Below are 246,540 nucleotides of genomic sequence, written 5' to 3' on the forward strand. Positions count from 1 at the left end.
ACTGGCAAAAGTGTGTCTGTTGGGATATACATGCACTGCAGGTCCCTGTGAGCAGGTGCACCCCTCACCTGTGGGCTGGCATTACAACCTTTCCCTGGAAAACCAGATGTTGCTCCTGTGTGACCTGCTTGCAGAGCCCTGCATGCAAGCACCACGGGAAGGTCACATCCCCCTTTTTTCTCTTTCTGTTCCCCTGGAAGCAAAAATGGGGAGAGCAGCCAAGTGCCTTCTTAGCAGTCAAAAGGAAAAGGTGACAACTGCCTTCTGTGTGACAAGTGCCTTCTCAGCAATCAAAAAAAAAAACAATAACAGAGAAAAGAAGAACTAGGAAAAAAAAAAAAGCCACTTAGAATCACTGTCCCTGCCTGTAGAAAGTCCATATCTGAGTTGTCCCCGCTCTGGAATGTATTTGTCTCCATCCCTGACTACCCGGAGCAAAGAATCAAGACCTTGTCATGGTCCTTCCCTGATATCACCTGTCGATGTGTAGAATCCAGCAGATTAGAGTGACTGTTTCCTGAAGGCTTAATGAGAATTTCCATTTAAACACCAACATCTACCCTCTCAGATGCTTCATAAACTCTGGGTAGCCTCATCCTCCATCAGGCTTCTTGGTTAACCTCTCCCAACTCCTTCAGTGCCTGTTTCTCTTTGCTGTGCTCCACAGCTCAGTCTGGGCACAAGGCTGTTGCTCACACAGAGACCTCTAATATTGGATGTACCCTCCTGGGACGCCTGAGATAACCCCCATGGTGCTGATGGGGCACAGGACAGATGGGAAAGATTCATTTTTGGGGCCGTAATTAGAGGTGAGGCAGTATACAGTGGAACAGCACTGATAGTGATTGGCACTTGCTTATACAGTTGAATATTCTGCTTTCTGTATTTTCCTTAAAATATTAATAAAAATGTTCATATACCCATAAATATTAATATATTCCTACCTTAATAAAAATATTAATATGTTTATAAAATAGCTTCTTGCAGATGATGCATGCCTGAGATTCCACAGAGTAAACCACATCCATCCAATATGAGACAACTTATATATCTCTACAGCCTGAAAAACAACCACAAAAAATTAGGGTGTTCTGGAAGGGGAGAAAAATGTGGAAGAAAGCATGGAGGAAAGCCATTTTACTACCCAGGCAGCATCAGCTCAGAAATGTCTGTGACTGTAGGTGGAAACACCTACACTGGAACTACTCATCCAGGGTGTTACTCCATTACTTTAGTGTCCTGTGCACCATTGGACAGTCCTTGAATTACTTGAGCAATCCACACACATTAATAGATGTGCCATCAGCTACCACGGGAAACAGGGAATTAGAAATAGAGCATTATTATCTCAATGATCTTAAACATCTGAACTAGAGCAGGAGAAATCATTCTATTGGAAAGGCTGCGTCTCTCCAGTGATTTTAAAAAAGTCCAAAAATCCCTTCCAAGAAAGAAATGTCCTGTTTACTCCAAAACTCTGAAAGTCTAAGTGGCAGAGAAAAACCAGTTCTCACCACCCTCACCTACACCTGGAGTGTGAGATTCCTTCATCTCATGTTTGTCTTGCTCTGGCATCTCATCAATATCTCCTTACAAGTCCTTAGCACAAGGAAACTTGTCTTCCTGCTACACCTCTAAAGCATCATGTAATTTTATGTGAATGCTGCATTAAAATAAATAACTGTGTGTTTCTGTGTCTAAGGGTCTCAAGCCCAGAAAATAAATTGCCCATCTCACTTTACAGCTTTACCATTGGCACCTTGAAGAAGTAGCTCATTAACGAGTGAAGGAGGATGCAGAAGAGGGGGGGAATCCAATTTCTAGCTTGCAGTATTTTGCTAAAAATGTTGATAACAATTTCTGCTATTAGTCTCTGTCAGAAATGCCAGAGTCATTACTGAGATGGTGTGGCCAGAGGGCACCCAGCATCACAGCTCTCTGTGGAGTCTGAATAAACATTATAAAGCACAGAAAAATGGTCTGTGTTTGAAAGTTTTCAAGTAATTAAAGAAGTACTCAGCTCTGTTGGTAGCAGACAGTCAAGCTGGAAGGAAATCACACCTTCTGCTTTTCCACACCCCAGCTAAATCAGTGCATTGTGGTTGCTGTCCCAGCCTGCATCTGTGTGGGTAGGGCTGGCTGAGCACACATTTGAGTGTCTGGCCCAAGCAGCAAATGGATCCATGCAGGATCCCCTTGGAGCACACTAGGATGCATACTTTGCATTGAGGTGAGAGTTCAACAATCATTTTCCTCCTTCCTTTCCTTACATCAGCTGATATTATGTTACAGAGTACCATCCAGGAGAGCTGAGCTCACCTGTGCATACACCACCGTGTCCATCAGGTCAGGACTCAAATGTGAAGACAGAAGAGTTCTTGGATGGTGAGAAGAGAGGTACCCATAGAGCTGTCAATCAAGATCAAAAATCTTGCCCCAAAGCACAGTAAGCTGTCAGTGGCTACTTATGTGCTTCCATCAGGACCACGTTCCCAAGAAGAAAAGGCCAATAACATCTTTGAATGTGTTCCCAGTATTTCATAGAAATCGTAGAATATCCTGAGTTGGAAGGGATCCACAAGGATAATTGAGTTGAACTCCTGGCCCTGCACAGGGCTACCCCAAGAATCCCACCCTGTGCCTTCTACAAGCCAGTGGAGATTTCTGCCTCTTGTGTGTTCACATTCCCCAGGGATTTCCACAGGCATTGGGTACTGAAGGGACATTGTGAATCTGAGTTTTCACCTTCCTGAGCACGAAAGTACCCACCAGCTGCAAGATCCAAGAAGCTTGAGATCTACTGTCTTTACTACTGACTCTCCTCTGAATAAATGAAGTAATGATTCACCTTTTGGGCACTCTGAGAGAATTACTTAATGTTTGGGAGACATCTTAATGATATGAAGTGTGGTAAAAATGCTAAGTGTTATTATTGTTCCACTTTGTCTTCCACTTAAATATAAAGGGAGGATTGTACAGCTACTTCCCAAGTGTCTCCCAAGGGTGTTTCTAAAGCAATTATGTTGGCTGACACTGTCGAGCTTCAGAAAATGGAAACGATTCAGGGGCTGACCAATCAGCCCCTTTGCCAGCAGATGAATCTAACGACTTCAAAGCTATTCATTAGGCAGTTCTATGAATTGATTACATAAATTAGCATGCTGCTGACAAGGCAGGGAAGGGAGGAGAAGACGGGAGAGGAGGCCGACATAACACATCCCTCATTTGGCAAAGACAGTGGTTATTAGGAGCCTGGAGCTAATGAAAGAGACAGATCCATTAGGCACGTGTCGCTGTAGGGGATTGATTGCTCCCCCTGAAAAAGGGCTGCTCCTCTTGTTAACTGGAGGATTATATTTGTTCTAGCTTGTTGATCCAGGGGCAACTGTCACATTTAACAAAAAAAAAAAAAAGAAAGCGTGGTTTGTAAAGAGAGGGAAGGGAGATGACGAACCTGCATCAAAACTGTTTTTGAAAACTTCTAGGACCAAGCACTGCAAGGCAGGTTGGTTTAGTTGTTAAAAGGGAAGATGTATGAGGAGGATTTTTTGTCTGAAGCAGCTCTATTTGGGAGAATTCCAGTTAGAACCACTGGAAACAGGAAGTTTTTCAGTGGACACTTTGAATGACAAAATCTAACCGGCACACTTGAACCCTGCCTCTGATGAAAACTGTCTGTCCAGGAGTAGCACAATACTAAGTCTCAGTGAAGGCTCCCTTGAGCTTTGCAAAGCTGGACCAGAGCTAAGAGGATCAGATCCTTTGTGCAAAACCTCATCAGACCTCAGCGCGCTGCAGCCAGACCCCGTCTGTCCGTGTTTGGAGCTTGCTTTCCCCTCTGCACTAGTTGGTACGTTTGTCCCTATCTGGAGTCCCAGCACACTGTAAAATCCTTCACTCATGTTTGGAGCCACTTTAATTTCAGGTGGGTCAACCATGAGCTGACATCATCATCTCTCCAGGCAAAGCAAGTATCATTTCACAGAGCAACTTCCTTCCACGATAACTGGAGAGGGATTAAATAAAACAGACTGATTTTAATGATTTATTCAACTTCTTTATTCACAGCTCTCTGGACAGTCCTGTCAGTAGCTCCCTGTTTAGTTTAGTACAGAATATTCCTGCGTAGCTCTAAGTATAGATAAATCCCTTGTATTTTTTGTTAGAAGTAGGTTTTCCATCTATTGGAGTTGCTTCTGGCTCTGCTTTAGGGGAAGCTGGGTTCAGTAAGCTTTTGTTGCTGGCCTGTACTGCAGCATGATCTGAGTAATCTCTAATTAGAGGGGCATAAGTGTGTTGTTCAGCCCTTCAGACCCTTAAGTATATGCTTAAATTAAGCACATGTTGAAGGGCTCTTCTGAATCAGGAGCCTGGGCAAGCTCGGGCCGAGTTTTCTGCTGTATGTTGAAATTACTGCAATCCATTATTCCAAGTGCAGCTCAGGCATTGAAACTAAACAAAAGCTCTTGGAAGAAGAAACTCTTCAGCAAAAGTCACATTTTACAGACTCTGCTTGGTGTGTTTCATGCTGCTATTTGTTTAGCAAAGGAACATAACACCCTTGTCATTTTGTGAGTCATGTTAGTTAACAAAATATTTTGTACTCTTTCAAGAATGAATTGATCTTTTACTCTGTAGCTTTCTTGCCAAAGAGGCAGGAATCCTGAATGTGGTCTCTATTCAGATCTCTTCCAAATCTGCAAGAAAAATGTTTTGATTTAAAAAGGCAACCAGTCACAAGCTGGTGAGTGTGGCTCCAGGAACAGACCTCCCCACAGTTCCGGATGGCTTGCTCGTTTCTGCTGGAGAAAAAACGGGGTTTGATGGATCACCAAGAAAATCCATTATGGCAACTGAATGCTGATGGCAGCTGCACAAATTTAGAACAACTGACTTTTCATGTTGCAGTAAGAATCCAGCAAGATCAGAAACTACCAGAGCATCATTAAATTTCGATATTTAATGGAGCAGCTTTGTGCAACAATTGAACTTCAGAGACGATTTTTCTGTCCTTCACCATTGGAGTAATTTGGTGGATTTGTTATTAACCAAGAAAAAAAACCAACAGGGATAGAATATCTTGCTAACTCTGGCTGCCCAGGGATTACACAGAGCCTGCTGTATTATGCAGTTGTTCCTTTGCATATTTCACTGACTCTGGGGGAAATATTAAAATTTATAATTTCCATATAGCCAGATTATCGTACACTCTCCATTGATTGTTCTCTCAATTTTTTATAATCTGTCAATTTTCACACTTTTTAAAAAGACAGTTTGACTGCCTTAATGCCAGAAAAAAAAATCTCACAGGGTATTTTCTTTCTTTTTCTTTCCTCAGCACAGGAAAGACTATTTTTAGGGCTAGAAACCTATCATTATCATTCATTGAACACCTTCCCTTGCCATTGCAGATAAACACTGAGTTTAACAGTTTTTAGCCTTGAAAAAAAAATAAATAAAATTTCAAATCTGCTTCCAGGAAGTCTTTGGTAAATAACATGTCACCATGGATTGCCACATTAATAGAGAGTGTGAAATACAAGTGTGAAGTCTACGATATATCTATACCCTGTGCTTTTATATGTCATAATATTTAGTTATCCACAGCTAAAGAACTCACAAGATTTCTGAAGTGCAGTAAGCAGTACTTTGCACATTTTACAGACAGGGAGATGGAAAAATACACAGAATAGATGTGGTGGCTTGCAGGAGCTCCTCAAGTACAGCTCTTGGTACTGATCTGCCATCTTCCTATCCCATGCACAGCCCAATGCCTCCAGATTTCATTCAAATAAGAATGAAATAATAAGAATGGATGAGATAAAAGGCTTAATAACAGGAGATACAAAGCTTGTCAACAGTGAGACACACGTGAATGCTTTTTCACAATAATTAATCGTGGGAATTAAAAGTGGATTTGTCAGTTCCTTTTTCAAGTCTCAGTGTCAATACTTGCTCCAAACAAATTGCCCTTAAATTTATTTGCACAAGAACCTGCTGTTGGGGGGACAGAATAGCAGCAATGGGTGTTCTGGTGTTTTGACCATCACCCTCCAGTTCTCTACAAACTGAGACTGATCCGAGTGTCCTCAGTGTGGGATAACAAATGCAATCACCTTCATTCTCCACTGTGCAAGGTGCAGAGGTTTTCTGCAGATCAGATGGTCCCAAGGTGACCTGACAAAGCCACTCTACTGGGAGTAGGGGCTTTCTAGGAGGGGCATGGCAGAAATGGGTCTTGAGACACATTTCTTGAGTCAGGCTCTAGTGCTGCTGTCAAAATATTTTTCACTGAAGAAAATGATGAAGTATGCACTGCTAGAGGTCAAGTGTCTCTCTCTCATGAGATAAGCAGAGGGGATAAGAGGCAAAACTATTAGGAAGAAGTCCTTGATTATGAGCGTGGTGAGACACTGGACCAAGTTGTCTAGAAAATTTGGGGGTGCCCTATTCTTGGAAGTGTTCAAGGCCAGGTTGGATGGGGCTTGGAGCAACCTGGTCTAGTGGAAGGTGTCCCTGTCCATGGCAGAGTGTTGGAACTAGAGAATATTTAAGGTCCCTTCCAACCCAAACCATTCTGTGATTCTATGAAAATAATAGGGAAATAGTCATCCTGTTTTGGAAGCCACTAAACTCTTCACACTGATGTGATCCTCTGGTATGGCTAAAAATACATGGCAGGGTCAGAGACTCTGAGCACCTTCCTAAACAAACTTCAATGGAAAACTTACCCCTTTTCTGCTATAGAGGAAAAAAAGTTGTAGAGCCAGAGAACAACATACTCTTTTAAGGTTTCATTAGTTCCTAATGAAAGTTTTGCAGATGGAGGAGGCAGTAATTAACAATTAACAGCAATTAAAATTATTCCTTCTGCTTGCTTCCTGCTGGAAAAGGGAGACAATTAAAGTCTCTAATCCTGTCCCTGCTCTTGTCCCTCTCTACCTTGGGAATTATGTTATCAGGGAATCATTTTATTTAGCAAAGTGCCTGCTTTGGCTTGTGGTAAATAATCAATACCTCAGGGCCAGGTTTTTAGAAATGCCTGAAGATGCAGCTGAGTACTTCCTTCTCAGGTGCTTTGGGAGGGAAAGAGGGAAATGGCATTTTAAAATGTTAAAGTTTTTGGGTTTTTTTAATGGAGCAAAGTCAAGCTTTCATCTAACTGAAAAGCATGGATAACTGGTGGCAAAACTGAAGTGGGGTCAGTAGGGAAAGACTGGTCAGCTTTTATGGAGGAACTGTCAGTATGTCAAGAGAATGAGCTGTATGAGACACAGCAACTCTCCTGCCCTGCACGTGGTATGAAGAAGTGTCTGCCTTTGTCCCTGGGACTATGGCAACTCCTGTACCTGATTCCAGTGTAAATCCATGTGCAACTGAAAGAGATGATCCTTTCTTCCTTTCCTCCTTTCCCTCGCAAGTGCTTGCTTCTCCCCATCCCAAAATACTGATGGAAGAGCTTGTGCATCCAGGTAGATAGACTGGGAAAATGAGCCAGCTGAGAGATAAAATATAAAATATATATGTAAACTTATATAAACTTTATAAAACCCATATAAAACGGGTTAGTCTTTTTCCAGATGAATTTCCCAACTGCCAAATATTGATACCACCGTGAGTGAAAAAGCCAGAGTAATACAGGGAGAGGAGGGGACCACTCACTGAAGCAGGAAGCACTAACACTAAGGTGACAGTGTAACCTTGGCTGGTGGGTTAAGTGCATTAAGTTGTTCCATGTTTACTATGGACCACAAACCTATATTTAGGTAGTTATTACAAGTAGATAAAGAACAAAAGTTCATACTAGCTCTTCGTCTCCTGTCACTTTTTCACACCTCTGTGCTCAGAAACTACCAACCTGTTCTCATCCAGAACGGGCTGACTGAGCAAGAGATATTGTTGAATAATATTGCATGACCCACTAATCCTGATCTGTGAATGCAAGAGATATTCTGTAATTAATCATTTAGAAACAGGCCATTAATACTCCAAAGACTGTAATTTATATAGCTTCTGCCAGCTTTGCTATCCAGATCAGAGGATAAAAGACAGGGGCTGCAAGGATCTGAGAAGGAAGCAGCCCACAAATCTCCACTGCAAGCTCAGCACTGAGAAAAGTTAGTGAGCATTAAACTGCCCATCCATCTCAGAGCAGCTGCCTGGACCCCATGTATTCCTTCAGAGACAGAAACAACAAAGAAAGTGTGGATTTGGGTGTCTCAATAAGGCTAATGGAAGCCTAAGTGTGGGTGTCTGTGATCATACCTGGTGCAGTCAGAATCGTACCTGGACCTGCAGGAGCAGAAATCCAAATGAAACTTGAGTGAGTTGACACAAAATGGTTGTTTACCACTATCTGAGATACCCCAAAATGCCATTTCTGCTAATGCCTCAAGAGGGTGTGATGTTTCCTTGGATTTGCCATCCTGTTCATTCTTGGATGCCCTGGGGTGACCACGAGCTCCAGCCCTGGCTGGAGTCAGGTTAGAAGCTCCCTACCAAGGCACCTGAAAATTAAATAGCACTTATCCTAGTGCTGTTCTGCTCTGCCCTTAGTGGCTGCAAGCCTCAGCCCATAGGTTGCCTGAAGAGCCCAGACTTCCCTGTTCTGTGCTCGTATAAGACAAGACTGATCTGACTCCTGTCTGGAGTCAGAAGGGATGAGATTCCTCCAGAAAAATGCATGATGCTGGATCCTCAAGCCTTTTTCTCTACAATGCCATCAGTCAGGCTTCCCCTTGCCTGCTCTTTTCTGCTCTTAGTCACATCTTAAAACAAGGGTGGTCATAGAATCACAGAATGGTTTGGGCTGGAATGGATCTTAAAGGTCATCTCGTTCCAAGCCCCTGCCCTGGACAGGGACACCTTCCACAGATGTCCTCACTGGGAGCAATACCTAAGGAAGATACAACCAAGATGTTCACTTTGTAAACTAAGATTTCCATCAGTATTTAGTCTGCATTGTAAGATGGTGTCTAGGACATGTTCTATGACAATTTTTTTCCAACTCTGTATTCTCTGAAATGTTGCCAAATTTCATCATTATTCCAAAATTTAAAGTCCCTTTCTTTCCACTTCTAAAAGTTCTGCCAAGTATCCACTAGATTATCTGAACCAAACCTGTCTTCACATGCCTGTCAATAATACTTATAAAATGCAGCAAACGCTTCTTTGCCTCACATCTCTAATGCTCTATCAGTAAAAATTAAAGATAGATTTGTCTGAAATAAGTTATAATTTAGAGTGTCTTTTCCTATTCTACATGAAGGGACTCATCTTCAAAGCAATCTGCACAAATCCCATTAACAGCAATAACAAAATTTGTGCAAGTAACTCCCCAAACACCACTTTGAACATTAAGCCCTTTACTTAATTCAATATCAGATAAAAACACGATCTAAGGAAATGCAAAGACTGGATATTCTGGTTTGTGTTCCATAATGGGCTGGAGACTGTCACACACAGAGACACACACACACACACAGAGATACCACAGCTCAACAATGGTAAATGGAAAGAGAAAAGCTGTTTCTTATTAGAGGAATTAAATGGTGGTGGGGGGGGGAAGAAGTAAAGAGAAAGGCCCCAAAGAGCAACCTCAAATAGCAGCTCCATTCCCAGAAGAGAAGTAAAACCTGGAAACACATTTCTGAAAATGGTGGGATTTGGTTTCAGAGGAATCATGGCAGAAAACATCTTCCCAAACTGGATGCATCACTCTGCAGCCTGCAACTAAATTTCCAGCCTCTTCTCCAGTTTCCATCTTCTCTCTTTCCTGTCCTACTGTCTATCCCATCAATCACTAGGCATCCTGGCTCCCAGCTTCTTTTAAGTCAAAGGAAAGACTGTCTTCACTAGGTATGGACCTGACCCCTCCATCACATGCATCCCAAGCTTTGATCATTCTGCATCTGAACCTCGTGGTGAGGACCTTCTTTGAGACCTGTGGGCACAAGAGTGAGCTCAGGACTCATGATGGAAGTGATTACCGCACTTGTTCACTTGAAATCTAATCCATCTTAACTATGAATTTTCTGCTCTTACTTTTATTAATTGCTACATTAATCACTAGTCATATTGAGCTTTTCAAAATGAAGTGGCCCTTCAATGGCAACATCAGCTCAGTGGTTTTGCCTGGGAATATTACACTTCATCATCCAAATGCCATCACTTTTTTTTTTCATATGCTGTGGAAGTGCTGGGCAATGGCTTGTTGCTGGAGGTCTTATTTTGACACCCATCTGAAGGTCAGGTTAAACAAATGCCAAATAGGAATAAGATTTGTCTAATTGGTCCTGCCTTGCAGAGGGGAAACAGTCAACCTGAACCTCAAGGTGTCCTGCAGCACTATTTTTTCTCTGGTTTTAAGATTTTATGATTTATTAGAGAAGACAGCATAATTACAGCTTCAGCTGAGATGTAGTTATAAAATCAACTTACAGTAATTGAGTACAGACACTATAGCAGGAGGTGTATCACATTTAAGTAAATATTGTAGTAGTAGAGGGACTTTGAGGACCATTAAATTTCACAGAAAGGCATGAATCTTGAAATTAAAAAAGCAATAAAAATGCTATCAAAAGCAGCAGTAACAGCAACAGCATGGTTATTAAAAACAATAATTATTTGCCTTCGAAGTCTGTCCAGAAACCTTAGCAATGAAATATAGCTGCTTGTTTTGTTCATTCTGTACGCAGAAAAGAAAGATGTTGTTTCCCCAGAGACCTGAAAATCCAACTTTATTTTTTGTAGGATTTTTTTATGGAGTAGTTGGCAACCTGTTGGTGTTCATACTGCCACTTCCATGGGTGCTTGATTGTGTCAACAAAACAAGTATCGAGAAATCCTTCACAAATTAATTGCACATGAAAAAAAAACACTAAAAATGGAGGAGTCTTCAAAATCTTGGCCTGTGATGTCAGAAGCAAGACTGGCTGGTAGATTTTTTTTTTCCCCTGAGGAAATTATATATGGTAACTATATTTCATGTGTTGGTCATTAATTTCAAGGAGCTCAGTTGGAAAACCTTGCCACCTTTTTACTAAAAATCACTTCACATTACATTCTTCAAAAATTAGCTCTCTGCAGAGCTCTGAGCGTGTCTTCCCTGAGCTGGGGAAGAAATTTAAAAACCAGTGTCTGACCTTTGCATTACTTTTAAATGACTATGTAATAAACTGCAGGTAGATACATGGATTTATCTTTACATCTGCATGCTGAAGAATATCATAAACCATTCAAGCTTTTGCTCTTTTAGTTTTATGTCACCATCAGATTGATCTCAGAATTATTTCCTTTTATAAATCCTTCCCATTTTCTACATCACTTTTCAGTGAGGTCTTCTGTGGTCTAGTAAGCCATTTGTGAACACACATCACTACCCATTGTTCTGATGCTTTGCTCTCCAGGCTGTTTGGACAGGTTACTTCACTGACCACCTGTACTTCTGCCCCTCCCAAAGCATGGGCTGTGGTACAGTATCATAACAAGTAAGACCAAAGGATTTTCATCCCAAGACTGTATTAACATTGTAAAAACAATCTTTTCAGTGGCTTGGTCCTCTTGTAAATCACCCTAAACCCACCTGCTAGCCCACTGTTGTATTTTTGCCTGATAAAAAACAGCCAGTCTTGACGAAATAAGAAAACAGAGGAAGATGGAAGGAGCAATTCTGTTTCTCCCCTTCTGCTGTATCCGCAAGAATGGTACTGATGGAGCAAAACCAGAAAAAAACAAGCAAATTCTTGTCATCTAGTTCTGTGCTCACTTTCTCCCATGCACCCACCAATGGATGCTGTCGGGGTGTGCACCACCCCACTTTCACTGGGGGACGGGGTGGGGGGTGATGAGATCAATGAAAAGTGCTTGGTAGCCAAGCAGGCCCAACAGAGACCTTCACAGCAGGACTCAGGATGCCATTGAGAGGTCTGAAAAGAGAGATGACTTGCAAAGCTGGAACTTAAGCTCCTCAATGCATCCTCGATGCACCCTGTGACTGCAGAGAAAATGTTATATGAGACATATGAGAAACACAAGGTTGTGTTTCACAAAACATGTCAACATCTCTGCAGCTCACCCTCTGGAATACACAAACTGCTCTTTTCCACCACTGCAGGATGGCTTTGCCCACCTTCAGTGGCTGCTGTGTACCTGGAGAAGTATTCTGTGTCTCTACTCCATGTGCTGTGGCCCCGCTGTAATAGTTGTAGTGCCACCATCAGCTCCTCTGCCCCTAAACCCTTCTTTGCCTGTTGATCGTTGCATCACCTTCATTCCTGTCTTTCACCCTGATCTCTATCTTGTGTCTCTTCAGCCACCATCATTCTTGTTTCATGTTCTCCCGTACTGCTTCTGGGAAGAACTTGCAGGCACATAAACCCAAACCCTGAGGCTTGGCATTTATGGAGTGCTGAGCCAGGGAGTCTGTGCTGTACCTCCCTGAGGTCTGGGAGTTTAGTGAGGGAAGACTCTGGTCCAGGCAGCTTGGGCACATTCATCAGGCCTTTGTGTGGACTACGCAGAGCACACAGATACATCAAAATACAGCCCAGTTAAACAAAAAACTACGCTGGAGAGACAGATGGTTTATTCTTACTTTATTAACAACGTAGCTTACAACTGTTTCAAGTAAAAAGGGGATTTATTTAATTCTGAATAAAAATTAAAATATAACTCTGAATATAGATTTTCACTTATTTACATGAAAACATATATACAGAATAGAATCTTACAGCAAACTAACAACATGCCCTTTGCCCTGTGAACTTTAAAAAGTAAAAACACCAGCATTGATTGATTTATATGTATATATATATATACACATACATATACACACACATATATATACATATATATACACACACATACATATTTGTAACACACCAAAGGGATTTATGTACACAAATTGTAAGTTAGACTTTCAGTACAAACTGGAATTCAAAACAATTCAAGGGTTTCCAACGTGCATCACCACGAAAGGACCATAAACTGCTGGTTGTGGAAAAAATTTCTGCCATTCCATAAGAAACAGGAGGGTTCAAGTGCTTGCCTTCTCCTACCATGGTACATGAAAACACTCAACTCCCCTCAAAGCCTGCACTTAAGACTTTCACCTCTGTTGGACTACACAGGTGAAGGCTTCTGGAATAACTGCATGTGTTGGCACATCCTGACCAGGTTTGGCAGAACAGGGATTGGGAAATTTGATGCATACATTTATTTATAATGTATAAATTATGAACATTTATATGTCCATAATCCCCAGTGAGACTGGAGCAACCACAAGCAGGTAGGGTGCCTTGGGAATGAGCATTTTCATCCTGTTACATCCTAATACAGAGTATTTTGTAGACTCACAACCTGAACTCAGGGCACTGTCGCCTCTTCCTATGGGACAGAGCTCAGACGTTAGCCCAGTATCTCCTATGGAGGTCTGAAAGGTGCAAGAGGAGGTTCTTCAGCCCCCAAAACTCAGCAGACACTCAGGAGTCAGGTACAATGAAGCAAGGCTGATTTTCCCTACTATCCAGCTAAGGGGCCTGGAGACATCTGAACCAAATTTCTGCATCTCCACTGGGAAAGCAAAATATGAACCTTTCAGCATTGTAGCTCTGAGTCTATAGCCAGCTTCTTTCCTTCCTCTCACCTGGCCCCTTTAGGGACTCAAAACATCTTTGCTGTGAAAAAGAAAAGCTTCCAGGAACGATGCTCATGGGCCTCAGCTGTGCTTCTCTGTTGTGAGAGGTCCCTCTCCAGAAAAGATACCTCTCTCCTTCCTAAATCCCGCCCTCCCCTCTCCCACATCCTTGGCAGTCATCAAGACCTACCTTCTTCATTGCAAAAATTAACATAAAAGACTAAAAGAAAGAAAGGCCACAAGCATTTAAAACTACGACCCATGCTGGGTTTGTGCAGTTCACGTGTCCCCTGTGAGAGAATTCCCGTGCATGGCACCAAACCACTGCACAACCACTCTTCTTCTGCAGGACAGCTGACATTTAAAGGACTGCTGGGCTGTAAAACCCTCATCTTTGATGACTGGCTCATATTCTATAGGCAGCCATTAAGATCATTTATACTTCTTGCTGGGGTACTGTACCAAAGTATAAATGAGAATATTAAAAGCTTCTGCTCCTTTACTGGGAGTTCATGAGCACCTAAGGACACAAGCCCTCTCTTGTGAAGTCTGGCAGACTGCAGCTGAATTTCTGCCTACTAGGAGCAGGAGGCATTTCAATTTTCTGATAATTAAGTGCAGGTTTTTTGAATTTTAAGTGAAAAAAAATGGTGAAGACTTGGTCCCACAGCCCACCCATTTCTGAGGGCCCTAACACTAACCTCAGTTATTTCTGGATCAAATCCTGAGTAACAGATTCCTTTAGTTTTGGGTCAGCTGATGAGATGAATAATATTACTGAGGGGAAAATATACGTGCATCTACATTTTGAAAGAGTTTTTACATAAATATAATGTATAAAATGTCTCCAAAACTCACATGACTGGGGGTGACGGGGTATTTGTTGAGTGTATCTGAGCTAAAAAGTGTACAGTCACAAGTTAAAAAAAAAAATCCTAATGTTCAAGACATTGCAGATTACAGAAAAATATTTCCTGGAGAAGGGAATCAGCTTTGTAATCCCAAGCAATGGAAAATACAGCATGACTTTTCTTAGCACCAAAATGGAGCCCTTGAGACTAAATTTATCCACGTGTAATAAAGCTGGTTTTAATAGTGTTCAGTTGCAGCATGTTCTTCTCTTTTGGCACTTGAATTTGGAAATGAGAGGAACAGTCTGAGTTCATCATTTTCCAGACACACTGCACCAGAAAAGCAAAAAGTATTTGAAGTGGCCTGATTGTACAGAGCTTCTAAAACACTGAGGTGGCACAGCAGCTCTGCCACATTCAATTTTGTGCCCTGCAAAGACCAAGGCAGGCTTTTCAGGTGACTAAATGTCGATCACGGTAGCCCAGCACTGCCTGGTTTGTCTTCAAAAAGCTGAGCTGGTGTTTGCTCCAAACCACAGGACTGGGGACTGCAAAAGGCTGAAGGTTAAAGCCAAGGAATGGTGACTCTCCAGATTAAGGCAAATTAGCTGTTTGCCCACAGTGAAATATTAAAGGGGCTTTAGGTGTCTAACTTACTGAGAAACTTTGCAAATCCTAACAGACATCCAGATACCTCTGTCAGTGGGTCAGGCCATCTCAGCTAGGATGTGCATCTGCAAGATGCTTCACTAAGGACAGGGTGTGCAACCATCAGCCTGGATTTTGGTGTTTCCTGAGGGAACCCAGCATTTTTAGGAGGTTTCTGCACCCCACAGGACCAAACTATCAAGGGTTACGGTACGTGGTTAACACGGTGGAGCTGGAGACCCTGAAATCCTTCTCAGAGCTGAGAGGCCATCATGCCTCTGAGAGGTAGAAAAAGCCAGGGTTTAGTCTTCCTGGCATTGAAGAAAAAAATGGGAGTGTGGATGGGAGCTGTGTTTTGGGGTTGAAAAAGGAAAAAGTGCCCTGAAACCAAAGAGAGCATTTTTCCTCAAGGTGGCAGAGGAGCATCCACAAGAGCAGGAGGAAGTCAGGACAGCCAGCCAGGGAATCATGGACATTCCCTAAGTTAATGCTTTAATCCAATTTCAGGAACAAGTGCTTTGGGCCTGAAAACTGGGAATTAGCTGATTCTGTCAAGTTAAGTGCTGAAAGGATTGGGAATGGAGCAGGGACCTGCCCACAGATCTGTTCAACCTGACAGTGCAAGCTCGAAAGGAGCCAGTGCAGATGAGGATGGGCAGGTACCACACACTCTTCAACCCCCTGCTCTTCTTCCAGAAATGACCATCCTTGGTCGTGTGCCTGAAGAGAGAGCAGTAACAGGTGCCTGCACACCCTTCTTGTGGGAGCAAAGTGGTCTGTGTGAATGTGCTGCAGTTCAGCATCCAATAGCCCAAGAAGAACAGCAGAGTTGCTCTCCAGCCCTTGGGCAATGGCCTTGGATAATCTTCAGTTCAGCACTTCACAGCTGTGGCCTTTAGCAGCTGATAACACAATAAACTTCAGGCCTAGATGCCAAATTCAGAACAGGGAGGGGAGAAGATGTGGCTTCACCACTGTCTAATATTAGTGTATCTGTGAAGTTGCACCAGCTCTGAAAATTTAACTTAGAACCAGGTCTGGACCAAAAAACCCCACACTTCCAGTGGTTTATACTTCTATATTGCAAAGTAAAGTGATATTTTACCCTAGGAAGATCAGGTTTCCCTCATTTCCTTTGAAGTACATTACTCCAAAGCCTTACTAATGTTCCAGAATTGAAATGAAGTCCAGGCAAGAGTAATTAGTTCCTTCTGATCTCTGCTCAATCCAAGTATACTTGTCCAGCTAAACTACACATCATCCACTTTCCACTTGTGTAAGAAACTGCCCAAGTAACTCAGCTCCAGTTTTTCTTGAAAGCCATCAGTGCAACAGACAGCAGTACCCCAATCCCACATTTCTTCCCAACCTGTAGACTAAAAAGAAATAATAAAGCATTTACCACCCAAGGTAACTTTAACATAAAGATTTCAGGTTATCAGCTTCTCTGAAAGGACAGAGAGTGATAAACAAGGTGACAACGAAGAACAATGAACTGAAAGACAAATTGTGAGGACAAAGAAAACTGAGGAAATAAAAGAGCGGCGCAAGATAAAATTAGAACTCTTTTTTTTGTTGTTTAATAGGTGAGTTTTAAATATGATTTCGCTTCCCTGAACAATCAGTAAAGATTCCCATGTTCTCGGCTCAGTGCTTCACCCATTCCCTACCCAGCCAACATCAGAGCTGGTTGCTCTCAGAGTCTGTGTCTGTCTGCTCCCCAGTTTTGCCTCCATGAGTAATTAGCTGCCACAGGAATATCTACAGTTACAAGGCTGACGGAGAAAAAAAATGACATTTTTGCAACGTGTCCCAGAAAGCGTTAAATGTCTCTTGACAAATCCCAGAGGCAAGAAACTCCAAGAACATCGGAGCAGCAAAGGATGCTCTGAAGAAGGTGGATGTGGCAAGTAAAGGATCGGTGCTGGGATGCTGTTTAACAAACAGCCATTCTGCTTCCCTTCCTTGAAATGTCCTCACACGCCAGTTCTCCCGACAGAATTCTCTCCTGCTGACAGATGTAACACCAGAACTGGGCTGAAGGAAGGAGGAGCTGGGAGAAGCACCCTCCCTGATCTTCTCAGCTGTGCTCTCATTTTTCTGGCTCCAATCCTTTTGTCTTCAGAGATGAAACAAGGAGCAACATTTTTAGGGGACCCTGAGAGGGGTCCAAAGTGCTTATCAAACCAGTTGCATTGACACATTTCTCTGCTACTGTCAGTAGGAAATCCAGTCTGAAACCCAGTTTTTTAATGTCTGCCCCACTACAGAACCTTATTCCTGGATTTCTGAGAAACAAAAAAACACCATTTGATGCAGAGGCAACTGCTACTCCCTTGAGTTGGCTAAAACTTGAACAAGACCTTCAGTACAAAGCAACAGCTGAGAATAGATCCAGTCCTGCTGATCTCTCATGTAAAAAAAATTCTGATGAAGTCTCAAGAGTTGGCAGGATCTGGCCCAGCCTGCAGCACTTCCACCCATCACATTCCTCAGTGGCAAATCAGGAAATTCAGATACACGACAAACAGAGTCAATATTTCTTAACATATTCTCTGGGGCAGATTCCAGTGTAGTCCAGAACATTTATTTCTGAAGGTTCCCCCTTCACTCCAGAGAATTTAAGAAGGAAAACTGATGAGGGAGAATGCAGCAGCTTCAGCCTGGTGTTGGTCAGCAAGTTCTTCTGAGCACAGGATGGTCAGCAGGACCCTCTGATCCAAGTCTGCTGCCTCTATACGGGATGTGCTTGAGGTGAGGGTTATCTGGCCATAGGCACTGGTTTCAGATTTAGGGCTAGAAGTGACATTTCTTTCTGAAGAGGTTTTCACTGAGTGGGCTTTGGCATTAGGGCACTGTAACAGACCTGTGTATATAATTTCCAAGCTGATTTCCCTGAGGCCAGGGAACAGGGGTCTGTTTATGGCGTGAGAACAAAAGTCTGCCAGTGACAGTGGTTTCCTACAAAAACAGGCTAAAACAGCATGAACCACTTTTGAAGGGTGGGATTCATTTGCACCTTAAAGTTAGAGTAAAATTCTGGCATGATCCCAGTTTGGTTTTTTGGGAGAACTTCTCATCTCTGTGATGCCACCAACCTCTGCTGAGTTAAAGAAAATTCATGCTCAACAGGTGTGACTAATGGTGTCATATATCCCTGCAAAGTAAATGGGATAAAACCAGAAACCCCGGGTGTCCAACCCATTTCCTCACTCTCTCTGGTGTTTTACCCTGCTTGGCATGAAGCCAGCCCCCAGTTTCACTAGCCAAGGTGGCACTGGACATTAAGGTTGGAACCATTAGAACCATAAGAACCATTAAGGTTGGAAAATACCTTCAAGATTATTGAGTCCCACCTCTGAGTGATCACTACCTTGTCAACTAAAAACCAGCACTAAGTACCAGGTCCAGTCATCAAATATAGACCATGTTTGATTGGATCCTAAACACTGTGGTTACACAGCCTGAAAAGACTGAGGCTTTTTACTCCCACTCTGCAACCAGATTCATGAAGGTGCAGATGAAACCAGTATTCCCTCAACAATCTCATCACTAAATCTGAACAGCCTTTTTTTTTTCACCCTGTGGGGCTCAAACTGGTCTTTGAACTGACTTGCATTTAAAAGGATGGGCTTGACTATGAAAGCCTTCATGTTCCTGTACAAGAATGGAGCATTGTACAGATCCCATCACAGAGACATTCAGCTTATTGTGCAGAGCCAGCGTGGCTCAGGATGTGCCACCAGGTCTTGTGTCACCCCTGCCAGTTTGCTGCATCTTTGTCTGATCCTGTAGAGACCATGGGTTGAGTTCTGTTTCACAAATCACTCAGGAATAACACAGCTGATGACTGGTGTAACACTTTGTCCTTTTGTAAAACTGGAGAGGCAGGAGAAAACAAAGCCCATTGATCACCAGGATCAAATCTGCAGTAAACCCCAGGTAATGCTACAATCACTTACATTTCAATATGAAAGAAGTGTGCCAAGAGTTGGCCAAAATCAATGTTCATGTTCAGAAATTGGCTTAGACAAACCATCACCATCTGGAAGTGTCTGACCCTTCTCCTTGGTGATGTGTCTGCCACGAGTAGGTTTGTTTTAAGGACGACAAACCATCTGATCCGTGCTGGCCCTGCACCACTGGGTGACAGGTTGGTGAGGCTCCTGAGGAGGGGTGCCAGCAGTCTCTCGGTGTGCTTTACAAGTACAGAAGACTTAGTTCCATTTGTTGCTAGTTCTCCTTTATGTTTGGGTATTTTTCCCCCTTTCGATTAATTCCCAGTGCTTCCAATTTGGCGCGTTCTTGGAAAAGAAAAGGGATATGGGGAAAAAAACACCCCTTGAACAGGTTGAAATGTTAGAAAAGAGCGGGAACAAGAGGGAGGACAGAAAGAAGTGGAGAAGTGCAGTCAGTTGGCATATTGTGCATAGAACGCAACTTTTACTCGCTCGATCTGGTGGCACAGTTTGATGGCTGGACCGAGCTTCAGCTCCATGCACTCCTGCACCGTGGGCAGTGTCAGCAACAGAAGGGCTTGGCCATCGATGTCCTGGGAAAGAAAAGACAGGGAAAATGTGAGGCTTTTTTTGTGGACTCTTGGGGCAGAAAGTATAACCAAGTTTGGAGAAGCAAGAGAGGAAGTTTGCCCCAAAAATTAAAGGTTGTCCTCTGCCCTTTTCTCCCACTTTGGTGCTGCCCATCTCCTTTCTCAGGGATACATCATGCTTTTCCAGAAGTTGTCTAGTGTGTCTTCATAGGCTCTTTCACCTTCCAGTTTGGGAAAAGCCTGCCAGCTGCTGAAATGAGGGATCACCTTCTAAAGAAACCCTGCAGGGTCCATGGAGACCCGATCAGTCCCATTTTATGCCTGAGGAACTGAAATGGGGGGGAGGCTGCAGAGAGCACACCAGGAGACACAGGAGGCAGCTGAATGGAGAAAATTATGATGGTCCCTCTGCCAAGTCAGACCATTCTCCCAACAACTCTGGCCCATGATTTGCTCAGCACTGGTTTATTTCTGACTTCTTCCATGCCATGTTCCCTGATCCACAAAGGACCTGCCTTGTTCCACTTCAGCTGCTGAATGACCAAGACAGAAGGGCCAGGACTGCCTGGAGCCCTTGCAACTTCCAATGTCCCAAAATGGTGTAGACTGGAAGGGACCTCTGGAGGTCATGTCTTTCCCTATGCACCAAATTCCATGAGCTAGCACCCCAGATGAGCAACTTTACTGGGGACTACTCCTGGCTTTATGATCCCCTTCTTAATTAAGAAGCTCAAGTCCTCTTTATTCTTTAAAGGACTGAGAAGCAGACAAGCAGGCTACAAAACTTCTTTTTACTCCTTAGGGAGGATCAGAGTCTATGCACAGCAACTCACATAAACTCCCCGGGACAGCCCTGATTAGTCAGAATTGCACACAAGGAGGATTTGGACACTTTAAATGCTGCTTTGATCAGGACTGTCCATGGCTAAGGTTCTTCCTCCACTCAAGCTTCACGGCATAGCCCATTGCACCAGAGCTTCACAAGGAAAAGCTCCAGTCATGTGTGTTTGATTAAAGTCCTTATAAAACTCTCTGGCAAAGAAGAGGAATGGTTGGTTTTCAAGCCTTGGAGTTATTCCAGGATTATTAACAAATGGTTGGAGCACACTGTGACACAGTGACTACACCATCCTGCTATGGAGAGTTTCAGCCTTGCTCTAGACTCACACTTCACCTTCTCCCAGTCGAAGGCAGTTGCCTCAGGTACAGAGTTATTCTTGGTGAAGAATCAGAGACAGTTCAATGTGCAGTTGGCCATACCACTGATTGCCATCAGCCATGGCCTAATTAGCCACACTTGTTTCTTCCTATGATTTGCTAGCGCTGCCCTTCATTTTCAGCAGTGGCTGCTACTCATTAGCCAAGAAATGGCTCTTTCCATATAAATTTTACCCATTCACACTGGCTTGAGATGAAGAGTATTGGCTCCTGCTTCTACAAACCTTTCTGCTTAATGGGGAGATGACTGGCATCTCCTAAAATCAGGTCATCCAAGGGCCTGACTGGAAAATCTTCAGAGGAATGTAGGTAGCAATTAGATGTCTACATACTCAAGGCAGCTAGGTGCTAATGAAAAAATTCAGGCCAGTTTTGGGTTCAAGCAGCATTTTTCTGCTTCCCAGGTAAATAATTTAAAACAGGGTGGAACCCATGTGGCCAGGAGAAAGTTTGCCATGTACCAGATAACCACTACCTGTTTTACACCGAGGTGCTTACCTATGTGATACCAGAATGGCACTGTGGACCTTGGCATGAAACATCTAAACATGCTCAGGACTCAGGCTATTGAGTTTCTGGTCTCTCTGAGGATCTGGCAAGGATCTGACTCCAGTTTCCAAGGGTTTTCATGCCTTGCCAAAATCTGTGCTATAACATGGCCTGAAGAGATCTAAAGTTTGGTCATAATACCTTTACCAAAGGCCCAGGCCCAGCTATCAAGGTGGTATGTGCTGTGATTTGAAAGGACACCACAGACACAAAGAGACAAGTTACGTAAAGACTTCTACCTGCTCCTGAAATATTTTGGCAAGGGGTGCGCAGTCGGTGAGTTTAATGAACCTCACAACATCTGTCACAGTCCACTCCAATGGGTTACTGTCCAGGACAAGCTTCTCTTCCTCTTCTTGCTTAATTTCCTGCAAACAAAAAAACCAAAAGCTTTTACAAAGCAAACGATCTTGTGTGGAGAACCAGAGCAGGGCTGCCCTCCTCAGATGAGGAAGGTTTGGCACTGCACTTGTGTGGCCTCACCTTGAATATTTTGGCAGTTTTGGTCACTGCAATATTAAGAAAGGTATTAAGCTCTTAGAGAGTGTCCAAAGGAGGGCAACGAGGATGGTGAAGGGCCTTGAGGGGAAATGTGTGAGGAGTGGCTGAGGGCACTCAGTGTGTTCAGCTGGAGAAGAGGAGACTGAGGGGAGACCTCACTGCAGTTACAGCTTCCTGGGGAGGGGAAGAGGAGGGGCAGGCCCTGATCTCTGCTCTGGGGGGACCAGGGACAGGACCCCAGGGAATGGCCTGAAGTTGTGTCAGGGCAGGGTTAGGTTGGATATTAGGAAAAGGTTCTTCCTCCAGAAGGTGGTCGGGCACTGACCAGGCTCCCCAGGGCAGTGTTTACAGCACCAAGGCTGACAGAGTTCAAGAAGCATTTGGCTGATCCTCTCAGGCACATGGTGTGACTCTTGGGGTGTCCTGTGCAGGGCTAAGGGTTGGATTCGATGATCCCTGTGGATCCCTTCCAACTCAGCATATTCTGTGATTCTGCGACAGGTAACTTAGGAAGAATACTGCTATTAATTGGGGAAGAAGCCTATGGACACACTCACTTCCTTGACCTGTGAGCACTTCTCTGCCTCGCTGTAGGAGTGGGGTTGTGGTCTCCGGCTCCGCCGGGCCCTCTCCGTGGCAGGAGGTCTGTCCGACTCGGTGCCGCTCCGCAGGGTGACGGCTCGCCGGGGCCTGGCCGAGGGCACCTCGGCCGAGGACGTGTCCGTCTGGTCATCCCGGAGCTCCGAGCTGGTCTCCTCACTTCCCGTCTCATCCTCCATCGCGTCCGGCTCGTCATCTTCGCTCTCCTGCGCCAGAGAAACAGCGCCCAGGCTCGGAGATTAATCCAGCAGCAAACCAAAAGGTACTGGGTCAAACTGCATGCCCGTGACCACGCTGGTCCAGGGTGACATTTACTGTAACCCAATTACCTCATTTTCATTACAGTGCTAAGTAAATCAGCCCTCGACTTAGATTTGTTACGAAATGTAGACGGAAAAAAAAATGCACGACGGAAAATCCTTTTTCTCCTTCCAACTAAAGGTCAACAGCAATAACTCATCTGGCATGAAATGTTCCTCTGTTGGGCTGGTACCTCAAAACCCGTGGCACTGCAGATGAGCAGGAGGAGGGGAAATGGGAAATTCTAAAGGGATAAAATGAAACTCAGGTTGCTCGAGATGAAATAAGATCAGAAATAGGCTGAAATTTATACCTTCATGTTGATTCAAAGTGTCGTGGGTGCTACTGGTATTGAAAGGAAGGAAATTTTGGTGCCATTTAAAAATATTTGATGTACAAGTACTAAATCAAATACTTGATTTCTCAGCTGACATTTCTGTAAAACTCAGGGGAGAAGAATTCACCCATATTTCCCTGCTTTCAGCCCAACACCTAACTGCTGAAGGGGAAGCACAAATTTCCATTTAAAAGATATTAAACCAGCTTCTCGTTATTTCTGTCACACCGAGCTTGCAAGCACACACCAACTGATGGAAACTGTACATTTTCGACTTTATATAAACATACACTGCCCAAATGGCTTCGACAGCTTAGCTCTGATCAAAGTGTGAGCATGCATCCAAGCCACATGCTCAGGTCTTGAGTGAAGGAGCAGTTTTAGACAAAGACAGTTGTATCAGCTGACAGGTTGAAAAACTTGGGTAATGGTTGATTTAGGCTTAAGTTTAAGTTCCTTTGAAGCAGGTATAATCTGAGGAAATGAAGCAGAACTACAACTAAATGAGGACCAAGCCATGAAGATGCAAGCAGTCAACTGAAAGCTGTGTAAAATAACCCTCTCCAGCCCAAGCAGAGGGAATTGAGGTAAATAAGTTTTATTTCACATTGCACAAAGCTGCAATCACTGGTACTCAGCTGAGGAAGGGAAACCACACATGAACTTTGTTATTTCTATCACGGGAAAACCACCCAGAAACAATCCACATAGAACTAATTCTGCTCCAGACTGTATTTGGACACTAATCATTGCTGAAGTTGAGATCCTGTTAGATCACACAACATACTGAGGCCTCAAATACCCTCTATTGGGGACACAAACCATTTGTCTGTATTCTAAAGCTTCTAAAGCTACTATTGCTTGATGTTATTAGCCAAAAAATATTACCAATAATTAATGAAAAAATAAAATTCCTTGAAACCACAAAGGCTCGTGAGCTATTTTTATTTATCATAATATTTGGACATACTTGACATGAATCTGGTAGATGCTGTGAAAAGCATCTAACAGGCTAATCTGCCTGCTTACAAGGAAGCAAAAGAAAACAAAGATATAATATTAGGTAGCATGTTAGTCAGTGAGCATTAGGAAGGTGGGAGCAAAAAATCTAGAGTTTGCTAACTCTAAAATGGACAAGGTAAAAATCCCCAAAGTGTCCCAATAAAACCAATCTGATGTTAGAAGAACAGAGTAGCAAAGAAGGAAGGATTCAAAATAGAAAATGGAAGTGTTTAGGTGTGCTAAGAAACCCCACATAAGGAAAATGCAGAATGAAGGACAAAAAAAAGCACCAAGGGGCTTCTGCTGATTTATCCCTGTGCAACACATACCTCTGCAGAGCCTGCAGCATTCGAATCAACAGCTGATGATCTCCTTTTCTTCTGCACAAAGATGGATTTCCGCCTTTTCCTGCGTCTGGCTGGCTTGACATGGCCACTTTTCATGTTGTTATTTTCCCCAATTGGTGGCTTAATGATTTTTTTCCTCTTCCCATAGTAATAAGCTGGAGAAATGAAGCAAAATGCCCATAAAAAGCTTTAACCACCAAAGGAAGGAAACTTTGGTGTGCTTCTTGCTGCAGATTCAGGACTGCACTCTACAGGCGCACTTTAAACTTTAAAATACACTGATATGGAAAAAATGTCCAGTGTAAATATAAGATGTCATGTTGGACCAGCACAGAGTGTTACAGCTCTCATGTATCCAGATTTATTGATGATGAGTGAAGAATTCAGAATTTAACAATATGTGTTTAGGCAAAGCTTCCACTAAGCCGAGCGGCGACTTGGAGGGAGAGAGGCCAGTGTGTTTCAGATCTGATACAATGCAGATCTTTGTGATTTAACAGCCTTAGACACACTTTCACTTGCTAATGTTTTCAGCAGAAAGTGGATAGGGCCAGCAATTCTCAATCACACACGAAGGAACAGGTTTTTATTGGCTTCAACTATTTTGTGGCCCAAGCTGAAGTTAAGGATGTGAGAGTCCTCTGACCTTACACTGGGTGCTTGCGTTAAATGCATTTTGACATGCTCTGGGGGTGAAAGATACTCTGCCCTTGACCAGCCAGGGTATCCCAGGACAGCTAAAATGGCACTTGGTACCCATGTCAAAGTTTATAACTGACCAAGTTGTTCATCAAATCAATGGAGTTTTGAGGAACAATTCATGCAGCCACATACCACCATCAGCTTTGAGATGAGACCACCCCAGCGGGAGCTCCCACAACTGCACTCCTCCAGTTCTCCATTTCCTACCAGCAGCAGTCTAGCTCAGGTGTAGACTTCTACAGAAACCCATCCTAAGTGATCTGAGTATCTCCCTGAGCCCGTTTCTCCTTCTACTCTGCCACCAACCAGAAGATAATTGCTTTAAATCAATCATATTGCTTTTTGCAGCCTTTGTGGAAGAAGGATAGCACTCACTTCCAATTTCCTGACCTGCCTGAAGAGCCAATAATATCAGTAACATTGACAACAAAAAGTGCTGTACACATGCCTAACAACAGCCTTCCTGTATGGGCAGGAACATATTTAAATATTAAACATCCTGAGCAGAGAGAGTTAATGCTCCCAAACTCCTTCCACCACCTCAGCATCGTGATACTGGCCTGTGCTCGTGCATATGCCAAAAACTCTTCACTGAGTTGGACAGGATTCATCTCACCTAACGAAGCTGTCTCAAATATAGCAGTTTAAATCTCATCTTACCACTTGCAGGTTCCTTTTATGTGCTCTTCATGTTAACTTCACATATAAAGAAAACTCAAGACTTCAAAAAATTAATGACTTTCAAACAGATACATTCAGGTGGAGTGAGATGGATGGTTTCCTGGAGATGCCTGTTTCTCTGTACCGAATATTAAAGGAACATGTGGTGGCCTGTTCAGGATTAAATAACTGCTCTTAGATGAGATGAATCCTAATCAGTATTAACAATATTACACAGTAATACCAGTATTAACAGCATTGCACAACTCCTGTTCTTCATCACACACAGTCTCCCACTGCTCTGATTCCCAGCTGGCACCAAGAGGCATTTTGGCCAGTACTCACTGTACTTGGTTTTAGTGTGAATGGAGCAGTTCTCGGGGCAGACTTCGGCCACCAGCACAGGGCTGAACAGGTTGGGGCAGCACTCCAGCTTGGCACAGACCCTCCTGCAGAAATCCGCCACCTGATCTGACGTCCGCACAATCTTAACAGTTGCCCTGTAAGTCTTCCCTCTGTACCTAGAGAAGAGTGAAAAACCCATGTTACCAGTCAAGCAACACCCTCTTATGCTCCAGACCAGACTCTCCTCTGTCAGGGGAGTGACTTTCCTTGGGAGAGTGTCTCTCTTGGGAAGGCAGGCAGAACAGGTCTGTTTGTTTCAGTGGCTCCATTTCAGATGGATTTGAAGAAGGAAAGGCTGAAATAAATCAGAGGGGTGGACATGATTCGAGAAGGAATGCATGTGCAGTCTGTCTGTAGATACGGCAAAAGATAGAAAAAAATCTCAGTAGGCTTGGTGAGGATACTACACAGGACAGCAAGCCCATATTATGAAGTGATGCAAAGTTTTTGGGAGGGGATGTAGTCTCCCAAATACACTGACCCATGATGAGATGCTTACATCCCTTGCAGAGCTTTCTGGTCAGCACCCTGTGTTTGGGCTGCACTGGAGATGGTACTTTTAGTCTTCTCCATTGCCATCTTTCTTGCTCCCAGACAACACTCCAGCTCCCAACAATCCCACTGTGCCATCTGTGGCTACTGGGACACTGTGAGGAAGTATCTGAGTGAAATGGTTCTCTCTGCCACACAGGGTCCAGATGATTTTGGCACTCTGAGATATGGACAACACAAAACCCAAGGACCTCACCAGGAATATCTGGAGTTGTGTAATGGGGCTGCAGCAACAGGCCCTAAAAACTGACTCCTACAGGGAATGCTTAGAGCAGAAACCTGCAATGAAAGGTTTGTCTTAAATTTGTTATGCTACTAAAACATTTATTTCCGTGTTTCATACAAAGTGTTTCTGAGCGATAAATGGCTAAGAAAGATACAGTTACACCCCTGCTGTACTGTACTGTAGATGTGAACTCTGAAAAACCAATTATCCCCATAATTTATTAAACAGCAGCATCAAGCTATCGTAAACAGTGAGATAAGGTTTTTAAACATCTCTTACACGTCCTGGGGAATGCAACACAAGAGACAATCATGCGAGCGCCTGGTGTTAACGGCATTATAAATGTGCCCAGGGAAGAGAAAAGTGACACACACGAAAGAAAAAGAGGGAGAGACAGCAAAAGAAAGATTACTGGATGGGAGGCAAGGAAAGACAAAGATATAGTCATCAGGAAAAAACGAGACAAAGCATTTTGGAGTGTGTTCAGATCCATAAATTCCTAGCAGAGAATCAGCTGGTGATAGTCAGATATGGAAGAGGAAAAGGAGGTGGTGGTGCAACAATGTTGTGGTCTGAGCATTAAAATATGCAGCATGTGCCCACACTCCATTCCCTCTCTGAAGGTTTCATTGGGTCACACAAAGCAACTGGAACACCACCTTTTGCTGCACTCCCTTCCCAGCAGCTCTTTCTGGAAACACTGGGCTGTGGGAAAAGGGTTTGAAACTGTGGTAAAGAAAGTGTTATAAAGGAGAACCCAAATGAAACCTGGGTGTGAGAACAGCCCAGTCTACCCATCCTCACAAAAGACTCAGTCCAAACTACTGCCTCAACAAAAAACTCTTCCATAACCTGAATGAGCATTTCCACGAGGTGCCAGGCTCTGATATCCTATTTGATGCCTGACCAAGGACTTCAAGCCATGGAGACAATCCTGGATTCATTCTCATGAATGAACGAATGACTTAATGAGTCAACTTTTCACACACCTTCAGAGTCCTGGACAGATGCTGTAAAATGGAAAACTGTTCCTTCCAGGTACAGAGCACTGTTATCCCAGCTTCCCTATAAAACAGCTGCACAGGCAGGCTTGGCTAAAGAGAGTTTGGCAATACTTAATATCAAAAGATCAAATTCCACAGGCATTTGAATATATCTACTTAAAAATGTTTTATATTTCTTTCCAATGTGTTTGAAGAGACTCCTGCCCTTATTACTTCTCCAGGAGCCATTAGGTTTAACAACAGCCCAGAGCACTGGGTCAGTAAGCCTGACTCTTGTGACAGGCTGCAGAATTTCACCGTAATACCTTCACCTCAACCCAAATAACTTTGGTTGGACTTCCAGACAAGCAGCGGCCTCCCCTCAAGGGTCTCCACACTGGAAGAAACTTGGCAGAGGGAGCACCTGTACCTATAACTCATGTGCTTACAGCTCATTTTAGGTCTGGATGCGTCTGAACTAAACTTACATTTATTTGTCCTTGCTCTGACTTTCACCACCAGGATGAAAAGACTGTGTCTGGTTTTGTTTCCTTGCAAACGCACTATAATCAAATTGCCTCTTGATCTTCTTTCTTACAAGCTAAGAAAGCTGCCTGATGGGTATTATTCAAGGATGGCTGACTTTTTCTAACTGTGTGCTTCCTATTGTGTTTGCCTGCCCAGAAAGGACCCATTGTACTACAGAGCCTGCTGAAAGGAAAAGATGAAACCAGGAAAATGAACAACTGACTGATTTCATAGTCTGCTTTGAATGCAACACACATGTTAATTAACAGAACGGATGGTAAATGGAGATCACTATGACTGCAGCGATCAGTCTCAATAACCCAAGGTGTTAGTACTGGCCACAGCAATATTTTTTACATAATTTTGGCCTTGGCAGCCCCTCTTTCAACTATAAACCAGGTTCTATTAATATTTTCCATATTCCTCACACACTGAAGATTTTTAACACAAGCACCACCAAATGTAATCTGAGCTGTTCTAGGACAACCATGTGGAAGGAGCTCATTTGGATATAACCAGAAAACCCTTTTCCACCAGCATCTCTCAAAAAATTACCAACTTCTGATACTCCTATGGATGTTTTTATACCAGGACTATCATCCCAACCACGTGTAACTACCAAGTAATCTACACACACAGCATGGCAGCAATGGAGACTTGGAAAACTGCTGTGTCAAGGACAGTATTTTCAATTTTCTTAGAAATCACTGTTCTTTTAAAAAATTATTTTTCAGCTAAAACCAAAGAAATCTTCCTTCTCTCTTTCTCTGCCCTCAGATCCCAAAATTGGAGAAAACCTTATGGCTGAAACTATTTCCATGAAAAATACACTTGGGATCTTTGCTGACCCACAAGCGAAACTATTAAATGAACAGCATTTTTTCTGCACCATCATTCATCTGTTGAAGCTTCCTTTTGTGCTAAAACAGATCAGAGGTTCATCAGAACACAATATCTTCCGGGAGCTCCACTTCAGGACTGTTGTGTGATGGCACAAAAAGTCTTGTGCTGAAGACACTTCAAACAGCAAGAACACCAAGATTACCCTCATTTCCAAAACTCCCATTCTAAGGAGTTCTGACAGTTCTTGAGACTAATTTGAACAACTCAGGAGATAAAAGACTCAATTTCCCTTGGGGAGACCAAAACCTCCTGTCTATTCTTTTGCAAGAAATTTGCATTTTGTCTTACTACCTGAAAGTCCACCAGACATAAGAAGAAACTTCCTTCAGAGCTACTTAATCACCCAGTGACACTCTGAACTCCTGAAGACGGGATTCAGAAAGGGAACTGGAATGCTCTGGTTGTAAAGGCACGTTTCATAAGTCTCCTCCTGAAATAAAGGGTTTAAGTCATTCCACTGGTCCTAATGACTTCTACCTCCAGTATTTGGCACAGAAGGCCACCTGGTCACATTAATTCCTCCTTGCAGTGCTTCAGAGGCAGAGCTGATGTTGAAGAGAAACCAAATCACGCAAGCTGTAGCTTTGTACTGACCTTTGAGGAGACCCATCACTAACTGGCTGCCACCTGGACTTCATGTCAATGATTGTGTCCAGTTAACTTTCCACTCATCACACACACGTTCAGTCTGTATCTGCACAGCTTGGCTCTAAGGACACTGTGGGAGACTGTGTGGAAAGCCTTGCTAAAATGAACATAAATTCATTTCCACTATTTTTTCCTCAACCACCAAACCAGTCATCTCATCACATCAGGCACAACTTGACCTTTGGTTCTTGCCAGTCACCTACTGGTCCTGCATGCTCTTGGAAATGGTTTCCAAGAGTATTTGCCTATAACCTTCCCAGGAATTTTAGGCTGACAGCCTGTACTGACTTGGATTCTCCCTCTTGCCCTTCCCAAGAAGGGTGTGACGATTGCCTTTTCCCAGATATCAAAAAACTTCCCTCATCCTTCCAAACATGACAGTGAGTGGCCTTGCAATGACATTACTCTCAGGCAGAGCTGGTTGCACCCCAACTGGTTCCATGCACTTGTGCACATCCAGTTTGCAGTTTCCAGTGTATTTAACTACTTTTCCATTTACTGTGTGTAACATTTCACTCCCTCAAACAGGATCAGGGACCTGGGAGGCTTGAAAGCAACCCTTACTAGCTAAGGCTGAGGTAAAGAAGACTTCAAATACCTCAACATCACCTATCACAAGTGAAAGGCAGTCTTCTAAAACATCTGCAGTAAAGAGACTTTCTTTGAAATGAAGCCTCATAAATAAGCAATGATGTCTGGGACAGGGGTAAATATTCCTGGAGTTCAGCTACTGGATTTGAGCAGCAATCAAAATTTCATTTAGTGGAGCTGTCCAGGAACACCCATATATCTTATTTTGATCAACTGGGCTTCATACAAGACTCAGTACACTCGTACTATTTATATCCAAAGTCTTTCAAAAATATGTAAGTCCAAACAGCCCCACTTACAGCCTTCAGAAATTAAAACCCTTAAAAAGCGTAAAGTCCCTCAAACATTTTATGTAAAATTGGGAAGGCAAATCTAGATGTAGGCACTGAACTCAAAGCACCAAAACTATGAGGGTTGAATGCCTACAGCTTCGGCTGGCCCTCCTGGGAATTCAGAGGATCAAGCCTGACATTTCTAACTCATCATCACCAATAAATCAGGTTTGACTATTTTCACGGAAAGCCAGCAGCGCTGATGGGAAATGACTGCCCTCACACATTGCAGACACATCCCTTTGGACAATCTAAATTGTTTATCTTCTTTGCAAGGTGAGTGTAATTGATTCTGCTCTGGTTACTGAAGACGGCGGAGCAAACTAAACACAGGCTGCCCCAGGACTGACATAATGCATTCCTGCCAGGGCATCATTTGGCATTTGGGCCAGTGGGTAAAACAGCCTTCTTTTCTCCTCACCACCCTCCTCCCTCCCCTTTGCTCTACCCCACTGCACCGTCACCGCAAACAAACAACAACATTGCCGAGATCCAAGGAGGTGTCAGTTCCCATCAGAAGGAAGGAGGTGACATGACATGTCACACGACAGCAGCGCTGCTCCAGCTGTAGAACTGTCATCATTAGCAGCAAGGCACCATCAGAAGCCCGTGTAGCTGGAAGTTGGGATACACAGGCTCATTACAGGTCTCTGTTTAAGCTTCTGGAGCGTAACTGACTGTCACACCTGATGTAACGAGTCATGTGCCCTTTGTATGTTCCACAGTGTCTGATTTCATGACCATGTTTTGCTTTCTGCTCCTGAACAATCAAATGCAATTAAAACTTCTTGATGAAGCAACTCAAGCAAACTCAGGAAGTCCTGGGGCAGCCAGACAGTCTTGAAGCATATCAACCCACTGTCATCCACTCCTAGAAGTACCCAAACAACCCATGGTCAAGCTGGCATGGCCACCAAGCACTGCTCAGTGAGGAGAGCTACAGCCACAGAAGCCAGACAGCTGCAGGAACAAGGTGCTGTCCAGCCCCATGAGCTCTGTCTCCTCAGGAGCCACACTGGATGGGAATACATTGCCATTCTCAGAAGTCACTTCAAAACTTGCTGTGCAAGCTCTGAGCCTGTAATGATCCATTCTGTGGCTTAATAAAGTTGAAAGATGCTGCCTCACTCACCGAAGAGCTGAGGTTGCCGCTTCCTGGGGTAGCCAGCACACAGGAAACACATACACAGCCTGGGACTGGCTGGCCAACATAAAACACCAAATCTTCTTGCTGCTTTTATCTCGCAGCTATTTAGATATAAAGATATATCCCAGCAGCCTTGCTGTCCTGCTGAGTAGATGGGAGGAGGAAACAGACCCAATGGGCAAATGCATGACGGAATAAAGTAACAGAGATGGAGGTGCTCATGACTATGATTAGCACATCAGGTTATCAGTGAAGGAGGGTAAGGGGTTAACGTGATACAAACAAGTGATGACAATGTCTAGCAGCCCATGCATTCCCAGCTGAGTTGGTCCTCTTGGTCTAAGCACACTTGGACTCAGCAGGATGCCAGGGGTTGCAGTGGATTGAGCTGTAGATGTAGCTGACTATCAAGGATTGACAGTAAAACACCTTCCAGGCTGTCTCCAGTTAGAATTATGGATTGCAGCAGCCTTAAGAAATAGATACTTCTGCTTTTGCACAAGGTAAATCATACTTTTGGATACTGCTGATTGGAAAACTGCCCATGAGCTCAGTTCTTTGCAGGACAGGATATTAAGACAGGGGATTACAACCAGATCTCACAGCTGTAGGTGTGTAAGTACCTGTCCTATGTACCTGTAGAGTGCATTATCCTAAGTTTGGCAGTATAAGGTGTGGGAGCCTGGAATCAGTGGAAAGCAGGTCGTGGACAATGACTTGGTTTTTTATGAAAATCTGCTTTTAGATTTCCATCCACAACATTTTAATTGACAAACACAAAAGCATGACTTTACACACGGGCGAAAGCAGCAAATTAAAAATGAGATTTTCTAGTAGCTTTTCATTTCTATTTGCACTCCTCCTTCACAAAAGCAGTTTAAGAGTATGCAGAATAAAAGGTTCTGAATTCTCTCCCTCAAACAGAGAATACATGAACTTTCTAGAGTATCTGCATGGGCCAAGATCAAATACAATAGCAATCAATAGTGCTGTACGTGGCAGCCAATCATTTCTAATAACCAAAAGAAAATTGCTTTTCTTTGAAAAGGAGTAACAGAGTTCAGTACAAAGGGTGAGCTTCGCTGCATTTAACTTCAGTACTCAGAAAGTCAAGGTGACCATTAGTCAAGGAAGAGAGCTGTTTTCAAAGAACTGTTTGTTGACATCCATCTTGAAGTGGGAAGAATTGCTCTTCAGAGGGACTCTGGAGAGAGCTGAGGTGAGACTCCCCTCTTTTAGAGAGACAATGGTTAGTGAAATACATCCTAACTATATCCATTAAATAAAGAAGACATAAATGAGTAGATTTTAAAGTTGGGAAGAGAAATTGAGTATTTACTAGACACATATTCTAGAAAGGCATCAAATCTTGACCTGAATCTCCAGTTTGCTACTATTTTGTCCCAATCAGCCTCCTGCTAAAAAACGTGTCCCTGCTAATTTGTCTGAACTTTTTTTTGTACCATTCATTCTCACCAGTTTTTTCTGCATTAGCCTGACAGGCTCTATATTAAAAACAGCAATACTCCTACATTTAGAAAGGCAGGAATTGAGTTAATTCAGTAATAGCCAAGCTTATAAGAACAGCTTATCATAAAACTCAGGACTTCACTTCATCAAAAACTGGATGGCTGCTTGGAGAAAGACAATAGAAATGAACCGTTCAGGTGAATATTTCATTTCTGAAGTTGCTATAGAAAGAATCAAATAATTCAATGAAGCAAAAAGATAATTAGAAAAGTAAAACTCTCACGATAGAAAAAAAAAAAATCTTTTCTTCTCTCCTTTTCTTCTTAGTCAGTTCCATTTTTGAAACCTCCCAAATGAAAGAACTCACAGTGAAGACTTACTTTGCTTTAAGTGTTTCCTCTTGGAAATTCCACTGAGGGTCTTCCACTAGCTGCAGTTCTCGTAAAACACTCCCTGGCTTGTAAGCTGCATTGATCACCATGCTGAGAACCTATTGAGAGACAAAACCAACAACACTGATGGGTCTAAAAGCAGTCCATGACCACATTGAATATGGTCCCAGGTGCTGCACAGGCAGGAGCAGCTTACAGGTCCCTATTTGTGTCCAAAATTGCATGGAGTAAGTGCAGGATGCAAGGAGTAGAGGTCCCAGAGTGGATCAATGTGTATTGTAGGTGACACCTGAGTGTGATATGGTAAGTGCATTAAATGATGCCAGCTAACCCCAAAAACCTCCTGCTCATCAGTAATTTTTGTCTCTCTTGTGGAGAGATAGACACTCTCTCCCATTTGCTGCATCTATAGTGGCTCAATTTAACAAAAAAAATGAAAATGGTTCTGAAAGCACAACCAGGTACAGTGTCAGTACACCACCACACACTGAACACTGAAGGGGAAATTCAAACACTTGAGGTCAGCAATATGCTTAAATGCCTGAGTGCTGTGTGCCTTGACTGTATTAGCAGAATATTAATGAAGTCTACACAAAAAGAGTTTGCAGGAGGTGTGCCTGAAACCCAGTGTGTGTCCACTCTGTACAACAAAACACATGTGCCAATCCATTTAATCCAAAGTCACCGAGAATAAAAATGATTCCTTCTATTGGCTCAGGGAAACCAAGCTTTAATAGTCTACGCTTGGCCTAGGGAGATAAACACAAGAAAAACAAATCTCTGAGCAGCACCAGACCAGTGTGTTTGAACACTCTGAATTGTGTGCACATGAATGACTCCACAGTGAGTCTGGATTGGTTTTCATCTAATTTAGCTCTTTACCTAATGCCTGTTCTTAATTCTTTGGGGGCCTGCAAATGATTTCAGTATGATTAACATCTTAAAAGTTTCCCCAGCACCCATGAACGCAGTTCATCAGAAATGAAAAAATAACTAGGTCATGTTGCAAAGACCAATGTGCTTATGTTTGGGTTTTGTCTTTTTTCCTTTGGGTTGATTTTTTTTTCTTTAAATCCAGCAACCTGAGGATTTGCTAACATTTTGAAAACCCTGTAGGATTAATCGTTTCCAGGTAAGGGCTTCACTTAATGCTGCTCAGTACCCTGTAAAATGGCATTAGTTGGAATTGCTTGGGTAGGTTATTTACCAGACGCAAAATTTAATCTATCCTTGGGCCCTAGGAAACATTACTCAAACCACTCTTCAAGAAAGTACTATTAGAGACACCAAAGTCATGCCTAATAATAGCACCAACATCTTATGCAGCTCTGATCATCTGTACATTTCAGAGCACTCTATAAGGAAGGGCAGGAGCACAGTTCCTACCTCACACACAGGGAAACTACAACACAGATTTACCTATAGCTCTCCAGCTGTTTCTATTTCATCACACAACCCTTTACACTAGTTACCAAGCCACACTGATTCCAAGAGAACAGTTGATGAGAAGCTCGTTGCAGTATGAGAAGCTTGGCATGACCTGGCAATGTGAGTTGGAAGCCCTGGAAGCCAACTGTGTCCTGGGCTGCATCCCCAGGAGCAGGGGCAGCAGGTGAGGGAAGGGATTCTGCTCTCATGAGACTCCACTTGGAGTGCTGCATCCAGCTCTGGGGCCCCAAAGGCATGAAGGGCGTGCTGGAGCAAGTCCAGAGGAGGCCATGAAGATGCTCCAAGGGCTGGAGCACCTCTGCTCTGGAGACAGGCAGAGAGCTGGGGGTGTTCAGCCTGGAGAAGAGAAGGTTTCAGGCAGACCTTACTGTATCTTCCAGTACCTGAAGGGGCTACAAGAGCGTTGAAGAGGGACTTCTGACAAGGGCATGGAGTGACAGGAGAAGGGGTAATGGCTTCAAACATAGAGGGCATGTTTAGATCAGATACCAGGAAGAAATTCTTTACTGTGAGGTGCTGAGGCACTGGAACAGGCCGTCCAGAGAAGCTGTGGAAGCCTCATCCCTAGAAGTGTTCAATGCTGGACAGGGCTTGGAGCAAACTGATCTAGTGGAAGGTGTCCCTGCCCTTGGACAGGGGGGTCAGAACTAGAGAATCTTTAAGGTCCCTTCCAATCCAAACCATTCTAGAACTCTGTGAAGAAAGCTCCAGAGCGAGCCCATCCAGTTGCTCATCCACATCTTTTCTTGCCTGTCTCCCACCAAAAGAACTGATGGGGCACTGTCTTCTAACACACAGACACTGAGACCTGATGTAGAGAAGCCAAAGGTGAGTTTTCGAAACACCAAGTGCTTGTGTAGGTCCCACACTCATTTACAACTCATCAGGTGTGTTCCCCTCTTGATCAGCAAATCCATGGAGTTATTTAACAACTACAAGGGAGCCTGTTGGTAAAGCTCTTCTTAAGCCCACGTCTACACCCACCCTGTTTGCTGGCGGGACAGCCAGGAGCAGAAAGCGTCTTGCCGACCAATTTCTGGAAACAGTGCTGTCCTGCCCCTTTACCAGGGTGGTGGGTGTTTGCATAAGTTGTCAGAATAGTTAGGAAATGAGCAAGAAAAGAAAACCCAACTCTGCAACACCAGTGTGGCCCTGTCTGGGCATTATCCCAGATCCTAATCAATTCCAGCCCTGCAAAGGGACCCGTGATGCCAGGACTTTTCTCAAAGCTGGCTTATCATCAGCAGGACTCTGTAAACTTCCAAACTCAGTTTAAAAAAAAAAGTGTTTTGTAAGAACAACCATTTCCCTTTCAGGGAAGAAAAAAATGCTTTTTAAAACCTCTGCTTTTTACTCTTCTTGTACCTCAAATAAGTCACTGGGTTTGGCATTTCACCCTACAACAGAGTTCTCTACCATGTTACCTTCTAACAACATCATCGATTCATATGACACAGAGATGTAAACAAACAGGTTCTTGGAAAAAACTAACAGTTATTAAAACAAAAACAGTGACAAAACCTAGATCAGTTTCCAGTTTTCCAGTTTCTGACTTTCTCCGGAGATGAAAAGTTACGTCAACCATATCAGACTGGTCAAATTCCCTTTGGCTGGAGTGGGGACCAGTCTGAGATTTTTGTAGTTTATTTTCAGCCCTCTCCATCAGGAATGGTTTGGGTGCAGCCAATTGTGCCTTGGAGCAGAGTGGGGGACAAGGCAATACCAGCCTTTGCTGCTACGCATAGATGAGGTTTTATTTTGATAAACTCTGATGAACTTTGGATTTTCAGAGGATGGAGTCACATCTCTGACTGTGATCACTCAGCACCACCACAGGCCTCTACCCAACCTTACAAGCACCTGACATCTTAGTAACGAAGTTTTCCAGTTCATGTATTTTCTCACGCACTAGGGCTCTTTTCTGAGCATATCCAGACATGCCTAATGCCACTGGGAAGTTCATCACTTTTCTTCCCATTATATCTCTTTGGTATTCACACAGTTCCTATCTTTACCTTGCTTTAAATGGTCCCAACCCTGGACGAAGTTTTCTCAGGAGTTATCACTGACAAGGTGCAGCTCAAAATATCATCACAACCTCTTTTGTCCCGTTCAAGGTCCCAATGATCAGCATCCTTAGGAGGAGAAGCTCAATTTCCCTCCTCTGTCTGAGATATGAGCCCACAGTTACCTAACAAGTGGGATACCAAGTCCCAGGCTCAAGGTAGGACAGTTAACTTTATTTTATTTTACTTGGAATACTGATGGGGCACAGAAGGAGAAAGGAAAATGAGCTATTTGGGATTCTTTCATTAGGTGGTCGAGGATCTAAAAGCCATCTTTTGTCAAAGCCAAAGCTGTAGCACGAAGTGTTGACATGCTTAGGGTAGTCCACGACATTCAAAGATACAGATGGTCAGATCCTAACTTGGAGGAACTATTACAGACAAGCTGAAGTCCAAAGAGCTGTCTTGAGGAGGATGTTAGTGAACCTTCTTGCAGAAATGCAGTTTATACCTTTCCAGACTTTAGAGGTTTCTGTCATTCCAACATCTGATCAGTAATGACAACTCTATCAGCCTGGCTAAATCATATACCTAAGGTTCAGTGCAAGCTATTTAATTTTCTGAGCACCATGATTTAATTATGCAAATTTCTCCTAAGAAGTCATGTTGTGCTACAAAAAGTTCAAGCTGCAGAGTGCAATAGCCTTTCTTCACAAATGCTAGCTGATTTCTCCTGTTTGCATCAGTAGGGCAGACACATTACCTTTAAGTCCATTTTCTTTTTAAACAGAGAAAGAGCAAAGTGTCTCAAAAATAGTAAGAGCAGTAAGCAATGAGGCTAATTAATCTTTACAGCATATTTCTCTAAAATATGGTGGGTTATAGATCATCTGGAGTCTTAAAAAGACACCTCATTCCATTTTACAATGTTGCTGTGGAGTTGTTGGCGTAGACAGAAGAACTGTTCTTAAGTGTTTTTTAGATATTCTGATCCAAGAAACTAAATCTAAACCTGACAATGTGTTTAAAGTCAGCATTTATTACATATCACAGCTACTTTACAGTCACCATTTTTCAGCCCAGGTGCAATTGCTGGATGGCAATAGCTGATGTCTCCACTGTATTTGGCTCCAAGTTTCAACTTCTTTTCCAAGAAAATATCTCAGGAATGAAAAAAACTTTGCAGCTGATGTCAAACAACAGGCATTACCAACTCGCCTCTTACAGTGAAAGAAACCACAATAAACCACTGGTCCCAGCAGAAACTTGTGCTGGCACTGGGAATAATGAACAGCTTAGGCTTTAAAAATAAATTTGGCACTAAACAGCACAAGAGCTACTTGTTGCTCACCTAAGGTTTTGCAGGGATGAAAGAGTACACACACGGTGATGCTTCTCTGCATCAGTGATGGAGGTAAGGACAAGATCTTGTGGGAAAAGAGGGCTGAGGAGCATCATGAACTACAGCTGTGTTGAATTTCTGGATACAGCCCTCAGGATTGAGTGTGGAGGAAGGCAGAGGATGGGGAGCTACTTCCTCAGCACCCAGCTAGGAACAAGGTCTCCCATCAACTGATGCCAGAGAGGACATCTGCTCTCTTCTTGCTTCAGGTAAGAATGGATGGGGAATGGGGAAGGAGTTGGGTGTTCAGCTGGTTTTAGTCCAGGCTTTCTATAAGTCTCAAACACAGAAGCATCTCCATCACAGAGACTGCTGCCCACAGTGAACTGGCTGGCAAACAGCACAGGTTTTTAACCAGAGTAGCTCTAAAGGCAGTGAGTTATGGCTGGAGATCAGGGTGATTAAAGAGGTTCTCATCAGGCTGCTACTGCTTCAGTTCCCCTTTCACAGTTGTGTTTGGAGTTGTCTTTCCCACCCTCCCCCGTGTGTTGCCAAAGTAAAGCCCATCTATAATTTATCTATTCCAGACAAGTTATGCTGATGCATAATTTACAACAGCTTGCAATTTTCCTATATAATGAGAAAGATAATTATAAAGCATTTGTAGTCTTGGGGACACACCATCAGCAGGTGTAAAGGAAAACCAAAGCATCAAGCTCAGCACCAAGACTGTGTCTGGAGGGATGGGGACCCTTGTGAGCTCCTCAGCTCTGCAAACCCTCACATTTACAGCCTTGGGCTGGAGGAGGTACCTCCTGCACTGCTGTCACCACTCAGCTCCACAGTCCTTCTGGGTGCTCTGGCATCTGTTACAGAACATCATCTCAATGCAGGGATGTATTCTTTGCCATTTCTTGCCTGCTCCATGTGCTGGGTACCCCCATCCTCCCCACTGCCCACGGTTCTCTGAGCTTCTGGCACCTCTCTTATCTCAGCAACAGCTGACAGGAGTCAGGTGTATCTCCCCTACAGCAAACCTATGAATTTCTTCTCTTCGCCCTTTCCAGAATTTGGAACTGGTTCTCATGGCCAGAATGAGCTTAAGGCCATAATAAGCTTGAATTTATCTGCAAAACAACACTGACCAATGCTGGGCCATTGCCATTGTCCTGTTCCTTGGGAAGTTGTTCATGTCTCCAAAAACAAGATTCCCATGTCTCTATGACACTGCTATTTGTTCCTTCAGAAAACAATTCTGCAAGGAGGCAGAGCAAGAGAAAATAGACTGTTCTGTAGGAAGCTCAGGCTGGTTTTCACAGTGGGCAGTTAGTCCCATTCTTGAGGAATTTGGAGAATTTGGTGTTAGCAAAGGCTGAAATACCAAGGGAGGACCTGGCAGAAGCTTTACACAGCTTATGTTCTCAAAATCCAAATTCCAGGAGGAAAGAAGGAAGAAGCATTAGCATAAGTATTGACTGTGCATGCTTCATGTTTTTCCCCCATGTTGCTTTTTCATGGCCTGTTTTTCAAGTAGCAGCAGATTGCTAATGCTCCCCATCAGCAAGCCACGATGGACTTGCTTTCAAATTTGGCAGCTGTCAACTCTTGCTCTGCAACCACTTTATCCTGCTTTCTGCTGAGGGCTGTTTTTGACTTGCTTCTCTGAGACCCAAGCATCCCACCTGCACAGGCAGCTGGATTTCTGGGCCTTTGTGTATAAATTAGTGCAGGTGATGAGGAACTGAGTGGAGACATGAGAGTCACATTGCAGTACAGTACTGGATGTTTTCAAAAGTGGTGGTTTATTTGGGAGGAATCTCACCTTCCAGGTATTCCTGTTAAGGGCTGGATTCATCTTATTTCAGACAACTGCAAACATCCTGAGCTGGGCACTGAGCGTCTTTCAAATACACCAGATAAACAGATGCTTGGAAGTTTCCATGTTTTTCCACCAAGGGCAGAGGCACCTCAGATATTCCCCTGCATCCACATCAAGTGGGGTTTATTTAGGTACAGAACTGAAAGCTGGAAGATCTGGATTTCTGGAAGACCCGAGTCAAATTGAAACAGTGCCCAATGGAATTCTGTTTATCCAGCAGTACCATCCTGTCCTCTGCCACCTGCACTCACCTTGCATTTTATCTCTGCATAGACAACCAATATTTGTGGAAAATACTTATGAATTTGCTTCAAATCAGCCAGCTTTTCTCTGAGGTGAACAGCAAGTGCTCAGCACTCCAGATTCATCCCAAAGCAAGCCCTGACTGGGTCAGGATGAAATCAGCACATAGCACACACCCCTGCTTAGCTTTCCATCCTGTTCCCCAATGTTTTGGGCCCCACTGGACCACAGTCACATACACTGAATCTGCTGCCCAACAGCACCGTAGATGCTGAGAAGCAGGCTGATGGCAACAACCACAGAGGGCCTCTCTGGGGATAGCTCTGGTCAGAACCTGAATTCTCTTGCACAGTTAGACAAACCTTATTCCCAAACCAACAGAACTCCCCATGTTTCAAAAACATCACCTCTCCCATCAAAAGCCACAATGCACATACCTGCCCCATATTCCCAGCTTGCAGTTTTGCCTTATGGAAACCACTACAGAGCTCCAGGACAATTTTAGGTGCACCGTTTCCGAATTCTGGGCCTGGCAAGCCACGCCCATACTTTTCCCCTGAGATCCCCCCAAAAGACAGCTGAACCATACCTCCTTGAGGACCAGCACACACTTGCCAGGCCCCACAGACTGAGGTAGCTCTGCGATCCTGCCTTTGTTTAAATATGGACCTGAGAAGCAGCGGTGGTTGATGTAGAGCTGGGGGCAGCAGTATCTCCCATTGATGGTGCCTGCAAGGAGAAAGTAGCATTGATGTGCCTGTTGCACTGTTTTATGATAAATCAAGAGCACCTCCTCCTCGTAGATGTGGGAAGGAGGGGAGAAGAGTAGAGAGGGCATAGAATTCTTCCCTGGGAGAGAGGGTAGGGAAGCCCCTGCTACTCAAATCTGTCCAATAGGGGAAAAGCAAATGTTTTTAATAGTGACTGATTTGGCTGCACTCCCTGCTGAAAGGAGAATGGGGAAAGGATTTCATTCATGACAGTACTCATTGCTCTTTCATAACTCTCGTTGTAGATGGACATGAGCAACTCAGTTGCAACCTGCCTGAAAGGGGACATAGGAGCTGACTCTCAAAGACAGGGAATCAGCTCAGGGAGAAAGCCTGAGGAAAGCCCTAGAAACCCCTCTTCAGCTACTGTCCAACACAGTAAGCACTGCAGCGCCATTCCCCTGATCCAACATGGGTCTACAGAATAATCTTCCTTGCCTGGGCTAATTATAATTGGCTCCTTTATAGCCCATGGAGAGAAACAGGCACTTTTAGATGTTATTCATGTGCCATCCAAGTGGTTATCCACTCCTTTGGCTATCGTACCCAAAAAGACCCTTTCATCCCCGTTTGATTGTAACAGGGCCTGGGACATTGGCTCCAATGCCAACGTGTGTCCCACAGCCTGCTGAAAAAAAAGTGAGTTAAATCCTGCCCCTCCTGCTGAGTCTGCACCATTAGCTGGATGAATATTGCACTCTCAGAGCCTCTTGCCATTGCTAAAGGGGAGAAAACTTTGCAGCAGCCATGCCACACAGTCCTGATGCCAGCACAGGGACCCACTGAGGCCTGGTGTACACAATTTCACTGATGCCAATTAACAAGTCAGATCCATCTCCACCAGGGTTTCATTAGCCTGGCCCTAACATCATTCAGCTGAAATGAGCAAGCTCCAGGGGAACTCTGACAGTCCCAGCAAGACACAGTGCTCACTGTGGAGGACCAGATCCTCACCCGCTGCTCATCATGCACTGTTGGTGGGTTTACACTGCTTTATACCCCCAGAGGATGTGGTTCCATCTCCCCACCCATATGACAGCTCTCTCCCTTTTTGGGGTCATCCCCCTCCACACAGGCAATGGGTCCTTGAAATAAGGGCCTTACCTGTTGTGTCTGGCTGAGGAACCAGGCAGAGGTCATGAGGTATTTTCTCAACAGGCACTGTGGATGGTAACCTGTCAAAGAGCAATTTTGGTGTCATTAAAAGTGTCAGACAGGACAAAAGGCCAGAACCAGCCTTCAGGATTGACCAAAAGATACACCAGCACCTGCCTGGGACAAGGAATGGAGATACTTCAAACACAACCCCATTTCCACACGGTTTATCACAGCCCAGGGCCAGAGTACTGCAGAAGAAAGAGCCTGATCCACCCCTCCTCCAAAAATATACTCTGATCTGTGAGCTTTAGCCCTGCAGGCTGAAAATATTCTCACTTAAACCTCTTAAATTCCAGTTTCTATAAACTGGAAGGGATAGATAGGGAAATGCCCTCCTGGTACATGTCCATCTTCCCTAAGAATCCCTTACTGGCCATCAGACATGGGCTGCAAAGACCCAACCAGTAAAACAATTTCTGTTACAGAGACTTTCTAGCAAATACATTGGATTTAAAAGAATTCTCTTGTCGACTGTGCTGCAGTGTCTGGACAGTAGTTAGCTAAGCCACACAGCTGCTGTGTATTATCCCCCCTGGAAGACTTGATGCATTCCTGTAAAAATAACACCTTAAATAAAAAAACTTACTGCTTTTCTGGTTGCACAACTGCAATTCTTCTCTTCCTTCGCACTGCAAAAATGAAGCAAGGAAGAAAAAAATCATTTTGTACCCTTCTGTCCCATAAAGTGCACCCTGAATGCATAAAAAGCTGTGTAAACGCACTGACAATAAAAAGACTTCCAACACAATGAAATGGTACTTAATTACTATCACCATCTTTCCTTGGTATTTTTTAACTAAGTCACTACATCATTAAAACCTACTTTAAAGATGTAATAATACATTTAATCTTTCCTCTGGAATGCTAATATTGTGTTTTATGGGATCAGTAAAAAAGAAAAAATTAAAATAAAAACACAAATATTTTTCCATACAGCAACACATATGGATAAGATTACATTTTACAAGCATGATTACCTCCAGTATAATTTATCCCTCACTATAAATTCTGATAAGGCTGCATAATGTTGCCATAGCAGTATTCTCTCAAATTAGGCCCTGGCTGCCTGATTTTTAACTTAAGCATATTTAACTCTTTGAAAGGGTTGACACATTTTAAAATCTGCCTTTCAGATGCTAATTAATATAACAGTGAGGCTAATTTTTCACCTGGTGGCTTGAGATTCGTTGGACAGTTTGGAACAGGAGAGCAACACTAAGACACTGAGCTCTCGTGAACTGCCTTCAAATGCAAATAGAAAGGAAAGAAATTTGTCTTAATATGCACTGGAGGCAGGACAAAACACTGTGGGCTTAATTGTGCTGGGAGAGATTTTAAATTAAACACTAGGAAAATCTCTGAGCTTGTAAGGGTGGTGAAATAAGGGGACAGATACCCTGGGAAGGGGCAGAAACTCCATCACAGAAGGGCAACAAATATTTCTCAATTTAGATGGAACAGATCCTGTTTTGGAAAGGAGTACCACCTGGATGGCCTCTTTATGTTCATTTTACCCTATATTTTACAAGGTTTTTCTCCAATTTGAGGTCTTCGTCTCTAATTCATTCAGCTGCCCAAGTGAACTTGGCTCAGCACTACAAAATCTGCTTTCTCTCTGACAACCCCATTGCAAATCCACAACCAACTGTGCAATCCCAAAGCATGTAAGAGCCTTCCCCGGTCCCCCCAAAAATCCCATTTGTGGAGGGATTCATCACAGAGACAAGTACAAATTGCCTAATTCCAGTCTGGTCACTAATTAGATTTATTACTATTTATTACAGTACACTTACAGCCTCCATGTACTTACAAACAGCTTTGTGTGGTGGAGTCAGGTTATAAGCATTCGCTTCACACCAGCCCACAGGGAAAATGTCCATGGACTCGACATCAACTATGTACTCTGGAGAGGGCATCTGTAAACCTATAAACACAAATTTATAATGTGATTTAGATGCAGGAATACCAAGCTCGGAGCCACCCGAGCGTTCATCACAAACCAAGGGGAGCGAATGATGGAACGTGTGAAAATAAATCTGCTTCCCTGCATCAAAATCAGGCACCATTTCATCTCCAATTTTGCACAGACAGCAAGGATAGGGCTGTTGCATTTACAGTGCAGTGTGATTCAGAGGAAAACGCCATTAAGAGCACTGTAAGGGTGTGCAGTGAAGCAGCCAAAAGCCAGTAAGGTTAAAGATGCACAACCTTCTCCAACAAAAGAGCCTGATTTGACTCATGGATTTTTTTGTGGAGTTGCACAAGTGAGTCAGCAGGACGTGTTGGATGCTTGCTCCTAATGCTAAGAGAATGTATAGGGGCTTTAACAGGATGGTAGCTAAAGTGATAGACAGGCTTTTATGCCTCAATGCCCCCCTGAAGCTTTTTTTGTAGTTCTGCCCTTGAGTCACTGTTTTTAAGGGTGGGAGGTGGCCATTCTTTGTCTAGAAGTGCCAAGAATTGTCCTAGGGCTCCTCACTGCACGTGAAACAAGAGCTGATGATCCAACAAGGGAGAGGTAGGATAAAAACCCCAAGTGGGACACATGCACCAAGGTCTCTGGCACGATCCTGACTCCAAAACTTCACTGAAAGTCTGTGTTTAAAGAAATCTCTTCCAGTTTGGTTATGTCTCCTTTAGAAGACGTCTTCCAGTCTTAGTTTATGTGAGTCACACTCACAGAATAATAGAATCATTTAGGTTGGAAAAGACCTCTAAGATCATTGAGTCCAATCATTAACCAGTACTGCCAAGCCCACCACTAAACCATGTCTCCAAACACCATATCTACATGGTTTTTGAACACTTCCAGGGATGATTATTCCACCACTTCCCTGGGCAGCCTATTCGAAAGCTAGGGCACCCTTTCAGGGAAAGAAATTTTTCCTACTTCTTTTCCTAATTTTCCTGTTTTCCACCCAAATGCCATTGCAGCAAATGAAAATACTCCTGTTGGCTTTGAGTTCTTCTGAAAACAACTCCATGTCCTGAGTCAAGGCACCATTTAATTACCCCAAATCAAGTTCATCTGTGTCAGGCCAGCAACTTCACCCCCCTCTGCCAATTCCACCCTAGGACCTACAGCTCCAGCACCAGCATGAGGTGATCTCCTAATAAAAGAGACCAAAGGATCAGCACCATCCTTGCCTTGGCATCTGTTACAACATCTCTGCCTCCTGCTTGAGGCAGCAGTGTTTGACTGTGCACAGCCAGATGACTACAGGGAACTTCCACTAATGAATGTTCACCAAGGGCTTGTGGTGTAATTGGAACAATAATTGAACTTTGTGATGGGAAAAGCATCCTGAGGCTGAGATGCAGCATTTGGATTGATCTTGTCTCTAGGAATAAACTTGCTGCACTCTGAGAGGGTGTGGATGCATGAAAATCCAAAGAAAGCAGGAAAATAGGTGCTGGTGCCCACACTGCTGGAGGAAACAATTAAAAAATGAAATCATGATGTCTGCATAGATTCATGGGTGTCTCCATGGTGTTTCTCTGAGATAAGCATCGTGTTCATACACTGAAAATAAATGTTTACTTCACTGGGATACGGGGCAGAGAAGAGGATGGGATGAAACCACGTGGTACAGCACACAATTTGCTGAATGCAAGATCTCAGCAGCTGACATTCCCTGCAAAACCATTTCCCTCCATAAGAAAATATCCCAAGGTCACTGCTCAGTCTGAATCTCACGAAAGCTGCACTCTCCAGTGGGGAAAACATTTTTACCCAACACCAGGAATCGTGCCAAGGAACCAGTGTGAGAACAGCTGAAGTCAGTGGCAAGACATGCACAAAGTGAGTAAGCCATGGATCAAACCCTAAACTGAGCAAGAAATCAGCACAGTCCCCACTGACATGTCACCAGGCCTGGGAAAAACCACTATTTTCATTATTGTAACGACGTTACTCCGACCAAATGGACTTGATGCTGTTAGAGGTGTTTTCCAACCTTAATGATTCTGTGATTCTAAATTATTCTAAAAATAAACCGATCAAATGTACTTTCCTGCTGGAAGGCAGCAACAGGTGTGACATGAAGGGTCTTTTCTCACCAAAATGGTTCTGTGAGCCTATGAACATTCTGGTTTTGGAGTTTACGGCTGCAGCCACCCTGACAAGCAAGGAAGCACCATAATGTCTGTTCTCCTGCAACACCTCTATTCCTCTTTAAGACATATTCACAGCTACTCTGTCCTCCCTGGCACTGCCTCTGCCCTCTGGCAATTGATAACCCTGCCCTCCACTTCCAACATCCTACTGTTGCCTTTGGCCTCACCCATGGAAGCGGAAAACAGCTTGTTTGAGATTCATTAGTTTCATTTGCTTGCATTTTATGCTGCCATCTTCTCAGACTAAGAAATGCCCATGAGACTTGGGAGGTTAAATGGAAAAGAACAGGGAGACTGGAAACAGGGTGAGTAAAACTTCTGTGACCTGCTATGAATCTTACAGGATGGGAAGAATAGAGCAGCAGCTCTAGAAAAATGTCGAAGGGGAATTTATGGGAAACTCCCTGGAGAAGTGATTAACAAAAGGGTTTTCCTCAAAATTCCTAGGCTGTGCAGAGAGGGTACATTATTACTTGTATAAATTCGCACCAGAAAGCTCCAGCTTTCAAATCTAAAATGAACCAGTAAAAATTAACAATGCAGATGATGAGCAATAAAGTAGCGGAAAGCGCCGGGATGCGCCGAAGCATCCCATCAGTCCTGGGCTTCTCCTCCACCACGGGGAACTACACTGCTGCTCATTAAATGCTTGCCCTGAAGTTTACAGAGTTTTGCTACTGTACAAAGTGTGATTTATTAGGCAATGTTGCCTCATGTCTGACTCGACGCTGCTTAACTACCACGTCCTGGTTTATGGCTGCAGTTTGGGCTGTCAGACAGCGAAACTGGGGAGGGCAACAATGAAAGCTTCAGACGTGCCCATGACAAATGGTGGGACCCGAGGTCTTCAGCAAGAGGCTCCCATGGTACTTGGGGAGTCTTGCTGCTTCCAGAATATAAATAATCAGTTAGAAACAACAGTATATCAATGGAGTGAAAAAAACACGCCACAGCTCAAGCCACATTTATTTTACAACTCTGCAAGCGGAGTTTTGTGTTGGGTTGTGTTTTTTTAACGCCTCTTTTAGCATAACTGTGCGTACTGTAGTGATGTATTTCTACAGCAGCAAAGATTTCTTTTTATTTTTGCAGTCTTTTGCATCTTTTCCTTTTACTACAGATCATTCTATTCCTGGTATCGAGATACAAACCAAGTGTAAAGTATCTATATATTAGAACTCAAAAGACAAGGAGATGCACACAGGTAAGTTGTAAAAAACATCATTTAGGAAATTAAGACAGTAAAAGGCAGGGGGAAAGAGATGAGGGAGGGAAGCAAGGTGGGAGTGTGTGGTCCTCTCCCTGCCTCTATCGACGTTTTATGCATATAAAGGTGAAGGCACCTGGTCATTTAAAAAGGGAAGTTGCCAAAATGTGTCAGATTCCTTGACCAGATGAGTGTAAATTCAACAACAGCCTTAGTGAGAATGGAATTTCAAACAAGTGTTGATTTCAGCTCTTTAACAAAAATATTTGCCCTGTGTCCACACCAGGCTACAGATGAGGTGCTGATACCTTGAATTAGAAGCAACCAGTTATCTCAGAGGAAAAAAACACAACCTGTTATTGCACAGAGCTCTATCAAAAGCAAAAATGCAGGGGGATTCTCTCTTTAGGCAGCAATTGACTAAAAAAATCTCCAAGAATGGGATTTATCATAGAGGAGTCAGGAAAGACTTGTCTACCATAGAATGTTATTTTTGTAGAGCAAAACCACGGAGCATCTGCCTGTCCTGTATTTTAGAGCAAGCTGCTGGCACAAATGATACTTTGGGTTACCTGCCAATGTTTTAATTAACTGGAGGTGATATGCCAGGTGATGACAAAGAAATATATTTAGTATCAATCTTGCTTTCACTGTCTTCCAGACGCAAAATACGGAGAGTTGAGCATCTTGTTGCAGAGGTAAAGTGCCCTTTTTTGCAGATCAGGCTTGAGTTTTCATCTCACATGGGATTTCTGCAAGAACCTCTAGTCTCAACCCCAGTCCCTCTGCTCTTTTCTGAAATCATGTGCTCAATCATGTTTTGTACTCACACTAAACCTTTCGTAACTGTTTACCCTGGAAGAGGTAAAACCTTACTGTGGGCCACTGGAAATGCCTTTGCCATGTTCACGGTTCTCCAGAAAAAAAGTAAATAGGTATACTACATTTGTAGTTGATGCTGAGCCAATTAATATTGATTTCAGAGGAAAACTGAAGCTTTTACATCCCTTACGGACGAAGCCAGTAGCTTCAAACATGGCTAAAAATCAAACTATGTTGTGACAATGACAGATGCTTGCTATGGTTTATCACAGGGCCCATCAAAACACTTAAATGAACATGGCTTTCTGCCCTCCAAATTTTACAAATTACAGTTTTTAAAGCAATAATAAAGAAAAATCCCTGTGTTGTTTTAAGTTGCACATACTTAATCAGTCCTTGCCCAGACGAATTGAAAAAAGTCCTAAGTGCAAAAACAAACAAAAAAAAAGGAGCTGATTTATGCTTCATTTCAAGAAAGGTGGAGATGGAAGTTTTGATTTGTTATTATGGTTTGCTAGAATTCAGCACTGTCCTAACATTGCTTGTACAGTGCTGGTGTCCCCCACGGGGTGAGTGCTTTCTAAAGTCTATAGAATAGAGTTACTGACTTCAAGATTCCTCTCAGATCAACAAAGAAAATTACATGGTCACAGGGAGGAGGGAAGTGAGCATGGGATGGCCATGGTGAGGAACAGCATATATTGCAAAAGTTTTATGGACACAGGTGAGAAAAGGAGAGGGAGGGAGAGAGGGAAGGAGAGAGGGAGAAAGGGTTAGGGAAGTTGGTTGCTGGGGAACAGGAGAGACCATGACAGCATGTTGGGAATCACAGCGGAAGTCTCAGCTGTACAAGTGAGACAAACTTCCATTCCCAGGATGGAGGTCTACCATGAGGGCAGGAAAGAGGTTTCTGTTGTCAGTGGAGGTCATGCTGATAAGAGTCCACATGGATGGGAGGGTGGAAGGGCTTGCAGCTCCCTCAGAGAAAGATCAGGGAAAGATAATTCTTTAGAACACATTATGGGTCAAGATGTATAAAACAGAAAAGCCGAAGAAAGTGATTTTGTGCAGTGGATGAAGGACAAAATTGAGTGAGTGAGTGAGTGAGTGAGTGAGTGAGTGAGTGAGTGAGTGAGTGAGTGAACCAGGCAAACACAAGAAGCTGTTACAGCACTTACCTTCCAGGTGAAGCCACATTAACCGTCCTTTCACTGAGGTGACAGAAGCAACACATATCTCTGCAGGGTTCCTGGGGTTCACTGCCTCCAGCTTCATGTTCTTAGTAAAGCCACGGCTGAAGGATGTCTGAAAGAGCCAAGAGCCAACACTGAAATACGGCACTGCAGCACTGCGTGACCTCAATCAGGCTGTCCAGTGGGGAGCACAAATTTAGCATGGTTTGCTTTTCACTGGAAGTGCAGGATATACTGAAGAATAAAAAGGCATCTGGATTCAAAATGGAGCTGCCCTGGATACCTGTACTGGGTTTGAAAGGTTTTGGTGGCAGAGGGGCTACAGCAGTGGCTTCTGTGAGAAGATGCCATAAGCTTGCCCCATGTCCAATAAAGCCAATGCCAGTCTGCTCCAAGACAGATCCACCACTGGCCAAGGCCAAGCTCATCAGCAACAATGGTAGCACCTCTGCACCTCTCTCTTTTTGCCCACAGGAGCATGAAAAGGTTCCCCTTCTTGGCTGAGATTGTGGTTAATAATAATTGGGATGGGTAATAATAGTCACTGACTCAAAATGACACCAATCTCCCATCCAGCCACCCCATGTGAGAAACTGGAAGCCAGGCTCAAATTCGATACTTCTGCCATTTTTATAGCAAAAAGGACCACGGGAATTTCAACTTGAGCAGTCACTGGGAGCTCTCTGTGAGACCAAAAACTTCTGGATTTGGTCTTTTTTTCATCCAAGAGCGTGCCACTAGTCTCAAATATCACTTGGACTGTCTCAAGCCTTGCTCAGCACCCAGATCAGCTTCACCCTCTTAAAGCTGCTGATGGCCAGGACTGCAGAAAAGCAGGGTGAGTTTGTTTAAATGCCTTTTAGTTGCCTAACAAGGAAACATCATTTATCATCACACCCTCTCCTTTCATTGCCACTCGGTGCTGGAGGCTCATTTGTACAGAATCAATGGCAAAACAGTTAGCTGGGAGTTTATTTTACTAAGCATTTGGTCATGTCAATCCATTTCATAACTACCTCTCCTTGTTGAAAATTCCCCCTGGGAAAAGTTACAGCACATCCACTGCCAGCACCAGGTCTGGCTGCACGAGGTGGAAGATGTGCTTGCAAAAAGCTTCTATCAAAGAGCCCCTCAGAGCCTCAATCAAGTGGACAAACCTGCCAGGGAGGTTGAACAAATGACAACAGAGAGATTGCATCTCTCTGCAAAGAACTGTGTTATCAAGAGTGAAAGAATAACAGACACATGTTCATTTGGTGAATGTTTCCTTAGGAGAAAAAAAAGAAGGGCAAAAAAGTGCTCAGACCTGATTTAATCTTGGAGGATATTATACAGAGACTGTTCTCAAGGCTGCCAGTGCTAAGAGAACAGATCCATTACTTCGCAAAATGAAAAGAGATACAAGGAAAAGGGAGGGGTGACTGCAGAAGAGAAGAAACATGACAATTTTTTCCCTCTCTATTGGTGTGAAGCAGCACTGTCCAGCTTCCCTCACCACTTTCAGTAATCTTCACTTAAAGTCCCTTTAGGTAGAGGGCTCTGCATAGGATGGCACAATAAATGGGGTAAAGAAATCCTTACTCTAATTGGATTCTCAAGTCAGGCTCTGTTGATGGTACAGGTCTTCTGAATTCATCAACAAAAAATTCATCAGTTCACTATCAAAGCTTCCAATACAGGCTGCCCTTGGGCCACCACACATGAGCAAGGCCATGCAAAACCTGTGCTTGGTGAGATTGTCTCCATTCTGCTTTCCATAAACACCTCATCCTCCAGTCCTGTGACTTCTGAGAAGAGTGAAAATGTAATTCCTAGAGGAACTTGCTTGTCCATCATCCACTACACCAGTTTATTTCACAAACCCTTCTGTGCTCATTTTAGTTGCACCAGTAACATTTAGGTACCACCATCAGTAACATTTTCAGTTACTGATGGGATCTCAACTTCCATCAGTTGATGGGCACATGAAGAAGAGCATCCAGTTACTGGAAGAGGCAGAAGGCTGGATCTGCCTTTCCCCAGGTGATGAATACCTGTCAGATCAAGTCACACAGGACTGCCATCACCATAAAACAGCCTGGAAAACATTATTTCCAAAGCCTTGAATCTTATGGACTCCAGCATAATGATGGGTTGCTCACTCTCACATCACTGCTGTTGCATCAAGGAAGCACATGAACTGTCCCAAACCCCATCCATGAGGGTTAATCACTCCTCTCATACTATGAACTCAATATTTTCAACCTTAGCTTTGAATGACGTGGTTTGGTTATATGTATCCCCCTGGGAACCAGAGAAAACATCCAAAATGTGAAAAGGGACAGATGAAACCATGTAACTTCTTTACCTAGTTGTTTGGGTTTTTTTTAATAGGACTTGAATTACTTGTTATGGTCAGTTGAGATCCTTCTTGTGCTAAGTGCTGTACAGAAGCAGAGAGGAGATGAAGAGCAGAAAACTAATCAGATAAAGACAAGAGGAAAAGTTTCTTCTCTTTTAGGGATGGAGACCTGGAACACTTCTCCAGTTCTCTTCCTCAGGCAGACTCATGGTGGTCTGGGGAACCTCCCAAAGCCTTGCTGCAGCTTTTCTGTGCAAGCTGTTTTGTTTCCCATGAACAGACAGGAGCAATACCAAGGCCAAAGGAAGAACTTACATTTCTAAAGCACAGGTGAGGCGCTGCCTCCGCTCCACACTGCTTCTGGTAGTCTGCCCAGTCAAAGTCCTGGCCAGAGTAACCTGCAGAGGACAAAACAGAAAGTGCCATCAGCCACCACTTCACACCAGAGAGAGAGAGCACAAAATGGTCCCCAAGCAGATGAACATCCGTGTTTCAGCATCTCATCCCACTGCAGTGAACTGTGCAGCATCACCAGGCAATTTCTCTGGATGCCCCTTTATACTCCATGAGAGCCAATGTCAACACTTCTCCAGCCCTCACTCACACACCTTCTGCATTTCACCTTGAAAACTCAAACTCTTCATTAAGAAGTAGTAAAACATAAATATTTTCCTTATTTTCCCTTTTCTGTTAGCATCTACCAACTTTTAATAGACCCATAACTACTGGGAAGTGCAGCTGTCCCCAGTTTCCAGGTGGGGCTGCTCATGGACTTCTTTCTCCTTCCTTTAGCTATCTGAAAGATGGGGTTGTGGAGCTGGACATGGGTTATGAGCTGGTCCCTCAGCAGTGGACGGGGTGCACTCAGCAGGGATAGCTCAGCAGCTTCTGATCAGCACAGTCAGAAGCTGATTCATCCTCTCTTTTGAAGCATGAGATAAACCCTCTCTTCATTGACATGGATGTACCCTCCACGACTGACTTCCCAGGAGCTCACTGTGTGTGAGCTGAATCCCATCACAGTAAGAATGTTAGAGTAACCTGGAGCAGAGCTGGAAAATGACCACAAAATTCCCAATCTCAGCAACTACATGATCCCTTCAGCCTCTGCTTCTAGGTGAAAGTGAGCATCTCTCAAAGAGTCCCACCACAGAAAAACAAATCAGGCCTCTGCTCATCCACTATTCTTACTTGGCTATTTAGGCAATAAACTCTTGGGACAGAAAGGTTTTCTTTTTAATTTGCTTTTTGGGGCTTTTTTTGCCTGCCTCTTAATCTGTATTTTTACAGTGCTTGAAACCAGTGAGGGCTAATCCTGCCCAGGGCCCTGTGGATACTCTAATAACATTATGGCAGAACTACTCTCCCTGGAAAGTTTCAGGAGTCACCCAAAGGCCAAGTTCTCCCCTCAATCTCCCTTCCTGGCATCTAGCCCGGCCTCATTTCACAGAACATCCCTAAATGTCTTTTGCATTGATAGTCAAAAAGGGACACTCAAGATCAGATGTGAATTAATCACTTATAACAATGAAAATTGCGACATTTTTTATGGGCAAGGATTGGAATACTGAGTGTAGTCCCTTATCAGTCAGCCAGATCCCAAAAATGAGGGTAAAAATTTTGAAAATGAAGTCCCAAGCATCCTGCTAAGATGCAAAGTATATGGGATAAGATGAACTTTAATTCTAATGATTGCACACATGACAAATTATAACAACAAAGCCTTGAGCTAAGAGGCCTGTCTCTGTGGGGCATGAAAGTGCATAATAATTAGAAAACTAGAAATAAACATGCACAGGGAAGGAAAAAAAAGGGTAGCTACTTATAAAGAATGTTCATGTTTCATATAAAAAATACCCCTGCACTGTTTTTTTAGCAAACAACTTCTGCAACAGTATTTTCTTCCCTCTTCTTCTCCATCTCCTTTTTTCTCTCCAGTTATTTGTTTGCCAGAGACTTTTCAGCTTCATAAAACGAAATGGAAAACAGGAGATGTGCACATCACTTGATGTCAGAGGGGGACCTGTCTGATCACGTACAGATGTTTGCAGTGGGGACATCTACAGCTGTGCCAGTCACCCTGGGTTCCCCAAGGAGTCAACAAGAGAAACAGGCAATACAGCAACATCTAGAATGCATCTATCTGCCACTGGCTTTATACCTTTTAAATAGCTTCCCTTCAGGATTTCTGATCTCGCAGAAGAAAGCAAAGATCTAGAGGTGGTCTGTTTGTTCTCCTGCAGACAGAGCAGAATTGCCCTGTGGAAGTCCCTCTCACTCTCCATCAATGCCAGAAGTTGGAGATGGGCTCATGTGGGGACAGCCACGACACAGTTGTATAAATGACATCACCTGGGGTTCACTTCAGCTGCCAGAGAATCAAAAACCTGACCACATCCTGCACGTCTTCTCATCTCTGATTTAAACCCCTCATGGACAGGTTTTGCATCTCATTTGCAAGCTACACAAAGCCTTGTCAGAGTGGATGGAGAACGCACATTAAAGAGGTTTCAGTGAGGTGTAAAAACTTGACTGTGCTGTCACTGCACAACCACCGCTTGGCTTAGCCCTGCACCACTGAAATCACTGGAAGATCTTTCCCTTTAGACTTCAGAAGGAATGAAAAAAGGGAGGGCTCTTAGAGAGTTTGCCGTAATTCACTACAGCAGCAGAATGAGGATGATTCCAAGAGGAGCACACCCAGGAACTTCAAACAAGCCCTGACCTATACATGGCCTTTTTATGGAACATCACAGTGACGCTGCACCTCAATTACTGTGTCCAATTCTGGGCTCCTCACTTCAAGAAAGACATTTTTGTGCTGGATTGTACCCAGAAAAGGGCAACTGAGCTGGGAAAGGGTCTAGCAAGTAAGTCCTATGAGGAGCAGCTGAGGGAGCTGGGGTTATTTAGCCCAGAGAAAAAGAGGCTCACTCTACAACTACTACCTGAAGGAGGTTGTAGCCAGGTGGGGATTGGGCTCTTCTCCCAGGCAACAAACAACAGGACAAAAGGAAACAGCCTCAAGCTGTGATAGGGGAAGTTCAGGTTGGACATTAGGAAGGATTTCTTCACTGAAGGAGTTGTCAGGCATTGGAATGGACTGCCCAGGGAAGTGGTAGAGTCACCATCCCTGAAAGCGTTCAAGAAACAACTGGACGTGGTACTTGGTGCTGTGGTCTGGCTGACCAAGTGGTGATCAGTCAAAGGTTGGACTCCATGACCTTGGAAGCCTTTTCCAACCTTAGTGATTCTGTGGTTCCATGATCATGCCACAAGCTGCCTCCCTTGGTACATGGGGAGGCACCACATACCCAGTGCCTCCATTAGCACATAGCATTCACACACTGTTATCCCGGAAGGCTCAGCCCAAGTAACAACACTGAAAGCTGTGTTTGCACGATTCATCTGCTGCTCCTACAAACATTTAAAACCTCGCTGTGTTTGCTATCTCAGCTCTCACCATGGAAGAGCCCAGCAGTCTAACAAGAAGCAAATATAACAATACAAATGTACTGGAAGCTTCGGAAGTGGCATTTCCTTAGTAAGGCTTACAACTAGGAGCACTATCAAAATGTTTTTCCCCCCTCTTAATAGCTCATAAAACAATGGTTGTTACTCTAAAGGGAAGTGGTCTATAAATCCAGCTCTAATAAATATAAACAGTGCTTGTTCAATGTTTATACAGCAGCAGTAAATGGGTATTCATTTTTGGCACTGTACAGGAAAATACTGCTCTCTATTTGTAGTAGCAAATGTTTGCACCTCCTGTTCATGACTCATTTACTTTATGTTTGGCTTCAATAAACCCCTGATAGGCAAAAAGGCATGAGAATGGTTATCAGATAAATAAAGGACTCTGAACTCAAATACCCCAACATGGCACATTGTTCTGGTGAAATTAATTCAGTTAATTTTTAGAACAGAAAACCTCCTCGTCAATCACAAATTAAGAAAAAATCCCAAGCCCAGAATACAGCAAAGAAATTCTTTTCACACAAAGAAAAAGGTACTTCTTCCATTGCCATCTTTGCTTCATGGGAACTTCTTGCTTTCACAAGGAGAGCCATTTGGGCAACACTAAACAGAACCACAGATTTATAAAGGTGGGAAAAGACCTCTCAGATCGAGTCCAACCTTTGATCCATCACCATCTTCTCAACTAGACCACAACAAGTTATTTCTTTAACACTTGCAGGGATGGTGACTCCACCACTGCCCTGGACAGCCTGTTCCAGTGCTTGAGCACCTTTCTGGTGAAGTAATACTGTCACCCTATTCTCTGTTAGGGGTGATGTTGGCTGGGAATGTGTGAGCACTGGGGTAGCAGGAGGCTGGTCCAATCTGGTGCAAGAAGGGGCAATTCTGGACACTCCAGGGCAGGCAGAGTTGTGATCTGGGTGGAAATGCTGGAATTTCCTCCTAGTGCAGACCAGCTCATTAGCAGCCAGCTCACACCAGAGCCTTCCCCACTTTGCAGCATTGCAGCCCCCTCATATCAGTCCTGGCCATTTTTTTCACCCAAAGCTGGTATTATTCTGCTCAGAGAAGTCTGGTACCCTCAGTAGAGGTCTGGATGCTTTTCACTTTCCCTCTGGTTTCTTTTTTTCTGGTTTGTGGGGTTTTGTTGTGTTTAGTTTGGGAGTTTTTATTCTTAAATGAATCATTCTAGTGTCTGATTACATTTCACCAACTCGGAGAGCCTGTCTACCAATCAAAAAGGTTTTTGACACCAAAGGTGCTAAAATGCAGTTTGGGCATGCAGCCCTCATACACAGTGTAAAAAATACAGCAACATCTAGAACACATCTACCTGCCACTGGCTTTATGCCTTTAAATAGCTTCCCTCAGGGATTTCTGATCTCACAGAGAAAGCAAATTTTATTTCATCAGAGGAATAAGGGGAGACTTGCTACATTTTCTCAGGCATCAGGCAGACCCCAGTCACCAGGCATCACAAAGGATCACAGAATCACAGAATGGTTGGGCTGCAAGACGCCTTGAGATCCCCTAATTCCAATCCCTGCCAAGGGCAGGGACACCTTCCACTACACCAGGTTGCTGGTCTGATCCACCAGACCAGGTAAAAACTTTCCCCTTGGACTTTACTGGCTAAGTTGAAAAAATATTCATAAAACGGATGCTTCAGACACATCTAAAAATGTTGGCATCTAAAAAAGCGTTTGCACGTACTTGACCCATAAAACACCATCTCAGACAGGCTTTGTACCAGCACAGATTGGAAATTATTAGGCCACGACCCTGTAAAGAGAAATGTCTGGCCCATGGTCTGCTTCAGTTAATTATCCAGCCTGGGGGAAGCGGCATGTGAATTTGGGTGGAAAAAACCGAAAATACTTCATCTGCTTTCATTTTTAGCAACTTTTCTGGCCAGTATCAGTGAGCATTTACACAGGTATTATCATTTCACCTGGATTTAAGCAGGAGGGAGCTAAAGCCCCAGACAGCACATTTACTGAATACATTTATTTCAGTATAAGCAGCAGAGTAATAATGGATGCACTGTATGCAGCTGCATGCACAGGGCTCCAGGACTTTGGTGGGAATTTCAAATTGCATCTGCTGAAAAAGCAGAGGACTCTGAATCCAGTACAGAATAACCCTTCACTTCCCTGGGTTTGGCAGCACCATACTTTTTCCAAAACGAAGACAAATCTTTGTACACAAAACTCAGTGGGATTTTTTTTTTTTTTTTGAGGGATTTCTTTTTCTCCCGAGCAATGCCAGTTTTTGGCAATGGACCAACGAGTCAGCCAGCTTCAAAAACCTAAAATTCCAGAGAACCAGCACATTTTTCAAGTAAAGAAATATTGCTGGACACCGCAGGGGGTTGTCTGAAACGGAGAGTAATTAACTGCACCACTAGAAAGTTGGGGAATAGCACCGTTGGAGGCTGCTTCTCCTGGCTCTGACCTGAACACTGCTCACAATGAGCCCTTGCCTGGGATTTTCTGAGACAGCCAAGGAAATGCCTACACACTCCTGGGCTGTTGAGTTCAGTTTGGACATTCAGATTTAGGAGCTCTGTTTGGCCTCAGTGTTGTATCCAGGTGGGTGCTATAGGGAGATGCCTGGTTTGCCCGTTGTATGATGGGACTTTTAATGCTCCTTTTGTTCTCTACATACACAAAGAATTGCTAGGATTCATTTAACAGGAATTCACAAGGATAAATTCAGCCTGATTCAGACTTCAGAGCACATGGGCATTAATCCACCATCAAGACACATTTGCTAAGAAGTTCATGGGCTGGTGTGAGCTCTGGCTCACAGCCCCAGTCACTCCAGAGAGCTACTCTGGCTTGAGATACTTCAGGTGATGCTCTGCAGCAACCACCACTACACTTTTAAAGTCATAATAACATGCAAATTTGCTTCAGAGGAAACCTGAAATCACTGAGAGGAATACGAACCCTTGGGAGGTGTGAGATTGACTCCATTTTTAAGGCACCACTGTATTGGCAAGATCCCTAAGGAATCTGCATGGCAAAGCATTGAGATTTGCTGGGTTCAGGTCTCAAGTCATCAATGGTCACTGTTAAATAATGATTGTTAAAAACCTAAGGGATGAAAAAGAAGAGATCAAAGGTCAGACATTAGGTAATGTGGAAAGCTGTGGGATCAAACTGCTGAAAATAACCTGCTCTCACCTAACTCTTTCCATCAAAGTATTTCCACCAAAGACATCAAAGCCTGAGTTTTAGAGATGGGTAAACTGAGAAAAGGGAAAGCACTGGGGTTCAGGGTCACTCAGTGTGCTCACAGCTGAGCAGGGACTGAAGGTGATTCTGGAGACTTCACTGCCCTCCTCCCTCCTGCCTTTGACAGTGTGGATTAAACATCCAGCTACTGCCTCCATTCAGCTGTTTTATTTCCAAAGGTTTGCCAGGTGGGCAGGGAAAATACATATGGATGTAGGGGAGACAGAGACAAAAGAGTTTTGCATGGAAGTGGTGGATGAACGTGCTCATCCCCATTGGTTCTAAGTGCATACAGTCAGCTGGGATGCTTGTGGGAAAGACTCAATTCATTAATTACGAACATCCATGGATTTTAAAAATATTTCTTCATGTGTTCTCTAGCCCATTAAGCACCAGTCTCAAATTTTATTAAATGTGGTGGAAACCAGTAAGAGGTTCCTCACCAGGCTGTTTTCATCCCTCCTTTCCGAGTGCTCACCTTGGTCACTGACGCAGGACAGATATGAAAGGGCTCCCTCAAATTCACTGCCTCCAACTTCATCCCCACAGTGAAGAAGTGGTTTCTCAAATCAGCATGGTCCTGCAGGAAGACATGGGAAGAGGAACACATGGTGACATCCAACAAGGAGCCAATACATTTGAAAATCTATTTGAAAGGTGTCCACGTGGATTTTGTCACTTAGCTGAGTGCTTCTGATCCTATATTCTTTTCGTGCCAACCAAACCACAGAAAGAGAGGGGACAACTTCACTCCTAGAGGACACATCTACAGGACCAAGCTCATCATATCTAAAGTACAGTGTATGTTCACCTCATCAGCAGCATCTAGGCAGAACTCAGTCAACAAGGAGATTGTGCTCACCAAAATGAGGACCTGCCTGAGAAATGGCTGCTTGAAAATCATCCCCTGGCAGAGCCTCTTCACCTCTGACCAGAGAGTAACTAGGGGTCCAAGAGCATCAGGTCTCATTCTGACATTCCTCAGGGTAATGCACAACATGGATGGAAACAGCTCAGGATGGCCCTGATTTGCCCTGATGGATGTCCAGCACCTGCAGGGCGCCAAAATAAGCACCTGCACTAGTGCCCAAGGTGGCAAGTTGGAAAGGTATTTTTTCCAGCCAGGAGACTGAAGGTGGACTAAGGCCTGGACACTGAACTCAGACCCAGAATGTGGGCAACAAGGGGACATGTTGATGGGAAAACAGGCAGCTGTGCTCAAGTACATGCCCAACAAAACACTTTCACCTGGGATCAAACCCCAGAGGGTTCCCTAAAGCAGCCTTGGGGATGGCAGCAGGATCCTGAAACTCATAAGCAACTCAGATTCAACTTGCCACCAGTTTAGTGTTTAACATCTAATTACTCCATCCCTTGTGACCCCCATCTAATAGTCATACAAGCTGGCATCCTGATTCCAGAGCAGTGATTGCATTTTGTGTTCATTCAATAAAAATGTCCTACAGTAGTTCCAAACCATCAGTGCATTAGCCAATACAAGCATAAAAAGAGATGATGTTATATTTAACACACATTCACAGGCTGCTCCAAAATACATGCAGAAATACATTGCTATCTAATAAGTGGTTAGCAATGACAAACCCATCTACATTCATTGCTACATGCTGTATTCTTGTTCTAAAATGATTTTCTATGATCCAAAGTTGTATGTCATCGTGCTTTCTTTTCCCAAGAACTGTCTCTGCTTGTTAGACTTAACAACTTCTATTTTGGGATCTTACATTCCCGGTGCTGCCAGAGATAAGGATTTTTACAAGCTCCAACCATGGCTAAATGAATTGTTGTTTTCATCTTACAACCCTGCGATGTTACGGAGCCTTTTCTGTGAGAAACAAAAAGCAGTTTAAAAAAAAAAATAATCATAACGGGTTTAGTCTCAGAGCAGAAGTATACACTGATGGGGAAACTGAGGAAGATTTAACAATAATGGCCTGGGCTCAAAGAACTAATGGCTGAAGAAGGAGCAGAAATCCAGGAGTCTGAGAGCCCTCCAGTATAGTAGGCACTCTTTACAGGGGTATGCCAGTGATAGGATGAGAGGGAATGGCTTTAAGTTGAAGGAAGGTAGATTTAGATTAGATATCAGGAAGAAATCTTCTCCATGAGGCCTGGTGAGGCACTGGAACAAGTTGCCAAGAGAAGGTTGTGGATGCCTCATCCCTGGAAGTGTTCAAGGTTAGGCTGGATGGGGCTCTGGGCAACCTGGTCTAGTGGAAGGTGTCCCTGCCCATGACTCAGGGTCGGAACTGGATGATCTTTAAGGTCCTTTCCAACCCAAACCATTCTGTGATTCTATGATTCTATAACCATCAGTGATACTTGCATTTGCTGGTCACCATTTCCATATCACTAGGGCATCAGAAATACCAGATGGAATAGGAATCAGAGATCCATTTCTAGCAGCTTTGCACAGATAATGTTTCATTGAAATAAAGTCTAAAGCAGGGAAGAGAACGTGGCTCCTTGTACACGGAGGTTTCACAGTACCAGGGACAGAAACATTATCAAAAACTGCCAACTTTAATACTGAAAAGGCATCAGCAGGAGAAGACAGTGGCTGCAAAAATCCAACCTCACCAGCACTGAACTTCAAATCTCTAAAGGCAAAAAGCATCTGGACTGGAGGGCTGCCTCCTCCTGCACCAGGATCCACACCCGGCTTCTCTTAATCGTCAGGGTGAGTTTGTAAAGAAAAGGCAATTTTGCAAAATGTGCATCTGGAAACAAGCTTACACTGCAGCATCTTCCCATCAAACCTTCCAGGATTCAATTCACGCTCCGATCCAGCTCGATACATAATAAGCCAAGATCCACCAAAGTACTTAATCATGTTTAGCTTTAAACATGCAAGTAGTTTCATCAACTTTTTAAGTGATTTGTTGATTGAGACCAAAATACATCGACACCAAATCACACTGCTTCTCATTTTTATCTGAATCGTTTTCTTTGGTCTCTTTCCATCTATTTGCTTTGGCTTTTTTCAAAGGGGAAAAATAACCAGATAGGAAAAAAAAAAAAAAAAGCTAATAATATTTAAAGCTATTTTACTTCAAAAGCACATCCCCTTTTCTCCATGTGCTATGTACCTTGGGATCAAATCCTCCTTCTCATTCAGCACAGCAAGTAAATATTTTCCCCATTAAATTAGCAGCAAGAGTGAACTCACAAGAGAAGTTCACAGGATCTCCAGTACATCTCCCTTGTGAGGGTCAAAATCCTCTTTGAAGCAGGAGCATGCATTTATTTGGAGAAATGCTGTGGAAGTAAAAAGCCTGTCTGCGTTAAATGTCATTTTTGAGATGGAAAAGCTTTCGTGGACAAAAAGCCTTTGTACTGTACCTCTCTGGAAAATGGTCAGGGTCTGGATATTTGATCTGCCTTGTATATTTGCTAAAGAGAAGCATCAAAATTTACCGAAGTAGCTTTAGATTTTTGCAGCCACAAAAGAAAAAAAAAAAAAAAGATCCTGATGCTGTTCTCTGGTTCCAGCGCTGGAGCTGCCTCAGCCAGCAGGGAATTACTTAGGATTTGGCATATGCTCCTCTTCAAAACTCCAATTAATTTACATAATTTCTAAGAATAGGTTTCACAGAAGTGATGGCAAAGCTTTTAATTAGTATTAGACTCAAAGTGATACACTGGATAATGAACTGCTCTCTCTTCCCTTTATTCACTTTGACAGGAATGACGCCTGTTTAATAAAAGCAGCTACAAGAAGAGGACTGGAGGGGTGAGACTTTCCCCTGGTCCCTGCCAGGCTCTGCAGCTGAACAAAAGAAATGCCTGAAATGATTGTGGGCGGCAGAATTCGACCCTTTGCTGCCATTTCATGGCATCCAACGCCACCACGAGGATGTCACCAGCCATGATATTCTAGCAACTTCTCCAAGTGAGCTTCAATTTTCTTTGAAATGGAGATGAATAGGAAGAATACTTTGGACCAGTTGGAGCATTTTATAGCCTTGTGGATGGTGAATCTTTACTCCTATTGGAAGTCAGTGCTTCGCAGCAGCAGCCTCACTGACCACACAAGAAGTTTAGGCTGGATATGGGGAAAAATTTCTTCACTGAATGGGATGTCAAGTGTTGGAACAGGCTGCCCAGAGAAGTGGTAGAGTCACCACCACTGGAGGAATTTAAAAAACATGCAGATGTGGCACGTGGGGACGTGGTTTAGTGCTGGGGTTTGGCAGTGCTGGGTTAGTGGTTGGACTCAATGATCTTAAGAGGTGTTTTCCAACCTAAATGTTTCAATGATTCTGTGACTCTATGATTTATACCAGCAGACTGCCTGTCCTGGGGTTCACAAGCCCTGAGCAGGTGATGGCAATATCCTCTGAACTGCTGGAGAGCAGCCAAGTAAACTGGATCAACAATCAACAAGGATGCAGGAGAGTTCCTTACAGCAAAGACAAAAATCGTGCCAGAAAAAGTACAACAAATCAACGTGGTGCATGTTCCAGAAGTGTCAGGTGAATTGGGAGCCTAAAGGTCATTCTGAAAGAGATCCACAGATTTAGAACAGCATTCCAGCTCTTAAGGATGCAGATAAGGTTTAGGGAAGTACCTGTGTGGGTGACATGCTGAAGTCCTAATAATAAAGTCACTAAGCATTGGCTTTAGGTCTTGAACTCAAAAAGTAGTATTTCAAAATCATCATAGTCATTTGTCTGTCCTGCTACTTAAGTATCTTGCTAGATGTGGCTTCTTGAGTATTTCTGCTCAACAAAGGTAATTTAAGTGTAAATAAACTCAATTTTGTCCATGTCACAAGAGTGGAGCACAGATAATTTTACAATGCACTGGGTAGAGCTGATAGAGCAGGGGGGCTGGCTAAGCTGCTTTTGTCTGTGACACTCAGGGAAGCTGCACTATGAGCTTGCTGCTCGAGCTGTGTCCCCAAATACAAGGAAGGGCATCAACTTCAGATTGTGAAATCCTCATTTTTAACCCATTCTGCTCAAGATCACTGGAATCATCTCATTTTAAACCCAGCAGCTTATACAGTGTATAGATAAGAGCAAAAGGCTCTCCTTTGAGCCTGATTTTGAAATTTGAGGCTGATTTTCAAATGATCTAAAAGTCAGGGCTCTTTTGGTCCAGGACAGTCAGATCCACACAAATTATAAAAGTACAACTTCATGCAAAATTCAGAACTAAGTCTGAATGCTGAAAAGTTGCAAGGCTGAGAGGCTGATTAGAAACACTGAGCCCTTAATAAATTATAGACCTGAGCCTCCTTTAATCCCCACCAACTGTAAGAGTGTGAAATGCTCTTGCCTTCAGCCCCATCTCTCCTGGTTTGCCATGTTAAAAGACAGAAGAAGCGGGGCCCATCTGGTATGACTGGGAACATATTAGTTGATTCAGTTTTTGTTTTCAAAGAAATCACTTCCCCTCAGTGTTTTCTCTAATTCTCCAAGAAACTGGCTGTTTCTAATAGCCTAATTTTAATCACAAAGCTCATGTGTGGTAACCAGTCACAAACACAATAATAGCAGTGGTTAAACTGCCTCTACAGGAATCTGGCATTTGGTTTTTAATTGAGAAAAAAAAAAAAAAAGAAAAAAAGAAAGAAACCCTACCAAATGCAATCCTTTGCATTATTTGCAGATGAATCAGTCTCCTTTGAGATTCATCAACTTCCTTGGCTAAACAAGGAGCAATTTGCCCTGAAGGTACAATCTCTGCAGGGAGACAGAAATCCCCTGGTATGACACAGCCCGCTCAAACTGTCCCTTGTTTTGACAAGAGCCATCAGAGGGAGACCAAAGTGTAGAGATGTGGGGTGGGATGAAGAGAAAAGGGTGGTGGGAGGGAGGCTTCAAAGACACCGTGACCCTGAAGTAATGAGCACGAGAGCCAGCTACAAACTGCACCTACTGAAGAGCCCCTCAAAAACTGCAGATGCTTCTGCCGAGGATCAAATTCAGCCCTACGGATTTTAAGCTCCGCTTGTTGAATAAAAAATAGTTACCATAGAAACAGCAACATTGCAGAGTAGCCAGCTGAAATCCAAATACACCTTCTCCGTATGGCTCGGCCCGATGCAGATGGCATTAGGGCAAAGATCCCCTCCCACGCAGCGCCTGCTCCGCTTCAGCACGGGCAGCAGAGGTAAGAGAGACAGATATGCATCCACTTGGGGGTTTTTTTGGTGTGTTTGGTTTGGGTTTTACGACATCCACAAGCATTTGCCATCGAAACCTGGCTGTGTCACGCGCACAGGTCCCGTCTCACAGGTGGGAAAGTCAAACCGAAAGGGAAACACAGGTGGGGAAACACCTATTTGAGTGCTCAAAGTGAAACCAGTAGTGTCTCTTCTCACACACAGCAAGGCATCACCTCGACTGTGAAGAGGGACTGAGTCTGCCCTCAGTAACATCATGGCAGGAATCATTAAGAAATCAACAGGAATTTGTTAGAGAAGGATCAGGAACCAATTCAATGCACACTATGGGCTGCAACCACTCTGAAAAACACCTACAGAGCAAAGCTGGCTTTTGCTTTCTTTGAGGAAATTCATTCACCTGTAAATCATAGAATAATAGACTCATAGAATGGTTTAAGTTGGAAGGGTCCTTAGGACCATCTCATTTCAACTCTCCTGCCATGGGTAGAGAAATCCCCCACTGGACCAGGCTGTTCAAAGCCCCATCCAACCCGGCCTTGAACCCATCCAGGGAAGGGGAATCTAAAGCTTCTCTGGGCAACCTGTTCCAGTGCCTCACCACCCTCACAGTAAAGAATTTCTTCCTAACATCTAATCTAAACACATCCTCTTTCAGTTTTAAGCTGCTCCCCCTTGTCCTATCACTACATGCCCTTGAAAAATACCCTAAATGGATGACTTTTAGCTATCACCCATCCCCTAAACAGAAGCAGATGCTGGTTGTAGGTGCACATTAGCCCTTCTCATGGGAAACACTGTCCAAGGACACGGAAGGTAAGAACTTGTCATGCACAGATTCCCCACACAGAGCCTGGGTGCAGTAAGTAAACTACACCAGGCTCTTTTGTTGACCTCTCCCCATCCTGAGGGATCCTGGCGTGTAATGGAGAAAGAAAACCCCACATGCCAGAGGGATGAGGAAGGCTGAGGGACCTGTTCCTCACTCAGCCCATCTGCTTGGCTTGAACTGTGTCTGGCAGTTCTCTTCCAAGCCTGACTTTCGTATGGTGCTGCCAAACAGACCCTGGGGGCATCTCAGGCAGGGCTTGGCTTCGCTCACCTCCTTGGATTGCTCTCCCCACCCGCATCCTTGCAAAGCCCATGGTCAGGAGGGAGCTGCTCAGAGGTAAAAACTGTTCCCTGGCCCACAGAGGTACCACCAGACTCATTCTCTCATCTTTGGTATCAGAGACATCCTTAGTCCAAGAGCTGTGAAGGCAGCTATGTTTGTAAGGACCTCTGTGGTATTCTCCCAGTGACGGTGATTGGGTCTTACAAAGAGAAACAGCTTTAAGGAGCTGAGACAGGAGTGGGTCAAAAGGCAGCGGAACAACAGAGGGATTGGGATGCCGCGCACGTCTCCCAGCCCGGCGAATCGCAGCCATGGAAAAGGGCTGGCAAATCCACGGATGGGGAAGAACAGATGGAGTATAAATAATCTGGCAGCCTGCAAACAACATGGCGACTCACAGGCTATTAAAGCACAGCGTGTGGAGCGAGGGCCAGCCAAGCCACCGGTGCATGAAGGAGCCCGGGATTGCTTATGTTGGGATTTGGCTTCCAAGTGAAACCAAAAGCACGTTCGTTTGAAGCTGCTGCATCGCCACGTGCCCGTCTATTAGGGGGCAGGTAGAGACAGAAAAACCCTCTTGGACTTCAAGCCTGCTCATACAGCCAGGTCAGGATTTGTCTCTGAGCAGAAAGTATCCCTTGGGTTTCTCCAACTGAGGTTTAAACTCTTCCAGAATGACAAGTACTGGAAGAAAAAGCCGTAAAACATGCAAAATGTTTATTTAAAATCTGAGAGATGTTGTCCTCCTTTTTTTTGGGGGGGGGGGAATCAGTCTTCAAGAAATAGTCAATCTTATTCTTATTACTAAAATGCACAATTCATCCAATGGAAAAAAATATGTTTTAGAGGGAGGGAAGGGATCTTTTTTAATATTTGTCTTCATACTTTTGAGTGTAGAACTAGAACCACCACTCCACCACAAATTTCGGGGGGGCAGCTTTTGCCTGGGTGATGGGTGGTCCCTCCATCAGTCTCCTAGGGAGAGATTTGTCCCAACTGATTCCTTCCATATCATTAGTCTTGCCATTAATTAGTACTGATAACAGGAAACATCCAAAAGCTCCTGATAGAAATAGGACCACAGGGGCTGGGCATGGTGTAGAGGTATTTTTGGTAGAGAGAGAAAAATTTCAGGCTGGAAAAAAAAAAATACAAAAACTTCACGAAAGGAAGAGCAGAGGGTGGAGACAAGAGGAATGAGACAAAAGGCTGAACATCAGGAATTGCCACCTGTCTTAGATAACATCCTTCCCTCCTAAGCATCAGTTATTTAACAGAGTTCAGGTTAGAGATGTGGGGAGTGACATCTCCATCCAGGCCAGACACTTAAAACAACTGGGGACAATTTGGAATAGGATGTCCATATGCAACACCTATGGAAAGATGATGAGCACCCCAAACCCTGGATAGGGTTTAGTTGCCCAAACAGAGGTGTCTGAGATGAGCTGAAAGACACATGAGGATCCATGACATCTGCACAGGACCCACGGATACAGCACAGGAGATCAGAGAAAGCATAATGGGATGTCTGAGAAGATCCCCAGCACACTGTGGGCCTCTCTCTAGGAAACTAAATCCCATGATCTCTGTCCAGCATTCATCTTACACAAACTACACGGCTATAACTCTAAAATATGGCTTATTAGTAATATCAGGGCTAGAAGGTGAGTTGGGAGCATGGCTCCCTTTCAGAGAGCATCAGCAATGTCAGCATTGAAGCAAATCACTGAAATTGTCACATTTAACTTGAAATCAGGCCCTGGTTTGACCACACTTCATATCCAAAGCCCTGACCATTTTCTCAGGTGACCTCTGAAGCCTAAGCCATCATTTATGACTGGTACTTAACCAACCATGGGGCATCCCTACAGCACCCTTAAATGAAAGCAGATACAGCAAAGGACACATCTCCTTGGGCTGTGTCCTTTTGGAAGGATTTGTGCTCCTAAACCATTCAGACACCCTTGAAAATCCTGCCTGCATTTATTTTTCTTTTAAGGATCAACATGTTTTCTGAAAAGAGCAACAAAGTAAGGTGTGCTGCAAAAAGCTTTTGTGAAGAGAAAAATTATTCCAGGATGTGCAGTTTGCAAACACTATGTTTAGTAGCTGCATAATAGCAGCATTTTCTGGCAGTTGAACATCACGTTCCTTCTCAAGGATCCTAAAGCATTTTACAAACACTTTCAAATGGCCAAGTGTAAAATAGCACCAGGAAAAAAAAGGAAAAAAAAAAGAAAATCCTGTATGTAGCTTTCTCCCTGATTTTTACAACCGGCTCGTGTGGTCTAGTGGCTGGTGTCCTCTCCTTGGATGCCAAGGGGCATCAGGGTTGTGCTTTTGTAAGGGATTTTTGGATCTGCTGCTGAAGACCACCACATGCCAAGTTCAGCCTTGCCACACTTCTGAGCATTGGTAATTCAGGCTCAAATTTGTGGTTTATGAGTACTCAAGGCAGAACCCAACACCAGAACCAAGGAGCATCATCACTGACAGCAGCAATGGGCTGACAGACCCTGAAGAGGAGCCACTTCTCACCAACAAACCAAATCTGCTTTCCCGTAGCACCTCCTGGGGCCAGTTGATGTCACTGCCCACAGTCATGCACAGCTCTAAGGACAACAGAAGTTAAAGCTGTACCCAGCCAAATCTGTCCGCTCACCCTCAGGGACTGCTCATGTAGACCAAGAACACAACTATGCTCTCCTCAGTGATGGAATCTGCAGGGAAATGTGGGAAAGGCAGCAGGTAATCCCTTGGTGTGCAGTTACCATGGCTGCCAAAGTAAACATTCCCATCTTTCCAGAAGGTCTTTAAGAGTTGCCAGCTGTCAAACTCTGTGTTTTATATCTCATCTAACACATGACAGCTACAGTAGCACAGAGCCCAAGGCACCATGAAGAAACATTACTTCTGTGCTGGCTTTGCAAAAGTAAAACTAAAAAATTAAAAAGAAATTATTAAGACACCTTTGAATTCAACACTCTCTGCCAGGATCTGGGATTCTCCTTGAAGGTCCCACACATAACTATTGGGTTATTTTGCAAGATCAGTCAAGTTTACTTTCATATAGTCTCCCAAAGCCCTTCCTTAACTCATGCTCACGGGCACAGACAAGATCTCATATTTTCCTCTTTAATTAAAATGCACAAGATGGGGTTGATTCATCCTACATGGGCAGAATAAAGTGATGCCCACACACAAACCACTTATTCAGCCTCCTGCCTTCCCAGCACCAGAACCAGGGGCTCAGACTGCACCAAAGACTAAATTCAGCCCATCTTGTACTCAGCTTTCACATTATAAATAAAGAAACCCTATTGACCTAATCCTGTCTTCTTGCCACATTTAGCCCCAAAGTAACTCTCCTCTTGGGCCATTCAAGCATTCCACATGTTGCATTGTCTTCTAAGAGCTTCATCTTTGGAAGCTCAAACCACATGGCACAGCAACTGGGATTGCTGAATTCTAATTTATTGACACTCATGCAATAATTAAAATAAGTGGGTATAAGTCTGGCATGCTGAGAAGAGGCAGCAAAAAGCTGTTAGTTATAAACTTCTTTAAAAAGGATGTTTTATAGCACTCATCACAACATATTCTTCACTCTTTCATACAGACAGGCAATAAAATACACACATCAGCCATTCCCTACCGGGATTTTAATTCCTGCCCACACAAGCTGTTTTTGATCTTGAACATGCCAATGCAACTTTAATAGAGTTGGCAAATCGGGGCGTTGGATGAATAAATGGGCAGAGACTCAAACTCTCCAAACACCATTTCCATCACAAACCCGGGGCTCCTCAAACCAAATTCGAGCCCAAGGCCAACACAGTCGGCAGAGCTTTCACACTGGAAGCAAGTGAGCCACTGCCTGGGCCATAGCAAAGCATTCTCAAATTAAGGTTGCTAATTTAAGTGCATCTCAGCTGGGTGAGGAGCCTGGATTCCTCATGGGAAGCTACTGGCATGTCCCTTCAGAAAGGTTGAAGGTGGCTGCAAGCCAGGATGGGGCACGATGAGTGCCTTCTTCCATACAAAATTGGAGAATCATTTAGGTTGGAAACCCCTCTAAGATCGAGGCCAACCATTAACCCAGCACTGCCAAGGCCACCACTAAATCAGTTGCCACATTCCACACATGTACTGCAACAATTCCAAAGAAGTTTTTGAGTACATCAGTGCAATGTTGCTTAAAGGGCACGGAAGGAACCCGATGGTCTTCAGACTGATGGTGGGGAGGACACTGTGCTACAACCAGGTCCCAGGCAGAGGTGACAGTGGAGACAGTGGGGCACAGCTGTGATCTCAAACACCTCCCTGAGCATCCTCTTGCACCCACAGCCGTGCTGCCCATCACCTGAGGGTGTAAGTATTAGGAACCAGACAGGCACAGCTAGAAATCAGGATTATCTGGAGCTATCATGATTAACAGCAGTGCAGATTTGGATGGGAAATTAAAGCTGGTGCCTCAGGGCCAAAGCACGTCTCTCACTACTAAAAACCAGAGTGAGGAGAAAAAAAAAAAAAAAGATGTGGAAATAAAATTATCTCCCTTTTCCACTACAGGTCCCTGAAGGAGGTTTCTCTGTCTTGTGGCTTGTGATCAGATGAAAATTTTGGTGCAAGGCTCATAGAAATCTGTCCTGTTTGTGTCAACTTTTATATTCGCAGCCTTACAACTTCACGGTTGTATATGATGTCTTTGCACAGGTCTAACAGAATAAAACACATGAAAAATAATGCTGGAGAAATCACTGCTGATCACTCCCAACCCCTAGAAAACACTGACCATGAAATCACTTATAAGAATGGAAAATCCACGCATAAAAATGTGTTTTATACAAGCACCCTACTTGTGACCTCTCATGGTTATGTATTAGAGTAAAGGCCTTTCCTGCAGAAGTTTAGTATAAGCTGCTAAATATTGCATGATATTTATTCATTATGGGCTCCATAAGTGAAGAAAATGTAGTCTTTTACCCTGAACACTTCCATTGGAAGAGGAAAATTTGCTGCATCATTAAGGGATTTTTCCAGAGCGCATTTCCACTCAGATATAGTCTTCAGAGAATAGATATCTAAAGCAAAAAAAAAAAAAATTCAAGAGGCAACTGTTTAGAGATCAAACATTTTTGAAATACTTAAGTTCTTATGTCATAAAAATGGACAGTACAAGTGAAATGAACAGTGTGTATATTCTAAGTTGTACAGCATGGATAAATTCAACACAAAAGCAACTAGCAGGGACACACTGGAGGGATGATTTTGTTTCATATCCTCCAGTGAAACCCAGAAAAATGCACATCCTTCAATTACTCCAGAAGAAATAAGAATCGTATTATCTCATTACTTGAAAATAGCAAAAAACTCTCCTTTGATTTCTCAAAACACTTGATGGTTTCTAGTTTGAGGAGCCTCAGGTCTTCAGCCAATATTGGTTATATTTGAACAAAACAAATGTTATCTTTACTAAGGCTCCTGTGTTCATTGAAAGTGTTGGTTTGGTTTTAATTGCAGGATTGCGGGTGGGGGGAAGGTATGTGTGGGAAGAAACATTTCAGCTAAATCTCTACCCAGACACATTTTTTTTGGTACCACACTCAATCCAGAGCATCACACCAGTTCAAAGACTCACACCAGTTCAAAGACTCACACTCATGAATTTCCATCATTATACTTTTAGGCAACATCTTTGTGCAGCTTCACATTGCTTTCAGTGAGTTTCTTTACACAGGTTTAATATTATTAAATCATTATATTAACAAGCCCTTTATGGTTCAGTGCAGTGAAATGCCTATGAATCATCAAAGGAAACAATGTAGGAAATAATACTGTGATGAAGAACATTACACTGGATTTACTTCTGCCCTAGAAAACATATTGTTATCTTGCACATAACAAGTTATTGCAGAACATTCATATCAAGGCCTTAAAGAGACAAGATAGGTAGATAGATTTCAACAATTATTAAAATGGAAATGAACATTTACTCAGTAATAAACCTGATATGGAGTGAACAGTGTGGAGCTTTTCTTTCGCCAGTTTGGCTTCACACAATTACATCACAGTTCAATTTGGCCCAATTTGCATTTAAATTCTGTACATCTAACAACCATACATATTTACTAGCTAGCAAAGATTTACTGCTGTATCTTACAATTCTGAAGGAGGAAATAAAAAATATGTACAAAAAAAAAAAAGGAATTGGCAAGCACTGTTTCCACCTTGTTCTGATGGTACAAGGGAATTTTATGCTCAGGACTTTACAGATTTAAGACCTTATCAAAACAGGATTTGCAGAATCACTCACTGGAAGTGGATGTATTTATACTTCCACTATATCAAATCTCCCTACTTCAGAACAGACATCAAGGATATGCATATGAATTTAAACACCCTTAAAGGGAAATGTTAACCTTTCAGGGCAGCGTTTTTAATTCCTCAGCTGTCTGGTTATTAATGGCAATATAGATTTCAAGCCTTTGTTTGCAGCGTGTGCAGTGGTCACAAGTGTTAAGAAGTGCCCTCTTTATCTAATTGTTCGTTATTTTACAGCCCTGTTTCTCCACTTCTCCCTTACTTGCAGGAGCTCTGATCAACTTGAAGCGCAGGCAGGGGAACGACTCACCCTGTTTCTTTTTGGTTTAAATGATGCCAAACAGGGAAAGACTCAACACAATATGATTTTGCCCCATGCTGCAGCCAGCCTGTTGTTTCAACCAACAAAAGGTCTGAGTTAAGGAAAACCCTGCCTGATGCCTCCCTGCTGGAAACAGACCCTCATTATCTATCGTGATGGTAGTGAAGCACAGGAAAGAAAGAAGTGGCATTTTGGGCAACTGTGCTCAAAATCAGTGAAAAAAAGCAGTAACTTCTTCAAGCAGTGTCAACAAACGTCAACACAGAGGCAACTCCAGTGCTTTCAACAACCAGCAAGGAATATCATATGCGCATTTAATCAGTTGCAGATCACTTATGCTGGCAAGTATATGGACACTAAATTGCATGGTTAAAAGAGCATAAAGCATTTTATTTAAGTGCTAGGGTTGCAGGTAATTGAACCAAGTGTACTGTGTCAATTTGTATTAAGGTTAACAAGTAGTGAGCAATTAAAACAACTGGCAATTTGTCTTTAAACAGAAAGTAACATAAAATGAGATGATCTCGTCCTGCATAAACAGCTGAGACCATCAGCGGCTCTGTGTCAAGCAGCCTCTGGCAATTTTCACTAGCAAGAAGGTTTATTTGGGATTCAGATATACAACTGAAGGAGAAGATAAGCTATGACCCCTTTGCTTTGGTTAAATGGGCTCATGAGACATACAAAGTCCCTGGAAGTTGCCATTTGGAGAAGACAGCCAGAATCACAGCATGGTTTGGGTTGGAAGGGACCTTAAAGATCATCTTGTTCCAACCCCCTAAGGACCCTCTTGCACATTCTTGTACATTAAGTGGGCGTTAGGAAGTGAATGGCTTCAGGAAGGAGACCTCTCTACACAAAATACTGTGTATGTTTGGATCCATGGAATCTCCTCTATCTGAGATGCTCTGCATCTCAAAAGACTGACCTCAAACTGCTCTGTAAGATGAAACCCAACCTGACATATCCTCAAGGGTGGATCGACAGGGGAAAATCACAGCTCAGACATAAAGGGAAATAAAGCTGAGGGTGGATATGCAGCATCCAAGTTGAGGGCAGGCAAAGCACTGGCTGAGGCTCAGAACTGATGGATAACTGAACATCCTTGTTTGACAGCAAGGGAACACACAGCCTGATTTGGGAGGAGCTGCATGTCCTCAGCATCTTGTCACAGGAGATTCACAACACCTTTGATATACATTCTAAGGCTGTTTCTGTTATCAACCAAGGAGTCAGATGTTGAAAATTTAGACAACCAGGCCTGTGTTCATTGGTTTCAAACCCCCTGAGTAAGAAAAGTAGGCTTATGAAGATGTCATTTCATCTTACCTATGTAGACACATCTCAAGCATCCCCTTTTCTCCACCCATCATAAAGAGAAAGCAATTGCTCGTGCTGCACTGTCTTCTGTGTCTACACTACAGCAGGTGAAGCTAATCCCTGGTGTGTAAAAACCAACATACTGCCCATAGACTCTCTCCTTCCTAAGAAGGTCCACACCAGGTCTTTTAAACAAAGGTCTTTCTAGTCCAAATCCTCTTTAACACAGAAGTAACTAGCAAGCATGTAAGCAGTCAAGGATGTATCCCTGGCCACCAGTCTTTAGGAAACTGCATTCTTTGCCAGTTTGTGTAGTAGCTTCATCTTTGAGTTTCTTTAGTGCTTTCTGCCGCCAGCATCTCGTCCTGATAACTCTCTACTGCTTCCCTGCCTGCTTGCTCCAAGATTCTTTTTGCAGACACTTTAATTTGGAACAGATCCCCCAAGACCAGCCACTTGGCTCTTTTTTTCTCTCTTCTTCCTCTGATTTAACGTCTCATACACTTTACTCATCCATTGCTTCATGAGTATGTAGATGTTATGTGGGTATCAAATGGCTGATATACTCCACTATATCAGAAGTGGAAAAACTGGCATTCCTGCCTCTGGAAACTCATCAGATTCCCATTGCTGACTGGCTACTCCCTCAGTGCAGAGTCTGACAACTGCATAGACCAGAAGGAGGTAATCTAAGAAAGATCCTTAAGGGTAGTGTTCAGGAGAGGACTTGTTTGAAAACGGGTTCAGACCAGAAGGGTCTTTTCTCAGCAAACTCCTATGAGACCCAACTTTAGGACATGTGAAGTAATGACTGCCTATTTAAGTCAATGGAAGTCAGGAAGAAGATCTGGGCATTGAATTAATAACAACACTCACTAAAAATTGAATGACCAGAAAAATGCCAAGCAGAGGAAACATGTATCAGATGAAGACAGATGAGAACAAAAGAGAGAAATTTCAAAAGCAGTTAATCCAGGAGAGGGGATTCCCTGGTTTCACAGAAATGTAACTTCAGCAAATAAAGAGTCCAGTAAAAAGTGTAAAGACAAGTGAAAAAAAAATGAAAAGAAAAAGGAAAGGGGTGTATGGAATCCATAGGGAAGGAAGCACAACAATAAAATGAGGAAAAAAGGACAAAAGGAGGAAAGAGCAGAAAGTGAATGAAATAAACAAAGAGGAAGCACAAATCTCCTTCGGGCCATTTCTCTATTGATTCACCAAACCTATAAAGGCCAAGAGGGCTCAAAGGCAGGCAACAGGAAAGTGTTCCTCTGTAACACAAATACAAAGTTACAGAGTAAGCAACATTCATGATCTCCTTCATTGCCATCTAATTTAGAAGTGATGGGGAACATTGATTCCTACCTATCAGTGAAGAAAAACACAGGTTTCCAAAAAGCATTCAAGACCCAAGTCCCAGACAAACTTGTGGGCACGATGATTGCATGGATGGGGGTGAACTCTCTGAACCAGGTGTGACGGGTAGAAGCCACATCAGAAATATCCTTCCAAAGGAGGGCTACCTTTCTGCTGCCATTACTCATGGCAAAACATCAACAACAGCACAATGGAAATGAGGCACGGACCTGCACAAGCTGTTCACCTACACAGGAAAAGGTGGCTCAATTTCTGATCCCAGACTGGCTTAGCTGCAGTCCCAATCCCTCCCCATTAAAGCTGGTTTGAACACTAAACTCAACCCTAAAGAGTTTTTCTCCAAGCTGTGATCTCCCAGTGTTGCATACTGCCTGACAGATTTGCACAAACCTCACTTCTTTGCAGAAAATGCAGGGAAAAAAAAATCTGTGGCATTTTAAACCTGAAGGATCCCATCCACCCTTACTCAAAGGAGTAAGGTTATATGGCCAGCTCAAACGCCAGGCTGGATGGGGCTTGGAAAAACCTGGTCCAGTGGAAAGTGTCCCTGCCAATGGCAAGAGGGTTGGAACTAGATGATCTTTAAGGTCCCTCCCAACCCAAACCATTCCAGGATTCCATGATTTTCTCAGCTTATAGCAGAGGACCCGTCGACGTGCAGTTTCACACAGACAGGCAGACAAACCCAGCACCCTCACTGCACTTTCTGACTGCACTGAGACCATGAGGGTCTCTAAACACTTTCTCCAGCCCTGGGAAATTTCATGGAGGTCTACTGATACCCAAGAGAAATGTGTGTGGCCATGGAAAGACACATGGGAAAGAGGTCTTTGGTTGAGGGGAAAGCAAATGGTGAGTATATGGTGAGAGGTATCACCTAGGACTTCATTAGGACAGCAGAGGACTGGTTCCCAGTGAGGCCTCCCTCAGGATGCTTAAATTATGGCCAGAAAGACCTGGCCCCTAAAACACCACTGAAAAGGGCTGGAGAAACAGGCACATATCCTTGGACTATCCCTACCAGCTCGGCTTCTTGGTGGAAAACTGCACAAACTGCTTTGAATGGACACTGCATCCTTCCAGGAGTGAGCTAGAAATAAACCGAATTTATTAAATAAATTTAATATGAGTTTACCTGACCCACTTTGAACCCAAATCAGATGGCTCTCACGTGCCACATGTGTCACAGATAGAAACTACTGACAAAGCAATGTTCACGCTGGAGAAGTAGAAACGGGTTGCACAAGTATCCCAAAACATCAGTGAATGTCAAAAAGGAAGGTAATATTTTCAGGAGGCTCTTTACCTGCAGGTGGGTCCATTCTGTATTTATTCTCTTGACACCAACCGACTGGTCGAAGTCTGCAATCCAAGTAAAACAACCACTGGTCATAGGATTCAGTCTCCTCCAATCCCACATAGCGAAGGCGTAATCTTCCTCCAACATTTTCAACCACACTAACTATCCAGTACTGAAAGGGATTCTGGGAATCCTGCAGCTCTATTAAGGAATCAACTGTAATGAGGTCTACAGGGTTTTTTCCTCGCAGAGGCTGTTTGAATAGAAGCAAAACTCCTTATTTTAAACTTTATTTGAAGACTTCTCAAGGAAACAGATGACAGCAGAAGATTATTTTTGTTTTTCACACCATCATCCAAGCGATCAGCAAACAGTCTGTTCTTCTTCTATTTTACCCAATGTCTTCCAAGTGCAAATTCAGAAGTAAAACAGAAAACAACAGTTGTGCTAATTTCTCAATCGACATTATCAACAACAACAAAAAAAGAATAATAAAAGGTGGAACAGCTCATAAGGCACACCCACTTGGGATGCTCCTGAACAACTCAAAGGATTTCAAACCAAGTTCTCATTGATTGCACCTGATAAGAACCAATCACAGGACTGGACCCTGCCATTTAACTAAAAGATGACCACTTTGGGTATGACCCTGAAATTTCACTCTGTGGGCTGATCTTTTCCACCAAAGGGTTTATCTCATTCCTACCAGCATGGGGAGTAAATGATTCCCCACAGCCACGGATCCAAGAGTCTGTGGTGGTTATTCCAAAGCTCAAAGCCAAGAGCAGCTTTGTGGTCTTAGGATCAAAGGCCAAGGCACACAGGATTTGCTGGGTCAAGCCACCACGCCCAAGAAATCCCAGTGGCTGAGGTTATTGGCTTCCATGTAGCATTTTCTGTGATCCCAGGTTTGCAACCATTTACACATGGGTGTAACTTTACACCTGCAAAGCTGCCAACCACAGGCATTAAAAAACCATGAGATGCTTTGCAGAATGACACCTTTGGGGCTCCGTTTTTGTTTTGTGACTCTGACATCTGGTTAGATTTCTTATTTTTTATTAAAAGCAAGTGTGAATTCTTACGCGATGTCTCGATTCCAGGGCTTTAAGAGCAGCATTAAAAAGACCCCAAGATCTGGAAGCATTGCTCCCCAAAGGAGATGCTAAGCAAAGGCAAAATATATTAAAAACAAGAACTTTTTTCTTTTCCTGTGTGTTCGTCCTACTTTTACTTAATTAAACAATATAAACCTCTCAGATTTCTTTTAAAAATATTAATACTGTAAATCAGAGCCAGTCCAGGATGGTTCTTTCTAATAGTGGCTACAAAACAAAATAGGGAGATAGCCTTATTTTTAAAAAAGTTCCTTTTCCTGTTGAATTTCAAAAATATTCAGAATTTTGAGAAGCAACTGATTTTCATACATCTCTCTTTATCCAAAAATGCAGGCAACAGAATGAGAATGTGATAAAAAATGTAATTAAAATTTTCTAAAACCTTATTACACGTACAATCTTAACCAGCTTTATGACTAATAGATATTTCTCAGAAAAACATATTTGCTATTATAAGCTACTTTACAGTGTAAGCTACAAGCATCTGTATAATCTCTTCAAATATTATTTTATGACAAAATGCAGCGTCAAAATTTAATAATATAATAGAAATCCACTTTAATGTGGGGTTTTTTTTTTCCTCTCACACATCTGCTTCATTGCAACAAAACATTCTTTAATAGGAAACGATGGTGTAACGATTTAACTTATTATAATAAATCCCTGGCAGTATCAAAGTGAATATTGCCTCTCTGATTTGTGTGCTAAATTTTAAGCCAAGGGGTTGTCACTTACCCCACGAGAACTGAATGGCTAAGATTAATAATCAGCTTGCATGAAATATTAACATTTACCATAATGCAAGAACTCTTGATATGCATAGCCAGCACGCAGAAAAAAATGTTTAAAAGTAGCACTACATATTGATTTAACAGAGTAACAACAATCTACAGCACTCAACAACAGCAAATCTGTCAACAGGGGCCAACATGCATCGCACGACACAGACAGTACTGAGCACATAAAACACCAGAAGAGGGTCAGAAACTGTTTCAAGTAACACAACGTTTTCTCTCTCTGCATTTCTGCCTGGGGCTACCTCTTTTCTCTGCCTGAGGAGAGGTTTGGAATACACCAGAGATGGGGGTTGGACACCATCAGCTTCTTGCATATGCCAGCTGGGAGTGGTCCAGGAATGGGGATGCAGCAGGACATGGATTATTCGGGATGTGTAAGGGCTGTTCATCTCTCAGACTGGCAGGGGGTGGGCAGGGGAATCCCTAATGGTAAACTATTAATTCTCCCTGCCAGGCACCTCATACTGCACAGGCACGTGGAAAAGGGATGCAGCCATAGTTGGTGCAAGTGATCAGGGACAAAATGATCAAAAATGGTGCCTGGATGCAGATTTGCTTCCCAAAAGGTAAAATGAGTGCTTACACTAAGGTAAACCACCTGTATGCCTTCACTCAGCCTAGAGAGGGGCAGAGAGAATGATCTCCTGCAGGACCATCTGTCACCTCTCCAAATGCCCCCACTGCATTCACATGAGAGCAGGGGAGGCCTCGATGGAAAAGGCACTCTGCTACCACAGTTTCAAGGTGAATCTGTGGGATTTTGGTCCAGGATCTCAAGGAACACTGAGGCTGCCCCAGGTGCAAGTCACCCCTTGAATATGCTGCACAAACTGGACTCTTGGCTTTATGGGTGCATCTAAAAACAGACCCTTCTGCTCTTCAGACCACTGATGTCCGAGGCCACCTCTCCCAGCTTCCTTGCTAAATGTCCTTGGGGGAGCTCCTTCCACATACACATAAACCTGACAGTGCTCCCTATCAACCTACTAAAACCCCCTCTCCTCCAACCTGTGTCACAGAATCACAGAATAGTTTGGGTTGGATGACCTTAAAGGTCATCTTGTTCCATAGGCAGGGACACCTTCCTTTGGACCAGGTTGCTTAAGGCACCATCCAACCTGGCCTTGAACGCTTCCAAGGATGAGGTAGGGATGACTTGAAAGCTCAGGTCACTGGTTTGGTGGATCTAATGAGGAACTGAAGGGCTGCATCCTCCTTCCTGTGGATCCCCTACGTGCTCTCCTTCCCACCCAGCCTTTTTTGAGTACCCAGCTTTCTAAGCACCACCCTCCACTCAAAGGCAAAACAAATCCATCTGACCCATCACCACTGGGTCAGAAGCAGAACCAGCAGAGTGAAGGCAACACTGCCACTGACTTTTGGCCAGTTCTGGCTCAGATCCCAGAGAGATGGCACACAGACAAACCAGGAACAAACACTGCTGCAGCACTCACACCACGACACCGTATGGAGAGGAACTGCAATCTAATACATACACCTTCCAGCAAATTGGCAGGAGCCGTCCGGGCGCCGGTCAAATCGTGGATGAGAAACTCCGTCCAGTCCATGTATTTCTCTTTGATTGCTGGGGAAAGAGGAGAAAAGAAAAGAAATGCTTAGCACAGCAGACTGCAACGACTTGCCATGTGTATGTCACGCAAAGGACTTGCCACGTTTGTTAAGAAGCAATTCTTCACTATGAGAGGGGGGGAGACACTTGCACAGGTTGCCCAGAGAAGCTGTGGATTCCCCATCCCTTCAAGTGTTCAAGACCAGGTTGGATGGGGCTCTGAGCAACATGGTCTAGTGGAAGGTGTCCCTGCCCATGGCAGGGGGTTGGAACCAGATGGTCATTAAAGTCCTTCCAACCCAAACCATTCCGTGATTCAATGTTAGAAACACGTCCTTGGGGTTTAAAAGCTCTAAACCTTTGGACACAATTGCAATTCAGACCAGGAGAAAAGCTGGTTTGTTGTCCAGACCCTTGGGCAACCTGTGCACAGAGTTAAATCCCAAAGTAAGGGAAAGTGTTGCTCCACTGTAGTCACTGACAGTGATTTACAACAAGGTGGCTTATCATCTCCATCTCTCCCATTCAAAATTGGCCACTGCTTGTGTAACTGCTCGTTTCCTGCTTATCACATAGGCTAAGGTGTGATTTATAAAGTCTCTTTGTATGTTCAGTAATGACCTCTGAGGGGAAAAAAAAAAAGCTGTGCAAACTTTCAATTCCTTGACAGGAAATCAGAAACTCCAGGTGCTTTCCCTACAAAGCAGAAAAATCACCCCTGAGAACATCATATATCAGCTGTTGAGTCAATACACTTTCAAGAAGAAAGACTTAAGGAATTTATCAGGAACTTCTGTTACATTTAGAAAAAACTAAGTAACTTCTGAGCTAAATATTGTAAGTTTGGGTTACTTTAGGACATGTATCCACAAATTTTTATAAGATTTGAACTGAAATATATAAAAGTTGCCTCTAGGATTCCCATTCTGGGTCAGTTTCAGTTGAAACAGGTAAAAGTCGTGCACCAAAAGGCAGTAATTCAGCAAATGTCAGCTTCAGAGGTACAGATGCCTCTTCAAATGCATTGTGCATTTGCAATCAGAAATCAAGAAATCAGACTTCAATTCCACCTGACTGTAAATGGGAATTAAATTACATTGGAAACATCACTCTCTCCCCCAAAAAATCTTACTTATGTGCGAGAGAACAAACAGGGATATAGTTCTGTTGTTAACTTAGCAACACCTACAGAAAGGAAAAATCACAAGCATTTGAAAACTTCAACATTTCCTCTCAGTAAAAAACTGGATACATGGTTTAAAGACCATTCCCCCATGTATGCAACCCATACAGCTGGGCATGGATAAAGAATGCAGTCATGCCCAGCAGACCTTACCTCAACCTCATTTCTCACTTCTGCTCCTTCCCCAAAAGCCAGTTCTCCCAGCTTGAACTATACATCCAGTTCATAGTTCTAAATTACTTTAGAAGTGCATTTAAAAGTATTTAAAATTACCAAACCATGAAGTGCTGGACTTGAGCCTCCATAAAATAACAGCTGAACTTGCCTGGAACCATTCTAAGTCTTTTACAGCACTGATTGTGCATGATTTCCAGGAGATTTATGTCCCTTGCATTATTTAAGAGGGAAGAATAGCCTGAGAAGAAATGGTTTAGACATGACACTTTGTCTCTCAACACTCCTGTTGAGTACACTTCATCAGTTCTTGTCCACCCACATCAGGATAAAGAAAATAAGCCTAATTTTGGTGTCAGTGAGAAGATAGTAGTAATTGTTGTACTGAATGAGACCAGAGCCCCTCTAGCTCAGGCTTCTGCCTCTTTCTGTGAACAGTACTGGGTGCAGCATAGAAAGGTGCAAGTTGAACTTGATTTTGGCTCATACCCACAAAGTTGTCAGCCAAATTTTGAATGCCAGAGCTTCACTCCTAAGGAATGACAAATGTGATGAAAAGAACACAGTTCAAACTTTCAAAGCTGGCAGGAGTCGGGGGGGGGGAATGGGATTTTCGAAGCTGACAACAGATTTCAGGGTTTTTCCATTTCCAGATGCCCAGTTTGAGATGTCTTAGCAGTGCCCAACTCACAGATCCTCCTGTCTGTCAGCACACAGTTTGAAATCTAAATAAGATGGTGCCCCTCTCCCCACTCAAATCTGGATTGGAGGCTTCCAAAGTCCGAAAGTGCCAATGTGACCTTTGTTTTCAGATTCAGACTTTGTTTTCAGCTTTTTAGACTCAGATTAAAAAAAAAATATAACAAGCTATTCTCAGTTTCTGGTTGGTTTCAGAGCTATCCTCCCCATAAAAATCTAATTTCTAAGGTTTTGCTTTATTTTATTCTGCTCCTGCAGTGTAGATAATGTGACTCTGAAAAGCTCTGAGAGACAATAAATTGCACTGGAAGTTTAAGAAACAGGGATTTGTACCTTCTTCTGTGCCTGCAGAGCACAATCAGCCTTCTCAGTTCTACAGTTCAAGTCACTACAATCCAAACATTAATTTTTAGTAGTAATGAAGTGAATCTGAACCATCATGATACCTGTAAAAGCTTTGGAGGACCAAGCAAAATGTTAAACAAGAATATTCAAACTAAGGAAAATCAGCTGCATAAATAAGAATAGCTGTCAGTGTAATGCTTGGGTGCCCAACCCGAGCATCCATCTGCAGGAATGCCGGTGCTTCTCTGGCATATCACACTCAGCACCTGTGAACTGAAGCACTGAACTTTAAACCACTAAATCACATTTTCATTTGTGGAGAAGACTGAACTGAACATCTCCTACTGCAGACAGGCTGGGAGAACTCTGCTTTTAGAGCCCATCTGCAGCTGGCTGCTCAACCATGGGATGGGAAGGTGTCCAGGACAAGGGATCCTGTTCCATGGCGACTTAAACTCCACTAGTATTGCTATTTTCAAAACACTTTTTTCCTTCCTTAAATAATTTCAGTGAGTCAGGAGTGGTCCATGAGGTTCAGATATCCATGTTTTCTCTACATTTCAATAAATCCATCTTCCCAAGAGAACTCTGTGAGCTCCTACCCAGAAACTGCAGAGATATGTAGTGATAGGACAAGAGGGAATGGCCTTAAGCTGAAGAAGGGCAGGTTTACATTAGATATTAGGAAGTTCTTTATGCAGAGAATGGTGAGGCTCTGGAACACGTTGTCCAGACAAGTTGTGGACTCCCCATCCCTGGAAGTGTTCAAGGCCAGGTTGGATGGGGCTCTGAGCAACTTGGGATAGTGGAAGGTATCCCTGCCTAAGAGAGGGGTTTGGCATGAGATGAGCTTCAAGATCCCTTCCAACCTAAACTATTCTATGACTCTATAATCTGAATACATCTCTGGGATCTCAGCTAATGCCTGTGGTGCTGCGGGAGGAAGGGGAAACACTCAAGAAATAAAGCGGAAGAAACCTCCTTGTCAAATCCTTGCAAAGAGAACCATTTCATACAGGAAGGTAGGTCCTTCTACAAAAGCCAAAAGCTATGGAGGAAAAAATGTGTCCTCCAAACCTTCAAACAAAAAGTGTGATGTGCAGAAGCAGCATTTTACAAGAGCATGATTAACGTCACCATAATTCATGCTCTTACTGAGCTGCACAGACTCAAATGGTGGTAAGAAATCTGCACAGTAAGAAAGTCCCTGGTATTTATGCCTGGCTGACATAGGAGGAAACATCCCTAATTCTCTGCAATCCAGGTAGCTGACAAAACCAGGAAGAAGACTTTCACCAATGCATAAAATCCCCTCCAAGTACCAAAATCTACTGTCCCTTTGCACACTCACCCTTCCCTCACCAGACACAGCTCGTCTGTGAAGATGGAACCTCGGAAAGGGACTGTCACCACAATGGGGCACCAAATAGCCCCAATGACAAGAAAGGATTTGAGATATTCCAGTTATATTGAGGTTACTTTGGTAATTATACCCTAAGCAGTGATGGGTTGCCCGATGAAGACAACAGCAACACAATCGCACTGGTTGGTCCTCTAGAGCAGGAGGAAAAAGGAGATCTACAACAAAGCTTGACCAAAAGAGTCCTAATAGCATTTTGAGCACCAAACTCATCTTAGTGCCAGTCTCATAGTCCTGCACAGGGTCTGCTGTGCACAGAAAGGACCAAGACAAGCCTGTGCCATGGTTTGAGATCCTGGGGGCCAACTGCCATCACATTTATCATGGTGAGAGGCCATGATTCAAGAGAAGCAGAGACACGGTAGCAGAAAATAAGACTCAGTTTAATAATCTCACTGATGCAATGGCCACTTGTGTGAGCTGAATGGAATTATTAAACATTAGATAAACCAGACAGGAGACAGGTACTAGCAACACTCTCACCGTGGAAAAAGCATCAGTCAGAGCTTGCACCAGATTAGCCACAGTACAGCCCAAACAAAAGGCATGCCCTGCACAAAGTGATGCTTCCAAAATGCCAATGCTCTCACAACTGCTTCTCTTTCCTGGTCTAGCAGCAACACCACAGCCCTGTCTGAGCTGCAGCCTGTCCACGCAGATGTGCCTGTTTCCTTTGGATTGGGTTCAGTTCCTCTTGGAGCCACTGCAGGTGGTTGTTTTAACACCTCTGAAGCTCCAAGGCCAAAGGCTTTAAAGCATCTCCCTGACATAAAAATGCCACAGAACCACCTGCCTTAGAGCCAAGCAGCCCAGAGCAGAGGCCAGATCTGCATGTTGAGGAGCCAAAGTGAATCCATCACAGAGCCAGTAGCTCTGCTTCAGATCACACTCACGCAGGACTAACTGCACAGAGAGGAAAATCCATCTGGATCTAGACCACTACACAAAGACCTGAAAGAGATCCCACATTTCCCTCTCCAACTCCCCAGGAGCAGTTGTAGTGATGCACCAGTTCCCAGACTCAGCGCTGGGTTGGTAAAGGCTGAACCCAGGCTTTGCCTCCTCCTAAGAGACCTTGGTGAAATTGTCCACACCTGGAAAAGTAAAAACCAAGTCTCTGCAGCTCACTGCCTTTGTCTTGCACAGGAAAATGCAGAGCCCCCCTGCCTCCTTCCATGGAAAATACTTGTTTCAGAGAGCACCTTCTAGTTTGGCAAATATTGCAGTGGAATCTTAAATTAGAAAGAAAAAGGACCCTTCCACATTAAGACTGTATTTATTTCTGCAGAAGTCACAGTACAGGTGATAAAAGTGAGCTCCCCTTCCACAGGGCTGAACTCCATCACAAAACAGATTGCATCCAATATCCCTCAAATAACAGTAACTCTTCCCACTTCTTTCTCCACTCAATTCAGCCTGCCCTGACCTCCCTGCCTCCCATTTCTCTCTCCCCTTTTGATCCTCTGCCATTTTCTCACTTTTACTCATTCATCTCATTTTCCCAAGCCGTGTCTTGAGACTCCAGGTTGTACCTGGGCCTGACTGCTCCAAACTTGGGCAGCACCTGAGGACCAGGGGCTGACACACAAAGTACCATCAGCACTGCTCACTGGACACGAGATTTTGCCCAAAACCTGCCTTTTCCCCTTGCACTGTGCATGCTGACCATGAAAGCCGTGCCAAGAGCAGCTGGAAAAGGCCGGAGCAATGCACACCCTGCATCACATCCCCTCCAATCCCACTAAACACGTGCCTGAGAGCCAGGACAGCAGCTTCATTCCCTGCAACCCTGTAAATCTCTGTGCCCTGCCTCAGCCACAGTGCATAATGGGTTCAGATTTATCTGCCTCTCTAGAGAAATAAGAGATTAAAAGAACATTTACAGTCCTGTGAAAGCACTGAGTCACAGGCACTCCATTCAATGAATATGAGATACTATTATCACATTAGCAGCTCTTGGGATTTCATCTAGTTTCCTACATGTTGCTGTTTTTCTTAAAGCCACTCCTCTCAGATCATGGGTTTCAATGAAAATTCTCATTTTCTTTTTTTTTTTTCCTTTTTTTCAAGAACAGGATGCTGCAAAGTGCAAGAAAAACCTTGAAATCTGAAAGACCAGTAAGACAATGGAAAGAACACACATTTTGTTTTCTCCTTTCGTGATTGTTTCCTCCCCCCCCCCCAACCCACCCATTTGATTGATAAGAACAATACTCAGGGATTTGAACTGCTGCATTTCTTAAAATAAAGGGATAGTGGCACCTTATTGACATACAGAACCTAAACAGGCTCCTCCTTGGAAACCTCTCAACATACATCATGGGTACTCCTGCCCAACAACTGTTGGCATAAAAGGACCATGCTTTCAGCCACCAGGGACAATTCAGTGTGCCATTGCTTCAAAATAATGCATGATAATATAAAATAATATATAATGAATAACTGAAAACCCATGTCCTTCTATCTACCCCCTGTTTGAGCACACTGAGTACAAGCTCACAGGCATGAGGACAGTGTAACACCAGCCCATCTGACAGGACCTGAGCTGCTGCCACCAGTAACAGGGCCAAAGACAAAGCAATAATATCAAATTACGCTTTAAAAAAAAAAAAAAAAAACCACCAAAAAAGCTTTTCATGTTTGTTTCTTTTCCTTTTTTTTTTATTTAATAACCCAGGATCACTAGCAACCTGTCAACACCTCTCCTGGAGAATCCCCACTGGAACCCATCAACCGCTCAACAACGGAGTTTTAATTTTCTCATATGGTGAAGAACAGCATCTTAAACAGCTTTATAAAATGGTTTAGGTTCTTTTGGACAAATCTGCTAAGTGACAACAATTTCGGTGTGGAAAATATTTTTACTATTAAAAATTTAACTCCTTCCTAGGACTGGAATGAACAGAAATAGTTAACAAGAATTATAGCTGGGCAGGACCTGGGCAATTCTTCTCACTCCATTATGAAATCAACTAAAATATCAGGATGTCATAAAAAATTTGATTTAAAAGGATGTTCTAATACATATAGTTATAAATTTAACATATACCAAAGTTACTGGGGAAGGGGAATATCAATCCATTCCACTCCGACCAGTCTGATGGCAGCACAAGCAGGAAATGCCCAGAGCCTGGAGAAGGATCACAGACCAGCAGGAAACCACCTGAAGAGCAGCACAAAGGAATTCCAGCCACTCCAGCAAGCAGGGACAGGTGATATTATAGTGGGGGTCTGCTTCAGGTCACCCAGCATGGAAAAATCAAGGTTGGATGGGGCTTGGAGCAACCTGGACTAGTTGAAGGTGTCCCTGCCCATGGCAGGGGGGTGGAATTAGATGATCTTAAAGGTCCCTTCCAACCCAAACCATTCTGTGACTCTGTGATAAGATATGCAGTTTTTAGAAGCTAAACAGCATATTGCAAAAATATATAAAGCTTACAATATTGATATTTTCTTTTGATTTAAAAGTTGTCACATATTCGATGCAATATTTATATGTTATAAAAATCTTAAAATATAAATGTTATAACTATGTTACAAAGGTCTAAATGACACAGTCAGAATGAGATGTCTTTATATCAAAATAACATAGAATGCTAAAACAATTTGTTTAGACTTCACCCATCAAAACAATTTGTCAAAACTGACATGTTCTCACAAAATATTTCCATTTTGATAAAACAGCATTTTGACAGAAAACGGTTGAATCCCCACATTTTCATTCAGCTTGCTGAACTGTATACATCCTTGAGAACCAGACTGGATGTGAAAACAGGATGGGAATGTGAGTGATGTCCCTGTTCCTGTGCCCCTAAGCAAAGGGCTCAGACTGTTTCTGAACCCTCCCCGAGACCTTCAGGGAACACACTCTGCTGCACACCCTACAAAGCCCCCATTAATATTTCCAAAACAAAATAAGTTAAAACTACATTTTTAAAAAAAAAATCTACTTAGTGATTTAATGGCATTTTCTATAAAAATGACTGTTTGCTTTGAATTCTTTTGCAGACTCCCTGAATAAAAGCCAAATGGGGCTGGAGACATCTTCAAACAAATTTCTTACTTAAAACTTCAAACAGTCTTCTGTTCTCACAGCAGCAGAGTTCTGTGGTTTGAACTGGACCACAAAATAATGCAAATGAAGTCCAAAAAAAAAAAAAAAAGTGCATCGAAAGCTGTTGATCTGTTTTCCTAATGCTGCAGCCACAAATACAAAGATATACCAACTTCAGAGCTCAGGCATCAGCTTCTGTACACCTGTCTTAAACATGGAAAGTGTTCAAGGAAAATATTATAGAGAGGATTTTTGTGAAAACCAGAAGTTATAAGCAACTGTCCATCAAAGAATACACACGCTCAAAAGACACTCCTGGAGTCAGCAGTACTCGGGTCCCATTCAAGTGAATTTACAACTGACTTATAAACAGATGTTAGAAGGAAGGGTGATATCTGAAGGAAAATGCATAGCTCTTTTATCCTGCTAGAAGATGCTCCTTCAAGCTATTGATTGATCTACGAGCTCTTACAGCTCTTAGTTATCTATTTTTTTTTTAAATAAAACTGAACAAGTGCTAACTTCAAAATAATGTTTAGCCCAAGGGAGCTATTTAATATAATAAGAATATTCTGCACGCTTTTTCAATTGTCTTCAAAATACTTGGAGCCCCTTGGTTTTTCAGCCTGCCCAAAGCACTCTGATCCCATTTCTCAGAGAAGATTATGCTGTACTTTTTATGGTCTTGACCCAGGAAAGGGGCAACACACAGGCTTTAATCCTTGCATACACAACTCCACATGCAAGAACACTCCTTGACTAGAAAAAGTAGAGGAAAAAAAGCAGAGAAAGGAAGGAACATATGCTTTAGGTTCTCACTGGAACAATTCCCTTATAGTTTTTTTCTGTTCAGTTACACTGAATTTCAGTATAACGCACCCATTATCCCTCCTGCTGCCATTCAAGGTTTCCAGAAATTATCTACTTACATTCTCTCAGTCAAAACAAGCAAGTCCATGTGCAAAAAACTGTCTCCCCATCCACAGAAGACTTTGCTTCCTAACATCCTTTGAGCCATTCACAGATGTGCACACTCTCCCCCTCGGGTTTCTCTAGTCCTTAATTAACTGTTATCTCTTTAACAATAAAAAAAAGCAGCAGGTGGTTTGGGAATTGCTTTTCATTTCTTGAAGCTTGCACTGGCCTGTGCTACGACTCCAACCCAGCTGTGGGAGCTGCAGGTGGAAGGAGGAGAGGAGTTGGATGCTGTGGGAGAAAACAATCAGTGTGTGCAAGCAGGGTGAGTGGCTGCTTTTATAGCAAAGTTATTTTTTTGAGTGATGCAAGATCTTGCAGAAATCCTCTCCGTTAACTCACTGCAACTCAGGAATCCGAGAAAGACACTTTGTCCAGCAAGAAATAAGCAGCAGGAGGGTCACCACCAAATGCTGAGGCACTTCCATGCAGTAGGTTAGCCTGTCTTCACCCCAAATACAACATTATGGAAACAGTCTTCCTGAGATCCCACACCTGTGGCTTTCTGCTCACAAGCCAAACTGTCAGAGATCAGAAATTTGCCTCATAGATTCCAACAGCCTAAGAGATCCCAAAAGGAGACTGACCTGTATGCCAGGAACCCCTATCAGCCTGCCCTGACTGACTGAGCACAGCAGCCTCAGCACTGCCCATCCAGCAGTAAATGATCTACTCATAAGTACTGTGATTAATTACTTCCCTTCGGTTAAAGTCAATACTTGGCTTGCACTGCATTATTTAAAATTTAAAAAAAAAAAAAGGATAAAAAGAAGAGGTGCATGGATAATGGTCTATCTTCGTGGTGTTACCTATCAACTACAGTCAGATTGTGGAGATAAAGAACAGAAGTAAATTTATCAGCTCCATTTGCACTTGTCATGTCATTGAAAGACTTCACACAAGTGTAATCAGCACCACACAGCCAGGGACCACTGAGACACAGCTCTGCTCTCCCTTGGGATACGGGAATGGGGGAGGGAGATGCAGATGGAAGATGGCAACAGGTAAGGGGAATTAATCTCTTCCCACCCTTACCCTTGCAGAGATGCAACCAATTCATTCTCCTGTTCCCTCAACATAACAAAAAGTCACCTGTGGCCATCCAGCCACAACAGGGGGAATTCAAGGATGAAGTATCCAAATTTTTGGAGCATTTACCATGCATGACTGTATTTATAACCTAGGTTAATGGTTGGGACTCGATGATCTTAGAGGTCATTTCCAGCCCAAATGATTTTATGATTATTTATTTTTAGGTGGTTTTACATTAATTTCACCTGGAACACAATTCCTCAACCTTGTTATCCAGACCTGGCACTGAAAAAACAGAAACAGCTCCATTAACATCACCATGAATTGGGAAGGAAATGTAAAATATCCTCTGGACACAAACATTTTTAAGTGGGTCAGCTGTCTGTCCTCTTGTATCTGCAGGCATGAATGAAGGTTGATTATTCTGATTTTGCTATAGCATCCAACATGTTAAAAAAGGGTCGATTTTTTTCTCAATTACATCTGCAAGAAATTAGGAGAAAACCTGATGCATAACTACAAAGGCCACAGTGTTTTACTTTGAGCAACTGGTTTCTGCTTCTCCAAACAGAAACAGAAATTGTGCACTCTTTAAACACAGCAATAACATGGCTCTCTGCCCAATTCAATTCCAGGTACAAAGTAACTAGATTTCATTGTTATCAACAACAGTCTTAGAAATGAATCAGGAATAGCTGACTTAAATGATCTTGGGTATGTACACGCACAGACAGAATTCCTGAAAGGTATTTCTGGAAGGCAGGCAATGCCCAGATTTTGAAAGCTCTGCACAAACCACATAACCATAGGGGTTCCTCCATCATTAGTATCAATGTCCATTAGGGTGATGGCTCACTGTGAAAATGAGCATCCAAACTCCTCAGCTCTCACCACTTAACCCCAAGCCTCCACGTACATTCCTTGATTATTTTTTCCTCCGTGTGCCTTAAGCGCCGTGCTCCGTGCACAGAAGAGATGGATCACGTGCAACGAGAGCTCCAACTCCCAACCTTCAGGCCCAGGAGTCTTAAGGAAAGCCTTGTAAAATCAGCAGTTCAGGGAAAGGGGGGGGGGGCAACCTGGAATTGTGATTGTAATTTCTAAACCCATTTTTATCCCACGGAGATAAATAATAATAATAATAAAATTTTAAGAGCTCTGTTATCCAGGAAAAATCAGCATCTTAACCGAAGTGCTCAGAAGCAAACCAGATCACAGAGCTCAGAGTGTGACTGCAGGACAGGGGCTTTGAGTGCACCTATATGAGACACAGGTACCTCCACAAGATTCCCTGCACAAAACTTCACTTAGCAGGCAGTTGCACAGTTATTTCCTTCCAAATTGTAGCCCCTCTGGGTGAAAACCAAGGAAGTATTTAGTCATCTTTGCAGGCACAGAGATTTGCTGTTATAAGCAGACAGAAACGCAAAGACATCCTGTAAAAAGACAAAAACTTTACCCTGGTAAAGTCTACATGTAGCACTTCATAGCTTCTTGTATACTAGTTTCAGATGAGAAATGTAGAAAGAGGGGAAAAAAACATGCGTACAAAGCAAATTTCAGTAATTCCCGGATAAATCTCCATCAAAGTTAGCAATCATAACCACAGCCAGAACTATTGTAGCCACCAGCTTGGTTCAGACCCTGAATCAGTAAGTCTGGCCAACACTGGGCCAATAGTGGCTATGAATTAGTAGGGAGATCTTTCACATCAAATTGCTTTGCACCAGGTGTCTCTGATGCCAGAAAATGCAGCCAGTGGAAGAAAGGAAGTCTGGAGGTTACCTGACCCTGATTCAAATGCCAGACACTCTCCCCTTGTTTTGGCAAGGGACACAAGAGGTACCTCTCTGCCCTGTCTCTGGGATCTCACAGACCAGCCCCAAATGGGTTCTGTGGCTTAACAACATCTAAAAGTTATGGGCCACTCTGTACAAGGATGTCACTGCAGTATAAATATCATGCCCAAGGCTCTGACCTCACACCTCTCCAAACTCTATTTGATTATCTCACATACTCAGTGCCTTTTCTCACTTCTAAACCCCACAGTCGCTTTCTGAAGGATATTCTTTGGAGACAGCTGTGTAAAATGCAACAAATTTACAGCAGCACAATGTTCTTACATAAAGCACAAACCAGTTCACTGCACAATTACCTTTTTTTCCCTGGCAATGCCAACAGTCTACAGCAAATATCCACTACGAATAAAAGCATCAAAACATAGAAGACAAATAGAGGAATGCGATGTCCAAGAAATCCATTCTGTGTTTGGGTTGTTTTTTTGGTATTTTTTTCATTTTCTGTAGTGTACAGAAACAAGAGAATGAGTGGGGATGACGCTTGAAGTTTATTACATGCATTATATTGTTCAATGCACTACAGAAGAAACACCAATTAGAAAAAATAAAAGGATGGAAGTTCTGGTTAATGCTTAAAAGTGGGGGTTTTTTAGAATCATAGAATGGTTTGGAGATTGGAAAGAACCTTAAACATCCTCTAATTCCAACCCCGCTACCATGGGCAGGGACACCTTCCACTAGACCAGGTTGCTCAAGTCCCCATCCACCCTGGCCATGAAAATTTCCAGGGATGGGGCATCCACAACTTCTCTGGGCAATGTGTTTCAATTTTTTTCCCCTCACAAACAGAGATTTGAAAGGAAAAAACGAGCCATTAAAAGTTTCAGCCTCAACCCCCAACACAAAGATGCATCTCAAAGGTGAAAAAGGCAGAGGGATATCTTGTGAGAAAACCCCAGCAGGATTCAGGGTCACCACTCACTCTGGTGCCACAGAGCTCGAGCTGGTGAGGTACAAACAGCAGAGCAGGATTTAGTAGGTCTAATTTAAGGATTTGCCCACGGTTCTCCCCAAATCTCACAGCTCACACACAGAACTCAGAGCAACAGCGGAAATCTAACCATCCCCCTGACCCAAGAGTGAGCCAGCACACTCCAAAATTATCATGGAAACAGCAAACAAGCCTTGCTCACCAGGACTTCAACTTCTGACACCCCATGTAGCAGAAACATATGTTTTCAAAAAAATCATCAAACTCATTTTGCAATTGACAGTGTGTTCTGTAATTAATCACATTTGTATTGCCAGCTCCTAATGACTGAATCCCGTTTAATCACTCCAGAGCCTCTCGGCTGTGTGATGTAAGCACCACAAATCAGAACCTAGAGGGCCTTATGAACATTCATCACGCATCCTTCCCGAAATTAATGGTACAGTCTAAGCACAGCCAGGCCCCATGAGGTGCTTAACATCCTATGCACAAGATGTAAATTCATAATCATCATCACAACACCATCAAAGAAATACTCCACGAAGGCTCACTTTGTGCTTGCTAAACATGTGTTTTCTTCACTTGAAACTAGAAGAAGGGCTTGAACTATAAATCCCAGGATCAAAAGCATCCCCCAAACTTTGAAGAGTTTGGGGGATCAGAGATCAGCGTGGAACGTTATGCAAGGCATCGTCTGAAATGAGAACTGCACTGTGTTACAGGACCTGAAATGTGAGCAGCTTTTCCACAGCGCTCCAAATTTCCTTTGAATGCTAAAACTTTAGCTTCTACATCAATCTGGGATTTTTTGACTGGAGATGATGGTGCTCCCATGAACCCAAATGCTTTCACTGCTAAATCAAGCATTAGTGCAGAGCCATGGTTTGTGAGCCTTTCATCTCATCTTCATCATAAAATTTCTCCTCTAAGTTTTTTTTTGCTTCTTTCTTTCTAAATAAATTTTTGATGTTCTACAGGAAGAGGCCTTGCAAATAGATCCACCCGCTGATGCCCAGGCTGACAAGCTCAAGAACAGCAGAAAGACTCAAAGCAAGGCAAGACTATGGAAAAAGGTACAGATGCCTCACATTGCCAGGGATTCCTCAGCAACATTCCCAGGGTTGCCAGGCATGGGAGACTTGTGGGATTTCCCCCTCTTTAGTGCCTGTAATCGTCACGGCATAGCCTTTTCAGTAAAACTGGTACAATACATAGCAGGATGGTTTCCTGAGTCTGGCAAAGTTTGCCCTGGATATATTTTCTAGATCAACTCGAGCAGTTTAGGAAGTAGCTATATTTTTACACCATGGTCTGAAAATGCTGATTTTCCCCTTGTTTCTTCATCCATTCCCAACGGACAGTGGGGGAAAAAGTTTTTTTTAGCTACTAACGCAGGAGGTGGATGCTCTGCCTCACAACACAAACTAAACCATCAATCAGGATGGGTTTCATCACATCCTTAAGCCTATTTATAGTGGGGGTTTTTTTCTTTTGTGACCAAAGTAAAAAAAAAAAAAATGAGAGCACACACAAAGACCCAGAAACAAATTATTTGGGAATTCAGAGCAAAAGCTTTCCAATGTCACACAAAAGGGCCAGAACTGACCCAGAAATTGGAATCTGGGTTAGACGAACTAATTTTTGATTGTCATCAGGAAAATGCTTTATAGGAGCATCACTTAAATCTGTGCACTGTGTAACAACCACCTCCACGGGCTCCAGGAGCATATGGGCTGCTTCAGGAAACAAACCCCTTCCACGGTGACTGGGAGCCCACATTATCATGCATAACGAAGGAAAAATCAAGTGCAAGTCACAGCTGGCTCAGGATCATGCTGGTGCTTGCATCTGCCACTAGCAGCCTCCCAAATTCACTATACCCATGCTCCTCATGAGCAAAATCTGAGGTGCCCTCAGGTGCATCTGAAGGAAGGCTCTGCTGAAGACGTGACACAGGACACACTGGTTTGTCCTTGGCCTAAAAGAGCTCAGAAAATCCTCCCTCAGCTCAAGTCTAAGAGACATTATTTAATCCTCAAACTGATCAAAAGAGGTCCACTGTAGAAACATGTACATCAACTTTGGCATGCTCTGGATCAAATCCCTTGTGCTATTTACCCTTCACACTTCCTGTCCAATGCACCACAAATCATCTCCTTCTCTGATATAAGGACTGAAAACTGTGCCTAACTTAGAATATTAAGGGTAGGGTTGTTTTTTTTTTAAGTCTCCAAAGATGCCTCCTATGGTGATTAATTAAATTTGACCATGTTTTACCTATTATATATATCATTAACTATCTAGGCCTAGTCTTACAGTTAAGGTGGCATTTACATTCCAGAACTCCTCTGGGGAAAAATTACAGGAGACTGGGGGAGGGAAATTAAATGCAATTACTAAGAATGACTATTTAAAAATCTCTCAAGCTAATAATTTTTAAAGAATATTTTATTAAAAATGCAGTCAGCTAGACATCAGTTAAGCTGACAATGACCAAAAAGAGTGGTTTGCACCCACTGTTACACTTTCAGGGTCAATCCTCCCATTTTTTTCTGTGGCTTCTGGGTTTTCTAGCTCCACAGCTTCAGAGCACATATCCCAGGAGGTGATGTGAGTGTGGAAAAACAACTCTGGATATTCACTATCGGATATTAAAGGTGTGGAGATCTCCAGAGTTATGAGTGAGATGCACACATCAATGGTATTTGCTCAGATAATGACACTGTAGTATCCTCAATGACAACACACTGTGCCTACAAATGGAGCTGTAATTCTTCTGTTCAACAGTGAACTGATGCTCAAATGTTCTGAATTTTGTTCTGTGTTCACATGGTCTGAACTAAAGGGTTGGATGATGTCAAATGGTGGCTCAACACAGAGCAACAGGGCCAGTATTTCTAAAACTTACTGTCTCCTCAACCCCCTCCTTTTATTTAGGAGCCTCATTGAGATTGACAATAAAATAATTTACATCTTGGCACTTAAAGGTCTTGGGATGAGGATTTTGCTGGTTTGTGCAAAGGATGGAAGGGGGTTTTGCATCAGCAAAGGGAGATTTTACTTGAAATGGTCTCAAAGGTACTAGTCAAAAATCTACCCTGTTCCACCTGCTGTTGAAGAACAAGGAAATCTCAGGAAATCTCTATTTACAGAAAAGCCTGATGTCTGCTCATAGCCTTTCCTGCAGTATTTCCTTGGAAATACAGATTCTCATTCACAGTCTCTGCCTCACTGTGGTGGTTTCACTCTAGGCCTTCCTGGAGACCAACTTGTAGCCAGGAGGGAACTAGAAAAGTGATCACGGAAGTATTCCATGCTATTCCTTTACGTAACTTGAGGTATAAATAAAGCCAGCGGGAGGGATCTCGCTCTCTTCCTCTCCGGCGAGGTTCGAGAACGGTGGGTCCCTGTTTCGGTCGGGTTTATCTGGAGCCGAGGCCTACAGTGACTGCCGTTATCTGCCCGTGTGAGGGGAGAGCCGAGGACCGTGTCTGGTCATCCTGCCTGTTCGAAGGGAAGTGGTGAGATTTTGCTAGTTTGCCTTCGGCTGGCCGTTTGACTTGTTCGGTCCTTGCCCTTTTTGTCCTTCTCCCTTTTCCCCCCCCCCCCCCTTCCCCCCCCGGTGTGTGGTATTCTCCTTTTGTGTATCTGTCTCATATGTAAAGTATATACATATATATATATATATATATATTTTGCTATAGCTTTGGCTGCTTGGTTTTTTTTTTCCCCTTTTTCCCTCTCTGGGAGGCGGGTCCTTGTTGTCGAGTTTCGGGGGACTTGGCGGGAAGCCAGCTCGAAACTTGTACAACATTTTTGGTAGCAGAGGATGGTTGTTTTGGTTAAGTTTGGCTTGTTTTGATAAACATTTTCCGGGAAGACAGCCAAGTTCGGTGTTGTTTTGCAAACCAATCTATTGTTTTGGGAACAGGTCTGGGAACACTGCCAGAGTCTGGGAAAGCAGCCAAGGAAACTTTGTTTATATAAACAAAAGTTTGTTTTGGGATCAGGAAGAAATAATAACAAAAAACAATGGCTATTTCATTAATTTGTCTTATAATTCTAGCCATCTTTACACCTGTGTTAGGCTACTCCATAGGGAGACGTCCAGACCTTGAGGATGGATGGAACGAATTGCTTCCATCCTTTAATTTTGACATCGAAGGTTTGGTAAAGGAGATCCCCATGGTTAAAATTGGCTCTAATTACTATATAAATCTTATTGCAACAGTACTGTCATTGATAAAGGTACTGGAAGTGCTCCTTAAACTTGGAAGAATGGGGTTCCGTTGCTTTCCCTCTTGTAGGAAAGATCACACCTCAAAGGGACTCGCTGGAACTTTGGAAAGGGCTGCAGACAGGCCAGTCTCCGGGTGGCATGGAGCTTGGGAAGATTTCGGTAGATTAGTAGGACATGTGTCACCCCCCATTAATTGGGAGTTTACACCAGAACAAATGTTTGATTCTGGTGAAATGGCCCACTGTTTGGCAGAAGGGTGTTTTTCCTACAAAGATCCGAATATGCAATTCTCCGCTTTGTGCTGGGGCCTGGCTAATGCTTATCGAGCTGCCATAGACCACCTTCAGAGGGTTAAGGTTGACACAGAGACCCAAACCACGCCACTTGAAACCAGTGATGTCCCTATTAGGTCCACAGAAGTTGGAGTCCAAGCACAACTTGAAGTCAATACCATCTCTACTAAGTCCACTAGGACCGGGACTCAAGCTAAGAACCGGAAGGTCATCATTGCCCCTGTGAAGAAGAAGAAGACGTGGGTAAGGGAGATCAAGGAACTTACGGACCCATCTCCGCAACCAGAATGCACAGAAGAAAGAGAAGAAGAAGAAGAAGAAGAAGGAACAGAGGATGTAGTGAACGAAGGAGCGGCAGCAATTGGAGAAGGAGCAACAGCAAGTGATGAAGGCGCGACTGCGAGAGAGGAAGAAGTGGTTGTGACTGAGGAAGGAGCGATTAGAAGAGAAGAAGCAGTTACCAGAGAGGAAGAAATGGCTACACGGGAAGGAGCACGTCCAAAAGAACTAGGGGCACGCCCAAAGGAATACAGAATAGCATCAAGAGAAAAGAAAGCAACAGTACAAACGGTCGGTGGTATATTGTCGCTTGATGATTTATATCCTGACTACACATTCAGTATTACAAAAGACGCAAAGAAGGAGCCAAAGCATCCCCCTCAATTGGAGGGGGAATTATCCCTACCCCTCCAGACCCAACCTTCTCTTGGAGGTATGAATGATTGGAGGAGAAGGCCCTTATCTCAGCACGCGGAAGATTACTCACTACCTCCACCCGCGGGGTATCGCGAACGACACAGGAGTCCATCCCCATGGCGTGAATGGCATAGAAGTCCATCTCCACGGCGTGAACGACGCAGAAGTCCATCTCCGCGGCGCGAGCGGCATAGGAGTCCATCCCCACGGTATGAACGACGTAGAAGTCCATCTCCGCGGCGTGAACGGCGTAGGAGTCCATCCCCACAGTATGAACGGCGTAGAAATCCATCTCCGCGGCGTGAACAATATAGAAGCTTATCCCCACAGTACGCCCAGTCTCCACCTCCACATGAGAGATATAGGGAGGAAGTGGGAGCAGTCCCACGTAGGAGTGGAAGAGTAAAGAGAGAGGTGGAAAAGATTCTACGTGGGAGAGATGGACAAGAAATAATGCGAGAAAGCGAAATTACACAATCACTGACCACAAGAGAGCTTCGAGATTTACGGAGAGATTATATGCGCTTGCCTGGTGAAGAAGTCCTCACCTGGCTGGTGCGATGCTGGGACAAAGGAGCTGATAGTCATGTAATTGAAGGTGATGAAGCACGACAATTGGGATCCATTGCTCGAGACCCTGTGATAGAGCAAGAAATGGGGAGGGAGAAAATGGCGTCCAGCCTTTGGCTCCGAATCCTCCACGCGGTGAGAGTGAAATACCCATTTAAGGAGTCCCTGAAGAGTTCTTCAAGAAGGTGGAGGACTGCAGAAGAAGGCATCCAATACCTACGGGAATTGGCCATGCTGGAGATCATCTATTCTGATCCAGATTATTATGACATCCAAGTTCCTGAGAATGTTCCATGCACGCAACCAATGTGGAAAAAGGTAATTCAAGGTGCCCCCAAACCATATATTTCCTGCTTGATATCCGTATATAATCCAAAGATGGAGGAACCAAGCGTGGACGCTATGTGTGCTTGGATAAGAACCATAGAGGAAAATATGGAAGACTCCTTCAATCCCCTCTACCGACGCACCTACGATAGGGAAAGAATGGAGAGAGATTATGAATGTTCCAGATATGAGGACGACCTTAGAGACAGAGAGGACAGAAGGTATAGAGATTACCAAGAAAGGCCAATGGGAAGATCACGGTGGAACCGACAAAGACGACCTCGGCCTAGACCTCGATCCTGGTCTCGATCTCGCTCACGGTCCCTGTCATTCACACGTCGAAGGAAAGAGAACTCTAAGCGTTGGTCACGTAACCAACTATGGGCATACCTTCGTAGTAAAGGAGAAAACATGAAGAAGTGGGATGGTGAACCCACTTCTAAGCTTGAAGCTAGAGTGAGGGAGTTGAAGCGAAAGAAGACTGACAAGAAAGTTGTCTATGTAGTAGACGGAGATTTCTTAAAAGAGAAACTGCGATCACCGAAACACGAGAAGATGGAGGTCCACTTCGACAACGGCAAAAAGTCTAAGAAGTCAAAGTCAAGCTCTGACGACGAATGCTCTGATCAAGACCAGTAGAGGGGCCCTGCCTTCTGCCAGGAGAAGGAGAGGGACCAAGAAGATAACCGAGTTTACTGGGCTGTGTGGGTTCGATGGCCTGGCACATCGGATCCTCAGAGATACCAGGCCTTGATAGATACTGGAGCCCAGTGTACTGTAATGCCTTCAGAGTGTAAGAGTACCGAGACTGTTACTATTTCTGGAGTGACCGGAGGGTCTCAAGAATTGTCAGTAGTAGAGGCAGACATGAGCTTGACGGGAGACCAATGGGAAAAGCGTCCCATTGTGACGGGGCCAGAAGCCCCTTGCATCCTTGGTATGGACTACCTTAGAAGAGGATACTTCAAGGACCCGAAAGGGTACCGGTGGGCTTTTGGTATAGCCTCGGTGATTGAAGAGGAGTCCAAGCAGTTGTCTGCCCTTCCTGGCCTCTCAGAAGACCCTTCCATTGTAGGATTACTGCGAGTTAAAGATCAAGAAGTGCCAATAGCCACAACAACTGTACACAGACGACAGTATCGGACAAACCGAGATGCTGTGATCCCTATCCACAAAATGATCCGAAAGTTGGAGAGCCAAGGGGTGGTCAGCAGAACCCATTCACCCTTCAACAGCCCCATCTGGCCTGTGCGTAAATCCGATGGAGAGTGGAGACTGACTGTGGACTATCGTGGCTTAAATGAAGTTACGCCACCGTTGAGTGCTGCCGTGCCAGATATGTTGGAGCTCCAATACGAGTTGGAGTCCAAGACAGCAAAGTGGTACGCCACCATCGACATAGCCAACGCGTTTTTCTCCATTCCTTTAGCGGCAGAGTGCAGGCCACAGTTTGCTTTCACCTGGAGGGGCGTTCAATACACCTGGAATCGACTGCCCCAGGGGTGGAAACACAGTCCAACCATCTGTCATGGACTGATCCAGGTCACGCTAGAGAAGGGTAAGGCTCCCGAACACATCCAGTACATCGATGACATCATTGTATGGGGGGATACAGCAGAAGAAGTTTTCAAAAAAGGACAGACGATCATCCAGATTCTCCTCAAGGCCGGTTTCGCTATAAAGAAGAGCAAAGTCAAGGGACCTGCCCGAGAGATCCAATTCCTAGGGGTGAAATGGCAAGATGGACGACGTCAGATACCAACAGACATAATCAACAAGATTGTAGCAATGGCTCCCCCCACAAACAAGAAAGAAACCCAAGCTTTTCTGGGAGCAATAGGTTTCTGGAGGATGCATATCCCAGAATACAGTCAGATTGTGAGCCCTCTTTACTTTGTGACCCGTAAAAAGAACAATTTCCAGTGGGGTCCTGAGCAACAACAAGCTTTCAGGCAGATCAAGCAAGAAATTGCACATGCCGTGGCTCTTGGACCAGTTAGAACGGGACCAGATGTAAAGAACGTACTCTATTCTGCAGCTGGAGATAAAGGTCCCTCCTGGAGCCTCTGGCAAAAGGTGCCTGGCGAGACGCGAGGGCGACCACTGGGTTTCTGGAGCCGAAGCTACAGAGGTTCTGAGGCCAATTACACCCCTGTGGAAAAAGAAATCTTAGCGGCATATGAAGGTATACGAGCAGCTTCAGAAGTAATTGGTACTGAAGCACAGCTCTTCCTGGCACCTCGATTACCAGTCTTGAGCTGGATGTTCAAAGGGAAGGTGCCCCCTACGCATCATGCCACCGATGCTACGTGGAGCAAGTGGATAGCCTTGATTACGCAGCGTGTACGATTGGGAAGCTCAAATCGCCCTGGAATTCTGGAGGTTATCACAAATTGGCCTGAAGGTGGGAACTTCAGTCTGGCAGAAGAAGAAGAAGAGCCAGTGAGCCGAGCTGAAGAAGCTCCGCCATTTAATCAGCTGCCAGATGAAGAAAGGTGTTATGCCCTTTTCACTGATGGTTCTTGCCGTATTGTAGGAAGGAACCGGAAGTGGAAAGCAGCCGTTTGGAGTCCCACCCGACGAGTGGCAGAAGCTGCCGAGGGTCAAGGCGAGTCGAGTCAATTTGCAGAGCTCAAAGCCGTCCAATTGGCCCTGGACATCGCCGAACGAGAAGGATGGCCGAGACTCTACCTCTACACAGACTCGTGGATGATAGCCAATGCTCTGTGGGGATGGTTAGACCGATGGAAAAAGATGAACTGGAGGCGTGGAGGAAAACCCATCTGGGCTGCTGACTTGTGGCAGGACATCGCTGCCAGAGCGAAGAGTCTGAATGTGAGAGTCCACCATGTAGATGCCCATGTGTCCAAGAAGCGAGCTAATGAAGAACATAATAACAACAGAGAAGCTGACCGAGCTGCACAGATAGGGGTGTCACAAGTAGACCTAGACTGGCAGCAGAAGGGAGAGCTGTTTCTGGCTCGATGGGCCCATGATGCTTCCGGTCATCAGGGCCGAGATGCCACCCACAGATGGGCACGAGACCGAGGGGTGGATTTAACCATGGATATCATTTCTGAAGTTATCCATGATTGTGAGACCTGTGCCGCTATTAAGCAGGCAAAAAGACTGAAGCCCCTATGGTATGGTGGACGATGGGATAAGTATAAGTATGGAGAGGCATGGCAAGTTGATTATATCAAACTGCCACAGACTCGCCAAGGTAAGTGCTATGTACTTACCATGGTGGAAGCAACAACGGGATGGTTAGAGACTTTTTCGGTGCCCCACGCAACGGCCCGGAATACCATTCTGGGCCTTGAAAAGCAGGTCCTGTGGAGACACGGGACCCCAGAACGTATTGAGTCAGACAACGGGACTCATTTCAAAAATCAATTAGTCACCACTTGGGCGAGGGAACATGGTATCGAATGGGTGTACCACATTCCTTATCATGCACCGGCTGCTGGGAAGGTTGAGAGATATAATGGACTATTGAAGACCACTCTAAAGTCATTAGGAGAAGGAACTTATAAAAACTGGGACAAAAACTTAGCCAAGGCTACCTGGCTAGTTAACACCAGGGGTTCTGTCAATCGAGCTGGCCCTGCACAGGCAGAATCCCTTCACATTGTTGATGGAGATAAAGTTCCAGCGATCCATTTGAGGGGAATGCTAGGGAAAGCTGTTTGGGTTACCCCTGCCTCAGGCCAAGACAAACCCATTCGTGGGATTGTCTTTGCTCAAGGGCCAGGACATACGTGGTGGTTAATGAGGAAGGATGGAGTCATCCAGTGTGTGCCTCAAGGAAATTTAGCCTTGGGGAAAAACTAATTGTAGGTCCTAAGTTGTGTTTTTACAGGAAACCAGTCACCAGATGAGAGAGAGACCTGAACTAAGCTGATGCTGGTATCCGGCGATGAAACAGCCCAGTGATGAAACAGCCATAAATCGAACCTGTAATTGTGACTGAGGAGACCAAAGATCTGGACTGAACTGACATCGGCATTGATTTTCCAACGACGAGACAACTATGCTATATATGCGCGGGATGTAGGCGAACATGAAACATAGGTGTTACGTAAAGAAATAGTATGGAATAAGGGGTGGAGAATGTGGTGGTTTCACTCTAGGCCTTCCTGGAGACCAACTTGTAGCCAGGAGGGAACTAGAAAAGTGATCACGGAAGTATTCCATGCTATTCCTTTACGTAACTTGAGGTATAAATAAAGCCAGCGGGAGGGATCTCGCTCTCTTCCTCTCCGGCGAGGTTCGAGAACGGTGGGTCCCTGTTTCGGTCGGGTTTATCTGGAGCCGAGGCCTACAGTGACTGCCGTTATCTGCCCGTGTGAGGGGAGAGCCGAGGACCGTGTCTGGTCATCCTGCCTGTTCGAAGGGAAGTGGTGAGATTTTGCTAGTTTGCCTTCGGCTGGCCGTTTGACTTGTTCGGTCCTTGCCCTTTTTGTCCTTCTCCCTTTTCCCCCCCCCCCCTTCCCCCCCCGGTGTGTGGTATTCTCCTTTTGTGTATCTGTCTCATATGTAAAGTATATACATATATATATATATATATATTTTGCTATAGCTTTGGCTGCTTGGTTTTTTTTTTCCCCTTTTTCCCTCTCTGGGAGGCGGGTCCTTGTTGTCGAGTTTCGGGGGACTTGGCGGGAAGCCAGCTCGAAACTTGTACAATTACTCTTTTCCTCCCATATCTTTGTTCCTCCAGCACAACTTGTACTAAATGTCAGGTCCAAAACCAATGGTTTAGTCACAGTGGCTGCAGTGTTATCCTGTGCACTGTGATCAGAATCATGAGCAGCAGAAGGCGAAGCTGTGGGGTCTCAGCTGCTCATCTTAAGTGCTCCAAGCCTCCTGAGCAGAGCCTGAGTCCCACTGAAACATGTTCTCCTTGCAGGAGGTCAGGAGCTGCAGCAGAAATTGGTTCTGCCAACATATTGGGCTGGGTAAGTCAACTTCTGCAGCTCAGCACCACTGCAAGGACTTCTGCTCCATCAACCTTTGCCAAAGTTGAACTCCTTTGCTGTGCAATGGGCTTGAGCTTTGACCTCTACAGACATAACCTAACACATGGTCTAATAACACTAAAGAATAAATGAGACTGAGATCTGTAGAGGTTTGGACAAGCAAAGCTTCCTCAGTTTTTAATACGACCCCTCTTCTAATACAAAGCCCTGGTCATAATGAGGTTGCACAAACCTCATGGAGCTGTACTCCATCCAGCCAAGAGGGATAAAATTCAGTTCTCAAAGCTGCCCACTACAAAAACAAGTGGTTCCATAGGGGGAGAAAAAAAAAAAAGCCAGGAGGGGGGAAGGAGCTCAGTTTCTTTGGTAAAAGTAGCTTAGAAATGCCTTATTCTATGCACCTGTGTCCAATGCCACCACTCCATACAAAGTGTATCAGTGTCCAAGTTTGAGCAGATCCTCAGCTCACATTGATGCCTTCCCAAAGTTAGCTCTACCCCTTTGATCCCCTTTGCTTTTACCTCCTTACTGTGTCTCACTTGCTTTTCACTTGCATGGTCCAGCTATGAAAGTATCAACTGGCTGCAGTCCTGTTGTTCCCAAGGAAAACTCAGGTCCCTGTGGATTTTTTAAAAGTTATCGCAAAAGACATGGAGCACAGAGCTAATACACATCCTGATCTCCTCCTGGCCGTTTGTCATGACAGCCAACCATAAAGAAACATCACTAGCACACCCGAGCCCCAGCCTTGCCAAGAGCCTGAGCTTGAGGAGAATTTCAATCTCCCTGCATAAATCTCCGAAATCCAGCGCAGAGGTGTCCAAGCCTCGCCGGCCCTATGGGGTCAGATTCCAGAGCACTTCGGGCTAGTTCCAGTCCTTCAAGCAGCAAACTGGGTGCTGAAGGCTTCCAAAAGCCAAAAAACCTACTTGATTACATTCAGGAATGACCAACATGCCCAAGTGATCTCCCTGCTGGATAATGACCTCAGCTGGGGTCCTGTGACAGCTAAAGCCGTGATGGCAGAGAACGGCTGGCTGCTCAGCCTTTAGGGAAAGGAAAAATTCAGAGCGTGTTCTCTGCCTTGAAAACCCAGATGCACACCACAGGGGCAGGATGGAATGAATCATTCTTTGATATTCAAGCAACTTCCAAACAGCAGAACAGGTATCAGGAGAAAACAAACAGAACCGAGTACAGTGCTGTGTACAGAAATGAACTAATATCAAGCTTGACTGAAAAAGTTGATTAAATTAGTTTAATTTAAAAGCCCAAACAAACCCTGAAGGAGGTTCTTTGTTTATTGCTTTTTACCGACAGCACACGTTACAGAAGAAGCACCATGTGGGCATGAAATATTTATTCATTAAATCTTTCATAAAGCTCCACACTATTGGTTTCACTCAAGATATATTTATAACTTGTCAAAGTCCCCGAAAAATCACTGCTTTTCTTTCCCCCACCTCTACTTCCTCCCCCACGCACTGTTTATAAAAGGATTAGTCAGATTTCAGTTTTCATTTCAATATTCCTGATCCTCAGCTCTGCTGTTGCTTGTACACAAGGTGCTGCTTCTTTAATCAGAAAAGGATTCATAGTTCAGCCTTCCCTGCACCGCCCAAAAGGGACCCTTATGGTGCTGCAAACCATACGGCTGCTTTACAACATTCCTGCCCCGGGAATGGCAACACCATTCATTACAGAGGAAGGCTGCAGTACGTGGGAATAAAAGCCAGGGTAGACAGTCCACCTAGGCAAGGGAGAAAGTGCATTCATTTCAGTATGGGCATGTCTGAGTCACTGGCTATCAAACCTCCCCTCACTGGTGAACCACTTCTTGAACCCTTCCTTGGCTGCCAGCCAACCTCCAGATTAAACCCATGCTCCGAGCTGGGTTAATAACACACTTGTGTAAACAGTGCTGTATTATCCTCAGTGTTTGCTGTAAAACTATGTAATATTGTTTTACAAGGTTTGCTGACTATATAGCTCTGTCCAGCACAGGAATGAGGACAGGTTATAGCTACAGATGAAAGCATTTTCCTCCCACAAGGGTGCAAAAATCCAGGATTTGCATTAGAGGGCAACTGCATCAGTGAAACTGTCAGCTCTCCTAAGAGCTGCACTGATATCTAACCTAGATGTAGGTCAAACCAAATTAGCCTTAGCAATACTCTACTCCACTCCTAGAAGACCCTTGCCTGGAGTAGTGCATCCAGCTCTGGGGTCCCCAGCACAGGAAGGACATGGACCTGTTGGAGAGAGGTCAGAGGAGGCACCAAGATGATCAGAGGGATGAAGCACCTCTCCTATGAGGAAAGGCTGAGAGAACTGGGATTGTTCAGCCTGGAGAAGAGAAGGCTTCAGGATGACCAAATTGTGGCCTTCCAGTATCTGCAGGAAGCCTACAAGAAAGATGGGGAGAGACTTTGGACAAGAGCATGGAGTTAAAGGACAAGGGGGAATGACTTTTAACTGAAAGAAAGTAGATCTAGATTAGATATCAGGAAGACATTTTTCCCTGTGAGTGTAGTGAGGCACTATCAATCCCAGAGAAGCTGTGGATGCCCCATCCCTGGAAGTGTTCAAAGGATTGTTTGGAGCAACCTGGTCTAGCAGAAAGCGTCCCTGCCCAAGGTATGGGGTTGGAAATGCATGATCTTTAAGGTCCCTTCCAACCCAAACCCTTCTATGATTCTATGATAAAAAAGCATCCAAAACCAGCTGCTGAACAGGCACTTTAGGTGCACTGCAGGGTCCCACAGAGTTTTGGTGACCATAGTCACTGCACCCCTGCCTCGTTGGACCATGGTCTAATCAGGCCTGCTCCTGTTTTCCTTCCTCCATTTGTTTGTGAGAATAAATAAATATAAATACAGCATAAGCAGATGTTCTTGTTGCTGGAAACTAGGCTTGCTGGGTACATTTCTGCTGAAACGGCTTCTTACTGGAAAATTAGGTTTTGATTAAAGTGTGTTCTTTTCTTGCTTTTAGTAAACAGAGCCTGCTTCACGTTCAAGCTTTGGGCCTTTTTTTTTTTTTAACTGGAAAACCAAACCATCTTGAACAGTTTCTGTCTTTCCAATGCCTGATCCTCAGCAAAGGCTGGGTTCCTGAGGCACAAGAGCATTCTGAGAGGCATCAAGGAGACATCTCGGGATGACTCCCACAAGGAGAGGCCAGATCCTCGTGAAAGTCCAACCCAGACAAAAGGGAAAGGAAGGACCATCACCCAAGTCTGTGGTGTTTAGTCTGATGTGACTCAAGGCAACATTCTGGGTGTTTAATTCCAAAGACAACCGTCCTGACATTTTTGAGGGGAAAAACAATGATTTTTTTTTTCCCCCGAAGGAAAATATTGACAACAACAAAGCAGAGGTTTTGCCTTTATGGTTTTGTGAAGGGAAAGAACACCTTCTCTAAGCCAGTTAGACCAAAAACTCAACAGAGAAGCACAAAGAGTGACCTCAGCTGATGAGGCTTCACCCCAGGGAAAACCTTCCCCTTAGCAGAGAGCCTGACAGTACCCCATGGCCGTGTACCTAAACCACAGGGTCACTGCAGAGCCACAGCTGGGAGTCTTGTGGGAGGTATGTTCCCTAAGGACCACCTCTATTGCACTCCCAAAAAACCTGAAACAAAAGGACTTGTGTTTAACCAAACACTGATTTTCTCCCTCATTTGCCTCCCCCACTCACAGCAATCCCAGTTAAAGTGAAGCAGAGCACACCTCACATTTCCCACTCAGGTAGTGCTTCTTTGTCTGAGTTTCACAACTGAAACATCAGGATAAATCATTTACTCCCAAGTCCACCTTATAAACCTGCCAGCAACTCATCCCTGCAAGGTTCTCTGCAGCTATGCCTCTAGACCTGAAAAATTATATTAAAAGGAAAATCAAAACAAAAAAGGTTGACCTCAAGCCCAGCAGATCTGGAGATGATCAAAAATCTCTGCATTTGATAAAGTCTACAACTCGAACTCCTTGCAAAGCCTGACCCACTGGCCAGGCTGTGCCACATTTACACAGTAGTTCCACAATTAATTACATTCCCAAAAGACACGTGGGGGCCCGTTACACTCAGTTTACCCCAGAAAGGCCTCACTTGGCAATATTAAGTCTTTTGAAAGCAACTTAAGCCAGCAGCACATGCAAAAGATTTGCAGTTTCACACAATAGTGAAAAGACCATTTTCCCTATCAGGACAACATTATCCTGATGCCACACGAGCAACGGGCTGACTCTTGAATTTTCACATCCCCCGTTGGAGGGATCTGAGTCATGTCAAGGAAGGGAAAGAAAAACTACTGTGGGTGCTGTAATGAAAATGTGTTTTTCTTGGGAGCAAGTCTGTAAGGGGCTTTGTGGGGCCGGGGGGAAAGGCCAAGCCATGACATGTTCCAGTGATTTCCAGCTGCTGTAAATGCCCAACAGACACCAGAGTCAACTGACATGACTCCCACTAGGGCAAATTTCAGTCCCAAAACCCCTGGATCTTCAGTCAAAGCCAGTATTATTTTTACCTCCTCTCCTCCCCTTTGCCTTTACTAAGAGAAAAAAAATGCTATTTTTTATATGCTCGTTAAGTATAATCTGCTAAATGTTCTATGCCAATGCATAAAGCTGCCTACTATGCTAATAGAATACTTAATTGACATTTATTTGCTGACTAGTTATTTATGCTAACGTCACCCCTGCATAATTAATAGTCTGCTAAAGTCGGCTTGAAAAGCACACATAAAGCACTGTACTAGGAGTCATTTACAGCATTTAAAATAAAGAAATCCTGCCATCTATTTACATTAGCTCAGTCTAAACTTGGTTTTGATGGAATAAGGGGATAAGGACTGGGCAGAGAAGATTTTAAAAAACAGCCCTATATACTACTTTAGAAACATCCACAGTCTTTGACAGTGCAACCTGCCAAAGAAGATTTCCGAGTTTCATTTTACTTGGCTTGAGGGCCCAGTTCTTAGCTGATGTAAAACACCATAAGCTCATTGAATGCCTACTCATGTTCTCCAGCCTCAAGCTCTTAGGAAGTAATATTTCAGGTGAGCCTTCAGTGTTAAGAGCTAAACCAGGGCCAGATCTGCTCTCAATTACACCAGCAGAAAAGCAAACTCATCTCAGGTAAGTTAATGGAGATGAGCCAACTCCTCAGAAAGATAAAAGGGGAAGTCCCCCCTGCCCATCTGATCCCTCTACCTGCACCCTAATCATAGACCTGTAGGCATAGTTTAATTTTTATTTCCTGTGGCGTGAGATTACCAGGGGAAAGTTGGCTTCAGTTTGAAAAAACAAATAATATCCATGATTGTATTTTCTGAGTGGGAAGCTCTGGAGGCCCTCATCTATTGTCTATTGTCAGAAACATTATCTGTGTGTCTCTCTCTGAAGAACCCATAGGCAAGACTTTGTGGACACAAGTGACCTCCAAGAATGATGCTGAAAGGCCACATCTCCACCACGCTGAGCTGTGACTGTCAAAAAAGCCTTCTGTGCACCCAGGGAGTCTTGAATGACACCAAATCCACACCTGCAACACACCAGACCATCTTCTGACTATGCAGAACCCACTGAGTCCTCATGCCATAAGTTTTGACGTGGCCAACCAGATCCATTTCTCCCCTCTCCTTTACACCAGTGATCTCAAGGAGTAGGATTTTGCTCTGTGATAGATTCGGATATATAGATATATAAAAACAAAACAAACAAAAAAGCAACAAGCTGTCATTTGGAGGCAACTCAGTTTGCCACGGTACAAGTTTTATCTCCTTCTTCATCCATGCCCTGCCCAGAATCTGACCCAGCACTTGAAATTTGAGTGAAATTTCCCTCCCTTGGCCTGGATCCAGGGTAGGAGTTGAAACAGACACATGATAACCTATTCAAATAGGGACTAAGTAACATTTACCTTCACAGAAACCCTAGGTGGGCAAAATACTTTATGTTCAATGCTCTTAACAGCATATTTGATAATTAAACTTAAGAAAGTTTAGCACCATGCAAGAGGGACTCATTTAATCCCCGAATGAGGCTTTTGAGCTTTAATTCCCCTTATATTGGTGAAACACAGAAGTAAAAGCTGCTCTTCTACACAGAATCACAGTATGATTGATCACTGTGATCACCAAATCCAGGTACAGCTGGTGTTCAGAGGTTTTTTCCATCTGTCCCAGTTCATTGTATAATCAAAACATAGACCCGGGTTCTCTCCCTGCTGTATTTCTTTCCACCTCAAGCCTCCTCTCTCTCCCAGTTTACACGGCAGGCAGACTCCAGCCCACCACGTGGATCTGAACACAGCAATGCCCTATTTGAATTTCCATCTGTCAATAACATTAAAGCAGAACCACCACGGCAATTACAAGTGTACACAATAATCTTGTCGTCCAGCGTCTTTAGCGCGTCCCAGAATGCATTAAGACGGTGCCAGGAGAGACTGGGCTCTGTTGGCTCAGCTGTAAATCTGCAATCTGTACAAAAACACCCACGTGTCAATCACGAGACGTTCCTGTTCTCCTCGTGGTTCACGATGCATAATTTAACTACTACGCTTGTCAGGTTCTCCACGCTGCTCGTGCACCCGACGGTAAATGTGTTCATGAACTCAACTGTCATCAACAAAGGGAAACAGCACGTGGAAATAACAGGCTAAAGGAGGCAAGAGGCCTCTTTTCCTTTCACAGTTAAAGGAATTGCCAGTCAGGGAAAGTTTAGTCAGGCTTAAATTTTTAATGCTCAATGGGTAAAACGTCCCAAGGGTTGAAGGATGTTGACAAACAACCGCATCAGCTCTGTGCTGAGGAGGAAGACAGTGTTTGGGGAAGACATAGGAGGGGATTAATGCCGTCCCTGTTCCCATGCAGGCTGATATAAGGGGAAATTTTAACTAACTGCTGGAAAGATCTGTATTATATCTCACAACCCTGTAGTGAAGAAAACAAATCCTACCATACCACCACAGCCTTGCCACTGTCAGTGAACTATGAAGCAGGTTGTCCTTCCTAATACAAATTACAACTGCTGAAGGGCCTTGTCAGAAAGGATGAAAATTTCACACTCAGCTACATCAGGCAGTAGTTACTCACTGCTTACACCACAGTTAATATGCAATAAAAAAGAAATCTCTGTCCCAGGACGTGACATTAGAGCTGATCAGTGCTAAAGCTACAGACCATAAGGACAGCTTCACACTTGCCTCAGCTAGTTCATGAATAAACATCCAATTCATTCAAATGAGTTCTATATTAACTAATTTAAATAATTTTCATTTTGCTTTGAATGGTAAACAGATCTATTCTGCCAGGATAGTTGAGTTTGCAATTCAAATTACACACCGATTTGTAATGAGAAAAATATAATTAATGGCAAAGCTTGAAGTAACTACAATTTTACTCCTTTGATTTCCTGTGGAAGAGAAGGAGGGGGCAGAGGGTGAAGTTCTCAGGCACACATGCACTCACACACCATCCTTCCATAAGCCAATACATTTTGTTGCCAATTCCAGTATTTTACTTGAGCAGTCCTGATCTAGTGCACTGCACCACCATGGGAGGACACAACATGACTTGACATTCTCCTCACAGGCCACAGACACTGTGATGCAACACTGACATCACCCAATAAATAATCATGCAGCAGTCTGCAGATTAAACGACTTCCTTCTATTGGGATCATAAACAATAATTATTTGGCAGCTGCCCCTTAGAAGCTCTGTGTGTGCTGGACATTAAATCAAGTTCTATTGATTTGCTAAACTGAGCCAGCCCATTTTCCTCGTATCTCTCTCCCACCTAATGACATTCTTTGTCCCATCACTCCACCATTCTTGTCTGGCATCACATTTGTAAGTCAAGCACTGATCAGTCCGATCTGATCCGTAAGCAGAAACAGAGCAATGTCCCAGCGCTGTCGTTCTGGCCGTTAAACAAGTCCTTCTTGGCAGATCCACTTTTTAACCAAAGCCTTCAGCTCCTGATTAAAATCAAACCCTAACGACAGATAACCAGTCCTGGCCACGCTGTTTGCATGGTCCTGCCAACAGATACCTTCACGGTAATCAAGATGTGCAGAATCAGTCCCTTTGGAAACGGGCCCACGCAATTTGAAGCTGGTTTTTGTTTCTCCCAAAAGTCTGCCAACAAAATAGTGTGCAATGGTAAAAAGGTAAAAAAATCTCCACAGAGTTCATAGAGAACATCAGTTTCTCTTTTACTAATGCACAGATTCTATGATTCTCTCAGTCCTGAAGGCTTAAATCATCTTGGGCATTTTAGATGCCTCATTCCAAAATACGAACCCAGTTCTTAAATGATTAAATCTCTTTTGAAATAACAACCTGTGCATTTAATTTATCCTTTCTGAAAACTATACTAAGATATATTCAACAGAGTTTATTCACTGAGAATGGGAGTGGGTGAAAAAAAAAAACAACAAACAAAAACCAACTGAGCAGTTGCCCAAATTTAAGACCCCGTTGTACAGTCACATCACCCATCCAGAGGAGAAGGGACGTATTACACACTTGCAGTCATTCAAGCAAGACAATTCACACAAAGGAGCCACGACCCAAAGGGCAAATTCCAACATATCCAGGAAAAGCAGTTGCCTCTGGTTATAAGGCAATCGTTACTTTCTATTATGACATTCGATAAGATCTCTTACCCCCTTGACCCTCACATTTCCAGATTTAGTTTGTAGCACTGTACACCTTTCCGGTAACGTTGATTATAATCCACATAATAAAACGTAGTTTAAGAGACCCATAAAATAAAATGCCTCACCCCTCTCACATCAGCTTGATTTACTGGTGCTAAGCCAAGAGATTTCTCAGCCATATTTATCTTCAGGATTTTTTTTTTTTTTTAAACAATCAATCTTGTGTTTATTCAAAACACACAGATCAGAAAAAAAAAGTACGTTTAGCTCAGATTTGGGTATACACAAGGCAGGAATGTCAGCTCTGATTCAAAGACTGTGTCTACAGCTCAGTTCAGTGGGAAGCTGGGCAACACTTACACCAGAAGAAATCCCACATGGCATACAACTGGCACATGCACTGTTTTCAATGCTCACATGTAACAGGAAGAAAAAGAGTAACTTCAGCAGCAGAATCCTTAAATGAGACTTTTCGTTTATGTATGCACAAGCTGGAGGCTAAATATTCATCTCTTCTTCCCTTGATCCAGAATAAATGGGATATATGGCAGGAATACTTACCAGAAACACTGACAATATGCCTCTGCTTGGAGCTATGTAGTAGTAAGGATACATAGCTGCTCTGGTGATGTACATAGTACATATATACATATATAAAACATATATATATTCTTACACACTGGAGATCAAATTCTATTATTAACAAATTGCTACACCTACACCTCTTGCCTTCAGTTTTTGTGCACCTAAGACCTGACAATCAGGACATGCCCTAACCTATAATGACCAAATTTTGCTACCTTTAATCATGTGTATCTACCACTGGAATTAAAAGCTGCCAGAATCTGGCAATGGAAGGTTTTAAACTGAGTGCACAACCAACTTCTGATTTTGGTCACACCCAAACTAACCTTGCTTATTTTAGTTTGTTCTCACTCTGAGTTTCATCCCTCCTTTCTACGAGAACAGGACAGTTTTCTCCACTAAGTGAAAATCACAGCTTTACAGTTTAGCAGTAAGTTTCCTTGTTAAGACAACACTTCCTACAGAAGCGCCTTCTGTTGTCACCAACCGGCAAACTGAATCACCCACTGACCCATGGGGACACGAGCCTGACTGCCCCACCCAACACCAGCTGCGGGTCTGGAATACCCACCCCAGACCAACTGGAGATCCAGAGATTACCAAAACAGCCAGAACTCACCATCTGGAGGCATCAGCACCTTGTTGTTCTGTGTACACCAGCCCACAGGGTGCAGATCTGCTGTCATCACATCACACCAGAAGTCTGCCCTGCGGTCGTCCCCGTAGCCGCAGTAACGAAGCAGCAAGAGCTGTCCACATGTTGTGATGATCGTAGCCACCCAGTACGTGTCTGGATTGCTCTTGTTGGCCACTTCTAATTTCATCCCTGGTTGGAAGCTGCTTTGAAGGCTGATTTCAACCTTGCAAAATGAGAAAGGCGTGGTGTTACCTTTCCTTCTTTGCAGGGAGACCCCCCTTCCCCTGATAATGCTGCCCTTAAAGTGCAGCTCTAGGATAGGACATGAGTTGATTTTGCTTCTTAATCAAACCACGTCCTTTGCATCTGTCTAAGAAGTTCCATTCCTACTTCACTGGCACATACACCGTCATCCTCCAAAGAGTTATTCCAGGTGCACTATATCTAAGAGAGGAGCAGAACCCATCTTCATTTCCTAAATCTCAGAAATTCCTGGGAGAAAGGTGATACAACTCAAATGAGGGATCGTTTCCCACTGCACAGCTCCATCAGGCAAATCACTGGACACATGCAAGGTAGAAAGGCAGGTATGAAGCATCTCTAGGAGTTAAGCCCAACTACAATAACTAGCCATACAGCAACACTGAAGCATCTCTTGAGGCTCAACAAGCATCAAGGGCTGAATGCTCTACCAGGCAGACCAAGTGTTTTCACTGAACCCATCTGCAGCAGCTCAAGCCTCAACTAATTCACCCTCCCAGCACCCTGGTAAATGAGCTATGACCCATCACTGCAAAAAAGTAAATTGTTTAGGTCACTGTCCTGCCATCTGACGAAGATGTCACTTCCATTTACCTAAGCAGTGACAGGTCACATGTAACTTGCCTTAGGACACTGGAGATGACAGTGCATCTCTTTTGGGATACTGCAGGGCCTGCTGTAGGAACAGCATAACTTGTGTTCCAAAGGCCAGTGGGATGTCTCTACCTGTTGTTGATAAAGAAGAGGTGGATGCCAATTCACTGGTTCAGGTGCCAGCCTTGTCTTCAGAAAACCATCCAAAATGTAGCCTGTCACTCCCTACAAGATGTTTAAGGACAGCTTCTTTACAGGTTTATTAGAATCTTACCTGATACTGAAACAAGAGAAACTGTAAATCTGGATAAGCCTGCCTCTGGTTAACTTCTCATTTAAATGACAGGTTTAAATGCCTCCTTTACTCATGATAAGTGTAACATTATCTACTTGGTGAACTGAGGATTTCACAGACTTGGGGATGACAAGCTGCTGACAAAACACTCCTTAGGCACATGAGCAGTGCTCCCTCAGTGCTCATCCCACTCCAGCTTCTTACCCAAGGGCTGCCCAGCCAAACCCATTTATTATTTGCAGGTAGCAGCACTCCATGTGCCTTTACTTGTGTGGGCACTTCCAGCAGCATCGATACCTGGAGTCACAGAACAGGTGAAAGGGACCTTTGGAGATGGCCTAAGATTGAAGAAGGTCTCTTTAACTGCTTTACTTAGTGGTAAGACTGGATCTTGGCTCTTGTGGTGCTCAGGGTCCTCATAAATAATCCAGGGTACAGACTGTCCCATGCCCCAGTACAAATTGGATCTCCTGGTCCCCCTCCAGCACAGACTGGATCTCCTGGCCTCGTCCCAGTACAGACTGGCAGCTGTAGCTCAAAGCACCCAAGCCTGATAACTGCAGAGAGGGATTCATTTGTAGTTTTTCTCCTGTGCTCACCATAATATCAGTGAGGTATTCTAGAGGGAAGGGACTCATGACTGGAAATCATATGAAGAACAGAATCAAACAGACAGATAACAGAATCTCTGACAGCTTTCAGATTCCTGGTCAGCTCAGGTCTTCTGGAGGATCATTTTTCAGACTGTGAAGCACAGTCACCAAGGACTGTTCTCACAACTAAGTTATCTCATTTCAACAGTCCTGGGATTGAGGTGCTGCTGCAGTCAGCAGGATCAGCAGGATGACTTGGGCATCTCCATGCACCTGAAGACATCTTTAAGGCCTTCATGAAGTACAAAACTTTCTGGAGCAGAAAACTGGGACAAGGTGATCACTCCAGACAGCTGCTGGATCAAGAATAAACTCTACAATAAGTATTGCCTGTAATTCTCCAGTATAGAGAATTATGGTCCTTCATCCTGTAGTACTCCACTGTTGTTATAATGAACTCAAAGCAAGGATAGAGGACTATATTATTTTTTCAGATCTAGATGAAGGAAAGGTTTTTCATCCCTGCAGCTCCTTAGCCCTACAAAATAAGGCACAAAATCACTTGGAGACAAGGGTGGTTGGACTAGATGATCTCCAGATGTCTCTTCCAACCCCAGCCATTCCGTAACTCTGTGATTAACGGCATGACAGCAGACATCCAAATGAAGACTTCTCTTAAAGCAGCAACAGGTCCTTCAGGAAAGTTCCCTCTCACTGCAGCCCAACTACACTGTCCCCAAAGGACATCTCTGCCAGACAGGAGACACAGTGTAAGGCTGCTTCTCACATCTGACAGGTCAGTTGGGAGGATGAACAGCACCATCTTCATGAGATTTGCAGCTGAGGACAGAGAACCATGAGGACTTGTCATGGCTTCATTCAGTTGAAGGCATCACAGCACCGTCCCAGTAGGCCTCAACATCTCTTACAGCACAGTCCTTTACTTGAATGACAAAGATGTCCTAGAAAATCTACCAGTTTGGCCACACGAGCACACCCTTGACTGTGATGAAGAAGTCAAGAATCAGTCTAGTTTCTGTCCCATGTCCTCATGTGAAATCACACACATTGAACAGAAGACATTAAACAACTAGTGGTGGATGGAGAAGTTGGTCCCAAACAACAAGATCCTTGATGGGCTCTGCCTGGAGACAGAATCCTTTCTTCAAAGCATGCCCTGATAGTCTCCATCAGTAAATACTTCAGAGAATTCAAATGCTATTTCTACTAAAACAGACCAGAGCCACAGACCACGCTGTAGCTACCACAGCTGTCTGTATGATCCATGTTCACCCAGGAAAAGCACCACCTGCCCAAGAACCTGGTTCTCACACTTCTGAGACAGCATCTCCAGGCAAGAGGCTGAGAGATGGCTTCCTGCAGGCCATGCTGTACTCTATGGCTGAGTGACCCTGCCAGTCAGTAAATCATGCATTAAAAGGAGCTTTGGAGAAATAACAAAACTCTTGTGAGATGTACCTCTACTGGTTGGGATGGACAGCAATAAATGCAGAAGGGGAAATAAATGAAGAGAAAAAAAATAAAATGAGTGCATTATAAGCAAAAGAAGAGCAATACAAGCCCTCAAAAATGAAAAATTTCATCAAAAGGCAGACTACAAGGAAGTGGCACAGACAGAGCTCCAAGCTGTGACTGCAAACACACCAAGGTCACCTAACACCAGTTGGGGGGCTATTCCCAGGCAGGTTGCCACACATGTGGAGGGATGATTTCTCCCCAAAATGGTCTGACCCCACTTCAGTTCTCCAGGGACCCCCTGAAAACCAGAAGAGGGAACACACGGAACACCCGCGAGGCTCAGGCAAAGCACGTACGTGTTTGAAGGAGGTGTGGGGAGCAGCACTGGCTCCTGTTTCCTCCAGGAATTCGTCCCAGTTGAAGTCTGCATCCTCAATGCTGGAGCCCTCATCTGTGCAAACGCAAAAAAAAAAAAAAAAAAAAAAAAAAAAAAAAGAAGAATGAAAGAAAGAAAAGCAGCCTAAAACACAGCCAAAGAAGGCAAAAGTTATGTCAAAGAGTTCAGGGTGAGAATAGCAACCAGTATAAACATCAACAGAAGGGAAAACAGAAAGCTTGCCTTAAAGATCTGTGTTTTGACCAGCTCTTACTATGCTTTCAGCTGACTTTGGGACTTTAGCAGCCAACACTGAGATCAGAAATGACTCTGCTTTCATAGCAGTGGGGGAACAAAACTGTCATACAGGCACTTCTGCTCTTTTATTTAGTATTTGATGACTCTTGCTGCAAGGGAGGTGGCTGCCTGCCCATTATCACAAGGGTGCAGTGGCCTTGCTTGTGCCCCAAAAGTGGGTCACCCAGTACTGTTAACTCCAGCAGTGCCCTGGTGATAATATGAGAAGTTGCTTCTGTTGGCCAAGCAACAAGTGGAACAAACACTCCAGTCCTTGGGGCTGGGGAGCCCAATTTTGCCCCATTCCAGATTTGGGGCTCTGCATCATGTCTCCCCATCCCACTGTTGCCCCACATGATCTTTCCCCACATGGAAGGACTTGACATGACTACTCTTTCTTTTATTTCTTTCTTTATAACTGCACTGAGCAGAGTCAAGGCCCCAAACCATTGCTGAAACACACAGAGAGCAATAATTAAAAATAAATCTTCTTTCACTTACAGAAAATCAGCCAAATCTGATTGTTTTCATTTTGTTCCCAAGCAATCTAGCAAGCCCAGTTTCATCCCCAGAGCAAAAATATTTACAGTCTAGCAATGAGCTCTTTGCAATAAGCATTTATCAGGCAAACTCTGCAAGACCCTTTACCTGCCCAAACATTCATCAGTGTGGTCATGATGTAATTAAAGTGACTCATGACAAACTGAATTAAGAACCCTCCCCAGACAGTTTTATGAAGAAAACGGCTGGGTTAATTTATTGCAATTATTGCTATAGGTCTCTAGTTTTCAGGACGAGAAAATTATGCTGTGCAAAGGGAATCTCTCATTATTAAAAGGGGAAGACATAGCTTTTTATTTGCTGCCTATGGCGCCAGGCATACATAGATGAGGGGGGAAAAGGGGATCAGAAGAGAGTTTTTTGAGACAGAGCTGGTGGAGGGTAAAGAGTCTGGGAGTCCAAAGCAGAGAGCTGAGCTGTCAATGCTGTTAAACACTTCCACGCTGCTGCATCAAACTTAAATAACCTACTTAAATATGAAGATGTAAATCAACACTTACTCCAGTGATAAAGTGGCTACCAGATGACTCTTCAACTCAGCAAGACAAGAAATAACCCAACCCCATGATTACAACACGAAAATAGACAAATTCAACACAGAATAAAGACTGGGCTTTGCTTTGATTTTCTGCAATCATTGCAAAAACCTTCAGGCACAGAAGCTGGCTCTACTTGAGATATTTGATCCAAAATCAGGGGTTTGTTCAACCTTGACTGAACAATAAGGCACAACTTAACCATAAAGTAGGAGCTTGGTGCAAAAATTCTGTATCATGTAGGCAAGCAATTTAGATGAACAGGGATATTTTTCAGCCTCAAGGCCTCCTACCCTATGGAATTAATGTTACAGAGAAGAGCCAGGTGCAGAGATTTCAAAGGCTGAGCCTCTAAAATAAAGTATGTTAGTCCCTGAGTAGATGTGCAGATATGCTTATCCATCCCAGGCTTAAAATTGCTTAAGCAACTTTTTACCCTGAGCACAACCAATCTCCATCCCACTAAAATTCAAAAGCATTTGACATGAAAAGCTTAAAGTGCATCACCCCCTCTGCCTGGTTGCTCCCTACTCCTGTGTATCCCCTCTGCCTGGTTGCACCACATGTTTGTATGTGGTGTTGGGATGGGCTGCTCAATAACCCCAAGGACATCTTCACCTCAAGATATCTGACATCAACAGGACATTTGGAACAGGCTGCCCAGGGCAGTGGTGGAGACATTTAAAAAACATGCAGATGTGGCACTTGGGGACATGGTTTAGTGGTGGCCTTGGCAGTTCTGGGTTAATGGTTGGACTCGATGATCTTAGAGGGCTTTTCCAACCCGAATAATTCTGTGATTCTATGACTTTCAGGGCAGCCCTGGGCTCTCCTTCCTTCTGTTCAGGTACTTCTATTTCAGAGTATGAGCCAGTTCCCTCAGCCCATGATGCTCTTTGTATAGTCTCAATTTTTATTCTTGTTTTTGCTCTAACCTGCTGTGTGAGTCAAGGTAAGTGTCTCCTTTTCTCCAGCCTTCCTCAGCAGTCTTATGGGAGGAAGCCATTCCACAGAGCAGTGGGGGCAGAGATTTTTACTCTGTTCAGTATATAATCTCTGGCCCTTACAAGGAGTGATGTCTCCAGGGAGTCCAAGTCTTCTCCAGAATTCAGCAATAGCTTTTCAGTAGTGTTACCACAAAGATGCTATTTATGGATGCATCAAGTCCTCCTGTACTTCATGACCTCATTAACCCTGACCTGCTCTGCCACACACCAACACAGAGAGACTCACTGGCCCCACTGTTGCCACAGCCCAACCAGCAGGTTCATCCCCAAGCAGTCCAGCAAAACTCACAACAGCACCTGTTCAAAAAAATATCACCCAGATCTCTCCTTTCTAAACCCAAACAGAGAGACTTCAAGACCCAGACAGGAGGCAGAGTGAGAGCTGCAGCCTTTCCCTCCCTGTCAGCTCATTTCTCTCTGACACATCACCCGTCTGGATTCTCTACCATGTTTTATCTGCAGACTTTATCAGGAAATTACTTTTTACAAGGTCTGTAAAAATAATGTCAGAGCACTCATTCATCACAGCATCAGTGGTTTGTTTTGCTTCATTTCATCACAAAGAATTTTGAAGGGACTGTATGTTTCCAAAATGTTTTTCTTTTAATGGACTTTGTTCCCTGCTAGAAATCTGTAAGGGACGGGGCATCCAGAGCAGAGACAGCCTGGCCCAGGGATGAGACCAGCACAAAGGACCCAGTACCACCCACACATGTAATAGGACTGCACACAAATCTCCTCATCCATCAGAAAAGCCCAACTGCTGAGGAGCAGAGGACACCCTGAAAGGTGATAAATTTGGCCTTAGACCTGTTTTACATATCAGCTCCTTTTCCAATTATTGGTACTTAGGTCCAGAGCTTTTTCTTAATGAAAGAGTCAAGGCTGGCTGGCTCACAATACAAGGATGTATAAACAAGCCCAGGATGGCAAATAAAATCAACAAGTCATTATCTGTGAGCCTCTCAATGGCTTTAAAGTGCTCATCCATTGACACTATAAAAATGCAACTGTTCCAGCTGTTACCAGCTTCCCATGATGTTTGGCTATGGGAAATAAAGGGGAAAAAAGACTTAAAACCTGTGGCTCCAGAAACATGGATTTTTCACAGGCTTCAGTGAAGGAGAACACATTTGTAGCAAATTGCTTAGACATCTTATTTATAGCACAAAGACACATTCATGACTCTTTGAGTGAACAGAGAACTGAAATGCTTTAGTAGTTAACACACCAAGTGTGCAGAGAGGGGGGACAGACAAGCACCTGATAAACCACAAACCTCCAGCACGACCATGGAAGAGTCACCAAGACCCATATTCTCAAAGAAATTCAGGTACCACCAGCCAGTTCTTCTCATCCCAAACCAGTGTCTACAGCTGGACAACTGAATCTCATCCTAGAGGCTCCTACCACCCTCCCATGGATATAAATGGAGCCGGTGGTGACTAAATCAGGCTGCAGGACACGAATCCCGCCCCAAGAGAGGAGTCTGCATCACATGAGTTACCAGGACTGAGATGTTCTCCTCTGCCCCATCTCCTCTTCATCCTCAGTGGGGACACACAGGAAGCTCCAAATGGCAACTCAACCCAAAGTCACAGCTGGAGGGCTGCAACAGTGACAACAACCCAAGGGGGTGAAGGGGAGCTCACCTGAATCAAACTGCTCCCTGTTGCCGTTTGATGGGCTCTGACCCTTCTCCGGGGAGAGATGCTGGGTCTCTCTCATGGTGGCCATGAAAGATGCCCTCGTCTCCATGGTTCAGAGGAAAAGGCTTTGCCTTCCTAATTCATCCTGCAGCAGGGAGTGCCTGGAGGACAAGCTAGAAGAAAAAAAGAAAAAAAAACAATGAGTGGTTTGTTCTACCTACACCAACCCCTTCCCTCAGCCTTTCCTAGTGGTTTTCATGTTATCCCATCTTGATACAGTTGGACTTCATGATCTTAGAGGTCTTTTCCAACCTAAACAATCCTGTGATTCTCTGACTATAAGCCTTTGATCCCGCTCTCATCTCCAAGCTGACCCTAGAGGTGGATGAAAACCACAACAAAGGATCTTTTTGGCAATAATATCATAACAGCAATAATAATAATAATAACAACAGAGAAGATTATAAGGTAATAAACAGCATCCACAGGCTTCACATCCCAAAGTTCACTCCTGCTCCCAGTACCACCAATAGAGAGAAAAGGACCAGCCCACAGGGTGGTTCAACCTTTGCCAAAAAAAAAGGCAGGAAATGTCAACTCAACTACCCTCCAGCAAGTCCAGCCCTTGGCTTACAACTTTTTGGTGGCTAACACTGTGTGGGATGTATCTCCTGCTCCACAAATATTCAAACTTCCAAAGGGGAAGATTTCTGATAATGAAACAGAAGAAACATAGAAGAGAAAATACTTGGGAGCAACTGGAATAACTCTAGAAAATGAAATGCAGCAAGTAAAATGCAAATGTCCTAGTGAAACAGTGCTGGCTGCAACTGTTTATTGAATGAAGATGGACCCAAAGTAACTGTATCAGTTAGTAACATGCAGGGTGGCAAATACTAACTCATTTTAAATTGGTTTATGTTGGCAGAGGAGATTCTTCCAGAAGTAATGACCCTAGTAATCACAAAGTGGAATAAAAACACACAAAAATGAAAAATTATATGAGAAAGGGCATACAGGCTTACCAGATCTTACATCAGACACCAGACTAAATGAGAACTGTATTTCTAGCTACAGTAAGCCACCAGACAAGCAATACCCCGGGATACACCTTTAGGAGTAGATTAAAAAGAACTCTAAAGTGAGCTTTTCAGTAAAAACTCTCTGAGATGGCGATAAATTATGAGGTGTCAGAGCAGGACTGAAAAAGAGAAACCAAGAGCTGGGATTATGGGCACAGAGGGAGCCAGCTATTCAGACAAGATATGCTAAAGCAAAGGCAGAGAGTAGGGAAGGTGTGTGCCCAGAATATCCTATGTGGAAGACTAGTCCTGCTTATTAGTGGATGCCTCCAAGACCTGCATGGCAGAGAGGACTGTGATGGCAGCACCAGCGTCAAATGCTCGACAAGAAGTGTGACTAAAAGTAGGAAAAAAGTTTACTGCCCAAGCCAGGCAAAGCAGGAGTAATAAGACTGTAAAAATATTATGGGATTTTTTCAACTTTTACTACTCTGGAGGCATATTCTAGAAGACTGGATATGGTGGTTATAAAACAGAAAGAAGGAGAGTGTTCTGTCCTAGATTTTTCATTCCCAGTTTTTAAGGCCGTTCCAATGACAATTTTAAAGAAGAAATGCACGTATGTGAGCAGTTATAGGAGGAACTGAAAAAGATGAGAAGCATGTCAAGTCTAAGTGTGATATCCATTAACTGGACCATGGTGGGACTGTCTGCTGGAGAGATCACAATTGCAATCAAACCGTGGGTGTGCACAAAGCATCCCTGGTGGAAGCAAATTACCAAGGCAGGTGATACAATCCCTCCATCAGCAACTTGTGTTCCCCACCCCAAAGGAACCTGCTAAGGAAAGTTAAAAAAATTTTTAAAAATTGAGATCATAAATCAGCTCACAGCAATATGGTTGTTGGTCTCTTCATAAAGTGCTCAGTATACTTTGAGCACTCCACAAATAATAATCATCCCTTCCCCACTGCAATGACCACCACAGCACTTTATCTTTATTCTTTGTTGACATGAGACTTGCTAATGAATTAAGTGTATTATATACTACGAACATTTTGAGTGCAGCTAACCTCAGAACATACACATCACTCATCCCCAGTGTATATTAAGTTTCAATTAACTATGAAACTCAAAGCAATCAGTTTACTGAAAGTCAAAAAAACGTTTCTCCTGTGGTAGAGAATACTTCTGTAAACATCATTAATAATAAATTAGTTAAGTATCAGGATTTTACATCAAGCTTGTTAAATGGGAGAGGAGGGGAAGTGTCAGCTTAAGCTAAACCTTGGGTGGACTCAGCTGCTTTCATTTTTGCCTAGGAACAGACAATGATGGAAGGTAACTTGGCTCTACTAAAAAAATTCAAAGAACAGAAAGAGAGAGATCAATTTAAACACAACAAATCCATCATTTTAAAGAGAACTCAAGGGTAACCATATAAATACCAGGAAGAAACATAAGCCTCTTGGTATTGTAGTTGAATCTTGTGACGCTCCTGTGATGCTGATAAAACAAAGTTATGAGCTGATAAAACGCTGAAGGTGTCCAATCAGACAACAACAGTATTTGCTTTTTCTTATGCAGTCAAGCCCCAGATCTGCCACCAGACCTGGGCAGATGAGAGGGGCTCATTCCTCTGGATCAGGGAATTTCCCCTGATCAGAAATGGAAAATGGATGGGAAAATCAGCAGGAACCTGCCCAAGGTGTCTGCAGAACGACTGGGATCCACCCTCGGTGGCCACATCTGGGGCTGGGTTTGAACCCACTTCAATTAAAAGGGGGAAATGAAGAATCTCTTAGGCAGATTCAGCAACATCATCAACATTTTTGCTTTTTAACTCTATTTTAATCTATTTTTTGCTTAAGTTATGGAAAACTTACTGGTTTTAAAATGTCATATTGAGAGCACCCGCATCCCAAGAAAACTGGATCTTTCAGAGGCTATAGCTTGGCTTCTTATTTTGGGAATAACTAGTTTACTAGTTATGGTAGGAGAGCACTTTAGGATTTTCCCAATACTATGTGACAACAAAACCAAACTCTTATGCAAACACAAGCTTCAAAATAGCTCTGAGCTTTGGTGTTGATATAACTAACTAGCAAAGAAAGCTGACATAGGGTATTAATTTTTCACTTCTTATTAATTGCTGCTAATTAACACTTCAAACAGAGTCCCCAGCCATACTTTTAACAGTAGCACACTGGCTGGCCTGCAATCATCAACATTACACAGCTGTACAGCACACACCACTGTACTCCAATTCCTCTGTCAGTCTGAAGTCCACTGGCAAACCAGTCTGTCCACTGGAAACCAAAGGAAGGACCACAAGCCACATTGCCAGCCTGTAAACCAGGGGATGGGAAACAATACCAAAAGAGGCTCAAGGTGACATTACACCAGGCAGGAGCACAAAGCAAAATACTATGAAATGCATTTGAAAGAGCAGGGAGGGGGGGGAAATCCCTGGTTTCAGATCCCTTGTTCATTGTTTCTGCACAGTGGTGGTTCAAACCGATCCGATTCTTCCCCCACGCAGCTCCCATTCCCTTGGCATTTAATTCAGATCCAGGCTCTTAAATCACAGGCAGAAAAAGGCAGCCAATATAATAAAGAATCTCTTTTATTTCCTTCTTCCCACGGCTGTCAGTCTCAGCCCTGCCTTTATCTCCAACGCGCTGCCTTGTCATTGTATCAATATTGGCTCTTTGTACGAGCGCCAGCCTTGGCTTCCTCACACCATTTCACATTTCTCATCTCCTCTCGACTCCATCCTGGTTTTCCTTCCTTTGGAAGGTCCCCTACCCACACACAAATCCTTCCTTAAAGTTATTCCTGAAAAACTTACTATCTCCCTCCAACGTATGCTTGGTTAATTGGGATCGACCTACAAAAGGCAGGCAGCTGGAACAGAGGATGCAAAAAAGATCCTGCAGCTTTGAAACCTCCTGCCCAGATAGTGCAGTGTAATGCTGAGTCCTGAATGGTGGAGAAGCAGAAATCCCATTGCCTCCTCCAAAATTTAGTAACATTCCTTGACTTGAGATGGTCCCACCTCTCAGTATGGAGCCACTTGACGAGTGCAGAAGGGCTGCAGTATCATAGGGCTGCAGAATCACAGAAGGCTTTGGGTTAGAAGGGACTCAGAAGGATCACCAAGTCCAACTGCTGGCCCTGCACAAGACAACCCCCAAAATCACACCAAGTGCCCAGAGTGTTGTCCAAATGCTTCTTTAACTCTGTCAGGCTTTGGGCCATGACCACCTCCCCGGGGAGCCTGTTCCAGTGCCTAGCCACTCTCTGGGTAAGGAACTTTCTCCTAATATCCAACCTAAACATGCCCTGACACAGATTTACACCATTCCCCTGGAAGTCAGGGAACAGTAAGGGCTGCCAGCACAACCCTGTGTCCTTGGTGAAGAGCCCCTGCCAGGGATGTGGCTGGTGGGAGGGTGGGTCCATGAGCAGCTCAGGGCTTACTGCATTTCTGGAGGTTGACCCTGGTTACATAATCGGGTTTTTTCCAGCCCAGTTGGAGGGAAGCTGAACACGGGGTGGCCCCAGCAGACTTTCTTGTTGAATGCATTTGCTGATTCCACCCAAAGGGAGGCCCTACCATGAGCACTTTCATGTAGCCTTTACCATCTTCAAGATTTTGCAGGACCGTGAGTAAAAACATCACTGCAAAGCAGTCAAGGAATCCAGCTGTTCCCTCTTCCATCCTACTTCCAGAACACACCTTTTTTTTATGCCACCCACCTGACCAAGTGGTAAAATGGGGACCCCTAGGCCTGGAGCAGATGAAGCAATTGCCAAGGTAGGACACAGGTGATGCTGGACCAGGTCTTGACTTCATTGTCGACTTCACCTTGGGCATTTTCCAGAAAGTCCCAATGAAACAGCACTACAAGCAACGTGGAGCAGGGTGAAGGGGGACTCAACCCTGTGGGACACAATCTAGGATGCACTGCTAGTGGCAGCCTGCCACAACATTCACACCCCTGAGCATCTGCACAATGCAATGGAGGCTCATTCAAAAGGGCTATTGAACACATCAACTAAGTTTTACCTCCTAGAAAAAGGGCCTGTCTCTCCTCTCAGACAAAGCACCAGTTGGAAACCTTTTAAGGACTGTTTCTTCCAAATTCCTGGGTTTTTTTTTCCATTATTTATTTGAGAGCATCCCTTGCCAAATGTTTTCAATTATATCAAGTGACAATTTCTCTTTCATATTGAAGACCCCACAGGATTTTATTAAGGGAAATTTACTGCTTTGAACAGCTCTGTGTTGTACTCTGGGGTGGAAGAAACAAATCCCATATAATCTGTAGAACTAGGAATGTTCACAATATTCAAACATATAAAAACCAGCTGAATGAGGAAAGAGTATAATCTGTTTTCCACCTTCTTCATGGATCGAAGAGGGTAACTTAGGTTTAAACTGCAGTGGGGTGGGACATTTGATCTGGGCATAGGAAGAAGTCAGTGATCATGAATCTGATGAAGAAGTGGGATAGATTGTTGGAAGGCCACAGAGTCTTGCTTTTTGGAGGGGTTAGGATGCTGATCTGTCCAGAAACAGATCTTGGTACAGTCAGTTGTGCCCTGGGGTAAGAGGTGGTCTGTACAAGCCATGGAGGTCCCTTCTAGTCCTCCTACTCCAGCCACTCAGCAGCATTTCTGCAGCAGCACAGAAAATAAATGGCTAAGCCTGGAGGGAAAACATGAAGAAACAGGAAACTAGGGAACCACCAGAGCAGGGATGGTCTGGATTGTCCACCTCAAAGCCAAAAGGGACAGAAACCAAACTTTTCTGAAGATGAGTGGTGGAGAAAGGATATATGCAAGGTGGTGACAGCCCTCGTAACTCAGCTGGTCCTTGTTCTCCTCTCATCCTGCTCTGGTGCCAAATGCCTCATACTTTTCATGCCAACAGAGACAAACCCACTTCACAAAGTAATTTTCTCATCCTCCCTACCTGGCACACTCCAGAGCTCAGGATACACACAGAGATAAATGGCAGTAAGATAACAGAAAGTAAAATAAACCTAATTAGAGACTCTTAACTTGTTTACAGCAAAAAGCCCTGCAGTATTAAGAAAAGAAATAAGAGAGATGACAGGCAGACACACAGACTTGGGTACACATCCCGCTCTTGGCTGTCTTATGCACAAATATGGACCAGGACCTAGAGATGGACTTAACATAAAAACCTGCCGCACTGAGGGCTACATCAAACCTCTGAATGAAGGGCAATTTTTCATTAAATTTTCCTTCTTGTGAGTGAGCTGGATGTTTTAACCATGGAGAAGAAGGCATTACTGCTCCATCTGTATCCTGCCTTCTCCCCTGTGAACCCCAGACACCCCCACACCTTCAGCATTCCACAAAGCACACGTATCAAGGAGAGGGAGGTCATCACATACTAATCCTTCCTGTTTCCAGCTGTTCTGTCACCTACTAGGTGGCTGCCACCTTCTCCACGACTCAACAGGCAGTTTCCATGAGGTTGACCCCATTTTGGTAGAGCATTTCTACTCATTTTAAGTACCCAACACACACAAACTACTTGGGAATAAGGCATATTTAAGATTAGGCATCTTCTGTAGCTCTCAGCTGAATCAGGGACACGAAGAAGGTTGGGTCAATGTCCCCAGTGCCCTTTACAGTAGGAAAAAGAACTGCAGGAAAGAAGCACAGCAACCACCTGCAACATCCTAGTCTTCTCCCACCTCTGTGTTTGAAACCCAGCTGAACTCAGGAAGCCTTTTAGATGGGTAGCTTGAAGACAAACAGCTGCTTATCATCCTGAGACATCTCATCTTGTTAGGTAAAGCCACAGAATCATAGAATGGTTTGAGTTGGAAGGGACCTTAAAAATCATCTTGTTCCAACTCCCATCATTTGATGCTTATCACCTCAAAACACCAGCCACATGGATCAAATCAATCAGTCAGACCCCTGAGTGGGACCAATCAGCCAAATGATAGAACTCACCCAGCAGGAAACACAAAACACTGTTTTCATGGACTTAATTTAGAGCCCAATTCAAAAGTCCCTCATCAGTCAAAATTCCTGTTGTCCAGGGCAATCAGTTCCGCCTTCTATGTCTCTGCAGCAGTCACAGCCATTTTCAAAAAAAAAACCAAAACCACAAGATGCAAACCAGAATCCAGCAAACATCTGCCATCTGATTCCAACACTTCTTATGAAAAATGACATTTCAGGTCTTGGCAGTGTTTGGTTCACTGAAACAGCACAGTTGATCAGCACTTGGGCTTAGTCCTACACATGCTCACATCCCTGTCAGTGCTTTACATCCAGAGGCAGCTTCACTGAGGGACAGGATTTGTCAAAAAAAAAAAAAAGGAGAACCAGCCCTCACAGCCATCCCCAGCCACTCACAGCAGGAAGAGGAGGACTATTCTTTCTGCCAAGCACGTAAGGGTAGCCAGCAGACCCCTGACAAGGTCTATCCAGAACCAAATTCCACAAGACAAGACATTTTAACTCAAGAGCCCTACAAGTCATATTTACAGGGCTAACTCTGCCCAGTTTCTCTGAGAAAAAACAAACGTGAACTGCTCCAGGACATCCAGGTTTAATTCCCCATCATCACCCATCCAACAGAGCATCTTGGAGTCTGGTCTGACACCTGCACTGAGCTCCCACCCTGGACCTTGCTCAAAACATCTTCCAAGAAACAGTTAATTATTACTTTTTCCTGTCCTTTCTTTAAAGTGGTATTTTTAATGCACTCAGGAAAGCTATTGCTTTCCACACAGAGGTCTCCACAGGAACTTATGGCCCCTTAGACTCTAAGGATCTTCAACCTGTGGTTGCCTTGTCAGATCTCCCACACTGCAGGGGCAAGGATAATGTCACCTCCTGGACTTTAGTGGAGGGAATTCACCTTCCTTGCCAAGCCAATAAATGCAGCACTTTCTAATAACTTATATTCAAATTGGGTCTCAGGACTTTACCCGGGAAAATAGGACTCCCTTGCACAAGTCACCCAGTGATGCTAAGAGCATTAATCATGAAAGCAAGAATCATGAGTGAGAGTAAAAATAGCAAAGATTCTGCACATACCTTTTTTCAAGCCTCACACCTACTCAGAATTGATCTCTTGGTCAGCTCTCAGGAACTGCCTGGGGTGGGTTTTTTCTTTCTTTTTATTACTATTTAATTTTAGAACAACGCTTCTGATTCATAAAAAATGGGAGTAACTGTGAACACATTTTCCAAATCAGCTTTCCCAAGAATGCTTTGTTTAGGTCTTGCAAAAGGCCAACCTCAAAATAAACTTTTTCAGGAGTTTTTTAAATGCCAGTGATGGAGTCTTTGCTCTTATTTCTGTATTTTCCTATTTTGCAGCTCAAACCTTTTTAATCACTGTAGTAGTCATACCCTAGACAAAGAAAATGCAGGAAAGAGGAATCTTTTGGCAAAAAAAAAAACAAACCCACAGGATGGATCTGACTGGTTTCATCAGGATCTGTCATGCAAAGATCAACAGTTTCACATGATGAGTTTCAAATACTGAAAAGGTACCATTGGCTACTCTAATCCTAAAAAAAACCCCACCCTGCTATCAGGGACCACATGTTACAATGATAGAACAAACTCATATTTACAAGTGGCATCACTATTATCAATAGCAAAATCATTCAATTTTCAGCACTGAGGACCCTGCTGCACCAGCTGATACACTCTGTGCCAATATTCATAATAATAAAATACTTCTGACACCTTCAGGTCATCTAAAACATGGGGCCTGTGGTCACCACATTAGTTTTTCTCTGTGAACCCTCAGAAACTCACCTCTGTCTGCTCTGCTTCAAGTTTTGGCTACTTGTCTCACGTTCTGAAGCTTTCCACAACTCCTTTACTTTGTCACTTGGACACAGCCAGGGACCAGCCACCTCCTTCAACCACCACCACCCTTGCAAATCTCCTCAGATTCCCTCCATGCCCTCACCCCACACTAACATGAGTTTAGCCAGCAAAAGGTCCTTGAGGAAGCACAGAATGGTTTGGGTTGGAAGGGACCTTAAGGATCATCTCACGCCACCCCCTGCCATGGGACACCTTCCACTAGCCCAGGTTGCTCCAAGCCCCGTCCAACCTGGCCTTGAACACTTCCAGGGATCCAGGGGCAGCCACAGCTTCTCTGGGTAACCTGTGCCAGGGCCTCCCCACCCTCACATTCTAGAAATTCTTTCTAATATCTGCTGAAGAAACAAGGTAGCACCTTGTCTACCATGTCCTGTCAGCAAGATAAAGTCACGTCCCCTCACTGACGTTCTCATATCAGGTCAGCATCCCATGGCTCTGAAAGGCCAGAAACAGTGATTCAAAATACATGTATGTCTTTCATGGGCCACAGCTCAGCACAGCACAAGCCAAGGGTGGGGGAAAAGCATCCTCAGCCTGAAGAGTTGATGCTTGTGGTGTTTATTTTATTTCTAGTAACACCACCATAAAGTTTTAATAAATACTTCATTAAAACATCAACTGCCTGTCCAGCCAGTCAATTATCACTCATAATCACAGCTATATAACTATACACTGTCTTCTACAGATGTTCCTACATCTGTGCAAAACACACTCTCCACCTCTGCCACATGTAACATCTGTTGAATATTTGTAAATGTTTTCTCAATATATAAATGAAATTATACCATCTTGCTTATAATGTATTTTCTGTCCCACTACACTGTGCACTCCTTAAATCATTCAAAAGGTATTTCCTTGCTGTTTATAGTGTACTGGTCTCTCGATAGCTCTTGGCTGTATCTATTTAAATGGCTTTTAGATTTTCACTTAGTTACAGATTACACCGAGCCTCCATCTTATCACAGGAGTTATTAGGACCTAATCCTTTATAAGCACTGAATTTATTAGACTTGTGAGAATATTTTCTTCCCTTTCATAAATAATCTGTTGGAGAGAGGGGGGGGAAAAAAGGAGGAAAAAAAAGCCATTTGCATCCCTGCTCACCCAGGTAACAGTCCCAACCCCAGAGAGAAAACTTGCCTCACCTCCTTTTCCTTTGCCACTACCAAAGGAAATCAAATTTGTTTTTACCTAAAGGCTTCTAGGGAGGGAAAACAAACTGCACTAAATCCTGGCCAGCACCCATCTGCTACTGCAGGAAGAAACTCCTCGGAGGAGGTTTGCCTGGTACAACCAGAGCTAACCCTATTGCACCTCACTGGTGCTGAAGGAGGAGTCTGCTTGGGGTCCATGCAGCAACAGAACCTCCCTCTCCTTGAGGGAAATGGGAGCAAGGTGGTCCCATAAATACAGTCCCTTTGGCTTGTGTGGCTGTCCCATGGCAAAGAGACAAGAGTGGGGGGATAGGGGGTCACCCCACCCGGGGTTGGGTGTCAGCTGCAGAGCCTCAGACAGGCAACGCTGACACAAAGCAAGGTGCTCCAATCAGAGAGGGCAGTTTGCAAGGGAAGAGCCATTTCAAGCTGCTTCTTCCATTATTAAGTAGGTCCCTCCAAGGCACAGGGGAAAAAGGTGAACTGGGGGAAGAGGGATGAGACCCCAGGTACAGAGGGATCTCCAGAGACCTTTGCAAACTCCCTCCAACCCCACATTCCCATCACGCAACCAGGTGAAGCTGCTTCTCTGCTCAGACACCAGGTCACTGCTACACGACTTTCTTCCCCAGAACACCAGGGGCACAGACTGATTTTAAAAACAAACTTGTCCTGTCCAAGGGGCAGCAGATTTGGGGATGGAGAGACGCATGATATGGGGGCAGAGCCGGGACGTACCTTCCCATTTTGCTCCATCCCTTCCCACCCCACAGAAAACCCCACGGGCTGACACCACTCCACTGCAGCTCTTGGATTTTGCCACCCAAGTCCCACCAGTCTGACAGCTGCCTTCCAAGCCCCTCTGCTTGTAATAAATGCTGTTTTCTGCTATTTTGATAAGAAATCACAATTTTCCCTAGGTCTGCTCCTCTGCCCCCTCCCCACCACATCCTGCAATGGGAGTTCCCTGAGCCGCTAGCTTGGTCCTGGGAGGGGCTGGAGAAAGGAGGGGGAAAATGGGTGGGAAGATGGATCAGAGCCCTTTTAGAATGGGAAACCTCACCCTGAGGTTTGCAAAGAGTATCTCCAAGCGCTCCTGCTAAACGAAATCATGGTGGGGAGCATCTGCAAGAGGCACAGGGAACTGGGCTGGCAGATCAGCTCTTCCCCCGCTCCAGGATCCTCCCTGGTTCCTCCACCCCTCCCCGGGCACTGACAGCCTGCGATGCCGGGAGCATCCCATCGCCTCCCGTGCCACAAAACATCGAGGCTCCAAAGTTAACACCTCACAACCACGGTGAAACAACTCCGGAACACCAGCAACGAAGTGCTCCCTGCACGGGAACAGGGGAGTTTCTCCTGCCTCTGAGGCAGCCTTCGCTCCTACACTCCCTCGGAAAACACATTTGGAAAAGGCAGCCGGGGAAGGGCACAAACTCCCCGAAAACTCCTCGCACGCTCATTCTCTTGTTTTGCCAAAGCTGCGATTCGCCTCCCTCGCTGCGGGCTTTTAAGCGTCTCTCTGCAAAAGCGACGCTGGTTGCACTGCTAAAGTCACTTGTCTGCAGCCCAAATTTCCGTGCAGAGCAATTCCACAGTGCTTCTGCTGAACAACAGCAAAAAAACCCACCCCAGACATCCCCAGCTGACTGCGCCCAGGAAGGCTTGACAGCTCCAACAGGACATCTCATCCCACGACACTGTCTACTGTTAATGCAAAATAAATCAGCGCTCTGCCTCCCGGCATTTTTTTTTTCTTTCTTTCTCATGGAACGTCTGCAATTTTGGCATTCAAAGGCAAATCGGCCGCGCTCCCAACTCCGCAGGTCCCTTCCCGGCACACACAAATGCCCGGTACTTTTCCCACCACCGAGTCCTGCGGGGGGGAGGACCCCGAGGATGGATCCCATCCTCATCCCTCCGCATCAATCCACCAGCGCACCTCTCCGAGCAACAAAAGAGAGTTGAACCCAACGTGTGGCACCTCGCCTTCCCTCTTTTCCTCCTCTCAAAATGTTTATTTTCAGTTTTTAAAGACACCTTACTTAACCCGCCATGTTGAGAACAAGCTTTATAAATATTCATTTACCGCAGTTCGGAAGCGCTACGGGAAAATACGTCTAGATCAGAGCTGCATATTTTGGCAGAGCTGATCGCTTTCTTCTCTTTTCTCTCTTACATTTTTTTCCTTCCCTCTCGCCTTTTGTAGCGGCTTTTTTTTTTTTTGTCCCCTTTCCCCCGCAGATTCAGAAGAAACCCACCCGCACACCCCAAATAACTCTTTCCGCGATGTGCGTGAGCGTTGTAAATTTTAAAGGAGGTCGCGCAAGCGTTTGTCAGGAGAGCAGAAAAACGATGGGTATTACTTTAAAAAAAAATTTTAAAAATTAAAATTAAAATAAAAAATAAGAAAAGGTGGGAAAAAGGAAGAGGACAGGAAAAAAAGGGGGGAAAGAAGAAGAAGGATAAAGAAAAAGGGGGGAAAGGGAAAAAAAGAAAAGGGGGGGGGGAAGAAATGAGAGCATCTAAAACGCGATCCGACGAGGTAAAAAGAACCCCCTGCACGCTCGTGGTGAATCTCACAGGCACCGCAGCCCCGCCCGTGATCCCCCCGTCGTCCCCAGCCCGGGGAGCGGCTCCGAGCGCCGGTCCCGGCCGGGGGCTCAGCCCCAGCCGCCCGCCAACACTTCCCAACAACTCCACCGCGCTCTTCCCCTTTGGAAAAGATGGGGGGAAAAAAAAAAAATACCTACACCCATCTCCCACGTTCGAAAAAAAAAAAAAAGAAAATAATACTTTTAATACATTTTTGAGAGAGCGAAAGAGACTCCCTCCACCCAAAGCGCTGCAAAACCCGACAAATAAAATAAAGGGAAACGCCAGCCGGGAGGGTTTGGGAAAGGGGTGGCGGGGGGGGGGGGGGGGGAGAATGCAGATGGCGGTGCCTTACCTGTGCGAGTTTGGGTTATTTTGGGGTGTTTTTCCCCGCGGCCAGCCCCCCGCGGAGCGATGCGCGGAGCAGCGCGGAGCGGAGCACGCCCGTCCCTATCCCCGTCCCCGTCCCTGCGCCCGCACCCGCGGCACACTCATTCCAATATGGCATCCGCGCAGTGCGCATGCCTGCCGCTCTTTTTAGGGCTTTTTTTTTTTTATATATATATTTAGCAGCCAACTCCTCCGGTGACCCTTTTCAGCAGTTTCAAGAAAAGGAATTAAGAAAACCCACGAAAAGCATCACACACGCATCCCAACACCATCACACACACACCCCCCCCCCTTCCCCAGCGGCTGCGCCCCCGCGGTGCCTCCGCGCCCCCCCCACCCCACCCCGAGCCGCGCCTCCGGCAGGGACATGGAGCAATTAGCCGGGGGAGGGATGGAATCCACGCGTGGAGGGACGAAATCCACGCACGGGGTTGATGGATTGATGCCGCGGTTCGGCCGCGCTCCGCGGTGCGGGGCAGCGCGCAGCGGGGACGCGGGCTGGCCGCCCGCGCCTTAAATGCCATAAAATGCCATAAAATACCATACAGCCTGTAATACCGGAGCTCTGTCTCCGAGCTTCCCCTCCCCGCCGCCTTTTATTTCGCTTTTCCTCCTTATTTCGCGTCGCGAAGAAACTTCCAGGGAGGGAGATGGGGAAAGAAAGATGAGGAAAGAGGGAAAGAGAAAAATGCGCCGCATCCCTCAACCCGCCCGTTCCCTCTGTTCCGCCGGGTTCCGGCATTACCTGTTTTGTTCCCCGCTGCAGAAAATAAATAAAATATGTAAAGAAAAGCAGGCGAAGGCACAAGGCAGGATGTAAAATCAACTGGTGGGCACCCTCAGCCCTCCCGGCGCGCAGGGACACGCACAACTTTCCCTCCTTTGCTCCTCAGGTTATTTCTTTAGGGTTATTTGGTGTTTTTTTTCTTTCTTCAGCGGTTGCAGGGGATTCGCGGCAGAATCGCGCTGCACGTCGGTGTGTGCGGTTGTGCTGGCGTGGGGGAGTTTGCACGTACAGACACACTGCGGGATTTTTCTGGTTATTTATATTTTTTCCCCCCTTTCGAGAAAATCATCCCCGCTGCAGAGCTGGAAAATCATGCCAGAGACCATTGCCCATGCCCCCCGCCCCGGTTGTTCCCGCTCCTGGGGATGCCAGAAAATCCCCAGGGGTGGGTGGGAGGGGGATAAACCCCTCTCTGCAGCCGGGGTTACTCGGGATGCTCCGACCGGCGGTACCCGGCAGATCCCGGAGCTTCCCCTACCCCGCTTTGCTCAGCAGCGGGGCTGGGGGTGTATTTTGCAGGGTTTTTGCTCTCTTTCTTGCAGCCTTGCTCAGAGGGTGCGTGATGCGAATTGAAGGGGGTTTTTGGAGCCCCGGCTCCCGTCTCCCCTCAGGCAGGCGAGGGCCTCGCCCCTGGTAGGATTGAGGATGCGAGTGGATGCATTTGGAGCATCCTCTGGGATGCTGGTGCAGGGCTGGTGCGGGGCACACACATTCAACAGGTCTGGAGGAGATCGGAAGGAAGGGACATTAACCAGTCCTGGGCTTTGTCCTTTCCACGGTGAAACTAACCCCAAACGCTGCTGTGTCCATCCCCACACCCAGGCGGCCAAATTTACATCTCACTGCCCGGGCTCAGATGCAAGTGGCTGACTCCACTTGCGTTTCTCCTGTCGCTTCTGAGCTGAGGTTTGAAGCTTCCAGGTTGATTTTGTGAGCATCCCTTGTTGCAGGAGCAGAGGAGTGCTGCAGGGAGGGTGTTCTCACACTTTAGGACACAGCAGAGAGGTGGCACTGATTTCCCATAGGTGACCCCACCTACTCTCTGCCCCACTGCAAACACCAGCACTCTTTTCACTGGTTCTGGCTGGGGATTCATCACTCAATCTCCCAAAACCCTTTCTCTTCCCCTCTCTCCAACCCCCTTCTCTTCCACCAGCCTTTCACAGACACCCACCCCAGCACACCACAGCAATTTTGTTGTACAAGTGAGGAGTGGAATAAAGATGAAGAAAGATGTGATTTGTTTCTGGGATACATCTGAGGAGAAGATACTGAAAAATGGAGAAAAGAGCAAATATTGCAGACAGTGTTTCTTCACCACAATCCATGTTCTTGCCATTCACATTCCATCTCTGAGAGGCCAAGAACATGGGTTCAGCCTCTCCTGTTCCACCAGATTTCCTGGAAAACATACAAATCAAGCATTTTTCAGGCTTTAGGCTGGATGGGATTTCAAAACAGCAAAGGAACACTGTCAGAACTTCAAAGTAAGACAAAAAACCCAACAGATGCCAGGAGAACATTGAAGTCCCGTTTCTCCAGATGATTGTGGAAGTGGGTGACATTTTCAGCATGGTGACATTTCAGAGTTTCAACATACTTTTGAAAGGAAGATGCTCTGCAATCACCATGTCTGTGTTCTCACTCCTTTTGAGCTGCTCTGAATTAGGTTGCACTGAGACTCCTCTCACAGCAGCCTATTTTCATCCAAAGGTGGTGGTGGGTGACACCACCATCATCCAGCTCAGGGACACGGCCACAGTGCCTCTCACAGCATTCCAGGGGTTTCTCCATCTCCTTTCCATTAACATCACATGCCTCTGTGCTTCATTTCCATTCAAGCTTAAGTGCTCTTTTGAGGAGTTTTGGTTCCACTGTCTTCTCTGGAGCTCCTTCTCTGTTCTTGGCCTTGGTTTTCTCTGTCCTGCCCTCTTTTAGTTTTACTTAGAGACTATTTCTGAGACACTGACAGTGCAATTGGCCCTGTATGTAGAGATATAGAAGAAAGCATTCTCCTTGCCCATGTGTCTCCATGACTTCTTGTGATCTAAATTAGCTCTGTAGATGGTGTCCAAAGAGGTGGAATGAAAAATAAATTAATAGTAATTAAAGCTAACGAACAAAATTCCTTTGGAAGTTTTCTAAGTGGCTGCTATCATAAAACTTTCAGATATGAATGAAAAGTGCAGATTTATATCAAATTTGATCTGAAGATGACTCTAACAGCTCCTGTTGGCAGCAAAGACTTTGCATCTTGCTCATAGATGAGAATACAAATTGGTTTAGTGGACAGGAACTGCAGTAATAGCTGAGAGATTTCATTTTAATACTGCCTAAATCACTGGGAAAAAAAGAAAGCACCTCGAGAAATACTGAATTGTCCCTGTGTAGTATCCCAAGATGTAAAATGGATTTAAGCCTTGGCAGAAAAACTACGCTGAGATCGGCTCCAGTTCCAGCCTCAGTGACACTCAGGGATGTATCTTCAACTGATCTAAAGCAAATACCTTAATTTCACTGCTGTACATGCTCCTTAATGCCACATCTGTTGGCAACCACCTGAACTTGTATTTTAAGTTGGGAGAGAAGTTTCACATCTAAATTTTGGTGGGGTTTTTTTGGGTTTTGGGGTTTGTTTGTTTGTTTTTTTATTTAAGTACTTTTATGCAAATTGCACTGATAGAAGAAGATTTACCTGAGCACCAAGTACCCAAGTTGTGATGATCATCCGTCTGCTCTTGTCTCTGATGATCACTCCCAAAGGATTTGTTCACATCCCAAGTTTTCCATAGCTGAACACAAGAAACATGTTCAACCCAGAGAAATTCAGGCAGCCCCATTACTTTATATCAGAAATCAACAGTTCCTGTTTTCCAGGATGAGATTATCAAGACACAAAATATCTCCCATTTTCTAGGCTGTTGCTTTCAGTAGGTTCAAGTTTTTGGAGGGCAGATGGGGAGGTAAAAAGATCCCCTACACAGAGAGGCACAAATACACTAGAGATTATGGCATTAACACTCTTAATTCCTCTCTTTTCCCATGGCTTGGGAAGATAAATACTCTGGGAGTCATTATGGGATATGTAGATGGTTGTGCATTTGGGTATCCATTTCTGGTCCAAATTTAGCCAGGTTCCTGAAGGACTCAGACCATCCCACAGGCTTAACATGGAGCTAAGATGAAGTCTGTGTTCATAAACACGAGTAAATGGCAGGTAGTGCAAATGATGGGATCTGAGCCAACCTTTCTATAGGTAAAATAGCAAAACTCAGGCTCTGGACTTTCATCTGTGATAAACACTATCAGACAGGGCAAAAGTTATTTGGTGGCAGCCAGGTTTATACCCAAAGGATATGGTTATCTCCACTTTGGGAGATATTTGCCTGCTTTTGGGATGCTCCCATCGAGTTGCTCTGCAATGAAAAAGGGGCAAGACTGTGCAGCTGACACTGTTGAATTATTTGGGGATGGTTAGAGGTGTCCAACCTGAGTGAGATGAAGGATGAAGAGTGTCTAACAGGAGCTTGATGTCAGAAAGGAGACCAACAGGACAAGTACAGCTCCTATTAGTTCCTTTGTCACAGAAATCTCTTCTGTCTGGGGCTGCTCCTGAGTTCAGGGTGCAGCTACTCTGCATTTTTCCCCTCCACTCAAACAAACCGTGGCCTTCAGCTTCTAAGTTTTACAGTTTTCAAACCACCTTATCACAATCTTTACAGGAGGTAAGAACACCACCAAGCCCTTAATTCATGGCAGTTTGTGGGCCACGGCTATCACTTACTTACACCTTTGTCTTCATTTTATCCATCAGCCCTAATTCAGGGAGAAGTTGGTTCCTGGAAGCTGGTATTAGGACGCTGGAAGACTAGTTTCACAGTGCCATCTCCTGGAGATCAGATTTAGGCTGCATTTCGAAGACACCCTTTTTTGTCTGATGTTCCAGCGCTTTGAAGGCAGGTGTTTAAGGCATGATCTGAAGGAGAGATTAGCATAAGTGAAGTTAATCCAAAATTTAAGCTCCCTCTTTATGCTTCAGAGTAAGACCCCTTCTTCTTAAACGCTGTGAACAGCAAAGGGATTGCTGGCTTGGGATTTAGTAACGCTCACTGGGTTATAGGCTCACAAGGTTTAGACCTCTTGGCACCACCAGCCCTGTGTGCAGTGATTGCAAAGGTAAAAAGCTGGTCCCTGGCTGTACCCCTTCTCCTGAAGCAACTCAAGGAATACCAGGGCAAAGGGATCATCCACTCTCAGGGCCAGGCATCCCCACAGCCTCCAGCAGCAGCTGCCCTGCAGAGCCCTGCCCAGGACACATACACCACCTGTAGAGCCACCCATCAATTCCACAGCCCAAAGCAGTTTAATTACCAAATTTTATTTATTTTTGCTGCCTGTTGATCAGAAATCGCTGCATAAGAGTTGTGACTATTCAACAGAGGGGCAATAACTGGCTTTAACATTAAACAATAACTGGAAGAGCTGAGCCAATGCCTCATGCCTGCAGCTCAAGAATGCCCAGAAAGCGTGGTCTCTGTGCTAAACAATACCTCTTCCACCTTAGCAGTAAATGAAAAGGAAGCACATGTTATATCCAATAAATCACAGCGCTGAGGTTCAATACTGAGGCTCGTAGCTATGAGCCTTATTGATCGTGCCAGCACTACGGAAAAGATCCACTCTCATATCAAGAACTTGCTCATTTCTACCACTTACTAACAGCTTCCTTATTTATTTCAAGTATTTACAGGTTTTTCATTGACAGGAAAATGTCTCCTGGTTTGTTTAGCCTCTTTGAGCTGCTGTTGGGAAGGGAGGCTGGGGAAACTGAGGCAGGAGGAGCTGACATCTCACACACAGAAATGCAGTTCCAGGGAAAGGCTGTGGCAACAGAAATGGATGTAGAGCTCAGACACAGCACAGTGGTTCAGGCTTTCACTTAACAGTGGTGTTTCTGCCCAGCTCTGTGATGTCAAACAAGTAAATTCTCAATTTCCCTTCCCTTTAATACAGGAATCTCTGTAATGGCAGAACAAGAACCTCAGACTGACAGGGTATGACCAGGAGCCCACACCTTATAAAAAAGTGTAAATTAGGCATCACATCTGCATTTCACATCATTGCTGCAGCACCCTGATGGGGGATGAGAGCATTTGCTGCACGTTGAATGAATTCTGTACCAGAACATGCAAAATATTGGGTCGTTCTGTCTCTCCATGTGCCCTCCTTGCACAGTGGGCTCTAAAGCCAGTTCAGGCACTTCCACAGTTTCGGTACTGAACTGGATATATGAGCTGGTCAGTTGTGGCAGAAATGCTTCAGCACGTTCCCACAACAGCCCAAAAGCCTTTCCATGACACTCTGTGCTCAAGTTTCTCTGGTGAACATCTCTCCTTGCAAAAAACCCTAATCTTGCAATTACCCATTTGACCTCCTTCCTCCTTCCAGCCCCCATCCACCACTATCCCCAAAATAACAGTGAAGACTTAAAAGGTCACATGAGTAATTTTGAGGTTTTTTACAATACCAAGATGAAAATGATGCATTTGGAAGCATCTCTCTGAAGCTGACTATGAAACAGGTTTGAGGATGGCTTTTGCTCTTTTAATGGCTCCTTCAGTATTAAGGAGGAAGATTAAGAATGAAATGTCCCTAATTGCATATAAAGGCCCTGGCTTCCACAACAGACTAAATGTACATTGTATTCAGCTTAATCTCCATCTGCCCCTAAGAGCATAATTGATTTTTTATTTTAATTTGAAGAGGCTGACACTCTACTTCTTCCTTGCCAGGTTGCTAAGCACATTTAATAAGGATGCATATGAGTGGAGAAGTCTACAATATGCCATTAAAGGTAATAGGTAACATATTTAAGGTCATAATGAGCTCAGGACTAACTACCTCAGTCCAGGGATCGGGAGGGAAGGTGTATAAATACTTTCCTTACTAGAACTCTACTGAGCAAGACATGGCTGTGGGCTAATAAAGAAGAAAACAGAGGGGGTTTTCCCATGAAATGAATTTTCTGATCTCATTTCAGACCATGCCCCTTTGGTAGTTCATTGCTGTCTGCAGGTGACCCTGGCTTTAGTCTGGCTGACTTCTGACAAGTGACAGCCTCTGTGCCTGTTTCCCCACTTCTAAAATGGAGAGGAATAACACCCTGGCTTTATAAACTGCTTGAAGAATTCACTGCTGAAGAAGCCATATCCTGTACCTTATAACTGAGTATTCTGTACCTTATAACTGTACAACCCAGTGAGTCTTTTATTCCAAAGCAAATCCTGTCACCCCTCTCCCATTACACCCCTCATCCCCACACTCCAGAGATGCAGCTATGCAGGATCCACTCCCATCTGCGATAATGCAAAATCTCTGAAATATTCCTAAATCCACTCCTTTTTTTTTTGAAACATCATGTGCTCACAGGTCTTACCTGCACCACTGATACCACACAAGCCTAAGATACAATTTCTTGAAAGGAAAGATTTTAAAAACTAATATTCCATGCACAGATCACCCTCTGCAGCACAGTGATTTCTGCTCTCCTGGTTTCCCTCTTCCTCAGTCTTGGCAAAGATTTGCTGCTGGACTATTCTTTGAGGTGTGCAAAGTGTGGATGTCAATGAGGATGAGGAAGGTTAATGCCCCACTTTAGCTTTCAGCCCCTATAGATGGATTTATTTATTTTTTTTTTAATAAAAAATACTGAGTTAATGGTTGGAATCAATGATCTTAGAGGTCTTTTCCAACTGTAATGATTCCATGATTCTGTGATTCTATATCCCTCTTAAATGAGATGTTTTCTTACTCTCCTCTGAAGCTCGAGGACACAGCAGAACAGGTGACATCCACTGTGGGTCTCTGCACACAGTCAGCAGTTTGGGACTTCCCTTTCATTGTGCCCTGGAGCTCTTGATGGACTGTTTGGGAATCAAACCACATAAATTTAAACAAATACAGAAAAATATACCTGCAGCAAAAGCCTGATTGCTCTGCTGCTGTTTGGTTCCACTGGACACAGATGAATGAATAACCTTTGCTTCCCCCAAAATCTTGCCTTTAGGGAAGAAGCACCGTGCAGATGAGAAACTGAAACCTAGATGAATTAAAAGCCAGGTCCACAAACACACTTAAGAATTTAAATCCTTCTTTAATTTTCTATTGCAAACAACAGGGTTTAGGAATGTAGGAACACTTTTAAGTGACTTAAGAACACTTAACAAGCCCAAAAGGCTGCAACCAGCTGTGGATGTGACTCCAGGATCTCACCTTCTAGGAAAGCATCTTTGCTCAAGGCAAGTCCTCAAAGTCCTTAGCTTTGTTATGACATTGATAGCCTCCTCTCCACTTCTGGACTCTCAATAAGCCTGCCCAGGACATGTCTGGTTACATCCAGGCACCCCCAGGCTTGTATGGAGCCTTAGTAAGCTTTGGTCCCATTGCAGCTTCTGGTCTATTTGAAATTCACACCCACTCTGAATCCTGCAGAGAGACTCAGCTCCTACATCTGTCACAAAGTTGAAGCCAACCCCCCCAAAAAATTCAAGCTTGAAAAAAATTGCAGCTGCTGCCACATGTAGAGAGAGCAAAAATCCACAACACCCATCCCGGCTGCCCACAAATTCCTGTAAAGGGAATGAGATACAACTTCAGACCCAAAACCCAGGATTCTTTCCTGAGTATTCCCTCAGTGAAGAGTGACCTGGGTTTTGCTGGATCCCAGTGGGTACAATAAAGGCTGTACTCTTACATAATCCACATATAGACCCTGGAAGGATCATGGAGGGGGAAAAAAACTGGATTTTGACTGTGTGCAGACATCCTCACACAGAGCCCACAGTGCCATCTGAGTCAACCACTCCGATTTAGATGATGGCACTGATCTGATATCCTAAAACGCAGCATGGGACGTGGTCAGTGAGAGCTGAGGACATTTAATAAGACAGAGATTTTGTGCAGTTCAACCTAATTGCTACTTCCTTTTTGATTTTATAATCCACTGTAAATGTGAGGTATAAATGTAAAGCTTCTTGGCATGGTGTTTTGAGCAAAGAAGAGCTTTCAGTGCTCTGAAAGAAAGTTTTTGTCTAAAGGAACACAACTCTTTACACAGGACAAAGCACATTTTTGTTTGCTCAATGCAAACTTTTGCTTTTTTGTTCACATCCACAATTTCATAATGTAAAATGAGAGAAGGTTTTACCCTGACAAAACTTGTTAGTCCTCATCTCAATGTCCTTTAATTTGCCTCCTTACAAACAAAAGGATGTTGCACAGTCCTGTCAAGAGGAATTGATTGCTGACAAGCATTGGATTTAAAGTACTGTTTAGGTAAACAAATCATGATTAGAGTCAATTAATTGATTGTGTTACTGTCTGTGAAATATCCTATTTATCCAGGATCCACAAAAGGCAGCTCATTATCCATTAGCATAAACAAAGAGTGAAAAGTAGGAGCTGTGCCAAAGGTGGACTTCGGAAGAGATGCCAACAAGAAAGGGCCAGGGCAAATATTGTCTGTTGAAAAGCAACATCAGGGGTGAAAGCTCATGTGACAATGGCTTCTTAAACTGCAAGTGCAGCGTCACTGTCACTTAATTGGGATTTGTCAATGGATGTCAGCATCTCCATGTAGGTCAGGAGACGGATTCAAGTGTCTCAATGGAGATGTACAGTGCTGTTTGATTTGTCTTAGGGTGTCCCACCTGGCCTCCAGCTACTGCTCTGAAAGGGTGGGACATCTGACGTGTCTTCTGCCCTATCTCCTGGAAAGTCTTCTAGTTCAAGCCACCAAATCCCACCCCAAGTGTCCAAGTTCAAAGTCAATGGAGATCCAGCAGCCAGTTGGTCAGTGGGATCTGGAGAACCACAGAGCTGAGCAAATGCAGATACCAAACTTAGGGGTGAGCTGAACTGCTCTCAGGACTCGACTGGCTGCACTGACCAGGTATAAGGGGATAAACTGACACCTCAAATTGATTCTTCAGATTAATCTCACTCCTTAGACAGCTCAATAACACCTTCGAGAGCTTCTAGGGTACCCAAGACTGCATCCCAGAAGCAGGAATTGGGATTCTTTTCTGGGGAAATGTCAGTATTTTGGGGAAATTGCCATAATTTCCACACTCTGTTCCTGGAAGTGTTCAAGGCCAGATTCAATGGAGCTCTGAGCAACCTGGTCTAGTTGAAGGTGTCCCTGCTCATGGTACAGGTGTTGGAACTAGATGATCTTTAAGGTCCCTTCCAACTATAACTTTTATGTCCTTCAATCCCTATACAATGGTTTGTGCCCAGCCCTGTGATAGGACGGGAACAGTGATCCATGACCACAGATACAGATCCCAATCTGATCAATGTGACAGCACAGGACAGAGGACTTGTCTTCCTCCTCTGCTGAGTAACAACTGGTGTCATGGTAGGAAAGGAATTTAATTTTCCACATGACAAGCTTCAAAATACACTTGATTTTCAGCTCAAATTTTCAAAAAAATCAAGCCACTAAAAGTAGCTTTCCCAACATGGATGGGACTGTGCTTCCTGGCAGAACAGGCTCCAAAGGCTTTTCTCCAGCTTTGCTGTAGAAAAAAGGCAGAAAACTCAGCATGCAAAGTCACTCAAAGGCATTTGCACAGCAAAAGCAGCATTTTCAAAGGAGGCAGAGGAAACTCAGACCCAGTGGGAAAGGGTCAACATTTCCTTTGGACTGCTTGGAAAATCCTCCCTGTGTGAGCTCAGAGAGGTGGCTCCTGTCAGGGCAAACCATGTGATTATGGAACAATTTCCCAAAAGTGATTAGTGCCAGCGCTTGCAGGTTGGAGGCACAGAAAGGTGACTTTCCCACGTGACTGGTCACAGTCCAAGGATCCATCACCAGGCCATTCTGCCTCCCCATTTTTCATCTCACCAGGTAGTTTTAATGTTAATCTGCTTAAATACCTTTTTATAGCTGGTAGCTCGAGGCAAGTTGAGTTAAGAAACCTTTACAGCTGTACAGTCGTTTATAGGGCTGCTTTAAGACATGGCATATATTATGTATGAAGCTTTATAACAACCATCCATATCAGAGCTGATGGAGAACATGAAAGCAATACAGCACAGCTCCTTCCTACAGCACTTTGTTACAGGTGACAAGAGATAGGAGATGCAAGACTGAGTGAACCGGGAAGAGGAAATTATTTTCCTGAGAGACTTCTAAAGAATTTAATGATAAATAAGACTTTCAAAGCTACAGTGAAACAAAGGGCTCCTTTAATTAAAAAGAAATCTGATCCCATAAAATGTTTAAGGCTCATCTGGCTGAGCCAGGATATATTGAGTTAACTGCATCTGAAGTATTAATCCTCTTTGTAATTGGGGGAGAAAATCACTGCAGGGACCTGGATAAGAAACTCATCTCCCTCCAGGATAAATATCAAATATTGTATCTATGCTTGAGGCTTCCTAACTTCCATGTGTGAGTGTTCACTCCAGTCATGCCCTGTCAGAGAGCAAAGTAAAATGTCTCCCAGGACTAAAGCAGCCTGTGAAGAAGCCTGTGAAGTCCCTTGTTCTGGCCCTTCAGGTGAGAAGAGTCCCAAATCCAAACCACAGCCAAGAAGAAACCCTGGTCCCACAGATTCCAGTAGGGAGCAGAGATTCCCCACAGCATCACAACCCATATGGCAGAATAAAGCAGGTACTTATGAGCTGTGCTGCACTGGAGCCACACTGCTTTGAACATCTTTGAATTAAACCCTAAATGAGGGTGGTAACTAGGAAGAGTTTTCCTCCCGGAAGACAAATCAGAGTCTGCAAAACTACCTTAAATTCTCTGTTGCTGTCATCCTTCCCAAAGCATACAGAAGTTCAAATCATCCTGCCTCCTATTCCAAAGCAAAGCTCTCATCTCCCACCTCCATTTTTCAAGGCTGATTATAAACAGAAAGTCTTGCTCCTCCTGGAGTTTAATCCATTTAGCTTTCATGGCAAAGACAAGCACAGAAGTTGAGTTTCGCTCTTAGTGATTTCAGCCTCTTTTATTCTGGAGATCTCAAGAGCCAGCTCCTGTAAATAAAACCACTTTCTAGCACTAAACACTTCTCATTTACACACACAGAGCACCCGGGCCAGCTTTTCCAAGAAATCCATTTGTGTTTTCACTCCTTACCATGGCATAGTATGCACAAACTTGTATAAAGATGCTATAAGAAGTTCATGAGAAGGACACATGGTGTAATGAGACTAAATGAAAATATATGTAATGAAAGCTTGGAGAGAAAGCATTTGCACACTGGTTACGAAGAGCTAATGTCCACTTTAAGTGGTATCAAGAGCTGGAGCAATTGAAAGATAACAAGGAGAAAATGAGTAATGAATCAATTTTATTGTGTGCTGTTGAGCAGTCCTCACTGGAAGAGAGTGTATTGATAAAAGGGATGGATGGGAAGTGACAGCAGCAGGGACAAGCACTCCCACACTTTCTGAAGAACCAAATGATTTCTGGAATTATTTTTGCCTTAGCCAATAGGATCCTGCTGCAAAAAAAAAATGGGATGTTTTCTTGTGGAAATCAGTATAGACACAGCAAATGTGCACTCTATTTATGGAGAGTGAAAATACCAGTTTTACTGGAGAGACAAACTCATTTTGCATCTTTCTTGAGGGTTGAGATGCTGGCTTCCCCAGGAAAGGTGACCTGCCTGTGGGACTCATCTCTGCTGGCACAGCTCCCTCTTTCATGCATTATGTCCCTAAGCCACCACTCCCCATTTCACCTCTTTGGTTTGGTATGGGTTCCAAATTCACACTTGCCTCCATGGACTCACGGAATGGTTTGGGTTGGAAGGGACCTTAAAAATCATCCAGTTCCAACCCCCTGCCATGGACAGGGACACCTTCCACTAGACCAGCTCTCTCAGAGCCCCATCCAGCCTGGGCTTGAACCCTGCTGCAGACACACCTATCCAGAAACCATAAAGCTGCTGTAATACATTCCCTGTTGAAAACAGAGGAAAATGAGCCCACATGGACACTTCTTCCTGCTGCAGCAAGACTGATTCCTGTACCCAAGCTGGCTGGGGTGTCTTCACTCTAGGTTGAATGGTGGAGACCCATTTGGCAACTGTTTTCTTGCTGTTCCCCATGTTTCAGGTTTTTTTGTCTCTGTTTAATTCTTCATCAAAGCAGCATTTATGTCTGATTTCAGAAATTTGAGTCAGTTCTGAATCTCACTGACTAATGTTATTTCACCCCTGTGTTAACTTGCAAACACCTGTGATGGCAAGCAGATGTCTTCTGGCCTTTGGAAATCCCTGGGCATTCAGAGGTTTGTGTTTCAGTTGTAACATTCAGAAGTGAAGAGATGGGGAGGGCAAGAACATATGGCCTACATCAGCATTAACCCAACAGGTTAAAAAGCTACAGCAGCAGCTTTTTATTAGGGCAAGGCTGAAAGTAGAAAAAAAAACAGTAGAAGAAAGTAGAAACACTGTTTAGTGTGAGTCTGAAATAAGCACTGAATTAAAAATAATTTCTTATTGAATGGTACAAACCTATTCCTCCCAGGCAAAGAGGAAAAGTCTCAGGCTTGGGCCCTGGCCTTGAGCTATACCAAAAGCAAAGATCTCAGCAGAACTTGTGGGATAAGATGGCAAAAGTCACTAGGCATAGATCCCCTTGCAAAAACTTAACTTTCCTGCCTGTAGAATTACTATTCTGATGCAATGAGTAAAATTTAGGCCAGTTAAAACCTTGTTTTCAACTGCATGTAGCAGAGGAAGGTGTCTGTAAAACTTCCTCCCTTCACTGGTGCAACACTGTCAGAAAAACTTTCTGAGATCAGACCTTGTCTCAGACACATACAGTGGCTGGGGTCTGTAAATCACTCTGTAAGTCAATTTTCTAACACTTTTTGTTATAAAAAGAACTCTTTCTATATTATGTTCATAACATCATGGAATAATTTAGGTTGGAAAAGACCTCTAAGATCACTGAGTCCAACCATTAACCCAGCACCACCATGTTCAGCGCTAAACCATATCCCCAAGTGCCACATCCACACACTCCCAGGGATGGGGGCTCTACCACTTCCCTGGGCAGCCTGTCCCAATGCCTGAGCACCATTTCAGTGAAGGAATCAGGTCGGATGGGGCTCTGAGCAACCTGGTCTAGTGGAAGGCAGGGGGCTGGCAACTGGATGGTCTTTAAGGTCTCTTCCAAGCCACACCATTCTATGATTCTATGAGGCATCTTGTCTAAGCCATTCATCCAGGCTCTCCCTAAGGTCAGGAGGGTGATGAATTGCTCCCAGAAGAGGCTTCTCATTGACTGGAGGAAGCCCAAGAGAGTAGCTTAGATAGAGGAGGATTAGTTTGGATCCCCCGTGAGCGTCTTGCCCACTGCAGTTATGGAAAGCAAGAGCAGGGCTGTGGGGTGGGATGGATTTGTGTGATCATCTATAGCAGCTGCTGTCCTGCTCCTTCACGTATTTTTCTCTTCTCCTGCTAAAGAGGGAAATGGGATGCAGCTTCTCTGGGATACAGCTGCCAGGCATTTTGTACAGCTTTCTATCCACACTTTGGAATCAGAGACAGAAATACAGCCTGGTCTGAGAGCTGTGCTCATCTGGGCACTGGGGCTCCCCTGTAAATAGCTTTAAGGATCCTTCCAGATGCTAAATTCAGGCATGGGGTGAGGAAACACAGTTTGAGGAAGCCTAGAAAGCCAGCTCTGACTGCAGGGCTGCATCTCAGAGACCTTAAACTGCTCAAAAGCAACTTATCCAATGCACTGCAGTAACAGCCTCCCCTCCACAACCGAAGGAAATGGTGAGCTCATTATGTGTACAGGTTTATGCTGTAATATTTCTGCTTAAAAAGAAGTTATATGTTGGCTATTTTTGGCATGGATCCAGTGTTTGGGAGCTAAAACGTGAAAACACATCTCCAGTACATGGACTCTTTCAACTGACATTGTTTCATGTCAAAACTAAAAAAGTGGGATTCACAGATCTGATCTAATGCCAGCTGGATCCAGGAAAAAGATTGCCCTTGAATTCAAAACCACGGGACTAACCTAAGTAACCTCATCACTGTGTTCATTGCTTTGGAAAACCGCTGGATAGCACGATGAATAAAAAAATATTAACAGCAAAGTTATTGTTTTAAATACAATGCATATTTTAGAGCAAAGTGTTTTACTAACCACCACCAGATTTGAGGTTACCCACCACAGGAGAAATGAGCAATTCCCCCCTTGGTGTTTTCTTTGTGACTTTTGTTTCTTGCTTAAATACCTGAAGTCACTAGGAAGGGAGGATTAAACCCAAAATCGAGACCCCAGCAGATCTTCAAGAAGAACTGGCTTAGCTGATCAGTTCTTGTGCCTCCTCCAGCACAAACCCAGTGTTTGCATGTTGGATGATGAACTGGGCTGGGACTCACACTGTGTGGTTTCCTGGGTAGGATCCTAATGATGCCAAGGAAAGTAACTCAAGTCTCATTGCTTTAATTCCTCCTCCAGTAGGATCATTATGGGCTTCTTGCATAGCTACCAATGACTTGGCAGCTTCCACACTTGACTCTTATCCTGAAGAAAGTGTGTGTTTTTCTCATCAGACACCAAGAGAGTAAAAACCAACAGTTTTAAGACAGCTGGTGGTTTATTTTAGCAATCCCTGGGAAGAAACACTGTAGGTAGCACAGAGGCAGATTTTACCGAGGTTTCTAGGCTGAAGTCAGGCTTCTTCCTGAACCTTAAGAAGGCTTGTTTGCTGCAGTACTTGTTGCATCATTTCTAATCTAAACACTATTAACACCCCTTTTCCTGCATACCTAGGTATTTTTCCAGAAGGAAACACCCCCATTAATCCAAGTGAAACTTAGCCAAAGGGTCAAGTCCTCTTCTGAAAGCTTTTTGGTATCTCTAAGGTAACATCATGCTCCTGTGTAGTTCTGCACCTCAGATTGCACAGTAAATGCAAAACAGAGTCCTGGAGCAGGTTATTGGCTTAAGGTTGGGGAGCATATGCTGATTCAGAAACATCCCAGGAGAGGTAACTCAGGTCTCCTTCAGGATGACTGTTTGCAGCCTGAATCGAAATAATATCTCTGCTGCAGCTGTAAAAAATGTATTAAAGAAAGTAGAAATGATCTCTTAGCTATAACATTTATAAAACATCAAGGATGGCTTGTGAAGGAACCTGGGGTTTTCAAGTGCTAATGGAGAAAGGCTTGGGAGCAGTGAACATTCACCAGGTCTTGACGAATTAGCATTTTATTTCAAGGCTTTCTATGAGCAATAGAACTCAGGGGAAAACAATCAAGGTCCTCTCTGGTTCGTGCTACATGAATTTTGTGAATATTTAACATTTCTCCAATTGGGTAGGTCTCCGTTTCCTAACTGATCTTTTCGCATAAATAGTTACCCAGGCTGTCAGACTCTGACATCCAGCTAAAGATCTGAAAGGATTCATCCAAACCCACGGCCCCGCAGAGAAAAAGGCTTCCTTTTCCCTGAGGCAATCTCAGGTCTGCCACAGAGACACAAGAGCTGTAAAGAACAAAACTGTATTTGATTGGATTTTTTCTCTTCAGCAGCCTTTTTTTTTTCCTGAGGAGGAGTCTGATTCCCTTGAAGTGGAAGGGTGTTCTGAGAAGTAAGATCTTAAAAAACGTAGGGTTAGGACACTACTTGTCTGTCCAATAAACAATGATGCATCACAGGGACAGGCTGCAGATACAGGCTGGCAAAATGAAGCATGGCAGCCCAGAAAATGCAGTCCATGGAGAATTTAGGAGATCAACTCATCCATCCTCCCACCTCAGGCAGGGATTATCCATCTGTCCCCGAGAGAAGACTATTTGTTGGTCTCGATTAACAGTTGGACTTGATGGTCTTAGAGGTCTTTTCCAACATAAACAATTCTATAATTCTAAAAAGATGGATGATCTTAAAATCCTCCAGTGGCAGAATTTCTCCCTCTACCCCCAACAACTTATTGCATCTGTTAACTAGCCTTAGTCCTGGAAAAGGTGTCCTGATGCCAACTTAAATACTCCCTGATGCAGTGCAGATCTAGGGCACTCTGCCCAGGTCTCAGTGGCCATAAATTCAACCATCATCTTAAGCTTGAAGGAACTTGTATCTGTCCATCCCATTATTAAAAAAAATGAGGCCCAAACATCCATGTGAATGCAGTATGATCCCAAAATTCATCTCCACGCCCGGAGGCAAAGAGAGCAAGCTGAAAGTGTGCTGCAATTTTTCTTTTACAGTTTGAGAAGAATGTTCAATTTTCAAGAAATTGAATCTGAAAAGCAAATTTTGAGCCTTTCAAGCAGTTCTATTCTTATCCAAATAGTCACAAACCTGAGGATCATCTTGCCACCACAAGCTCATTTCAGGTCTAAAACTCTTGCACCTCACCCATGAGGGAACACTGATCTCAGATTATGCTTCCTGGCATTGCAGTATTACAAATAATAACTAAATGTTCTACCAAAATGAGACTACTCAGGTGATCTAGAGCTGCCTCTGGGTATGTTTAGATGCTTGTACCCCAGTTAGACACCCCATCTGGCTTTCTCCTGTCATCTGTCGGGGAACAGATATAGAGGATACTTCTTTTTGGTGGCAAAGCTGATTTAAGAAACCCCTGCCTCTTGCCCCAGCACTGCACTGTGAATTTATGAACCCTCATAAATTGTACCAGCTTAAACTTTTTAGGAGTTGCCCTATACACAAGATCAGCAAAGGGATCTGAGTCAAAAGGGCACCAAATCCTGTTGGTAGTTGCAGAGCTTCCCTTCCAGGCCAGCTCCAAGCTGCTGAAATACAGAAGAAAATCAGGCCAAGGAAAGCATCTGCTCTGGTGGTTCAAGTAAACTCATCTCAGTTGCAACTCTGATGGGCTAAATGTGATTGATGGGCTACAAGGTGTCCTCAAAATGTGAGTCATAGAACCATAGAATGGTTTGGGTTAGAAGAGACCTTAAAGATCATCTAGTTCCAACACCCCGGCCATGCAGAGTGAGTGGGATGTGTTCAAAGAGCTGGTTTGCGCAGCTGAGATGTTCTGAATGAGAGGAGGGGAAAAGGGAAGCTGAAACCTGCCTCCTTCTGCCTTTCAACACAGCTGGGCACGGACCTGAAAGCCACTGTCACCTGCCCCTCTGGCTTACACAGCCAGGGTGGGAGGGGCAAGTGATGTTTGAGCCTCAGCTCCAAGCCAAGCACAGCCAGCCAACAGTGCCACAGGCCCTGTAAAGTGGGAAAATATTCCCACTCCTTCAGAGTGAGACATTGAACATCTCATAATAACACAGCTAAAGCACTTATTGAAAATAGAAAAGGATTACCTGGACAATTACTCCTTGGAGTATTCTGCAATACAAAGTCCTGACTGATACAAAAATTGGTGTTGACTTCTTGCTTATGAATATAATCTGGAACTGACTGTCAAATGTGCCAGGCCTTGTAAAAATGGGTAATTCAGCAAGAATAAGGTCTAGCTACTATTCAATCAGCAGGGATCATTGCTGCTGGCAGCATGAATAAAGTCTGTTCCAAGTATCAGTTAAAGAACTTGTCTCAAGAGATCTTGTTTTCAGGAGCAATTTCTTCATCATTAGATGAGAAATAAAACCAGATGAATTATTTACATGAGCATCAGCCTGGAGAGGGCAGTTTCATGTGTCCCCCCCTCCAGCTTAGCACAATAACCACCTGCAGACCTGCCACTGCCCTCTCCTCATCCCCACCATCATGCTGGGGGCCCTGGGGGTACAAAACCCCTGAGTGTTTTTGAGGCATGTGAGTTGAAGAAAACAATGTCGTGTTGCTATTAAAAAAAAAAAAAAAAAAAAAAAGATATTCATGTTTTTGTGACTTTTTTTTTTTTTTCTGACATGGGCTGTGTCTGAACTTCCTGCAGCTGGAACAGACTTACTTCATCTCAGAGCTGCCCAGGATGGGTCAGGGGAAGATGTCCTGTAGGAGGCTATTTCTCTACATAGGCTATGAAAGCAGCCAAGACATATCTCAAAAGGGGACACCTAGAGCCAGGTGAGGTGGATCCCACCCAAGATTAGCTTGTACAGAGATTGGATTTTTCGTCCTATGATTGTACCAGGACTGCACCAAGGGCATCCAAGGCTGTGGCTGATCCCGAGCCAGCAGCTTTTCACAGCTAAGTGCCCTTGAAGTGAGGAAGCCTTGAAAAACATGTCCTCCCCCAGGGGAGGTCTATTTTGAAATCAGAGCCCAGCCATAGCACAGGCTGCTCAGTGTAAGCAGGTACCTGTGTTGCATGTCACACATCCCAGCTGGATGCACATGGGAAAGGGTTGATGTGCAGACAGTTGTCATTGCAATGGGCTGGACAATTCCCAGTGCTCCAAAACACTTTTTTTTTTTTTTTTTGGTGACAAAAACTGATTTGTGTTTTTGAGGCAGAACAATTATAATGACTTTAATAACTTTTTATAACTGTACTGGAACAGTTTTGCCACAAACCCTGTTCCTCCTATCACACCTGCAGGTTTTTCTGGGACAAAAAATATCCCATTTCCCTTGTAATTCCTGTTTTCTCAAATACATGTCATTCTTCTTGCCTTTCTCCAGATTCCAGCATTTATACATCTTTGGGCAATACCCAAACAGGGCTGAACCCAGCAACTACTCCAAATTTTCTGTAAAACACTCCAGATCACATCCCAGAGCAAGATATGCTTCATTGCAACACCATTTTCCCCATCAACTAACATTTTGCCAGCAGTCCTTTTACATCTTCTGATTCTCTTTCCAGTCAGATATGCCACTTTCTGCCTCCCTTCTTCCCTACCACTCATTGCATCTCCTTCTGTTGACTTTGGAAACCTTCAGTTTAATTAAATAACTTCTAATTCTCATGAATGTTTGCAGACTCCTTTATCTTGATATCCCTGATCATCACCTAAGGGGTAATTTAACTCACCTAACTTCAGATGCCACTGAACTGCTCCTGATGCAGCAGCAAACAGCTTTTGGAGCAGCTGGTGGGGGTTTGTCTGGAGGTGGTGTTCCTGCAGAACTCGTGGGAGCTGTATATTCCCTTGTTATTTACTGGGGCAGCCAGACAAACCTTCTCCAATTCAAAATACATCCACTCATCCTCTCAGAGTAGAATATAAAATTCTCTTGATGTGATTTATTCTTGTCAAATTCACATTGGCTGTGTTTTATTACCTTATTATCCTCTAGGTGCTTATAAATTGATAGTTTGATAATTTTTAACAGTAGCTTCCTGGCTACCAGAATACTGTTGGGTCTCTGATTCCCTGTACTCTCATTCCTCTCCTTCTCACACCCAGGCACAGTGTTTGCCCTTCTCCAGTCCTCCTGTGACAATTCCTGAGGTACCAGGCTTTACCCTTCCCACTTCACAGCTATTCTTGCTTAGGTTCCTTCAGGCCCTTAAAATACATCAGTCTTGATTCTCTCACCTTTTAACCTGTTCTTGCCCTGCACTATCTCTGCTCCTTTAAAGTTAATTTCACTTGTTAATCCTTTTCTGAAGGGTGAAAAAAAGAAAGAGTAGGTATTCTGTGGTTTCCATTATTTGGTTTTCCATTCTATTTTAGATGGTGGAATATTATATTAGTCATATTATATTATATTGTAGAGTATTATTCTTATAGAAAATTCATGGACTTAATCCATCCTTCATTTTCCTCTTGCTTTCATGAACAGCCTGGATTGGTTTTTACATCTATTACTGCTTAAAATCAATTTGACATCTTGGCTTTTCTGATTTTGGGCTTATGCACATGGACTAATATTTAAACTAATTTTTCTTAGGAATTTTTTTATTTTAATGATTCCTTTATTAAATTCCACTTCTTCCATAAGTGCTTACTTGGGCTTGTTTTTCTTATTTTGCTGGGTGTTTTTCAAACCACAGAAATATAGTATGGTTTGGGTTGGAAGAGATCCTGGAGATCATCTAGTTCCAACCCCCCCTGCCATGGGCAGGGACACCTTCCACTAGCCCAGGTTGCTCCAAGCCCCATCCAACCTGGCCTTCAGCACTTCCAGGGATGGGGCACCCACAGCTTCTCTGGGCAACCTGTGCCAGGGCATCACCACCCTCACAGGAAAAAATTATTTCCTAATATCCAATTTAATCCTGCTCTCTGTCAATTTGAAACCATTCCCCCTTGCCCTGTCACTCCAGGCCCTTGTCCCAAGTCCCTCTCCAGCTCTCTTGGAGCCCCTTTAGGCCCTGGAAGGGGCTCTCAGGTCTCCCCAGAGCCTTCTCTTCTCCAGGTTGAACAACCTGCCCTCGCGGAGCTTGGGGGGCCTTACTCTGAACACACGAGGGAGCACATTCACTCTATGAACTTTTCCTACTTGGAAAACAGCTTTGCATCAACACAGGCTAAAATCTACAGCCCCAGAGGAAAATTTCCCTGAGGAAAATAATTCGGTGAGCTGTGTCAGGTGGGGGTACTGATGAAGAATGTGGGTTCAGCTGCCTGTGTGGCTGCAGTTCACTCTGTTCACAAGCACTTTGGGCAGACACCCACTTCTGAATACTTTTTATACTGGATGTAAACTGGATCCAGTGCCTCTCTGTGTACCTGAGAAGAGACTGAAAACCCTGGGAAAAAAACCAAAAAACCAAAAAAACAGGGAGCCAGTTGTGGGGCATCTTAATTGCCAAATTAATACAGAAGAATTTAGTGGCCAGAGCTCCCAGACTCCACCTCGGATACAGCTGAGCCTTAAGGACTTTTTTCATGGGTTCAGAAAATCCAAATATTTTGAAGTGCAAATCATGCTTTTGATAAAGCAAAGCTGTGGTTTCATGGGACAGTGTGGAGCAGGATATCTCCCTCTTCCTGCATGGAGGGGTGAAATCAAGCGGGTTCTGTTTATTGCCCTCTTACAGCCTGAGTGTTTTCACACATGTGAGGCTCTGTAAACCTATCAGCACCTGGAAATAAGGCTTCAGATAACTTTGTCCTGCTGATAAAACAGCTGGGAGGAGTCACCATTAATTGAGCTGGAAGAAAGGGGAGGGGGACCACTGGCTCAGAGGGAACCTTTGGAAAACTGTTCTTTTGGGCAAGTCTCGGATGCATCATAGCATCTCTTAGAGATAATTTGCTGGTTATTCATAGAAACTGAAATTTTGTTTAAAAAGTATCAGTCTTTTTTAAATGTCCTTTTTTTTCACCTTTATTTTCACCAATTGCTGTGCTGTTCCTGGGAAATAGAGTCCAAGGCAGTTCCCAAGAGAAAAATTATCATCCAGCAATTCTTGAAAATGGTTCTTTAGCAGCAGCCTAGGAAATCTGAGAAAATGCAAAAAGTTAGAGCCTGAGTAAATCTGTGTTAAGATGTGTATTTGCTTAATAGATGCTTCCACATACAGTGTGTTCAACTGGCTTATATAAGAGTATCAACTTTAATATTTGATTTAGAGTTTAATATAAAGGCAACTGAGTGCAAAACACAATCAGATTTACTAACTCAGGGGAATGAACCTTTTTATGAAACTAACAATTACACATATAAAATCAGCTGAAAATGAGTTAGTGAGATGAAACTTCCACCTTCCTGACTGAACTCGTGATTAAACCGTGATTAAAGTCAGTGAGCTAAATGAACATCTATCAACCCAAAATTCAATTCACACTTGAAAAAAAAAAAAAGGGAGGGACTGTTTTTCATGAAGGTTATTTCAGTGATGTGGAGTCGGCACATTGGTACCAGGGGATGTGTTGGCTCAGTTGAGGGACTGGGGAAATTCAGTGCAGGCACCTGGAGAAGGAACAAGCCTGGCACTAATGACCAACCCAGGACAGGAGATTCCTAAGCTCATGTATAGCACAATTCCCTCCTGTGTTGTAAACTGGACCTACTTGGGAAGCAGGCCAGCTCCCATGATTTTCTTGTCTCATTTACCACTGTTTTTAAGGCCATTGCTCAGAGTCATGCTATGATGAGATTTGCAGCCTCTTTGGTTTTGTAACTAAAGACAAACTCCCACCCTTCAAAATCAGCGAAGAAAACTCCAGTGCATGACCTCAGTGCTCCCTAAAATGGCCTCAGGTACATTGTAAAGAGAGAAAAAATGAAACCTGTCCTCTGGGGAGGGAGCTGTAAAGAGGGGTAGGAGCCACAACACACAGAATAGAAAAAAACCCCCAGGTTTAAGGCTGCAGTTTGAGAACCTGACCCCATCAGCAGACCCAAAATCCCACTGGGACTCCCCCAAACTCAGCATTCAAAACCCTACTGGGACCCTCTCCAGTCTGGTGACCCAAACCTCACCAGGACCTCTGTTCCTCAAATCCACTGTGACTTCCCAAACCCAACACACTCATCCCTGCCAGAACTCCTCAACTTGACACCCCAATCTTGACCATGATCCTCATCGACCCTCCCCAGCCAAGCATTCCAAACCTTGCCAGGACCTCTCCAGCCAGGGCAACCCAAACCCTGCTGGGACTTGGCCATCTTGGCACCCAAAACACTTCTGGGACTCCCTCAGCCCAGAATCTCAAACCCCGTCAGGATCCCTATCCACCCTTCTCTATCCAACACTCCTTTCCTCATCAGGACTTCTTTAACCCAGCACTCTAAACCTCAGCACAATTTCCCCAACCCAGCACCCCAGTCCCCAACAGAACCCCCATCCCCATCTCCATCTCTGTCCTCATTCTCATTCACATTCACAACTCTGTCCCCCTCTACATCCCTGTCTTTGCCTCCATTTCCATTCTGATTCCCACCTTCATCTCCATCCCATCTCCAACCTCATCTACATCCACATCCACATCCCCACCCTTATCCTAATGCCCATCCCCATCCCTGTTTCCATCTCCATCTCTGTCCCCATCCTCATCCTTATCCCATCCCCATGCCTGTCTGTCTCCATCTCTGTCCCCCCTGCAACCCCATCTCCAACTCCTTTCATGTCCGTATCCCTATTCTCATCTTCAACCCCATTCCTGCCTCCATCCCCATCTCTTTCTCCATCCTCATGCCCATCCCTGTGTCTGTCTTCATCTGTCCCCACTGCATCCTCATCTCCAGTCCTTCCACATATCCATCCTTATCCCCATCTTGATACCTGTTCCCGTCTTCATCCCCAACCCCATCTCCATCTGTCTTCTTCTCCATCCTCACCTCCATCCCTGGCTCCATCCCCGGCTCCATCCCCGGCTCCATCCCCGGCTCCATCCCCGGCTCCATCTCCGTCTCCGTCTCCGTCTCCATCTCCGTCTCCATCTCCATCCCCATTGCATCCCCATCTCCAACCCCCTCAACATCCCCATCCTTATCCCTGTCTTCATGCCTGTTCCCATCTCCAACCCCATCCTCATCCCCGTCCCCCTCTCCAACTCCGTTCCCGTTCCCAACTCTCTCCCAGCTCCCCTCCCCTCCCCATTCCAGTTCCCCTCCCCGTCCCGCCCCGCCCCGAGTGCTGCCGACGGGGCGGTCCAGGGGGCGGGGGCGGCTCGGGGCCGCCTTTGTGCGCGGTGGGGCAGGAGTCGGGACGGTTCCGCTCTGCTCCGCTCCATCCCATCCCTCCCCATCCCGCTGTATCCCACCCCTCCGTGCCATGGCCGCCCCCCGCCCGGCGCACGGCTGCGGTAGCGGGGCTCTGCTGGGGCGCTTCGGGGTGCTGCTGCAGGCGCTGCTGGCTCTCTGCGCCTTCAGCACCCTCATGTGTGAGTACCGGGGGGCTCGGGGGCACCCCCTGCCCGCGGGGGGACCGGAGGGGGGGGACCCGCGGTGCCTCGGCGATGCTCGGGGAGGAGTGGGCGCCCGTTCGCTTAAAAACACCCAAGTTTTGTGTGTTAGCGCCCCGTGGGATTGCGGGTGGATGTTCCCGAGCCGGCAGTTGCAGCGCCAGATGCTCCGGCTTAAAAAACTCCCGTCCCCAACCCTAATCTGATGGTAATGAAGCACCGCGAGCGCGCGGCGATAATCTGCTAAAATTGGCCGCGCTTGTGCGAGCCAGTGCTCAGTCACTTAGAAAATTTTAATGAAGGGTAAAAACTATTGGTGTAACCGCGGGAGTTGCTGGGGAGGGGCTGACAAAAACGGGGCGGGTGTCCCGTACGGCGCTGCTGGGTGAGGGTGATTTAATTGCGTTGCGATGCTGTTTTGTTGAGTTTTGCTTCAGCTGCAAAGTTTCCGGGCTTGAGAGGCTGGGGAAGGAGTTTACGGAGAGAACGTGTTTTGCTGGTTACTGCGAGGCAGGGTAGTGAGAGAAAGCAGCTGAGGAGGGAGAAAAATGACGCGGGTTGTGATTTCCAGGAGCAGAGGGAACAGCCTCAAGTTTCACTAGAGAAGATTTAAGTTGGATGTTAGGAAAAACTTCTTCCCCGAAGGGGGAATTGGAACACGCTGCCCAGGGCAGTGGGGGAGTCACCGTCCCTGGAGAGATTTAAAAGGCACGTAGATGTGGCACTTAGGGATGTGGTTCACTGGTGGACTTAGCAGTGCTGGGTTAATGATTGGACTCGATGATCTTGGAGGTCTTTTCCAACATCAGTGATTCTGTGATCCTCTGAAAAGGGGGGGAACAATAGTGCTGAAAGAGCCGAGAAAATTTACTCTTGTTTTGTGCTGCAGCTGCGTTTTTGCTCAGAGCGATGTGTGTGTTGCTACTTCTAAGGGTTAAGTGGTTTAACACAAGTTGAAAAACACGCCAGAACTCGATCTGTTTTTCTTGTTTGAAAGCCTGTGGTGACAGGGAACTGAAACTTTCAACTTTTCTGGCTAAGTAGCTGCAGATTTTGAGGTTCTCTTGCCCTTCTCTGCCTTCTGGAAACCACTTTCAAAGGCTCCAGCGCTGCGGTTAACGCTGGGCTGCCAGAGAAAACTGCAGCATGTTCTTCCCAGCGATAACTGATACCGTTTTCCAGCTGGAGAAGCCCAGTTGCAACATGTCACTGCTTGTGTTTCACCAAATATTGACAGTAAGAACAGATTGATTTCTTTTTCTGTTCCTGTTCCCCTTGGTGATACGTGCATATGGGTTAATTGTCCTGTAAACTCAATGGGGTGTTTCATAAAATCAAGGACACCAGTAAATCATGTCAAAATACCTCTGTGGGTGAGGCTACATAACCCCTTCTAGCAAATCATCAACCCTGGGCTAACTGCTGTCCTCCCCCTGGTGCAAGGGCTGATATTTCCTTGAACATTAACAACATCTTGGTTAATGAGGAGAAACCGAAAGCTGATTCTGCGGTTTTGTTGTGAATCAGCTCAGTGCCTAAAGCTGTGGAGGAACTGCTGGCTGGGACCTCAAAAGCAGATGTGTTTACAACGCTGGGATCCTAACCACAGCACCTCCTCTGGCTGCAGCTGGGTTGGTGGTCCCTAATCCACCCCAGCTGGGTCTCATCTGTGCCCCTCCCAGCCGGAGGCTTGCTTGGGTCTGCTCTTGGGCTGTTTCTGTGCTGACTCCTAACCCATGGTGGTTGTGCTGGGCTTCCCAATGGCTTTATGTTGGGCAACAGCTTGCAGCTTTTGGGCTATTCCTGTGGCTCCTTCAGCTGGCAGCCTTCTGGGAAGGAGAAGGCTTCAGTCTTTGGGAGTTATAGAAGCATCTTGAGCCGAGTGAAAGGGTTCCTGGGAACTCGATTGCATCTCCACTGCATCCAGCCCAGCATCAAGTTAGGCAGTCCCAGCTGGATGACTGCATCATCCAGAACTTGGGATGCTGCTGTCACTGGGGTCAGCCCTTCTTTGATACTGCTTCCTTCAGTACTGTGGCATTCCTGGGTGTGTGGTTTTTTTGTTGTGTTTATGACTGATTTCTGCTTTACTGGCGTGTTACAGGCCAGTTTGCTCACACCTACAGGTCAGTGAGTGGAAACAAGGTCAATGAGGGTGGGAAGGCTTTGGTACAGGTTGCCCAGAGAAGCTGTGGCTGCCCCATCCCTGGAAGTGTTTAAGGCCAGGTAGGATGGGGCTTGGAGCAATCTGGACTAGTGGAAGGCTGGAATTAGATGGTCTTCAAAGTCCCTTCCCAGGCAAACCATGCTATGAAATTCCTGTCCAAACCCAGGCCAATGCCTTTTCCATTCCTTCTATGTTAAAGCAGCAGCTCAGCTGCTGAATTTGAATAAATAAGACTTCCAAATTGTGTGGCTACTGTTCAGAGCACTTGGAAACACCTAGAAAAACTCAGACTAAAAATAAATGTGCTTTGTGAAGTTCTGCAGGTGTTTGTGCAGGGAGTGTGCTCAGAGTACTCATGATGTGGGTCCCAAGCATGGCCATTGCAGGAAGGATAAATTTTTGGGTTTTGCCAGAAGAGTTTGTGTCCTTGGATTTGTTTCTTGGAGTTATGGACAGGTTTTTCTCCTGCCAACTTCATAGGAAAACCTGATAAAGGAGGAAGTTAGACTTGAGTGATTGAATGAGACGAGTGGAGTGGTTGCAATGGGGTATGTGAAATGGGTCCTTTATGTGGTGAAAACAGAACCCAGAAATAAATCCTAGGGAGTCAGGAAAGCTATTTAGTAGGTTTATATCAGTCTGTCAACCACCATGAGCAGTAGTGATGACAGAGTTCATTTCAGCCTACAAACACACTCTTGCTTTTCCAGCAAGAAGGTCTTTAAGGTTATAGTCAAGCCTAATTCCAGTGTGGTCCAAAGCTTGCTCTGGTTGCAGCTTTGCTGCATTTGGTAATCAAATGGCAATGAGGTGTTATCCTTCCCACCTGCCTGGGGTGGCTTTGGAGGCCCTTTGGCTGTAAGGACACTTGCTGGGAGGACTGAGACACCAACACTTGAAAGAAGAGGCAGCGAAGTTCAGCAGCTGCACAGTTGTGGCAATCTGGATTCCTGTGCAAGAGCTTCCCCTTGGGGAGGTCATGGCACTGAGGAGTGTGGATAGTTGTGCAATCCCATCTGAAGTAGTTTGTAATGCTTTGCCCTGAACATCGCTCAGCTGAGTGGAGGAAGCAGCGTTGCAGTTACCTCAGCTGCAGAGGCTGGGTGTGATTTTTGAGGGCTGAGTTCCTACACTTGCTGCTATTTGTTTAAAATTTTATTTAGGAAGGGGCTGTGAGCTAGCAAAATTGTCCAGGTTTGCACACTGGACAGCAAAATCCTTTGAAATGAGGGGCGATATTCTGCACGAATTACAGCCTTTTTTGTGAATTAATTGGAGTGCACAAGAAACAGATTTTGTGAATTCCAATTCACAATTCTATTGTGAATTGAAAAAGTTTTCTTTGGAGCTGGTATACTTACTTTCTACCCCACCACAAACAGTGTGCAGGACATGTAAGAACATTTATTTTTCTTCCAAATATCTGTCTTCCTGAAACTGTCTTGGCAACCCTCTGAGCTCCAGAATGAGGTTTAGTAGAACTTGTGCTGCAGGTGTGAAAATAGACTTAGTTCTGGGAGAGTGTTTATGCTGCCAGGCAAGGAGAGCTGCACTGTACTGAGCTCCACAGTCCACTTCTCACAGCAAAATTTGATTTTCAGCATGTCCTTTGAAAATTTCTTGATCCTGCCTCATGTGACGGCAATGTCCCTCTATCTCCTCCTGCACATCATGGCTGGGTAAACTCTTAGTCTAAACAGTCAGAGCTGTTGGCAGAAGGGACCCTGGTGCTGACCCTCCAGGCAGGACTTGGTGATGGAGATGCTCTGTTAATGCCTGGGATGGTGTTTTATCCAAGTACCTTGTCCTGAGATGGGACCACAGAATAGCAGTTTGCCAGACTCCCTGTGAAAGGAGGAGTGGCTCTGTGGTAGAAAACAGAAGTATCCCCTTGCTCTGTGGTCTGTGTTTCCCTGATCTCTGTGGGCTGACCAACTAACCTTTCAGTGCATTCTCCTCCTGTATGATGGGCAATTGGTTAGTGAAAATGGAAGACAGCATCCTTGGGTATGGAAGTGTCTGAAATATGAGTAGAAGCTGTGGTACTCATTTCCACCAGATTCTTAATTCACCTTTTGGGACTTTTAGTAGCCCTGTAGTTATAAGATGAGGGGTAATGGTTTTAAACTGGAAGAAGATAGATTTAGAGTAAATATAGTAGGAATCTTTTTACAATGGGAGTGCTGAAACACAGAAACAGGTTGCCCAGTGAGGTGGTGGTTGCCCCATCCCTGGAAACATTCACATGGTCAGGTTGGAAGGGGCTCTGAGCAAGTTGGTGTAGTGGAAAGTGTACCTGCCCATGGCAGGGGTGTTGGACTAGATGACCTTTAAAGGACCTTTCCAACCCAAACCGTTCTGTGATCCTGCCCCAGTGCTAAGTTCAGGCTTGTTGTTACACATAGCTTGAATTGCTGCACTGTTTCTGTGCTTCAAAAGTATCCTGAGTGCTTTCTGGTTTGTGTTTTGATTTTACACTGAAAATATAACGGTGGGTGGAAGTGTGAGCCCGTGTCAGAAAAGAGGAGAAATAAATGATAGAACACTTGATCTGTCCAGACTCCCATTCTGTTTTGAAATAAATCTACTCAGGACACAAGAGCACTACAGGCTTGTTGTGCCCAAGACAGGCTCTGCTGACTTTGCTTCCTCTCACACAAACATGTAATTATGTGTGATTTTGGTTATTCTCACACATACGTATTTAAATTCCAGCTTCACTCCTCTAAGTGCTTTTCTCTCTTGGGAAGAGCAAAACCCCAGAGGTTAACTGTGTCTCTGGCAGAGCTTTGCTGCCTGTAGTAGCCAATTTACATGTAGGTTTGTGGGTTAAGCACCAAGCTGCACATGGCAGGACTCTCAGTACGTTTTTCTTCTGCTTCAGTACATCTGAAAACTGGCTGAGCTTGAAAACACGTGTTGTGCTTTGTAGGCTGGAAGGTCTGTGCAGCCCTCAGTTTGCTTCATTAAGCTGCACACAGCTTTCCACAGGGCTTTTGAATTTCAGCTGTTGATTACACTGACCCCTTCCTGGCCGTCACCTTTTGAACAGCTAAACCCTGGGGCTGAGCAGGGGCTGGGAGGTTCCTGGTTCCTGAAGGAACAAGTGGGTTGGGTGAGCTGAGAAATGAGCTGGCAGAGTGGAGCTGTGTGAGAAGTTTGCTCTAATCCACGGGCAGTGGAGCACCTTGCTAAGTTGGTTCTGTGGTGAGCAGTTGATGTTTTTGGGTGACTTAACTCTACAAGGAACTTTACAGGGAAACTAGTCTTCTGTAGCTAAGAGATGTAGCAAGTAAAGCTTTAAGGAGTCTGTTAAATTTCCAGCTGGTCTTTTTAACAGCATTTGTTAGAAAACTGTATGGCAGGTAGATTTTAATGATTTAAGTTGGGGTTGGATAAAATGGTATCTTGAACATTAAAAAGGGGTTGAATCTAGGTCCCTTCCAACCCAAACCATCCATGATTCTATGATAACTAACTGTCCAGTTGCATCACTTCATTCTTCAGGTGTTTTCTCGTAATGGTCTTGGATCTTCTGGTCTTAACTTTATTCTTTCCTTGTCTTAACTGCATTTTTCAAGGGACTGATTTGGAATGTAGTGATACTTTATAGGAGAGAGAGTCACTACTGCCTCCCCCAGGGCATTCTGCATTTGAGTTGGACTCCATCCCCAGTCCAGGTCTCCTACAAGATCTACTGTGTCATCAAATAACATGCTCTTGTTAGTAATAAGAATTAGTCTGCAAAGCATGACTAGTGTTTGTTATCTCACAGCTTTGGTTTGTGACACCTGGCAACTGGTTGTAATGACAGCTCTAAAGATCTGCATAGAAATAATGCACAAAGCACAAAGTGTAGAACTTAAAACTGAGAACCACGCCAAAGTACTCTGTGGCCTTCATTTGGACAGTTGGACCCTCCAGAAGGATGAGTGTTCCAGCTGAGGCTTCTGAGCAACCTGGTCTAGTGGAAGGTGTCCCTGCCCATGGCAGGTGTGGTTGGAACTAGATGGTCTTTAAGGACCGTTCCAATCCCAACCGTTTGATGATTCCATGAAACATAACCTCCATTTCTGTTCCTTCCTAAGAGTATCCCCTCTGCCAGTTTTGCTACAGGTTATGTTCATGTAGCACTGGTACAAGGGTATTTGGGAGGGAATGACTGAATACACCTTGTGCAGATCAGGATATGTAAGTCAGCAGCAGTCAGTCTCCTTAAACCACTGAGAGGTGTTTTGAGGAGGAGAACCAGGACTTTTGCTGCTCCCTGAAGTGATGGGAGAGTGGATGTTTCACACTTATCTGGGCAGCAGCACCTTGGCTGCTCTCAGCAAACAGTGTCTGCTGCTTCCTCCCATTGTGTCTTGTGTGGAGCTGTCTGAGGAGCTGCAGACTCAGCCTAAGAATAGTGCAGACCCCAGGGTTTTGGCTCTGCATCCTGCATGTTGGCTTCTTTCCTGCCTGGGGTTGGAAAAAAGCCTGGGAAAGGGTGTGTCCCGCAAAATGGGTTAAAATGTGTTGTTGGAGACTGTACTGCCTATAAATAACACGGAGGTGGGGCAGGGGAAGAGCTTCTGTTTCCTCACTGGTACAGTAGCTCTGAGTACTCTTCTGCACAGGCCAGAAACAAAGTCCTGACCCTCTTGCTACTGGGATGTGGCCCTGGACATGGGCTTTACAACAGGCAATTTAGCTAATCCCTGTGTTAAAGCATCTTAAATGCCACTTCTGGGCATTTCAGCCTTTATTTTTGTTGGATCTTTCACAATTTAAGTCTCTTAACGCTTCTAACTACTTCTAGTATCAAGTTGACTTTTGATATCCATCCCTTGGGGCCTATTGCTGAGCTTTGTGGGGTCAGACCTGCATCCCTGTAAATCAGATCCAAAAAGCTTGGTCTGTTGAGTCAACATCTCCCTTCCAAACCTCAACTTCTGAATCCTGTGGTTGATTGCAGTAAGATTTACCAAGGAGGTGGTCTGACTCTCAGCCAAGCACGTCTAACCACCTCCTAAGGAAGTAAGTTTTCCCTTATAATTTTGTAGAAACCTGACTTGGTAGCCTGTTTTGCTAATCTGCAGCTGGTTGATTCTGCAGTTAACTGCCTAAATTAGCGTTTTTATTTCCAGTAGGGATAAAAGCCACCTGTGCTGATGCACAAATCAGCAGCAGGTCTGCCTGAATGCAGTGTGGGGTCAGTGGGGGATGCAGGGGTGATGCTCCACCATGAATGGGGTGAGGAACAGCACAAGGAAATTGGATGGTTGTTGGTGTCCTTGTCTTAGTTATAATTGGAGAATTTGTGTTTAAAACCAAAAGTAAACTGTGGGACATTGCTGCAAACTCAGGCAACTTCAGGGTAGTTTTATGTGTCTAGAGCAGGCAAAGCTCTCTGTTCCCTTTCTACTGCATCTAAAGAACACCATAATAAATGTTTACCTCTATATTACCCTGGAAAAGGAGTGAGAATAGCTGTCACTGAGCTTTTATCTTCTAGTTTTCTAACTGTTTACAGATCTATATTGAAGACTCCTCCCAAATTTTTTTGACATTTCACTGGTTCTTACTGAGATGTCAGCTTCCACCCAGCCTGGTGGTTCTGAGAGGACTTCAAGCTTGTATGATCTTTATTGTCCTTGACTGAAGAGGAAGGGCTGGGGAGTATTTTGTTTCCTGCCCTACCCTTTCTCAGCTGTGGGCAGGGTATGTCTCTCAAATTCTCACTCATCTTCCTTCCCTTTTGGTTCAACTTCACAGCTTTTTGTCTGCAGTGACTGGAGCCAGGGAGGGGTGGAGTGGTAACTTGTGAGGACAGACCCTAAAGACAGCAGGCTTTCATCTCAGTGGTGATGGCAGCTGTTTAATGTCTGAGTGGCTCCTGTTCAATGGGATAGACCTGGGTCCTCTTCTCCTGACTCTTAGAGAATTTTGGAATCACAGAATGGTTGGAAGGGACCTTAAAAGTCATCCATTTCTAACCTTACTGCCATGGGAAGGGACACCTTCTGCTAGACGAGGTTACTCAGTCCCATCCAACCTGGCTTTCAGCACCTCCAGGGATGGGGTATCTACAGCTTCTCTGGACAACCTGTTCCAGTGCCTCATCACCCTCATAATGAAGAATTTCTTCCCAAGATGTGCAGTAATGTTGCTTCCTTGCATGAGCCAGCTTGCTTTGCACATGGACAAAGCTGAGAAGGGAAGCAGAGTTAAAATAATCTATGCTGTTGCTGGGAGCACTGTTGGAAAGACAAATTCCTCCTGTCTTCTGGTGTAGACCCAGTACACACTATTCTCATTTTCAATTGAATTGTGTGTGGGTTCTCTCCCATCCTGTGCAGCTCTGTGTGCACTAAACTCAATTTTTAATTGGTTTAAAGTGTTTTAAAAATTTTAGTTGGTTGTGGGTGCTAAAATTTAAATATCACATATGTCTTGCTTGCTTGATGCGGGCACAATTTTTTTTAGATCAATCCACCCTTAAGGTTTATTCTATCTGAGCTGTGGTAGCAAACCCATGCCTACAGCTGGTAGAAAACTGAGTTGACCCCAGTGAGTGGAGATGTGTTTTTGAAGAGCAAAGGAGACTTCAGCCTTTTTCCAGTGTCAGTCAGCTGAGCCTGTGTCTGTGCCTGCCATGGCTTGGCTCCCTGCAGGCCTTGGAAGAGGAGTGGGATGCCTTGCAGTCACTGCTCAGCCTGTTGCTCCAGAACCTTTCTGTGCTCCCTCATCTCCTTGAGTTTTCTAAGACCTGATGCTGCTTTAGTGTGGATTTAACATCACCCCTGACCACTGGGTCACAGCTACCAAATGACTCTGCTCCCTGTTAAGCTCTGGTAATCTTGGCTGGATTTCTGGTTTAATTTGGAGACAGCCTGCTGCAGCTCTGCACAGTAAATGCCCTATTAAGCAGTTAATTATTTCCCTATAATACTAGCTTTTATCTTTAATACAACAGTTTTACTGTCTCTGATAATTACACAGTCTCAGATAACTCTCTTAAATCTAATGAGGCATGACAAGCTGTGTTCAACAAGGCACCACACCATTAACTTCTTACCTCTTACTTGTCATCTTATCACACTGAATTACTGTATTTTGAGCCTGAGTGGCTGTGGATACATAACATGTCACTTCTCATTAAGAAAATAATGAAAATCATCCCTGGTGCTCTCGTGGCCAGGTTAGTGGTCAGCTGGTGGTCTGAAGACCCTTCCAACACCTACTCTGCAGCATCATGGTCTTTGCCCCTGACCTGAGGGTTGATTTAAGTACTTCAAACAGCTTGGCTGGTGCATGGGTCTCATGGTTGGGGTAGATGAAATTCAAGAGGCCCTTTGAAGGGCATTGGAGATGGTAGACCTTGTCTATGCTGATGGAAGTCATTGCTGCAGGGATATCTCGTGGTAGGATTCAGCTGGATGAGGGAAAACAGGCCTTTTTTTCTGGACAGGGGTAGGACACAGATTGCTGCAGCAATGCCTGGTATAATTTAATTGATGCTTTGTTACTCATTAATGGCAGTAACTGATCAGGTCATTGGAATGCTGGTTTTCTGTGGATTTGAGAGTGGCACCAAAACCCCCGCACGTGCTTGACTGAAATGCTGGGGTTAAGGAGATCATAGAGTCATGGAATGGTTTGGTTTGGAAGGGACCTTAAAGATCATTTTGTTCCAACCCCCTGCCATGGGCAGGGACACCTTCAACTAGGCCAGTTTGTTCCAAGCCCTGTCCAACGTGACCTTGAACGCTTCCAGGGATGGGGCAGATACAGCTTCCCTGTGCAACCTGTGCCAGTGCCTCACCACCCTCACAGTACAGAACTTTGTCCTAATATCTAGTCTAAATATCTCATCTTTTAGTTTAAAACAGTTCCCCATTGTCCTGTTACTATCATCTTTTTGTATATTACCCTGCCACCTTGCCAGGAAAGGTAGTTTGTACAAAGCTGCCCTTTTGAAATGTCAAGGCTCCTGTCAGGGAAGTCCCTGCATCCTCCCAGATTGGACCAGGAAGGCATTTCTCAGGGGATTGAGCCCAGGCTGACCCTTGGGGCAGGTGGTGGGGCTTCAGCCAACAGCTTGAGTGCTCCAATACAGCTGGAGTCAACAGAGCAGTAACCTGACCTTGTGTGTTTTCAAGGGAGGAAGAGTTACTTCAGATATCTCATTCAGAGCCTGTGGTTGGTGGTACTGGAGCCATGTGTCTCAGACTGCTGCTCCACAGTGGTAGCCAGTGGGCATGCAAAGTGTTGTGTACTTGAAGTATTATTTTACTACTAGCTGGCACAAACTTGGAACTGTGCAGGCTCACAGGTTTTGGGGGCTGGCACATCATGCTGGAGATGTGTGGGAGGTTCTGCTTCCTCGGAGATCCTCTGGTCCTGTTAGCTGCAAGGAAGAGATTGCTTTAGTGCACTGCTGAGACTCAAAAGCTGACCAGATTTTTGGGCTATGTCATTTCACCATCACTATCATGATTTCGAGTTGTCTGGAAAAATTATTAGGGCTGGTAGGTAGTGGTGAACCCTCTCTAGCTTTCCTTAGGTTGCTGCCCATGGCATGGGAATGCTGTTGCTGAGGGATGCCAGAAGCACACACTGATCTTCAAACACCTCTGCTGTTCGTCCTCCTGACTCGTGGGTGCATGTCTTGCCTCTGGTTGGTTTGCATCAAGCCACAGAATGTAATCATTAAGGTTGGAAGAGCCCTCCAAGGTTGAGTCCATCCATTAACCCAGCACTGCCAGGTCCACCACTGAACCATGTCTCTTAAGCACCTCATCTGCTTTCAAGCACTTGCAGGGACAGTGATTCCCCCACTACCCTGGGAAGGTCCTTTGGCTTTTCTCAGCTTCAGACTGGCAAATGCTGAGGGTCCTTTAGGATTTTTTTGACTGCTATTGCAGTGAAGGTGGGTGCAGGTTGCACATGTGTATCAGCTCGGCTCTGCTGGTTAATGGAACCTCTCTAATTCTCTTTGCAGTAAAACGATTTAAGGAACCAAAGGCAGAGAGGCGACCCTGGAGGATATGGTGAGATTCTTCATTTGAAGCTTGAAAAGACCATATATATAATATTATTTTCTCTTATACTAACAATCTTCTAGACCTACTCTACACTTAGTTGTAAAATGAAATGTTCTGCTGCTGCTTCCCAGGGAAATCTCCATAAAGTAGCTGGTGCTCCCTAGAAATAAAATTCCCTGCCCAGCTCTTTCAGAAAAGCTTGTTTTACTGTAGGTGACTGAACCAAGGGTTGTGGTCCCCTCCAGTCTGCTGGCACACCTGCACCTGGGCCGTCTCCCAGACCGGGTCAAATTTTGTTCTTAAATTCAGTTAATCCCTTTGGTGTCCCCTGACCCAACTCAGACACAGATCAGCAGCAGGTTTGGCTGTGTGCTGATGTGAGGTAGCTGGGAATTGCTGTTGGCTTCAGACACTTCTACAAAGCACCTCTGTATCACAGGATTTAGGGGCTGCTGAGAGGTGTGAGTGGGATCAGCACATGGTCAGGCTGGCTTGGCAGCAGGAGCTACCAGCCAGTGTGGCTGATGAGAAACCTGCCAGTCGCCTCAGTTTGGTTCTGTATCTAAAATAATTTCAGAATTCAATCCAGTTCTCTGTGTACAGGTGCAAAACTTGTAAGTAGCTGAACACCTTCCCTGCACCTACTGGTGGCTGAAAAAGCTGAGGCTGAGCTGGAGGGTGAACTCCCCTTTGCTCCAGGGTAAAGCTCAGCAGCAGGTCTGCAAGGCTGAGCTGCTGTGTGCTGAAGCAGGATTTATTTTTTAAGTATTTGGAGTTGGCCAAACAGCTGTTTTTACAGCACATATAACCTCTTGGGCATCAGGAATGCATCCTGGAGGAAAGCAGATCCATGTGGGCCCTTCACTGTGTGACTGCTCTGCTGCTGGTGCTTCAGGGCACAGATCTCTTTGCCTTTTTGTTTTCTCCAGGTTTTATGATACCTCCAAGCAAGCAATAGGTGCCCTCTTCATCCACTTTGCCAATGTTTTCCTGTCAGATCTCACTGAAGAGGACCCTTGCTCTCTGTAAGTACACAAGGCACTTGCATTCATGCCCTACATCTGTCAAAGGAAGAAGCAGCATGTTGGGAAGGATCATACATGGTGGAAACCTTGGGATAAACCCTGCTGAGCTTATTTTTGGGGTCTGGGTTGTCTGTTTTGCAGTCTGCTGGTCCTGCTTGGGGGATTTCTAAGCCAGACTTCAGACTTACTGTAGAAGTGTCACCTTTACTTCAGCCACTTTGCAGCTATAAATTTCATTTCAGATTTAACCTCATCTCATTTTGAGAAACTCCTCTAGGCTTCAAAATGCTGCTGAAAACCTTCTGGTCTGTCTCCTTTTTATGTATTAAAGTGCTGCACCTTGATGTGTTTCTTTAAGCAGACACAAGTTTGGCTGGGGCTACATAAAAGCTCTAAAATGATGTATTGTTGTTTTTTTAAACAGACACTTTTAAAAGAAACCCTTTCATGCTTATGCTGTGCCCTTTGGGTGTGTTGTTTATTTTTAATGTGTGTTTTATGTTTCCCTGTGCTGCCTGACTTGTCATCCTGAACCAGGCAGCTTAAAAGCCTTCATTCCTGTCCCTGAGCTTTGAGGCTTATACACTACATGTCCTGCCCAGTATAAACCACCAGAGCTTCATGCTTGTATTGAATACTCTGATTTCAGCAACTGGAAACTGTAAAAAGCTAGTCTGAGCCTTTGGATGTAGAAAAACTTAATGTTATGTGCTCAAAGTGCATATCAAAAGCAGATTGTTGTTTTCAGTTTCTTGATTCAGAGGCAGTATTGAGTTCTGGAAAAGGAAATGTTCATTCCCGTAGCTCTGTGCTTGGCATTTTCTTCATGCTGCAGAAATCTGGCAGAAAATATTGCAATAATGGAAAACTGCACAAAAAACATTAGCCTCAGATTTATTTATTTTTTCCCTCTGGTGTTCATTAAAATACCAAGTGCTGGGTTAGATCTTGAACCCTCCAAATCCCCAGAAGGTCCATGTGGGTCTCCTGCCTCTGGTGCTCTGTCCAGTGTTGCTTAAACAACCAAAGCTCCCAAGCAAACCTGTCAAACCCAAATACCCTGGTAGGAATGGGTTCAGCTCCTGGATCTGCAGTGGGGACCCTGAATTCAAGGTTTTTGGGGACCTCAGGGTGGCTGCTGCTGAGCCAGGGCTCATCACCTCTCCCAAAACCTACCTCTGTCTGTGTCTCTGCTTGTAGGAGCCTCTTGCAGCTGCTCAGTAAAATGGACATTTTGCCTCTTCTGCTGCCCGGTTTGTAGAACAGCTGTGGTGTCCAAAAAGCTGCCATTTTCTTGTATGAAATTCCAGAACAGTTTTGTTTCCTCTGAAGCTTGGGATTTTGTCCTAATAAGAAAAAAAAGATGCTGCAAATGGATAGTGTCTTATTTTGAGGGTAACTTTTAAGCAGGTCTAGCTCTAGCCCAGGAAGTATTTAACGTTATATGAATAAATGAGGAATGCCAGAGAGCTGGTGGAGCCTGCTCCCTTCTCTCCTAAACAGGCTTTTAAACTAAAAAATTGGTGGTAAGGCTGTAGGAGAAATTCAATAAAAGAGAAAGGAAGGAAGGTAGGACAGTTAAGTGGAGTTATTGAAACTCTTGGAGGTTTTTATTGATTCCCATATTGAAATTAAATGTTTTGAATAAGACTTGAGAACACAACTGAAACCTGAATTTCTTTCTGCTTTTAGCTACCTTATTAATTTCATCCTTGATGCCACGCTGGGGATGCTGCTGATCTGGCTGGGTGTGAAAGTTGTCTCCTGGATTGTGCAGAACAAGAAATACACCTACTTGGTCTTTGGAGAGTATGGTAGGTGTCAGCTGCTCCACACAAAGGTGACTGGGTTGTGTTCCCAGCTGGGAATGGGAAGAAGAAAATGGCAGGAAGTACATTTTGGGGCTAAAACATGTGAGCCTTCTGTTACTCCTTCTCCAAGGAACTCCTAGAGTGTGGTGGTAAATGCTGGGACATCACTAGATCATGAGTAACTCTTGCCTTGCCAAGCACACTTTTGAGTGTAGCAGGTTGGTGGTGAAAGACTGAATGTTTCCTTGAGTGGGTAATATATCCCAGGACATGCATAGGATAAATTAAGATGTTTGGGGGTAGTGGTGGTGACTTTCATGGGGTTCTTTCGTGGGTTTTTCCCCTGCCTCTCCTTTCAAAACGTGGAGTTGTCCTTGCATTTCCCTTGAGCCGTAATAGGCATCAGCCAGGCACAGTGTGGCCCCAAAACTGAGTTCCCAAATCTGGCCTCTCCCTTCTTAAATTCCTGTCTTGAGATGGAGAAGTATCAGAAAAGCTCCTCTCAGTCAGCCCCACTAGAGGGTAGCAGTTCCCTTCTGAAAGAGCAGAGCCAGCTTCCAGGAAAGCACAGCTTTTCTGGCTTCAGGAAAGGGAAGAATTAACTCTTTGTAAGTGTTTTACATTAAGTCTAATATATAAATGAATTCAGTCTTTCATGAGAAAATACATCTTATTCATACAAATTGCATTCTTGCCTTAATAATTGAGTCTGTTCTGAAGTTAGTCTTGTTCCTTTGTATTTTTGGTAGCTTGTCTGATAACTGAGCCGGTGAAACTTGGATCAAACTAGGATTAGGTTTGGAGGCCCCACTAACTCGTGAATTTAGGCTCACAGTCAGCACATGTAAATGGATCACGGCAGAGGGTGAAGGGAATAGTTGGGTTTGGGAGGTAGAAGAAGCAGCTACAGACTGGGAATGAGATGACAACAGATGAGTTGAAATGATGGGATGTGGAAGGGCCAGTTCTCCTCAAACCTGAGAGTGGCTTTAAATGCTTCATTGATCTCCAGAGCAGGTTCAGCATCCTGACAGCAGGCATTTGATGGGGACTGTTTTTTTTTTTTTTTCCCTAATGGCTCCTCCTTATAATAAAGTCACTCAGATGAGGCAGCAGAAGAATCCAGATATTCTCAGTTCAGGGACTGTCATTTTCCCTCTTTTGAGCAACAAGGGCTGGAAACCCAACCACAGCCATCCCAGGGCACAGCTCGAGCTCCACGTGCCACGTCTGCAGTTGAGCAGCAGCAAGGAAACATTAAAAGTGTATTGGCAGAGCAGTGATGAACTTCTGTTGAGCTGCAGCTGGCCCCTCATTAGGGCTGGCTTAGACTACAGAAACTGCTCATTCCTCTGAGAAAATCTTGCTTTCATTAGTAAAAAATAAGTTTCTGCTGTTCCTTGAATTTGGTTCTTGAAGTGGGGGATTAAATGTCTCATCCACCAAATGGAGTTTTTGGTGCAGGTCTCCAGCCAGAGTGACCACAATGGAAAAGTTAGGTAGGAGCCAAGTGGCATGTCCAGGGCAATCCTGTTGCAGGGCTGGGGAAGGAGAACACTGCTATTCTCATCTCGGGTGTTAAATAACTTCCAAACCATTTTGGAAGATGCCTGTAAACTTTGTACACTTTGATTCAGGCTCCAGGAACATGATTCATTTTCTGGCCTAATTGCTGTACCAGACTCAACGTTGCTTCCTCAGTTCCCCTGAGAAGCAAAAGTGTCTCTTGCAGTCCTACAGAGGAGGAAGGGCAGACAGCCAGGGAAGCACCAAATCCGTGTTGCAAACAGCAGTCAGTGCCATTGCTCTAAACATCAGGAGAGAAGGGTTGTGTCTTTGACTGGTACAGCCAGGACCCACCTTCCTGCATGAGCTTGGAGCAAAAAAAAAAAATCTATTGTAGCTCCATCCTTCCAGCTTGTGGCTGCATCCCTGTAGCTGATGCAGACCACTGCAGATATCCTGAGGTTTGGGCTCCAGCAGCCCCTCCTGCTCTGTTTGCTTGGTTGGTACACCTGCCTCCACAGCCCCAGGAGGTTCTCCCTGTGTGACTGCAAGAGCTTAATGGAGAAGCAAAAAAAAAAAAAAAATGGGGAGGGAAAGCACCCAAATCCACGCTGCTATTTTAAGCATCCAGCTGCCCAGAATTGTTTAGAAAAATCAATTGCTTCCATATTTTCAAAAACCAGGAACAGTCATTTTGAGATCAGCCTCTCTTGTGCTTGAGCTCGTGGCCAAACACTGCTGGAGCCAGGAATGACCTGTTTTATAGCTAGTGCAGAGTCAAAGGCTCCTGTATGTTTGTGTTCTTCGTCTTTGCCCAAAAACTCTTCATTAGTCTCTGAGCTGCTTCTAAGCACAGGAAATTGCATTTTAAAAGGTGCTGTGTCCTCTAAGGTTGCTTGGCTCCTAAGATTGGAGAGGTGTATTCTTGGTACAAGTGAGCTTTGGGAGATGGTTGTTGCCTTACATATACTCAAAGCTACAAAGGCCAGGTAGCATTCAAGGCCAGGTTGGATGGGGCTCTGAGCAACCTGGTGTAGTGGAAGGTGTCCCTGCCTGTGGCAGGGGGATTGGAACTGGATGATATTTTTAAGGTTCTTTCCAACCCACACAATTCTATGATGATTCTGTGGAACTCCACAAATACTCTGTGCACCATTGCTGTAGCAGGTCATGGCTGTAGGTGCTCTCCCTGTAGGGAACCTCTGCAGGGAGGAGAACAAAGCAGAATTTAAGCTTCAGAGGACATGAGAAGTGGATACCAGAGGTCTTGGAGCTGCTGCTGGGCCTATACAGACTGAGCAGGGGAGGTGCTGGCTGTAGTCAGTGTGCAGATCAAGCCTGATTCACTTTTCTGCCTCGCCTCTGACCTGTTCCAGCCCTCTCCTTCCCCCATTCCCATGGCAGTGAGCAGCTTCCTGGAGGGAACCTCTGGATGGCTGCAGTGTCCTGGTGTTTTGGTTGTCTAATAACTCTCAAGCATTACTTTAAAAATACTCCAGTATTTTTTTAAAGTAAGTAAATGCTGTGAATTTGCATTGAGAGAGAGTTTTTGCAACGTGCAAGTAAATTTTTCTAGGGGAGCATTAAGAAATGAGGGGGATAAAAAGAGAGTGTTCTCTCTGGATGCCCATCTGGATGTTGACTTGTGTGGGACTGTGGTTGTGGTCACTTAGCTGAGCCTGATGCTTTGTGCTCATTCAGAGTCTGGAAATGGAAAGGCATGTTGCTTGGAGGCCTTTAAAGTCTGTTTAGTGGCTTGTTGAACTCTGCTGGTCAAACTTAGCTCTAGGAGAATATGCTCTGTGCCAGCTGCTGAGTTTAACTGAGGACCTGTGTAGGCCGCTTTTGGCCCTGTGGTGATGTTGTACAAAATTTCCATAACACATATTCCCACGTCCTGGAGCAGCCAAGGGAGCTGGCTGCTAATGCTTGAGGAAATACAGCTGAAAATAACTCTAACCTGAGAGGCTGTCCTGTCCTCAGCCTGCTTGGCCTTTCCACCCCTAAGACTGAGAGTGGAAAAGTAAGGAAAGGACTGAGGATCATCCTCAAATGGTAGAGTGTGTGGTCAGGTCCCTTGCTCTGAGCAGGGGTGCAAAGCTTTGGAACTCCTGGATTTTGATGGCAGCAGCAGTGTTTACCCCGCTGCAGCAGCAGTATCTCTACAGACCAGTGATTCCACTGGTGTGACACTGCAAACTGGGGACAGATTCCAGCTATTCACTTACTTTTTTCCAGTTCAGCACTGCAACAGGTTGCCCAGAGGAGTTGTGGATGCCCCATCCCTGGAAGTGCTGAAAACCAGGCTGGGTGGGGCTCTGAGCAACCTGGTCTAGTGGAAGGTGTCCCTGCCCTGGGGTGCCTTCCAACCCACACCATTTTATGATTCAGTCGTTTTGGTTCAGATGCAAAACTTGCCAGAGAGGGTCTGTGGTGCCCACCAGACCTGTCTGGGTGTTCTGGTGCATCAGGTGCCCATCTCTGAAAGTCTGTTCTCACCCTCCAAGTGAGCACTTCATGCAATTCAGATATTTCCTGCTATTTCTTACTTGCCTCTGTACTTGGCACTGACAATTAGATCCCTTGGGTTTGGAGGTACTATTTGAGTAACTCTTTAAAAGTTTTTACTGACTTTTTCTGTCCCCACCTTGCCACCCAGTACAACTTTCAGTGCTTTTAAGTGTTTGCCTTTCCTCAAAACCCCTGAACCCTCTGCTTTGGCTGTGGTTAAGCTTTTTGCTACCTGCTCCATGCACACACAGTCCCCAAAAGACTAAATGAAGCTGTCTGGCAGTAACATGTGGGCTGTGCTGACAGCTTGGTGCATTAGGCAGCTGGATTAAAACTAATCCTGTTGTGTGGTAACAGCTCAAATACCTCAAGCAGTGCTGCTTTTGCTCTGCCAGCAGTTGGGCTCCCACGCACAAGTGGAATATATGAAACATGTCTTTGTGAGGTTCCTGCAGGCTCCAGTGGTCCTTGGGCTGCTCCAAGAAAGTCTTGCTGATGGTGGGGAGCACCAGCAAGGTTCTGGAGGAGGACAGTCAAAATTCAGCGTGTGCATCCTTTGGGATGAAGGTGAAGGAGGATATTAATTTCTCTCAGGGTGGGAGATGGTTGTAAGGAGGTTTTAGCAAAGGGTGTTCATTAAGCTAAAAGGAGAGGCTTGTGATAGACTCAGTGTCTATCCACGGTCCTACCTTCCAGCAAGGACCAGGGACAAGAAACTGAGAGGGCTCAAAGAGAGTGTGATACATATAATCTCCTAACAGGTATGATGTGGAGCCTGCAGAGATGCTTTGGACCAATTCCCCACTCTCCTGCAAGGAAAAGGAAGCTCTGAACACAGCGAGAAGGAAGACATCTATTTTATTTTAATTTATTTTTTAGCCTCCAGGTAGCAGATTCGTTTTTGCTGGCTGGCAGCGTGGTCTGGCAGAAAGTCTTGTACAAAGAATCCTTTCCCATCCGCGGAGCAGGGCGCTTCTGGACAACGCTTCATCCATTAAAGATATCAAGTTGTATCTGAGGATGCCTCTGACTACCTTGCTGTAGGAAGCCAGCACCTACATGAGGTGTGTGGTCAGATGGGATCAGCTCAACTCTTCCAGCCTTGCTTCCTCACTGTGGAAGGTGTGTCCATGTGTCTTGTGGGCTTGTCCAGGGACCACAGCAAAGGCTCCGTTTTCCCTGAGGAGATGCCAGAAAATATTAACTTTTGTGTTCCTGGCATCATTCAGAGTTAGGTGCACTAGTGGTGAGTTAGGCCTGGATGATGGACTTTGAGGTGGATCAATGGTCCTGGGATGACTCCAAACCTGCTGTGGTAAGAAGGAGACATTTCATTCCAGGGTGAAGAGAAAACAACCCGCTGTCTCTTTATAGCTAAAGTTCTTGCAGCCCTTGGGCCATGCTCCTGTTTCATTTTCATCTTTGTCTTGAGTTATCTTGGTACAGAGCAGCCTCCTGTCCTTGGAAGACCGAGATGTAGTAAAAACTTCAGAAGCACTCTCTCATCTCCCGGTCAAGGGTGGAATTTAAGTCCTGTCTAAATCTGTTCTCCAGGATGAGTTGCTCTTTGGAAGTCTCTCATCCCATAGTCCAAAACCAAAGCTCAGAATTGAAAAGGAGAAGGAAGAGTTGGATTTGGTGATCTTAGAGGTCTTTTTCAACCTAAATGATTCTATGACTGTAGGAAAAGGTTGCAAAACAGTGACAATTATGAGCTGCTGAAGGTGATAGAGCAGGTGGCCAAATCTGGCCTCTGTGTGGCTCTGTGGTTCTCTTTCCATATCCTTCCACTGGATATGTAAGCAATGCTGATGTCCAACTGTGGAGAAGATTCACAGCATCTTCTAGAAGTGATGCAGAAAAGGCCAGAGCGAGAAATATGAATATTTGAAGCTCTGGAAGGATGGATGTAGCTTTGACAGGGTGGGATGTGGTGGGTAAGGGGTGCAGGCCTGTTCTGTTTGGTAGTGCAGGCTCACTGTACCTGTTACACTTGGCCAGTAAAGCTGGCCTAACTGGGGCAGACCTTTGGTCCTGGAGAACTGGGGTTTGCATGGAGGGATCTTGCACAGTATAAACAGTTCTTCAGCAAAGAAGGTTTTCTGAAGGAAACCTCAAGAAAACTCATGAGCAATTTGGTGGCTTTCTTGTGAACTGAATATGAAGGGAAAGTTTTTGGGGTGAGAGCCTGTTTAATCTTGACTACACAGGCAAGTCCGTGCCTAGGGTGGGTTAAGAAGCAGGTTGTCTTTTGTAGTGTCTTGTGTATCAGCCTGCTTAGCCAAAACCTGCCTCAGGCTGTCTAGTGCACAGTATGCAAACCTAAGAACCACAGTCCACTGTTGGGATGATGGATGGTAGTGGCCTCCTATCCCCAAAAGGGTGTGAGGGGGCAGGTATTTGGGAGAGATCTCAAACTCACTACTGCTTTTTGGGCAAGCTCAGGTGACAAGAGGGAGCTGTTCCACAAATGCCAGTGCAGAAGAGCAGACTTGGAAAGGCTGCTGTGGCTGTTAGTCCTGTCCCCCCACGGGGGATACAGCACAGCTGACAACACAGAGCAAAAAGGAAAGAGTTCAAATGCAGGAAGGACACAATGGATGTGCTTGTTTTCCTGATTTGTTTGTACTTGGAGCTCTAATAGGTGATGGCAGTGTGGGGGTTTGTGGGAGAATTGGTTGGCCTTGAGGTATGGGGCAAAAAGGTTCGCTGTACCTGTGCCAAAGGCAGCCAGGCACCCGAGTCTGTCAGGAGAGGATTTCAGGAGGATCAGAACCTCTCTCACACCGGCTCTTGGCTGCCAGCTGCCTGTAACACTGCTCCCATCTCCTCACAGACCACCCATTAAGCTGTTGCCGGTCAGGGAGCGGAGACGTGTGCTTTCCAAAATCCTCTGTGGGCTCTGCTGGTTGTCCTTGCACGTAACCTTCCTATCTCCCTCTTCCTGCCCTCCCTCTGTGCAGTTGCCTGCTGGTTTGGCTCTCTCTGCTTGCTGTCCTCATCTCTACACCCTTGGCCTCCCAGTCCTTCCCTCTGTTCTCCTTTGCTTCCTTCTCAATCGTGGCTTGAGCAGTTAAAAAGTTGGGCTGTGAAGTGATCCTTTGGAGATCTCTGGCATGGAGGCACTACCTGGAGGACTCTACTTTCTGGCTGTAACTTTGCAACAAGGCAGATATTTTGGTACATTGCTAACAAATGACAAAATATACATGTAAACCTGTTTTGCACTTGCTGGGAAGCAGATCCCCATAGAGCTGGTGCTTGGTTGGATGCCAGCTCTTACTAAATCCTGATATGTGCTGCTGGTTTTTATAGCCAGAGATTTGCATAGTGGTGTGGATAAATGCAACGTGCTGGTGTGGTCTTCCCCTGCCACATCTCAAAGAGAATTGTGCTGTAGAAAAGTGGGGCAGAGCTCCCAACGTGCTGCCATCTGACCACGTTGAGCGTTGGCATCTCGGTGCCAACTGCACGGGTTCCTTTGAGCAGATGGAATTCCAAATTCCGGCCTGATTATGCTGGAAACAAGTGTTGCCAGGGCTTATCTTTATTTTTAAGTGGTAAGAGGAAATGCTGCAGGTTTCCTAAGGCAGATACTGTGGCTCAGTTTTGCAGACCTGAGATATTCTGAGGAGCCTGGGAAGATGATAAGCTGCTGGCAGGGCTCTTACAGGGAGCTGAAGCAAGCACATGTAATAGATATGGTACCATTATTTTTGTTAACAATACAAATATGCTTTTCCTTATTACTTGGTGAGTACCCCATTGGAAACATTCATATTTAATTAGCATTGATTCTTTTTGAGTGAGTTGCTTTAAAACCTGGGGCTGTGGAGCCCCTGTCTCTTGCTCCGACAGTATCACATAACCAGCCCTTCACTTCATCAGCAAAATAAAATAATTCTGTTCAGGACTGAAAAGTTATGCTTCTTGTAGTGAAAATGGTGACCCAAAACTTTCAAGCTATTCCTGGTGACTCTGTGGGTAAGGCTTGGGAGGGAGCAAATTGCAGGTGATGTCTTTAATGATTTCATTTTTACTTTATTTTATAGAGGAGTGTACAGATTACTGACTGGTCCTTGTAGAGGGGAGAGTCAGTCCAGCAATGGCTTCTCTTGGGGATTGCTCTTGGGATTAGCTTTAGTTCAGAAGGGTTTATCAGTCTCCCATTCTGCTCAAAATGGTGCAGGATTTTGTGAACTACTCCCACGTGGTTCTTATCCACTGGAAGGGTGAGGGAAGAGTCAGGGGGACCCACCTCTGTGGACTTTTCTAGACTTGTTGATATGAAGATAAAGGAAATCTTTGTTCCTTGTGAAAGGGAAGCAAGGAAAGGGGCAAAGCAAATTACTAATGCCCCAAGGCAACATGCTTCTAAAGAACAATTTGAATAGGATGCTGATGTTTCTGAGCTTTTAGGCTTTCCCTGTATGAAGGATTTAGGTGGTCTGTGCTTTGAGGAGATGCAAAGCAGGCCTTCCTCCCCTCAAATCCCTGTATCCATCCAGATAAACACCATGGGGAGAATATTGGGAATGCCCATCAGTGGCTGAAGGAGAGTTAAAAACCATGTATCTCCAAGGCTGTGAAGGAGATAATATTTTTTTATCCAAATCAAGATACATAAAAGTTGATTCAGTTGTCTTAGAGTTACCAGGAATGGCTTTTCCATTAAGCACTTATAGAAAGCCCACACTGTGGCCCTTGAGACCCAGGAGGTCTGCAAGTAATGTAGTTTCTGGATAAACACAGGGAATTTCAGGTGTTCAGGCAGAACCAGAGCTGCATTTCTCTCCTTTTACAGAAACTTCTCTTTTAGGATACATGTAGGGCTCTTGCTTCAGCAAAACCATTGATCTGGGAAGGGCAGGGAATGGGAGAGGAGATGCAAGGCAAGGATTTTTGGTGGTGGTTTTCTCCTCTTGGTGGATTTTAGAGGCATGTTGGTGGAAAGGAGAGCAGGACAGGAGACAGATAAATACATGTAGTACTAGCATCTTCTGGGTATGTAGGTAGGAGTTTTTGAGGCATGTCTGAAATTTGACACTTACTTGCCCTTCACACTAACCAGAGGTCTGGTTAATTGTCATCTCCATTTCTGAATCAGCCCTAAAAGGGGTAGAAAAAGAGAATTAGCCTCTAGAACAGAAGGCCAGTGGTGGTAGTGGTATGTGTTGTGTCTTGTGATGGAGATCTATCTCTCTTGCTTACAGTCAAGTTTGCTAAATTTTCTCTAATACAAATCAGATTTCCCTTTTTTTTTTTTTCTTTTTCCCCAACAACTAGAAAGATTTGAACTTGTATCTTGGTATGTTTTGGTCTTCAGTGGAGTAGTGGCTTGTAGACCCATCAGTGACACCAAACTCTTCTACCCCAGGCATGTGCTTCTACAACTATGGGTAGAAATTCTCTCTGCTGATTTTAAATTTGGTATTGACTATTTGTCTTCCTGCAGTATGGAAACACTTCCCTATCCCTAAAATCAGCTCAGGTGTCAAGGATGAGGCAACTTTTCTGCAAGGCTGTCTCTTCCTGTCCTCTGATGCAGATTTAATGTGTTGTTTTTCCAGGTGACCCTCCACAGGCTGCTGCCTGGATTGGCCAGTGTATCCTCTACTTGCTGATAATGGTTTTTGAGAAGACTGTGATTAGCCTTGTCCTGCTTATCCCTGGTTGGACAAAGGTAAGCTGTCTTTTTCTAGCCCCAGCTGTTGTGGTTTGCCTCTTGTCAGCTTTGCCTGATTCCCATTATCATAGGCATTTAATCCTTAGGACTTGTTGACAGCCCTCTGTAATAATTAGCTATTACTTAAGTTTTGGGAAACGTGACTTTCATAATGGTTTGGCTTGTAGTACATTCTCTTGCTAGTCAAAAGCTTGTGGAATAAGATGATGCTTTAATTTTCTTTCCCCTTCTTGGAAGGATGGAGTGGGCTGGGCTGGCAGCTGAGCTACTTCAGTTCTGCCAGAGGATTTCTACATTATCCTGTCAAGTCAGTCCATGTTGGTGTTTTGTAATCCTGTGCCTAAACTAAGGGAACTCTTAGAGACTGATTTGTAAAGAAGTCTCCACGTAACATGTTGTGCTTCTGCCCTCAGCTACTCCCATGTGGTAGCTGATGCAATGGTAATTGTGTTGATCATGAGTTTCTCTTTTAAAAAAATGATAGGCTGTGGCAAGTAGGTGTGATGGATGTAAAACCCAATTCTGGGAGTCAGTGGGTAACTCCAGTTTAGAGTACACTTACACATAGTGCCTGGTACCTCACAGGCTGATGTGACTTGACTGAAGAGTTATAGCAATCTGGGAACACTTACCTGTTCCAGTTCAGGGCTTGTCCTTCAAACTCAGTAGCCTACAGTGCTCACACTTGGATGTGAAACATGTTCAGTAGCACACACTGCTGGATCCAGAGATGCTGCTGGAATCCTCTCCATGATTGTCTTATGTGGCTGGTGTCCTTGTTCTGCAGCTAGGCTCCAAAGAACCAAGGGAAGTCCCACCAGTTGTCATGGATAGTTACACTGAAAGACTCACAGTACTTATTTCTGTACAAAATCATGTGTTTGGCAGCTGGGCTAAGGGAATATCTCATGGAGTCTTTCTAAGAGCAGCTCTGAAGCTAAGGTTGCAGAGCCCTGGCTGGGAGACTGCTGGTGGGAGAAGGCAGTCAATATAATGTTCAAATAATGCTTCTAAATTGTTTTCTCTTCTGCAGCTCCAGCAGATCCTCCTGGGTTACATCCCAAACCCCCAGCTGGAGCTCGTCCTGGTGATGCTTGTTGTGCCCTTCATAGTCAATGTAAGTGGTGCCCCTGCAAGCACTGGGTGGGCTGGTTTGGAAATCAGGGTCCACCCCCAAGGGGAGTGTGCACAGGGACTGGCTTGGGGACAGCCTTGAAGGGGCTGGGAGGGGGTGGATGGGAGTGGAAACAAGTATATCTGTCACTACTGCCCTGCCATGGTCTCTGTTCCCAGTTTCTGTCCCTCTCTCTAACCTGCTGGGTTGGCTGATTCTTCACCTCTTTGAATAACACTGGAGCTTGTTAGCTGAAGGCTCATCTCATTAGCAAACTACAGGCACAGGGATGCCCCCAAACCCTTTAAGCTCCTTGTGACCTTGGTGACCTGCCAGTCCATCCACTTGGCTGGACTTCAGCTTGTGTTACAGCAAGGCAAAGTGTTCAGGTTACACCGAACTTTTATTCTTCTCAGAACTAGTTTGGCAAAACCTCTTGAAAGCTCAAGTGTTTCATGGTTCCCCTGACTATGGGTAATCATTGATGTTAGACAGTTCCTGCTAAGATGGGAAATGAGAACAAGGTATTAACACTCAGATGCTCCCTGGTCAGGTAGTGACTCAGACTCTGAGCTCATACAATGAACATTGCAATGGATGCACCATTGAAAAAGTTGGGGTTTCCAGCCTCTCTCCAGCACTCCAGGCTGCATTTCCTGATTTAAAAGCAGATTCTTGTCCTCAAAGAACTGACAAGGGACTGGTGCAGGCAGTTGAACCTTGAATGAAGCTTGGTTCAGTGGTTATTTTTTCCTCTGGGTCTTCAACAACTATGGAATCAATAGGACTTGTATGAGAAGGGACCTCAGGAATTTGGCTCATCCAACCTCCATGGACTCAATTGATGCAGTGTTGATTTAGATATGAGGTTGATCAAGGCTGGATATCTGGAGAAACCAAAAGGGGAAGAAATATCTGTGATTGAATGACTCTGTATTTTGGTCTTTGCAATCTATTCACGTAACTTCTTTCTCCCCGAGGCCATTATGTTCTGGGTTGTGGACAGCTTGATCATGAGGAAACATAAGCAGAAGGACACCCTAGACATCAATGGATCCATAGAAACTCCTCGGGTTAGGAGGACAGAGGAATCTCAGGTAAGAGCAAGGATGCAAACCTGTGTTTGAGACCAAACTGCAAACTTGTAGGATGGTCTGCGTGCTTTACAGAAACAGTACAATGTACCATCATGTGCTCCAGACCTGGGGTGGTGCTTCATGAATGAGGGTGGTGACCCTGTGAAGTCAAACGAACTCTTATCTAACCATCAGCAATGTCACAGCCCATAAAGTTTTGCTGAAATATTGTCCTGAATGATGACAGTATCTTGGGGGGTGAATGAACTGACTCTTACACTGACCTGTGTGGGTTGACTGAAACTGGTGTGTATCTCTGCACTGTCACTCTGAACTTCCCCATATTTAGTAGTAATTAATTTGGCTGAGAAGGGCTTGCTTTTCTCACTGTAATTGATAGCATCCTTTTTTTTAGAGGACAAGGCCTAGCCAGGAATCCTGTTTTTGTCAGCATCTGGTATTTTTTCAGCCAGATGGTGGTCCATTAGCTGGAGGAAGCTGTATTTTGTGTAGTCTGAGCTTGACACTTCAAAGTTGTGGTGGGGGAGGAAATGCTGCAGTTCCAGCAGACTTTGCTCTTGTTAATGATGTGTGGTTTGGTGGGTAGGTGGTGTCTGCTTCTTACTGACTTTTGGACAGAGACCACTGTGTTAGTCCCTGGGATGAATTCCCTTCCTTCCCCTGGCACCCAGACCTGGTTTCAGTGTGTCCTGTGCATGACTCCTGATATCCTGCAGCTCGCTGGCGAGACTTACGGAGATAAGATAATTCCTGGCAATCTCAGACTGGCTCCTGGAGTGGCTTCTGCAGAGGAATTTAGGATGAACAGAAATAGCTCTTGCTCTCTGAGAGCTCTTTCATAAAGAGTACCTCAGCTCTTGTGCTGATGGGTGGGTGGGACAGTTACTGGTGACACTGCAGCACACACAGAGGTAATAATGTTTTCACAGTGTGCTTGACAGAGCCTGCACAGCAGCCAAGGCTTCTCTGTCCCAAGGGTGTAGTGGGGAAGTGGCCACTGCTCATGAGGATGCAGTGTCAGAGGAATCCTCCCTCTGGCAGGGAGGGCAGGCAGATGTGAGCAGCTGTTGAGACAAGTGAGTCACTTCTCCTGGCCCTGCCTCCAGATAAACAGTTACAGCCTGGTGAGGTCACTGTTGGTAAAGACCTGCTGTGCTGCCTGGATGTGCTGGTGTGTTCCTGAAGGTTTAAGATCAGTTAAAATCACACCAGCTCAGAAGCAAAGGTAAGGAGGTGACATCTCTAGTTGAGACACCAACATCCTTTCCTGCCTTTCGAACCTAAACTTGCTGCATTTAGTCCCATTTAGTGGCTGCTGTGGATACACAGAGGGTGTTGCAATTACTAATCCTTCATGGAAATGGAGCTGGATCTCTGCCTTGTTCCACTGGGGTGGGGGGCAAGTGTTTGTGACCTCCAGCTCAGTTTTGGATAACCCAAAGGGGAGATCCTGTTTATTTCCAGAAGCTAGGAAAGACTCTTCTGACAGCTCAGCCGAGACAGGTTGTTTCAAGTTGACAGAAACAGTTCTGACTTTCTTTCAAAGGCTTTTCTGATCTTCTGTGGCTACTTTTGTCAGGCAAATTTCTGCTGAGATCTTTAATGTCCAGGTTATTTGTCCATCCTGAAACCCTCTGATCCGTCACTGCAGTGGAGCTGCCAAGGGGACCATTTTGTACCTGAGGCAGTCTGCAGGGATTGCTTCCTCTCTGCTCAGGCATGTTCCTGTGCCTCTGGCCCGACAAATAGTTTGGGCAGAGGAGGAAGTTAATGAAGAAATACAGCAGTGGGTGACCTGTTTTCCAGCTCTTTCTTGGCACTGGGCCTTGAGGTATAGCCATAGACTCGTGCTTCATGTGTCAGCTTCTTAAGCTGTGAATTAAAGATCATGTTGGCTGGCTGAGCCCTGCACCTGGATCGACTGGAATTTAGGCTTGAAAGCAGAAAATGAGCATTTGCTGGGCTTGTTGCTGCTAATAACCTGTTTCAGTGGGGGAATTTCTCCTCTCCCTGCTACCTGGTGGAGGAGGAAGGGGGGCTGAGCAGTGTCTGTGTGTGGGGCAGGGCTGGCTGAGGGTCATGTGTCCCGTGGTTTATCAGGGTTCATCAGAGCTGTCTCTCAGCAGGCGCCACCAGCTCCCCATCATGCTGCAGGCTTGAATTTCAGCCCTCTGCCTGTCTCACCAATGGAGTGTCATTATTTTCACTCCAACCAGCAGTTTGTGTTTGCAAAAGGAGGGGTGGGGAGATAGGAAGGAGAATGGAAAGTGGGGGCTGAAGTTAACCTGTTAAAAACCCACACTGAGTATTTTCTGTAGGGAGAGCAGGAAAACTCAGCTTTGTCCTTGGCTTGGTTGACCAGCTGGGCAGCAGGAAGAAATCCACCAACCAGCAATCCTGCCTCTGGTGTCACTTACTGACTCTGTGGCTGCAGAGCAGACCAGAGAAGTGGCAGCCTCTGCTGGGCTTTAAGGCTGCTCTGATGAGCCAGAGGGTGGGCTCTTGCTTATAATGGAGCAAATGCTGAGCTTTTTTTTTTTTGCACTGAAACCCTGAAAGGGACAAATTCCCTCCTATGGTTGGAAGAGTTTCATCTTCCTTTCCTTTCTTCCTTCCACGTCAGTCTTAAGCTTTGCATTGTTTCAGACTTGTGCCCTGCCTTGTAAATGTTCATGTAGTCCTTCTTTTGCCTTCTTGTGGGATAGAAAAATATCTTTAAGTGCCAGTCTGTATCCAGTGCCGTTCAGGCTGAGGAAATGCATGCATCTGCAAGGCCCTTGTTTCTGCTTTGTATGTGTCCTGCCCTTGACCCAAGTCTCTTTTCCCTTGCTCTTGCAAGTCCCAATAAACTTTAGATCTTATCAGTGGTTTCTTTGTTTCCTCAACTCAGGAAAACAAGTCAGTTTTAATAATATTTCATTTGATCTTTTTTGAGTTTGTTTTTTTTTTTCCTTGTCGTTGGTTCTTTTTTTTTCCCCAAGGGAGGTGGATGAGTTTCTGTTCCTTTCCTGAAGGCTTACATTTTCAGAGAGCCTTAAAGCAAAAGTCTAATACTTTAAGTTTGGGAGGAAAGCTAATACTAATACATGGGGACCTGCCTTTGGTCAACATGGAGCTCAGCACCTGTCCTGATTGCCTTCATAGGAGCTGTGACTTCTGGTATTCACTAGACTGCAGATGCTGATAAATGCCAATACAATGCTGCTTGCTTATAAGTATTGAAGAATATTCCAAGAGCAAGTTTGATTTGGCTGTTGCTCAGCTGAGCTGATTTTTAATTAGCTCAAACTCATGGTGAACTCAGGTACCTGGTCCTTACAGGGAAGATAAATAAAGGTGAGCATAGAGTTGCCTTCGGAAGGAAACCATCCCACCTGCCAGTCCTGTTGAGTTGTAGCAACTCACCTAAGCTCAGATCCTCTAAGGAGGATGGTGGGATGGATGGTCCGTACTCTGGGCATTGGAATAGACTACCCAGGGAAGTGGTGGAGTCACCATCTCTCTAGGTGTTCAGAAGGCTGGTGGGTGTGGCACTTGGGGATATGGTTTAGTGGTAGACTTGGCAGTGCTGGGTTAATGGTTGGGTCTTTTCCAACTCTAATAGTTCTGTGATTCTACACCAGGCTGGTGGAGCTGTGGGCAAACAGGTTTCCATGGTTAGTGGGGAAGTGGTCCCAGAGCTGCTTTGTTTTACCGCCTGTGCCACAGTTCCTCTCTTCTTCTGCCACTGAGGTGGTTTGGTTTTCCAAAAGGATGGAGTACTAAACCAGTAGCATATGGGTATGCAGTACTGAGCCAGTGGGCAGCATCTTCTCCTGGCCAGGAGGGCTTGGCATCATCTGTGCACAGCCCTGTTTCAGTAGTGTGACCCATATTTTGGGAGCTGCTGGCTGCCTGGTGTGGGGAGAAATGTGGGAGGTATTGGGGGACTGCTGAGTGAGACAGCAGCACATTGTCCCGGGACTGGGACACCACAGCCCATTCCCAGCTGTGCCACGGACCTGCTGTGATCCTGACGTGGACACATCTGCAGGGGAAGAGCCTTGTCCAAGTTGTGCTGAAGACTCCCAAGTTGGATTTAGGCTTGAAAATTACATCTGAGGGGATGTCCTGTGACTGTCACAGCAGTGAGGTGCTGTCTTGTAATGATGCTTTCCCAGGGAATTGTGAAAAGGTTACTGGAGGCTGTTGGGTCGTGCAGCTTCCTGCAAGTGTACAGTGGGCAGGTGGCAGCCTGAAGGGGTCTGAATGTACAACACTCCATCTCCATCCATGCTTGGCTGCAAGGGGATTTGAGTTTTCCACTGAAACCCACCCAAATCACCAGTTCATTACAACCAGCCTGTTGCAGCCTGTCAGTTCAGTGAGTTTATGATGCTGTGTGTGACTAATTACCCACCCATTTTCTCAGGTTCAACAGCACCACAGTATTAATATGATAAACAGAGGAAGTCTTCACGTGAGAGAGATGGAGACTTTCCAGTGTGTCTTGAACTAGAAAACAATTCCTTGAGACCAGTGGAGGGGGGGGGGGACAACAAGAGAGCTTAATCCTGTCTACTGCTGTCCTTTGAGTGCCTGACTCTGAGGATAACAACATGGGATGGAGGGGCTGGAGTGTGCGTGAGGGTGGGGAGGAGGAAACCTTCCCCTGCGGCTCTTCTGCTCCTTTGAAGTCACTGACTCATTGGAGTTTTGTGTTTCCTGTTTAGTGGTTTTGTTGCTGTGGTGACTGGCCCTGAGTGCTGAGGAGTGGAGGGCATGTGAATTCACAGCTGTGCATGGGGATAGACAGAGATAAGAGTAATTCCCCCGTGCTCCTGGTTTTGCCCCAGGAATACTGGGCTCTGGGACTGGTTGAGCTGTCGGGGATGTTCTGTGTGTGTGTGCACTGGGCTGAAAGCCCATTTACCTTCCCTTGTGCCTTTGAGCTGGAAGGCTGTTCAGTCAGGCACAGTGTTTGAGGAAAGGAGAAAGAGGTAGGATAGGGTTGAGCAAACAGTCTGATCTGGAGCACGAGTCTGATGAGGAGAAGCTGAAGGAACTGGAGATGTTGTAGCCTGGAGTAAAGGAGGCTCAGAGGGGCCCTTATTCCTCTCTCTAACAACCCTAAAAGAGGTTGTATCCAGGTGAGGGTCAGTCTCTTATCCCATGAAACAAGTGATAGGACAAGAAGGTACAGCCTCAAATTGCACCAGAGGAGGTTTAGATTGGATATTAGGGAAAATTTCTTTACTGAAAGGATGGTCAGGCACTGTAACAGGCTGCCCAGGAAAGTGGTGGAGTCACCATCCCTGGAAGTGTTCAGAAAACCTGTAGATGTGATGCTCAGGGCCTGTACTCTGTGCTAGTGAGGCCACACCTCAAGTGCTCTGTCCAGTTCTGGGCCCCTCAGTTCAGGAAGGACATTGAGGTGCTGGAGCAGGTCCAGAGAAGAGCAACAAGGCTGATGAAGGGACTCAATCACAAGTCCTATGAGGAGAGGCTGAGGGAGCTGGGGTTGTTTAGCCTGGAGAAGAGGAGGCTCAGGGGAGACATCACTCTCTACAACTCCCTGCCAGGAGGTTGTAGCCAGGTGGGGGTTGGTCTCTTCTCCCAGGCAATGATCAGCAAGACAAGACGGCTGGGTCTTAAGCTGTGCCAGGGGAGGTTTAGGTTAGATATTAGGAAGAAATTCTTTACAGAGAGGGTTATCAGGCATTGGAATGGGCTGCCCAGGGAAGTGGTGGATTCTCTGTCCCTGGAGGTTTTTAAGATGAGACTGGATGTGGCACTTAGTGCCATGGTCTAGTAACCACGGTGGTAGTGGATCAAGGGTTGGACTTGATGATCTCAGAGGTCCCTTCCAACCCGGCTGATTCTATGATTCTGTGGTTTAGTGGTGGACTCAGCAGTCCTGGGTTAAGGGTTGGACTCAGTCTTTGAGGTCTTTTTCAACCTTGGTGATTCAATGATTCTAATCAGTCAAGCCATGAATGTTACCCTTGCAAACTGCTGGCTGGTGTTGGGTTTCAGCTCTTCTGCAGTCAGTGCAGCCACTACCTGAGTAAAATCCAGCCTTTCTCCTCTCCCAGATGGTGTGTCTGGAGGATGCCTGCACATGGCTCCATCTGCATCGTGCAGACACTCTGGGCTGGTGGCAGTTGGCTCAAAAGAGCCCGTGGTAGCTTCAAGTGTGGAATTGGCTCCTGAGAGTGAGGTGTCCCTGGGGGCAAAGGGCAGCCTTCTAGCCCTGCAGCAAACTGAGCTTTCTTGCCTGGAGAGGTACCTGTGAGAGGTGTCAGTGCTCTATTTTGGCTCCCACAGTCCAGACTGGGCCAGGAGCCTCTGTGCCAGGTAGAAATAAGGTGCTACCAGGTTTAGGACATCACTTCTAAGCTTGCTGGCCATGGCTGAAGCTAACCCTGTAGCTCTGCTTGCTCTTCTAGCTGAGCTCTGGAGATGACAAGCAGCTGGGGGCCTGGGAAAAGGTCTACATATGGTACAGCTGTTCACAAAATATGTGGCCTTGGTTTTTTACATCTCCACTGAGGCTGTAGCCTGGCCTGAACATCCGGGTCTATGTGTGAGTCCTGTCCCATAGGGAACAGAGCCTTTAACTGCCTGTTCTGCTGTTCAGGAGGGGGTTGGGTCACCATATCATCATGGTGTCTGTGCCCAGATCTTTTTGTCTGTTGTTGGAAAGATGGTCTGGATGACCCTGAGACCTTACCCATCTGCCAGAGAGGATTGGATCTGGCAGCAGACCCCTCCAGGGGTGCTTGATCCCTTCAGCAAGCAGCACTGAGAACATCTGAGAACTTTTGCTCCATCAGCATCTGTCTGTTCTCCTTTCTAGGTGTTGCTCTCTCCAGACATGGATTTTGATCAGTCTGAAAGCGACCAGGACACTTCAGGACTCCATGGAACCAACCAGAAGATGAAGCAGCCCAGCTATCAAGTGGTCATCTGACAACACCGGGACAAGGGAGGTGGAGGAAGGAGCAGCACTGTGATCCTTGGGCTGGCCAAGGAAGGGCAGGGTGGGGAATGCTAGTTGATCCCTGTGGATCTGCAGAGATCCTTTTGCCTGCCTCATCTAGACCTGTCCTGCAGTTGGTTTTGGGATGTTATCCATGCATCCTGTACAGGCTTGAGCAGTATCTGCTTTCCCTGTGTTCCCCTAATCTGTACACACGCAGGCATGTTGAGGTTGGGGTATGAGTATGTACTTTTCCTGTCTGGCCAGCTGGGTGTGATTTTTTTTTGTCAAGGCTAGAGAAAGAAATCAAGATTGTTTGCTTTTTTTATAGAAAAAGAAAAAAAGACTATTCTCTGCTACCTGAACTGTGACACTTTTTATATGCACAATACTCAAAAAAATTGGTTTGCAATACGTATTTAAATGTCTTGAATTGGGAAGATTGTCTCAGTGGATCTGATTATTTTTTACTGTTTTATAAGGAATACAATAAATATTTGACCTAAAATTGCCTCATAAATGAAATTACTTCATGTGCTCAATATTCTCTGCAAAACCCTAATGCTGTGAAGAGGAGGAAGGGGGGGCTGTTGAAATCTTTCGTGACCAGGGAGAATTGTCTTTCTGTAGCAGGGCTGTCCTAGTAAAGCTGCAGATGAAGAGCTGAGCCACAGTGCTTGGTTTCTGTAGATGAGTTGTATGAGCTGCTTCAGTGGAAGGACCTGGTGCATCAACAGTCCCAGAGATGGATCCCAGTTGCCACCTTACAAGTGAGTGTTTACTGAAAGCTGACTCCTTTTTACCTGGTATAAAATAAACATATGAAATCTCTGCAGGACCCAGTTCAAACTGGATGTGCACTGTTAACTGAAGCCCCATTAGCCAGCCCTGATTTTCTGAGAGTAAGGGAATGGCCTTGGATAGGACTGCTGCAGGAGATGACCCTGGGTCATCCCAGGTCTGGCACTTTTTGTTTCAAGTGTGAAGTGCAGGGCTTTGCCCTTCCTCTCCTGTTAAAGTACTGTATTTGTCTGTAAACACAAAAATGCAAAACACTTTGCAGCTGTCCTGGGGAGGGAGGGAGCACAGAGCAGCTGCATAAGCCACCCCCAGGCTGGGTGCAGATACACAGCTGTGGTGAGACCCACACAGAGTCTGAAGGGTGGATATTCCTCGGAGCAGGGCCTGACCCAGGATCAACTGAACTGAACTGGTATCCCTAGTTGAGCCATAGACAGCTTTGCTTATTGCAAGGCAGTCCCCATAAAGGATGGGTGGGATTGATCTTTTATTTTCTCTTCTTCCTTTGCATTTGCCCAAGAAAACACTCCTTATTAAGGAGTAGAAATTAAAGGATTTGGGTTTTCTAACTTAGATGGATTTAGACTTTTAAAGGCTGAACTCAAGCGTGTGAAGATATTTGGTGGGGATTTTTGGGGGTTTGGTTTGTTGTTTTTTTTTTCCTTAACTTCAAAGTAATTTAGAAGCCTTAGATGCAAATCAAAGGCTTGCATGCCCTTCATTGAACTAGACACGCTTGACTGCACTTGCAGCTGTGCAGCTTTATACTGTTTTTCTGGAAATTAAGTTCTTTTTGTTTTTCTTTCTTAATGAAGGGTCAAAATCCTACTTTTACTGGCACATCAAAAGGTTTTTGGAACACATGGCACACAGCCCTCTGAATAGATCATTTATGTTGCTTAGTGAAATTGGTTTCACAGTGCAACTTCTGCTTGTCTGGGGAGTTCTGCACTGCTAAGGGCTGGAGTAAGTCCTGTGCTGTGTCAGGTCTTGACTGGAAATAGGTTAAAACAGCTTCCCTATTTGAAAGTTGCTCTGTTTTGAGGTGTACTGATATTTGGGGATTTGTTCTTGCTATAGTGCTGCACAGTGCAATGCTGCAGCACATGGTGAGTGCGGATTTGGCCACAGCCGAGTCCTTGTCCTAAAACAGAGGTGAGCGATGTGATCTTCATTTTAGCCCTTAGTTCAGGCTGTCTGAGAAAGTTCACAGTAGGCAATAGCAGGGCAAGGAAAATGGGAAAGGTTGTCCCTCTCAAGCATTGTGTAGTCACTGCTGTTTCAGCAACCCTAAGTTCAGGAGTCCTGTTGCCTTCTCTGAAATGATGGTGTGCAGTTGTTTCCATTGCACTGCAACGTGGTTGCTCAGCCTCATTCCTGAGCTGTCTGAGCAATGTGCAATCTGTGGCTGTGTCACTGCAAAACCAAGTGCTCTGTGACACTGTTGGAGATGAAAACAAATGCATGTCTGTATGTGCAGTGGGAGCACAAACTGTTTTCCCATGTCCTAGGCTACTGTATTTAAAGGCTGGATCAGTCTATGTGGTTAAATTCTTATTTTACTTCACCCAACACACTTGTTGCTTTCTACCAAGTATATGGAGGCTGAAAAACATCATTGACCTCTAATTTTCCATTGAAATTACTTTGGCTCCCAACCTATTGTGAGTGATTCTTTCAGCCATCTGGAAACACGAGCTTGTCCAGCAGCATAAAACATACATAACCTCAGCTTCAGAGTTCTTTTATCTTTGCCAAATGAAAGCGTCACTGCAGCATTCACTGTAAAATATTTATTGTGAAATGGATAACTGGAGCCTTAATTAGAACTTGAGTATATTGCTCCAGGTGCTTCAGATCGCTGAGAAGTTGGACTTGATCATTGTTATCTTCAGGCCCTGAAAGAAATATGTTTCCTTGGCAGGAGGAGGAGGAAGAGGAGTAAAGATGCACCTGAATCATTAGCAATAAGTGTGTGTATGTATATATGTTATATACATATCTATATACAGGAAAGGAGAGCCCAAGCCAACTGCTCCCCTTAGCAATACGATTGAACAGCAAAATGTAGGAGGAGAGGAAAGATTTCAAAGAAATCTCTTTTCAGTAAGGACAGTATGAAGACACCTGCTGAACCCCGGACTGTATAGAAATTCATTGCCACTATCCTGTTTCCCCCCTGCCAATGAAATGGGAGGTTGTTTGGATATGGACTGTAGGTGATCTTCCTGCTGTCTTCTTGGGTGGAGAAGTCAACTTCACAGACGTTCTTTCTCATCTCATTTCTGGCCCGTGAGCCCACTGCAGAGCATTAAACATTCATTATTCCACACTCAGGACTGTGCTGAAGGTCTTGCCTTTGGTTCTCCCTTACAGGAGAGCTATTTCTCAAGATAGCAGGGCCCAAAGCAGTAGGTTTTTTTCCTTTATGTTTTGTTCCAAAGTACAAGCCTTGGCATGAGTTTTGTACTATAAGGATCTTCCAGAGTGCAGTTAAATCTTGCTGGTTGCTTTTGGCTGTTTCCCTCTTCCAGGCAGGACATGGTGTGAATAAGAAATCATGCTTGCCACCTGCTCTGCTGCCACGGTCTAGTAGCACTAACTAGTTGCTCAAGCAACTGGAAAATCACCACCCCACCCCCAGCAGCTGGATCTCCTACAGCAACACTATGATTTAATTGTTAAATATGCAAAAAAATCAGTCAAGATTGAATCTATTTCTGCAGGTCTCTGTCAAATCTGTTTTCTCCTAACACATGGATATAATTTAATTTCTGGAGATGCTTCTACACCCTCCCTCCTTCCTTTCAGTTCTGGAAAGGCAGAGCATACATAAGCTCAGTTTGGCCTTGCCATGTAAATGTCTTTGTGGTTGTCAAGTCCTCTTTGGACAAGTTCTCTCCTAGAACGCCTCTGTGACTGATCTATAGCATTGCTCAGTGATGCCTCACTTTAAAATAGACCACAGCCTTGCAGTTTGGGTCTGGAGGTTTCTTTGCAGAGCAGCACCACCTGCAGTGGGGGTGGCTGGCAGACCCTTCTGTAACCTCCTGCTGCCAAATTCCTGCTGCGTGGAAATTCCTGCAGCATAAGGGAGGAGAAAGGAGCCAGGGATGTAATTTTTTTTTTACAATTTGGAATAAATAAAGACTTCCCTCCCTGATTAGAAAAGCAGCTAGAAACATCTACTCTAAATTGAAGAGTCTGCTTTGTAGGCTCATAAGCTGTTGTGGGTTCTGGTTCATCATCCCTTGGAGAATTTAAATCTTTGCTAAACAGAAGTGATGAGATGCTCAAGGACGTGGCAGGTCTGTTGGAAGCTCGTGGTGGAACTTTGTTTCTCTCTGAGGGAGTCAAGACTCAAGAAATCACTTACCCTGCAATGATATTTAAACTGAATTACGTTGAATTAGCTGCTCCATGGAATGGGAGCCTGCACCACTCCTGTTGCTGCTGAAGACTGGAGGTGCTTTTTAAGCACTCAGGCTGTGCCCTGAGACAGCAATAAGCCACATGAAGGTTTTCACCACTGTTTTAAGAGTCTGTAGTGGTTCAGGGAACTTATGCTCAGTGATAAATCCAGACCTCATCCCAATAACCAGGAAAGCAATATCCTCCTGTGGCCTGTTGATTTAAGGCTTTGGTTTTGTTACCTGTTTGATGCTAGGGAGTCACTGCAGATGAATATCCACCCACCTCTTCTCTCTCTCTCTTCTTTCCCCATGGACCAAGGTTGGAGCAGGTGCTTCAAGTCACTTCTGTGCAAAGCATATCACCTCAACAGGCACTGTGCTGTATGACCTCTGCCTCTCATGGGGTGACTCACCAGCCTCTTGGGTGTATTGCACAGATCCCTGCATGGGTTTACTCAAAGGTCAGCAGCTCTCTGCTCTGCCCAATATGAGTGCTGGCCCATTTCTCCCTCCCTTCCCACTGGGAGATCACCAGTCATGCCTGTAACCATGTCCTCAATCCTCCCCCCCAACCTCCTTGTTCTTCAGGAATTTGATGAACAGTGTTCATCTAGCATGAAAGAGAGACAGCTGATTTCCAAGGGCAAAGTCCTTAGTTTCTTTGGCACCAAAAAGTAAAGAAATATTCATTAAGTGGCCGAGTAGAGGCATCACAAGGGACCTGCTGTCACACATCCTGCTGCAATGCATTGTTAGGACTGGTCTTAAAGGCTGTTAGTTGTCCCAAAGCTGGTCCCTGTGTCGAAAGGGTGAGAAGCCAAATAGTCCTTATAGCTCCCATCAATCAGTTTGTCTGCATTGTTTTTGGCAAACCAGCATTCAACCTCCTGCTGGCCATTGTAGATCCTCCTCTGCTTCCACACCACAGGAATGAGCCGTCCCTTCACCTTCAGGGTATTTGTAAGATTTGGCCTTAACGCTTCAGTGTGATTCTGACCAACCTGCTGATGACTTGTGTTTAGAGATTCCTGAAGAAGTTTAACTTCGTGGTTCAAGAACTGACCTGCAAGGCAAGATAAAATAAGAATCCATGACTGGCTGATTTGTGCCTGTTGTGGTTTGGTGGTTTGTTTTTTCAGTAGGCTCTGTTCGAGGATTCTCAGCAAATGGGGTTCTAAAGGGCTTCTCTGCAACAGCAGGATGAATCTAGTTCCTGTAATTCTTTTCTAAATCCCACAAACATAGAGGTTAGAATAAAACCCTGTCTTTTTTTTTTCCACTGGTCAAGATATATTGCCTGAGCTAAAGAGCTTTTTTAGCTGCTAGTAGTAAGTTCCCTTCTGTGGGATGTGGTTACTACAGGTTAATAACCCACGCAGTGCCCATCAGCAAGCAGGAATATCTAGGCCTGAAGCTCCAACTTCTCTTCCCTTGCCTGCTTGGGGGTAAGTTCTTTTAGGCCAAACAAGAGTATGGATTTAGAGGTTTGTGCATGAAAGTGGCCTGAATCCAAAACCTCACTCCTGAGGGATCATCTTCCACTCAACCTGGGGGGATCTGAGAGGCACAGAAACTGTGGCATCAGTCGTGGAGTTCTGTGCCTATACATAACCATAAACATCAATACATCTTGTTGGCTGAAAGAACCCAACCATCTGGTCATTCTCTGAGCCTACCTAAAGCCTAGTTCCTTCAAAATGTAGGGATGGCTCTTGTTTCCCTTACGTTTGAAAGAAAGGGACCACAAGAAGTTCTTCTGGAATATTTGGTTTCTGTCTCTGTATTGGGAGCATCAAGCATGTGTGTTCTAAGAGCAGCTCTATCAAACAATCATAAAAAGAGCAGAAAAGTAAAAAACAGGTACAGCCATATAGCTGGGATAGTGGGAGATAGATCATACAGGCAAAGATGGGAGAAGAGCTGGGGATACTAAAATAGAGAAGCTGTTTGAGAGTGGATGTAAAAGTCTCACCTGGGAACTTAATCCCCACCTTGTTCACCTTGTTCCTTACTCTGTCTCTCTTTGGAAGGACCATTTTTGTCTGTTTTACAGCTCTGAACCTGAGAACCTGTTACCTACCCAGTAGCCCGTGGGAGTCAGAAGAGAGGCCTTTGCTGTTGGAGATGTAGAACCCCAGGTGGTTCCTCTGATACGGGGCCGGCTTCTTGTAGCGGTGGATGAGGATGACGAAGCTGATGGTGTCTCGTATCGTCACGGTGACGTTGGAGTTGGCAGAGATGGACACCTCGAGGCTCCTGCTTCTCACAACGGCACTCCGAGCACAGGACAGGACGAGCCTTTCCCCGTCATCCAGGATGATCCTCCTGGGTGTGATCTCCAGGTAGGACCTCTCTGGCTTGTTGCTGAGGATGGTGATGGTGCTGAAGTAAGTCCGATGCTTCTTGTGGCCATTGGGTGGTGCAGGAGCTCCAATCAGTTGCCCATTCACGGTGACACCTTGCAGGAAAATAATCAATAAATGAAAGCTGGAACCAAAATAGGTCTGATGTCTCAAAACAAAAGCCCTGAGACCAAGAACATGCAGATTCACCACCTCATGCTCAGTTATTTCATTTACCAGTATTCAGAAGAGCATAACCAGTCTGTTATAAAATTATTACCACATACAGAGCACATAAATTTACCCAAGCTCAGAAATACTGGCCTTCCCTGGAGACAGGTGCCCCCAGGCCCATTAATCCTAACACAGTGTACACAGTGCTACCGGAAGAACCACTCTTGAGTGATCCAAGATGCAGATGCCACCGAGTCAAATAAAGCCTTGATGTCCACAGGAAGATTCCCAACCATGTTTTTTTTTATTTGCTGTCCATCAGATAGTGTCTCACTTCCCACAGGCCTCTGAACAGCTACTGGACAGTAACAGTAAAGGAGGAGGCTTGTTGCTAACCCAAGCCAGACCCAACCCATCAACACTGAGATATCTCCACATCCCCTCATTCCTGATGGGATCTCTCATTTCTGTCTTTAAAGACTCAACTTGCAAGTGCTACAGGGTCTGTTTTCCTCAAGCTCATTCTGCATTTGAGCCACAGAATCATTCAAGCAGTAGCATAAACAATCTATGAAAGAAGATGAAGGGAAACATTGCCAAGAACTGGATCTTGCTCACTAAGGCAGGCCTGGACACAGAAATATGGAGGTTAGACCACTGCCACACAGAACAGAATTCTTATAACTTTGTTGTGGTGTTCTGTAAAACCAGTCTGTGAATTGTCTCTGGTTTTGACACCCCTTTCTCCCACTGTTGCCCTGCTCAGGACATAATCTGATTATTAGCTGCCCTGCTTAGAATTCCAGATCGGATCAGACCACATTTTGGGCCCCTGAGGATCAGACCGGCTTGGGCAAAGCAGATCCTGAATCATGTGTGTTTTCTCAAGGCTGTCATGACTCAGTAACCAGTTTGGTCATTTCTTTACTGAAGCAGCCTCGGTGCTTGGTGAGCCTGTTTAGGTTCTTTGCTCTGTCCTACACCAAGCAGTACTGTAAAGAGCAAACTTTCAATAACAGAGCAATTTTGGTGAATCCAAGTTTTTTATTTGCATGTTGTGACTTTGGTGCAGCTTCATCAGTCCTCTAGTTACAAAGGCACTTTTCCTGATTTCCCGTCCCTTTCTTGCCCGTGAAGCACCTTGGTGCTTAGTCTTACTGCTGGAGAGCTGGCCTTGCACTTCAGTTTTCCCCCACAAGCAACTGCTGGACTTGGCTGCTCACCAGATTCCTTGTGATCAGAGACCAGCCGGAGAATGTCCCCTGGTTCTCCGTCAATATTGAAGCAGACAGAGAACTTGCTGGAGGGAAAGTCAATGACAAAGTGAGGGTCTCCATCCGCTGAGAAAGACGTGGAAAAAAAGACGAATGTGAGAGGCTTACACAAAACTGCAACATCCAAGATCGTAACAAAACTGTTTTTTCAAGTGTGTTTGTCCCTGTTTTTTTCCAAGACCTCCTGGTTTGTTGTTTTTAGAGGGTCAGATGGAGTTTGCCAGGAAATGCCAAGTTTCGCTTTGTTGTTCCCAAAGATTGTTTTGTTTTGTTTCTCACAGAAGAGGTTGGTTTTTAAATGAAAAACCCCAAAACAATCTGGATGAAAATCAGGATACTTTCTTCCTGGAATATAATTTCAGTGATTTATGGGAGTTATCATGCAGGTGTTTTAAACTCCTCTATATTTTCTTGGCAGGCTACATCCCCCACAGCATGAAAATTTTCTAGCCAAAGACTGATGGGTGCACCTCACACTGAACCCTCCCAGCCCTCAATATCAGATTAGAGCAGTCAACAGCAGACATTGATCCCACAATCTTAATTTTTCAACAGTCCTTCACCCCTTATCAACTACCATATAGGTGTCATTAATAAAACAAGACAAAAAGCTTATTTTTAAAGCTAAATTTGACCTTATCAATTGAAATTCAAGTAAAAATTTTTGATCTGGACTTCTTCTTCAATGTTTAATGTATGAAAAGAATGTAAAGTAGAGGTACAGAACCAAGAGGAAAATAATAATATACTATAGAATATTCTTTTTATTTTTCCCCTTCAGCAACATTTTTTATGTCTCAGCGACATTACTTTATAAAATGTTTTTGACTAGATCTAGTACAAAGGGAATGTGTTTCCTGTTCTCCCCTAATCTACAGAAGTCTCAGACATGAGGATCAATTGCTGCAGATCATCTACCTTGCTATGTTTGCTCAGTCTCCTTCTCATTACTGATCCTCTCTGTATTTTGTTTTTGTTTTCATTTTCTTCCCTACCCTCTTGGTCTAGCAAACAGGATTTTGGCTGTTCCTTGGGATGGTTATACTACAGTGACATGCATCTGAGGTTTCCATAAGTCAACCACTGTTATTTTGCACTATTAAAGGCATGGAAACAAGCACTGACCTGAAGTTTTGGAAATTTTAATTCTTTGTTTATCTTGTACTTGTTTATCTTGCTCTCTGCGTATACCTAGAAGTGGGGGAAGGAAGGCTGTTATGATTATTTTTTCAGCAGTAGAAAGAGTCGTAGTATGAAAGTGTTTTCAAAATATTAAATCAGGGACATTATGGGGCATTTAAGCTTTATTTAGAACACCAATTTTTCTTCAATAGTTTCTAGAGCAGCAAGTGCTTCAAGGGGGTGAGTCACGCGCCTAAAAGGTTTACTTGATATCAATTGGCAAAATTGATATGAAAATCTCAGCTTTACCCCTCAGTTCATTGGTGAGGATCATCCCTGTGCCAAAGTCAGCCATGAGACATCACCTATGCAAAAAGATTTCTTACCAGCAGAAGGGTATTTTTCTCTCGTACCTGGTGGTGCTCTGTGTCCCTGCAAGCTCTGCAGCTTCTCCCCGATTCCATCAGTAGAAGGCCTGATAAACTCCTCCTGAGGTGGTTCTGAATGGAGCCCAGCCTCTCTCATCTTCAGCACAGTGAAGGGAGTAACAAAATTGTAAGCCAGGGCCATGGACTTGGCTTTCTCCATCAAATGGTCTTTTTCCTGACTGTCATCACTCTTCAACCGGGAGTTAAGCAATTCCTTGATGGTGAGGTAACTCCACGCCCTCTCGATGTAATTTTTATCACCCTTGCCATCTTCCAGGCCGGGGACACCTCTGATGTCATTCCTGCTCGGTAGGTCAATGGCCACATCTGTTTTGAGGAGGATGTACTTCTTGGAGTTGCTGGCAGTCACCTCCACGTGGAGCTTGTCCGAGGTGCGGTTGATGAGTTTGCCGGCGATTATAATCTCAGAGCCATTGAAGTAGTTGGGGAAGAAGTTCTGGGTGACCTGCTCCACATCATCTTCAGGGTAATCAACACGGATGTCAGAGAGGAGGGGTGTTCCTATTTCATCATAGAACCTTAAACCAAGACACATTTCTCACTGTCAGTACCGTCCATCCAAGTGTATAAACACCCTCCTGTACATGGCCAAGGATGCAGTCAGATTATCTACTATGGCTCCTAAGACACTCCAGGGGCAGTTAGAGCTACCAGACATCAAATTTAACTACCACATCCACTGTAACTGGGCCCAGAGAAACAGGGGAGTCTCCACCCTTAGAGATTTTCGAAAATCTTTGTCTGAGTGGACAAAGCCCTGAGAAACCTCACCTAAATTTGAGGTTAGCTCTCCTCTGAGCAGGAGGTTGGATTACAGGATATCCAGAGGTTCCTTTCGACCAAAATTATTCTCTGCCTCATTTTAGTTTTCAGTGTTTCTTAGGCATCTAAACGGAGTCTTCTAGGTATGCTCAGAAGGATCTCAGCATAGCCTGGCAGTCACTTCCCTTCCACTATGATTCCAGATCTCTACAAAGAGGTATTTGTGACCACTTCAGTTTGCTTAAGAAGACTTGTCCATTCAAAGTAAATTCTTGGCTCATGAGGCTCACAGAAAGCACCCCAGTTATTAAAAAATGCACTTCGAAGAGATGCTGTTACCCACAGGTTTTTAGTGATACTATGTTTGGTATGCCAAAGCCAGAAACTGTAAGACCAAAATGTTAAGTCCCCCAAAGCTGGAGAGACTCCAAACCAAAGCTTCTGTATCTGTGGAAGACCCCACTAATGCCATATTTCCCATTTAAGCACCAGACTGCTCATCTCTTGGCAAGTCATTTGAGTTTAATTTGGTAAATAAACAAAGAGTTGGCCTCGGCCCTTTTTTTTAGTTCAAGCTGCATTTATTTTACACATCTGGTTAAACAGATTGTCTGGAAGCTAAAGTCACACTTTGTGCTTTATTCTCTCTCCAAGGGAATCCAGAGCCTGAATTGCTTAACTTTGTTTTAAAGTCTGTCTGAGAACTCGGTGCCTTTCATGCAGAGACCTCACCAGATTTAAAAACACAAGTGAATTAAACCTGGGAACTCTCTGAGAAGTATCTTCCGGGTTGTAACAAATGGTGGAGAGATACAAACTGTCTCACAGTAAAATTCAAAGAAGTATCTGTATAAAAATACAATTCACTGGCCACAAAAATCAGAAATTACATTGGCACCCATGGAGGTTTTCCCTCCAACAAAGGTTTGAATTGGCCTCCAGCAGTGACTGTGCTTTTCTGTATAAATTTGGCACCTGATGCCAAGTGGATTTGCCATCACTGAGCTTAATAAACAGTGAGCTGTTTATCAGATAGAAGTGTTTGAACAAGTACCTTCTATGCTGGGTTACCGCAGCCCAATCAATCAGAAACTCCTTTATTTGCCAGGGAATGCCACTTGCTATCCAAAATACATGTTCTGAGGAGGAAATCACAGGGGTGGAGTGGCAGATGGATCTACAAAATTTGATTTAAAACAAACCCTTGTCCACACATAACCACCAGAGAAAGCAAAGCTCTAGTGGAAGCTGTGTGGTCTCATTGCTCCAGATGAATTAGGCACGAGATAGGACAGAGGTCTCTGCTCAGTGTCTGGGTTTGGTTTCTGAGGTTCAAAACACTAACAGTTTGGGAGTGAAAGCCAAACATTTTTGTTTGGAAATGCTGACACACTGCCTGACATTTTAGGCAGAGCTGTGGTTCAGGGATCTTTTTGCTGTTCCTCACAGGGGTCTCCCCTTCGACTACAGCTCCCTGATCACAGAAGAGGAGCACAATCTCTGGTCCTACTGGATAATGAGAATTACAGGAAACTTACAAGGAGTTGGGTCATAAAGAATGAGGGAATTATGTGACTTTATGATCATCCCAGGAATGACCTTTATGTGTTGTTCAAAGTCGAATATTCTGGAGTTCAGGCAAAAGGTTATAATTTTCAAATAATAAAGAAAAAATTTTCTGCCCCAAATTGGGATCATCATTCCTGATCCACTTCATGCTGCTTATGTTATCAATTTGAAGCAAGCAATGCAACCTTTCCTCTAACCATCTACCTGTGGAGAATTGGCCCTGATGCCTCTCATCTCTCCAGGTTTACATACCCAAAACAACAGTCTGAATTAAGGAAACAAATGCCTTGTTCTCAGGGGCTGGGAAGCTTCAGTACAACTGAGGGGATGTGCTAGGAAGGAGACAATTTCTCAGTAGGCATCCTCAGTATCTGAGCATAATCAGCCTCTCCCTAACAGACTTGAGCCTGAGGGAAACTCTCATTTCTTGCTACGTCTCCTAAGGGGATTTTCCATCCCAAAACCCTTGCCAGAGAATCCAATGCAGATATAAGCTCAGAGAGAGCACAACAAACCCTTTGAGGTGGCTGGCTGCATCCTCGTCCTCCTGGAAATGCCTTGTCATGCCGCAGTTCTCCAGTGCCATCCTCTCCAGCAGCTTGTGGTCCACATCATTGCCAATGCCGATGGTGAAGAGGCAGAATTTATCACGGACGGCGTCCTTGGTGTTGCTGAGGATTTTGGATGACTGTGTTTCCCCAACAGTTGGCCTCCCATCCGTGAGGAAGATGATCAGAGAGACGCTCCTGGCATCGATGTCGTTCTGAGCAATGTAATCATTGAGCAGCTTTGCACCAGTCTGGAGAGCTCCATTAATATTAGTCCCTAGGAAGGCACAAAAATGATTAGGTCGTTTCTCCTTCTAAGAGTGGTGAGAATAATTTCCCTAAGCTCCCTTTATTGTGGTGACAGCATCTCTGTACATCAGGATGTTTCTCTTCTCCACATGAGGTTGCACTACCCCTTTAATTCAGCTCAGCTCTGTTACTCAGCACCAGTTTGGAACAGCTGTTTATGGTGTTATGAATTGAAATATGAATTTCAGTTCATCATGTGAAATCACTGTACCCTTGAATGCTCAATGTACAGAAACCAGCCATGGTAAACAGAGTCACAGCACATCCCCTGCCTGGCTGGTACAAACAAATATGGTTAGACTTAATTATGGGATTCTCCCAGATGACATCTGAACTAGGAAAACAAGTTCTGCTTGCTTTGTCTGAAGGGCACAATATTTGGAGACAGGGAAAACGCCTTCAAAGGGGAAAACAAGGGGTTGGGTTTGTTCTTCGCATCCCAGGGGATACAAAGTTTAAAGGGAATAGAAATGGCTTGGTTAGCTGAGGAGTGTGTTTGCACAAAACAACTGGCTAGCGGAGAATAGAGCAGCCTGAAGTGGGGAGGGAGGGACAAAACAGAAAGTAAATGAGGGAACAGATGTATATTAGAAGAATAGCCATGAAAATGATCCAAGCCTACTGTGTGTTCAAAAAAAAGCAGGAAAAATGAGTACAGTATCCCTTTGCTCCATGCATTTCTTGTGCGAGTCAAAGCACAAAGGGATTGATTGTGGAAGCTTTGCAGGTGAAATGGGTTAAAAGCCAAAAAACAGACTCCTGGGAGTCCAGAAGGGGAGATCTAGAAAGGTTATTAGCAAGGCTATGCCAGCAGGTCTGGCCATGCAAGACATACCTGGAAACTTAGTGTGCACCAGCCCCAGTGACTGCAGAAACGGGAAAGGGGCAAAGACTTCTGAAAAGTCCTCCAGATTCTGACTGTGTCTTTTGCAAAATGGTTTTGAAGCAAAAACCTGCGCCTGAGTATCCTAACACTCTCTCAGTCCCCATCCAGATCCAAAATTTCAGAAAGAATTTTTTCCCCAAACCAAAACCATTCCATGTAGCAGAGTGTGTCATTTCGAACTCAGTCATATCACAGAGCTATCAAGCACTGAAAACTCCCTTTTTCCACATGATCAGGTATTTAGCAGCAGTATTTTCCCCCCATTTCTCTGGTGCATGAGTACACAAGAGTGTAACCACACCACATTCATTGTGTGAGTGTGATCCGTGAGCTCGAGTGTGTTCATGTTCACTGGGAGATACTCGAGCAACAGCACCTTTATAGAGAAAACGCAGAGTTAGCCAAAACTAAAGTACCACTGGCCTGTGGTGGAGAATCACTGCACCTTCCTGTTGAACCAGAGTTAATCATTTCCCTTTACTTTTGTTCTCTGGCAGGTTCGTGGGCAAACTCAGCTGGTTCCTGCACAGCTCTTTTGGCACTTCAGGAGTAAAAGGCTTTGTTCTCTGAGTTTAGTCCCACTCTTGGTAATTGTTTAACTGGGCAGGTCCCTTGACCGCTTCCTAAACTCTTCCTCTCGCAACACAAACAGCACGGCCAACCATCCTGTTTGCCACGTTTTTCCATCAGAGGGTTTCCTTTGCTAGGAGTGGTCACTGCTCAGGGTCAGCCATGAGAAGGCCCTGCCTGACCTCCAGCCAGGTGGGACTGCTGGCACGGGGGAGGGTTGTTTGATTACAAACCTCATTATAGTTTTTTTACGCTACTGTCCATAGCCTCGCAGGAGACCTCGGAATCAAATCAAAAATCATGCCTGCACTCTGCCACTGTTCTGGGGTCTCCTCCTCTTCCCTCACGGCAACAAGATACAAGCAAAATGGGACAAGAAATTCTTAAACATCATTTTGGCTGCTCCTTGGTAGAGACAAGAGGACAGTACTAGCTGAGACACCAAGTATTGCAGAAGGCAATTCCGCAGTCCCCACTGGGTACTCCGTCCGTGGAGTTTCCAGCCCAGACAAAACCACAAAGCCTGATTTTACACAGGCTTTCAGAAACTGCACAAGTACTGCCCCTGTGTATCCTTCACCAGGATATGGGGTTTTTTTCCTGTGTCCTCAAGAGATAACCTTGGAAGCTTTCCCACTTGAAGGGTCTCATCAGATAAAAAAAGAGAATGGAGTCCACTTGGCTTTAATAAGTATGTAGAATCATAGAATAATTTGGGTTGGAAGGTCATTTAGTCCCACACCCCTGCAGTGGCAGGATCTGAGGAAACCTTCCCATCATGTGCATTAATGAAGAGCACATAACCTCTGCCACATAACCCTGAGTGGAGGTGCAGAAGGGACCCCCTTGTCCTATGACCTAAATCCCAATGTCTATTTACTGCTCCATGCTACAGGACCATGCTGGCCACTCTCTGTTCTCTTATAGTTAATTGGATAACAACATTAATCCTGTTCCTATCTGGATCTTACCTCCAGTAGGTGACATGTTATGAATGTACTTTTTGGCATCTCTGATGTTGTTTGGAGTAACTGGCACCAGCCGGTCCTGCTGCCACACCTTTATCCGGTTGGAAAAGCCAATGATGTTGAAGTGGTCTTCAGGCCTTAGGTCCTGGAGGATTGTGAAGAGAGCTTCTTTGGTCTAGAAAGAGAAAGAAAAGAGACCAGTAGACACAACTGTCAGTGTTTTAGTGGGCAAGAATTGAATTTTAAGACGTTTACTGAACTTACAGATATTTCTACACTGCCAGTTGAATGGTGAAGGAAACTGGGATGTCCTTCCTTGTCTCAGGGCCTGGTATCTGTGGTGCCAGATGCTAGGCCAATATGAGATGAAAGAACAACCCTTGCCCAAAAGGTCTTGCAAAGCTGTGAGGCACATCTAGACCTAACTAAGCTTTAAAATCACGCATGACAGTTAGGATAAAAGCTCCCAGTGACTGGGAGAACCACGTTCTGTATTAAGGGATAGTGACTAATAATGACTAATAACAAAAACTCATTAGAGCTTGTCTAAAGCCCTCTAGACTTGCAGTAAGCTGTAAGTGGCATATAGTCAAAACAGGTTGCTTATAAGTTGAAATATCTCTAAATATGTCAAGAATACACATGATCTGTTCATAATTAGGGTACTGATTGCTATATACGTACTCTAATGAATAGTTTCAGCAATTAATAAATGTTTAAGGTAATATATTCAGATGAATTAGATAGAAAAAGAAGCCCTGACTAGTCATTGCAGATTCTACCTAACCCAAGAGGAAAAGTGTAGAGGTGTCCAGTTCTCCCCAGTGTGACCAGCTTTGATTCAGCAGCCATGCAGCTGTGCTGACATGGAGACAGATCTCAGCTTAGTAAGACTGAGAGAAGATGCCCAAAAGCAGCCTCTGTCCATGCAAATATACCCTATATTTGGGTGCAAAACACATGGGAGGAGTATGAGGCAATATCTGTAAGTAGAGGGATCAGCAGATTCTCAGCTCAGGCCCTTCTTGGCCACCACTAAGCCTTTTGAATTCCAAGGAAAGCTCTGCAGGAAATAATATGGTGGGCTCACCAGCATTTAAAGTTTTCTCTTATGCCTGTCAGGAAAATATGTGAAGGGCTTGTCCAGAAAAAATAGAAAACTAATCAGCAGTGCTGGGAATCACATATTTCTAGGCCTGATGTTTCTGTGTAAAGACAGTTTGGAAAGGAACTCAAAGGCCCGATCAGGCTGTGTCATCAGCATCCCTCTGGATTCTGCATGGAAGATGATGATGCAATGATGCAACTGCAAACAAACCTAATCCTCACAGCTGGTGACTTGGCTTCCAGTCCCTCTGAAGTTAAGGGGAATATTTCCCATAGCTTCAAACATTCTGGAGTCAGGTCTGGAGTCCCTCCCTGCCTGTTTCTGTCCTCTGTACAAACCATTTTCTTCCATAGGGGTCTAAGGATTCATCCCTCCATTTGCTTAGCTGGAGCATCCCTCCACGTCCCACTGCCCTTTCACAGATCAGGATACTGAAGCAAATGCTGGTGGAAGTGGCTCCTTCAAAGAGAAGGAGAAAAGCCCACTAGATTCACATCATGAGGTGCACCAAACAAACCTTCACAAAGATGAATACCTGCCCCAAAAATGGGTGCTGTCTCCAGTCTAACAGTCCAGAGAGAGCTGGCTAAGGTGGGCTAAATAGCAGTTATTTGAAAAAGAAGGGAAAGTTTTATGCCCTCTCACCTCCTCTCTTACAAAACCCTTTGTGTTGTAAAAATGCATCAGATAATACACGACATCACCTTTCAGAGGGACCCTCAAACGCTCACAATCTCATTTTACAAAGAGAAAAAGCAAGGCACATATTACTTTAGTAATTGTGTCAAGGTCAAAAATTGAGGGCTTTCCAAAACTTGGGGTTTCCAGCTCTCAGTGCAGTCAGCCAAACCACCTCATACGTGCGTAGAAAGGCAAAGCAGCAATCACACAGTGGAGGAGAGGACTCTTGGATTTATTCCATGATAACAAGTTTAGGCCATGCATTTGTCCCTCAAAAAAATGGATTAAAGCAGAAAGTGAAAATGGAGAACCTTCTATCCTGTGTGAGTGTGATCAGGCCTCCATGCCAACTTCTGCTGAAGGAAATTTGGGCAGGGTGTTAAGGCAAGGAACAATGAGACCACAACAGCTCCCTACATACAACACCCCCCCTCTTCTCCCACCAAGGGAGGCAAAGGAGAGAAACAGAGGTGCCTGGAAGCAATGATTTAGAGGAAAAACCCCCAAATCTCATTATCTATATTACAGCTCTGATTCTAATTAACACTGCTTGACCTTTCCCATTACAAAAACCCTCTTTTCTGCTTTTTTTTGCAATTCTGTCAAATTGCACTTTTCTCAAAGGGATTTATTGAGCCCAAAAAGCTCTGCTGTTTATAAGAACAAGGCAAGAAGAAAAATAATCTTGCTTTGGCCTACTTGCAGAGAGGCTGCATCTCACTTCCCTGGTGTTCACAAATTCCTTTTGACATGCTTGCCTGTGTTCAGCCAAAAGAAAATGAAAAGAAATGGTGAAACAACACAGAGCAGCAGCGTAGTTTGATGTACACAGCATCCAAGCTAGAATTGCAAACAGGATCAGGAGGGAACCGTAGCAGACATTCCTAGAAACCCCAGCACTTCCACATACCCTCATACAGGGGCCAAATGTGGGGCTGGGACCACCTCTCTCTCCCCTTCTTTCATTCTCTCTTTCCTTTTTGTCTCATTTTTGTCACAGTTAAGTCATCTCCATAGAGTTTGTGTCAGTTTTTCCCTGGAAAAACTTCTGTCGTATTTCAGTGGACATGCACTGACAGCCTGGATTCTGGCATCTCTATCCTCTGCTTGCCTCAGCAACTTCAATAAAAAAATCTTTAAATTTATGTAATATACACACAAACATATGTACAAGTATGTGTGTGCACACATGGTTTTGCTCCAAAGCAAACAGAGTGAGGGAGGCCATATGGTTCATTCTTCTGTAGTTTTTACCTCATCCCCAGTAAAAATAAAGGGTGGGATTCAGCTTTCCCAACTCAGCCATCAGAAAGCTGGGCATCACATCTAATCCTGCTGTAGGCAGGGGAATTCACCTCCAGAGAATAATCCATCCCATCTGTTTTGGACAGGTTTTAGGATGGGCTGAGTCACTGTCTGGAAGTGTCGGTCTCCCAGCATTGCCTCCAAGAGCCTGAGTGGCTCAACACAGAAAAAGTGGGACTCACCTCGAGACCTAATCCTGCCCACTCCTGAGCATATTGCTCATTGGACCCAAAAGGAGCTGAACTGGCTCTCCACTTCTCTCAGAGTGCTTTGAATTCCCTAGCTCCTCCTGTTTCCATCTCTCCTCCCAGCCCGTAAGGATTCCCAGGTATATCCTAAAGACTGCAGTCCTCACGGGGTGGCAACAACACACTTTGCTACCAATATTGCTCACCCACAGATGGTTTATGAGAGAGACGTGACTTCCCTCGGGAGTGCTGGATATGATTCAGGAGCTGGCAGGCAAAACTGACTTTTAATAAGGAGAATATCTTGGTAAAAGTGCACTGCTTGAAATCCTTAAGTTTGCAGCCATGACTGATTGCAGTGTCCAGCCCTTTCTTCCTGCCTCCCCCAGACCCCAGACTAGGATTTGCAAAGCTCTTCGTGCAGAGTGTGCCTGGCAGCAGCTTCAGTCAGGACACAGCAGCAGGTTTCTCGTTCTGGCCTTGTAAGGCCACAGCTGGAATTTCTCCTGGCTCCGAGGAGGAAAGGGCTGAGGCTGCCCTGGGATTCCCAAGCTGCTCTGCTGCCGATGGGGTCCTTGCACTTCCACTCCCCCCTGGCCCCAGTGAGTCATCCCACTGAAACTCCTGCCAAAGAGGCAGAAAATTAACCATTTCTTCCCTGTTGTGGGCCAGGTTGTTCTTCCACGGCTGTGCATATGACACTGGTTCATTTTGGAGATGAGCTGGGCACAGATCTACCCCAAGTACGCTGAGGAAAACAAGTTTAGGGGTCTAGTGCCCCTGTGCCAGGTGCTGCAAGGGGAAATACTTCTCCAAATGTGTTTGCTTGCAGGGATTAAAAAAAGAGGATGGCAAGAAGTAACAATACAAAATTGCTGAATAAAAATCCATTTTTGCCAGTTGGAAATGGTTTGTAGCGGTCAAAGTTCTAAATGAGGATTTAAGAGAGGATGACTTGATGGGGCAAGATTCCTCTGTTTCCCTCAAATTAGCACAGATGAAATTGAGCTGAGAGGTGGAGACTGAGTTGCTGCTGCATTTGAGCTGAGAAACCAGGCTGGTGATTGAGCTGTCAGCTCGGCTGGGATCTAGGGAGAGAAACAACCACCTCCAGGGCTACAAAATATCATCCCAAAACCTGGAGCAGAACAACCCTACTCCCCCAGCCCTGGGGACAGGTGATGATCACAGTTCATGTCTGTGCTTCATGGATGAAGAGAAGCTGAAGATGAGCTCACACTACCTAAACAACTGATTTACAAACAGTGTCTACTCAAGCCTACAAGGTCAGAGACAAGCCAGCTCCCAGTCACCACGCTGGGCTTTGTTGTGACCTCCACACCAACACCTGGACATGGAACACAACTGCTGCTTTTACGGTTCAGGCTTGTTAAGGGCCCCGCATCACAGCCAAGAAGATTTGGGGTTGTACAACCCTCAGCAAGAGCAGAACTCCCTCAGCTACACTCTGGTTTGTCTATGATTTGTCACATTTGTACCTGGCCCTTGGAGTTAGCTCTGACAGACCTCACTTTGCTTGAGCAGAAAGCATGGGAAGTTACACACTGCCATGGGAGAGCTGAGAGCCTTCAGCCCTTTCTTGAGTCAAAGATCTGCCTCAGAGACGTCTGGGATGATGTCAGACCATCTGGGCACCTTTTAGGAGCAATCTGAGTCCTGGTGACATTTCTCTCACAGTCTCTTGTTTGTTTGGGGAACAGAGTGAGGGTGAAGCCTAGATACCCTGAAAGCTGTGCAGCTCAAAGGGAGACAATATGTGGTTGTTAGAGGCTATGGTACTGCCAGACATTGGCCCTGCTACGAAGCAAGGGGAGGATTCAAACACCTCATTAAAATGCATATCCCAGGCCCACATATTCACACTTTCCATTGCCTGGGAGCACTTGTGAGTGCTTCATCCATCCGCCCTCGCAACAGCTGGGCAGCAAGACATCAGCACCCGTGGCACAGCCCTTTCCAGCTTCAGACAGCACCAGGGAGCCACGAGGGCTTGAGATCAGCCAGCCTAAAGAGCATGGCCAGCAGAGAGGAAAGCATTCCCAGCTATAGCCTTTGGAGAACAGTACCCATCGACTCAAAGAGATGCTTGAGCACAGCCTGCAGGTAGCAGACCTGGGACCTCCTGCATCCGTATGCTGAATGATCCCACAACTAGAGGACAAAATTTCAGCAGCCTTTTCTTTGTGCTTCCAGATCCTCTGTGGGAGACTATATTTGACAAGAAAGGAGCTAAGGCACAAGATGTAAGCTCAAAGGGAATTAGGAATTCATAGATCTGTCCAGTTACTTGTCTGAGAGTGCAACAGTGCAGGGAAGGGCTGAGAAACAGAATCTCTACAGCAAGAAGGAGAGGAGTACAAGTGAATATGTTGCTTGGCAAAACACTGCAAAGAAGCACAGGGAGAAAAAAATAGAAGAGCTCCTTCCTCCCCTTCAAGATCCTTTGTGTTTTGGTTCATATCTTTCCCTTTCCAAACATACACAGGCATCTGATAGAGGTCCAGAGCTCTTTTTATCTAAGCTACAACAGCCATATTTCATCAAATCTTCCCCTGGTATGTCAGAGGGAGTAGTATTGTGGCTTAAGGAAAGGCAGGCATCACAGTCACACCTGAAATGGTGCTGCCATGGTCAGACTAGGTACTGCTGTAGATTTGGTTTGGGTCCAGAGCCGAGGGGAAGGCAGTGGGAGCACCACTGCCATGTAACAGGGAGCAGGCAAGGTACAGAGAGAACAAAGGTTTGAGCAGTGTCATTTCTGCTGAGGTTTGAAGCCACATTGTGTGAGTTTTGCTTTCCTCTAAGTCCCACTTTCTGCCCACATGATGCAGGTCACATGTCAATTGCCAGCAACAGGGACTTTTGTACCCAAAAGGGGATGTAACACATAAGAGTACCCTCGGGTTGTTTTACCTTCCCTCATCCCACTCTCAGATAGGACAGTGTGCCCTTTCTTCCTCTGCAGGGAAGGTTGTGCAGTTCTGGGAACTGCAACTACCCCTTCTCCCTGTCAATGTATCTTTGTGCTTTCTCCCTGGAAGACACAAATAGCGTAACCAAGGAAAACTCCTTCGCAATTCTGGACAACAAGCATTTTGTTTTATGCTGAAACTGGCCTGTGATGGGAGAGAGCTTGAATGTAGAGTTCTGGACAATAAAGATCTGTCTCCAGTCCATGGCCCAGTCTCTCATGCCTGAACATCACAGATCCCTTGCTAATAACCTGAACATTTCTGATTCCCTATATGGCCTTAGAAAAAGTTGCTTTGTAGTTTCCCAGTCTGCAAAAGAAATACTCCATCATTTAGAACAATGTTTTTATTGCCTTTTCTGAAAGAGATTTTCCACTTAACATTGAGTAAAATGGCTCCACATTCGTCCAGAACACTTAAGCGCTGAATTTCTACTCAGTGGAACATAGAAGTGTCTTTAAAGGTGTGATCAGCTGGGGTAACTCCCTTCTCTTGCAGCCAACAGCAGAGTGAGGATGAAAAACTGATCTGATGATCAAAAGTTGATCTGATTTCTCAGGAACCGGAGTTCCACGAGCCTGGAGGGCAGAGTAGATGCTCAGTCTTTGCAATCTCGCTGCAGCACTGAGAGTATAAAATAAATGCCTACACAAAGATTTAATGAAGTATGTTCTAATCAGCAAAAAACATTGTTACTTCAAGTCCCTATCAGCAGTATGGATTACAGTTGGAGCAGTAAACATTGCTGTACACTAAATAAGTCAAAGGGAAAAGCCTAAGGGCTGTCCCAGTGTGCTATACTGAAATAACCCCACTGCAAACAATGGGGCTGCCCAGGCAGACAGCCAGCCTGACACAGCAGTGTCTGAAGGCCACATTCTTGTCTTGTGCTGTGCTTTTAAGTGGAATCAGATCCCATATTACGCCAGTCGGACACTCAAATCCCCACCCCATCAGCATGACAAAAAATTTCCATGGAGCTGGCAGCAAGAAGGTCAGCACCAAGGGAAAAAAAGCCCCATGCCCTCAATGCAGAGCTTGACATCTCTCCCTCTGCCCATCCTCAGAAGATGGAGTTAGTCCCAGGGCACGGAAACTGTTCCAGCAACTGGGGAGTTTCATTCTCTGTCACACAAATCAGCCCCAACACAGTGCTGGGAAGAGCTGACATGCCCAAGAGCTGCCCACAGCACATCCCCTCAGTTTCAGCAATCACTGGCTGCTGTGTTACACAGCAGGAAATGAGCTGAGACACAGGTCACTGTACCCTTTACATTGATTATCCTCCATTCCTCATCACATACCCACTCTCACAGAGTGGGTGTCTCAGCAGCTAAAAGCCTGCCAGGTTGGAAGCTTTCTAGCCCTTACTTTTACAAGAGCATCCTGGTAATGGGACAAGGGAGAATGGCTTTAAACTGAAAGAGGGCGGGATTAGATAGGACATAAGGAATAAATTCTTCCCTAGGAGGGTGGTGAGGTTGCCTAGACAAGCTGTGGCTGGCCTGTCCCTGGAAGGGTTCAAGGCCAGGTGGACGAGGCTTGGAGCAACCTTGTCTAGTGGAAGGTGTCCCTGCTCATGGCAAGGGGGTTGAAATTAGATGGTATTTAAGGTCCCTTCCAATCAAACCATTCTAAGATTCTAAGACCTCTGGTGAATAGGGAATGGTGATGATGGTTTGTTGCTTGGAGCAAAGACCCAGCACTTTTGCTCAGGTTTAACATTAAGCAATGCAAGAGCACTAAGTTGTTCCTTTAAAAAACAAATTTGCTCTCACAGTCCTCCAACACCTGCTCCCCTTCAAATTTTCCCCATTTCCAAACCCCCTGAGCATCTCCACTCCCTTCTGCACATCTCTGCCTTCAGCACTTCCCCTGCCCACTTCCATCCTAAGCCACTGCCTCAGGCATGAGAAGAATCCAATTCTTTGTCCAAAATCCTGCATAGAAGAGAGCAGATGTCTTGGAGATGACATCACTACATCAGGGGTAACTATCCAAGCAAAAGCTCTCTCCTCATGACACAGTACCATATCCCTCATTCCTGAGGGACCTTGAATTACATCACATGGACCTCAGAGTCAGAAGTGCCTGTGAACACTGTTTGATGGCTTCATACAGCAATGTATCATGGAAGACCTCACTCCAGTAGGCTTCTGCACAAGGTCCCACAAGCTCTTCTGAGCTTCAGCTGCTCCCCACAGTCAGAAACAGACTGTCCCAGTTGAGTAATATGCAGGACACACCCTGCTTTGGGGTGAAGGGGTATTTGCTTGGAAATAGCAGTGTTGCTGCAAGCAGTGCTAATCTAATAGTTTAAGTCTTGGCAAAGATCTGGTGTCTTTTAGACTTGGGGGATCTTTGTACAGCTGTAAGTCCAGACATGAGCTTGCCAGCTAAGGAGACAAGACTCCGCAAAGAGACAAGCACAGACAAAGAAAATAACCTACCTAAATTCAAATAACAGATCCATGATGAAAACACAAATACCAGCCATGTCTGGCTTCCAGGTGTTGCACCAGTAACTGGAAAAAAAAAACTAATTCCAGCTTGGAGAGGACTACTGAAGAAAGATCTTTCACTTCACAGACTTTTATGCATTTGCCAGAGCCTTGAGGATACCAACAGGCTTTAATGGCTCTGCCCAGCCCCACCTGGGGCCTCCACTCACACTCCTGCCCATTTAAGCTCCAGCCTGAGCCCTCAGTCTCTCTGAGTCTGAGACCAAGAGCTGTGCTGTAGCTGTCTCTAGCTGTTACAGCTCTGCCTGGCCATAGACCTCAATAATCCTGACCCATAGACTGACTTCCCAGCTTGATTTAGCCCCTTACCTGTCTGATTGTCACTTGGCTGTGTGTGACACTTCCATAGCATCTGTTTTCAGTTCACCCTTTGATGAACTCAGCAAAGGTCCAATTGAAACCTTTGGGAGAGCTCTCAGTGGCTTCACGGGTTTCCAGTTCAAGACTCAGCAGAATTTCCACTCCAACTTCTTCACTTGCCTTTTGTAGCCTATTTACTCTGAACCCAATTAAAGGACTTGCTATTTATAGGTGGGCTGGGATCTTTCTGGGAAATTCTGTCTTCGCTTTTACTGCCTCAGCCTGGAGCAGATCAGCTGGGGCGTGTTGTCTGTTAGTCCTGAAACCAGAAGCAGGTGCTCCTTGTCCTGAATACCCAAGGGCATCTTGCTCTGAAGGTTACTGGTTTCTCTGTACGACCCTGTCATTATTTAATAGTTTTAGGATCACACAGATTATTTTGCTGCATGACAAGTACTTACTCTTCTCTGGGATTTTGAGCAATTAAAGTCTATATGGATCTGACATCTTATTTACTGTAGTAGTTCTTACATTCCATATTCACATCTCCAGAGAGGACTGATATAATGCTGCTGTTGTGTATTCCTAAGTAGGAAGCAGCTGTATGGAGTTGGTGCTGGAAACACTTTGCATTCTCTCAGGTTGTTGCTCTCCAACAGAAATGGAAAAGCTGGCAAAACTTTCCCCTTCACAGTAGCTTTAAACTCTCTAAAGGCTGTAATTAGAATTAGCATTTTTTCCGAAGTTCGCTGGTGATTTAAGGTAGTTCTCCCGGGCAGCAGTCATTATTTGGGCTGATAGTCAACAGCCAGCTTTGCAGCAACCAGCACAAGTCAGTGGAGTGAGTTTGGAAGGAAAACACCGAGTGTTCATGTGCTTGTCTGCTCCCTCACCACCCTGAGAGTATTCAGGGGAGTCAGCGTGCTGAGACACAGAGGTTTGGGGATATGTGTTTTATAAGACACCTGGGCATTCAGAATGGCTCAGGCACTGTGGGTGATTCAAGGTACAGTGTCCCTTGGATGGACACAGGCAAATAAAGCAAAGCACATGCAAATCCCCAGCAGGTCCCAGTTTCAGCTGAGTTCCTCCCCGAGCAATTAACCTCAGAGAAAATTACAGTCTGGCAAGGCACCATTGACAAGTTGCCAGACTTGAGGTGTAGCCAACTGCTCAACTGAGTGTGTGGCATTTATTGCCTGTGGGAAAGGTGAAGTGAAATGAATCCATGGTTGAAACCACTGTGTGTTACTATATGCCTGCAAAGTACCTGCAAATCCATCCTCTTGTGGACACATTCATAGCTTGGAACATGCTAGTTATGTAATACTGCATTGCAGGTGAAAAAGGTCCTTTTTCACCATGTTTAGTAAAGCTGGGCATAGTCATGGTAATCACAAGGTGGTGAACCTATAACTGGCCCCTCTTTCTCCTGGTTATACCAATGTAAAAATGCTATGTCCTCTTCTACCTGGCCAAATGTACCATAAAATCAGCAGGGCAGACTGTTCAAAGGGCAAATCATTTTGCTTCCCAGTAAACCCTGCAGATATAACCTGTTCCCCAGGCTCCCCTGGCTGTTGAAAGCAACTATTCCACACAGAGCTTGCTGTCTCTTTGCAAATGAAGGAACAAAGCTCACAGGGATAAAACCAGTATTTTCCTTGACAGTGGGACAGCTGTTATGATGTACAAAGCCTTGAACACGTGAAGAATGTTTTTATCATCACACTCAGGAGTTTTCTCTTCCTGAACTTTATTCCCTGCCAGTGCTAGAAGGTGACTGTCACAAGGGCCCAGATTCTCAATGAGCTTTGACTGCTACAACACCTCTGAGTCTGCTGGACATCACCAGAGTTCAGGGGCTGTGAAACCAAGGAGAAAAATCTTCCCCTAAAAGCTGATATACCAGTGATGTGAGTGGGATGCCTCAAGGGTCTTAATCATAGAACCATAGAACCCTTAAGGCAGGAAACAACATCTAAGATCATCAGGTACAAACATTAATCCAGCACTGCCAAGTTCATCACTAAACCATGTCCCCAAGTGCCACATCCACGTGCTTTTTGAACACTTCCAGTGATTTGATTCAAGTTGATCAACTAGACTCACTGTATGTGTTTGCAGCTAGGTCTGGACATCTGATGCTTCAAACACTGATATATCTTAGGGAGAAAGGGATGGCACAAACAGGCAAAAAATTCACATTGGAAAAGGAAAAATCTTGAGAGAGGAAATGAGAAATGACTCACAATTAGATTGTGGGAACTGCAGGATGCCTGAAATCCTGGCCACACTTGAGTCACTTTGCCATTTATTTCATGAAGGCAGGTGACAGAGGAGTGCAAAATCTCCTCAAGTTACTACAGAACAGGGTGCCAAGCAGAAGTTTCTTATCCTTGCTTATACAACCCTAAAAACTGTCCTTTGCCATAGTCACTGTAGCTGACCTGAAGGAGCAGTTTTTACAATTACTGACTGTATTTTTAGCTGATCTTGCATGTGACTCAGTAGAGAGAAATGAGGAAAGACAGTCCCATGGGAATTCCCAGCTCTCCACACACCACCATAGATCACCACAGCTGTGAGAGTCCAAGAGAAAAGACAAAAAGGAGGCATTTCCTCTGCTCAGATGTATCCTGCCACCAGGGAATGTTTCTGTAATTTAATAAACATCTTAATAACAACAAAAATAGGGTAAAAAGAACACTGAGCAGACACAGACCATGGCTGTAACTAATTGTGCTTTCCTAGAGTACCAAAAGAGCTTTATTTTTCAGCCAGTCCTCCATTTTGGTCTTTTCTTGATTAATCTGTGTGAGGTTTTTATGATTTGGGTCATAACTCCATAAAGTTCTATTTTTTGGAGCAGTAGGAATCAGAGGAATGTAAGTGCTTCCTGCACCATAATGTACTGCTGGTTCTCCATAAAAAGTGTATACTGAGAAAACAGGCAAGAAGTTGGGTACATCCTCAAAAAGGTTCTGGATAGACACTTCTGGCTCAAGAGGAGCCTCTCTGTAGCTAACCACTTGAGATTCATGCATGCTTAGCACTAGGAGCTGGCTAGGCTACCAAGTAGACCTTTGAGGGTTAATGACCATGTTGTTTCTAGTAGGTGTAATGAAAAGTAACACTAATATGCTCAGGAGAAGAATAAAAGCTTTCACAGTGCAAGGATAATCTGCTGACCCAAGGCACTACTTGTGTTGCTCACGAAAGCACCAAAGCCCTTTGGAGTCTTAATCTCCCTGGTTCAGCTCTGGATCACTGACTGCTTTCAGCATGAAGGACTGGGTGCATTTGTGCAAGTGTCTGTCTATTCTGAGAGGCAAGGTGGACATTTTGCAGCAGAAGGATAACAAAAAGCCAAGAGGCAGACTCTGTCCACGGGACTTTGTACAGATTCAAAGGCATCTTGATTCAAGACCTCGCTCAGCAGAAGACCAGGTATGTTTAACAACTCTCTGCTACTCCAGTCACTCCAAAAGATAATTAGGATCCACAGAATCCATATTCTGTTTTATCTCACAGTGGAGATAATTTGATTTAATAGGGGACATATTTTCTAAATTAAGATTTGTGATCACCAGTGAAAACAGATAGTAAAGTTTTTAGCAGAGACAGAAAGGCATATGTACCCCCAATGTCCTGTTCAAAGGCAGAGAAGTGTCAGAGATTGACCATGGTCTGTGTTTGTCAAAGACATTTGTGCTAGTGTTGGTGGCCAAAAAAACCCAACAAACAAAGTTCACAAATAACCACACTTTCCAGAAATATCACCATGTTCCAGGGGGGCAACCAAGGAACCTCCCATACCTGGAGGTGCTCAAGACAGTCTGGATGGGGCTCTGAACAGTCTGGGCTAGTGGAAGGTGTCCCTGCCCATGGCAGGGGATTGGAACTGGATGATCTTTAAGGTCCCTTCCAACCCAAACCATTCTGTGATTCTGTGATTCTATGAACCTTAATGGACAATTAGAGCTCCTTAACTGGTCAAGATACAAGTACAAACCCTTGATCTTCAGTTATTTTTAGAGTTCCAACATCACACTGTCCAAACAAGCCGAAACCGCCCCCTATTGGGGTCAACCTGTGTGGAAAGTGCCACTTTCCGCTGTCATCAATTAGGTGATACAAAAAAGAAGAAGATAAAAATGTGACCATCCAACAGAAAGAGGACCAGTAACTTCTCCTTATCTCATGCCTGTGGGACAAGTCTTCAAATTGAAGGAAATAATATTAACCCCACCAGGACTTTTCTCCTTTTCTGCACAGATACTCAAGATGGAAACTGGAGTAACCTCTGAAGGTTACTCCAACCCTGAGATACATCTGTCCATTCAGAATGGAATTGAAGTATTAATTCATCTCTGCTTCTGTTTTACAGTGATAATACTGTGTTGAGAGACAGATAGTGTATTCCCCCAGGCATGGTGCCATTCCAAGCCAACTACCTGGCTCCTGGAACTGGAGATTCTTTTCGTCTGTCCAACTCAAAGAACTGAAGAAACAAAAACATTGAGGCACCAGCCTGAAACCTCCATGCTAAAGATCAGTTTTAAGCATTGGTGATGAGCCCTTCAGCTCGGTGTGTTGGCTCATGTTCAGATCTGTGCCCTGCAATAATATCTGAAATCTGTGCTGGAAGAGTCAGATTCTCAAATAGGACAAATTCACTTTTCTTTCAGCAGAAACCATTGAGTTGTACATTGCTAAGGGTTTTGCCAAGGTCATTTGAAGACAGAAATGTCTACTCTCTGCTGTTAGACTGGATATTAAATAGTCTACTAAATGCACTTTGCTGGGAATTCTCACTAACCTGCATCTGCTCCATCTGCTCAGAACAGAAGGTTGCCCAGGACAGCCTTATCTGTAGCATCTCAGCTCAGTTTTGTCAGCACTGATCTTTAAGAGTGATTAAATCTTCTGCACTTCTTGTTCCCATCCCATTCCCTCTACCATGATCATTTCCCATTGCAGGCAAATCATCTCACCTCGAGATGCCTATTCAGAGCCACCTCTCACCTCAGACACAACAAATATTTTGCAGAAGGAAAACGGTGAGACAAAGTCTGAACCAACCTTTGCAACATCACAGCCAACCAGTCCATAATAAACACAAGGACCTCACCTGTTTCAGCTTTGTTCCCACCATGGAAGCACTGCTGTCGAGCACAAACACAACGTTCTTGGGCAGAGGAGGGAGATCTGTGGGGGCGAAGTAGTGCACGAAATACCCATTAAGAATCTGTGGAAGAGCAAGGAAGTCGGGAATCAAAGGCAGATCACGATGCAATGTTCCACACACATCATTATGGGATATTTGGCTGGGCAAATATCCTCCTGCTTTGGAGGATCTGAGTGCTCCTCGTTATCCCTCTTAATTCTGGTCCCCTGATTATCCAGCCTACTGGAGCACTCCACTTTTCTTTCCATGGTGGACGTAGGGGTTTCCTTCCAAATACAATAAGGATATAACATACGTGTGCAGAGGTCAGAACCACAACATGCACTTAGGGAACTGGCCTTGTATTCAGACATATACAGCCAGTATTTTGAGAAACTGAGAAGCAGATACAAAAAAGAAACTTGATTAAATAGATACCCATGATTTTTTAAATCCAGTTTGTATCTGCCTATTGACTGGTTTTATTTTGAATAGTTCTTACAAGATGGAGAAGTAGCCTTCACTTAGAAAACATTTTCTAGGAATTTGGAGCACACGAGACAATTGGACTATCTCAGGTATAGTTAATAAAACAGAAAAAATGAGTCCTGTATACAGTACCTGAACATCCCCAACACTCAGCTCCCTGTTGACATCATATCTAATTATGAAGTCCCCCAAAATTCCGTTTCGGGCAATCCTGGTTTGCTCGACAACACTGGGATTGAAAGTAACTTTAGCTAAAGTTTTGGTGTGTCCAATTACAGTAGAAGGAGGAGGAGACACATCACCTGTTGAGATAAAATTACAATATTAAAGGTTTTCCTGTTGTCTTATAGATGTCAAAGCACAGCACACATGGTATTGCCATGGAGTCAGGTCAATCAGCACAGTTACATACTGAGATTAAAGATTCAACTCACCAGTGATAAAAAAAGAACTTAATAATCTCTCTTCTCTAATTCTAAACTCAAAACAGAATTGCAGTGCTAGCAGGGGTATAAATGTTTAGGCAAAATTCCTGTGCTCAGTTCTGTTTGGAGGTCACTGAAGTCAAGGGCCAGACATTTTCTATATGGTTGTTCATGCCTTTCTGTAAATAATGAACACACAGCTTCAGACACGTACATGCTGTTTGTTCCAGCCAACTCCAGACATCCAGAATGCAGGTCCTACACCTGAGATCCTGCCAGTCAGTGCAAGTGTGATTCATTTGACCTGTTTAAACATTTCCTCCAGCATTAATCACGCTGCAGATTTCTCCCTATTGATTATAAAGAGTTCTTGAGGTGGCGTGTTCAGATGTACTGTGGGCATGTGAGGTGGGATTGATCCGACTGATCCCTTATGTGTAATGTCTACATTTTAACAATCATTTTAGCTGCCTTTACGTTCAACAAAAGTTATCATTATAGTTGCCGCAATTTCTCAGATTGAGATAAAATCCAGCACTTGCCAGTGCAGTCACCCAAACTGCATCCCTGGGATGTAACTCTCCCTAATCTCCAAAAACCCTTCCTGAGCCAATGAAAAGGGATGTGCCTGGCAGAGGGTGTCTCAGATGAAGACAATAATTTAGGTCTGAGTGACCCTGCAGGAAACCTCTCCTTGTCTTGTTAGATGTGTTCATTTTCTAAAGCTGAGGGATGTGGAGACTCCTTGCTGTCTCTCTGTGCAGGCAAAATCTCGCTCTTTTTCGGTGTGCCAACCCTCTGAACTGCATTGGGACCCTTATATGACACTGGCCAAAAGTCAGATTTGGCCTTGAACTTCCCCAGATATTGAGTTCTTTCCCCCTTAACCCAACTGGGAATTGAAAGCACCAAAATAGATTCTCAGCTGATGTTGTTCTTGGGTGCTTCAGCTCTCACAGTGAGTATTCCAACACTCCTCCGAGGCACAGAAATTCTATTATATCTGCTCATGTCCTGGTTAGAATTGGTAGGAATGAGCTGCTTAGTTGTGAGGGGAGGTCTCAAATCTTTGCCAAAGGGGGTCCAGGAGGTCTGTGGTAAGGCAGGGAAAATAAGGGATGGGTGAGAATCAGTTCCAGTTTAGGTGTTCGCAATGCAAATACCTACATCTAAGCTTATTTTCTAGACTCCCACTACGCAAGTAAAGATCAGGTCAAGAGTGTCAGAGATTACAGTATGATACATCTGGCCAGACACATACATCTGCTTTAGGATAATTTTAATTATGTGCTATACCTCATTAACAATAGCGATCCCAATGACAAGGTACCGGCAGCTCCTCTCCAGGGGTTTCTATAATTCTGTTTATGTAATGAGAAGTGCCCTTTGTAAAGGGCTTTGAGCAGCATTAGAGAAAGGCAATGTGACATCTGTATGCAACACTGAACACAACCTCACATCCAGATCCCCACAGTGATTTACAAAATCAGAAATGTGTGATTATGACCATTTAACAAGCAGAAAAATGAGGCATGGAGTGGTTACCTAACTCAACAGACTTCCCACAGGTCAAAGGCCATGGAAATGCCAGGACTAGAGTTCTTGAGGTTTATAAAACGTTTAGTCAAATCTGTGACTTTTACTCTAAAGTTCTATGTACAATCTAGGCTCCTCTGGACAAAGGAATGAAAACAAGATTCATAAATCAATAGCACTCTAGGATATTACTTCAATTATGACTTGGCTTTACTTTATGGTTGTCCTGTGAGTGCATTTGAATAGACAAAGCACAAGACTGTACCGGTGAGACAGGGAAGGGTTTTATCATAGACCCAATTTTACACAAATAAATTGTAGTTGGAGCACCTGGAACATGAAACAAACTCCTCAACAAAAGACTTGACCAAGGAGACTGAATGACAGATATTACTTAATTTCAGTAAAGTTAAGAATTGACTCTGCACCATTTCTCTTACTATGCCAGTTCCAATCCATCCATCCTGATGGAAACAGAGAGAGATACCCATCCAATACATTAAAATCATTTAAGGACACTAGTGTTGGATCCTAAAGGGGGCTTATAAAATGGTTACCCAGAGCTTTGACATTTTTTCTAAAATCTGTGTCCAGCTCAGATTCCTCCTGGCGAAGAAAAGTCATAAATCAATATCTCTATAAGATTTCACCTCTGTTTTGATTTGGTTTTACTTTTATAGCTGCCCTTTGATCTCATAAATCAAGAGATACAATATGTTTTTAATACACAGTGCATCAGATTTGCTCGTATTGGCCTCCCCGGATTTTCCATCTGTCTCCTATCGCTTCCAAAATCCCATTTAACTGCCAGTGTGTGAGAAATGCCCAGACTTCATATAAATGGCTTAACAGCTCATTTATATTTTCTGATCAGAGGGTTTCACGTTATTTCTCCTCAGCTGCTGAAAGGAAAACTTTGTTGTGGGTTAGACTGCTTGACTGTATCACGACGGGGTCAGTGAGAGTCAGTCCCATGCTGGAAACAGAAGCTCCCTTCTTCCTCCTACTGCAAATACACATCTGTGGCCTTTGGACAGCTCTTCTGTGTTTCTCTGCCACAAGTACAATGGTGGGTGAGGACAATTTGCTGTGCCACAACAGAATGAGTTACAGTCCTACCATTTCTGTGGACCATCAGAAATTAGATGAGTTTGGTAGCAACTCCATGGCTCAGTTTCCCCTCTGTTAAATGGGCATAATCACATTTATCCACTAATCACAATTATGATCACATGTATCCAGTTTTGTAAAGCAATGTGGAATCTGGATGGATCATGTGGATCACATTGCACCCTTTTATTACTCCTTGAAACACTCTGTGGAGGTGATAAATACCATCCCTTGTAATACAGGCAGTGCTTTAGGAATCTTTGGAGAGGAATTTTCCAAGGCTGCCTCATTTAGCCATTGTAAGTGACAAGACTTGCTGAGGAATCTCTCCCATCTTCTCTTCATATCCACTCATCTCCATCCCCAGGAGAGAGATCAAAAAACAAAAAACAGTATGCCAGAAAAAGTCCAAAATATAGGTATACATACATATATACATACATATGTATATATATATATATATATACACACACATACATATAAAATTAATTTTTTTTTCTGTGTAATAACAGAAATCAGGTCTGGAAGGCAAGTTATCTAATTCATCCCGTGTTCCCAGACTGAATCCCTTCCTACTTAGTTTTATGTCATGGTCAGGAAACACTCCAGACCTCCAGTAATGGAAACTCAGTGCCTGCTCTTGCCAGTCCATTCCAGAGTTTCACTTTGTTCACTGTTAGACATTTTCAATGTCTAACTTACATTTTTCCTTCTGGATTATAAACCCATGACTTCTTACTGACATAGAAAGCACAATAACCTTTTCCTCCTTGCAGCAGCCTTTTATATATTCGAATACAGTTCTTATGTCTTCCCCCAGGTTTCTTTTGTAGGCAGCACTTGATAGCTGGATCACAAATACTCTCCTCTGTTTATTGGCCTTGTTCTTCTTAAACAAGTGACAGAGAGAGGAAAATTATGAGATATTTCGGAGTCCAGAGCATGGATGAGCTCCAAAGACTTGAGCTGGTCTGTGCTCACACTGAAGTAGTTAGTAGGGCCTTCAGACAAACTTTCCACCAAATTCAGCTAAAGAAGTAAACAGAGCAGGAGAAAACATTTTTCATAGGAAACTGTTGTCCTCATAGGATGAACAGGTAAACCTACATTATTTTGGAGACTGGCAGGATCAGGATTAGAACTCAAATGCAAAGTTCATTCTCCGCTAACACATGGAAATTTCCAGATGGCTGTGATAAGAAATAAAAACCTTTCTGAGACCTTTGACTTCGGAAAGAAACAGTCATTCTCGAGCAGCCCAGTGTCTCCTGCCCAAGTCCATGACTAGTTCTCCCACTGCTACACTGGAGGGAAAGAATGAGGACAGCATCCCTGAGAATGCTGAGTAGGACAACACTCAGAAAATGACTCTGTTCTGAGGTCACCAGAGAAGGTCAGGATCATTGGCCTCAATGTCTCCTGTTTTGGGGTTTGTGTGTGACAGAAGACAACACCTGCAACGTGCCAAAAGATCCTTTTCCAAAACTCACATACCTAATACCTTCCTTTGGGAAAAATACAAATCTCAGATGGAGCCATGTGCGCATGAGTTTCTCTCAAAGGAAATATCCTAGAAAGACCTGTCATCACTTTATTTTCTCTCCATATTCAGAGAGGACTTATGCAGGACTTTCCAAGAACCTCTGTTAAGACCAGAGCACAGCTTTACTTTTCGTATATCCCTGGAATTCTGTGGAGCCAATTGTTGTATCTTTTGCCCCTACAACCAAAACCAGACAGACTTGGGCTATTTTTTTCCACTATGCTTCCTGCATGGTGCATTGGCTCTGTGGATTGCTTGTGGAAAGCACCACAAATGTAAGAAGATTGGTCCGTGAAATAAAGGCAGATCAGCCATTCCTCCATTGTCATCTAAACAATTGTTATTACTTTTTCATTAGTTTTTCTAACAACACTTATGGCCACAACAGGTTGGCATTTCAGTTATGAACATCCATCACTGCTGGTGCTCATCATTTGATAAGTCCAAAGCCAAACTTATTTGATTTTTAACTTAATTTGCCTATCCTACACTGGATCCTCAGGACCTGTACTCAGAACCAGCGTAATAAAAAGCATTTCTTACCCAGGTCAGTCAGAGTCAAATGTACCTAAATGACTTGTGAAGCTACATCCCATTCTGAATGGTGGCTTCACATTGGTTTGAACATATTACTCAAAATGCCATTTAACTGATGGCTGATGGCTGAATATATTTTTCACCCAATACTCTCAAGGTAATTTATTAATACTTATCAAAATCTCATACTTTATTGTTAACTGTGAGATAAGAGAGACATGTTTGTAGACATAGGAAATTGAGGAAGAGAGTTTTCATGACATATTCAAACTCAAACCTGTCAGGCAGTACCATTCTCCAATGTTCAGGCCTCAATTCCTTATTTGCTCTTTTTTTTTAAGTCACAACCTCTAAATTTGGGCACCACAGGTAACACAGCGTAGCAGCTTTTGATGTGGCATCCTTTGCTGGCCACTTACTTATTAGATTGCTTCCATGCTCTCCAATCAAGAGGCACAGAATAGTTTTAAGCCACAGGAATCCAAGAAGAGACCAGACGATGTCTTTTTCCTCATCTACTCACAGTTTGCAGCCTGTCTGCCAAGCAGCCACTCTTTAAATGTAAGACCTGCAGTTCACCTTTATGCAATTTTTGTTTCACTTCAGAACCCACAGCCTTCCCTTGAGGTCTCACTGGATAAGCAGATCTTATACTCTTGGGTCTTTAGGTGCCACAGGAGCAAGAAGGATTTGGAGGGAGGATCTAATGACTTAGGTTGTTTGGTTTTTGCATCCAGCTTGAGAGATGACAGCTGGCTGGAATACAGTGGATTTCCAAGTACAATGCTCCTTACCTTGGCCTTGCCCTCCCTAAGTGTGTTCTTGTGGTTTCCATTTGTGTTCAGAAAGAAAGGAAGTTCCTGTTGTCTGCTCCAAGTGTGATTGAGCTTGTTGGCCAGAAGACATCACAAGCAATAAATCCCTCCTATCCAAAACAATCTATCCTTCTCTGTGACCTATATGAGACCCTTCTGACATCCTCTGCCAATTCTTTTTTCAGTCTGGCTGCTGGTAGTGTCCTCTTCTCCTCTCATGTATTCTTAAATCATAAAGAAGCTCAGCTAATCTACCAAATCCATTAACCCTGTACACTCTGAGTGGCACTCCCTGAGCACTGGTGAAGGTTTGAGCTGGCAGACACACAACCCACTCCTGACTGCCCATGGTGGATCCCAAAAAAGTGCTTTTAGCATTTAAGTGGCTTCCATAGCAGTGATTTCACCAAGAACTCAGGGTGATTCCAGACAGAAAGGACCTGTAATTGAAATCTGAGCACGGACAAAGCACAGGGAATCTCAGCTTCAGCTGCATTGTCCATCCTGCAATGGGACATCTATTTTACATACATTTTACTGGCTAGGGAGAATCCTAGAGCTTGGGCCCATTTTTGTATGAGCTGTTTGAAATCTGAAGCACAGTGCCAAGAAGGATCAGTGCTCCCAGATTGCCATTTGGACAGCAGGTTACGTGAGTCTTCCCTGTATGTCATTTCCATACAGGAATTTCCATACAGCACTGGGCCAACAGTGTGTCTGCTCTGCTTAGTTCTGTCTCTAACCTTGATCAATGCCAGATGTTTTGCAGGAAACCACATTCCACTGTGCAGTCTGATATTCCCTGATAGGTGAAAAAGGCTCCCTGTCCCTCCTGATGAGGAGCAGAGCACATTCATCACACGGCACGTGGATGTACGGCACAGAGGTTAATTGAGGCTTGACCTGAAGTTAGTCCAAGTCACTGAGAGCCTTGATTTCAATGTGATTTGGATTAAATCAGTAGGTTCCCACTGAGCAGCTGGTTTAACTCCAGTTCACAGGCTTTAGAATCCTCACCTGGCAGACATGAACAGTTCCTCTGATTTTGCTGGTGCTGCATCACTTGGAGTAACTGAGGATCAAGGTCAACAACACTCTACATCCTGCTTCCAGACTCACTCTCTTTTTTTGGTGTTTTTTTGTCAACATGTAGCAATCACAGTATCCTGTGTCTCTCACTGTTGGTTTACACCAGAAAAATTACCTTTACACTCTGAACAGTGAGCGAGGACAGTTGGGGGTAAGAGGAGATACTCAGATCACACTGAGTGCTTTGGCAAAACACGGATTTTCCTCTTGGAACTTCCCATGTTCTAAAGTGCAGGATTTCCTATCTGCTTTGGCATGGATGGATGGAAAAAACAATTCACTTAAAATAAACAGTTCCCAGGAGATGTGGAGCCAGAGAAGAGACTGCCCCAATGCTGAGCACAAGGCCTGAAGGCCCAGTTCAAAGCTCTTAAAAGACAATAGCAAAAAAAAAAAAAAGTCCTATTGAGATGAATGGGATCAGCCCTGTATTCATTAAGGTTCAAAGTTCTCACATGCTTGTGCACAGATACCACAGAGACACAATCATCCACAGAAAATAGATTCAACTCTGCCAGGCAGCTTCTTGAGAAGTGATTAAGGCCCCACAAGTAACCAAACCGTGGGTTATAAAATCTCTCCTTACCTTCAGCTTTCCCATTGCCTTTCTGCTTGCTGTTTCGGAGGGGAGGCACTTCCAGTGAAACTATTCCTGAGTTCTCCAGGATGTTCACCTCCACTCGCAACCTCCCCACCAGCTGCTGGGGCCGGATGCTCACCGTGTACTCGTATTTTCCCAGTCTTCTTTGCAGAAGTTCTTCATAGTGCAGTACAAACCTGGCCTGCATCTTGCGAGGAATGAAGACAGAAGCTCTGAATGTCTCGTAGCCATTCTCCCTGGAAGGAAAATCCAAAGACACCTTCACAGCCCATACACGTGACACATTACCTCCTCCAGGGAATGACGAATCTGGACTTTGTTGGTTCGATAAAAGTATTTCCTCTCAGTGAACATGTGAAACGACCAAGGAAGAAAACATTGTAATGCTTCACAAAGATTTGGGCCCATAGGAGGCTTCCACAGATGGAAAGGTCTGACTAACTTCATGGTATTGAAGTTGTAACTCATGGAATTTCTGTGTACTCCCTCCTGCTTAAACCATAACCACCAGTAGGGATTGCAATGGCTGCATCCAGCTTGTTCTGGGTTTTGGGGGATGGATGGCAACAGGTTGGCAAGGGCTGCCTGGAACAGTGACTCAGACATCTTGCTGGAATGCAAATATGACTAACTTACTTTATAATTAGTGGGCAGCCCAGGGCCTGTGAGCTCTCCTGAACACCAGGATCTCCCACCTGGGTGGGAGACACCTCCTAAGGTTACTCGTCAAGGCTTAGAGTATCCTTGCTGCAACAGATTCTTGGTAAATGACTAATTGTATCGCAGACTTTGAAATCTTAAGTACTGTAAAGGATTGATTGCACATTTATAATCCTTTAGACATAAATCACTGATCAAGTCTGGAACTAGGATTGGATCCAGCCACATCAGGGCTCCTCTGAGAAGGAGTTTAGAAAGCAAGGGGATTCTTTCTGAACTTCATGATTCAATGGGAGGGTCTCCCTGACAGTTTTCTCTGACCCTGCTCTCTATGCAGTAAATAATCAAGTGTACCTTGCCACTGAATCTTGTTGAACCACCATCACATTTATCTTTGAACTTTGTTAACTTACTGCTTTATATAAATGAAGTGTATTGTTGCTTCTATCTTGAAGCAAAGCAGATGACTCCATCCACGACTGCACCTTCATTTTCCTGCCTGCCATTCAGGAAGTAACAAGAAATCTTTCCCTCAGTAGAACATCCTGGAGCATCTTGGAGTTGAAAATGTTGTGTGACAGGGTGAGAAAAGGCCACATGCGGTTTTACATGACTTGGAGTGTGGGAATGACACCAGGCAGTGCAGATAACATTTTGTTTAGCTGCCTCTCCCTATAAATCCATGCATGGGGATGCCAAAGCAACCAAGACAGAGATGGCGGGAGAGTACATCACTTTCCAGGACACAGCCAAATGCACAACACTTACCTTCCATCTGTGGGGCTGGAAGGTTTCTTATCCCTTGTTTTGTCATTGCTGCTGTTTTTCTTTTCTTTCCCTGTGACCTCTCCATAGTAAGTCTTGTTGCCGATGCTCCTGGAGAGACCAGAGGTGTCAGCATGATCACTCTGCACCCATATACAGTGACAGCTCTACAGATTGCTGTAAATGAGTTCACAGACTGTGCACAGGGAACAGTCTAAGTGTGCTGCTGGCGTAACTCTCCTGGAGTCACTCGACTCACTGAGTCAGAAGCTGACTTAGAAGTTCCCTGGCTGGTAATACCAGCACAGTCCATTTTTAGCCCAGGAGTTTACCTCTCTAAAATGCCAGTCTGGTAGGTAATCTCTGAAGCATAAGGATGCAGCAGAAAGCAAAACAATTGCCAAGAATCCCAGCAAGAATTTTTTTGTCTGTTCTGGAATCCACCATCTGTGTGAAGGCACATGGAGATATTCAGGATGGCTGCTTTCAAGAAGCTGCCTCCCTGACTAAGTGTTTCTCCCTTGGAATGAGTTACAGAGCAATGCAGTCCACAAGGAAACAACTCTTAACATATATTTTGTGTGGCCAATAGCAAAAGTCTGTTATTCCTCCTACTCAGTCTAAAAACCTCTCTAAAAGAACCTACGGTCAGATCTGAAGCTGTGGCTTCAATATCTACCGACAGAGAGGATCTGAGCTTGACCAAACCAAAAACATTTTTGATACAAGAGCTTAATTTTTTCCTTAATAAGTCATTTCAATATGAACTTGGTTGCCCTCTACATGACTTATTATCCACAGAGAATTCCTGGCACCTCCAGCAGCCGATGAACCTGTTTGCTGGTTGGAGTTGATACCTGCTCCACTGACACTGTGGAGTAACAAGAACAACATAGAACAAGACACTAGAGTCAGTCAGGCAAGATAAATATCATGTGCTGGTGTTGCTGAAATTTTAGCTTGAAAGGTTTCTGTGGTCTTGGAAAGATTTTTCTGGTTCAGATCAGAGACAGAGGAGGCGAAGGAAGTTGTTAAAAGCCACTCAGATGGGAAATAGAATAGTTTCCTTCCCCATTTACACTGAGGACTTGAATTTAGTATCCTATAATCCAAGGGATTTACTCTGTGCTTTGGGGCCATGCCCAATCTCAGGTGGAGTGTAAAGTGTATGTGTGTTTCTATTTTCCCCAAAGAAATGCAAAAAGGCCTTGATACAGTCCTACTGAAGACTTGCTAGTTTTGGAAATCCCAGAGAACCATCTATGGGATGGGAGAACCATTGCCCACCCAGCTGCCAGCATTACTTACTCACATGGTAAAGTTGGAGATGAAGGCTGCAGCTGGGATCTGCATCTCAAACACAGCTTCCCGTGCCTCGGATCCACTGTTCACCATCGTGCAGGACACCGTGGTGAAGGCATAGCGGGAAATGATTGTGGATCTCACGTTGAACTCAGACATCCGAGGCCTGGTTTCCTGTGGGGATCAAAAGGTTAACACTGGCAGCTGGATAACACACCCCTTCAGTGTTTCAATGGATTTAATGCTTAATATGCTCAAGCAAATTCCCATCCTATGAGTATTAGACACCTCTGCAAAAACCAGTTGACAACTGGCAAGGTGGGCTTGCCTTCAGCATTTCAGATGAGCTTTAAAAGGTAAACCAGGGACATGGCACTGCCTTTGTTCATGCACAGAGGCCACAGTCATTCTCCAATGCTTGGGAAGATTCTGAGAGCTCTGATTATGCCAGCCTGTATGTTATGAAACACACTGATAAAATCCATCTGTGTCCTAAACTGCAGCCTTCAACTCTGACTGTGTGAGAGGAATAGGATTAGTCCCTTATGGCCTGGGAAGAAAAGACCAAAATATATTCCCATGGGGTCCAGAACTGTGTCACAGAACCTGGCCTCTGTACTGTGCACAAGAGCAGATGGAAGGCTTCCTGAAAGGCTGAGATCACTGTGTGTGAAGCAGCATCTTCAAATTCATATGGTCAGATCCATAAGTCATGTAAACAAAAAAACTGCTCTCAGTGGAGTCAACCGAGTCCTCCTCTACTGAGAATCCATGCTGGAAGTCTCAGCCAATAGATGGAAGAGACATAATAAAAACCACTGACACTGTGACATCTCAAGCAAAGTATTTTAAGCTTTTTAGCCCACACTGGATTCCTTCCAGCAGAGAAGCAGCAGAGACAGCAATGAATGACATACGATGTAGCAATGGAAGCTAAAAGCCAATTTCTGCTTCTTGGGAATGTGTTTTCGTGCACAAGTCTAGAGTTGGAGCATTTCTCCAGTCTAATGTGTTTTTTCTGACAGCAACATCTCCATGGAGCTCAAATGTTTTCTTCCTGGAAGACTTCAGTGTATTTAACTGTAAGCAGTCCTTACAAAAAAAAAACCCTGTATGTTGACTTAAACAATCAAAGACCAAACCTCCAAAGCAGAAGGGAACTAAAGGGTAAAATACACTGCAAATACAGAGGAACTTCACTTAGCAAAATACAGAGAGACTCTTCCTACTGAGGTTGATAAAAAGTCATAGTCACATAAGACTTGTGAGGACAAGAACGTGCTCTTCAGCTGCATGGCCAGACCTTTTTTCAGAACAAAAATAATTTTGGCAGATGGCTCAAGAAAGGGAGCAAGTGTTTGTATGAGTATGAAACAAGCACGTTTCTTCAGTAGCTGATGGCATCAGAAGTGATTGAGCATCCAATTAACCAAGCTGCTGGGCTAGTGAACTGCAGGCAAATGCAAGAATGAGGATCCACTGGAAACAAACACAAAGCTGCCAGCAGACTTGGCATAAAGCCCCTCCTGCCTACACTTTCAAGGCTTGGAAAGACTGAAAAACGTGTCTCAGATGAACCCAATCATGATGGATATCTTTAACAGCTGGAGAACGTGTGATGAGCTCTGTGTCCACGATCATCCTGCTCAGCTCACATGGAGCACATCGACAAGAGATTAGGACTTCCAGGGTGGGATTTGTCTCACTGATTTCAGGCAGCTCAGTGTGATGCATCTAGATTAGAACACCCCTGTTCAGATTTAATGTCCCACCCTCAGGCCATTGGTGGCTTTTACTCAATTGCTGATGATTAGAACTAGATCCTGCTGTTCTTAGGACATTCCCTGATGTACAGGCATGGCTTTCCACCCTCATTATCCTGAAGCTGGAGAGGATGGGGAGTTTTGATTGGAAGTAGGTTTGTAGGAATGTTTTCACATACAGTGAGGTGATGCTTCATTCAGTCTTCTACACCCCTAATTGCCTGTGGCATAGCAAGAGATACAGAGGATTTAATAACAGTAGAAATAGGAAGAATCTGAAAGCACAGCAAATTCTTTGGTTTCAGACCTTCTGCATCCACTCCTGTGTGCTGCAGTCAATCATAAGCTGTGGGTTCAGACATAGATGACAGCTCAGCAGCAAAAGAAGATCAAGACCTTTACCTTTCACTTGAGATACAAGGGGTTCTGCAGTGACATGTTTGACACTGTGAATGCACTTAAACTGCAGAAAGTCTTTTGAATGTGGCAGAGAACATGAACTTGCCCTTGTTATGACAACAGCACGAGAATGGTTCTGTTGGGTGAGAACAAAAGCAGTTCTAACCCTGTAGCCTGTCACTGGCAGAGACCAATAGTATGTGCTTAGAGTATAAAATCAGCTCAACCTGCACTAATTCTACTCAGAAATATTCTCTCTGTTTTCAGTAGTCTGTGGCCGAAGGAACTCCTGAGTCAAGGGTGATATTTTTGTGCTTTATAAACCTTTGTGGATTTTTTTTCTATTATTTTACACGGCTGCTTTTTCAATCCATGTAAAATTTTAGCATCTGCAACATCTTGTAGCAAAGATTTCCACAGCCTAAGAATATTTTATATAAAAGCCCACATAATTTAGGGTTTTTTTGCTAAATCTACTCTTTTGCTGGCTTCAGCTGATCTCTGTCATAGAATCACAGAATGGTTAGAGTTGGAAGGGACCTCAAAGACCATCTTGTTCCAACCCCCCTGCCATGGGCACGGGCACCTTCCACCAAAGCAGGCTGCTCAAAGCCCCATCCAGCCTGGCCTTGAACTCTTCCAGGGATGGGGCATGTCTCTATCCCACTGAATAACTCCAGTTCTGACACCCTCACAGACTGAGGAATGGCAAAAACAAATGAAATGAACACCCTTCCCTTTTCCTGGTGGACAGGAGTTGCTGTTAGAGGGATCAAATGCTGAATAAGGGCATCACATACAACTGAGGGTGAGAGATCTGGTTCATCTTCCCATCCCTGGAAGGGATCTGCTATTCCTTGTATATAGAGAATATAAACGGTGGGGGCAGAGGCAGCTTCCAAACAGGTTGCTCAGGCAGGCTTGGCAGGCAGCCCAAGTTCCACTCTGTGATTCCTGTGCATTCCCTGGAGCTCTTGCACAATCCATCAGTGCCTGATGCTCTGACTTACAGCTGTGCAAATGCCTGTTTGTTTTCTGCCCTTTTTATCAAGGCCTTCAGAAGATGAGAGGCAGCACAAAGAAAAAAAAAAAAAAGCAAAGCAAACCATTTGTTTAATATTATTATTGCTGTGATTTATCATCCCTGTTAAAAACAAAGTGAGGGAATGCCAAGGCAGCAGATTCACTGCTATGAGGCAGGTTGGCTGGATGCTTTATGGAGGTGTCCTGGTTATGATGATGAACTGGGAGGTGAAATTTTTTTGCCAAACAAATTGTTTTATGCTTGTTTACATCAAATGTTTGGAAAGACAGAAAAGAGCTGAAGATAAATGAAACCCATTCCATAATTTTGCCTTTATCAGTTGCTTTCATCAAAACAAACTGCCCGTGTCTTAGATTAGAAGTAATAAACTGGTAATAAGTCTGAGAGGTGTTCTCCTCTAGGCTGCTGATTCTAATCTGTCAAAGATCAAAGGGACTAGAAGCTATTAAGGTGATGGTTGTTCAGTGTGAAATGAGTTTCACCAGTTCTCAACTGGGAAGTCCCCAGAAAAGCCAGAAAAATAACTGGCTGTGAACAGCAATTCCACTGGCTGCCTAACTACATCTAACTCTTAGATTCCCATGCTGGAAGAAGGATATTGGCTTCCTTGTTTTCTTCCTTTCCTCAATAGATTTTGACAAACAGCAGAGATCTCCAAATTTCAAAGCAAACTCTGCCTTTCTCTTCAAATTCAGTGAGATTTCATCAGGCTTTTGTTCACTGTGTGGTTAGGGTTTGTAACATTAGATGTTCTTTCTCCAAGTCTGGGGGTGAGAAGATGGATTGGGAAGCATTAGAAGAACCTGTACCTGTTGCATTGATCAAAATGAAAATAGGTTTTTTTGCCTCTCAGAATCTCATTCTACCGATTTTACCGTCACCCGCTGACATCCTGGGCACAGGGATGCACACACAGACACACACAGGGAAAGTGTGATTCCCATGAGGTAAAATAAAGACAGGGTGTGATACGTACCAGCCTCTGCAGGAATTTGGCCTGTCTGGGGACACGGCGAGCGACCTGCAAAGAGTTAAGGGAGTTAGTGGAGCCTTCTCAGCTTACAGCAGACATGGTACTTGTTTGAACCCAGACACGGGTGTGTGCGACTGATCACCCATGGCCAGGTTCAAATGCTCCTCTGGTTAAAATTAAAACCTGAGTCTCTTCCACATTAACAGGCCCATTGATCAAAGCTCAAGCAGTGGAATGCAGCTCTCTCAGGCAAGGAGGTACGGGGTGTTTTGAAAATGGTACTTGGCAAGAGACCACCTATATTTGATGACAGGAACCTCAGCCTTTAGCCCTGGCCCTGGGTGGTGTGTCTTAGCTCTGGAAGTGTATTCCCTTATGGCTTCCTAGGGAGTCACACAAAGCCTCTGTGTCTTTGCCCCATTGCATGGTATATGGTACACTTCCATCCCTGGAAGTACTGAAGGTCAGGCTGGATGGGGCTCTGAGCAACCTGCTTCAGGAGAAGGTGTCCCTGCCCACAGCAAGGGTTTGGAACTAGATGATCTTTAAGGTCCCTTCCAACCCAAATCATTCCACAATTCTGTGATTAGTTTAAATAAATGTTAAAGCTTCAACTGTATTAATATTACCTCAAGAGCAGATCTGTTACCTTAATACTCTCCACAGGTGCTGTGGATTTATCATGCAGTGACAGAAAAGCACTCTTTATGTGCAAAAAGGGAATAAAGATATTTAAACTGAGACACAGACCTTATTATGAAATGAAGTACTTCAGTTATGACAGCACAATCATACTCACTGCGTCACCCTTCACAGCTCCTCTGACTTCCCTGCACATGGTGTCTCAGCTCAGCAACATCTCCAAATCAAATCTCTCCCCAAAGCAGAGAGCACAAGTCTCTTGTCAACGAGGGAAGCCAAGTGCCTTCTTAAAATGTCAGTGGAACTCCAGAGAGCAGAGGAATGCGATGATAACTTTTTACCTGATTTGCCCTTTCTGTTGATTTACACTGAAATAACATCAGCCCTTGCCAAAGAGATGATTTTATGTCTGTTTATATCATGCCTTGAAAAGCTCAGGAAAGCCCAATGGGGAAATTAAAATCTCATCCACTAGAATCCTTATTATTTCCTGCTGCATTATTTAAGCCAACATCTTGTAAAATTAGAACCAAGGGAAAACAGCTCCCTTGGGAAATTGTCAATGGAGAGGAGAATTACCTACACTTTAAATTTTGGAAGAAACTTTCTGTCTGGGTCTGTTATATCAGGGAAGTAAAGCCCCTCAGGAGCCTGCTGTGACAGGCTGCAGAGTCTCCATCACTGTAAGTTCTTCAGAACAAGCCAGATAAATGTCCATGAAGTTAGTCCTGCTTGGAGCAGGGGCAGGGATGAAGAGCCAATAGTCCTCAGTACTCTTTTACTAAAGGTTTACCTTTGGAAACAAATCCACCTTTTTCTGCATGGCATGGTCACAATAATATTTAATGGTGAAACTGGAACCTTGGTTACTGATTTTATCTTTGCCCGCCACACACCCATTTTGTTTGCTTGCTTATTTGCACAAGAAGGCTTTGTATGACTTGGCCCCTTCAAGAGGTACCTTCTAAAGTCTTGGGGATAACAAATGGACATCAGTGAGGAGCTAAGGAGCCCTAGATAGCAGTATCCTGTTTGGATAGGGCTTCGTAACAACTGCCAAAGCACTGCTGCAGGGTTTATAGTCAGTCCGTTGGACTGTGCTAATCAGGCAGCTTCACTAACATCATCTAACTGGAAAAATTTCTGAATTACCATCAACCTTTAGCTATACAGCCTTCCAAAACATTCATTAAAGACAAGTAATTGCTGGTAGTGACCCCGTAACTTGTTGCCATCTGCTTGTCCTAGCATAGTATATGCAATACAGGCTGTGCAGTGGATTTGTTTATAGTGTAGTATCTTGACCTAAAGCAGGTATGTGAGTGTTTCCAGGTCCCACTCCACTGGCAGCACACTGGTGGAGATATTCTCTCCCACTTGGATGGGTGGGTCTATAAGACAATGTTGGTTTGTGGCTGAATCCCCCAAAAAGGAATATGTGTTCATGGTAATCAGGATTTACAACAAAGTTGCTCAGGTCCTCGTAGTGGAGAGAGGTGGACTTTTCTGGGGAGAGAGTCTTCCCATTCCAGGTGGGATGAGCAACTGAATGACCAACTCTGAGACAGGGACAGGTATATATATGGAAAGTCTCACTCTTCCCACTTTTCCCTACTGCATGGCAGAAGATGCCGAACACAGGGAAATACTGACACTTGAAACATACTGGAGTATCCCACCTGACCTCCAGCAAGACACAGGTATTCCACAGCATGTATCTGTCAGACCCACATGGGTGTCTCAGATACTACAGAGCTTCTCTCAGATCTGATCAAATTTAGATAACAGATTGATGCCTTAAGTGACCCAGAACCATGAGTGGTATCTGTTACAGACCTGAAGGATGTGAGCACAGACCTGAAGCTCAGCATTTTATACAATCATAGAATGGTTTGTATTGGAAGGGACCTTAAATGTCATCTAGTTCCAAGCCACCTACTATGGGCAGGGACACCTTCCACTAGAAATGGACCACAACCTCCCAAACCACCACCCCAACTCTCTTGCTAACTTGCAAAAAGTTCGTTGCCCTTTCAGCACCATTTCCTCGGAAAATCTAAGCCACAGAATAACACAACATAACAGCCCTCACTTGCAGAATAATGGATTTGTTTTCATTGTCAATAAGCATTTTAGAAGCTGAAATTTACACGATTTGTTTCACCCAGTGCGAGTTAAAAATCCAGTACAGTAAAACCATAGGCAGAAAAACTTTCCTTCGAGCCTGAAATACTCTGAATTACTCAGCCTGGCGTGTGGCCAGGACACTGCGTTAACTCCCTTGTCCCTGTGAAATGCCTCGTTAGTACAGCCGTGGGGATGTCGGAGTGAGCCCATCCCCTGTCTGTGGCACCCACCGCGGGAAGGGTGATCTCCCAGCTTAGCACCTCCAGCACCTCTGACAACTTCCATGCTCATTAAGAGCAGCCTCCCACGGAACTGACCCGCAGGGACAGGTGGAATAAATGTGTTTTTATCAGATTGCCCTGCATGTCAGTGCTGATGGTTAAGAAGGGACAAGCCAAGCCCTGCTGCTCCCGAACAACCACTGCCTTAAAACCTACCTGCTCCACGATGCTGGAGTCTGCCAGCAGCTGCTCCTCCAGGTACCTGGCCATCAGCTCCGAGTCGGGCTGCCCCGCCGAGGTGGGGAAGCCCCAGCAGAGCCACAGCCAAAGTATCATGTTGAAGGGGAGCGCCGGGGGGCTCCTGCCCCGCAGGTGAGAGGAGAAGCCCCGCTGCTGCCGCTGCTGCGCTGCCGGACCGGCTGCGGGGAGGCTGACAGGACACAACGACCCACCCTCTTCTCCTCCTTCCCGGCTCGGGACCGGCCCCTTTTCCACTTAGGGCGCTGCAGGGAATCCTTTCAAGGCTTCTGTCCCTCAGCCAGGGGTCCCGTGGGCAGGAGGCACCGCCGTGCCCCTCTCGATGCCGCTCTCACCCATCTTGCCCCATGCAGCAGAAAGGGGAGATGCTGGGGCTCCCTGAGGTGCTGCCACTTGTCATTTTAGCACCAGCAGCACCCCGTGGTGGCCCTCAGCAAGGGGAAAGCTGAGGGGACATTTCCTGCACCTGGCTGGGTGCTGAGGAAGGGACAAGGTGGTACCCAGTGCCTCCAACCCACCCCCTTAGGGAGCACAACCACAGGATGTGCTTCAAGGCTGGGGCTTTCCCAAGGGGTGGCAAAATCCTCCACGAAGGAAAAACTTCTCCTACTCCCCATCTGGAGAGTGCTGGTTGGTTCAGGAAAGCTGCTCCAAGGGCAGGGCAGAGCCCTCTCCACACCCTCACCTTGGCACCCTACTGGGTATCCAGGTGCCTCCCCTTGGGAAAGATGGCCAAGAGCCCTATGTTCGCCCTTCTTTCTTTCTTATACGAATTCCATTTCTCAGCTGAGCAAAGCTGGGGTGCTTTTTCAGGTCCTACTCTTCTTCTCTCCATTTCCCAGAGCCTTATTCTCCCAGACCAACCCTGGGGTGAAGGTGGAACCTGCAGGGCAGGCTGGGTTCCACCTGGCAGCTGCCAGGGACATTCCTGCCAGCTGGCACTGACTGGGCACTGTGTCATCCCCAGGCGTTTAGAAACTTGTATCTGCAGCATCCACCTCACCCTAAATTTGCTACTTTGTTTATCTATGCCAACAGTAACTTCTCAAATCCAGCAGAACCAAATTTCCTCTCTTTTGGTTTGATTGCCTTTTTTTTTTTTTTTAATGTATTTGGCAGGTGCCGGGTGCTGCACGCACAAACCTGGCATGACTTAACCACTGTATTTTCTTTTTCCTTTCCAGCTCTGACTCATCAGGGACTGAAGCTGTTGTGGTTCATCTCCCAGCCACGGCAGTGACAGTCCAATAAGTGGCTCAATGTCTCTCTGGCCTTGCTGTCCTCCAAATCTAGCATGTTTTGGAGGAGTAGGAATGTGCTTGCCCCCCTTGCAGAAGGGATGAGGGAAGTTGAAGATGGAGCAAAGGGACTGGTAGCATGGTCAACACCTTGGGAACTCCCTGTTAGCAAATTGATGGCTCAGATTTAGGCTGAGCCTAAGTGACACCATGTTCACACACAAGCCCTTTCTGGCATTGCCAGTAGGAGGGAAACAGTCAAGGGCCTGGCCAGTCCCTTTCCCACTGGGACCAGTCTACCACTTGCAGGTACAAAGGCCTCTGGAGTAGCCACATTCCCAGTGGGAGCTGCAAAGTTGATCTGCACTGCAGAAATGATAAAGGACCGATGTGGCTGGAGAAGAGGAGATGGTGGGACAAAGCCAGAGAGAGGCTGTGGCAGGATACTTCAGGCCTCCAGAGACACCCTAGATGTTGCTCTATTGTCCTGATCCCTGCCAGGAGACAGCTGAGGCACTGTCTTCATTTCAAAGTGAGATGGAAGAGGTCTCAACCATCCTCTTGGGAATCAATGAAGGCTCAAAGCTGGTTCAGATTGAGGCCTTTTTTAAGGACATGTAAAAAATGGTTTGAAGTATTTTTCATCTGGTTCCAGTTTGTTTCAGCTCCTGCATGTCTTGTCTGGCTCAGAGAGAAGAGAGCACTGGAACAGAATGGCAAGTAGGGCTGCAGCCTCCTGTGCCCTCACTGGTGACATTAGGTTGGGCTGCTCCTTGGCCTGCCCTGTCCATGTTTCACTACCTCTGGGACACAGATGAATAAGAATCTTGCAGCGTATGCTTAGAAATGCTGGAAACAGGCATTTAAACCATGATTTTCCTACTGTTCTGGAAAACCTAGAGGAAACCGAGGCACCTCTGTAAAAACAAGTCAAAACTAGCCCTAAAAGTAACAGTAGTTTCTGGTCAGTTTGCAATAACCATTGCACAGTCAGGAGGCATTTGGAATAACATCCAAATTTCACCAGCTGTTCCTCTTTGCCTCCTGACCAGCATTCAACCACTCTGCTTCTCCTCCTGCATGGGTGAGGAGCTGAGGGCCAGAGTGAACCAAAACAGTGAGACCACGTGAAGATGCTGTGATAGAGCTGATCCTGAGCGCACCTGGGGAAAGGAGGGTGTTCAAGCCAGAACAGGATCCTCGAGCAGGTACGGGATAACCAACAGGCATGAGAAAGAGAGCTGGGAAAGGCACTGCCCTTCCTGAAGGGATTAGGAGCAGCCAATACTGCTTATGTTCCCCTCAGCAAGGGCACATGAGGACACAGCACGTAGCTAAGTAAGACTGAGGTGTGTTTTAATGTTTTTGTGAGTGAACATTCAGCCTGGGGTCTTGATTGTTCACATTATCCCCTCTTCTGCCTCCTTGGAATACAGCCTCCTGATTTCGGGGGCGAACATGGCAGGCACTGTGCTGGGGATACCCCTGGAGTCCAGGACAAGCAGTTACTCAGGTGTGTTCACATCAGACATGTTTGAGGCTGACTTTTGCTGACTTAGCAGGATGAGCAGCTGTTCTTTGGATGGGGGGGCTCAGCAAATTAAATTGCCTGGCAGGCCTGGGGCCAGCACGAGCAGAGACACCATGGAGAGGCATGATCCAACAGCTGGGCTTCCACACACATTTCCCCTGGAACAGATCATGTTAAATCAAGGAATCTCTCTGTGTTGACACACAAACACAGGTGATGCTGACCTCGTGCAGGGGCAGCTATGTTAAACACCCAACTAGAAATATCTGAACCACGAACTAAATCTACCCAAAGCACTAACAAATTGTACAGTTTTGTGGCATTCAAAGCCAGCAATTGGATCAAGAAATTGGCAAGAATCCCAAAGGGTTACACAGGTGCAATCTTAGATAAATGTCCACAGGTAAAATTAATTACCATGGAGTTCAGGGAATTGCGTTCCATACTTTTCTTCAGGTCTGAATCTAAGCAATCTCCACAGAAACATCTGGATGGGACCTGATGGTCCCCAGTTCTGACACTATTGAGAGGTGCCTGTTTTCCTGAAAGAATCATAGAATGGTTTGGGTTGGAAGAGTAAAGACTGTCTACTTCCAACCCCCTTACTATAAGCAGGGATGCCACCCAGTAGATGAGGGTGCTCAGGATCCAATCCAATCCAACCTGGACTTGCACACTTTCAAGGATGGGGTATCCACAGCTTCTCTGGACAACCTGTGCCAGTGCCTCACCGCCCTCTGCATAAAGAATTTCTTCCCAATACCTAATCTAAATCTCTCCTGCATTAGTTTAAAACCATTCCCCCTTGTCCCATCACTTTCTTCCCACATAAAAAGTCAGTCTGCCTCTTTTTTATAAGCTCCCTCTAAATACTGAAATGCTGTAATAAGGTCTCCCCAGAGCCTTTTCTTCTCCAGGCTGAACATTCCCAGCTCTCCCAGTCTCTGTCCATAGCAGAGGGGCTCCAGCCCTTGCAGCATCTTTGTGGCCTCCTCTGGACTTGCTCCAACAGGTCCACATTTTCCTTGTGCTGAGGACTTTAAACTTGGATGCAGTACTCCAGGTAGGGTCCCACAAGGGCAGAGAAGAGTATAAAGGTGTTTTCTGGAGTCCCAGTGGCTGCTGATCTCCTGTTCCCATTAATTGTGTGCACCTTGGCCCAGCAGAGCATTCCAGAACTTCCAAATCTGGTATTATTCTGTCTGGGGGACTGGTGTGAAACCCACCTAAAAGAGGTCAGATGGGCAGGTTACTGAGTACCTGGTACATCTCTGATGAAGGGCAGTACAAAAAGAAGAAAGTTGAAACAACAAGAAACCCTCTTCTGTATGTCCATATATCATTTCCCACACTCGTGTGGTGGGATGAATATCAGGGCAGTAGCACCCCGGATAAGTGTGTTGCCTTGCAGGTACTGCCTGTTCTTACCTGGATCACTGGAAATTTCCAGATATGAAATTTAAGATGGGAAAGGGAAGCTGGTTATCTCATAAGACACAGAAATGGTGACGTTTCTCCTCGGGTGCAAGGCAAGTTAACACAATTTAATTATTATGAAGGACAGACATGCCCAGCAGTAACTCCAGGTGGTTCAGGGAGGACAGTGCATGAAAAATCCCAGAGGAATCCCAGTCATGAGAGGACAGTTCATGAAACAACCCAGTGGACACATAGCACAAAACATTCTACTGAGCTCCTGTTCTCCCCATGAAATTCTGAGGAGGTTCGCAGAAACTGATGGTAAAGGCTCTGAGCATCCTCAATTCTTATATTTTCTGTACCTTCTTGGGAAATTTCATCTTTTTGGACTCTTTTGAACAGTATATTTGAGCAGTTCGTGCCATCTAGTGGTCACATTGATTTCCCAATCTTGATATTTTTACAGAAAGAAAAATAAAGCCACATGGAGTGGTTGTGAGAGGACGGAAATAAAGGATTACAAAATCAATTTTTGAAACAAACTTTGTTCTAAAAGGACTTTTTCATCTCTTCAGAGCATCAGTGCTTTCCTTCCCCGTCCAGGGGCCCAGATAACTCCAGAACAGCTTCAAGTTTCTGATGAGAAAGGACTGGTCACTCTAAACTAAGCACACATGTGTGAACAGAACCCAGCTTACACACAAAATTCAAGCCATGCTAGATGCCATCAACACAGCAAAGACTGGGTGCTCCCTCCTGCTGCTCCTGCAGCCCTGGAGGAGCCCTTTCATAGCCAAAGCTCCCATGGCACTCATGGAGGGTTTACCTGAGTTAGTTTTAAGATGTTTACTTAAATACTGCTGGATTGTATCACAAATAGTGTGGCCAACAGGACCAGGGATTGTCTCCCTGTACTTGGCAGTGGTGAAGCCACAGCTTGAATCTTGTGTTAAGTTTTGGGCCCCTCATGACAAGAAAGTCATTGAGGTACTGGAGCAAGTCCAGAGAATGGAATGGAGCTAGGGAAGGGTCTGGAGCACGGGTCTAATGAGGAGCAGCTGAGGGGGCTGGAGGGGCTCAGCCTGGAGAAAAGGAGGTTGAGGGAGGACCTTCTCACTCTCTACAACTCCCTGACAGGGAGTGGAGCCAGGTGGAGGTCTATCTCTTCTCCCAAGTAAAAAGTGACAGGATGAGAGGAAATGGCTCCATTTCCTCTTCCATGAGAGGAGGTTTAGGATGAATAATATGGAAAATTTCTTCACCAAAAGTGGGGTCAAGCACTGTAACAGGCTGCCCAGGAACCTCCCTGAAGGTAACTAAAAAACATGTAGATGTGGCAGCTGGGGACATAGTTTAGTGGTGGCCCTGGCAGTGCTGGGTTGATGGTTGGACTCAATGACCTTAGAGGTCTTCTACAGTCTAATTGATTCTATGGTTCTAAAATGAGTGTCATTCAAAGGCTGTGTGCTAGTTTGAATTCAGCCTACAGGCTCCTAAGTTTCCTGGCAAAACTGGAGCTATGTCATCTCCAAGCTCAAGCTCCGGGATTGCCCAAATAAATTATGGGAGAGGGTAAATAAGGACTAATTATTCAATACCTCTTCCAGCATAACATCTGTGAAACACTATATGCAGCTATCATAAATATAAAATAATAAAATTTTGTCTGCTGTTTTGTCCCTGGGTTCACATAGTAATTCAGTCTTTTCCTTTGAAGTTGCTCAGATGTCTGCAAATATCCTTTTTTCCCTGGAAGAATGGAAGAGATAGCCACGTCCTCTTGCCAGAAGCCTGTTTCCTCCCTTCTTTCCCCCCTTTGCTTTGCTGTGTTGTTTTGTCCCATCTCTTGAAGCACCCAAAGAGCCAGAGAGGCCAAAAAACGAGTTTCAAAAGCATCCAGGGGCCTTGGCACGCCCAGGGTACAACGTGCATCTGAAAATATCATCAGATGTTTTCACATGCTAATTTTGAAAAACTAGAACTGTTCCATCAGCAGCCACGATGCTTTCCCAGCAGAATGGAAAAAAAAAAAAGGTGTTTGTGTGGGTTGGGATCCAACCCAAAGGTCCCTGCCAATCCCTGTGGGTT

General features: G+C 44.6%; 3 protein-coding genes and 1 long non-coding RNA gene across 4 annotated transcripts; 2 read left to right on the forward strand and 2 right to left on the reverse strand.

Annotated features, from left to right (window-relative positions):
- Nucleotides 1-12,581: 12,581 nt before the first annotated feature.
- SFMBT2 (Scm like with four mbt domains 2) lies at nucleotides 12,582-135,171 on the reverse strand. The gene is given in 22 exon segments (XM_032688517.1): nucleotides 12,582-19,687; nucleotides 21,691-21,819; nucleotides 22,510-22,758; nucleotides 24,521-24,693; nucleotides 26,246-26,421; nucleotides 34,066-34,175; nucleotides 41,586-41,725; nucleotides 42,871-42,941; nucleotides 43,511-43,553; nucleotides 44,735-44,848; nucleotides 50,248-50,374; nucleotides 52,919-53,001; nucleotides 59,035-59,121; nucleotides 59,124-59,181; nucleotides 59,801-59,902; nucleotides 71,574-71,671; nucleotides 77,237-77,483; nucleotides 80,642-80,730; nucleotides 114,365-114,605; nucleotides 117,961-118,055; nucleotides 122,034-122,203; nucleotides 135,059-135,171. Coding segments are annotated over 21 exon segments (2,679 nt in total). The 5' UTR covers nucleotides 122,140-122,203; nucleotides 135,059-135,171; the 3' UTR covers nucleotides 12,582-19,546.
- On the forward strand, nucleotides 71,203-83,924 carry LOC116787161. The gene is made up of 3 exons (XR_004357198.1): nucleotides 71,203-71,212; nucleotides 77,981-77,986; nucleotides 83,818-83,924. It is a non-coding gene; the product is annotated as an uncharacterized LOC116787161 (long non-coding RNA).
- Nucleotides 135,172-159,349: 24,178 nt separating the features above from the next.
- On the forward strand, nucleotides 159,350-193,030 carry LOC116787029 (store-operated calcium entry regulator STIMATE-like). Its single transcript, XM_032688247.1, has 8 exons — nucleotides 159,350-159,582; nucleotides 170,757-170,805; nucleotides 171,729-171,824; nucleotides 173,517-173,638; nucleotides 183,223-183,335; nucleotides 184,372-184,455; nucleotides 185,433-185,549; nucleotides 192,388-193,030. Exons 1-8 carry the CDS (start codon nucleotides 159,474-159,476, stop codon nucleotides 192,499-192,501), a joined length of 804 nt encoding a protein of 267 aa, XP_032544138.1. The 5' UTR covers nucleotides 159,350-159,473; the 3' UTR covers nucleotides 192,502-193,030.
- A 4,328-nt stretch (nucleotides 193,031-197,358) lies between these two features.
- On the reverse strand, nucleotides 197,359-240,417 carry ITIH5 (inter-alpha-trypsin inhibitor heavy chain 5). The gene is made up of 14 exons (XM_032689285.1): nucleotides 240,223-240,417; nucleotides 237,020-237,064; nucleotides 232,847-233,010; nucleotides 231,538-231,645; nucleotides 230,095-230,345; nucleotides 222,586-222,755; nucleotides 221,929-222,045; nucleotides 207,701-207,872; nucleotides 204,932-205,241; nucleotides 202,050-202,603; nucleotides 201,640-201,705; nucleotides 200,464-200,580; nucleotides 198,805-199,182; nucleotides 197,359-197,787 (listed from the first exon to the last, which is right to left on the reverse strand). The coding sequence occupies exons 1-14, from the start codon at nucleotides 240,340-240,342 to the stop codon at nucleotides 197,489-197,491; spliced, it is 2,871 nt and encodes a 956-aa protein (XP_032545176.1). The 5' UTR covers nucleotides 240,343-240,417; the 3' UTR covers nucleotides 197,359-197,488.
- Between the last annotated feature and the right edge of the window lie 6,123 nt (nucleotides 240,418-246,540).

Source organism: Chiroxiphia lanceolata, chromosome 5 (genome assembly GCF_009829145.1).
Source record: "Chiroxiphia lanceolata isolate bChiLan1 chromosome 5, bChiLan1.pri, whole genome shotgun sequence".
Lineage (NCBI taxonomy): Eukaryota > Metazoa > Chordata > Aves > Passeriformes > Pipridae > Chiroxiphia > Chiroxiphia lanceolata.

Bases quoted from the DNA above. Each gene is read 5' to 3' on its own strand.
- LOC116787029 (XM_032688247.1), top strand. From the start codon at position 159,474: ATGGCCGCCCCCCGCCCGGCGCACGGCTGCGGTAGCGGGGCTCTGCTG. The intron at 173,639-183,222 runs GTAGGTGTCAGC...TTGTTTTTCCAG, and splicing joins CTTGGTCTTTGGAGAGTATG to GTGACCCTCCACAGGCTGCT. The intron at 183,336-184,371 runs GTAAGCTGTCTT...TCTCTTCTGCAG, and splicing joins TTATCCCTGGTTGGACAAAG to CTCCAGCAGATCCTCCTGGG.
- ITIH5 (XM_032689285.1), bottom strand. From the start codon at position 240,342: ATGATACTTTGGCTGTGGCTCTGCTGGGGCTTCCCCACCTCGGCGGGG. The intron at 237,065-240,222 runs GTAGGTTTTAAG...AACTCTTTGCAG, and splicing joins ACTCCAGCATCGTGGAGCAG to GTCGCTCGCCGTGTCCCCAG. The intron at 207,873-221,928 runs GTGAGGTCCTTG...TTCTCTTTCTAG, and splicing joins TGGGAACAAAGCTGAAACAG to ACCAAAGAAGCTCTCTTCAC.